The 288,358-nt window shown below is 44.2% G+C and overlaps 2 protein-coding genes and 1 pseudogene across 9 annotated transcripts; all 3 read right to left on the bottom strand.

Moving 5' to 3' along the window:
* Nucleotides 1-95,201: 95,201 nt before the first annotated feature.
* Nucleotides 95,202-108,530, bottom strand: TEX29 (testis expressed 29). The gene is made up of 5 exons (XM_059681088.1): nt 108,361-108,530; nt 105,607-105,717; nt 99,262-99,331; nt 98,307-98,473; nt 95,202-95,242 (listed from the first exon to the last, which is right to left on the bottom strand). The coding sequence occupies exons 1-5, from the start codon at nt 108,416-108,418 to the stop codon at nt 95,202-95,204; spliced, it is 447 nt and encodes a 148-aa protein (XP_059537071.1). The 5' UTR covers nt 108,419-108,530.
* LOC132228548 (small kinetochore-associated protein-like) lies at nt 102,737-104,135 on the bottom strand (annotated as a pseudogene).
* Nucleotides 108,531-112,111: 3,581 nt separating the features above from the next.
* Nucleotides 112,112-241,143, bottom strand: ARHGEF7 (Rho guanine nucleotide exchange factor 7). Of its 8 annotated transcripts, XM_059685113.1 has the most exons (22): nt 240,593-241,139; nt 210,753-210,839; nt 187,223-187,307; nt 184,090-184,220; nt 173,168-173,369; nt 166,683-166,771; nt 158,664-158,758; nt 158,332-158,427; nt 152,213-152,335; nt 145,176-145,314; nt 144,337-144,396; nt 143,471-143,617; nt 141,378-141,464; nt 138,272-138,350; nt 137,935-138,074; nt 134,653-134,877; nt 131,487-131,580; nt 129,162-129,251; nt 125,912-126,088; nt 117,576-117,675; nt 116,529-116,583; nt 112,112-114,680 (listed from the first exon to the last, which is right to left on the bottom strand). In XM_059685113.1, exons 1-22 carry the CDS (start codon nt 240,755-240,757, stop codon nt 114,558-114,560), a joined length of 2,589 nt encoding a protein of 862 aa, XP_059541096.1. In that variant the 5' UTR covers nt 240,758-241,139; the 3' UTR covers nt 112,112-114,557. The 8 variants fall into 8 exon arrangements, with proteins under 8 accessions (XP_059541096.1, XP_059541097.1, XP_059541099.1 ...); XM_059685114.1 differs by lacking the exon at nt 125,912-126,088 and having other exon boundaries at nt 240,593-241,135; XM_059685116.1 differs by lacking the exons at nt 210,753-210,839; nt 240,593-241,139 and adding an exon at nt 189,317-189,336.
* Between the last annotated feature and the right edge of the window lie 47,215 nt (nt 241,144-288,358).

The raw sequence follows: 288,358 nt of genomic DNA, 5'->3' as shown, positions 1-288,358 counted from the left end.
TTAGAAGTCAGGAGTCACTACATACAAACAATACATCAGTTGGATCGATTCCATCATTAACAACTGCCGACCTTGGAAGACTTCACTGCCTGGGGCTTTCAAAGGTTCCCAGAGCCATATTCCTGCGCTCACTCGGCTTCCTCGGCTCCTCTTCCAGCCAAGGAGGCCTCCCGACTACTCCGCAGCGGCCAGTGTTCCCGGGCCGATGTGAAGACGCAAATACGTAATTTCCACCGACCAGTCACTTCTCGGTCAGACTCTTTCATGAGATGACCAGGCCCCAGTAACCGGTGTAACACTACACTCACCAATAAAAATCTTCCTTAATAAATTAAGGCTAGTTTTGAGGTCGACAAAAGAATAAAAGGTGGGATTTTCAGTCCAAAGTGAAAGGTTCACATTTCAATGGACAACTGCAGCGAGAGGAACAGCATGCAGTATGGCCACACAGCTATTCACACGGACATTCACAGTTAGACTCAGACTCTCAGAGGAAATGCACCAGGTGTTACCGGTCACGTTTGGCATCTGTCATCACAGGTAGTCGTGCTTATCTTGCTACATCCGTATCTTTCCCCAAATGGTCTGCTACGGTGACATGTAATTTATAGCAGACCAGAACCTGTCTGGATAACAGGTTCAGACAGGTTCCTATGTTGCAGGGACAGCCCGCACTGGCCTCCCTCCTGCAACCAGTGTCCCCTTCCTCTTACAACAAGCAAAGTGAAATACACGTTTTATCACATCCCTTCCCGGCCTGAGTACAGCAGGTTCAACACCGAGAACTTTTCTTTGGTTTCCCAAACTTACAAAGTTCCCTGAAAGTCTTTGGGGCCACTGACCCCGCCTACACCCAGCCACGCCCATCCCCTCGGCTCCGCCCCAGGACCTCCTCCAGTCCCGCAGACCAGGGCACCCCCCAGGCTGGCTGGCAGTTCTGTGTCTGCTTCTGTCCACTACAGTGACTGCCATCAGGGCCTCATTCCCTCAGAGAAGCCAGCTCCCTCCTCCCCAAAGTCATGGCACCAGAGTGTACTGTATTAGTGTGTGTGTGTGTGTGTGTGTGTGTGTGTGTGTGTGTGTGTGTGTGTTTTGTGTTATTTTTTAATGTCTTTTTCTTGATTTCAGACAGGAAGGGAGAGAGACAGAGAAATATCAATGATGAGGGTGAATCATCAATCAGCTGCCTCCTGCAGGCTCCCTACTGGGGATGTGCCCTGATCTGACTGTGAATCGAACCATGACCTCTTGGTTGATAAGTTGACACTCAACCACTGAGCAACACCAGCTGGGCTGTGCTGGTGTTTTTTAATGTATGAATAGAGGGACAAACAGCACACTAGGCTCCAGACCGTCCATGGGCATTTGAGGGTTTAGATGTGTGAAAGGTGCTTCCAGGACAGCTTGGCCCTTGGCACGGGCCCACCCCCACTGCTGGTCCCCCACCTGCCACCACCCTTCCTGTTCACAATGCCTTCGCTCCTCCCGGACCTTGGATCTGTCCTCACACTGGTCCCAGCCAGCCAAGTGTCCTTGCCTCCACCAGACCCCAGACCCCATGCCTCACTTTGGGCCATCCCCCATCCCCCACTGTCCCCACCAGAAGGCCCTGGGCCCACTTTTCAGGTTCTCTCTCTCTCTCTCTCTCTCTCTCTCTCTCTCTCTCTCTCTCTCTCTCTCTCCAGTGAAGTTCCCTATAAACAAGGGACTCCTGGTGATCCTCAGACCAGCAGCCTGCATTTCAAGTCCACTGGGACCACATGCACTTAACAGTAGGAATCCACACACCAACCGCCCGATGAATGACCCCTTCCATTTCCGACAGGAAGTGGGGTACAGGCAGATGGAAAAATAATCACTTGCCCAAACTCTGCAAAGTATAGCAGGTAGGACAAATATCACAGCCACGTCTTGGAGGTGTGAGGAAATGTACTGATTCTATTTCTCCACGACTGAAAAAATAACATAGCAGACTGATCCGAATTTGCTCTTATAGCAGAAAACTTTATTTTGCCAATTAAAGACCATGTGGTCCTCCCCAGACCTCAGTGGTCACCACAGCTTCCCTCCCAGCTGCCACTCCCTGCTTCCAACCCAAACAAAGTCTCTCCAAGGCCTGTGCAACTATCATCCCTACATAACAGAGAGAGAGGGAGAGAGAGAGAGGGAGAGGGAGAGGGAGAGGGAGGGAGGGAGGGAGGGAGAGAGAGAGAGAGAGAGAGAGAGAGAGAGAGAGAGAGAGAGACGGAGACGGAGAGAGAGAGAGAGACTGAGGCTCGGCGAGGCTAAGTGACCCCCTGAAAGTGTCAAAACTGGGGTGAGGACCAGGTGTAAGTCAGGAGTCAGGACAGGCCTAGAAGGAAGCGCCCAGGATCCCAGGCCCTTCAAGAAGTGAGAGTCGAAAACCTAGTTTCACCTCTGATGAGCTGTGTGATTCTGGGCAAGTTGCTTTACCTCTCTGAGCTTGCTCTCTCATCTATAAATAGCAGCATTGGACCAGGTGATGTCAAGGTTCTTTACAGACCGAAACTGCGATTCTGTCCTGTGCCCCTACCTCTAAAGAAACTATAAAACATTCCATATTTCTTCAGACTATAAAGTAGGAGGGGTCCCACCAGCAGAAAGTGGAAAGGGTGGGATTTGAACCTGGGCAGTCTGGCTGGGGGTTCCTCACAGAAGATGGGGTTTCTAACAACATGCTGTCAACTTAAGAAGCTGGAAGCCCCAGGTTTAACCTACTGCCAAGTCTATTTCAGCTGGTATTCCCACCTTCTCACCACCACCACGTGAACGGCAGGCTTGCTGCCTTTTTCCCAGGGTCTCAGAGAGGCGGAAGACGGTGAATAATGGGCTAAATTATTGGGGGAGAATTGAGGCCTTCACCTCTCTCCTCTCCTCCTTAGAAGCTCATCCCAAGAGATGTGCTCTGCGATAGCACCCAACTGCACTGTTTCATTTCCAGAGGAGGGAAAAACCTAAAGCCTCTCTAAATGCAAAATACAGAGACATACATACACATGGGACAATGGAAGGCACTCGAGCGAGCCCATTAGGGAGCATTAATGCGTTTCTGGGATGATTGAGGTTGCTCAGCCTTTAGCCTCGCACCTCGCAGCCTGCACAGGGCAGCATATTGTTTAATTAAATGATTAAGCGTTTTACACATGAATACATCTGTCAGGGATACCACCATCTTCCGGCACTGAGAGCACATTAAGTGGGAGAAGATAAAGGACCCAGGCAGCGTAATTGAGGACAATTGGGTTTATCTGAAATGGAACTTCCATACAAAAGTTCGTTCACAGCAGCAAGACCGGAAAACGATGTAGCATGGTCATAGGCTGGGACTCACCTCCCAGAACCTGGGCCCAGCCTGGTGGTGTGGGTCCTGGGAACCAGCCTCGCCTGAGTCTGGGCACACCCTGCCCATAGGTGGCACCAGAGGCTGCTCTCGCAGCCCAGGACCAGCCTCTCTGCCACGGACCAGCTGTGGTGGGAAAGACCAGAGGGCGCAGAACCTGAGCTTTCCTTCCCACTCTCCCCACTGTGCCTCCCTCAGGTCAGGGACAGCACCCCTGAGTGTCACAGAGCCCAGCACACATCACCCACATTCACCACCATTCTCACTCACCTTCCTCCAACCCAGCCAGCCAGACTCGTCTCCATTCCTCATCTCTGCATGCAAGTGTGTGTGTGTGTGTGTGTGTGTGTGTGTGTGTACAGATACCCATCTGTACACAGGTATGCACACACATGTACAAACCATATACGGGCACATATGTAACACACATACATCACACATGCATGTACATTATATATATACATATGTGTGTATAACATATACATACACCACAACTGCACACTTGTGCACACACACACACCATGCATAGGAACACACAAATATACCACATACACATGCACAAACATACCCCCTACATATGAAATATATATCACACATACGCGCCCACACACACACAGAGAATGCAAGCCCATGCCCCCAGCTCCCTCCTGTCTCCCCCGGGCTTCCAGTGCGTCCCTGTTCCTCCTCTGTGCCTCACTCCTAGCCTTGCTCACCTGGCTCTCCTCACTCATGCCCTGGGTCGCTAAGGTCCTGAGCTGAAGCCAAAGGCCCCTCCTTCTCATCTTGGCTCCCAGGAGGTCCCGCTCAGCCTGCTCACTGACCATGCCTGCTGCTCCTCGGCGTCCACCAGACCCCTCCTCCCCTCCCAGTTTCTCTCCAGCTGAAGCCCCTTTCCGCCCATGGCTGCACATGCCTGGATGCCGTGACTCCCCAGGGGCCATCTCCAGAGCAGGTGCCTGTCCCCAACTCAGGACTCTTATCTGATCACTGCTGACATGACTGCACCCCAGCAGCGCAGCCCCCGCAGGCCCACTGCTGGACCACCCTCTCCCCAGGCCGCTCCTTCTCCGACGGCCCCCGTTCTGGGCCTGTGCCACCCAGGGCACTGAGTGCCCAGTGCTAGAGCAGTCACCCTGGACTCCCTCCCGGTCACCTTGGCTCCCAGCATCTCGCCTGCTTTGCCTCATTCCAGCCCGTCCAGATGGCTAATCCCAGCTGCCACTCAGGACCTCTTGAGGGGTTTCCCACATTTACCTAGTCCCCTCTAGGGCCTACCAGCCAGCCATCACCCACACTGTGGTCAAAGCCATGCTCAGCCTAGAAACTAAGTCACACATCACACACACACTCACATGTACACACACACATGCTCATGCCACACACACACCACATTCACATACATGTGCAGGCATAAACAAACCACACACTCACACACATACACACACTCACATGTACACACACACACATGCTCATGCCACACACACCACATTCACATACATGTGCAGGCATATACAAACCACACACTCACACACACACACACACACACTCACATGCTATACCCGCTCACACACATGTACATCACATTCACACACCACACACATATACCACACACCATTCACACACTTTTGCACACACCACACACTTGTACATACCACATGGGCAGCTAAATATCATATGTACACCACAAACACATCACACACTCTCACACTCATACATAGTCACACACACCCACACACAACACAAAATCACACTTGCCACACTTGCACACACACCCACACACCACACATCACATCTACCTACATACAGTCACACCCTACTCATTAGTTGCTCCTAGTATCAAATCCAGACCCCGTACATGGTCCATCTGCCATGGGTCTTGGTGTCATTCCAGCTTCCCACCATGCCTGTCCCCCACCCTTTCACTACAGCCATCCTAGGGTTCCTCCGTGACATATCTGTCCTGCCCCAAAGCCATTGCATGTGCTGTAGTCTTTGCTTCGAACAGTCACCTTATGCTCACACCCAGCCTGACCTCACCCCTTCCCCTAACATACTCCTGAGCATCCTGCAGGCCTCTGCTGGACTCTCACGACCCTCAGATGCTGTTCTCTCCCTCTGCAGGCTGGGCTCTCATATATTGGCTGCTCAGCCTCCACAGCATAAATCCTTGTTGGGACATCTCATGAGTTTCCCGCTGAGAGCTGTCTCCTCCCCAGAGGCGCTGTGTACTACCTGCCCTCAGAGCCGTGCCTGCCTGGCAGGAGGTATGGCACAAATGAGCGTTCAGTGCATGTTTATCAAACTGAAGAAGGATCAGAGGCAGATAGACCCTTTTCCAGCACAAAAAGGGTGATAATGTTGATCTTGGTCATATTTGGGTCAGTCTGAGCTAGATATAGTCTCCACTATGATTCTAATTGTGGGGAAAAGAAAGGCATGCACATGTTTGTGGGGGGGGGGGATATCACTGTCTATATCCTGAATAGACCAATAACAATTGATGAAACTGAAGCAGTAACAAAAAAAATCCAGCAAACAATAGCCCTGGTCTGACAGCTTCACAGGGGAATTTTACCAAACATTCAAAGAAGAACTAATACCTATCCTCCTCAAACTATTTTAAAAAACCCAAGAGGAATGAACACTTCCAAGCTCTTTCTATGAGGGCAGTATTATCCTAATTCCAAAACCAGATAAAGACTACAAAGAAAAAGAATTACAGGCCAATATCTCTGATGAACATAGATGTTGAAATCCTCAGTAAAATATTAACACATCGGATCCAGCAATATATTAAAAAGTTCATACACCATGACCAATGACCAAGTGGGATTTATTCCAGGGATACAAGGCTGTTATAATATTCATAAATCAATAAATGTGATACATCACATAAACAAATTGAAAGACAAAAATTAATGATCATATCAATAGATGCAGAAAAGCATTTGACAAAATCCAACACCCAGTTTTTATTAAAAACCCTCAGCAAAGTGAGAATAGAGGGATAATACTTCAACATAATAAAGGCCATATATGACAAACCTACAGCCAACATAATAAAGTGCAAAAACTAAAACCATTTCCCCCTAATAACAGGAACAAGACAGGAATGTCCTCTTTCACCACTCTTAGTCAACATAGTACTGGAAGTCCTAGTCACAATGATCAGTCAAGAAGAAAACATAAAAGGCATCCAAACTGGAAAGGAGGAAGTAAAACTGTCATTATCAGCAGATGACATGATATTGTACATAAAAAACCCTAAAGACTCTACACAAAAAAACCTACTAGATTTACTAAATGAATTCGGCAATGTAGCAGATACAAAATTAACACCCAGAAATCGGTGACATGTTTATACACCAATAATGAACTCTCAGAAAGAGAAACCTAAAAAAAAAAATCCCATTTACTATTGCAACCAAAAAAATTAAGGTACTTAGGAATAAACTTAACCAAGGAGGTAAAAGATCTGTACTTAGAAAACTACAGGATGTGAAAAAAGAGATAAAGGAAGATATAAACACGTGAAAGAATATACTGTGTTCATGGATTGGTAGAATTACCATCATTAAAATGTCCATACTACCCAAAACACAACCTATATATTCAATGCAGTCCCTATTAAAATACCAATGGCATATTTCACAGATCTAGAACAAATACTCCAAAAATTTATATGGAATCAAAAAAAGACCCCAAATAGCCTCAGCAATCTTGAGAAAGAATAAAGTTGGAGGGATCACAATACCAGATATCAGCTTATGCTACAAAACCACTGTAATTCAAAAATAATTTTTTAAAAAGCCTTGTATTGGCACAAAAACCAGCATATAGACCAAAGGAACAGAACAGAGAACACAGAAACCAACCCAAGCCATTATGCTCCATTAATATTTGACAAAGGAGATAAGAATATACAATGGAGGAAGAGACTTCAATAAATGGTGCTGGGAAAATTGGACAGGTACATGCAAAAAAAATGAAACTAGATCACCAGCTTACACCATATACAAGAATAAATTCAAAAGTTGTGAAACCATAAAAATTCTATATAAGAAACCATAGGCAGCAAAATCTCAGACATCTCTCGTAACAATATGTTTGACAAAACATCTCTTAGGACAAGGGAAACAAAGGAGAAAATAAACAAATGGGACTGCATCAAAATAAAAAGCTTCTGCACAGCAAAAGAAACCAGCAACAAAATGAAAAGGAATCCCACTGTATGGGAGAACATATTTGCCAATGATATATCTGATAAGGGGTTAATTTCCAAAATATATAAAGCTCTCATACAATTCAACCAAAGGAGGCAAACAATCCAATTTAAAAATGGACAGAGAACCTAAAAAGACACTTCTCCAAAGAGGACATACAAATGGCCAAGAGACATATAAAAAAAATGCTCAACATCACTGATCATCAGAGAGATGCAAATGACAATGAGGTACCACCTCACACCTGCTATACCATCAACAAATCATCAAACAACAAGTGCAGGCAAGGATGTGGAACCCTAATACACTGCTGGTGGGAATGCAAACTGGTGCAGCCACTATGGTAAACAGTGTGGAGTTTCCTCAAAAAATTAAATATGCAACTGCCATCTGATCCAGTGATTCCACTTCTAGAACTATAGCATAAGAATCGCAAAACACCAATCAGAAAGACTGTTTGCACCCCTATGTTCATAGCAGTGCTATTTACAATAGCTAAGATCTGGAAACAGGCCAACTGCCCATCAGCAGATGAGTTGATGAAAAAGTTGTGGTACATTTATGCAGTGGAATATTATGTAGCTGTAAAAAAGAAGGATCTCTTACCCTTTGAGACATCATGGAGGGACCTGGAGAGTATTATGCTAAGTGAAATAAGCCAGTCAGAGAAAGACAAGTATCACATGATCTCACTCATATGTGGAATCTAATGAACAAAATAAATTGATGAACAAAATAGATCCAGAGACATAGAAGCATGGAACAGAATGGCAAATCTCAGACAAAGGAGGCAAGAATATACAATGGAAGAAAGACAGTCTCTTCAGTAGATGGTGTTGGGAAAATTGGACAGAGATGGGGGGAGGGAGAAATTAACCAAAGAACTTATATGCATATATGAATATCCCATGAACATAGACAATAGTGTGGTGAAGGCCTGGGCCTAGTGGGGAGCGGAGCGCCATGGGTATATTTGGGGGTGGGGGAACATCTGTAATACTTTCAACAATAAAGATAAATTTTTTAAAAAAGAAAAGAACACTACAAAAAAATTAAAATATGGTGTTAAACAAAAGAAACTAGATAAAAATTCTCTCATTTAAGCCTATATATTTGTTATAAGGCCTATCTATATACAGACAGTCCTCGGTTACGTCAGACTCCATGTACATCATTTCGTAGTTACATCACCATCTCCATTTATAAAAAAAAAAGTTCCGTCATTTCGACGTATGTACATATGTGCTTTTTATGTTTTTATTATTTATTTACCACAAGTAGAGGTCAGGAATTGTTATCTTTCTTTAAAATTTTTTACTGTTGCGCTTCATTACTGCTGTGTGTATGCTCCATGTGAGTGACGTAGGTGCTGTGTAGGTGGGTTCCTACGGCGAAAATCACATTACGTCGCGCCATAGGACTGGATCTCCGACATAACCCGAGGACCTACCATCTAATCTAATAATAGACAAACATAATAATAGACAAACATGGTAATTGACCATACCTTCGCTACGCCTCCCATTGGCTAATCAGCAAGATATGCAAATTAACCACTGACAAAGATGGCGGCTAATTTGCATACTGCAGGCAGATCCTGCTGGGCCACCTCGCCTGGGGCTGGCAGCAGCACAATCCCCAGCCGCTGGCCGCCCCAGCGCGAGATCCTGGCCTGCCGTGTGCTGGGTGGGCAGGGCAGATGGGGAGAGCAGCAGTGTGATCCTGAGCCGCCACCTGCCCCAGCGTGGGATCCGGGCCTGTCGTGGGCGGGGCGGGCGGCAGCACAATCCTCAGCTGCCAACCGCCCCACGACAGGGAGAGGCTGAGAGCCCCCCTCCCCCACGGGGGTAGGAGCCCTGGGCGCAGGCAGCTCCTCAGAAGTGACACCGGAGCTGCGAGCCCAGGTGCACAGCCAGGAGACCCGAACCTGCCTACTTGAGCATCGGCTTATGCTTATTGGAACTAGGCACCAATACATTAGAGAAGTTATTTTAAAACAAACGACAAAGAAAATAGGTTCAACTCCAGAACTGTGTCCCCACAGGGAGTGGGTGACGGTGAAGAGGAGCGCAGGGCTGACACGCTGCGGGCGGCGAGGACAAACACGGAGCTGAGGGAAGCAGCCGGTGCAAAGGCCCAGGCTGTCTGACTCCGTTTACCTGCAATGCAGGAGCAGGAAGCACACGGGCACAGGAAGCGACCAGTGCTTTCCAGGGGGGCGTTGAGGGGCTGGGGCCTAAGGGAGAAATGATTTTAGAGGAAGCGCAGCAGCTTGCGGGTGTAGGAGGCCTGGCTCCCAGGTCCAAAATCAGAAAAACAGCTCAGAAAAGAAACCTGAAGAAAGCCCCGGAAGTACCCAAAGGAAAGAAAGGTCCGGGCGGGCGTCTCCAGGGAAGAGCGAAAGGGCGTGGGACACAGCAAGACTGGCGGCGCTGGAAGCGAAAAGGGCGTCAGGAAAGCGGCGAGCACAGGGGAGGGCGGGAGACTGCTGTGAGGCGGCCCGGTGGGCGGGGGGGGGGTGGGGGGGGGGGGGGTGGGGGGGGGGCGGTCTGAGGAGGTGGAGGCCCAGGGCCAGGACCAGGGCAGCTCCTCAGGAAGAAACACGCCCCCCCCCCCCACAGCAGCCAGAGGCGGACAGAGACCAGGAGTGACCGGCAAGTCTGGGACGAAAAGAGAAGGACAGCGGGGCACCTGGCAGCAGCTGTGCGTGCGGTTTGCGGGAAGGAGACAGAGCCGCGCCGGGGTCCCGTCTCCCGGGGGCGCTCCGACGCCGCGAGCTTAGACTCAGACAACACAAGCAAGCACCCCAGGCTTTAAGGCCTCACTGGGTGCTTGAGCTATTCTTTTAAAAAAATATTTTTAACACATTTCAATTTCAAGAAGTAAAAACAAAACCAAGAAAGAAAAACTATGCTTTCAGAGCCTGAACATCCACAGGGACCTCAGCGCGATCCCAAGCCGCCGCCCGCCCCAGCGAGGGATCCAGGCCTGCCGTGTGCGACCGGGGGAGACAGGGCAGACACCGCGGGATCTGGGCCTGCCATCTGCCACCAGGGGAGCAGGCCTAAGCCAGCAGGTGGTTATCTCCCGAGGGGTCCCAGACTGTGAGAGGGCACAGGTTGGGCTGAGGGACCACCACCCTCCTGCCAGTGCACAAATTTTTGTGCACGGGGCTTCTAGTCTACACTAATAAAAGAGAAAAATGGTAATTGGCGTACGACGATACCCTTTTCATTGGCTAATCAGGGCTATATGCAAATTAACTGCCAACTATGATTGGCAGTTAACTGCCAACAAGATGGCGGTTAATTTGCATATGTAGGCACAATGCAGGGAGGCGAAAGGGAAAGCAGGAAGAAGCCCCCTGCCACTGACAGTGATCGGAAACCCAGGGGGGAGCTAAGAGCTGGGGGGCAGGGCAAAGGTGGCCCTGGGGCCGCCTTTGCCCTGCCCCCGAGCCATGATCGGAGAATCAGGCGCCTTTGCCGCCCTGGCCAGTGATAGCAGGAAGTAGGGGTGGAGCCAGCGATGGGAGCTGGGCACGGTCGAAGTTGGCAGTCCCAGGAGCTAGGGGTCCCTTGCCTGGGCCTAAAGCGGAGCCCACGATCGCGGGGCTGCTGCAGCTGCGGGTCCCCGCTGCCCGAGCCGGACACCTCAGCCAGAGGCGTTAGGCCTGAGCAGGGGCGGAGCCTGCAACTGCGGGGAGCTGGGGGTCCCCTGCCCAGGCCTGACACCTCTGCCGGAGGCCTCAGGCCTGGTCAAGGGGCCGATCCGGTGATTGGTGATTGGAGGGTGATGAGGGTCAACTCCTCTGGCCGAGGCATCAGGCCTGGGTGGGGGGCGGAGCCGGGGATTGGGGGGATATGATGGTCCCCTTGCCCAGGCCTGAAGCCTGGGTCAGAGGCATCAGGCTTGGGCGGGGGGTGGAGCAAGCGATCAGAGGGAGATGGGGGTCCCCTGCCCAGGCATGATTCCTGGGCCAGAGGCCTCAGGCCTGGGCAGGGGCCAGAGCCAGTGATCGGGGGGAGATGGGGGTCCCCTGTCCAAGCCTGATACCTCTGGCGGAGGCGTCAGGCCTGGGCAAGGGGCCAATCAGGTGATCAGAGGGTGATGGGGGTCTACGCCTCTGGCTGAGGCATCAGGCCTGGGCAAGGGGCAGAGCCAACAATCGGAGGGGTCTGAGGGTCCCCTGCCCAGGCCTGATGCCTGGGCCAGAGGCCTCAGGCCTGGGCTGGGGGCAGAACCAGTGATGGGGGGAAATGAGGGTCCCCTGCCCAGGCCTGACACCTCTGTCAGAGGCGTCAGGCCTGGGCAAGGGGCTGATCCTGCGATTGGAGGGTGATGGGGGTCAACACCTGAGGGCTCCCAGTATGTGAGAGTGGGCAGGCTGGGCTGAGGGACACTCCCCCCCCACACACACACACACACACCCGGTGCACGAATTTCGTGCACCGGGCCCCTAGTATATATATAAAAGCCTAAGCAACCGAACAACTGAACACCAAACGACTGGTCACTATGACGTGCACTGACCCCTGGTGGTCAGCGCACTCCCACAACAGGAGTGCTGCTCAGCTGACAGACCCATCCCAGCAGCCCACCGGCCCAGCAGCAGCCACTCACTCCCTCAGTAGTCCTGCAGGTCCAATCTCCAGAGAATGGGCCAGGCACCGATGGACCAGCCCTGCTGGCATGATCCCGACAGTCACTCTTGGGCATGGAGCGCTGGGGCCACTTCCCCTCCCTAGATGTTCCACAAGGAAAAACAATATAAAAGCAGCCACCAGGTGGCTCCCGACAACTTGAACGTCAGTGGGACGGATCCGGATCTGGCTCCAGCAAGGGCATCCCACTGCCCACCTATCCAGAGGGCCGAAAACATCCAGGCCCCCCTCCTCCCCGCTCCCCTTTGGGACGGGCACCAGATGCAGGGCTCATGGCTGGCGAGGACTGTGGCAGCGCGAGCCTCTCCCGATCAGGACTGACTGGGCGTGAGCCCGGGGCAGGTGCAGCAGGGCCGGGATGAGCAGGAGCAGCAGGCAGGAGCGGCAGTCCAACGTAGCCTGCCAGTTTCGGCCTACTCCCCGCAGGCCACACTGAGGGACCCCCACCCATGCACGAATTCATGCACCAGGCCTCTAGTGTAATCATACACACTCACATACATAGATCATTACTGGGTCTTACCTAATAGAAAAGGGCTGGAGGTACAGAGATAATGTAACCAAACATAATTGAAATCACCCTTTTTCCAAGTCAAGGGTAGTCATTCACAGTTGCCTACACACACCAGCTCAATTCTCCCACTGCACCAGCCACTCAGAGACACAGCAGCATTCCAGACAACCAGAACTCTGGGAGAATTATTTTATTTAAAACTTAATCTTCCACAATGCTTTCACTGGTAAAATTTCTACAAAGTTTAAGTTGTAATGAGCTAAAAACTGAAAATAGGCGGGGTGGGGGAGGATAAGGACACATATGCAGTACCTTAATCAATAAAGAAAATTTAAAAAAAACTGTGAAAATAAAAAATAGTAATTATAACTCCTGAAATGCCCGTGACTGTGATTTCAAATCTGATACAAGCAAGACAATTTTATTAAACTCAACAGCTGAGCATGGACTATTTGTAGGAGCTGCCCCCACCTTTGTACCTAGAGAGAATTCATGCGTCTCAGGCTGGAGGAATGACTACTTAATCCTCAAACACACCAGCGGTCAGTCCCGGGCCCACCTGTGCCCTTGAACATGGGCAGTTTGAAATGGAGAACCTGATCAGCCTTGCTCTGTCCATAGAAACGCTTGTAAGATATTGTATAAACTTAAATAAGTGTAGTTGTGAGGTTATAAATAAATGCATGTATCATTATAAGTAATTCAAAGTAGAATACTTTAAGTTAGGAAATGAATAAGGAAATGTTTGTGGGGTGAGTCTGGACACAGAATAGAAATATAGGAAGAAATTCAAAGATAGGCAGATGGAAATAAAACTCCAGGAGGGAATATTCCAGAAGTCTTGAGGGCTACAAGGCAGAGAGACCTCTGCATTATGACACCCAGAGGGATGGTGACGTGCAGGAGAGAATAAATAGCAGGCTACAAAGGAGAGCCTCTTTGCTAAAACTTCCACACAGCCTAGAGCAGTGGTCGGCAAACTCATTAGTCAACAGAGCCAAATATCAACAGTACAAAGACTGAAATTTCTTTTGAGAGCCAAATTTTTTAAACTTAAACTATATAGGTAGGTAAATTGTTATTAACTTAATTAGGATACTCCTAAGGCTTAGGAAGAGCCACACTCAAGGGGCCAAAGAGCCGCATGTGGCTCGCGAGCTGCAGTTTGCCGACCATCGGCCTAGAGGGATGTGTGCTAAATGCAGCCAGTATGGAAGAACATATATAGTTTTGTCGACATCCCTAATATCCATCCATGTCTAAGAGTTAGCCCCACTGACTTTAAACATATATCAGCTGCAATTTAGTTTTGCTGAACAAAAGACAGGAAGCCTCAGATGTCAGGGTACCTATCCACTGATACCCCAGGAAACAGTGAAAACGGAAAAGAGATCTGTGCTCTATGAAGGCTAGCTTAGTTTGCACAGCCTGAAAGCTGAAGACAAATGCTAAACTGTATTCATTTTCTTCTACATCCTTCAGCATTACAGTGAGTAAGCGGACTGCCCCTGAGTCAGGACCATGTGGCTTGGGTGGCCTTTGCTCTCCCATCTGCAAAGGACTGTGGGGAGCTGGCCCACACACAGCTGCCAAAAGTATTAACTGGCAGGGTACAGCCCCCAGGGACCACCTGCCACTGGTGAAGGATGCATCACGATGCTCTGGGCAAAACCATTTATTCAAATTATTGCTTAGTTTTCCCAGGATTGAGGCTTTTTCTTGAAGTTTCATTGACATCCCCTTTATCTGGAGTTTGATGCACACATAAGCTCAGCTGGAATTTTTTTTTTTTTTTTATTGCTTAAAGTATTACAAAGGGTATTACATATGTATCCATTTTATCCCCCCGCCCTAGACAGTCCCCTAGCCTCCCCTATCACCCAGTGTCTTATGTCCATTGGTTATGCTTATATGCATGCATACAAGTCCTTTAGTTGATCTCTTACCCCACTACCTCCTGCCCCCCAACCCTCCCCGGCCTTCCCGCTGCAGTTTGACAATCTGTTTGAGGCAGCTCTGCCTCTGTATCTATTATTGTTCAAAAGTTTATAATGGTCTCTATTGTCCATGAATGAGTGAGATCATGTGGTATTTTTCCTTTATTGACTGGCTTATTTCACTTAGCATAATGCTCTCCAGTTCCATCCATGACGTTGCAAATGGTAAGAGTTCCTTCCTTTTTACAGCAGCATAGTATTCCATCGTGTAGATGTACCACAGTTTTCTAATCCATTCATCTACTGATGGGCACTTAGGCTGTTTCCAGATCTTAGCTATGGTGAATTGTGCTGCTATGAACATAGGGGTGCATATATCCTTTCTGATTGGTGTTTCTGGTTTCTTGGGATATATTCCTAGAAGTGGGATCACAGGGTCAAATGGGAGTTCCATTTTCAGTTTTTTAAGGAAACTCCATACTGTCTTCCATAGTGGCTGCACCAGTCTGCATTCCCACCAGCAGTCAGCTGGAATTTTTAAAATCAGATTTTTCTAAACTCCAAAGGGATGCCATATTACATTCAACTGATATCCCTAACAGAGAAGACAATCGTACTAAAAGTTAAAACAAGCCCCAGCGTATACATACTTCCTCAGAAAGCAGAGTCGGAAACGGTCCATAGCCACGAAGTTACTCACCTGACATCTGTATACTGCTGCAAACAGAGAGCGCTTTCACATTATTATTCCATCCACACAACTAGCTTTGTGGTACACAGGGAAGAGACTTTTATACCCATTTTGTAGATGAGAAAACTGAGACCAGATGTATGAACTCCAATAGGTATCAGGGGCAGTGTCATTGTCTAAAGCAAGTAGGTTTCCAGATTCCAATGTGAGCTTCTCTTTTAACAGTAATTGAAATAATAATAAAATTTTCTAAGTAGCCAGGCCCAGTGGCCATTTCTAAGCATACAGTGCAATAGTGTTAACTATTCACATTGTTGTCCAAGAGATCCCTAGACCTATTCCATGTTGCAAAACTGAAATTCTATACCCAACTAAACAGCAAGTGCCTGTTTCCCTCTCCCCCAGCTCCTGGCACCCACCATTCTACTTTCTTGTCTCTATGAATCTGACTACCCAAAGGGTCTCATATAAGTAGAATCAAACAGCATTTGTATTTTTGTGAGCAGCTTACTTCACTCAGCATAATGTCCACAGGTTCAGCCATGTCGTAGCATGCCAGAATTTTCTTCCTTTTTAAAGCATTGCACGTATGTACCACATTTCATTTGTCCATTCATCCAGCAACGGGCATTGGGTGGTTTCCAGTGTCTTGGCTATTGTGAATAATGCTGCCGTGAACATAAGGGTGCAGGCATCTCCTCGAGGCCCTGATTTCAATGCTTTTGGACATACATCTAGCAGTGGGAGCCTGGATCATCTGCTAATTCTATTTTTAATTATTTGAGGAAACATCACATTGTTTTTCCATAGCAGCTTCATTTTACCTTCCCACCAGCAGTGCACAGGGGTTCCAATTCCTTCACATTATTGCCAATGCCTGTTATTCTCTGGGTTTTTTACAGCAGCCATCCTAATGAGTGTGAGGTGGGAGCTCTTGGGCAGATATACATGGAGATATAAAACTAGTCTCAGTTGAAGGTATTGAAACCTGCAACCCATGTTTTTTAGATGATATGAGGAAATTATTATTCGTTTTCTTAAGTGTGATCATGTAGGTGTGGTATGTGCAGAATGACCTCATTAGGCGACGCATGCTAAAGCACTCTGCATGACGGGTCGGAGTATCTGCATATCACTATCAAATGGTTCAGAGTCTAGGTAGGTAGGTAGCTAGGTAGATAGTTATAGACATATCAATAGACAGGTAGCTAGATAGACAGAGAGATATCACTAGATAGGAAGATAGATAGATGATAGATAAGATAAGATATGATAAGATAAGGAGATAGGTAAGATAGGGAGACAAAAAGATAAATGCATAGAAGTGAACAGAGAGAAAACAAGTGTGGCAAAGGCTATTGCCGAATGTAGGTGATGGCCATTTGGGTGTTCACTGTTTTATGTTCCAAACAACAGCCTAGGAGAGAAAACCCAGCGCAGCATGCACACCATGCACACACGGTCCCGTCCACCCCACCGACCGATGCTCGGCCTGACCAGCTGGTGCAGAAGCTGTGGCTGCTCTCCGCCCTCCTCTGCCCCTGTGGTCTCCCTTGCTGGCTGGCCTCTGCTGGGCCCAGACAGGTGGCAGGGGCAAGAGGGAACCTGGACCCAGTGGCCTGTGCCACCTGCTGCCCGCGGATCTGGGTCCTGACTCACTGCACTCCAGGATCTCCCTGGAGGTGAGTGTGGGCACCTCTGCCCTGTGGTTCCCAGCGGAAGCTTCATGGGGTTTTCTTTTGGCTACATTCCCTGACTTTCTTCCTCCTGACGCCCTAAATCCTCTAATGAAGATGGGAACTGCGCCTGCGTCTCCTCCTCCCCTCCTCTGTGCCATCAGGACCTGAGCCCAGGTGTTGCCCGCCTCTCCGGGTGTCTGTGGCATTTTTTACAGTGACTCTGATAATCACATGTCCCTTAATCTTCAGAGGTAGTCTCAACCTAGTCTTTCTTGTGTTCAAAGATACTTGCAGAGTCCTCTCTAAAAAGGCAAAAAGAAAATATCTTTAGAGGTTCTTTTTTTAAAAAATATATTTTATTGATTTTTTACAGAGAGGAAGGGAGAGGGATAGAGAGTCAGAAACATCGATGAGAAAGAAACATCGATCAGCTGCCTCCTGCACACCTCCTACTGGGGATGTGCCCACAACCCAGGTACATGCCCTTGACCGGAATCGAACCTGGGACCCTTCAGTCCCCAGGCCGATGCTCTATCCACTGAGCCAAACCGGTCAGGGCTAGAGGCCCTTTTGTACCTCAGAAATACATCTTCTTAACTGGGTGACAATGAAGTATCCCAACTCTCTTCATGTCCTCTGAGAGGCAAAAGTCTGAGAATGAAGAAAAAAACACCGCATCTTTCCGCACCAGGCTCGGCGATGCCTTCCAGCATCTCACCACTAGGTGGCAGTGACCCTCACAGATTCCTAATCAATGAAGCACCATCCAAACTGGCCTTCCGTTCTTCCCAGCAGTTTTCCTTACAAAAATAAACAACCCCTACCGGTTCATTTTGTCTTGGCTGCTTAGAGTCTCTCAAGCAACCGCATTCCCGAAGACACTGAGTCTAAGACCCTGAATTCCGACCAGGACACGCAGAGAACTGGATGCCCTAGTCTTCCTCTGCACCCTGGGAGAGATCGCCACCTGTCTGCCTAACAAAAGAAATCTACCGTTCCAAGCCATTGTCCACTAAACACCATAAAGAAAGCCAACCTACCACCGCAGAAGCCCCGCCCTCCCTCCCACCAGCCTCACTTCCAGAGGTACTAAGGCCTGGGAGCCACGAAGATCCCAGGCTAATTTTGCAATAGGTGTGGCCAGTGTGGCAGACAACTGCTACTCACCTGTAATACGGAACTTAATTTCTTAAGTTAACCCACCCTCAGTCATTAGCATTCTCTTTCTCTTTCTCTCTCTCTCTCTCTCTCTCTCTCTCTCTCTCTCTCTCTCTCTCTCTCTTTCTCACACACACACACACACACACACACACACACACCACCACCACCACCACCACCACCACCACCAGCTCCTCCTTTCCCTCTAAAGCAGCGGTTCTCAACCTGTGGGTAGCGACCCCTTTGAGGGTCGAACGACCCTTTCACAGGGGTCGCCTAAGACCATCAGAAAACACATATATAATTACTCTAGAGGCACAGTGCACAAAATTTGTGCACTGGGGGGGGGGGTGTCCCTCAGCCCAGCCTGCACCCTGTCACAGTCCGGGAGCCCTTGGGGGATGTCTGACTGGCGTCTTAGGCCCGCTCCCCACTAAGCTGCAGTCAGACATCCTTAGAGCTGCTGCAGAGGCACAGCTTCTGGCTGAGCAGCAGAGGTTCCACCTGTGGAAGCGCACTGACCATCAGGGGGCAGCTCCTGTGTTGAGGGTCTGCCCCCTTGTGGTCAGTGTGTGTCATAGCAACCGGATGTTCTGCCATTCAGTTGATTTGCATATTAGCCTTTTATTATATAGGATATTGTTTTTGTGATTAATTACTATGCTTTAATTATGTTCAATTTATAACAATGAAAATACATCCTGCATATCAGATATTTACATTACGATTCATAACAGTAGCAAAATTACAGTTATGAAGTAGCAACGAAAATAATTTTATGGTTGGGGGTCACCACAACATGAGGAACTGTATTAAAGGGTCACGGCATTAGGAAGGTTGAGGACCACTGCTCTAAAGCATTCATGAGTTATTTCACAAGGAGAGCAAGGAGAAAACAGAAAAATAGGATTTTTTTTCTTTTTATTGTTTCCTATAACTTTTTGTCAATTGCCCGTTATATGAACTTAAGCTTTTTCTTTATTCGGTAGAATTCACAAAATCTGAAAACCTTAGTTGTTCGTGCCATGTCTGTGGACAAGATGAGTAAATGTGGATGTAAAATGTAAACAATTTTTATAGCTGGTAAATTAGAATATTCTATAAATAATATTAATCCTAGAAAATAATCCGTATGTCACCTCTTTTAAAATCTTCAATGAGTCAGCCGTGTCTGGGCTGTCGGCAATATGGGGTGGCTTTGCAGAAGTGAGCGTGGTCAGCATGTCCTCTTTGTTCATGAGCTCCCTTTCCCGCTCCAGATCCTCATGCAATCCACTAACTGTTCAGGTCTTTACTGGGGAGACTCAGAAAGGGTCTGTTCACTCCTGCGTTATTCACTAAGACAAACTGCTAGCCAGCCAACCGAGTGAACTGACGGGTGCTGATAGATGTCTGACCCTCCCCCAAGAGGTTCCATGTAGACCTTCCTTCATGCATCCCCCAGAGCCCACACACTGAGGGTCAGGATCTTAGGCCCTGCAGTCCACACACCAGGAGGCAGACAAAGAGCCTTCCTTGATCCTGCCTTGCTCTTTGCAGCTGGGACCTTCCCAGGTAAAACTGCTCCAGGGAGCCCACCAGCCCGACGCTGGGACCCGGGAGCAGCTCTGCCAGTGCTGTATCCGTGGTGACCCAGAACTAGGTGGAGGGGGGCTAAGGACACCTTGTTGCACCCCGAACTCTGAGATTCTGGGATCGCACAGATACTCAATTTCAAAAGTGTCAAGGAGACAAGTGCCTGTTTGCCAAAAAAGACCTCATGCTTAAAAGCCACATAAGATTGCTGGGTCCCAGGTAGGTGCCAGAGTCAAATACAAGAACCAGAATATCCCCAAGAGCTGTGGTTCATACAAATACCCAGCCCTCCACTGAACTGGAATGCTCAAATGGCACAAAGCCGGGATTCGAGTAGGCAGCACTTAGCAAAATGAAGGTTTGAACCAAAGTGAGACTCAATTTGTACCAAAGTAGTTACATATTTTTAAACCTGCTCTTTTAGTTTTCCAAAAATACACTTCTAAAAATCACTCAGGTGTTCCCATTAGTGATCACTTACACATCTAAACCGATTATTTCAATAGAATACCTGAGTGGATGGGAACTCTCTTTAGGGTCTCTCTCAATACGATTGGAGCTTCTCAGCTGCTTACCTGCACCTGAATCACTGAAGATGTGCCAATTACCGAATCAAGTGCTAAAGACGGGGCCTGGAGTTCTGCACGCTAACATGTTCCCTAAGTGACTCTTCTGCCTGGTCTAGATCATATACTCCCAGCCAACCACCCCTGGAGAATGCTTACCCAGCTGCTTTCTGACACATACCCAAGGGAAACCCACAGTCCAGTAGGTGCCAGCCAGCTGAGACCTACCCAAGAGGACATAGCTGCTCCCTGGCCCCTGCCCAACATCACCCCCTCAGAGAGGGCCCGCCTCTGCATGGGTCCTCCTTCCCCTGCTGTGCATCTGCATTTCTCAGAGCAGGCTTCAACCTTTCGTCTTTGAGTTTCTGGCAGAACACTGTGTACAGTCGGAACCCATAAATGCTTTAGATGGGAGAAAGACAAGGATGGAGCCCCTTCCACCATTTGCGGTGTGAAGGCCGACTCTAAAAGGATAGCAAAACGCCACACCTACATGTGTTAAAGACACAGGGACAGGTGGTCAGCCCTGCACACACAGTATTCTAAGTGGACTCAAGTGCTGCGCATATGCAGTTAGGGAAACATGCTGCACAGTGGAAAGGAAGAGCATAGGACTGTACCCTTCGATTGATCTCCACTCACTCACCAGCAGTAAGGCCTTGGTTGTATGGCCTAATGTCGCTGGAAGTTCCTACACTGACAAAATATCTGCCTGGCAAGGTGAATGTGAGGAGTAAGAGGGTGGAGTATGGGCTTCAGCTATAGCCCTGGTTCCCAAAGTAACAGTGATGGGAGTGAAGCAGCAGCCAGACTTAAAAGAGTACAGACTCCTCGCAGGCGCGTTCAGGGCCGCCGGGAAGGCAGAGACAAAGAACAGAGTCATAGACTGAGATTACCCCCCTGTTGGAGTTCCCACACAAATAATTTCACCTTGAAAAGCCTGAGAACATTTCAAAAAGACAGGATTTTAATACTTCCCTATGTGCCTATCTGATAACTGTGCTTTGTTACGAGTCATGTGGGAGCATTTGAAAGTTTTCGTATGACATGAGCTTTACAGATCAAAATGTTAGCGTGTTTCTACAGATATCTGTCCTCCCACAGTTTACACAGGAGAAACCTCGAGCAGATCATGTAGCTAGGTGGATGGTACGCTGAACTGCTATGATGGGGTAGGGAAGGAAAGTGAACGGAAACTCACATTTGTTACTTGCACGTTATGTCAGACACTGTGCTGGATGCATGAAATGCATAGCCATACTTAGGCTCTGCCTAAATGCATTTCTCTATATATAGCCTTTTGTTCCATTTTGTTTTGGAGCGGATAATATGTTTTTTACTGAGGTGTAATTGATATACAATGAACTGCACATATTTAAATTGAGAATTTGATGAGTTTTGAGGTATAAATGTACACCCATGAAGCCATCACCACAATCAAAATAGTGAACATACACATCACCCCCCAAATTTCCCCCTGCTTCTTTATCATCCCTCTCTCCCACCCTTTCACCGCCTACCCTGGCCCAAGCCAACCACAGTTCTACCTCTGTCACTGTAGATTAGCTAACATTTTCCAGAATTGTATATACATGCAATCACAAATGATGCACTCTTTCACCTGGCTTTTGTCAGCATTATTATTTCGTGGTTCATCCGGTTTGTTAGGTAGAGCGACAGTTTCTTCCTGTTCGTTGCTGAGTAGTATTTCATTGTGTGAATAACACATCTGTTCAGCCGGTCACCTGTGGAGAAACATTTGTGTCGTTTCCTCTTTTTGTTATTACAAATGCTATGAACAATCATAGCCAAGTCTCTGGGTATGTGATTTTTTTCCCCTTTGGAGTAAACAGCTAAAAGTAGATTGACTGGATATCTTCAACCTTTTAAGATGCTTCCAGTTTGCCCTCTGCGTATCTTCTTTGAGTTCTTTTTGTAATCTGGATACAAGTTCTTTATCAGATGTGTGTCTTTCTCCCAGGCTGTGGCTTGACTTTTCATTCTCTAAAAGGCATCTTTTGAAAAAAGAATTTCTTAATTTTGATGAAGCCCACTTTATCAATTCTTTCCTTTATTATTGTGCTTTTGATGATATGTCTAGGAAATCTTTGCATAATCCAAGATCATGAATATTTTACCTTATTTTTTTTTCATGAAGTTTTATAATTTTAGGTTTTACATTTAGATATACAATCTATTTTTAGTTCATTTCTATGGGGTGAGGTATAAATTGATGGGCCCTTTTTGCTGGTAGCTGTCTAATTTTTGTGGCACCATACTTTTAAAAACAATCCTTTCTCTACTGAACTGCTTTTGCATCTTTGTTGAAAATCAATTAATATATGTGGGCGCCTATTTCTGCACTCTCTATTCTGTTCAATTGATTTATTTATCTACCTAGATACCAACACCACACTGTTTTGATCACTGTGGCTTTAGAATTAGTCTTGAAGTTGGGTAGTGTCAGTCCTCCAACTTTGTTGCTCTGTCTCAAAGCTGTGTTGGCTATTCTAGGTCTTATGCACTTTCATGACTGTGAATTTTCAGAATCATCTTGTCAATGCCTTTTTTAAAAGCCTGCTCAAATTTTTGGTAAGCTTGTATCTTAGGTAAGTTGGTATCTTACTGAATCTTCAGATCAACTTGGGGAGACTTGACATCTTAAGAATATTAAATCTTCTGACTCATGAACATGGCATATTTTTCATATTATTTAGGTCTTCTTTAACTTCTCTCAGCATTATTTTATAGTTTTCAATGAACAAGTCTTTTACATCTTTTGTCAGATTTACCCCTAAATATTTCATATTATTTGGTGCTATTGTAAATAGTGTTTTTTGTTTCAATTTATGTGTGTTACTAATACATAGAAATTCAAAATATTTTTGCATATTGATCTTATCTCCTATAATCTTGCTAAATTCACTGATTAATTCTAATAGATGTTTTTATAGATTCCATTAATTAGAATCTAATTGAAAGAAATCAAACTAAAAGCAGTATTACTCCATTTACACAAGACCCTAGAAAATATAAACTAATCTAAAGTGACAGAGCATTAGCCAGGGAAGGGAAGTGGGGAAAGAAGTTATAAAAGGAGACTTTTAGGGGCACTGGATACATTAATTCTTTTCATTGTGCTGATGATTTCCTATTTACATGCAAATGTCAAAACCTTATCACATGATACACTTTAAATATGTATAGGCTATTATGTATCAATTAAGCCTCGAAAATTTGTTTAAAAATTTTTTAATTAGTTGGAACTAAATTTCCCACTGATCCAAATACATGTAGTTACAGGGCGAAAAAGGGATAATACCCAAGGATGATCATCCAAAATTAAGATGGAATTCATTAGGAATAAACATAAAATACTGATGTTATGTTTAAAAATCTACTCATAAGGTCAGCATGGTTGACATCTTATTTGACAGTAGTTCTTGTTAAAGACCTAGTAGGGTTAGCTGACCAAAGCCCAAACATAAGTAAAGAACGTGGAACATAAATGATGTTGTGGGTCAGAGTAATAGAAGCACAGACTCTAAACCATGGTGACAAGCCCTCTCTCCTTGACCACGTCTGGAATAGTACGTCCAGCCATGCCCATGTTTTAGGAGTAAAGAGAAGAAGAGGGAGCATCTGAAAGTGGGCTACTGTTGCAATGATGTCAATGAGTTATAGGCACAAGAATGGAAGGGGCTCCACATGGTTACCGGGGAAAAAGAGGGCTCAGGACATCTGGTGGTGGCCGCAGATATGTGTTCATAACTTGAGAGCAGACTGGGTCTGTGACCATCAGAGCCAACAGAAAAGCCAGCAGGTGAGAGGCAGAGAAGAAACCCTCTAGAAACACACTGGCAGCCTCACAGGACAGTGCGTGCCTCACCGCTGGCAGCATGCCAGGGCTTCCCTGGTGGGTATTAGGGGAGGACTGCCTCACTGGATGAGAAGCAATCCCCAACTCTGCGAGCCCATGACATGAGCTCAGCAGGTAAAGAAAATGCGGTCATCTGGCTTTTCTGATATTACTGGTCTCAAAGGACTTATATCAGAGTCCACAGTCATGGTTTCCATTGTATTATAAACCTCATACTCTCTGTTCCACAAACAACTGGGCCTAATCTATGAGCTTTCCCACGGCACCAGATGTGAACCGCCAAAAGGATAAACAGAGTGTTATTCTGGGGTTTTCTTTTAAATCTAAAGTGAAGGAAATTGTTTTCCTCATTGAAAGGCTTCTGAAGGGATAGGAGGCTGAGAGTCGATGCAGGAAGAATGAGGTCTCAGGGGACCAAGAATGGGGCGGGACCTATATACACTGAGTGCCAATCATATGGGCAGGGAGGGGGTGTCAGCTTCACCCCCATCTGCCTCCTGAGCAAACAGCTGTCCATCATGCAGACCACAAGGACTCACACAGCTGCTGGGCAGCAGTGCCCAGATTCAAATCCACACCTTGAGACCATCGCCGGGGCTTTGACCCTGTACCTATTTGCCCTGGGCATAAAGGAAGCCTTTGATAAGGTTTTATAAGAGGCCAGCATGGCACGCTGGGAAAAGGAAGGCCAGCTTGGATATGTGGTCCCACGGGTAGAAATGTTCCGGCTCAGCTATAGATTCCCAGGGCCCCCTACAGGGTGTGGTACAAATAGTTCCCCAGCAATCATTTGTTAGTCATGTGTGCAAGAGGTGTTTGTTCAGCTCACTGTTAAATACTAATATTACCCAACGCACTATGGGGAATGCAAGATAAGACAAGAACCTTTTCCTCTTGGAATTTACAATTAGGAGGGAAATCAGAGCGAACAGAAAGGCCTCTGTGACAATAGAAGGATAGATAGAGGGCTTCATAAGAAATCTCTGAAATAGTTTTTGTGACTCATTATAGCAATACTGCTGTACTGAGCATCGCTATGGTCTGAGCACAAAGCATTCTACCTTCGTTGCTGTACTTCTCTCTCCTGACTTGGACTTGATAAAATAACCACACAGTGTCAGTGTTAGACCTAGAAGCCAGCTTGTCCAACCTCCCATCAAAGGAAGGCCGGCCTCTTTATAAAACACCTGGCAGCCAGTTGTCCAGCCTCTGCTAAACACCTCCCCAGGACGCAACCATGGGCCAGTGGTAGATATCTGAGCGCGTCTTGATGCCGAGAAAGGGGCTACGGTCTCCTGCAAAAGCCTGCTTAGACCATGGGGCCAAGAGAGGTGCCCGAAATAAGAGGGGAAGAGAGCACAGCTGTGAGTCTGACACACGTGCTTTAGCCACAGGCCTCACTCACTGTGTTCTCCTGCAGGCTCTTTGTTCAAATCCGCGCCAGGCCTAGCTGAAACCCAGGCAGCGCCGTCTGCGGAAGGGCCCACGGCTGAAGACCAGACATTGCTTTTTTCAAATTCTGTCCCGGAACATTTCCCTGGGAAAATCCAGTCCCAAGTCCTCAAGGTCAGAATCCTACAGTTCTCGGCTACTGCACGAGGCAACTGATGTCAGGATCGGCTTTTGGAGAAACTACTGCACATTTCAAAGATCAAAGAGGGAGTAACGGATTGGCAAAATGGCTCCTCGGCTATTGGAGGCACAACGATTGCTGAGCATGAAACACTCTGGAACCGAAGGCCAGAGAGAACAAAGCCCGAGGGTGCGATGCTGGTTTTTATGCCAGAAAATACAGGCTCCACGCCACTTCTGGATCTACTGCGGGGTGTCTGCTGGCAGCAATCTTTGTTGTTTCTGGTACAACAATAGGAAGAGTCCTTTCTGTTTGCACACGGCTGAGTTCGTGTCTGGGATGGAGGCAGAATGCACAAAAGAAGTCTTTTATCATTTCTAGACAAATGAGTCAGATATTACCCGGGCCTGTATAGTAGACACACAGAGAAATCAAATTAGTTCTGCTGGGCCATAGAGAGCCATCCAACTCTTTCAGATCCAACTCCCAGATTAACACAGAATAAAAGGGCTGAGCAGAAATCTGTGAATAGACTCACACCTTCGCTAGCACAGAGGCTCCTGCTCAAAACTGTTCAGGGTGCCAGCACCTGGGTCCACCTCCCGCCAACTCTGTGCAATTGGAGAAAAGGAAGTTACTTGAGGAATAAAGACATCCGATGCCCTAGCCAGTGTGGGTCAGTGGGTAGAGCGTTGGCCTGCAGACCGAAGGGCCCCGGGTTTGGTTTCGGTCAAGGGCACATACCTGGATTGCAGGCTCCTCCCTGGCCTGGACCCTGGTCAGGGCACACTCAGAAGACAACCAATCGATGTGTGTCTCTCACATCAATGTTTCTCTCTGCCTTTCCCTCTCTCTTCCACTCTCTCTAAAAATCAATGGAAAAATATCCTTGGGTGAGGATTTTTAAAAAATAAAATAAAGCATCTAAGAAGGAGCTATCTTGTACAGGAAGTGAAGGTTTGAAACACAAAGCCAGCCAAATTTTCCATGTGGGCAACTTTGAGCTCAGATGCTCTACCTGGTTGAGTCCATTTGCTAATTACATCTCTCCCTCGATCTCTCTCACTCTGAAAGTAACATCATTTCCCCGTTAACATATGATATAACAGGTACATGTCTACAAAACAGGGTCCAGAATAATGCAAATACTCCATAAGTATCCAGGCTTTGCCAGGCCAGGATCCCCCAAGTATTCCCAAATATTTTCTTAGCTGTCCAAAAACACCCCCTATCTTAAAAAGCCAGACACCAAATGCATGTCTCGAACGAAGCCTGAGAGCAAGAACGCCTTCCTGTGTCATTTGTGTGTGACAAGCTCAGGATTTACAGTAGCCACAGCCCATCTGGAGTCCTGAGAAGCCTTTTCTACTCTCAAAAAAGTCCACCACACCCAAAGCGTCCCAGAACATCTGCTGTGTGCGGGAGCATGTAGAGGTGAAACCAGTAAGGCATGAGCTCATGGAATTAGTTGGGAGAAGAAAAACATGATCATTTCAAGAGATAAATATAATGCATCATGTGACTGCACATGTTTGTTGGTAAGGGAGTAAGACAGTTCAAAGTTGCCATAGAAGATGGGGTTAGGGAGAGTCAAGCACATGTGGGGTTCAGATCAGGAGACCAGGAGCCCTGGCCAGAGAGGAAGAGGAGGTCAGGGTGAGGAGACCGATGCCCACACACGGACACAGAGAGCCTGCTGTGGGCACAGGGTCACAGGTCACACACAGTTCAGCCCTGCAACCATGGAAGAGTAACTCCCTGGGGCAGACCCACAAGACATCTAGGCCCTTCCACCCACGGGCCCAGGGATCACAGTCCCTCAAATTGTCTTAGGTGTTGATTAAACTCAAAGTACCATATCAAGTGTTAAAGGGCTACCAAAGAATGTGTAAAGGACACCCCCAAATCCCCAAAGAATTTATCATTCAATCTGGGGAGAACATAAGCAAGCACTTTGTGCACCAAGTCTGGTAGCAATTCTCCCACAGTTTGGAATTTCTCAGGAGTCGATACGAGCTTTGGTTTCTGAGATAGAAACGGGAATTCAGTTAGTCATAAAACTCATCAAATGGCTCTTCCGTCAAGCCCAGCAGCTAGAGGCCGGTGAGATGGAAGGATTGGCATGCCTACCGATGGCCTCCTCCCTGCACCTGGCCTGGAAGTCCAAGTTCTGCCTATGGCCTCTGGCCTGGCTGTGGCAAGACCCACTTGGAGAGGCTGCTATGTGAACTGGCCATGTGGCCCTAAACATCTCACATCATTTCACTGGGCCTGTTTCCCCATCAGCCCAATGGGATTGTCATTCCTGTTCTGAGACCTTGCCAGATGCCCAGTTTTGAGCCTCTATCCTCCAGACTTCCAGTACCTTATCCCCCTCCCTCCCTAAAAGTCATCCTGCCCACATCCAGCAAAACCCTAAATGGACAGGAATGAAGGCTCGTCCCAGGATGCTAGAGCAGAATCTGTCATCTCTCACTTTAATTTCCACAGAAAACTACCTGAGCAATCAGGGTACCTACCCACACCCCACGTGAACGGCACTCTGCGACATCCTGACGTCACTTCTCCAGAAGCTGTCCCACCTGCCCTTGTCCCCGTACGGCTCAGTCTCCCCGCGGTGTGTCCCCATGAATGCCTTGCTCTGCTCTATCACAACACACAATGCAGGAGTGATTCCTTGTACAATTATCTGTCTTCTCTACTTGGACCCCACACTCTGTGAAGGTAAGGGCCACATTCCCCCTGATCATTGCTGCACTCCCATATGGAGCACAGAGGTGGTCAGTGAAAACTTCTCGCACATACCATTTTTTAAACTAGAGACTGACAGCTTTGTGCAGAGGCAGTACTGTAGCCAATAAGATTTATCTGAGACATGATTATTGCTCAGTATAGACTAGAGATTGAATGAGATTTCTGGAATTCAGGATTGCTATATAATCACAGAACTGCTCCGTGTAGGCAGGTTTTGGGGAAGGGACATGCAAGAGCTACCCTGGGGAAACATTCTTCTGCAGGTTTCCAATCTCAGGCCTACCTGGCAGAATTTGGACTTGCCAGCACCCATAATCATGAGCCAGTTCTTGAAAATAAACCTCTCTTCTCTCTCGTCTTCTTTTCTCCCCTCTCCTTGCCTCTGAGGAAGTTGCTCTGCCTGAGAGACCTCCAGAGAGATCTGGGACCCAGAAACACCAGATTTGGAAAGAACATGGGGGAGATGAGGGACCGGATGTGCAATGGATTAACAGAGAATTTGTGAAAGACCTGGCCACACACAGACCTCCTGACTCTACCTGGAGCGCACGCCACTGTCAGGCGTGTGCCGCTAGGCTTTCCTTTAAGAAACGTGAACTGAGGTAGAGACAAGGGCAGCGAATATGGACCACAGAGTGAACATTTCCACATCCTGCCTCTTAGCGGTTCTCCAGCTTCATAATGTCTCCTGGCTTCCACACCATTAGCGAGTCCAGCAGCGGGAAAACCCAACCATCTGCTCAGAACTCCCATGGAACACTGCATGTTTCATTCTTTTTTTTTTTTTTTTTTTAATAAAGAGGATCAGAGAATGAGGCAATTACAGGAGGGAGCAAAGAGGGTAATCTGTGAGTTTTTTTAAATATTTTTTTACTGATTTTTAAAGAAAGAGGAAGGGAGAGTGAGAGAGAGAAACATGCCCCCTATCAAGGATCGAGTCTGCAACCAGGGTATTGAGTCCGCTCTGACTGGGAATCAAACCCGCAACCTGTTGGTGCACGGGATGACCTTTTGGGCACAGAATGACACCCAAGCAACTGAGCCACACTGGCCAGGGCTTATGTATTATTCTTAACATATATGGACACCCACAGATATTTGAGGAAATCCAGCCAAATAAAAGATAAAGTAGTAGACAAACATGAATGAAAACAAGATATTAGAAGATACAGGTTATTCAAGAAAGATAATAGAACTTAAAATTTTTTTCTATTTTCATAGATATTCAATGGAACACTGCACCAATGACCAAAAGAATTACACATTATGAAGAAAGTACTAGGAAAGAGCACTGAGAAGTAAAAACAAATAGTTGGCAAATTTTTTAAAATATAAAAAGGAGATATAGTTTTGCAATTCTTCTAGATAATAGAATGGGATACAAAGAAAATAACAATGAGTGGAAAGCTATGAAAAAAAAATGAGAATTAACCCACATTAAACAAACATAAAGAAAAACTAGAGAAAATAATCCAAGAAATAATACAAGATAATTTCTTATAAACAAAGAATATTCCTCGCCAGAAGAACGAGAGAGAAATTTTAGAATATCAAAGAAAAAGACAAGATCCTAAAAACTTAAAGGGAAAAAGACCCTCAAAGATATCCGACTGTGTCTTTCTGGTGCCAGTCTTCTTATCACTGTCGCAAGATACTGGAAGGCAAAGGAGCCAAGTCTTCAACCATAGAATGTGGTTGGGTTTTTTTTGTTTGTTTGTTTTTGTTTTTTTTTGTTTTAAATATATTTTATTGATTTTTTACAGAGAGGAAGGGGGAGAGAGATAGAGAGCTAGAAACATCGATGAGAGAGAAACATCGATCAGCTGCCTCCTGCACATCTCCTACTGGGGATGTGCCCGCAACCCTGGTACATGCCCTTGACCGGAATCGAACCTGGGACCTTTCAGTCCGCAGGCCGTCGCTCTATCCACTGAGCCAAACCGGTTTCGGCTGGTTGGGTTTTTTTTAAACTAAATTTGTACATCTAGCTAAACTATAATCAAATGTGAAGACTTAAAGATACATTTTCAAACATGCAAGCACAAAAAAACTTAACCTCGGGTGTACATGTTTTAAAAAGCAAATAAACTAGGAATAGATTCCAAAAAACCAAAGGAGTAAAACAAAAAGTAAGTGCTGGTTATGCTAATTAACTTTTATTTTCCTCCTTCTCCCTCCCAAGAATGTTCTTCCATTGTTAGGCTGGTTTTGTTTTCTTCTGTTGTTTTTTTCTTTCTTTCTTTTTTCTTTTTTTTTTTTTTTGTTTTTTGGATGGGCAGTATTTGTAACACCAAATCAAGAGGAGAAATAGAAAGACAAAAGATGTGAAGATTAGGAATAGAAAATTAGATTTTTAAAGAATTTAAAATAATTTTCTGAGACACTGATGGAAAGAAGAAAGCAGATGGGAGAGTAAACGAGAATTTTTAAGAAGAATTATTGTTGCCTATATACACCAACATGGTGTTTGAGAAGTCAAGTGTAAGTAGAAATTTGGGTTATTTTTAAATACACTTTTCACTAGCCAGAGGTCTTCCTTTTACCTCAAAGCTTCTATGAGGCTGAACCACTTGAGTCATGTCTTTATAGGGTTATCAATTGACAATAATAATCTCAGTCTCAAACCACTGATTATATAATCAAAGGAAATATGATGAGATAAGTCAGGGAAGAGAGGCACCTGATTTTAGGTGGAATCAAGATATAACACTTATTCTTTGATCAAGAAAAACTGAAAGGTAAAATTAACTTCAATATATACATGCTAAATAAAAGCAGAAGACAAAATAAAAGAATTTTTTAAAAACAGTAGTAAGAAAGCACAAAAGGAAAGAGCTTGTACAACAAAACAGGACTCAGAAAGCTTTCCATCTTGTTCTATGCTCTGCAACAGTTGACAGAGCATCACAACTGAATGTTCCTTAAAATAGGACATCTCCTCAGCAAACTCCCAGCTGATTCCTGCCCTGGAAATCCACTCTTCTATCCAATGCAATGATACTTGAAATAGAAATAAGAATTACCCATATTAAAAAGTGAAAATTATATTATGATTTTCAGATATTAATAATAATAAAGCATAATATGCAAATTGACCGAACGGCCGAACAGCGGAACGACCATCCGGACATCCTTCCAGATGACCTTCTGGACAACCTTCCAGATGAAGCCAAAGCTGCAAGGGCTGAGGCAGCTGGGGCTGCGAAGGCCTCCTCTTGCACAAATTTTGTGCACAGGGTCTCTAGTATAATTGTATGCTTAAAAAACTCAAGAAAATCAACACTAACAGCAACCACCACAACAAAGCCACCTGAACTAATGAAGAATTAATAAAGTACCCAGACTCAAAATAAACCTACCAAAACTATAATCATCCTAAGGCCACTTTGCCTCATATTTTTAATTGTTCAATGCGCCTGTGTTCTCTTGTTACCTCTTCTGAATTTTCTAATCAGCTGTATGGTATAATGATTCTGATAAGGAGCAATGATATCTATCATTTATCAAGTGCTTACTATGTTCTGTACATGACTTATTCATCATCTATAACATTAGTAACTTCCAATAAGGCATTATCTTCAATTTGTAGATTAGAATACTAATGTTGAGCAAGGCTAGTTCCCACACAGTGGCACTTATAGTGGATGGAAAACCTGGGTGTTCAGCCCACATTTCTCTGGATACAAAGGCTGTTCCCCTTACTACATATACCTCTCCTAGGGATGTATACATGCATACATCAGCATTGATGATGAGCTTGGGCCTCTGCCCAACCTTCTCACCTTCTATCAGTAATTTTTAGCAGAAGGTATGTTTATGGGAAGGGCACCTTTCAAAAAGAATGCCACCTACACAAAAGATTCAACACTGGGAATCTAGGGCCACAGACGCATGACATTTGGCAGCAAGTGGTGATGATGTCTCCCTCTCCCAGAGGAAAGCTCTCCCGCACCTGTTCGCTACTGTCAGAGATGAAAATGCACGCTGCTGCTCCAGTGCTCTCATTCAGCGTCTTGCTGACGAGGAGAATATTTTCTCTAGGCCTTTTATTTTCGTCCTCACCCAGCTGACATTCTATTTTTCACTCATTTTATTTAGCTTCTTTCACATTTTGTATTGTTCTTCTTTGAGTTCTTATTTTTATTCTAATTTTTTCACTCATTTTGGCAGGGTAGAGATGTTCTGCCCTTTGCTCCTCCTAGACTCAGCCCCCTGTCCTCATGGGGTTTGGTTTAAGATTATGTTCCATATCTACCATCACTACTGACTGTGGGAATGTCAGCAGAGGGCTGTCACTTTCCAGGCCTGAGTCCCTCATGGGTTCAAGGCATAAGCTCACATAGACGGCAGAGCTCACAGGCACAGGAGAAGATATGGGGTGGGAAGTCCAGTAAGCAGTGCTTGGGGACCAGGGTCTTCATTTTCTCTATATTTAAAAAAAGAGAGAGAGAATAGATAACTAGGGGGGAAGTTGAAGAAAAACATCTCTAAGTTTCCTCTAGCAAGTCACCTACATAAACAGTTGCACATTTTCATAGTTACTTTTAAAATAGTGATGTGTATACCTAGAAAGTTCCATATACCCCCATTCGCCTAAAAGGTAAATTTATATTCTTCAAAAAGGGGGTGTGCACATAAAAAGATCTCAATCTCACTAATCATTAGGGAAATGCAAATTAAAGCTATATTCACACTCATTAGGGTGGCCATATAAAAAAAAAATCCACAGGAAATGACAAGTGTTGGTGATGATGTGAAGAAACATGAACACACATTGCAGGTGCAGCCATTGTGAAAAACAGGATGGTGGTTCCTCAAAAACGTAAACACAGACTTCCCACAGGATCCAGAAATCCCAATTCTGAGTATATATACAAAAGACAATGTCCACTGACAAATGAATGTATAAACAACATGTGGCACAGTCATACAACTGGATGTTATCCAGCCCTAAAAAGGAAAAACAATCTGACACACGCTACAATATGAATGACCCTTAGGACATGGTGCTAAGTGAAATAAGCCAGTCACAAAAGGAATAGTAACATTTAGCAATATGGTTCAACTCATAGGAGGTCCCTAGAATAGTCAAATTCATAGAGACAAATAGTAGAATTGTGGGTGCCAGGGGTTGGGGAAAGGGGACTGGGGACAGAGTTTTGGTCTGGGAAGATAAAAAATGTTCTGGTGATGGTTGGTGGTGATGGCTGCACAATGTGAATGTGCTTAATGTGCCTGACCTGTACACTTAACAATGGTTAAGATGGCAAATTTTATATGTTCATTTTGCTACCATTAAAATTAAAATTTAAAGGTGTTGTCAACTTATTCTGGTGGCCTCCACACACAAATTCAATGCAGACGGAGTTACTAGGGTTCAGAGGGGTGGGAAGCAAGTCAAGAGACTGGCAAAGGGAGATTTAAACTGAATAGGGGCTAGCGAGGTCAGCCACGGTGAGAAAGCAAGGGGGATGAGGAGAAAAGGCACCAAAGGCAAAAGGCACAAAGATAGATACGCAAAACAATGAATGAGAAGCAAACCACCGAGTGTCCCAGTCCTTTCCCCTCCCCCCTCCTCCCCACACCATTAATCTCTTGGACTTTGTGTAACTATCATAATTCAGTTGGAAGGGAAAGACAAGCATACATGCATGTACACATTTATACACATACACACACAAACTCATGCACACACGCTTATGCACACACATGCACAGCCTAATATATCTATGTGGCCAGCAACATCCTCATTAATGCCGTTCACTTCCCTCCCACCCACTCAAGAGAGCCACAGGCACCTCTCAGAGGGATCCCACCAGCCTCAACTGTGTGTTACTTACTGCCTGCTGTGGGGTTCTGAAGGAAGAGAGGGGGGAGGAAACAGCCAACCATCCCCTCTGACTCCTCCCCAACAAAAGGTGCTTGTCTGTGCCTTGGGGGTCTGTGCACCTGACTGGCCCCTCCTACAGAAGCGGGAGAGAAAGTAGAAGCCAGGAGGTTGCCCAGTAGATTGACTGTGTTCCTACGTACTCTCTCCCAACACGCTCACTCTACTGGGCTCATAAGCCAAGTGAGAATGCAGCCAGGCCTCTCACACCCAGGGCAGAGGGTAGGAGAGGCAAAGTGCCTCAGAAAACTCACTCCTCACACAAATCCAGCACCACACACAGTGGGCCCCAGAAAATGCTTTGTTCATAACGTGAGTCTGAGCTAAGTCATGCATCTCTCCCAGCGACCTCTCGGGAAATGCCAAGTCTTCAGAAACACAGACTTGCATAATCTCTAAGCACAGGGAAAAGATTCAGAATCCAGCAAAGCGCCCCGCAAGGTTGGAAGTAAATTGACTATCGAAAGAAAGAGAAAAACAGAATGTCTGTTTCAAGAGAACATTCTTCCTGAGAACAACCTGTCATGGACAGGGAAAGTGCAATTTAGAGAAATATGAACAAATGGAGAGTTTGTTTATAATTGGCAATTAATATAGGCTCATTATGCTAATACATGTGAGGAGAAGGCCAGGATTGCCTTTAATGACTTTTAATTGGGTTAATTTGAGACTGCTGGCTCATTTCCCACCGAGCGGGACTGCAGTTGGGGGCTTACAGGGCACAAATCCCTTTGGGGTGGGGAGGCCTCCATCTTAAGGACCGAGGGTGGAGGAGGAGGACGGGAAAGCACTGTCCCTGTGACTTCAGCCAATACCCCAGGCCTCCAAAGTCCATGCTCAGCCCAGGGCAGAGGCGTCCAGGACTCTGCTTATGGCAACGGCCCCTCTGACCCCAAAATGGGGGCAGGGAATCGAGGCATCGGTACAAACAAGACCCAGCCCATGCCGGGTCATTAAGCAAAAGGCACTTGCATCTGCATGTGAACGTTGTCATTCTCTGGAAACTGCCTCTTTCAGGTTTATTAAAATCATTGGTTCAATTAACTAAAACTTGCATGCCTCGCAAACATGCCATTTTATCAGTACCTACACAGGCCCAACTACACGGAATATCAACAACATGGAGCTTTGCTGAGGGCAGACTCTGGGCCAACGGCTCTGCCACCACCTTACAAGCCCATTTTCCCTTCCCTACAACAGCCATACGCCGATTACCATTTGAAAGATGAGAAATCTGAGGTCCAGCCAGAGTCTCAGAGCTGGTCAGTGCCTGAGCCAGAATGGCCTGCCCCCTTGGCCACGAAGCCTCCCCGGCCTAGAGAGTGGCCACCTTACTCCTGAGCCCGCAGAGGCCAGGTGTTCCTGCCACCTTGTCTTCTGACCTGTTGGCCGGGACACTTCCTGCCTGGCCCCGATCTGCCCCCTAAATCAGGGAACTGGGGGCATGGGGTGAGGCTCCGGCTGTGCCCGAGTCATCCTGTTCCCAGAGACAGGAAGGCTGCAGCAATGATAACAGGTTTCCTTTCGTGGGAAACAGGAGTGCCAGGGCTTAACAGCTGGAGATACTGGGAGGAGAAGGAAGGCTGAGTGGGATTGGTGTATCCCAGCACCTTCTATTCACGCTCTGAGAACAGCTTGGGAGGAACTGGGGCATCAAAGAAATGAAGGCCAGTTTAGACATGCTTAATGGACTGCCCAAATTTCAGAACATTCAGCTGAGTACATCCAGTGGACAGTAGAAACAGAGCTGAAGCTTAGAGAAGAGGTGAGTCCAGCACTAAAGATCCCGGGTGCACTTAGGTGCAAATTGCAGTTGAAGGCATGGGAAGGTAAAGCATGGACTAAAGAAGGGCAAGGATGGAGCCTGCGGAAGGAGACATTCAAATGTTTGCCAAAAACCAGCCTTGGAAGCCAACTAGTCCCCTTGGCCTCTGCTCTTCATTACTAACATAGATCCTTACATTTGCAGTAATACGTAAGTGATCTTTTTCCTACTCAAATCCCAGATTTTGAAAAGAATATTCACAGGAGCAAGGACAATTGTCATCTTTAAAATGAGAACTTTCAAAATCTGGGATTGCCTTAGTAAAAAGACAATGGTATGTAATGATTATACTAACCCCTCTCAAATCCTTAGAAAAGATAAAATAAATACTTTCAGGCAAACAGAGAGAAGGCACAAAAGGCCACCACCACTGTCAACCTCCCCCTGGAGCAGAATTGACATCGGCCCCCAAGCTGTCTCCACATGGTAATCAGTGGTTAGCGTGTGCTGGGAGCTAGGGAAACAGTCTGAGTTTGAAAAATGAAAGAACCAAACAAAAAAAAAACAAAAACAAAGGAAGAGCTCTAGCCTGTTAACTCCCATGCCGCACACATCAGACATTTCATAAAGTCATGGCTAGGTCACCACTAGTCCCTTCGCTTCTACATCCAGTCCCTTCTGCTCTCTGGATGTTCCTCCTTCACAACTTTGGTCGGTTTCTTCCTTCCACCCACTGCCTTCATGTCGGCATCCTTCGTGTGGGTGTCCTCTGCCCCAGGTCTGCTTTGGTTTTCACACTTCACTCTCTCCCTGACTGAGGAAGTCACTCTTGATTCTCCCTCAATCACTCAATCTTTCCTTATAGTCAATCAACCACCAAGTCTTGTCAATTACAGTTCCTAAACATTCCTCAAATCTGATCACTTCTCGCCATCACAGCTGTTGTCCTACAACAGATCACCAACATATCTATTTCTGGGACAGTCTTCCCATTCATCATTGTCTCCACCTGGCAGCTCCATTTCACAGCTTTCTTTCCATCCATTCATCTATACATCTATGCATCTAACCATCCATCCATCTACTATCATCCATCCATCTAGCCTTCCAGCAATTCACCCACTCACCCACCCATCCACCCACATTCACCAATTCCTTCATCTACTCTTCTGTTTATTCACCCATCCATCATACATACATACACTTACCCATCTATGCATCCATACACACACCCATCCATCTGCCCATCTATCCATCCATCCATCCACTCACTCACCACCTATCTACCCACCCAATCATCCATCCATTCACTTACACACACCCACCCACTGACCCACCCATTCACCAATTCATTCATCCATACATCCATTCCCTCATCTATTCACTCATCCATTATCCATCTATGCATACATTTACCCACCTATCCATCCACCCACACACCCATCCATCCACACACCCACCATTCATCCACTCATCGATTATCCACCCACCCATCCATCCGGTGGTCATGTGATAGTCACCTTTTCCTACAATGGCTCTTCACTACACTTAGATAGAATATAAATTCTCAAAGTGATAGACAATATTCTTTAGGGTTCATCCCTGGTTACTGTCCTGACCTCATCTCTTGCAATCCTTCCATTCTTGCTTTCCAAGCTCCGCACAAGGAGTTCATCTCATTCCCAAGCAGGTTACCCTCTGAGCCTCTCACATCCATCCAGTTCTCAGCACAACCTGTTATAAGGTACGATCTTGACCACCCCCATGCCCTTATATGTAGCCATAAGAAGTGCAGAGGGGTTGGGGGAAGAAAAAGAAAATCTTAAGGTCAGATTAAGCATGCCCTTGAATTTTTAAACTAAGAAAGTTGGCCCCTTTTAAATGAACTACCAAAACCTTATGTATGGAATTTCATACATCTAAACTCTTCTCTAATAATAAGCGTGTTAGCGTAAATGTTATACGAAAACCTTCCACAGTGCAGTTTTGGTGTTAAAACGTATGGTGGTGGAGCGATTCCACACATGCAATGAGGAAGGTTAGTAAGTTTTCCACTAGTCTTTTGTCTCTCCTTGGAAGCTTCCCTGATCAGGATGCACCTGTGGAGAGGAGAGAGCGAAAAATAAAGACTTTTTTCAACATTTCCAAAGCCACTGGACCGGCATTCACTGCAGTCATCCTTTCTGGCCCAGGTCCTATTGGTTGCTAAATATTTAGACTATCACCATAGCACGTAGGGTGCCAATTGTGCACCCAAGGAAAAAAAAACAAAGTAATTCCTTTCCATACAGAAAAGTCCAAATCCTTAAGCACAGGCTTAGTGAATGGCAAGTCCACAAGGCAGAGTGAGTCTGTGGCCCCCAGTGGAGTCAGACAGCTCACGGGATCGGAACGCAGTGACGTTTGTCAAAGTCCTCTGCAGTTGTCTTGGTCGTTCCTTAAAAGGGACAGGAAGGGATAAACCTGTCATTAACGCCTCCGCATTCATGTATCTTTAGGTGGGAGCACAGACCAGACTGCTGTAGTAATTACTGGAGAAAGAAAGGGAATTCGACTGCCTAAAAGATTCCATTTCTTCAATAACTCCTTGAACGCCCCCATGCAGAACATTGCAGAGGCGCTCACCAAACACAAAGCATTTCTATAGCCATTTAATAAAGCCCTGCACCTCACAATAGCTGCCCTTCCTGTGGTACCTGCGGCCGCAGGCAGGCAGAGCAGCTCGGAGGAGCTCCGTCTCCATAATGAGAGGCCACTTTGTGCCTTGAGAGCCCGGTAGTTTTAAAACAGTTGGAGTGGACACTTGGCGTCTAAATTCTTAGTCTAGAGTGGATTTACCCTCCCCCCTAAATAATTATGTAGCACCATTAATTACCCACCCTGTTATTTTACTGGCAATAAATGAGCGGAGAAATCCTGCTATTTTTATATGAACAAACTACCTGGTCCCCAATCCCTGTGGTGGGGTAAATTCCACCACTTTCTCTCTGCTACTGATATTACAGAGGCCCTGAGTCGGCTGAGATGCTTTTTTATTAAACAGTAGCTTGTTAGAAATTCGATGTTAACCTCGGATGGAATTAAAGGCTGTTGGAGAGAGCCCACGGCTGCAAGACTGGGCCCAAATATTCAAATGATGATCTTGTAGGGTCACCTAACTTCCCCAGAGACCCGTGTGAGGCTTCCAAACAGCTTAGTGTGGTTGGCCTTCTCCATCCTGGGCAACTCTGCCCTTCAACAACTTAAAGACATCGTTCAACATGCTATTTAAGCCTCACTTTTTAGAGCCACCACAGGTGACATACCACAGGGTGGGTGTTTCCCGCACCTACACTTTTCTTCAATTTGCTAGATAGAAAATGGAAGAGAAAAAGTGAGTTTGAAAAACTTTTTCCCCCCAAATGCCCCTTTCTTATAATGGTGGGGGTGGGGGGTGGGATGCAAGTTTTAGAAAAGTGTGCTTTTTAGCACATCCAAGGGAGCCATGGGCTGGGACACACCACGGTCACACTGATTTGAAACCTCTGTGGAACCGACCCTAAAACCTGGGGTAATTCCTGATTCCAGCACTTACTGACGGTGGGACCCAGGCAAGCTCGGGATCGATCATGGTTAATCATTACACAGAAAATCTAGAACTCTTCTCAATGGCTGGATTGTATATTCTCTTGCTAACAGGAACAAAAGGTATACATTACAGACTGAAAGGGTATAGGAACACTCTTGAAAATTTTGACTACACAGAGCCTTTGATAGATAACCTTCTCCTCAAAATTCTAGTCGCTCACCACTAGTATGAATTTACTGTTTCTAAAACCAGCACCCAGTTATGGCTACAGTACATTTCTCTTCATTCACCTCATCTATTTGAAATCGTTAGTCTTATGTGTTCTGGTTGTTTACCTTTTGTCCTTGAAAAGCAATAAGCACGAATGCAAACTAATAAATATTGATCAAACACCTACTGTGAGTTAGGGCACTGTGTTGAACACAGCGGCAGATTTCAATCTATTCCAAATGCCTGGCATTTGTCTAAGTGCTAATTTTGGCATTTGAAGGGGATTTCCAAACATTAGCTCAAGCCTGGCATTCACTGTGGCATTTTCAGAACATGTTACCCATGATGTCTCTGATGATTTTGTTCAACAAAAGCCATTGCTGCAAACTGGCTCACTTAGAAAGCTCTGTGAGATGAGTGGTTTGGACTTAGAGGATCCATCAGTGCTACCATTCTGTAGATGTGTCACTCTGGGTGAGTCAGTGAGCCCCTTCCAGCCTCTGTTTCTTTGAATAATGAGGAAATCAGGCATTCGGGAAGGCATTCCTTAAATAACCCATCTATGACAGAGGCACCACACTGCTCCCTGAGGCAGGCGGAGCCCGCCTGCTGAATGGAAGCCCTTTGGGTCTGCAGAGCATTGGAGGGGTGTCTGCTGACTTGAAATTGGGCCCAGGAGGGAGCTAATGAGAGGAGCTTTGGAGGTGGACGTGCAGCAAGGAGGACAACACAGAGGCTGAGCAAGGGAGACTCTGACCATGCGCTGGCTGACAGCCTGGGAGGGGACATGGCACAGGGGCTGGAGGTCCTGGCCCTGACCTGGGTGTCCAGGTGTTTGTACTGTGCAGCATGAAGCCCTCACTCTCGTCAAACCTTCAGCACAGTGTCCACTGCCTGAGTGCATTGTGGGCACTTCGTTTCACAGCCTTGAGGGAAGTGAGCTGGTTCTCCAGCTGGGCCCGTGAGCACTGGATCTGGGACAATGCAGGAGAGGCCCTGAGAGTCCTAGGCAGACCTCTGTAGGGCCCGGAACCCAAGGTGGACACTGGAAGCGGTGTGGGCTAACCTTGCAGATCTGAAGGGGCCGAGGCCATGCTGACCGCTGAGTGCCACTGGAATGTGCTCAGCCGAGTTCCTAGAGCAAATTAAGTAGACAACCTGTTTTATTTGGATTGACTGGAGCAGAGCAAGTCAGATCATAGGAGATCCTCACTGCCTTCAGCTACACATATGCCACCACAATCTGGGCTCCGTGCTGATCCCCATCCAACTAGTTCCCTCACCAAGTAGTTTAGACCCCATCTCCATCCTACGCCCCCAGTCCTATTCAGGCTGTGGATAAATGAAATACGGGGAGAGCACCTTTACCAAAAGGATATGTGGTTTAATAGGTTCTAAAAAAGGGCCTTTGACACATGGACCCAACAGTGAGGAGTCACACATCTCCCCCAGAGGCAGCGCTGTCTCGGGCAGTCCAGAACTGCTCCCCTCCACAGCTGGGTTTTCCCCCTTCACCTGGGTACCCAGCACCTCAGCATGCCCAGCCTCCTGAACTTCCAGGCACTCCATCCCGGCCAGCATCCTAGAATGCTGCCAGTGGGCCCCAGCTCTGCCCAGTCTCCTTCCTGCCCGATCAGCCACGCCTGGCACAAGGACCACAGTGCCCCTTTCCCTGGCAACGTTCCTCTTGTCCTTGTTCATTGCCCTCAGTTTTCTTTCCCCAGCACCGTCCCTCCCCCTCCCCCGTAATCCATCCCTGCATCTAAGGCCCAGTTCAGAGTCCCAGAGTGAAAGGAAGAACGGCCAGACCTTCCAAAGCTTTAGAGCCCCACCCTTCTGGCTGCCGCTGCCAACCCTGGCCCCAGGCCTCACCCTCAGCCCGGATTTCTCCCGGTACGCCTAGGTCACATGAGAAAGAGGTAGGAATTCTTTATCCCACTAGCCATTGCAGAGTTCCCACTATGACAGTTGAGTCATAAATACAAAGTGTGCATTGCATGCTCCTTAAGTGAATTTCATGGTGAGCCTTTGCCAAGTGAAGCTCATGGAGGTATTGGGGCCAGAGCTGGTGGTAACCGCGGTGTCCTGATCCCTTCCACGTACAGGGCACAAAAGGAGAGTGACCACACTCATCCAGGGTCTGGCCATCCCCTGCCACCACTCAGATGCAGGGACACAGAACCCCAGGGATGGAGTCTCCATCCCTCCTTCCCAGTAACACTTCAATTTTTTGTGTATCAAGGGCAGCCACAAAACGAGATCTTCACGTCCACCTACCAGAATCTTACAAGTTGATAGAGAGACCTTAACTGGGTTCGGTCATGGTTCTGTCCCGGATGGTCTTAGCAACACATTACTCTCTCAAGGCTGAATCCTTGAAACAGCTCCCCCTGCAGGCGTGGTGGGCGGAATGACATTCCCGGGACGGAAGCGAGTGAGGAGACTCCCATTGCCCAGGTCCAGCTCGCGGCATGGTGGCGCCCGCTCAATGACTCCCAGAAGTCAGCTGCAACACTGACTTCACTCTCCCCTATGCAAAAGCAGCTCTCCCTGCAAAGGTATGGCACACTCATCCCACAACGTACAAGCGACTGGGAAGGCTGATGCCAAGTGGCAGTGTGTGCCAAAGCAGGAAGTCTCTAAGTGTGGGATTTCAGTTCTCACCAAGAGGTGAGAGGGCGGCTTTCCTTCTGGCTGCGTGAGGAGGGCTCTCCCCTTCTTAAACCTGGCCACGCAGGGGAGCAAGATCTGACTCAGCAGGACACGTGAGGGACAGTCAGCAGGCACAGGACAGCTCTTTGTACTCACAGCAGCAGCTCAAAAAATCCTGGCCAAAGGTGATCCAGGATCTGCTTACTGATATTCTGATGAATTTCAGGATTTTTCCTGTTCTTCTCAGGTGAAAGCAAAAAAATTTCAAGTCAAAATTTTATTCTAGAGATGATAGACTATATACAGAAAGAAAAAGACTAGAAGAATCACACCGGAGATTAAGAACAGTTGCCTTCGGGCAATTTTTATTATTTTTTATTTTTCTATAATGAGCTTATATTACTTTTAAAAAGAAAAATAGACTTTTGAAATTTAATGATTACAGGGTGGATTTTATATGGGCAACAAAAAAATTGTAATGACAATTTCAAAGCATATAGAAAGCATTGACTATTAAAAAAAATAGACAATGAAAGTGCACTGATTTTATTTTTGTCACTGGGGTTCCAACCTACATTGTTTCTTGTGCCATACTGCTAATCCTATTTGAATAAGTTTGACCAAATAAACAAATGCCCTATGCTGTAGGAATAAATTATTTATGTATTTGAGAAGATCTGACAGGGACTTTTCGAAATGCCATCAGCTGCAGGTGACGGACTATTCTACCTTTGATCTTGGATAGAGTCACCAGGATTTGGGGGGCGGAGTCTCAGAACCTTCCCGACACCCCCCCCCCCCCACATTTCTCCTCCATCTTCTCCCGGTAACCCCAGAGTGCCTGGAGGTGCAGAGAGAGAATCAAGGGTCTGGCCCTTTCTCTGCTTCCTAGGCTGGCATCAGACATGGTTTATAAAGCCCTGAACTTACTCTATTTGAATTCATTTCATTTCATCAATTTTTAACTCTCTGTTTTGAAAGGGTTTGTTTGCTGTTTAATGAATCCCGTGCTGGGTATTTTCCGCCTGTCCCTCCCTCTGCACTCTGTCCCCTCCTTTCTGTCTGGGCCTAGGAAGCCATCACCCAGTTCTTTTGCTTCTGAATGATTCTTGCCAGTGGGAGACATCTGTATAAAATGAGAGTATTCCAGAAAAGAGAGTCTGTGCTGTATTTGTCCAGCCAGGCTGCGGCTTAGCAGTGGCCACCCTCCTCCATCTAAAATCACAGTTTCAGGCCCTGACCAGTTTGGCTCAGTGGATAGAGCGTCAGCCTGCGGACTGAAAGGTCCCGGGTTCGATTCCGGTCAAGGGCATATACCTTGGTTGCGGGCACAACCCCAGTGGTGGGTGTGCAGGAGGCAGCTGATCGATGTTTCTCTCTCATCGATGTTTCTGGCTCTCTATCTCTCTCCCTTCCTCTCTGTAAGAAAATCAATAAAATATATTTAAAAAAAAAAAATAAAATAAAATAAAATCACAGTTTCAGGCATACAGCTGGCGGGTCGGGGCGGGGGGTGGGGGGGGGCGGGGTACAGAGAGGTGGGACTTCCCCATGTTCCCTGGCCCCTCATCTCTCCAACTTCTTCACAGAGAATTATTTTTCTACTCTCTCTTTTGAAGGTGCAACATATCTCCTGCCGGCCGCTGTCCTGTAAATGTGCATCATCTGTTAGAACAGCAGCACCGAAGCCATTCATAAGAATAAGTAGACATATATTGGGAAAGCATGAAAACCCTTTTGCATGCAGAGAACACAGCTCACGGTCCCCCTTCTCAGTCAGTATTCATGTCAGCGCCCCTCTAAGGGTTCCTTTCCTATCCAGGTGGCCACGAGCGTTTCTAAATACCTACAGGTTGAGAGTTTAGGAAGGGGCGCAGATGGAGAACCTGGCGCACAGCAGAGGGCTGGGGCTCTGGCTTCCCCGTGCTCTCCAGGTGACCCTGCCCACATCTGGGAGACCCGGGTCTCTTCAACTTCCACCCTTCACGTGCAGTACGACCCTACTGAGGATAGACCCGGCAGTCTGCCCAGCATCGCAGGCCATGCACAGAGTCTTGCTCAACATTAATAAGGCAGCTCCATTCTCTCTTCTCAGATACTGGTCACAGAGCACCTGTTTCTCATGTTCGGCAGAAAGCATTTTGTTGGAGCCTCTTCAGTAACAGACCTGGCTGTTTGCAGAGGCAGAACCGGGTTCTCTGATGGTGCCAGGGCAGCGGGAGCAGGAACCAGACAAGCTTTGTCAAGTGTGAACGGAGGGGAACAGCACACAGGGCCTGAGGGGCTGCTTTGAAGGAGTTTAGCACTGGGTGATGTCAGTAACACTCCAGAGCACTGGGCCCTAAAATAATAGGAGGTGGGCCTGAGTGAGGTCTGGCTTGGGCTGTCTGTAGGTTTGGAAGTGAGTTAGGACACAGGCCCTTTACAAAACAGATGGGAAAGATGATGGTGCAGAAGGAACTCTTGCTTTGTATGTAATGCTACATCCTGGAAATTGTTGATCTCCAAGGGAAGGTGAAAGATTTCAAGCCAATTACCTTCCGTTTATAAAGTCTGTTTGTGCCCAGGATAAGAGACAAAATGTTTTGTCCCTCTCAAAATAGAGTAAATTGTGTCTTCTTGGACATGAAATGTTCTGGCTGTGACTGTACCATTTATTGCCTCAAGATGCTGTTTGTTCTCATCTCAGTTTTAATGATTTGACCGTAGTAAAGCTGAACATTCGCTCCATGAATTCTCTTTACCTGAGCATTACAGGGAAATGGATTTTGGAAGGCAGATTTTCAACAATAATCAATTCAGATATCTTTCCTTCTCAGAAACCCAACAAGTTCTCAGATTCAGGAATGCATTCATTGTTGAAGAGCCCATCAGATTGACTACCATATTTCAGCAAATCCAAGCTATTACAATAGAGACATCCTGATTTTTTAAAAAATATTTAAATATTGAAAAGTTCATGTGAGACTGGATGAGATACTGCAGTAACAATAGCCAACATTTATTGAGAGTTTATCGTGCACTAACTGTAATTCTAAGAACTTTAGCTAATTCTAAGTATTAGCCCATGAATAGATCTTATTACCTTCCCAATTTCATAGATGTGTAAAACCAGGCTCAGGGAGGGAAGGTGGCAGAGCCAGATGTACCCAGATAGTTGGGCTCCAGGGCCTCGAGCCCATCGTTCCCCTGTCAGCTATTCCTGGTACCAACCCAAGGGATGTCCACTCTCTATGGGCAGTGTTATGCTTAACTTCCAGCATCTAGTTAAGGTCAACAAAGTCCAATTGCTTGCCAAGTGAAACAAATACTATTTTAAAGATGAATAGCCTTTAATGAGAGCAGTACTTACCAAGAGTTGCGTACATAACCATAATATTAAGACTCCAAAGACCAAGAGAGACGCAGTCCACAGTTCTGTAATCCGACCTATTTTTTACATAATTGTACAGCCACTGACTACTCTATCCTTAGACCAAGAACAGAAAGCAGTTCCTACTCTAGCCATCCCCCAGTCAACCCCACCCCCACTGAACAGTCAGCGAGCACAGGAACATACTCACACAGAGTGGAACCTCACACACTTAGGGCTGCCAGGACCTCAGAATTCCCTGTGCAAATTCCCTAGGACCATTTTCTCAATTCATCTTCCCAATGGGGGATTAAGACAGAGCTGTTTGTGGGGTACAGACGTGGCTAAGATCTGCAGGGTAGGAATGGGGCGGTTGGCTATGGCTCTGCAGCCAACTTGGCCGAACCTACTAGCTTTCCGTGCCAAGTCCACGAAGGTGTGAATTCCACCTTCAAACCAGGCCTTCGGGTTATCATGAAGGCTCTTTTGTCAAGGTAGGAGGCAGAACCTACATTAGTTAGCTTCGTTTGTAACTGAAATATCAAGGCATGTAATGTGTGGGCCTCCTTTTGTACTCGGGCTCTGGGCCCACACATATTAGGGCTGAGAACGCAACTCTGCACACTTTGAAGGGTGGCTGCTTGAGTGCAGAATGTGTGTTCCTGGAAAACATGAATTGTGAGAACATCAGCAACCCAGGGACCAGTGCAAGTAACTCCTTTATCTTTAGCTAAAGGACTTAAGGCCAGAAAAGTGGCAAAGGTCAGGAACCAAAAAGATGGGTGGTTTCAAATAATAAACAACTCTTTTTAAAGAATTAAAATGACCCAGGCTGAAGGGACGTTCATACTGCCAGACTGCATACTTAATGCTTAGTGTTGTTCATTGAGGGCACTGTTAGGTTTTCCTTAATTAATTATTTTTCCTTTAAATTTATGTTTTCAATCTTTACTTAATATCTAGATTAACAGTAAAAATGTTTTCTAGCAGCACTCAGCTATAATTATTTAAATAAAACCAATAATAAATCCAATTGTATAGATGATGCATGTTATAAAGTGTATTCTTATACACAGCTTTAAAATTAAAGATCCCTGGGAGATAATTCTGAGAAAAGAATAATAATTAACTCTAATAATAATAGCAAACATTGTCTCCAGAAATAAGCATCCTTGTACATTCTTTTTTTTTTTAATATATTTTATTGATTTTTTACAGAGAGGAAGGGAGAGGGACAGAGAGTTAGAAACATCGATGAGAGAGAAACACAGATCAGCTGCCTTCTGCACACTCCCTACTGGGGATGTGCCCGCAACCAAGGTACATGCCCTTGACCAGAATCGAACCTGGGACCCTTGAGTCCACAGGCCGACACTCTATCCACTGAGCCAAACCGGTTAGGGCCCTTGTACATTCTTAAACATCAATTGTAAAGGACACCAAAACCATGATGTAGGAAATAAATATTCTCCCTGTTGCAAATACACACTAGATATTTCAAGAATGATTTTTTTAGTGGCTCAGTGGTTGAGCATCAACTCATGAACCAGGAGGTCACAGTTCAATTCCTGGTCAGATTGTGGACTCGATCCCCAGTAGGGGGAGTGCAGGAGGCAGCTGATAGCTGATTCTCTCTCATCATTGATGTTTCTATTTCTCTCTCCCTCTCCCTTCCTCTCTCTGAAATCAATAAAAAAACATTTTTTAATCCTCTAACTAAATGCTTCATACCCAGTGCCAAAAACTTTGATATAACAATTATATCCTAAGACATTATTTTGCCTTTTCAAAAAGAAAGGAAATAATATTTGGAGAATTTATCCAATACCTACCAAAGAATGTTAGTCTCTTTCTTTTTTTTTTTTTTTACTTTTGATATAAAACATCCCAGATATCTGATGGATGCTATTCTTAGTATTGTACACTGAAGCAAAACTAAATCTGGGGTAAAATAGACGATTGCATCTTTTCAGATTTGGTTTTCAGTAACCTGCAATTTTTCAGAAATAGCTGGAGGAAGATTCAGCTATTATGTTTATGAAATGTGTGCCTGGGGTGAGAACATAACCTAAAGTGAGATTTGTATATCTGATGTGTTGGCAGTGTACAAGAAGCAATCATCTGTAAGTAAGCTCTTAATTTTCAATAGCACAAGGAAATCTTCCAAGTCATGACAGGCTTTGTAGCAGGTCTTTGACCTTTGGAGATGCGATTTGCATAGAACAGTAGAAAAGCATTAACCTAAGCCCCTAAAGTTTCAGAGAGAAGAAGGTCGAGTAGTGGAGATGAAAACGTAAAAAAATAGAAACACAGTAATGCAGTTTTTTACAGATAATTATCTGCATAATGTCCTTTGAAATTGTTGACATTGGCTGTCAGCATTTAAAAAACGGCCTATTTTGTACCCAATTTTTGTAACTAACCTTTTTCTAATGATCAAAAGTCATCATTAATTTTAATCTACATTTGATTCCTTAAAAATAAAAATATGCATTCAAACATCCCTATTACATTCTCAATACACTTCCTTGAATTATAGAAAAGCTAGTCTAGCCAAATATCAGTGATAATCAAGGATTAAAAGGTTTAAATGATGTTCATGGGAGAATAGAGGTCCATAAAAATAAATAATGAAATGCCTTTAGACTTCATTGACACTCATCTTATTTCAAATTCACATTATTTGCCTTCACATATAGGGGATCAATCCACCTTGTGTTAGGCAACATTACTGAGTTGAGACAAGTCACAGTGGAACATTTCAATGTTTTCCTCTGTGGATTTTTACCCCTTTTTCTTTATTCTTCCCTCCTCCACTTTAATAATCAATTCTACATTTAAAATAAAGATCATTAGAGAAAACTAAGTCAGTCGATCTCATATCTTTCAGAAACTGCCATGATCTGATCTACCAAGCATGGTTTCACATGCCAGGAACAGCACTTACTGCAAGCTCTGATTGCTGATCTAGGTCACCTGTGCAGTGTGACTGCCTGTGTTCCATGGAGTAAGCTCACCATAGTGGGGGGTCACTCTTCATAGAAACCAAAGAAGCTGCTGCCACCCATATTGGTCTTGACTGCACCCCAGAGCAAGAGACAGGAGCCTTGAGATGGTGGTAGAAACTCAGCCCTGATGGGCCTCCAGGTTGGAGACCAAAGACTTGGTGTCACCAGACAAGGCAAGAGGAACATACAGGCAAGGCGTCACCATACAAGCTGTGATGCATGAGCTGGGGTGATCCTAGAGGAGTTGGCAGAATCTAAAGCAGGGACCCCCATCCAGCAGTTGGAGGGTTTATCATGACAGGTTTCTGTGTCTCACCTAAGAAAGCTCTAGATTACAACCCTACCTTATTGGTGTGTCTGCCTTCTAAGTCCTTGAATCACTCATTTCCTTCACCCCATCTGCGCTGGGGGACCCAAATCTCAGGTGGGGGGGAAAGAATACCTCCTCTTCCAACAGAGATGGACACTCATCTCTTGGGTATGAGACTGCCATGGGGGCCAAGATAGGGAAGACAAGAGGTCCCTAATCACCAGACCGAGGCTGAAACCAGAGCAAGGATAGGAGTGTGGGTGCAGCATGCAGCTGGGGCATGAAAGAGAACTGACCTCAGTGGTCGGCAGAGAGGGGTTGAGAACACCCTTACATTCTGACCTCTGCTGTTACAGATTTCATGCACACTACCCATCCAACTCATCTGGTAGAAGACTCACCCTTCATGGCGACACCCAGTCTTCAATTCCAGGCTGGAGGCTGCTTGGGTGGAATGGCCACCATGATCCTCAGTGCAGCCTGTCTCATATGCCTGGGGCAGATGTAAGGGGCTGTGTTGGGACCAGGAGTGCATGTGGACACCGTTGCCTGTAACCGCTTATGTCATGACATCATTCACTACCGAGAGTGGAATGCAGGAAAAATGCACTTGGCCATCCAAAGTAGGGACAATAAGTAGAACCCGCTTTTCTCAATAACTGGAGAGAAAAATCAGGCAGAAGACTAGAATCCCAAACACCAAGTTTTCCTTTCCAAGCACCTGCCACCGACCAGGCTGCCCTCCTGGGATTGTTGAATCCCCATAACCACCCAACAAAAACCCTTTACCCTCCCTCTGTCTTCACCACACATGTGAGAAAAAGCAAAGCCCCCGCACGGAATTAATTGTTAAAAGGAGAACTTTCCATCAAGACCACCAAATAGTTAAAATGAAGAAAATTATAATTTTCCTGTTGAAAATGGGCTGTGATGCTTGATCAATCGTTTCCATAATGAATAAACTCTATTTCTTTCTCGTTCCTTTCACAGTAAAAATTATCCGTGAACTTTTCTTTGTCGTTCCCTTTACATGAAGTTGAAAGCTAATTCTTTGACAATTAGCAATCTTTTCTTTCACATCAATTCAACTTTAGCATAAGGATAAAGCCACCATGCAATGCGACTCTGTCAGTGGGAGAAAGTAAGAAGGAACTTGTCAGGGGGTTTTCTGACAAAGTATATAATGAAAGCTAAAAGAATCCTGGCTTTTTTTCCCCCCAATAAAATGAATGAGAAATAAATTTAAAAATCAAAATTTATTAAGGTGTTCAAGATATTGAAAAGCACAGAAGACTAACTGCAGCTGCGTATAATATACACAATTAGAATCCTCATTTTGAAAGGCTTCAACGAACGTCATATTTGTTAGAGTTGAAAACACCCTGAGGTATGTTAAGGAAAGCATGAAAACAAACTCGTGTAAACTAATTGGATAATGGCATATATTGCCACAACTGTCAGCTTCCACTGTGCCTTTAAAAGTTCCTTTTGTTAAGCACACAATTTCATTGTTAAAATACCAAAACAACACCAAAAATACCTGTTCGGCAGCATTAAACCTAACACACATCCCTAGCACATCTGAGTGCAAATAAACACTCTGCTATTCCCTCGTTTTCTGATCGTTTCCTTGGGGCAGGCTCGCTGTTTATTGATTCACCCTCTCTGAAATTGTCAAAGTTTAGTAGTTTAAAACTGCGCACTCTGGTATTCATTTCAGTTTCTCGGTTCCTCAGCTCCAAACCAAGAATGGAGTTTGCAGAACCCTGAGGCTAAGCCAAAAAAAATACCCATTGTTTCTTAGGACCCTCAAAAAAAAAAAAAAAAAAGATAACCCAGAGTGAAACTATATCCGTGAACATAAAAGGACCAGTATCCGCCAAACAATCAAAATGCAGCAAGAACAGCATTGTTCAGACCAGTGTCAACCTGCCCACGCCAACCAGTATAATTCTCAGCATTCAAAAGGTCTTTTCCTCTCTTTCCTTTTCTATTAGTTCATTGAACTATTTTCAGATCCAAGAAATTAGAACTTAAAAGGCAACCAAAAATGAATCCCCAAGGAACCGCTAAAGCAGTCTGTCAGAAGGAACCTCAGTGGTCGAGTTAAGGCTTCATTCTTCTTATAGCTCTGAATTACATGGTAACAGACATGACCTCCGAGAAACATCCCCTTTATCTGACCGGCCCAGTCCCCTAGATCGGGGTCCAGGAACACTACCTCTGTTTTCATAATCCAACATAAAGATGGCACTATCCCCAGCACCTAACTTTTCACCAACTTGTGAGAGAGAACAAAAGTAGCTGCTGCCCAAGCAGCAACAGTCAGCAGTGAACCCATACGTGGCGATGCCAGCCTCACCTAAAGCCCAACAGCATGATCCTCCTGCCCAGGGGCTTCTAAGCTGAGATCAGCAAGCACAGCCCTCACCAGAAGAAACAGCCCCTCTGCCCCCGGGTCACACAGTGCCCTGCGCCCAGGCTCCCCAGGTCCTCGCGGGCTCCCAGCACAGCCCCAGGGGCCAGCAGACATGCCCAGGCTCCCTCCAAAGGTCCCGCACCATCTCAGCAGCAGAGCCACCCTGGCTCCACCTGTGACCCCATTGGAAGCCACCACCGTTCAACCGGACACTCTCCCTCCACACCTCCCAACACTCAGGGAATACCCACAGCAAACTGTCCCCCAACATTCACCCCTCTTCCCAGGAAACCCAAGGATGCCCTCCTCCTCCAGCAGCCTACCTCCCGTGCTCCCGTCCGGATGCCTGTCTGGTCCAGGGCTCTGGGACTCCAGTCCTTCTGGTGCTGAGAGCCAGCTCCTGCGAATTGCGAACGTCCTGTGGCAGCAGGCTGGGTCTCCAGCAGCCGAGGCAGCCGTGGCCGAGATGAGCACAGCTGGAGACCAATTAACCAAACGTTATATAGCAGCAACAAATCAACAAGGAAAACCTGTGCACAAATCAAGCCAAGTGCTATTTCAGAGGGATGCTGAAAGCTGAAGCCACCCAACGCTACATTTCTTCTTCAAGATCATTCCAGCCAGCTCCTTCTGCTATTTTTACTGTACCATAATGCACTAGGTCTGGCTTTTACCCTATTGAAAGAACATGAATATATTATTATCCACACAAAAGAGCAGGTTATTGTTTATGAATTACCAGCCTTCCCAGCAACAAAGGCTATTTTCATAAGAAAACTCAATTTCATTTTAGCTCCAATTTGATTACCAGCTGAAGAAAAGAAGCTCTGCTCCCAACCCTCAAAGGATTTTTATTCATACCATTGAATGGGCTTTATTGCTTCCTTTTCAAAACTGACGTAGAAAGCTTTTAGAGTAAAACATTGACAAAAAATTATTGCGCTGCTATTTTGTGCAATAACAGAGCTGAAGAGGGCAATGATTTCTCAGCCATCCTTCACTGTACTTCAGAATAGCAAAGGCTAGAATTAATGACAGACCAGAGAGAGGAGGCGAGCTCAGGTCTCACAATGCACGTCAAATCTAAATGATCACTGTACACTGAAAAGCCCCCCAAAAAGCCCACAGCTGATTGATTCGTGGCTTTCACAAGAAAGACAGGCTTGAAGAGTTTATTGCACCACAATTTACTCGGAATTATCATAAAAATAAATGTAGAGGCTGAATGTCACCCTGGCACACTCCAAAAACACACACCCAGGGACAAAGTTCACGCAGGCATTATCGCATGCACACTCTCACAGCCGGAGCTGAGCCTGTCAGGGTGTCATTGATGGCGGCTTAACTCCCTGTTGACATGTTGGGCCAGGCTTGACTTGGGCTCCGTGGAGAATATCCCCTCCTCCACCACTACCTCCCCGCCCCTCCCCACACACACACTGGAATATGTTTCCATCTTCACCATTTAAAAGGGAAAAATCTGCAGCTGCAAATAAATAACCTCGTGTCCCAGAGGCCAGACCTGCTTGCTTCACACCTGGACTGTGCTTGGGCTGCCCTGGAGGGTGTGTGTCTGTCGGCTTGTCTGTTTTCATTCCCCAAGGAAGTTGTAAGTTTGCAAGGACTCAATTGCCCACAAGAACAGTTTGGGGTAAATATTTAAATGATATAGGTAGTTGTCGCTAAAATGGCTTTCTCCACGGGCACAGCACTTCTCTTTTCATTAAACTTTAAACAATGATGGCTAAGCTAGTGGGGTTGCCAAAGAAGCCTGCACTTGATATTATGCAAATAGAGCCTACAGCCTAACAACTAGGTGTTCCAGGTGACCCAGCCAATGGCTTGATCCCATAGATGCCTCAGGGAAGATTGAACCAACCAAAACTGAAAGGATGTTCTTAAAACCTATTAGCCAAGAAGTTAATTCCTCTACTTGCTTATATATATGGCATAGTTGGGATTTATAAGTGAAGTATGTGCAATCCGATGTTGTATTGGCAAAGCAACATTTATATTTAAAAACAAACAAACTCAGTGGTTAGAGCATAGGCCAGCACACCGAAGGGTCACAGGTTTGATCCCAGGTTAAGGGCATGTACCTAAGTTGTGGGTTCGCTATAGGCGTCTACAGGAGGCAACCAGTAGATGTGTCTCTCTCATATATAGTCAGTCTCTCTCTCTCTCTCTCTCTCTCTCTCTCTCTCTCTCTCTCTCTCTCTCCCTCCCTCTGAAAGCAATGGAAAAAATATCCTCAGGTGAGAATTAACAAAACAAAACAAAAAAAATGAAAGGCAACCTATCCCAGTTGGCCGTCACATTTTTTTAAAGGTATTTAATTCAAAAGTGAAATGCTGGTGTTTTGCGCTTCTTTGAGCCTCACTGTTTAGTAGGAAACCCGAAGATTTCCAGTTGTTATGTCATTTTCAATGACTCCCTCCACCCCACCCCCTTCATTGCTCCAGAATGGCCACTACGTTGTAACTACTAGTATTGTATGTCGACAATGTCAAAGCTGATATTTAAAAAGCCAAACTTCCATCGAGCATTCATATGCTTACAGATAGTTAAATGCTCAGCATTGGTACAACAACAAAAAGCCAAATAACTAATGTTCGCATCTTTCTTTTGGTTTCTTGGCATTCTGCACACACAGCCTATCCAATTAATAATGTACAATTGATTCTACAGTCGAATATTCACGGTAGCTATGTTCTGAAAGGCTACTGTGATCACTGAATTCCCAAATATTGACCACGGCCCCTGGGGAAATAGAGGGTTAGGTTCCTGTGAGCCTCTGATCCCAACATGTTCATCAACCAATCACTTCATAGCCTTGTTTTACATGTTTCTGTGTACAGACACGTTAATATACAGTGTGGATTCAGTAACATTGAACTCACAGCCAATAGCAATAGAACTGAGGCCTGAAGGGAGCTCATCTAACACACATTTTCTCCATGAGACACATCACAGCTTCTTGCCCGAGGAACACCGGACAGCACTTAAGCACAGAAATTTGAACAATGTGGCGCTAAGACTGTGAAAAGGACATGTGTTTATAGTACTGGAAGTGAAACAAGAAGGGAGGGTACCGTCTCGCTCCACCTCAGCCAGGAACTTTCAAGATGGTCGACTCAAGTGTTTCACCGCACACTCCGCACACTCGGCACACGTCCACGACTGACCGCGAGAGCTCTGCAACTATTGACGTGGGGTTGCAAATAAGCTTTAGCCAGTAGCTGAATTTGCAGATACAGAACCCATGAATAATGAGGATCAACTTTATTCTTTTTTTTACTTGAGGCCATTTGCTGTTGTGTCCAGACAGCTGCTGTAGACTGAACTGTTAAAGCCCTAACCCCCAATGTGACTGCACTGGAAGGTGGGTCCTTTAGGAGTTATTTAAGGTTAAATGAGGTCATAAGGATAGGGCTCTGATTGGATACAGCTGATGGTTCTATAAGACGAGGAAGAGAAAGAGAAAGCTCTGGTTCTCTGTCTGAGTGTACTGGGAAAAAGCCGTGTGTGGACACAGCAAGAAGACAGCATCTCCAAGCAAGCAGAGAGCCCTCACTAGACACCAACTCTACCAGCACCTTGATCTTGGATGTCTAGCCTCCAGAATTATGAGAAATAAATATCTGTTGTTTAAGCCTCCCAGGCTACAGTATTTTATGGCAGCCCTAGCTGACTAGGACAAAAGCAAAAACTGGAACCGAGATGTACTTTAATAGAAGGGGATGTCCATACCTGTTCCCAAGTACTGACTGTATCAATCAACCAATCAATCAACCAATAATCATTAGTTGAACTACTGTTTATTGTCCACAATGAGCAGGACAGAAGCTGGCTGCTGGAACGTTACAGAGAGATGTAGAGCGGACCGTAGGGAACACCAGGCATGAGTGGAGGAAAGGAGGTCCTTGAGGCTGGTGTGAAGGAGCAATTGCTCTGAGAAAAGAAAGAGCAGCATTCCCCAGGTTGGGGAGGAGGTAGGTCTGCCTAGAGCAGGGAGCCAGGAAACAAGGATGCAGATAAGGAGTCACTGGTAGCCAGCCAGTGGAGCCTGGGTAGCTACCCAACGGAGGGGCAATTTCTCCAAATATGGGCCTTGGACTACTGACGTCACAATCACCTGAAAGTTTAAGAGAAAGAGAAGTTTTGGGGTCTCCCTTGTCATAGGGTCCTGGAAGTCTCTTCTAACTCACCATCCAGGTGACCCCCTGCTCCTCCTTAAGTTAGAAAAATGCTACTACCAGTTGAGCAGATAAGAAAGTCAAATTGATCTTTGAGAGGTTCAGAATGTCCTGCTACTCTCTAGTCTAACGTTTCATCCCATCAGGCAAAGTTGACTCCCCTGAGAAGCCAATCTCTGCAACAGATTATACATAAGGAATCTAAGGAAATGGAGTAACCATATTATCACAAGCAATAAAGTCCCATGACCTCATGCCCTGAGTGGCTCCATTCATCCTAGCTGACAGTGACATGCATTAATGCCATTATAGCAACATAACATAACAAATCTCACTGTTTCCTCCAAGTCTCCAAGCTTCCTTGGGAAGATATTTTCTTAGTCTGATGACATCCTAGGAGACATTCAATAGTCACTAGACATTTAAGAAGCAGGCGAAGCTATTGTAAAACTTGTTACTCAAAATCACTTTCAATACTTTCACTGCTTGTCCAGCTTTTATCTTATTTTACACGTTATGTGCCCAAATTATGATCTAGATGTTTAGGTCTGTGATTTGATTGTGTACTTACCCCTCTCTATTCTCTTTTTCTCCCTCCTCCAATTATCAAAAGATAGGGAATCTGGCCTCATGTAGTTGGCTCACAAACTCTTACAATAAATGCATGTCCTCAAATTAGAATCCAGATGGGTATAAGCCACTTCAGCCTCTATTTACATATACAGAACAGTAAGAAAATGAGCCAGACTCAACCCAGAGTATAAATTTAGAAATTTTCAATTTAAAATCCTTCTGAATTTTGACAAGAATCTTTTGAACTTGGTTCAGTGTTGTTGCTCCATTGATGGGCTAAGTAATAGGCTCCAGGTCTCCTCAGTCAGTACTTGGGAATATGTATGGCCATCCTCTTCCATTAAAGTACATACGCCAGTTGCACATACCTGCAACCTGAAGTGAGAACCATGCCCAGAATGTGCACTGGATCTGTCCTCATTCTCCCTTTCCCCCAGAAAATGCATCCAAACAACAGAGAGAATGACCAGTAAAGTCTCAGGAAGGAAATTTGTGCCCCGTCACCCACTTCCACACAGCCCCTCAAGGCCTTGCTGCTGAGTTAAAGCCTAGCTTGGCCTACTGATGGGTTTCAGGGTGACACTATTTTAATATGAGGAGCACATATGACTTTGGGACTGACAATGCACAGCATTAACCAGCCATGGAGCAGTCCTATTTTTACCCAGTATGTTCTAATGGCAATTCTCTAATACAAACGGGGTGGCTTATAATTCAAGCCAATTCTGACACTAACTACCCAAAGTTAGCTTACACCCCAAAGGTTAAGGGCTCAGTCCCACAAGACTCCCCCCACTTCAGATGCCAGTTCCACGTTCCTGGTCTCCAGACCACCAGTTACAAAATTAGGAGTTCCTTCAAGTTCAAAAAATCCATTAGGACACTCCTATAACTCAGGAAAACACTATATTTAGGATTATTGGTGTTTTTTAAATAAAGGATATAAATCAATAGCTAGATGAACAGATACCTATGGTGGCAAGTTCTGAGGGAGAGGATGGGCACAGAGCTTCCATGCCCTCTTCAGGCGCACAGCCCTCCCAACCCGTCAATGTACTTACCCACCAGGAAGCTCTCAGAACCTCATGAGGGCAAGGTTTTTACATGGACTTTTATTACACAGGTATGATTGACTGAATGCTATCTCCAGTTCCTCTCCCCTCTCAGAAGTTCAGGGAGTAGGGCTGAAAGTCCTAACCCTTTTATTGTTTCATCTATGGTTGGTTCCTGGTGGAGGGATACATAGGGGCTCATTGTGAATAAAAAAAGATACTCCTACCACACAGGAAATTCCTAGGATTGTAGGAGCTCTGTGCCAAAAACTGGAGCAGAGATCAAATGCACTTTATATTATACCACGCCTATCTCATATCCTTGGAATATCTCCCAAGCACACAGTAGGTTTGTGGTCCCCTCTGAGCATTCCAACAAGGTTGGCCTAACTTGAGATTTCAGTAACATGAGGTTGAGGCCATGAAGAACAGAAGTATCTCAAGTGGGTAAGTAGGGTCGGAGACACTTTGATTTGAGGTGTGGGGTCCTTCTCATTGTCGTCCCTTCCTGAGTAACATGCTCTGTCCTATCAGCACCTCCAGACCCAGTATGGCTAGCCCAGTACTCGTTACCTGTATCCCATGTCATGTTCCTCTCACTTCCAATCAAGGGCATGAGGATGATGACTGGCCTCTGTGATAGGGTCCTGAGATCTAGAATCCCCTCCAGATGCAAATATACACTCACACATCCTCATCTTGTTGATCATTTGTCATGTATGGGTCAGAATGGAGTGGAGCTATGTGGACATCACAGGAGAGCTGGAGTTAAGGCCAAGCATTCACAAAATAGTAAACTTCACCAATATCATAGGGTGAGTCCTGTAGTGTATTAGTCAAGCTTCTTCAGAACCAATGGGATCTAGATCACACAGAGATTTATTATAAGTTTCAGCTCACACAATTATGGAGACTGAGAAGTCCCACCATCTGCAAGCTGGAGACCCAGGAAGGCCAGTGATATTACAAAGGCCTCAAAGTTGGACAGCCGATGGTATAGATTCCAGTCTGGGTCTGAAGGCCTGAGACCGGGAGTGCTGGGGCAGGAGAAGATAATGTCCCTGCTCAACAGTCAGGCAGAGAGAGAATTCAACCTTCCTCTCCCTTTTGCTCTTCAGGCCCTCTGCAGATTGGAGGAGGCCTGCTCACACTGGGAGGGCAATCCGCTTCACTCAGTCTACGGATTCAAATGCTAGTCTCATCTAGAAACACCCCTCACAGACAGACCCAGAATATTGTCTAACTGGACATCTGGTCACCCCTTGGCGCAGTCAGACTGACATGTAAAATTAATGCCCAATGCGTTGGGCTATGCTGTGCTGCAAGTGCTTTTCCATGCCTTAACTCCTCACACACCCTGTGGATCAGGTGCTACTATTGCCCTGTTCTACAGAAGAGAGTCTGGGTGCAAAGGGGAGTTGTGCAGCTGAGCACTGGCTGCTATAGGATTCCCAAGAGAGCCACCCAACACCTGCTCTAGTTTAGACTCCAGCTTGGAAATTCCTCTAGTGCAGCGGTTCTCAACCTTCCTAATGCCGCGACCCTTTAATACAGTTCCTCATGTTGTGGTGAACCCCAATTTCATTGTTACAAATTGAACATAATTAAAGCATAGTGATTAATCACAAAAACAATATGCAATTATATATGTGTTTTCCGATGGTCTTAGGTGACCCCTGTGAAAGGGTCATTCGACCCCCAAAGGGGTCACGACCCACAGGTTGAGAACCGCTGCTCTAGTGTGTCAGTGCTCCCCCCCTCCACCAGGCCCCACGGCCCGATTTAACTTCAGGTATCACTTCATTCTTCTCCCTTCTCCTCAGGGCCTTCCACTTCCTCTGTGTTTGCTGGGAACTACTGACCAAGGTGGCTCCTCACACTACAGAGGCTTCTTGCAGCAGCAGTGCTCAGCAGCCTCCAGACCAGAGGGAGGCGGGTCCCCAGGTCTGGGTTGCACATCTGTGTGTTCTTAAACAGCAAGCACAGAGCCCCACTGCCTGGCCTGGAAGCTCAGTGAAGGCCCGGCTGCCCATCCCTCAGCGATGCAGGGTCTTTGCGTGCACTCTCACGCCACATCGACAAGACAGTAGTTGAGTTCAGTCTCATGGAGGCCTCTGTCTGGTAAGTGTGGGACTCAGAACCACAGACATAATATTCACTGAGTCACACCAGAACCCATGCTTCCTCTGGACCCGGTGCTACCTAAGTTGCCTTTATAAGTTTACACTTTTTGAACTATCGTATCGAAATGATACTCCCTATTATCATGAACTGAAGGGCACTGCGAGATGAGGTCCTGTGAGCACAAATACCTTTTTACCATCTTCCCCAATGCGTGCCCCAGGGAGTCTTACTGGAGTTAGGACCCTGCACAGTCTGTGCCTGTGACCTGCCCTGGGCCTGGTGAGGCACACAGGGTGGTGTTCTTGAGAGTTCATGGGAGAGAGCTGCACAAGGTGCAGAAAAATCTAAGAAAAATCCTATATAATAAAGAGCTAATATGCTAATTAGACTGAACAGCAGAATGACTGTTCAGACATCCTTCCAGATGACCATCTGGACAACCTTCTGGATAAAGCCGGGGCTGCGAGGGCTGAGCCCCTTGCACAAATTTCGTGCATCGGACCTCTAGTAGATAAAAAAAGATAGAAAAAGGCTAGAGAAGGTCTAAAAACCAGGGAAACAAGAATAAGAGTTTGGAAATAAGAGACAAAGGGTCAGATTTAAGAAAACATCAGTGTGGGACAAGAGCACAGGGAAATATGTGAGGGGTGAAGGACCAGAGAAAGACTAGGGAGCTCATGAAGACTGAGGGCCAAGGAGAGGGGTCAGACAGAAGAGAACGCAGTATGGCGATCCCTTAATGGACATAGTGTGCTTGTATGTATATCCCATTAAGCATAGGAGAAGGCAGCACTCCAAAATAAGGACATCTTTGCTCTTCGAGAAATCAAAATATTACTGTGGAAGTCAAAATCACCCTTGCAAGCCAGGCTTACAATAAGGAAAACTATGACTTAGTGGTTCAAGAGTATAGAAATAACTGAACAATGTATTGATGCCAAATGCATTTCTTTCTCTCTCTCTCTCTCTCTCTCTCTCTCTCTCTCTCTCTCTCACACACACACACACACACACACACACACACACACGGCTTAGAAAGAATGTACTGGAATTGCTCCTGTGTATCTGAATCAACGAAAGGAAATAAATATTGCTGAAGGTTTTTAAATGGGGAAGGCAAAGCTGTTAGTGAGAATTAAATGGCAGAAGCACAAAGCCTCTTCACAATGTAGAAAAAGAGTAGCTGTCAATGGGAGGAATATTCTAGAGGAAAAAGGGGGAGGGAGGTGAAGGGAAGGTTGGTTCAAAAGAGGGCTATGGTAAGTGATGGCCTGAAACAGATATGCATTGTGGAAAGTGTCTTCAAGAATAACAGAAAAGATCTGGCTTCTACAAAGGCCTGAACGCAGAGTTAGAGAGATGCATAGCTGAGCCCTGCTGCAGGGCTCTTCCGAAATAGTTTGGGCAAAACTGGTGTTGTAGTGACGGGGAAGCCAGTGAAAGCTGGATGAAGAACAATCAAGCAACTTAAACAAATTTCACCTGTTAACTCATCACCAAATGAGCCAGCCGCCTTGCCTCATTGCCTACCCATCGACTGGACATTAAAGCTGACCCCAGGTTCAAGGTCAGGCTCCCCTCTGTACCATTTGTTCAGTCAGCAGCAATAGAGTAGCTATTATGTGAGACCAGTGCCCAATCTACAAGGCACTGAAGCATCATCCCCAATTTATAGGTGAAGAATCCAAGGGCTCCTACCACAATCCAACAGTATGATTCCACCTGGATCTCCAAACTCCAGGCCCTACACAAGAGCCCTCCCAAAGGAGCTCTGCCTCCACCCTCTTCTGGCCTCACTGGATTTAAGGGGCTTTCTCTAGAGCTATGGGGACTGTGTCCTTTGTCTCCCAAGTGGGACACTTTAGAGAAGATGGGGGGATACTAATGATCACACCAGGCGGTAGGCTAGAGCCGGGACGGGACTGGGTGACAGGAGGTGTGATGACCCTACCCACAGCCCAGCTGCCTCAGCCCAAACAGAAATAGGCATTTTCCTCACTGGCCTCTGCAAGTTTCCAGCACATGTTCCATTTTTCTTGTGGGTCAGAGTGACCTGAGAAAAGGAAGAGATGGAGGCTTGGGAGAGAGCAGAGCTGAGGGCCGGCCCAAGCAAGGACACAGCCAGCCGCCATGCAGATGCCATCCCAGCCCAATAGTTGCTAATGGCAGGGGTGACAACCAAAATACTTAACAACCATTGGTATGGAGACTGACCAATCAAATAAAGGAGACATTGTACAAAGACAGGGGCCTGAGAGCCCTGATTTGCTAATTATCACTTTTCCAGCTGCCAGGTGATGTGGTGGCAAGGAATGGGGTGGGGGGAGGACTCAGGAGGCCTGAGGGAGTTACCACCATTGCAGGAGTGTTTCAAATTCTAACAACCAGTACAGCTGAACCTCAGTCATCGAACTGAGATAAACCAGGAAAACATAGAGGGCAACATATAACAGTCAGTTTTTGCTGCATAAGAAACCACCCCAAACTTAGTGGCTCACACAACAGCTATTGATTTAAATTCGATTATGGTTCAAGGAATCAGCAATCTGGGCAAGGCTCAGCTGGGTGGCACACCTTGTCCATCTGGGCTCTGTCACACATCTGTGGTCAGTGGTCATCAGCGAGTACTTCTTCTGTGGGCCAGCCCAGGGCTGGGTAGGAGGTGGCTGAGGCTGGGGATGTTCACAGGGTGGCAGCTAACTTCCAGGAGGGGGAGGAAGACGAAAGATGCTGGAGGAGTGGGCTCAGGACAGGGACAAGAACAATCCTACCACGTTCTGTTACCCACAGTAAACCACAGGGTCAGCCCAGATGCACGGGATGAAGAAACAGACCCAGCTCTCGTGGGAGGAGCACTGAGAGGGAGGACAGGCGCCGTCCTTTCAATCTACCACAAGGTTCTAGAAACAAATGATGTCCCTAGACTTATGGGGCCACAGAGAGGGTGGCAGGCAGGGTCTGACCTGGAGAGCTATTCAATGTTCAATCTCAAACACTAGAAGGAGCAGGGAAGAGGCGGTTCTGGATATTTTTGCCTGCAGACTAAGAATAAAACCTTAGACCAGTGAAGTCAATTTTTGTTTAATGCATTTAAATTATTTTTTTCTTTTACTTATTTATGAAATCAACTGAGTCTAGGAATAATTTTCCTCTGTGTTTTCAAATAAGGCTTTAAAAGATTGTACCCTGAGCTTTGCATTTCCTTGGCAGAGCAGCTGAACACAGCTTTGTAGACAATTGAGGGAGGATGTATTTATATTTAATGCAGTCACATTGGATGGGTATTTGGGTGAGGGTTTTTTAAGTAGAAAAAAAAAAGACTGGGTGTACAAAAGATCAGAAAGGACGTGCACAGCAAAGGCAGAGCGAGGCACAAAGGGGCCTGGGAATCCATGCTTGCTCTTCAAGTGCATTAATCCCGTTATGCCAAAAGTGAGCTTTATTGCTCTCTGTCCAACCTAATAAAACCAGAAACTCTCAACTGTGGAAAAAGCTATATTTTTCTCAGATAAAACAAAATTCTCTTATTGACTTATTTTGCATTTAATCTGAATAAATCAGAATTTTTAAAATGCACGTAGTATGACGAAAGATTCACCATTTCATGTAGAAAACAGTTGCAAGCAGGTTGGATCCAGTTGGCTTACCAGGGGAGCAGTTTTTTATTAGGGTTTTAATGACACCCCCCAGTTAAAAACCATGGCACCTCCAGATTGCAGAGCAAAATGCCAAAGATGGATTTGTCCCTCCAGAGCTGTCACCAAGTCCCATCCAACGCAACTGCTAGAGTTGGGTACGGGCATGACGTGTGTGGTGTGTGTGTGCTGTCCTTCCCATCACTGCTCTTCCCTAGCATGGCCTCAGGCTTAGGATCCCTGACCAGCCCAAGCCTTTGCTGGAGGTGCTGACAACCCCACAACCCCTATTGCCAAAGCCAGGAGGGGCTGCCTTGCCCTCCCCAATATGCCTGATGTTCATTTTAGCCTTGTCCCACCCTCGCAGCGTAAAAAAGAAAAAGGAGAAAAGGGAGGGGAGGGGAGAGGAGGCGGGAGGAAGAGACAGTATTTCCTGGAGACTGAAGAGGGCGGAATACAACTGCCCCCATACCCTCCCTCCTCGGGCCTGGTTGTCCAGGACCACCCACCCTGACAGACAGCCCTGACTTCCACCTTAGCCTTGGTACCTTAAGATTTAACCAATTTGTCTGAACCCACAGCATGGCCCGGAAGGGTGGCTGATCCCAGAGTTTTGGGAGACTTCTAAGGCTAGCCCCTGTCCCTCTGCCCTCCGCCCCCCTCCCCCCCGCCCCCACCGCTGCCCTATCCCTCAGCTGGCAGCTTAATGAGGACCCAGCCTCTCTGCCCAGCCTCCCTGGTGGGCTCTGCTCTGACCTTCTCTGGGTTTCTCAAACACACCTTCCCCAGTAGACACTGAGTCCAGTTCCCCTCAGATGAGCCACAGCACCCAGAACCCCCGCTGGGGTGAGAGCCTGGACCCTCCGCTTGCCTGCACACCTAGAGGCGCCTTTCTGATTAGTCGGATTCAGAAGTGCCATGATCTCGTCATTGCATTCTTCAGGACGCATCCCACCCTATTCAGTTTCTGCTGCACCCAAGGGACTGTGGTTGACAGATTCAGTCCACCCAGACTCTGGATGCCCCATTTCCAATTTCGATTCTGCCATAGGGATGAGCAGAATTCATCCTCACTTCTTTATGTCCCAGAGTTTCCATCTGTGAAAGAAACGCCATTCCTGCCAAATACCTGTCCGCCCAGAGATGGGGCCAGAATGAAGCGTGCCTGCTCAACAGCTTGACATTTGAGAACGAAAGGAGCCACAGTAGCAGGGAGCATTGTTTGCATGTGCGATGGGTTTGGGCTTTTTGTTTGTAACAGGATGGATGTACCGTGCAGAGACAATGAGAATGGCAGTCTTTTCACTTCCGTCTCATCCCTGGGGAGAGCCCTGGTCCAATCCTAGCCTCTCTCCTCAGGAACCCTCCGTGACTTAGGCTGAGGGGGCCTCTGTCCCACAGCCTGGACGCTGGTCCCAGACCCCGGCCAGCTACTCTCATTCGACCTGGCCATGAGACGATACGGGTGATGTTGAGAATGTGGTCGGAAGTGCCTGTCCTACTCTCCACTATCCTTGGTGTCACCTTCACAGGTGCTCCTACAGGATGGCGACATTTCAAGGCCTTACATCGAGACATCTCACACAGCCTGGGTTTCGCCTATACATTCTGAAATTAAAAAACCACTCATCTTTTCTGTTACAAATTCAGTGCTAAGCATATTGCATATTTCTCTTCCCGGGGTAGAAAAATTCAGGGTGAATAACCTTGGGTTCTCTAGAGATGAAACCTGATCTCACAAGCCCTGGATTACATTCTCTAGAGTTTAAAATTTACTGCCAATCTCTCATCTGATTGCCCTGAGGTCAATGAAGAAGCACTCAAAACCTGCCTGCTTTTATTGGGCAGGTGTGACTCAGTGGTTGAGCGTCAACCTATGAACCAAGAGGTCAAGGTTCAATTCCTGGTCAGGGCACAGGCCCAGGTTGTGGCCTCAGTCCCCAGTAGGAGGTTTGCAGGAAGCAGCCAGTCAGTGATTCTCTCTTATCATTGATGTTTCTATCTCTCTCTCCTTCTCCCTTCCTCTCTGAAATCAATAAAAGTATATATAAAATCAAATTAAAATAAAACAAATATCTACTTTTTTCTAAGTTGACCAAACTGACTAACTGTTGCCCTGACCTCTCCCCTGAAGCCCTCTCACATACCCACGCCTTCTCTTGTTACTTCCACACTGTAATCTAATCAAAAGAAACAGGGCCCCAAAGGCTTCCTTTTTCAAAGACATGTTTAATGCCTGGAGGAACAGATCCAGTCCACGTACACAACGCCAACTTCTGTTGAGGGAAGCAGTGCTCAGTATTCGGGGCCTCTGTGAGGCTCACTGCAGTGCCACTGAGTCCATGATGGTTGTCAGCCAGGAGTTCATGCAACACAGTGAAAAGCAGAGCCTGCTACCTTCACTCAGTGGGTGTCTGGGCTACGTGCACTTCTGTTGCTAAGAGGTGGGGCTCTGCTGACTTCAGGAGCAGAGTGAGCAGGAGGTTGTGGCTGCCGATTGTTCTAGAATCACTTAAAAAGGAGATGAAGCAGCACATATGGCAGGAGCAGAAGGGTTCGCTCCAGCCACACCATTCACACTGAGCAGGCATCTTTGAGGTACGCCCTCCAGGGTTTCCCTGGAATTTACACAACCAGTGAGTGCCCACTGGTGACCATACACCTGGACTTCACGGACGAGAGAAGATAGATCGATGAAATGATGAACAAAGGCGGGGAAAGGAAAGGAGAAATCAAGTGGTTAAAGAGTTGGAAATGGAAGGAATGAGACATGTACACTCCTTTTGCTTTAGCCTATAAAATTCATGCCTTCTAAGAGCTTAAATCTGGGGCTCATGGTGAAATTTCAGAAGGGCCACTGGCTCTATGCTAGCAGCAGACAGCAGCTCTCCCAGAAGCAGCTGAGGTTCCTCCCCCAGGACTTCCGTGCTTACCTTTCTAGTTCCCTGTCACCCCTTATTATTTACGCCTCTTAGTCACAGAAGCAGGCAGTTGGTTGATGGTGGGAATTAAATCTATTAGTGGATTAAGGATTGAGAGTGTATGTTGTTCCAACCCTCTAAAAATCAGAACAGAAAATACAGCAATATTTATTAATGTAATTCATGGTGTATTAAGAGCAGCCTATTTTCTTTTTCCTTTTTTTGAGCTCAGAAGTCCTGTGTTTTACATGACCTCAGCTGGGTTCTTTTATCTGAAAATTAGAGATTTATTTATTTATTACTTTTACTTAACAGCATTCCCCACTGTGCTAGGAGCTGGGGTGGGGACAGGGGAGATGGAGTGGGGGTGGGGAGAGAACAAACCACAGATCCCAATCACAGCCAGCTTGGAGATTAGACATTTGGAAACTTATGTCCAGGGCATACTTTTCACACAAGATATTGCCCATGGATAGAGATAAATAAGCAGCACATGGGAGTGGGGCTGCTCTGCTGAAGCAGGGGGTCCCTAGACCTCCGACTCAGGCAGGGGGTTCCTCATCTCTCCCTCTCGGGGACCTAAGGACCCTTAGGGTTCCTAGGAGCAAACCGCCAGTCAGCTCACAACAGTGCTTCCTCAGGAATCTCAGCCCTGCCCTCACCAGGCATATGCCATTGGCAATATTTTTTGTCCTCACTGCCCTCGTGTGTAGAATATCAATGGATTAAGCAAGCTCCAAAATCCTACATCTTTCACTTGCAAGTGACTAAAACTCCTCAAATATTTCCAAGCAAAATAAAACAAACAAACAAATAAAAAGAAAGTAAGGGAGAGTTACTGATTCATGTACCTAAAAAAGACAATTAACAAACACATTATGACTTTGTTAAATTAATATTTGTTTGTATATCTACATGTTTGTATATGTGTACATGTATATACATATTCTTAAATAACATGTAGCTAATAGTGTTAACTATTAATTCTGTTAATCCTGAATTTGAAAATTTTCCAACAGAACAACCCTGCACCATAAACTCCCAGAGCGACAGCAGTTTTTTCTGACTTTGCACAGGAGGCACTGTATAGATAGAATATTCCAGAAGAGAAGCCTCCCATGTAAAGTGTCTCCTCCTTGACTCGTCTCAGAATGCTCTAGAAAGCTTGTCTTACCAAACAGGAATTACAACTGTAGAGGCTCCCTGACCACCAGAGGCCCCTGAAGCCCCACACGTACACCGAGAGCCCCTCACTCGCCACCTTGGGTCTCAGCTTCTCTTGGCCCCAGTCTGCACATTAGCCTCCAGGGCAGGGGCCCAGAGGCCATCTGGGGTGAGCATAGTCGTGTCCAGGCACTCAGCACAGGAGTTCTTACATAGACAACTCAAGTGCCAGGCAGTACCGGACCGAAGGAAATGCCTCACTCTGGCCGCCCACTGCCTGGCCATGGTCCCCTGCCCATGAGGTCGGACCCTACTCCAGCATCTGGGACACAGGGAAAGGGAGGTCAGTTAGACCTGAGCAGCAAAACCACCCTCCTGCCAACGTGACATCTCCTCGGGAATTCAAACCTTTGCAAACGTGAGTCATGACGTCTTCCTTAGACGGTTGTGCTGAGGATGCAAGTGTGTGTAGTGTGTTGGACACATCACACTCGATACTTGACGGTACATGGGCTAGTGGAGCCTTTCCTCCCACTTCCAAGAAAAATCAGGTGTTCCAAAACCTACCTCTATGGTGGATCTCAGCCAGCCCAAACTATTCCCCTAATCCAGAGGGCTCCGGGACCAGCAGCAGCAGGACCCCCGGGGATCCTGTTAGACATGCAGAATGTGGGCACCCTCCCCAGGTCTGCTGAGTGGGGGGGGGGCAGCCAACAGGTTTTAACAAGGTCAAGGCTATCTCAAGTTTGAGAACCTCTTCCCTAACCCAAGCACCCCCTTATAATTCTTACACATTTTAGAATCCGGAGAATGTCTTTCCATGGACGCCTGCTCTGCTTGTCTTTGGACCTGTCATTTCTTTCTCCATCTTCCTGCAGAAACCACAGGAGGCAGCTGTTGTCACCAGGCCCCCAAAGCCAGGATTCTTTGCATGGACCACCCTGGGCAGGGCCTTGTATCCAAGGAAAGTGGAAGCTGCTCATTTACATTTATAAAGCATTCATCTCCATAGCACCAGGCTTTGCAACAGCAACACGATCATACTTGAATGAAACCCTATCTGTCAATTTTTAAGCTTCCCTGGAAGCTGGGTCGGCATTATTTTATAAATACAAGATGAAAATGCGTTCAAGAAACCCTCCCAAGGCTAGGCACAGAGCTGAGATGGGCATACCTTGGTTTCTGGATGCACAGCGGCAGCCCTGGCTGGTGGTGCCCCAGCGGACAGCATGGGGCCAGAAGTTTGCTGGGAACCTCATCCTTCCATCAGCTTGTGCAATGATGCTGTCTACCAGCAAGGAACCAGTCAACTGCATTCCTGTAGGGGATATTAAACTGCATCCCTGGTTTTACCTTTTCCACAGACACCCTCATCGTGAACATAATAATATGACAAGGGAGGGAGCAGACTGGGGAAGGCTTCTCCCTGTACCTGAGGCCAGAGGTTCTTGAACTGGGGGCTGACCTGTTCCCACCTCACTGCAAAGCAGCCACCCTGACCCCAGGAAGCTACCTGGGCCCAACACCACCACTGAGCACCTCTGCCTGGCAGTCACTATCCCTCAAGGTGCGGGGCCCCGTCTGCTCTGTGAGGCCCCAGTCTGACCCCATGTTGTGGGGGAGCACACTGCCGGGGGGCATGATAACTGTTTCCGTAGCTATCCCCCCTGCTCATCGCCATGAGTCTAGAGTGCCACCCCTTTCTCTACTAGAATTGGGCCCTTAGCAGGTGGTGGCCATTGAGCAGCAGCCCCAGGTCGCATCCTCTTCCTCATCATCTCTGAGAAGTTGAAGGTCCTGGAGCACCTCCCAGAATTCTGAAGTGGCCACCCATCCTTTACCCAGGTGCTGAGACCCCATCATGCCTAGAACTACTCCAACAGAGCACACACTGGGCCCCGAGGCCCAGCCACACCGGCTCCCATGACAGCCAGTCAGTCTCAGCCCACAAGCCCACACACCTCAGCTCTTCAAGGAACATGTGCAGAAGATACCTTTGCTCCCTTCCAGGCACCTACCCCCTAACCGGCCAGGACGAAGGCAGAAGCGGGAGACCAGTGCCAAGTGGGTTCTGGTGGCCACAGTGTGCTGCACGGCTATGAAAATGCTGCATAAGTGGCACCTTGAACACTGGGTCTCCTGTTTTTTCTCTCATCACTCTCCCCACGCCGCCTTTGGAAATGAGGACTAAGCACCATCTTCACCACAGTCACTTCCTCTGTTCTCCTCCTGGTTCCGAATCTGGTGGTCCAGTGAGGCTTCCCGGGGCCTGGGACCAGGCTCAGCCACCCCAGCAGCAGCAGACAGCAGGCCTGGTCCAGCTTGCTATGCTTTCTGGACGTAAGTCCAGTTCTTTCACCAGGAAAAGCTTTGTTTGGAAACAGAATAGCTCCTCTCCGCACGCAGGGACGGAATTCAGTGAACCGCCCAGGGTCACGAGGTCATCCAGCTAACAGCAGGCCTCCCAACCACGCTCCCCACTTCTGCTCACCCTCCCTCCTGACCCCCTGCTCAGCACCAAGTGCCATCAATTTCCTTCTGCATGGCCCGGAATGTCCCTGCATCCTGCATCCTGGCGCTCCCATGGGGGCCAGGCCTGTCCCTGACTGTTGGTTATTCCTTCATACATGCACGCTCTGCTCCCCCACAGATACACACACACACACACACACACACACACACACACATGCATATTCATACATGTATACACACATACATTCACACATCCACTTTCTCACATGCATCTAAGAGTAAAAATGGAAGGATTACCTCATAAAGTAGAGAACAGATATGACATCCGTCTGCAGCAGGACAGTAGATAGAGGGGAATGGGGAAGGAGACAGTCCCTCCTGGCCATGTTTGTTTAAACAGAGGGGAAAAAATTGAGGTGGGGACCCCCTCAAGCTCCTGAGGGAGAGGCATTCAGGCTGAAAGAGAAGTGAGCAGCAGCATTTCAGATTCCTGGGTCCATTCCATTCACATGTAAATGAAAGCTACTGTGTGTGGCCAAGCCCTGGGCTAGACATGGGGATGGAATGGAGAACTAACAGAGGGACAGCTATGATCTAGGGGGGATGAGTAGTGATATGTACCCCCAGCCCTTGATCCAAGGAAAACTAAAGGCAGTGACAAGTGTCAAACATGGAACCCGGCCCAAGCTCTGGGTCAGAACTTGCTGGTCCCTAAGCAAACAAGCTGATCCTTGTCCTAAGATCAGTGGAACAATATGAAGGTTGGCGCCCAAGAGGGTCTAATCAGCTTTGCACTCGGAAGGGTTACGTCCAGCTACCGGGTGGGGGGTGAAGAGAGGCAGCAGAAGAAATGGAGACTCAGTCAGGAAGCTGTTTCGACATGCCATTGAGTGATGGAGGTTGGCTGGGCTAGGAGCTGGGAGTGCAACGGGGAGAAGCAGGGAGACCCCAGCGCCACTGGGGGAACCTCTCCCTCCTTTCTTCACTGCAAATCCAGACAGAGGAGTCAAATTCACATTGTCTCCTAATAAAACTGAGGGGAAATACGCAGGTGTTTCCAACTGTCCTACAATTGGCCTGTAGAATCATAATGTTTTAGACATGAAACACCATCAAGCAGTGGTTTTCCACCCAATTGACCAAATGCCTCTTTCTTTCATGACAATATTTGGTAACAGCCCCTTTACTGTCTTGAAATGAAAGTTAAAAATATAGTTATCTTCCTATAGCTGAGTGGCCAGATTATTATGACCAGCCAGATTATTATGACCACCCCATCAGTACTTCATTGACACTTCCAAAAATACTGAATATTGAAAACTTCCTAAGGAAATACTCCCAAGGTTTTATTATTATTTGCATAATTAATTCACTTCATTGTACTGATGGGGTGGTCATAATAATCTGGCCACTCAGTGTATATACTAATGTAATTGTAATATAAATAATAAAGTAATGATACTGTTGCAATTAACCTAGTTATTAATAACAGGAAAGGAACAAAAGGAAGATAGTTGTATGCTCAGTAAAGTTGGAGGAACTAGCAAAGGTGGTTGCTGTCAGTCATACCTAAAAACAGGTCATTGGCCAGAATGGGTGTGGCCACGGCAAGGCTGCAAACTTTGGGATATAATCCCCTGAACAAAGAAGTTGGCTCTCTTGGCTCTCTTGGGGCTCTTGTTGCTTGGGGTGTGCTCTCTTGGCTCCCCTGCATTTACCCATATGGCCCATGCCATGTGGACCCACACACAATGGACTAGCCTGATGCTAAACTGGACTCGGCTCAACATGGAAAGGAAACTCTGGACACTGGCTTTGCTTCTAACTCTACTGAATCCCCAGCTACATTTCTATGACTGGACAAAGGGAAATGGGGCTTTGTAAACGCAAAGATGTAATGCCATGCAAATAGAATTTACTCATTCTCCCATGCGAGTCTCAGAAAGTGCTTTTTCCCCCAGCACCCAGTGGGAAAGAGGACACCCCAATTTCTATGATAACAGTAATTCACAGCGAGATAACATGTGCACCCAGACCCAGGTGTGCCACAGACATAAAGAAGTGGCTGCAGGGAGCCTGTGTGTGGAATCACTGCACATGCACTAACATGTGTAGAGGAGGCTCAATCCTAAACCAAGTATATCTCCATTTTACTGTAGATTCATTCTTAGAAAAAAAAATAGTATATGTTAAAAGTGTGCAAAAACGCCTTGTGTGTGTGTAGGTAAGATGTAGTTAAGTTGTAAGTTCAGCCAACGACCAACTGTTTCTCACCTACATGAATGTCGGGGAACATAGTCAAAAGTCGTGTGGGACGCAGAACAAATCTGTTTTTTGACACGTCTTCATGAGTTATCTGAGGTCTGGCACCACTGCACTCCACCCACTATGCCATGTCAGCTCCCCCCACATCATTAGGGCCCCAAAAGTGCCCCCTCCGGAAAGAACTACTGGTGTAGCGCAAACCTGTTGTTGATGTGAGGACATGAATGCCCAGAAAGTGAGAGATTTGTCCAGGGACAGGCAGCTGCTCAGCGGCAGTGCTGGGCCTGGAACACAGATCTGCCTTCCCTCCCAGCACCGCATGAGCCTTTTGCTTCCTCCTGCCGACACCTGACGACGGGAAGAGGAGGGGCTTCCTGATGGGGAACAGGAAAATGCCAAGCGCTCCAATGGATCACTGTTGAACATGGTCCTAGAAATACCAACAGTCAAGTGGATTTTACACAGTAGACTCGGGACTCAAGATTTTTCAAAATATGTGTCATGTCGTATTATTTCTCATCGCAAAATAAAATGTGTTCATTGCAAAAACAATTAGAAAATGCAAGTGTACAGGGAAAAATCAGAGAGGTAAGCAGTGTGATGTAGTTTCATATGAATATTGTTGTGATGGTTAACTTACTAGTGTGTGTCAATTCAGCTAGGCCATGTTGCCCAGGTGTTAAGTCAAAAGTCAGTCAGGCCCTAGCTCGTTTAGCTCAGTGGATAGAGCAATGGCCTGTGGACGGAAGGGTCCCCGGTTCGATTCCAGCCAAGGGCACATGCCTGGGTTGTGGGCTCGATCCCCAGTAGGGGACGTGCAGGAAGCAGCCCATCAATGATTCTCTCTCATCATTGATGTTTCTATCTCTCTCTCCCTCTCCCTTCCTCTCCGAAATCAATAAAGAAATATATATATATATTTTAAAAAGTCAGTCAGTCTGGACATCTCTAAGGTATTTTTTTTAAGATGTGATTAAGATTTAAATCAGTAGACTTTGGGCAAAGCAGGTCACCCTCCATAATGTCAATGGCCCTCATCCAATCAGCTGAAGGTCTTCAGAGAAAAAGACTGAGGTTTGCAAGGAGAAGGGAATTCTGCCTCCAGTCGGCCAGCCCACAGTGCAGATTTTGAACTTGCCAGCCCTACAACCATGTGAACCAATTCCTTAAAATCTTAGTCTCTCTCTCATATATAATATATATTATGCATAATATTTATTTGTCTATTGAACTGTAAATACACACATGTATTCTATTGGTTATGTTTCTCCAAAACCTAGAGAAATTAGTCTCCTAACAAATACATACATATATACACACATACACATTTTTAATAAAAATAGTCTTATTGTTCCTATTGAGGTAAAACTTGCTTTTTTCATTTGAGAATAATGTCAATATATTTTTTCGTCATGAAAGGTTCTCTCCACCTCACTCATTTCCAAGAGTTGCATAGAATTCAATTGCATGCATATGCCAGAGTATTTAACCAAGGGTTTACTGATTCTGCAGATGACTCTGCCTTCTTCCTATTTTATCCAGTGTTTCTTACACTCTCTCCCTTTCAGTGGTGGCAAAGGGAAAGCCATCCCGGCCCAATGAAAATCAGTCTCCAGCAAGGCTCTTCCTTGCCGAATGTGGAGGGGTCTCAGAATTTGTGGCTTTCTGGCCCTTCGTGGGCTTTGGGGGTACAGGACAGGGAGGGGCCTGAGGAGACCAGTCCCTTCCACTGGGACCCGAGCTCCCCTGCATGAAGCACCGTGGACCTGCTGCTTGACGGATCTTCCCAGGTAAGTGGTGTGCACCGATGACAGGCTACACCTAGGCTGCAGCCTCATTGATAATGTAATTATCAGGAGAGTCATATTGCTGCGCGCACAGCGTTTTCAACCATTTATCACAATGTTGATCTTTACTTTAAATATAAATCAGGCAATCATTTATGTCTTTTATGTTCTTTGTATTTATTCAAGAATATTTAACTGTAGACAAAAGGTGACTTATTCATTATTCATCCTGAACAAGGCAAGTATGGCAATTTGAAAAGGCTGACATTTGAGCTTTTTGCCAACACTAGCAAAATTATATCCTTCCCATTGTAAATCAATGAAGTAGAATCATTGTGCACAAAGGAATTAAATTGCCTTGTCACTTTAATAAGGCCACCTTATATACAACCTTCAACCAATGCCATTGTGCAGAGAAAGGGTGCATCCTCGTCCTCAGCTGCCTCAGATCTCAGCTGGCTTTCCAATTACACGGGCATCCTCTAAGTCCTTCCCTTTCCTAGGAGACCATGTCAGAATGTCACCGGCACAACTTGCTATCAGTGACATGCATGCTTCGGCGCAAATTAGCATCCCAGCCACAGCCTTGCTGGCATTTTGTAAACTTGTTCACTAGGTCTTCCTGACTTAGACCCCACTTCTATCATTCTGTCTCCCACTCCTTCCACCCATGAGCACCCCCCTCTTCTCTCTCTCACTCTCTTTCACACACACACACACACACACACACACCACACACACACACACACACACACACACACACACACACACCTTGAAAAATAATTCTATTACCTCACTTTTGCTTTCATTGAGAAAGATCCAAATTTTATAGGCAGGAAGCGTTTTGATAACAACAAATGATGACCTCCCAAATTTAAACAGCCCTGAAAAATACATCTTCACAAATTCATGCCCAAGGTTATTCGCGGCATTATTTGTCATTGCAATATGTAACAACCTGGCCAATTTATAGGCAATCAGTTACATAAACTACAGTACAGCTACATAATGTATTATGCAGCTCTAAACTGTAAAATATTATAACTAATACAGAGTGATTTCCAGGATATATTTTAAGTTTAAGGTATTTTTTAAAGCAAAATACAAAATAGTATATATAGTATGCTACCTTTTGCATATAAAAGGTTAAATAAGAAATACATATATATAATACATGTATATATACACACAGAGAGATATTTACACAGAAGGATTAACCAAAAACTAATAAAAACCATCACCCTAGAGGCTGGTGGATAGGAACTAAATGAAAGGGATGTGAGCTGGAATTAGAATTCTCTGACTACACCTTTTCATATCGTTTTTTGAGCATGTAAAGCTTGACATGTTCAAAAAGTACATCAAATATGACGATAAATGGCGTACTCTAAAATGTTAAGCCCACAGAAACAAACGAACCTAATGGCATATGGAATTGATAACACAGCCACACTGAAATAAGAATTAATGCAAGTAAATTTTTAATTCAATTCTATATTCATACTTTATGTTATATATTCTAAGGACAAACATTATTACAAAGAAATCTTGAATTCTTCTGTATAAGTTTGTTGTTACTATAGTGTTAGTGTAGTAATTCTGAAATGAGTTTGTGCATGCTAGAGCAATAGGTGAAATATATGAAGCTTTCGGAAACCCAGAGTCTTAAAAGAAGGAAAATAACAAATATGAAACAAGAAACAACCTGTGGTACTGGACTTGAATTGGAGTATCGGTGTGGAAATATAACTTACAGCTCTGTCCACCTAAAGGGCCAGAAGCAATGACATTCCAGTTGCAGATCTTTATTATTATTTTTTTAATATTTATATTGATTTCAGAGAAGAAGAGAGAGGGCGATAGAAACATCAGTGATGAGAGAGAATCATTGATCAGCTGCCTCCTGCATGACCCCTACTGAGGATCAAGCCCACAACCCAGGCATGTGCCCTGACCAGGAATGGAACTGTGACCTCCTGGTTCATAGGTTGAAGTTCAACCACTGAGCCACACCAGCTGGACCCAAGTCTTTATTTGTAAAACCACTCCCCACACAAAATAACCAAGGGTCCTTAGAAAATTAGCTCATTCCAGGTCTTATGCAGAGAAAGAGCAAAGTGGGTGTGAACCATCTTTTATGTCAGAAAGCAAAGAAGCATTTAAAGATGAATGAGGCATGTCAAAAAGATACAAGGACCTGATTGAAGAGGCTCCTACTGGCCAAACTTGGCACAATTTGATAAAAAAGAATAATGACTATAATAGATTATAATACACTGAATTAAAAAAAAAGAATAATTGAGTCTATAGCAAATTATTTTTTTAAAAGACTAAAGAGATAAAGTTATTCTTTACAGAAGAAAGCCAGTTAATAAATGTGGGAGGTATGATAGAATTAGAATATCACCATTCTGCAACCAGAATTGATATTAGCAAAAAAAAAAAAAAAATTATTGAGTAAAAGGTTACTAGGGAACAGAATATTCATTCAGCTTCAATTTATCATCCCACAGATTACTTACCAATTACAAAACGAAAATGATTTTTACACTAGAGCAATCTGGTAGTCATCTTAAACCAGTGGTTGGCAAACTCATTAGTCAACAGAGCCAAATATCAACAGTACAAGGATTGAAATTTCTTTTGAGAGCCAAATTTTTTAAACTTAAACTATATAGGTAGGTAGATTGTTATTAACTTAATTAGGGTACTCCTAAGGCTTAGGAAGAGCCACACTCAAGGGGCCAAAGAGCCGCATGTGGCTCGCGAGCCGCTGTTTGCCGACCACAGTCTTAAGCAAATGATTAAATGCAACAAAGTCTTCTACACTCCTAATGCAGTGAAACAGGAAGTCCTCAGTACCACCTATGTAGCAGTCTTGCCACAATATTTGACTTGAATCAAATTATGAGGGCACAACCAAATAATCCATACTGTGGACATTAATCAAAGCAACTCACCTGGACTCCATGGCCTTGATGGCTTGAAGGGGAGGGAAAGGGGGCATGGGTACTAGTCTAGATTAAAGGAAATTATAGAGACATTCATTTTAAACAACTGTTATTTGTGACCTTTAATTGTACTCAGATTGACAAAATATGTAAAAGACATTTTGGGGCCAAGTGGGTAAATTGGAATATGAACTGACTGATTTGTTGAGGATGAGAATAGCACTATCAGTTGGAAAATACCATTGGTCCTAGGACACACATGTCGAAGTACTTTCAAATGATTTAAGAATTGTGTGTACCCCCGTGCACAAGTGTGAGAGACAGAGATAGACAGAGACAGATAGCGAGAGAGTGCATGGAAATGCACCAGTTGGTGTTCTAGAAAGGGAAACTGGAGTGAGGGAAAGTATGAGAATGGAAGATATGAGAGTAATCTTACCCTCCTATGATCATAAGTCAACACATGATACACAACACTGACACATCAAAAACACTGGGGGCAGAATGTCAGGGTTCAAATCCCCATTTTCACTTCTTGCTGTGTGTTTGGGCCACCTGCTGAACCTCTCTGTGCCTCAGTTTTCTCATGAGGCCAATGATAGTACCTACCTAATGGGGTTGTTGAGGAAATTAATAGTTAGAACTTGTAAAGCACTTCGGAGAATGCCTGGTACAAGGTAAGCACTGGTGAAACAGCTACTAAAGTAGATCTACGTAGTTATTCAAGGAGATGGTTTAAAAATATGGGGACAAATAATGGAGACATTAATGAAGCACTGAGCAATGGCTGCCTCAGGAGAGCAGGACCGGGGTGGGAAGGAAAGAGGCAGGGGTCTGCCTTCCCTCACTGTGAACTACAAAGGACTCTGCCTGTGGATAAATCTGGTGGAGGGTAATCCCTAAGAAAGAAGCAGCATAGAGTAGAGGTGCAGCTTCAACAGCATCTGGATGGAAATCAGGCCTGGGACTGAGGCACCTCTGCTTCCATTTTCTCCCCTGGAAAATAAAAGGATGAAAGATCTGAGCACCCGGAACACGGCCGAAATGGTTTTCATTCTGAGAAATAAACCCCCACAGCCAATGGAATGCTCTATAAAATCTTGAGGTTAAATGGAAAACAACAAAAAAAATATATTCTATTATCTGCCCTGCTGCGGGCTCTATTTAACGCCCAACGTTAGCTGGTGGGCCCAGCCTCGCCTACGGGTGCAGCTCTGTGGAAGCCGGTGCCTCTGCCCGCAGGGCCATCTCTCCCAGTAACTGGCTCCAGGCGCCCTCCAGGTCTGACAAGGGTGGGGAGCCTCTCTCACTCTCAACCCACACTGGGATCAAGGAGACTGCAAATGTCATTACCGAGAGCCAATACAGCCTCCCCATCACCACAAGAGCCAAAGGAAGTATAGTCTTTCAAAGACAGAAGCACATACACGCATGTTGGAGCCTTACAGCTCTTTCTACTCTCAATATTTAGTCCTGTTTTGAGAGTTTCCTGAAATTACATGACTCAAAACATAGACCCACAGAAGAACAGTGTGTGGTGACAATGTTCTTAACACTCCTTACACGGCCGGTTTCAGTTGGAAAATGTTAATACCGAATGACCTTTTTCTGAAGGGTATTTTTAAGGAGACAAAGCAATTTTTCGTAATATGGTTGCTATAGTGATTGGCCCTTTAAAAAGGCTGGGAGAGAAATGACGTACATCTGTAATCAACAGCTGTTGAAATAACAAATGGTTTGATAAAGCAGCATTTGGGGATTAATTTGAAGCCGAATAAATAAGCGGGTTTTTAAAAAGTCAACCAAAAAAACCCCCCAGAAAACCAAAAGGCCTCTCGTGCTGCACAAGCTGGGCTTTGGGAACTGGCAGGGACCTCCGCTCAGGAAGAAAGGGCCGGAAAGGGGCCTACCTGTCTCTGTCTACCCAGGCCCTACCTCCCTGGCCCAAGCAGGCAGCTGCTGGGAACACTTGTAAGTCACATTCTGACCTCATCCGTCTAACAAGCTCCCAGACAAGCTGATGCAGCTGGGCCCCGTAGCACCCGTGGTACCCAGGGTCCCAGGTGGAAACTTTCTAGTGGCCCCTCTCTCCTCCAAACCCCAGCACCACTGTCTTGTTTCCTATTGTTGCCATAACCGATTACTAAAGATTCCGTGGAACAACACAACGCAAATGTGTCATCTGGCAGTTCTGCAGGTCAGGTGTCCAACGCAGTCTCGCTGCAGGAGCCCAAGGCAAGGTGTCGGCGTGGCTGTGCTCCTTCCAGAGAGGCCGGGGAGCATGTTTCTTGCCTTTCTCCTCCTTCCAGAGGTGCCTGCAGTCCTTGGCTCCTGGCTCTTCCTCCCTCGTCAAAGCTTGCAAAGCCGCATCCCTCTGCCTTCCTTCCACGGTCACTTCGCCCTCAGATCCCACCAGGAGAGCCCTCCACTTTGCAGGACACTTGTCATTAGTTGGGTTCTACCCCCATGATCCCCGATCATCTCCCCACCTCAAGGTCCCTAACCAGCGTCATATCTGTGAAGTCGCTCACATATTCACCAGGTCCAGAGATTAGGAAGCAGAAATGGGGCGGGGGACGGGGGGGGGGGGGGGGGAGGCAGATATTCTGCATCTTTCCTGTCCTCTCTCCCAGCTGAGGACAGAGCTTTATCCTCAGGATGTTTCACTCTTACACCTACATACCTGGGCATGCCCTGTGTTTCCCACGGATCTCACTGAGAATCTGGCTCGTGCTGACACGTCATCGAAGCTGGTTCCTTCATTCATTCGAAAGGGTTGATTGCCTGCAGTTCTCAGTCAGGATGAAACCTTCTAGTACAGCGGTTCTCAACCTGTGGGTCGCGACCCCTTTAGTGGTCAAACGACCCTTTCACAGGGGTCGCCTAAGAGCATCCTGCATATCAGATATTTACTTTACGATTAATAACAATAGCAACATTACAGTTATGAAGTAGCAACGAAAATAATTTTATGGTTGGGTCACAACATGAGGAACTGTATTTAAAAGGCCAGAAGGTTGAGAACCACTGCTCTAGTATCGGTGGCAACTGGGCCAGAGAAAAGGCTCCACTCCACCTCACCCCACACTCCCACGGCCTTGTTCACTCCCTCCTACAATGCCACAAACAACGTCCCAGACCAGGAGGTTCTGCACTGAGCATCCCCACGGCCCACCCTCGTCCCAGGCCTCGACCATTTGCTTGGGTCTCTGTTTCTATTTAAAGATGTATCCACAGACATGAAGATACAAAATGTTCTCATTCCACGTTCCAGGCCCTCTCCCGAAAGAAAAAAGCCTCTGGCGGAGGAAGGACAAACCCTTCGCAGCAGAGGGATTCCTGGTGACCTTTATTCTAAGCACCTACATTTAATTTAGAAACTCTCTCTATGAAGGCAAGAGATTGAGATTCATATGTTTCTATCTATTTGCTTGCATGATAAACTCAAGCAAAAAGAAAGACTCTGGCCCTCGCTGGTTTGGCTCAGTGGACAGACACAGTGATGGCGAACCTTTTGAGCTCGGCGTGTCAGCATTTTGAAAAACCCTAACTTAACTCTGGTGCCGTGTCACATATAGAAATTTTTTGATATTTGAAACCATAGTAAAACAAAGATTTATATTTTTGATATTTATTTTATATATTTAAATGCCATTTAACAAAGAAAAATCAACCAAAAAAATGAGTTCGAGTGTCAGAGGTTCGCCATCACTGGGATAGAACATCGGCCTTCAGACTGAAGGGCCCCAGTTGATTTTGGTCAAGGGCACATGCCCAGGTTGTGGGCTCGATCCCCAGTATGGGGCATGCAGGAGGCAACCAATCAATGATTCTCTCTCTCCCTCTCCATTCCTCTCTGAAATCAATAAAAATATATTTAAAAAATAAAATAAAATAAAGAAAGACTCTAGAAATCATCATGGGAGGGGAGGGGAGGTTTGGAGCAAAAGAAAATGCTCTGACTTTATTTTTCTTCTTTGTGAAGAATCAATAGCAGCCTCTGTGTGGATTAGACCCGGAAAGTTCCATGTCCCCATGGGGTGACATGTCCATACACATGTACACAGAGAGAAGGGGGAACTTGCTGAACTGCCTCAGGCAGTTAAAGGCACTGGGTCCAAATTAAGACTTACCAGCAAGATCATTATCTAAAAATAAATCAGCTTTTCTTTGCTTCATCAAAAGATCAGATTATAGAGTATGCAGCCTCACTTTCAGAATAAAATGTTTTTTATTCTGAGACAAGTTAGGACAATGAAAATTATTACATAATCTGTCAGGTACTGTATAGGCCAATTGTGAAAGGGTATTGTTCCTTTGAGATGAGGGTTATCTGGTGGTTTCTCCCATTGTACAAGTACAACAGACTTCAACAGTGAAGAACAAAAATAATTCCACAATTCAGCATGTAAAACAGAAACCTCCCATCGCAAGCATTCCAGATGGGATGCTTTCGGCCAGGATTCCGGTTTCCTTCAGGCCCAGGCGGCCCTGGCACCAAGGTCAGACTTGGGTCTCTCCCACAGTCTGCATGATCTTGGCTCACTCTTCTTTTCTGTGTACATTTACAAACCTGAGATGACTACGCAGGCCTGTCCCTTTACAGTGTGAGGTGAGTAAGGAAGGAGATGGGTCTATTGTCCCCTACACTGAGCACCAGAGCCGATCCTTGCATAAGTGTATAAGTCTACCTCTCACCCCAGCCAGTGGGTGGGGCCAGGCAGTAAAATTGCTGCAGTGACAGGGGGCACAAGGGACTTTGGCCAAACTGCACAATCTGAGGGACCAATTTCCACAAGACTGCTCTCACTTCAGGTGCCAGTCAAAAAGTCAGGGGCAGTGGTTCTCAATCTTCCTAATGCCACCACCCTTTAATACAGTTCCTCATGTTGTGGTGACCCCCAATTTCATTGTTACAAATTGAACATAATTAAAGCATAGTGATTAATCACAAAAACAATATGAAATTATATATGTGTTTTCCGATGGTCTTAGGCAACGACCCCTGTGAAAGGGTCGTTCGACCCCCCAAGGGGTCGCGACCCACAGGTTGAGAACCGCTGGTCAGGGGGTCCCCAGACCGTCCACACACTTCAGACCAGCTGATTGCACATTCGGGGTCTTCACCATCACACTCTTGTTCCATAATTTGCTAGAACAACTCACAGAAGTCAGGGAAGTACTATAAAAATTATTATTTCAGTTTTATCATAACAAAAGAATGCAAATCGGAACCAGCAAAAGGAAGGGTGAGGTGGGAGGGTCCCACAGGTAAGGCTTCCATGTTCAGGACACATCTCCTGGCACAGCGATGTAGGTCAACAACCGGGGATGCTCAGCCCAGCCTCGGTGTCCAGAGTGGTTATTGGGGCTTCATTCTAGAGACATGATTGAGTGAATTGATGACCATATGGTTGAATTCAATCATCAGGCCTCTTCCCTCCCAGAGATGGGGCTGATATTACCTGGTTGGTCTTTCTGGTTGACCCATCCCCATTGTGACTCCTCTCATTAGCATAAACTATTTAGGGGCTCCTTATGTGGGAAACCCCAAGGGCTCAGAGGTTACCTCCCAGAATGGGGATAAGGGCCAAACCTTTCTTTGGGCTGAGACCAACTTCTTTATTACACAGTGGGTGTATTGGTCAGGGTTCTCCAAATAAAGAGAACCAACAGGAGACTTATTTATTTACTTACTGATCCTATAGAATAAAAGCCTAGGTGGCATCACATGCAACATCATCACAAGATGGCTGCTACAAGATGGTCGACAGAGGAGGGCAGTTGTGGGTGATTGGGCCTGCTGGAGAGGGCAGTTAGGGGTGACCAGGCCTGCAGAGGAGGTCAGTTGGGGGTGATCAGGCCAGCAGGGGAGCAGTTAGGTGTCAATCAGGCTGGATGGGGAGCAGTTAGGGGCAATCAGGCAGGGGAGCAGTTAGAAGCCAGCAGTCCCAGATTGTGAGAGGGATGTCTGACTGCCTAAATTAGAGGCCTGGTGCACGAAATTCATGCACGGGGGTGGGGGGGTGTCCCTCAGCCCAGCCTGCACCCTCTCCAATCCAGGACTCCTCGGGGGATGTCCAACTGCCGGTTTAGGCCTGATCCCAGGGATTGGGCCTAAACCAGCAGTCAGCTATCCCTCTCACAATCCAGGACTGCTGGCTCCCAACTGCTCACCTGCCTGCCTGATTGCCCCTAACCACTCCCATGCCAGCCTGATTGATGCCTAACTGCTCCCCTGCTGGCTTGATGGCCCCCAACTTCCCTCCCCTGGACGCCTGGTCCCTGCCAACTGCCCTCCCTCCCCTGCAGGTCTGGTTGCCCCCAACTGCCCTCCCCTGCCAGCCATCTTGTGGCCACATGGGGGTGGCCATCTTATGTGAGGGTGTGGCAGTCAATTTGCATATTACCTCTTTATTATATAGGATTGGCTCACACAATTATTGAGGCTGCCACTTCTCAAGGTCTGTAGTCAGCAACTGGAGACCTAAGTAGCTGATGGTATAAAGTTCCAATCTATAGGTTGGCAGGTGCAAGACCCCAAAAAGCCCATGTTTCAGTTCAAATCCAAGTGCAAAAAAAAAAAAAAAAAAGCTGCTGTCTCAGTTCAAAGGTCATCAGCAGGAGAAGTGCCCTCTTATTTGTAAGAGAGTCAGCTTTTTTGTTCTATTCAGGCCATCAGCTGATTAGCTGAAGCTCACGTACATTGAATAGGGCAATCTGCTTTACTCAGTCTAACAATTTGAACAGTAAGCTCAACCCAAAATGTCTTCCCAGAAATACCCAGAATTATGTTCAACTAGGTATCTGGGCACCCCCTGGACCAGTCAAGTTGACAAGTAAAACCAACCATCACAGGGGACAAAGACAAAGGTTTATTTATTGTCCCAGAGGACAAGATGGACTCAAAATACTGTGCAGTTAGAGAAATAATGAGAAAGAAATACCTAAAATCAAATATTAACTATGGTAATTTGGGGTCATGGAAAAAATTTATTTTTATCTTCTTTTCTGAATTTTTCATATTCCTTTTTTTCTTCTTGAGAGCATTATGCTAAGTGCTATAAGTCAGAAAAAGATAAATATCTCTGATCTCACTTATATGTGGAATCTAAAACCAAAGAAAGAGATCATGAATATGGAGAACAGATTGGTGGTTGCCTGAGGCACAAGGTGGGAGTGGACAAATGGGTGGAGGAGGTCAAAAGGTACAAATTTCCAGTTTCAAAATGAATTCTTTTGTCCTCATCCCTAGGATATAAGTTCAAAAAGGGCAAGACATTTGTTTTAATTTTACCCTGTCCATTATGGAATTTTCCATTTTTCATCTCACCTCCTACTGCCAATTTGAATATAAACTTATTCAAATTTATAAAATCTTACTAATAGTTTCAACTTAAACAATAAATGTGACTTTCAACTTATGGAAAATATTCCAAATAAAAGGCATTGCTTTCTTTCTATATCAGAAACATCTTTCCTACTGAGCACATCCTGGCCACACAATATTTTGTAATCATTCTTTTCCGCTTGTGTTTTATGAGAGATTGCTCTGGTGCAATTGAGGTTTTTAAGGCCAGCAATGTAATCCAATCTTGACCCCTCTCAGATCTCTGGTGCTCATGTTATGGAAAATGTAAATTAAGTTCCTGGAGGTGGCCTATGAGAGCTCACATCACATTCTAGAATTAAATTGACCTTGTTTCCAACCCTTTCATGAGAGGAAGACAGGAGGGCTAGGCTACTGTTTTCCAAAAGACTCACCCTCTTCAACAAGCCACTCGATTCTTCGTGTAGCTGACATCTCTGTCAAGTTTATTTGATTGTCTCCAAGCAAAGCAATCTGGGAATAAAACACTGCAAGATATTCCCACCTTTGAGAGAAATCACTGAGATTTCTAAACCTAGAGGAGATCTGAAACAACCGTTGGGGCTCGTGCCGATGTTCAATGCTCCAGAATCAAGTGTGATCAGGGCCCCAGTCAATCTGGAGACCTATGAAGTCAGCTTCATAGCCATGTCGCTGTCAAGAAAACATCCAGCCAACTTCCCTCTTCTGCTCTAAATATTTGCAAAAATCTCAAAAAGTCTCACTCCCAAACACCCAGAAACTCTGTCATGCACAGTTTCTCTGTGGTAGACTCCTCTTATCATTAGATATTTCTTAAGCATGATGAAGTTCCAACTATTTGTGATGCCCTGGGAAGTGTCTTCCACTGTCTCAGGTTTTTGGGGTAATAAGTGTGCCAGCTGTTCATGTTTCCTTGTTAATAGTTTTTTTTACCCTTATTGCATAAGATTCCACATTGCCAGCTTCTATGTCAGTGTATCCACCTAATCAAATGTCATTGCAAAATTTATGGCCTCCATATTTATCAATATTTTCTTCCTATATGATGACACTTTGCAGACTACTTTTTTGGATAAGCGAATAGGTTTTGCCATTACTTAGCTTACAGAGTTAAAATATCTAAAGCAATTTCTTCACAAAGGATTTACCATAAAAGTCTATTTATTTATTTATTTATTCTGAAGTATTTGAGAATTATTTTGGAAACTGGGAAATATAAACCACCTGCATTGTGGTTAGAGTGAACATGACTCTAGATGTATTGAAGAGGGAGGATCAAATCCATAGAGTGACTCATTATGAGCTCACAGTTCACAGTCTAAGAAAGAAATAAGCAATGTTCAACACACCAGGCCAAGTTTCATATTTTAAACAGAAATTGAGCAAAAACAAAAAACAAAAAACAGAGTCAAGGTAAGGACACAGAGGTACATTAATAGAGAGTATTAGAGAGGTGACAGAGAAGGAAATAAAGACAATTATGGGGAAAGGGAGGAGAGGATAGACAATTTTTCTGTCCTTAAGAGAAAATGACATGTACAGTCTTGGTTGATGGGCACATAGAAAAGAAAAACCCTTGGACAAAAGAATTTATATACAGAAGGTCTGAAATCTTTTATAAACTAATCTTTTAAATTTTTCTCTTTTTAATCAACCTTTTCAATATGAAAAGATACTCAAGTATAATTAGTATAACAGTCTAAATGTGGAAATACTTCTACTATTTTTTCTTCTTTTTTGCAAAATTACATCATACTGAAAAGAAACATAGAAGGAGAGATGCAGGGTAATTAAGGAACTGTGAACTCTTGCAGGGAACTCAGTGCCTTGTTAAAGATTCATTGTTGACTTTAAAAAAAATAAAGGATTGCCCTGGCCAGGTAGCTAAGTTAGTGAGTGCATCATCCCAATACACCAAGGTTGTGGCACATACAAGAAACAACCAATGAATGCATAAATAAGTGGAACAACAAATCAATGTTTCTCTCTCACACACACTCAAATTAATAAATACATAAAAATTTTAAATAATAAAATTAATCTTTAAAATAAATAAATGACTGTGTGAGTAGGTAGAAATCAGAACTCTGTTCCAGGGAACATGAAAGACATATGCTAACTCTGATATGTTTCTGTAACTTATTGGAATGATAGGGAAGGCTTGTATTTTATCATACTAGTTTAATTCTCCTCTGATTTGCATCTCTCAAACTACACAGTAATTAGAACTTTCCTTTTGCTAATAAGATGAGCATAACAACTATGCTTGCAATCTCTACAGACTAGGTTCATGCTGGTTTGCTGAGAACCAAGATCAACAGTAATTAATATAAATGCAAGAAGTCCGGTCAGAAGGCTGAATTGGGCTCTTTGATATTCACGGGGTGAATATTTGCATTTTATTACCTACTGCAGACTCAATGGCCTAAAGCAAACTCCCCCAACCTGATAATCTTACTGTTTACTAAACCATCATCTTTGATATGTCTGTTTGCATTCCTAAAAGGCAATTGTGTATTCTAGTAAATAAAAGCAGATGGGAACAGAGATTCAGTGGAACTTGGCTACTACAGCTAAGCTTTCCCTGGCTTCCCCCATAATTTCCAAATTTATATTTCTTGTGTATTAATTTGTGCACCAGCCCTTTCTCCAAGCCTTTGAACCCGAAAGCCATGCTGGCCGTGGCTTTTCACACTGGTTGACTTTTTAGAGCATCAAGACCATTTCTGTGGCCTTTTTTTCTGTCAGAAAGACTTCTTTTAACATTGTTTAACTTTTTATTTTGAAATAATCATTGTTCACAGGAAGTTTCATAAGTAGTACAGAAGAGTTCTGTGTATGCTTCACTCAGATTCTCCCAATGCTTACATCTTACATGACTGTGGTACAAAATCAAAATCAGGAACATACTCTGGTCCTGTGTGTGTATAGAGCACTATGCCATGTTATCACATGTGTAGATTCGTGGGACCTCCACGGAAATCAAGACACACGCTGTGCCAGCACACTCCTTCATGCAGCCCCTTTACAGCACACCCACGCCTTTCCACCAACACGTCACAACATTCCTAACCATGGCAACCATCTCTACAATTTTGTCATTTCAACAATGAAGTCATAAAGTGTGTGACTTTTTGAGATTGGTTTCTCAACATAATACCTTTGAAATCCATCCAAATTATTGCATATATCATTAATTTTTCCTTTTTATCACCTGCAGAGAATTCCCTGGTGTGGATATACCACAATTTTTTTAACCATTCATTTATTGTAGAGCTATGTTTCTAATTTGGGGCTATTACAAATAAAGTTGTCATAAACATTTATGTATAGATTTTTATATAAATATTATGTTAAGTCTTTATTTCTCTGCAATAAATACCTGGGAACACACTTGCTAATTGTATGGTACATGTATGTTTCAATTTTTAAGAAACTGCCCAACTATTATCAGAGCAGTTATACCAGTTTGAGTGAGGAATAGAAACTGTGCTTTCCTTTTTGTCCCTTTACCCTCACACATTTATAATATGCTGGTCTTAGATTACATACATCGAAAACCACATTATAACAGTTATAATTTTTACTTCAACTATCTAATCTAATAAAAGACAAACATGGTAATTACCGTACCTCTGACACGCTTCCCATTGGCTAATCAGGGCGATATGCAAATCAACTGCCAACCAAGATGGCGGCTGGCAGCCAGGCAGCTGAAGGGAACATGAGGCTTGGTTGCCCCGGCGATGGAGAAAGCCAAGATTCCGCGCCTGCCTCACCAGGCTCTGAGCTGCACTCTAAGCAACTATGTTGCAATTATAGAAGCTAAACAAACCCCAGATACCTGCTTTCAGCCAGCCGGGCCTCAGAGCTGGAGCTGCAACCGTGTTTCAATTATAGAAGCCAAACAAACCCCAGATACCTGCTTTCAGCCAGCCACGGTCTCAGAGCTAGAGCCGGCTCTCAGCTCCAGTGACAGCTATAGAAAGTAAATAAATCCCAGAATAAAAGAAAAAAAAAAAGGCTGGGAGCTTCAGTCACAGGCCAGCCTGAAAACGGCCCTCAGCCCCTCACCCAGACTGGCCAGGCACCCCAGTGGGGACCCCCAGCCTGAAGGGGGTGTGACCAGTTGCAAACAGCCATTAGCCCCTCATCCAGGCTGGCCAGGCACCCCAGTGGGAACCCCCACCCTGAAGGGGGTGTGACCAGCTGCAAACAGCCATCAGCCCATCATCCAGGCTTGCCAGGCACCCAAGCGGGACCCCCACCCTCATCTGGGACACCCTTCAGGGCAAACCAGCCAGCACCCACCCATGCACCAGGCCTCTATCCTATATAGTAAAAGGGTAATATGCAAACTGACCCTAACAGCAGAAAGACTAGGAATGACTGATCACTATGACACACACTGACCACCAGGGGGCAGACGCTCAATGCAGGAGCTGCCCTCTGGTGGTCAGGGCACTCTCACAGGGGGAGCTCTGCTCAGCCCCAAGCCAAGCTGATGGCTGCCAGTATAGCGGTGGTGGTGGGAGCCTCTCATGCCTCCTCAGCAGCGCTAAGGATGTCCGACTGAAGTTTAGGCCTGCTTCCCACTGGCAAGTGGACATCCCCCAAGGGCTGCCGGGCTGCCAGAAGGATGTCTGATTGCCATCTTAGGCCCAATCCCCCAGGGAGCAGGCCTAAGCCAGCAAGTGGTCATCCCCTGAGGGGTCCCAGACTGCAAGAGGGAACAAGCCGGGCTGAGGGACCTCCCCCCGCAAGTGCACAAATTTTTTTGCACCAGGCCTCTAGTCAAATATAATTAAGAAAACTCAAGAGGAGAAGAAAAATCTATCACATTTCCCACTTTTTTATATTATTCTTCCTTTCTCTCTGATGTTCCAAGATTCCTTCCTTTACAACTTCCTATTTCCAGAACTTCCTGTATCCATCCTTTTAGGGTAGGTCTGCTACAGACAAATTCTTTTCGTTATTCTTCCTCTGAGAATGTCTTGATTACCTTTCCATTCCTGAAGGATATTCTCACTGGATATGGAACTTGGACTGACGGTTCCTTTTCTTTAAGCACTCGGGAAATGGTGTGTCCCTTCCTATGACCTCCATGGCTTCTGATGAGCAGTCTGCTGTCATTAGAATCCTCTTTCCTCCACGGGTAAAGTTGCATTTCTCTCTCACTGCTTTCAAGATGTGTGTGTTTTTATCTTTAGTTTTCATAAATTTGGGGTTCATTCAATTTTTTAAATCTCTAGGTTTATATCTTGTGCTAAACTTGGGAGGTGTTAAGGCATTACTTCTTCAAATACTTTTTCAGTCTCACTCTCTTTCTCTTCTCCTTCTAGGACATTAATGACATGGATGTTAGATGTTTTGTTATATTTTAAAGATTGCTGAGATTCTTTTTTTATTTTAATTCTATTTTTTTTACTCCTGTTCATATTGGACCATTTCTATCCTCAAGTTCACAGATTCTTTTCTCTGTCCCTTCCATTCAGATGTTAAGCCCATCCATTGAATTTTTTATTTGGGTTATTATATTTTTCAGTTCTAAAATCTCCACCAGATTCTTCTTTATATCTTCTATTTCTTTGCAGAGATTTTCTATTTTTCATGTAATGCATTCATAATTCCTCATTAAAGGATTTTGCATGATGGGTGCTTTTAATCCTTTACAGATAATCCCAGCATCTGTGTCATGTTTGGTGCCCATCAATTGTCCTTTGCCACTCAAGGGGAGATTTTCCTGGTTCTTGGCACAATGAGTGACTTTCACTCGAATCTTGGGTGACTTGGCTATTACGTCATTAGACTCTTGACTTATTTAAGTCTTGTGTTTTAGTGCCTTCCTCTGACTCTGTGGGAGTTGGGGGGCATCACCTTGTCATTGCCAGATGGGGTTAGAAATCCAGCTTCCTTTCTCAACTTCCATGACACCGTGAAATGGGAGATCTTGGGGCTTGTTATCGCTGGCCCAGAGGAGAAATCCAGCTTCCCCTCTTCATCCCCGTTGATACCACCCCGGCTGGGAGGGACAGGGATGCCTTGTCACTGCTCCTCTTGTGGCCTCTACTGACTGTGTGTGTGTGTGTATGTATGTATGTATGTATGTGTGCATGCGTGTGTGTGTGTGTGTGTGTGTGTGTGTGTGTGCTGGGGAGCACTGGGTAGTAGTGAAATTCCAGCCAATAGGGTAGAAATTGGGCCCTCCATGTGGTCTCCACTGATACCACAGGGGTAGGAGAGGGACTCATGACCTCCCAAGGGTGTGAAAGTCCTGATACCTCACTTGGCCTTCTCTAACCTCCCACTCACGTGCTCAGACCGCACCACCCACCCCACCCCCTGCCGGGAGCCGGTCCATCCTTGCTGTTTCAAGGGACCTGGCATATATGGCATACGGTTCTTAATATGTTTGCTCACCTTCTTGGCGCTGTGTTTTAACCAAGGTCACCTCTCCGAGAAAGGTTGAATCCCCAGGTAGGGATTTTCCCCTGAAGTTAGGGAGGGAATAAAACCCCTCAACTAAGTGCCAGGCGGGTAATTAATCACTTTAACTACAAACAATCATGCTTAAACTACATAATCTTTTCTCCCTAGAATGGAGATAAGAAACGCCCTAACCTTTGTAATAGAAATTGACAGGATTAGAATCAACTGGTATAAATACAGATGCAACAAGACAAAAACAGACAGAATTCAGAAGACAGAACCTACACGGAGCCTGGAGACAGAAGAACTTCGCTGCAGAGAACATGGCAATAGATCCTGGACTGAACCTGACTATAGAACATGGCAAGAGAACCTGACTAGAACCTGGTGACTGAACCTGGCTGGAGATCTGAAGCAGAACCTCTCTGGAGATCCAGACCAGAACTTGGCTGGAGATCCTGGCTAGAGATCCTGGCTAGGCTGCTGATCAACTGAACGCTGTCTCCATGTCATTCCTTCTTCGCCGACTCCGTCTACGCCTTTGGGGACCCCTGGACCTGCTGGGGTTGGACCCCGGCAACCCCTGGCTGTAGGGGCACCTTGTTACAGCCTGGTGGTATGGAAGTCAGCTTTGTTCATCATTATTGCTAATGCTGAAATATTGGATAGAAGAGTAGTTGAAATAAAAGGCTAAAATGCTTTGGGGAAATCTCTGAGAGTATTAATTATATACACTAATGGTTTTCAGAAGGAGTGAGAGTTGGGAAGTGATTTGGTATATACCCAGTGGGGAATTTGGTATATTCCCCAACTATCATAGAAATACAGACAAAAGCTATAGCCAGCCTACATTACCATGGCAAAATAATTATATGTAGTATTAATTAGCTTTTGGTACTTAAGAGGATTTTTTGAGCCTGTATGGTAAAAATAATAATATTTAAAGTACTACTTATGGATTCTGATAATTTTCCCTCAAAAATCTCAAATCATTCTCTAAGCATTATCACTGCTATTCAGCTCAGGATAACATGAAATGTGATGTAAGGGTCAAATATTTGGTTGAAAATAGGAAACATAAGTGAAGAAAGTAAAAGACTCAGACAATACAGCAGTGAGTTGTCCTGAGCCAAGCCAAGCTGTGTGGCTGGGAACTGGAAATGTCAACATTCTCTTTTTCTTTTTCCCTGATGATCAAACAACCAGGCTCCCGACTAACCATCCTCCGAGACGAGTCCCAGCCCAGGAATCCACTCCACTCCTCTCCAGTGAAAACTGAGCTCACTCAGCGCATTTTGTGTACAATTCCTCTGCTGAAGAGGAGTGCTGGCACCACAGGCCTGACCGAAATGGTGTTAGAAATGATGCTCGAGCTCACCAGTCACCCGACGCATATGCAACCCTAAGTCCTACTCCTAAGTGGGCAGTCCAGAATCTTCTTTTCTTTTTCTTTTTTTCCACCTCTTCTCTCTGTACTAGTGGCCTGGTGCATGAAATTTGTGCACATTAAAAGGGAATTAATTAGAGGAAATATTTTAATATTGCTACTTGCCTTTTCTCTATAATAGAAGTGTCAGAGATGAAAGAAAATTAGTAAAATGTATATGAAAATCTTCCTCCTGTCAGAGTCTGGGGCATGCATGCCATGGGACCTAGGGTCAAGGCCCTGCCCATTCACACGCACCTTGAAATTGCAGGAAATTGCCGGCCCCACCCCCATTGGGCAAGATCCAGGCCTGGCTGGCCCCACCCCCATCAAGCCCCATCAGGCAGGGGGTGCAGCCTCAAGTCCCCCATCAAGCCCTGCCAGGTGGGGGGGTCCAGCCTCAGGTCCCTCATCAAGCCCCACCAGGCGGGGGGCGCACCCTCAGGTCCCCTGGCCCAGCCCCAGAGCAGGGGGAGCGGCCTGAGGTCCCCCTGCCCAGTGCCAAGGTGGGGGCGCGCCTTGAGGTCCGCCGTCAAGTCCCACTGGGCAGAGGGCGGGGCCTGAGGTCCCCTGGCCCAGCACCAGGGCAAGGGGTGCAACCTGAGGTTCCCCCAGCCCGGGTGGGGGGGCGCATCTTGAGGTCCACTGTCAAGCCCCACTGGGCAGAGGGGCACGGCCTGAGGTCTACTGGCCCAGGCCCGGGCAGGGGGCATGCCTTGAGGTCCCCCGTCAAGCCCCGCTGGGTGTGGGGTACGGCTTCAGGTCCCCCATCAAGCCCCGCCGGACAGGGGGCTTAGCCTCAGGTCTCCCGCCCCAGTGCCACGCGGCCTCAGGTCCCTGCTGATCACTCATTATGGCTCGTTGCAGGAACCCCACCTCCACTATGGGCGCAGCCATCTTGTGATGGCGTGATGGCATGAGGACCACCTAGGCTTTTATTAGTAAGATGTATCCCAGGTCAGTCCTGCCTAGAAATTATAACTGATTCAAATATTAAATGATGTGTTTACATAATTTGACATTTCTAAAGTATAACTACTCCTTACAAAATTATTGCTTTTGTTCCCTGAACACTGTCAGACCACTATACAGTGCTACATCAGCTGGGTGATTCTCTGCCGTGGGCTGTCCTGTGCACTACAGGGTGTTTGCCACCTACTAGATGCCAGCAGTGCCTCCCCCCGTTCTGACGATCCAAAATGTCTCCCAACGTTGCCAAATGTTCGTTGGGGCTGAGAACCACTGGTGTAGAGGATGCTGCTGAGGATGCTGATGGATCTTTTATAAGCCCCCCATTCAACCATACCTCTGCAAGAGAGACAACGGCACACCCCATTCACGTAGGCATGAAAAATGCATCCTTGAAAAGCTCTCTGCGGGCTGCCCTGTGCAGGACGTAGGTGAATTAATAACTTCTGGGAATGGGATCCCAGCATGGGAACTCCAGGTCCTGGCTGTTTACAGAGTAGGTGGGTACAATCATAATAAGCTATAAGAACAAATTGACCATCAGAGGCTTTTGACCTACAGAGATCACAGAAATGACTAGTTGTGAAATTTCTAAAAAAAGGTGGGCAAAAAAATAGGGGTTGACAAAGCACAGCTTGTAGGGCAAGTTCAGCCATCACCTGATTTTATATAAAGTTTTATTGAAACCTAGCCACATCCATGCATTTGCATTGTCTGTGGCCACCTTAACGCTACACGAGCAGAGTTGAAGAGCGTCAGAACTTCTGACCCACAGAGCCTAAAATAGTTGTTGCCTGGTCCTTTACAAAAGGTGTGCTGACATCTGATCTAAACCAACATAAGGGCCAATGACTAAGGATGTGTGTGAGAAGGAAAGGGCCAGCCCTCTCTCATCCTCCATTCTCCAAGAAGCCTGGGCAGTAAGATCTTGTAGGACCTTGACCAAACCTGCATTGCCCACATGCACAGAATTTACCAGCTGAAAAATAAATGAGGGTGTCTAGGGACTCCTACATACATATACATATATATATACATATACATATACATATACATATACACATACACATACACATATACATATACATATACGTGTGTGATTATATATATATATACACACACACTAGAGGCCCAGTGCACAGATTCATGCACTGGTGGGGTCCCTCAGCCTGGCCTGCAGGGATTGGGCCAAAACCAGCAGTCCGACATTCCCTGAGGGATCCCAGATTGTGAGATGGTGCAGGCCAGGCCGAGGGACCCTAGTATGCATATAAGATCTTTGGTTAATCTCTTCCCACCCTGCCCCCCTCCCCCCTTTCCTCTGAGATTCATCAGTCTGTTCTATGTTCCCATGCCTGTGCATTGAGCATCTGCCCCCTGGTGGTCAGTGCACATTATAGCTACTGGTCGAACAGTCACTTCGGCTTTTATACATATAGGTATTCAAGTTTCCAAAGTAAAAACCAGACTGGCTTGCATCACCCACAGTCAGCACTGTCAGGCACTCTGAGACATACACGCATCCTTACCTGGACGAGAGACTGAGGAAGCTGCACCAGATGGTTCTGGGCCTCACAGACCATGATGCTGCTCCTCTCGTTAGCACAGCTTTCTTCGGAAAAGGGGGCCTTGGTGACAATGCTATGAGCTGCCTTGATTTGGGCATCACTAGGAAACAGTGTCATTAAAAAAAATCAAACCCTGCCCAGTCAGCATGGCTCAGTAGTTGAGCGTCAACCTATGAACCAGGAAGTCGGGATTTGATTCCCAGTCAGGGCACATGCCTGGGTTGTGGGCTCAATCCCCAGTAGGGGGCATGCAGGAAGCAGCCAATCAATGATTCTCTCTCATCATTGATGTTTCTATCTCTCTCCCTCTCCCTTCCTCTCTGAAATCAAATATATATATACACACACACATACATATTCAAAGCTCCTGGTAATGTTCTCATCCTCCAATGGCTTTCTTCTGAGACAAAAATACAGCATTGACTAAGACACCTTAGAACCAAAGCATTTAAAATACCTTTATTGTTTTCCTAATTGGGTAGTCATTCCATGCCATGTTTAAGAGTGGTTCACAATAGTACTGTTTCATTTGGATATTTCTGCCAATCTTCACGTTTTCTTCATCATGCATTTCAATCCTTAGTTTCTTCAGTATTCATTACTGTCACTGTTGCTGAATTTAAAACAACAATAAGTGTTTGTGTTTTTTAAGAATGATATTTTTTTAATTGATTTGAGAGAGAGAGAGAGAGAGAGAGAGAGAGAGAGAAAAACATTGATCAACTACCTCCTGCATGCCCCCCTACTGGGGATTGAGGCAGCAACCTGGGCATGTGCCCTGCCTGGGGATGGAACCTGCAACCTCTTGGTGCATGGGACTATGCTCAACCCACTGCGCAACACTGGCCAAGGCTAAGTGGTGTGTTTTGAATAGAAGAGTCAGCAATGCCAGGGAAATGTTGTCAAGGTCTGTGAACGCATCCATATGGCATACAATGGGCCATGATTTACTCAATTGTGTTTGGTAGGTGGGTTTGTGCTGCCCTGTCTCCACTCACTCCTGGGAGAGAAAGAGCTTCCTGCGGGAGAACGGTCTCCACCGTTCATGGCCTCCCTCTGCAGAAACCACCCTGAGGAGGGGACATCGCGCTCTGTGCACAGACACAGCCTCGGTTAGGAGCGAGCATCGAGATCCTCGGAGACATTTGGGTAGGCTGCTCCTCCCAGCCTCTCCCTTTTCCCATTTGTCCCAGTAAAACCAAGTCTTTGTGACTCTTCCTATACACTGAGTGGCCACATTATTATGACCACCTGACATTTGTAGGCAAATTAGCTATAATTTCACGCTGAAGTTGCTAGAGAGCCAGACCATTGTAAATAGGGGAGCAGGTTGTTTACTAGACAGAAGTGATTTTTTTCTGAAGATATGGGTAAACAACGCAATTTAACAGCCTTTGAACGTGGGATGATTGCTGGCGCTCAGAGCCATGGAGCGAGTATCAGCAAAAGAGCCGAAGGCCTGTTTGAACACCTTTGCTGTCTGCAGTTACCAAGATAAAACGTCTCCAATTCGCACAGGAACACAAGGATTGGACAGTCGAGCATTGGAAAAAAGGCATGTGGTCCGATGAATCACGTTTCCAGTTGCAGCAAGCAGATGGCAGAGTGAGAATTTGGCAGAAACAGCATGAAAGCATGCACCCCACATGCATGAGTACAACCCTTCAAACTGGTGGGGGCAGTGTTATGGATTGGGGCGTTTTCCGGCATGATTTGGCCCTTTAATTCGTGTGGAACAACGTCTGAATACAGCGGTTCTCAACCTGTGGGTCGCGACCCCTTTAGGGGTCGAACGACTCTTTCACAGGGGTCGCCTAAGACCATCGGAAAACACATATATAATTACATATTGTTTTTGTGATTAATCACTATGCTTTAATTATGTTCAATTTGTAACAATGAAATTGGGGGTCACCACAACATGAGGAACTGTATTAAAGGGTCATGGCATTCGGAAGGTTGAGAACCACTGGAATAGCACAACATACCTAAGCATTGTTGCTGATCAAGTTCATCCTATCATGTTGATGGCATATCCCAATGGAGATGGCTTCTTCCAACAAGACAATGCACCATGCCACGGTGCTCGTATTGTGCAGAAGTGGTTTCAAGAACATGAGGGAGATGTTTCCTTGCTTAGGTGGCCCCCACAATCACCAGATCTCAATCCAATTGGGCATTTGTGGGACGAAGTTAAAAGAGCCATCAGGCAGCTGGTTCCACAACCATCAAATCTCACAGAACTGGACAGTGCTATTCATCAGGCATGGTGTCAGATTCCTCGCATACCTTTCAACATCTCATGGAGTCAATACCAAGAAGAATCGCCGCAGTATTGAAGGCAAAAGGTGGCCCAGCGAAGTACTGATGGGGTGGTCATAAGAATCTGGCCACTCAGTGCATAATAAGAGCCTAATGTGCTAAGTGTCCAGTCATCCATTCATCTGTTCAAACAATCAAAGCTAAGGCTGCTCAACCACTCACTATGACATGCACTGACCACCAGGGGACAGACAGTCAACCAGTCGACTAGTCGCCATGTCATGCACTGACCAGCAGGGGGCAGATGCTCTGACTGGTAGGTTAGCTTGCTGCTGGGGTCCAGCTGATCGGGACTGAGAGAGACAGACCCGACACACCCTGGAGCCCTCCTGCGGTTCCTCCCCAGCGGGTCAACGTCTCACATCCCTCCCTGGCCCCAACCATGCACTGGTGGGGTCCCTCAACCTGGCCTGCACCCTCTCATAATCTGGGACCCGTAGGGGGATGTCAGAGAGCCGGTTTTGGCCCGATCCCACTCAGCACAGGAGCTGCCCCCCTTGGTGGTCAGTGCACTCCCACAGGGGGAGCACTGTTCAGGCAGAAGCCAGGCTCACAGCTGGCAAGAGCAGCGCCAGTGACAGAAGCCTCTCCTGCCTCCGCGGCAACACTAAGGCCCATGGGGAGTGGGCCTAAGCCATCAGTCAGACATTCCCCAAGGCCTCCCGGACTGTGAATGGACACAGGCTAAGCTGAGGGACCTCCCCACACCGCCCCCCCCCCCCAGTGCACAAATTTCGTGCACCAGGTCTTTAGTGAATAATAAGAGACCTAGACCATGTTCCCAAACAATATCACCTAAGATTGAGCTGACCATTGGGGATGTTTCTTTCTCTACCTAGCAAGTTGCCGACTGTGAAAAGTATCAAGCAACTGCCAAGTCCTCCTAAGAGTTAATCACATACATGCGGCTTTGCTTCCTGAAAGTCAGAGGTGTTGGAAGACTTAGCTATTGTGTTTACATCTCTTCAACCAGGGCCACCGAGCTGTCAGGGGGCCACAACAGGAATGGTGTTGTCAGGCACCTGCCAGGAAGCCACTGGATGCAGATACACCCCAACATCACCACCGCCCCTTACCCACTGCCCACCACGCAGCTGGACTGGCTAGAGAGGGTGGAATGACAGAGAGGCAAAGAGAGGAGAAAGTAAAGCTAGAAGACAATAGTTATGGAGGGAAATGTGCCTTTAGAGCAGGAAACCCATGCTAGACCCTTCTAATTGGAAAAAATAAATTTAGTCCAAACAGAAAAAGAAAAAAGTGCAACTTCTGCTAAAAGGCTAATGTAGCTGCTGACTGGGTATCTTTCACAGGTAAGATGTGCCCTGAGCCCTAGGATGGGCAATCCCGACTCTTACTCTTATCAGTGTTCCTGGCACATCCGGCACACGGCAGTGCTCTGGCAGTCCGAGCCTTCAACACTGCCAGCTTACGGGCAGCAGCGGCTGCCGCGACTTCACCTCCAGACTTGAATGACAAAGGCAATTCCATAGTGGCTTCCTTTTCTTTCCTTTCGTGGACAACTCTGAAGGGAAGAGAGTTTGTATCAGAATCAGAGAAATTAAAGATGGAAAATTATGGGCCGCCAGGGCACCGCCCTAAAAGTCTAGGGTTCATGATCATGCATGTAGAACATCTGTCAGGGTAAATGCTTTGCCTTGGGACTTCCCATTTTAGTTCCTTCTACCTGCCCTGAACAGACGCCTGCATGCGGCAGCCAGACTCCCCGGGACAACAGCAGGAGTGGGGAAGGTGGGCACTGCGTGCAGGTGACAGCCAGGTCGCTCACTCAAGACGCCACCCAGCACCACTCAGAGAGGAAGATTGTTTTCCTTGTTGCTGGACAAAGTGCCTCAACTAATCTCAGGGGCTGGTGCAAGGCCCCCCAAGGGGGAAAGCTGAATTCCAGTCCAGCCAGGGGGCAGCAAGCAGCCTAGGTAGCCTTGCTGGGTGTGCATGCCGTCACCATGGAAACTAGAGGGGGAGATTGTGTCTGAGAGCATGGATCCAACAGGTCTTTAGCACAGGGGCGTGGTCGGCCTGGAGCCAGGGCTCTGCAGACAGGGCCCCCCATCTCCACCCCCCGCCCCGCTCCTCGTAGGAGGGCTGTGGAGTGAAATGATAGGTGCTTATGAAAGGCTGGCTGGTATTATTATCAAGATCTGGGGGAAAAGGAGGTCTCTCAGGCCTCACAGGCAGTCCGTGTAGCCCCAATAGCACTGAGCCGAGGAGGGGAGTTCCCCGCCGCCCCCCATGCCTGCTCCTCTCCCACCAAAGTTCTACGTGTGAGTTTGAAAGAACAGAATGGCTGACCTGTAAATCATGGTGATAATAAAGGCCGCAGCAATGATCAGGATCAAGGCACAAAACACGTGCACATAAACTGAAAAACAATTTCCATTTACCATGATTTGGGTTCATTACAACAGGGCAGTCCTCTTCCCTGAGGTGGGCCTGGGCCCTCCACCCTGCAGCCCTTCTCCGCCCAGCTCCCCCCTGAGCACTGGCCGCTCCACTAACACTGCCACTCCCCTCCCGAAACACCGCCCTGTGACCAAGGTCACCCCCACACAGATGAGGGCTCCACATGAAAGGGACTCAGGGTGGTGGCCTGGCTCCCCGATGACAGAGGACTGCCCCCTGAGGGGAGCCTGCAGAGGTGGTCCCTTGTCTGTCCCCAAGGAAATAGCGACATGGGGCCTCCTGCCATCTGGCACCTCATCCTGACCCCAACTCCCTGAAAGTGATTCCAAAGATGCTTTTTGGATGTTAAATTCCGTTGGTCTGATTTCAAGTTATATTGACGGAGTTTTTCTGTACTAACAAGGGTTTTCACTGTCCTCAATTGCTTCCATCTTCTCAAAACGGAAGAACAGGGCCTTCAAAGTGACTCGTAGGGGGTGGCCTCTATTCCGTGTTCCCCTGCATAGGAGCATTAGTTGGTTTAAATTCTCTGCCCCTCTCCACTCCCACCGCGCTTTCTCCTAGGGGTGTAGCAAAAGGCACAGAGAAGGTTCACTTTCAATGATGTTGAATGAAGCGAATTGAAATGAACAAATCAAGTTCATTGTATTTGAAAGCGTGAAATGAGAAGTTTTTAAGGGACAAGAAGGTAAACCTCAAAGTTTTGAATTCCAGGGAATGTGTATCCCTTAGTGGGATCTTGTGTCTTGGTTCAGGAAATAAATTCAGAATTAATGGTAGTGAAGTCCGGTTAGAGAGAGACACATATGTAGACAATGTTTCAGGATTCGATCATCAGCGCATCTTCTGTATCTTTATACGTGCAGGTATTTTTGGTCCTTGAGGTCAAGCTCCTGGAGGCAGAGGCTGAGCCTCTGTGCAGTGTCTGGCCAGCACACTACTTGTTATAAACAATATGTGTGGTTTTTAATAAACCATACATGAGGATCCTTCAGAAATAGCAGCAACTGAAAGACAGCATTATTTTCTTTAAGAAGTATCTGGAGAAATTCTCCTCCAAATATAACTAAACAGAAGTTTTGCAATCAGCTCGGCATGTCTCCTGGAGAAACGGAAGTCATACACTCGGGAGACGTGACATGTTACATAATGTGCCTAAGTCAAGGCTGAAGGGTGAAGGCAAGTCACTCTCTCTGAGTCCCTGATTGTTTCTCAAAGATCTAATGCTAATTCCCCAAGTTCACATTCTTAATCATACAGATTATGCCGTAACACAATGAGCACTTCAAACCAGCCAATTTAAGAAGTTGGTGAAAGGTTTTCATAACATGGAATTATGCGCACAAAGAGCTCATAATACCCTGTCACCGAATACTACAACTTACACAGCACAAAGGTTCCGTCGCCGTCTTCAGTGAGTAAGATGTCAAAGAAATGAGAAGTAATTTGAGGGCTCAGTGAGAACCCAATGCAGGGCTCACTGCCCAGACCCTTCCCACAGATGGCCCACCCTCGCCACCGTGAAAGAAGTCAGAGGCGAGAAAGAGCCCAGCCCACACGACTCACTTGTGGAAACGGAAAGAATGAAAAGAGGATTAGCGCTCGCCTCCACGCAACAATGACACATCCACTTGCAGAGCAGTGGGCTCTCTTCAAGGAGAAAACATTCCTGAGAGCTCATGGGGGTTGGGGGGAGAGTAGTCCGTAAAGACACCAATAATGAAGGTGCTGTTAGGTGTTATTCATTTTTCAAATGAATAACAGGCATAAATAAGGTGATTACACTAATTTAAACAATGTTTGTGATACATGCTAACATTTACAAAATGGCCAACTTCCACGGAAAATCCTGATGAGAAGATGCTCGGGGAGGGACCGGTGGGGAAAGCAGCAGCAGCTTGGATTGTGCTCCCTTGCTGGCTGCAGTCTCCCCTGGATGCTCTGTTTCACCACTTCCTGCTGTTGTCTCTGTTTCTCTGGGAGACGAGAAAATTGGCAATGTTAATGGCCGAAGACGGTGTCCAGTTCTGTGACTTGACCTGGGAATTGAATGTCTTCTACATCTTTACATGTAGAAGATTGAAAGAACAAACCCAAATGCCCTTTGGATGTGAATGTTTCCTGCTTTTAGGACCCCCAAAAGGTAAAAGTCCCAGAAAAACTAAGTTGCATAAATGCCTAGGATACTGGAGTCCTCTAAGAAGGGAAACCCTGTGATGGAAACGAAGTGAGCTGAATGTAATCATCTGCTGCTCTCCAAATAGGTGTGTGTGTGTGTGAGTGAGTGTACCCACCAATACACAAAACAGAAATAGAAAGATGCCCAAAGCAGCAAATTATGGCCAAATCACCAGCCAGTGCCATGAACTCAGCTCAGGAGTACCTGTCACATACTCCAGGGAGTGAGCTGTTGGAATATAATATAATAGGCCATTCAACATTGGAAGACCAAGGACTCAAAAAGATTTCTCAAATAAGACTCTGGCTAAGGCTGTGGGTTTTAGGATGAGGTAGGTGGAAGATAATGAACTCCTTTAAGGAAAAGCACTATGTCTTGTTCAAATTCACTGCCTGATTATGTACAACTAGAGATTCACTGCAGCTCAGAAGTAACTTTCAGGGTGACATCAGCATAAACGCCTTACAAGAAATATAAAAGGGAGTCCTTCGGGATAAAAGGGAAAGATACTGGACAATAACAAGTCCACATGGGTAATAATTTGATAAAATCCAATATTCTTTGATAAAAAAAACACTTAAGAAACTAGGAACAGAAAGGAACTTCCTCAACTCATAGCTGCCATCACACTTAAAGGTGAAACACTGGAAATTTGCCCCTAAAATCAGAAATAAGATGAAGATGTCCATTCTCACTGCCTCTATTCACCATTGTACTGGAGGTTCTAGCCAGGGCAACTAGACAAGAAAATTAAATAAAACCATCTATATTAGAAAGAAAGAAGTAAAACTATCTCATAGGCAGATGGTATGATTTTACATGTAGAAAATCCTAAGCAAGCCATTAATAAATGAGTTGAGGAAGATTACAGGATACAAGACAAATACACAAAATTGTAGTTCTATATACTAGCAACCTTTCAGTTCTCTTGGGTACATATCGAGGATTCTATGTACAATTTGAAAGTAGAATTAAGAAGACAATTCCATTTACAATAACATTAGGGATGCTGGAATCTCCCGAAGGTAGAGGGCGGGATTAATAAGGAGATGTGTTCCCAAGTTATCTAATTCAAGATCTAAAGAAAAATTGTCGTCAGAAAACCCTCCCAGCTGTAAATGGCATTCATTGTGACCTCTCATCTGCCACTTTTTTTTTTTCAATCTGAAGTTACAGAAATATTTATTTTAAAATTAGCACTTTATATATATACATATAGAAAACACAGAAGTGATTTAGATTAAAAGCTCCAAAGTGTATTGTTTCAGTTGGTGTTATTGCTATCTATACCTTCACCCCATTTATTAAGCCATTTCCAGCGACTTTAAGTTCCCATGTGTCCAAATTAGAGGGCCTGCATGCTCCTCAGTGGCGTTTCCTGTGGAGACCTGTGCCCCATGGTACGATTCATGGTTTCTCCTGCACATCTGAATGTGACCTTTTGGATCCTCTGGCTGTGGCTGGTTTGGTCTCCTGTTTCTAACAGTGGGTCGCTTTGCTGCCCAGGAGTTGATCCAAGCGTCCAGATTCCCTTCTTGTAGACCTCAATCATGTACATGTGAAGTTCAGAGAGCTGGCCAATCTGACGAGTGAGAACACTTTCTTAAAGGAAGAACTGCCATTCCAGCATTAACTATCCTTAATCCTACTGCACAAACTGGTTTCATTCTTGGAATGGTGAAGATCACGGCCAAGAAGCAGTTGTCCTTAGTGGCTTCCTCCAAGAGTTAATCCCCAAGAGAGAGCCATCTGGCCACTTGCTTTTTATCACATTTCTAATAGCTGCTCCATTTCCTCAAGGGCTGCTGTGAAGTCATTTACTTGGCTGTTACAATAGGGTCTGCTGCTCAAGGAACCGGGCCCTCTCTTCTTTCATCTTCAACTTTACTTTTAAGGCCTGTAACTCCTCCATCTGCTTTTTTGCTGTTTCGTTAAAAAGCTTCAATTCATCTTGCAAAGTTTCTAACAGCAACATCGAGTCCACATGATCCGGGTTGGATTCTTGCTGTGATTCCAGGGTTTTACTGTCTGGGTTGAGGCCCTTGCTCTCCCAAATCGCCAAACTGTTGTCCTGAAACTTCTGCAGCAGCTCCACCTTTTCAGTCAGGTCCTTCAGTTTTCCCTGAGTTTCAGTCAACTTCTGGTGTAACTGCTTGTTGACGGCCTCTAAGATCTGGTTCTTATCCTTGAGCTCTTCCTCTGACTTCTGCTTACTCAGTGGCCTGTAGCCCTTTTTGATGTTCCTCTTGATGGCAGTCTCTGCAGCTTTCCCCTGCCCGTTCCCTCATCTCGGTTTGATGCCTTTCATTACCTCATTTTCTGAAACTCCTGGATGAAGAGATCTGGAAGCATCGGCTTCTTTAGACTGCACAGGTAATAAGCTCTTAGAAGTGGCTCGAGTTTGTATGTCGGCGAGCGGGCCGCCACTCAGCACGGAGGGGGGCTGCAGGGTGTGCACTGTCTTAGCCACGTTGGTCATGGTCGTGGGGTGCAAGGCTTGGCCCCAGGTGCCTGCTGCTCCCGCCCGCAGTCCTCGTTGCTCCGACTCAAAAGGTCCTCCATGGAAACTGCCACGCTGCCCGCCGGGTCTGCCACCAGGGTTTCAAAATTATCTGCCACTTTTTGAGAAGCCAAATGTTCCTTTCTTTTGCCCTAAGTGCCAAATCTTTACCATTTAGAGAGATGCTCCCCCTTTGGGTGAGCCAAGATCCTGCCAATACATTAGCTTCTTGAGTCATTTTATCCAGAATATCACTTACTTCTTAAAAGAGCGGGCTTAGAGTTGTGGGTCATGGGACCAGGCAGCCCTGTGGGCCAAGAGTTGGTAACACTCATGGGTCACCAGTGTTTCTGACTTCCTAAGTCTGACTTTGTCCTGGGATGAGAAGGCAGACACGTTGTCTTGCCTCTGAGGGGCTCAGTTGAACTGGACTCAGAGGAGAAAGAAGAGAAAAGAAGAGATCCTCCCAAGCCACAGCACAAGGGCACCTGTGTCCACTTCGGGGGGTGAGGACAGGAGAGCAGCCTAGGACAGGGAGGGGCATCAGAGCTGTTGAGTGTCCCCGCCAGCGGCCAGCTTTTCATATCTGTGGCACTTTCCTCCTCTGTGGTGAGGGCTTATGTAGGCTGCCCTGGCCCACCGACTTGTTTAATCTCCTTCCAAACAGTCCTGGAGCCCATTCTCCCTCATTTCTGAAAGGGCCACAAGGGCAAGAAAACCCATCAACCATCAAGAGGCACAAAGACCTCTGGAATTTCTCTAAAGTGTGAGAAAATATACAGAAAGGATATTTAAAGCAGCTTCCCTTCTGGGCCAGGCATCTAGTTTATATCCTCCTCTGTGCCCCCCCCCCACTTCCCCACCCCCGCAACCCCCGCAACCCCCCCCCCCCACACCCCGCCCTCTGAGCACGGGCTCACCCAGAGCCTCCCCTGGCGGGCTGGCAGGAAGCAGCCCTGTTCTGAGGATGGCGCTCTCCTCAGATCCCACAGCCCCCACCCTGGGAGTCCCTGCGGGCCCTACCTCCCCAGGCACAGCCCAGACTGCAATGGCCCGGGAGCAGATCTTAGCGCCAGGGCTGTGGTTTTATTCTGATTAGGATGAAACAGAAGAGACCTCCCCCAGCCCCTCCCACTCTCCCCAGCATAGGGGTCCTCAGTCATCCTCAGGGTCCCAGCTACAATCTACAGCTCCCGCCTGGTCAGGTCTTGCCTTTCGCATGGTCAGCAGCCAGCCCCGCCCCCAACCAGGTGCTTTTGTAGTACTGAGTCCCCACCTCCAGCAGTTACACCCCCCAGAATGACCCAGGTCTCCCAGGAAGGAGGCTCTCGGTCAGTCTTCTTCCACAGCAAGTCTACCCATCTGGGAGGGGACTTTCCCGGGTGGCCTCAGTCCCAGTCCCAGACCCTCACAGCCCTCTGCTCCCACTACTGCAGAGATGTGACCAGGACGATGCGAGAGGCCTGTCCAGGGACAGAGACCCGGGAGGGAAGGCAGGCCTGCCCTGGGACTCCATGGCTTTGTCCACCTGGGTGGGCCCGGCCCGGATACTTACTGGAAACTGACTTTTCATTGCAGACACCTCTGTGAAAGCAGCGCCCGAGTCCCTTGCGCTGATCTCTGCTGATGTCATGGCTGCATATGTGGTCCAGAGGGATGTCGCACACTGCAGAGCAGACACAGACCCGCTATCGCCCCGGACACAGCCACCCCCGTCATTCTCAGCACCACCGGGCTTGGCGGGGAAGCTCGGGGGTGCATGTGGTGGGTTTTTAATTATGCATCATAGAAATCTCACTTTGAAACTAAGATCTGGAATATATGGGGAGCTGAACAAAATAATGCCAAGTTAATGACACAGAATAATGCAGGGGCCTCTAATGATGAAGGAGATAATACATCTCCGAGGAGCGGAGCGCTCGCCTCGCCAGGCTCGGCGCTCTAGCTCTACAAAGAAAGCAGGGAACAAAGACCTCACACAATGGATATTCCAGAATTCAGGTTATAATGTGTAATTAATTCACTTGTAAGCAGACCGTGAATTAAAATGATCACTATGGGCTGAGCATTAGTTCAGAATTTAAAAGTTGAATCAAAAGGACAAAGTTTAATGCCAGTTCTGACCAAAAAGAGAAAAAAAGATAATGTATGTGCCATACACCGCAGGGGATAAGTGGCCGCTTCAGCAGCGCTCAGCGGCCCAACCGACGCACCTTCAGCTTTGAGGGCCTGTGGTTCCCTAACTGGCAGCAGCAGCGTCTGCCTGATGGGGGTGGGGGGGGGGCAGGGGGAGGTATCTGTCACTAGGTGGGGGGAGGCGGGGAGCCCGCCCACCTCCTGACTCTCCAAAAAATTTTCCTAGGGTTCATTTAGACCAGTGGTCGGCAAACTGTGGCTCGCGAGCCACATGCGGCTCTTTGGCCCCTGAGTGTGGCCACAAAGTTTCAATCGCGCTGTACATGCGCGCCCACACGTGGTATTTTGTGGAAGAGCCACACTCAAGGGGCCGCAGTTTGCCGACCGCTAATTTAGACTTTCAGACTAAAGGGTTCCAGAGAAACCGCTGTCTCTCATGCTTTTCCCTCTCCTTCCCTAGACACCCCCGACTCCGGGTGTGACAAATTCTGTCGCCATGGCTGCCCCGCCCGCCAGGGATGTAATGGAACAGTGATGGCCTCTGAATGCCACTGCAGCCCTCGGAGCCCACAGATGGACTCCGGCAGAGTTGGAGGATGTGAGACATCCCGGCTCTCTCCTAAAGCTGGGTCCTGGTCGCCAGTGACCGGGAGGGGCAGAGGGGCCTGTCCTTGGCACAGCTGGACTAGAGGGGCTCCCAGGCTGGTCCAGGAGGCCGTGGCATGCTGGCTCCCCAGGGGCCCTGTGGTCACTGAGTCTCAGTCACTCTGCAGAGAGGCTGTCAGGTTAGTGGACGGGGAGCTGTGCTGGGCTTTGCTCCCAGTGTGGTCTGGGCTGCAGGGAGCCCATCGAAGGCCCTCAGGGCGGTCATGATGGTCTCAGGGACACAGCGAGGGGAGCGCCACCATGCCATGCCAGCCTGTGGCCCCCACAGAGGTCAGACGGCCGGCCGGCTGCTGCTGCCAGTCCTCAACCTCATCCAGAAAGATCCCGAGACTCAAGGCCACACAGCTGGTGGGCAGAGCTGGGACGATCTCCATCACGCCTCTGTCCCCACCTCACGCCTCCAACCCCACCTCACGCCTCTATTCCCACCTCCCCCCATGGCCAAGGGTTCCCGGACCTGCTCCAGGTGACAGTGGGTGTTGACTGCAGCAGACACATGGGCGAGAAAATATTCATTGTCCCCTCGGCCTGGGATGTTGCTCAGCCGACTGAGCCTCAGCCACCAGGGCTGACTGTCCTCGTTAATATCACCACACAGGTGAGACAGTCTTGGCACCGGTTTCCCATTTGGCTGCCTTGATGGACTGTTTTCGAACAGCCGCTGGTCCCCCACCCCCAGCTTCGTGGCAGCTGTCTCCCCATCGCATCTGGGACCCCCGTGGGTCTCCCTGCCCCTCCCACACCCTCCCCAGCACTGTTTCGCTTGCTGGGACCTCCCGGGATGTCTCAGTGTATTTCTTCACAGTCCCCGCATAGCAGGGTCTCATGTCTCCAGCCCTGGCCACCCCGGGAACCTCCCTGGTCCGTCCCTTTGCCAAGCCAACAAACAAAAACTAAAGAGGGAAACCAAATTGCCTTTCCTTCTGCTTTTCTTTTTGTTCATTACTATAGTCGTGCATGAAGAAAAACTTAGGTGACACGTCCCTCTTCTCCCTCAAGCTCCAGTGGTCTCACTTCTAGAAATTTCCTCCATGTGGTTTTAAGCGACTGCAACCACACTATATATACACGCTAACCACGTGCCCTGGAGAAAGCCACATTTACACAGTTTCCTTCAACACCCGGGCACCAGTGTCCAACTTTGCACCCTGGGCACGCAGGATGGGCACGGGGAAAGGTGAACTTAACTGTTAAGAAATATTTTTTCTTTTAAAAAAAAATCACTCTTGCCATAAAAGTTATGAAGTAGCTGAAGTATGTGTTTGGCATGTCATATGAAAACATCTTTAATCCTCTAACCCCTTGTGAAATAGTTAAAAGTGTTTCTTATGCTGAAAACCTCAGGTTTGGGGTTTTTTGCAATGAAATTTTTAAAAAATGAAGACTTCACAGTATTTTCCTACATTATTTTAAAAAAACAAGTTTCTCTGCCTTCCCTTCTCAGCCTGGTGCTAGTCGTCTACACCTTGGGTTGAAATAGGCTCCTTGAAGGTTCCCATCTCCTTACCTGCAAAACTCCTCGGGAAATGCGGGTGGGACTTTTTGAGTTCTGGCATATATCTCATTGTGGCAGTTGAAGGACGGGTGAGGGCTCAAGGGAACCTGGGAGAGAGAGAGATTAGCACAGGCCAGACCTTGAGGCAGCCAGGCTGCGTGAGTCTGGGCTCACCTGTCCGTCATGTCCCCAGCTGAGCCCCCAGCCGCAGGCCTCCCTGTTACGCTCCAAGCAGACTTCAGAATCCAACAGGAAGCTGACCACCTCCTCCCTCCTGCTGCCACCGATGAGCAGAGTGTGGAGTGAGTGGCTGGGCCACCCCACCTGCTGTGATGTCACAGAGCCCCATGACACCACACAGATGGCAGGACTGTGACGCTGGCCACATAGGGCAGGCAGGATGCTTATAGGGCCGAGGAGGGTGGGAGAGCCTTAAGGGGGGCAGGCATGGCATCAAAAACCCTGCCTTCAGTCCAGCCGATGTGGCTCAGTGGTTGAATGTCAACCTATGAACCAGGAGGTCAGTTTGATTCCCGGTCAGGGCACCTGCCTGGGTTGTGGGTTTGATCCCCAGTTGGGGGGAGGGGGGGAGTGCAGGATACAGCTGATCAATCAGTGATTCCCTCTCATCAGTGATGCTTCTATCTCTCTCACCCTCTCCCTTCCCCTCTGAAATCAATGAAAATATATTAAAAATAAACAACAACAAAAATAAACACCTGGCCCTCCTCCAGACCCTAGTCAGCTTGTCCCTATGGGACACCCACCGCTATTCCTATGGGAAACCAGGCCCCGCTTCGGAACCAGTGTTTGAGTCCTGCCACTCCCGTCCTCACTCCATGGTCGCCTTCTTAGAGAGCCCACTTCTGCTGGCACTGCTGGGACGCAACCATGAGCGAAACAGACAAAAGTGCCCACCCTCAGGGAGTGAATTCCATGGAGGGAGACAGCACAGACATGCAGGTCAGACACGCGCTGTGAGAACAGGAAAGCAGAGCACACCAACGAGGCCATGTCATGGTGAGCAGGCGGCCTCTGAATTAGACGGCATCTGAGCAGGTTTAGAAGGAAGGGGAAGCACTATGTGGGCATCCAGGAAGCTCATGCAAGGCTGAAAGGAGCAGGTGCAAAGGCCCTGGGGTGAGGCAGGCCTCGTGAAGCTGAGAACCCGGGAGCCAGGGCGGTTTGATTGAAGACAGAGACGGCACTGAGACTGAATCACAAGCAAGGGTGTAGGTTACTATTCGAGCTTCAGCCTTCACTAAGGGAAACAGGGCGCTAGGACTGGATTCTGGGCAGGTGGGAAACTGGGTTACATCTCTCAGGCTGTGCTGAAAATAGTAAGGAGGCAAGAGTAAACATGGGGAACGATGTAATAATCTGGGAGAAAAATAAGGGTGGGACCGGGAGTCACTGGTTGAATGTTTTTTTGTGTCATTTTAGAGTCCATGAGATGGGCTGACAGATCTGTGAGCGGGAACAGGTCTGTGATGAGCCCACGGATTCTGCCTGGGAGGCTGGAAGGTGGCCGCCACATGGAAGATGGGCATGAGAGGCCAGGTGGAGCGGCCAAGCAGAGGCTGCGTCTGTGTGTCCAGCTGGGGCTGCGGTCCTGGGGGGGTTCGGGGGGGGGGGGCATGCGCAGTGGGCAGCTGAATCCAGTGCCATCAGCATGTGGGGAGCACCCAGGGGAGCCTGCGCTGGAGGGGCACCTGGGTTGGCGGGGACAGAGCCTGCAAATTGGAAGACGCAGCTGGGAGTCCAGGTGGTGGGAGGCACAGGTGGCGTGGTGTTGAGACGGGAGAAAAAAGCGTTCACCTTCGGGAAGAACACATGGTCCTGCACCAAGGGCGGTGAGACAGCGCGGCAGGGAGTGTGGTCAGGAGTGGCAGCCCCCGGGGAGCAGGCCTGGCTGCTGGCTGGCTGTCGCATTGGCCAGGCCGCTGGGGCGAGGAGACGTGAGGACAGGAGAGGAAGGACTCGTGGGAGCGGCTGCAGAGGGAGGAGGGGAAATTACCCAGCCTCTCTTACTGTCCAACCATCCCAGTGGCTGCACCCTCTCAGGTTCCCAAACGGAGGCAGTGGGGCTCCCCTCCTGGGAATTTGAACCTCCAGCCAACACAAACCCCGGCTCATGTTCAGGTTCATGTCTCAGCAAACTTCGGGAGTTCATGGAGACAGTGAGTCAAGTGTGGTCATTTAAGGCTGGGCTTCGCACGGGAGCCGAGAAAGCCCTTGTGGGAGGCTGATGCTCAGAACAGGCTTCCAGAAAGAGGCAAGAGCGACCCTGAGTTGCCAAAGGGTTTATTCAAGTGAAGACAGACATGGCAGCTAGGGGGCTTGCCCGGGCACGAGGGCAGGCAGCCTGGGGCGGGGGGGGGGGGGGGGGAGGTCGCTGCAGGGGCCTGAGAGAAAAGGAAAGGGTGCCTCCCCCTCCACCAGCAGGACCCACGGGGGCCACAGGACAAGGAGATGCCACTTCATACCCCCACCTGGGGGCCAAGACCTGCAGAGCGCCACTGTTTGGGGAGACACCCCGCCCCAGGCCTGGCAGGGTGACGGCCAGTACTGCCTGAAGCCGCTGTCCACTCTGACCAGCGGCCAGGCCCCTGAGGACGGGCTTACAGCCCACAGGAGGGAGAGCCAGTGTGGCGGGGCCTCGTCTCTCCCTGTATTAGCCTGAGTCCTATTCCCATGATAACCAGCGACTGCATTTACCCACCTCATTTCAGCTAGAAGCAGAACATTTGCTGTTGTGGGCTGTGCCGTCCTCCCATGGAAAAAGGTAGGCGTTGCTGTGGGTTTTCTGAAATAGAAGTGCCCTTGGGGTCCCTTACAACCTTTATTCGTTACACCATAATGGGGTTTAAATGACCACCTGTAGCAACCGTCGGCCTCAGGCTCACTTGAGAGTTGAGTCCACTTTCCCTACTGTTACAAGCTGAATCGTGTGTGTCCCCCACAAAAAAAGATCTGTTGAAGTCCTGATCCCCAGGACCTGTGCTCATGACCTTATGTGGAAATAGGGTCTTTGCAGACACAATCAAGTCAGGATGAGGTCACACTCAGGGTGGGAGAGAACTTCCTACACTCCCAGCTTGCCAGTGCTGTTTTCTTCCCTGTTTCCCAGCCCTCTTAGCTGGCCAGGGAGGCCCTGCGTGGAGAGTGTGGGGAAAGGGCAAGGCTTGTAACGGACAAGTAACTTTCTGCTGTCAGGCCCTTCCTGCAAGGGCCTCACAGAAATCTTGAAAAATTATGTCACTTGTTCAACCCCCCAACATGGTTTAGAGCAGTGGTTCTCAACCTTGGCTGCACATTAGAATCACCTGGGAATCTTATTTTTAAAAGCCTGATTTCTGGACCTCCTCCTCCGGAAATTCTGTTTCTTTGTTACTAATGTTGCGGCCCCACCCCATAACAAAGAAACAGAATTTCCAGAGGATGAGGTCCAGAAATCAGGCTTTTAAAAATAAGATTCCCAGGTGATTCTAATGTGCAGCCAAGGTTGAGAACCACTGGTTTAGAGCATCTCCCAGGATGAGTCATTATTCTTGGCAGACCAAGTGGAGGCCGTACCTAACAGTGTCAGTTCCATTGCCTAATCTTGTATCTTCAAATACTCCCAAACCCTAGATTTTAAAGGCAAACTGATATTTTCCAGTGTCCAAAACTCACCCCAGAATTAAAAAATATAAAAGTCAAAATAAAGTGTAAATGTAACTTTACACACACACAAACACATCCTCGAAAATAAAGTGACATATTTGTAACATAAGAAAAAATAATCAGTTTAATAATTACAACAACATAGTATGAGTAGTCAGCGCCAGACAGTCAGTGGCATTTGCGCGGTGTCCCCAGGGCTGTAAACGCGGCCTCTGTGTCCTGGAGAAAGAAGTGGAGGGCAGCAGGAGTCCGCCAGAGCCGGAGGTCTCCGGGGCCCGGACCCTGGCGCACGTGGACAGGCACACTCTGCAGAGCACAGTGGGCAGAGCTTCTGATGCCACACGTCAGTGTCGTGTGGAAATAAAAGTGCTTCACATCTCAGGATAGGAATGGCTTGTCTCCTCATCCAAGAAAGGTGAGAGCAGAGAAGTAACCCTTAGAGTCAACAGCGCGCCTTTCTACCATCATCATCACTCCCAACCTCTCAGGAGTCACCCGGAGAGACGCGTGCAGTCTGTTTATAAGAGGGCAGGTCTGTAGAATTGCTATGATGCATTTTCTCTGCTCCCTAAAATGTTTAGTAAAATATTGGATCCTGGGGAAGAAAGGTAATGCATTACACGGGCACCTCAACCATCACCCCGCCGGGGCAAGGGGAGGGACAGGAAAACACAAGTTCTCACTTGTCGCTTTAGCAACAGTTAAGGCAGGTGCTGTAAGAGACCCGTCTGGGATGCTGGCTGCAACATCGCTCATCACTAAGTGGTGGAGGGATCAGGTGCTGAATGTTGTTCCTGAGTTAAAATTTGCTTAAGACAGCAAACTTCAGTACACTCAAATGTAATTGTTTTTCACCGCAATGTCTTATGCATCACCAAAAAAATAGTACTGTAAAAAAAAATGACACTATTTTCTAGTCCTAGCACACATGAATGCTAAGTAGAGAAAGTTGGCAATTCTAGTTGAAAGGTCAAGTGTGGGCAGGTCAATGCTGGGCCCCACACACCTGCTGAGCTTGCAGCGGGAGGGCCGGCTCCAGGACCACCCCCCAGGGAGATGGGCGGGCACAGGGACTAATTAGCAAGGGCATGGAAACAGAACCATGGACAACCAGAAAACCAACTAGTTCCAAAGATGCCCAGTCCATAGGCATCAAAGATTAAAGGGTCACTTGACCAATAAATAGGTTGCAAATCAAAGGTCACATCTGAGGCCAAAAAGGTATTTCTGAGCGGTCTCTAATGCACAGTGCTGCAATTCTGCTTCTTAACAATGTAACGCTTGTTCTATGAAGAAGTCATCTCACTAAAACAACCTCTTAGAAGAGGGAAACGGAAAGCACAGACCCTGTGATATCGCCGATCCTATCTCCACGGCAGGACAAGCTAGGCTCCAGGCTGTTCCTGCCGGCTGCGAGGCTTCTAGAGCCCTGGCCCGGGGGCTGCAGAGCCAGGTTGGGGCCCACTTCCTCCTTTGTCTGCTCTGCAGTTTGGATACAGGGAGGGAATGGACCCACATTTAAACTTTCATTATTTAGGTGGGATTTAAGGTGGATATTGCTTATTCTTCTTTCCCAGTGAGCTCTGCAGTAATGCTTGCTGCCCTGACGGTAAAGCAGAGCTCAGGGTTGACGCTGGCTGACACAGGAATCCTACCCATAGCACCACCTCGCTTCGTCTTCCCGGCCACAGTGATGTGTAATAACACATTCTATTTACAGATTCTAGTGAAGCACTCTCTTTTGAGGACAAAGCAGTGCACTTGGTCACATTATTAAACTAGCCTACATATACAAGTCTGTATGGCCTCTCCAAGTGCAGTGGATACTCTGGTGACCACAGATCCACTCAAAGCAGACGAGAGGGTGCACCTGCAGCTGGACGCGGTGGCCTGAGTGGGACTTCCTGGGATTCATGGCTGAGGCCCAGACCCTCACTCAGCCAGAGCACGCACTCAGAGACACCCACGTCGGTGACTGCAACACTGCTTTAACAGAAGACTTTCAAATGGTATTCAAGTTGTCTCTGCAGCTATAAATAAGGTTAAATTAGGTAGGCAACCAACATGGGAAGTATTTTCAGAGCACTATAGAAACCACAGCGGTGGAGAAGTCAGGCATCTACCACAGCCACGCGTCTCTGCTTTCCATGCATGTGTGTGTGAACACAACTTCTAGGTCATGGGACCAGAAAGGTTAGTGGGAAGGAAGTTCTAGCAGGGGTAACAGATATAACAATCAGGGATATGCATTCAAAACAGGATTATTTACACGAAACATGTATATATAATATTTATATAGATTCAATAAAAGCCTGAAAGACCAGGGTTTGTAGTCAGTCACTGCACTTATTGCAAAATGAGGTAATTGAGATGTCAGCAGAGTAAGATTAATGCAGTTGCCCTCAGTGTCGATACCTCATGGCTGGACTCTTCAGGAACAATGTGTTTCTCTTCGCCTGGACTCCAGCTTTTGTATGCACAGCCCTGCCCCAGGGTCCCAGCAGTCTCCTAACTGGTCTTCAGGGAAGAGCCATGGCCGTTCCTTAGAGGTTGGTCTCGTCCCAGGAAGGGTCGTTCATGTTCTTTAAAACTTTCCTCACCAGCTTCTCCAAGTCTTTGCGGGCTCGCTGTTCTTCCTCCAGAGATTTCTTCATCTTCTTGTTATCCTGTCAACAAAGCAGACAGGACATTCAGTGTGTTGGGCCCTGGAGAGGACTTCCTTCCCCCAGGAGGGCTGGGGTCTTGCCAATTGAAACTCTGTGCTGCAATGTGCCCTGTGCTGTGGGCATGGGTGTATTCGACAAGACTGCCCACATGCCTCGACAGACACTCGCGGCTCCTTATCGCACAGGTGCTCCTGGGACCAAGACCAATCACAGATGGAGAAACAGTTCTAATGTCACTGACAATTTAAGTTCCGATTACTGAAGGGGAGAATCGCTGTACGACATACCTTAAGAACATGGCTGGAAATAGCAAAAGGAACAACTTGCACACTCCCCACCCCCCCGCTCCTTTCACACCTGTAAAGATCTTAGTTATGTCGGGATGGAAGTAACAGCAGCTGAATGAATACAGAGTGAGTGACTAAGCACCTACTCCCGTACAGTTTGCACCTAATCATTCCTCCGCATGGAGAAGGTGCACACACAAAGATGCATCCCTTGCCAAGGGGACAGCACAAACCCGGAAGCCCCTCAGAGGAAGACAAGTATTTGGAAGCTGCAGGGAAGGCTGAGAGGCAGCTCAGAGCAGTGTCCCGTCCCACCCAGACCATGCTGAGCTCCGCTTCTCCCGAGCTCCGGCCTGTGAAGCAACACTTACCGCTCCCTCCTGAGACCAAAGCCGTTTGTACAAATAATACATAGGGTGACCCAAAACATGTATACACACTTTGAATGATTACAAAGTCAGTGTTTAAGAGATCATTTTCAATATTTTAAAAAAGCTACAGAAATGAATAACTTTTTTTTTTTTTGTCAATGCCGTTCTGGTGCAGGCACTGCTGATAAGGTGAAGCAATAGAATCGCAAACATCAAGAATCATTTCGTTCCGTATTTGTGCAGCCGCAATCCGCTAACTGTTGCTGGGTTTGTACTGTAAACTTTATTTTTTATGTATCCCTGTAAAAAGTCTACTGGATAAATTTTCTTTTGTTCAAAGCTTAGTCTGGCTTACAGTGGTTCTCAACCTTCCTAATGCCGTGACCCTTCAATACAGTTCATCATGTTGTGATGACCCCCAACCATACAATTATTTTGGTTGCTACTTCGTAACTGTAATTTTGCTACTGTTATGAATCGTAATGTAAATATCTGATATGCAGGATGTATTTTCATTGTTACAAATTGAACATAATTAAAGCATAGTGATTAATCACAAAAACAGTATGTAATTATATATGTGTTTTCCGATGGTCTTAGGCGACCCTTGTGAAAGGGTCGTTCAACCCCCAAAGGGGTCGCGACCCATAGGTTGAGAACCGCTGACCTAGTATTTCAAATTAGTTAAATTTGAAAAGGAGTGAAAATTGAGTTATCAGCTATTAAAGTTTGTATACATTTTTGGGAATACCCTATGTCCCCCCAAAACCATATACATACTTATATACTTTGTCTAACTGACTTGTTGTTTTGGTTTCCTTGGAACAAAGACCATGTGTTACACTACAAAGTGGCAGAGAATAGTCACAGTAGGTAGTTAATAAAACTTTTAACTAGATGGAGTTTTAGATATTTTAAATGATGAGGACATGCTTACAGAGAGGAATGGAGAGAGATAGACATTGACATGAGAGAGAAACATTGATCGGTTTGCCTCCTGAATGTACCCCGACTGGGGATCAAACCCACAACCTTTTGGTGTATGGGACACTCAACCAACTGAGCCACTCCAGAGGGCTTCTTTTTGTATTATTTTGCTTAAGGACATCGACTTCATTTTCAATATAGTGTTTTCCTCTTCGCCCCCCCCCATTAAAAAAAAAAAAGATTAAAAACTGATTAGGACTCACCTGTCTTAATTCTTGGACTTCATCCTTCAATGCATAGACGGTATCAACAAGACTCCTAGAATAGAAAACAGAATGAACACCTGAACAAGGACAAGGGATGAAGAGGACAGAGAGAAGCAGTTCATAACATGCCAGACGAAATAAACAGGGCTGCTCTACCCTCCTCTCTAAACACCTAAATTCATACACTTCAGAACAATCAGCCTCTTTCTATGGGCAGGTAGAGCCTAGTCAATGTAAACTCCCACCTACCAGGACACAAAGTAGTAGTTTCTGAAGCCACACCCCAACCCTCCTGGAATTTTTCTGACTCCAATGCTCCACTCCTCCCTCCCCCTCATCCTCCACACACACACCTTCTCATGCCCCCAGCCCTCCACACACATACCCTCCCATGCCCCTACCCCTCCACACACACACCCTCTCATTCCCCCAGCCCTCCACACACACACACACACCCATGCCCCCACCCCTACACACACACAACCTCTCATGCCCCCACCTCTCCACACACACACACACCCTCTCATGCCCCCAGCCCTCCACACACACACACACACCCATGCCCCCACCCCTACACACACACAACCTCTCATGCCCCCACCCCTACACACACACACTCATGCCCCCACCCTTATACACACACACCCTCATGCCCCCACCTCTCCACACACACACACACCCATGCCCCCACCCCTACACACACACAACCTCTCATGCCCCCACCCCTACACACACACACTCATGCCCCCACCCTTATACACACACACCCTCATGCCCCCACCTCTCCACACACACACACACAACCTCTCATGCCCCCACCCTTATACACACACACCCTCATGCCCCCACCTCTCCACACACACACACACCCTCTCATGCCCCCAGCCCTCCACACACACACACACACACCCATGCCCCCACCCCTACACACACACACACACACACACACACACACACACACACACACACACCCATGCCCTCCACAAACCACCCCCTTCCACACACACCCACATGCCTGCATTTTAATACTGGAATACATCTTACTTTTCTTCTATCACTGTCTGACCATTGCTTTTTGTTTCTTCAACTATAATTTTTTCTTCTTCTGGAAGCAAAACTTGTGGAGCAGATTCTTTACGTGAACCTATCATCATTAAAAAAAAAAAAAAAATACCCAAGGTGAATACCACAGCAAAGCTAAGAACAATTTCACTATATTAACATTATCTAAATATTAACATTAAATTCTAGGGACTGTGCATCACATGAATTACTTTCTAGATAAAATAGGGAAGGGCAACTTTTACCAATTTTCTCCATCTCTGTCTACTGAACCCAGTTTTTTTCATGCCTAAAGCATTACAGAAAAAAGGAAACAGCCTTTTTCTAACTTATTAAGCTTCTGTTTCTAAATCTGGATTACGGATCTCTTAAATCCAGAATTTTCCCGCAGGTAGTACGTTAAAGAGTCTGCCCACAGTACTCTGGGTATTTTGGAATAAATATCCAAATCCACGAAACCTTAAGCTGTATTACTCCAGGAATCTTAAAAAGATATGTCAGACTATATAGTACATATACCCTGTTTGTAAATTTAAAAAACTGGCAATTAAAACATTTAACTCTACAGTGACAGTTAAAAATATAGCTATTATGGCATATGGCTTAGAAGTGGAATTTATTACTTGTTTCTTTTATGAAAACTACTCTTCATTCCCTAGAAGTAAACCGTTCACCACGTCAGAGACAAGTTTATGGCACTTAACGAGCTCCCCACACAACCGCTTGCTCATGACAGTGTGTCTCCATACATGTTTGCCACAAAACAGGTACTTTAGAAATTAACTGAGAAACTCAAATATTTACTTTAAAATGTGAGAAAAAAGAGAATCAAATCTTATTTAAGGATACAGGAAGAAAATCTTAAAATAGTATCAAAGGCTGTATAACACTATAACATATATCATTTGTATTTTTGAAAAATATAAAATGCAAATTGCGGAAGGATGTGGTCTACAGAGAAACAAACACCTGCAAATGGTAATGTGACACACATTTCTCCATTAAAAAATACCTTTGATGTTGACATACGCTAATTACACAGCGTAACTTGCTTGATCTTATTTTTCTTGGTTTATCTTTGACTTGCCTTCCTAAAAGTTCATTGAATTATAAGAGGGCACTTATTGTACATATTTGTATCATGGGAATGTTCAGCATACCACCAATGTTTTCAGTTTCATTTTGAAGAACAGTTTCCACCAGTATGTAAGCTTTTACTGCTATGAATGGCACAAGATTAACAGTTACTGTCGAAGCTCCATAGGAGGGCGCATAAAACATGACTGATGTCCGGAGAGTACCTCTGCCATCCCCACGGCAGCACGCCGCAGGGAAGGGGACTCGGGCCGTGGCCAAGCCTCCCGGCTGCAGCTGGACATCTGTAAAGCCTTCCTGCCCAGCCTCACAGCCGAGGAAAGGTACCAAATACAAGCCGCTGGGAAACCGTAACATCCAGAACAGGACAAAACTGAGGTGCTGACAGCCTTCTTTGTTACCTCAGGGGTAAGAAAATCACGCTCTATCTTATGTTACACAGCACAAGCTTCTATACGTATCTTTTTTTTACACCAATTAAGGGAAGGGCCTTTATGTTCGCTGAGAATAACTTCAATGTTATAATCAAATGCAGTACTTAGAATGTTGTCACAAGCCTTACTTAATACACTGGTATATAGAAGTATGTTTGTACATAGGTTTATCAAATACCACTTCAAAGAGGACCCGCTGCTAGCGTTTTCGTGTTCCCACCATGCTGCAAATCCAGCAGACCTGGTCACTGTCAGGCAGAGGGAGGCGTGGCTTCACTCATACCCTGCTTTAGGGCCACAGACTCCCTTTTACACAGTGAGCTGCACAGCTGGAGAATTACTTGCCATGGCGAGTGGCGTGTCTTCTAGGCCTTTCTGGGTTAGTAGGGAAGGCTGTTTGGAAACCTGGGCTACTTGGGGAAATGCTGCTTAAGAAGGAAACTGGTATGTGAAACAAAGTACTGAGAAAGTACAGGGATACAAGCCAGCTCAAAAATTCTTAAGGCTGAGGAAAATCCGGTGCTTCTGATACAAATGTAAACGTTACCCATGTTTTTATAAGGAAGTTAATTCATGTGCTATTTTCCTAGAAAAAGAGAAAAAGATTCAGAAAGATTCAGATATGTAGAAAACAAATTTAATTTGCACTGTGAAGAGAAGCAAACTGATGACATAGGACAATTTAGAAGACTCATAAATTTTCCAACGGGTATCTGCTTTGAGTCCAAACAGTTCTTGACTGTGTTAGTCAAATCAAAAAAGTTATCAGTTGTTTACCTGTCACATTCAGTTTTGTAATACAACAGTCCTTCAAATGGATTAATGAAACAAGAGGTTAAAAATGTTTTTATACAATAGCACTTGAGGGAATATTAAATTCTACACATAATTATTTTTACATCTTCTAGCTTCCTAGGCAAACTATTTACACTCTTTCCAGCATTAAAACGTTCAAATAACATAAGACAGAATCACAAGGGATATCCACTTTGTAAAGGGGCCAGACAGCAGTCGCTGTCCTGCAGAGGGGCTGGGACCATCTGCGCTTGCACTCACACCCGTCGGTGGTAGTCCTCAATAAACTCAGGCTGCTCACTTAACCACTGAACCACATTCCATTACTGGTAAAATAGAAGAACAAAATTGACCACTGCTGCAGAGTTGTCCTGAGGATTAACTTAAAAATTACATTTTATAAATCTCTCTTACCAGATGAAATCATAAAGATAAAAACTTTAAATTCCATCACGTAGCATAACTAAATCAGAGAAACTAAAATCTGTACAACGGTTGTACATGCATGACATGGTTCTGATTTTTAAATACACTTAAAACACACAAGAAGAATGCAACTATATATTATAAAAATGTTAAGTTTGAACCCTGATCAGTGTGGTTCAATTGGTTGGGTGTCCTCCTGTGCATCAAAAGGTTGCCAGTTCAATCCCCAGTCAGGGTACATGCCCAGTTTGTGGGCTTAATTCCTGGTTGGGAGTATGCAGGAAGCAGCCAATCTATGTTTACTCTCACATTGATGTTTCTCTCCCCCCACCCCCACTTCCTCCCTCTAAAAATAAATAAAAATATCTAAGACAGAAAAAAATGTTAAGTTTGCTATAGTCAGATGTACTAAGCTGCTATATTCCTGAAACATGCCAATGTAAAAAAAAAAAAATGTCATTTATAGGTCTGATGATGAGCCAGGAGGTTTGTTAATGAAGATTACTTGTTTCCTGAACAGAAATCCATGGGAGGCTAATATTTTGCCTAGTTTCAATATAACATATTTTGCTAAAATAACTGAAAAAATGTTAGTATTTCAACAAAACAATAAAGGGATATTCTCCAGCCAGGTTTATAAGTAAGTTGACTATTTCTTTAAGAACAAAGTTTTAGAAAGTAAACAGATTTAACAAGTTACCTCCAAGATTACTGAAATATTTTCAGAGGTACTGCAGCATGTTTTGCCTGAACTACTTAGTTTGGAAAAACGATTTAACAGCAGAACCACCAAAAATGTTCTATTGCTTTATTTAAAATTCTCGAAAAGGTCTGAGACACAGATGAGCAGGTTCATGATGTTTCCAGCATACTCAAACCTGTGTTTCCCAAAATCTGTATTTTACAGGTGATAATAGGGGTTTCCACAGCACATCATCTTGGAAAATGTTGAATGCTACAGCCACTTCTTAGAGATTCACAAGGTACATGTAGCATTTTTAAGGTTTTCAGAAGGTTTGCAGTAAAAATGCCTGTTGAAGTTTAATTCAGCATTTCCTAAATTCGTCTGCGTGCTAAACATTTTTTCTTCAGCATCAATCTTTCCGGGTAACAATCTGAAGAGTGCTCGACTAGCCTAAAATCCTATCTATAGATACATACACACAAATGCTGGTTGGTCTTGTGTTGTTCAATAGGGGGTGAAGATAAGGAAACAATAATGTATACTTAGCACCAACAGCATTTACCAAACCTGAGGACTCCAAAGAGATCTGCACATGCTTGGGATCCAGCCGCCAATGGCTGCAAACAGGCAGTGACAGGTCCACACGGCCACCAGCAGGGGTCACTCTGCACCACACAGCTGGAGAGACAGTAGGCACTGGGGCCCCTGGAGGCAACTCAGAGGTGTAATCCAGAAGCTGAAGACACACTTAGAACACTGCTTCCTAAAACATTCAGAGAACCCCAAATGGGCCTTCATTTGAGAAACACCGATTGATCGGACACTTCCATTTTATAAACAGATGATTGGCCCAGGCAGCAGGAGTAAGTGGGACTCAAGCCCCAGCGCACAATCATCTCAGTTGTTAGACCACTACCTTGGTGCCTGATCTGACAACACAAATCCAGGGCATGAGCATGATGTGTGTGTGTGTGTGTGTACACATGAGTGAGTCAGCCTCCACCAAAAGCCAAGAAACAGTTTATATAAAAAAATAAATAACAAACATATCTGCCTAGCTAGCCAGCAGTCTAGTATGTTTGTAGCAAAACTCACTTCTTAAATTCATATTTCTAATATCTTCATCTACTTATACACAACCAAAAGTGAAATAACTTCCAGAATGAAGTAAAATATTACACGTTAGCCTGGGCGGTATGGTCAGTGGTTGAGCATCAATCAGCCTACGAACCAGGTCATGTTTGATTCCAGGTCAGGGCACATGCCCGGGCTGTGAGCTCAATCCCCAGTAGGGGGCGTGCAGGAGGCAGCCAATCAATGATTCTCATCATTGATGTTTCTACCTCTCACCCTTCCTCTCTGAAATCAATAAAAAAAATATTTTAAAAAATTATTATACTTTTAAAAATCTACTTCACAAAATTTCTCCAAAATGCCACTTTGTTATTTATGGCTATAAGACTCTATTTTTCTTAGGAAAAGAAATGTGAGGATTCTCTTTAGAGAATGATTTGCATTTGTTCACTGTCTGCACCTTGGCCTAGCCCCACAATGGCACGGGGACTTCTTTTCCTTTCATTTTGCTTTTCCTACTAAACTGGGCATGCACTTTAAAAAAACAAAAATAAAAACTGACCTTAGTATAAAAAAGCATTAAAGTTGCGTTTTTTTTGTATTTATGCACACACACACACACACACACACACACACACAAAACACACAAAAATGAGATGCTCCATTCTTAAGACAAACTTCCCAGTGATTGAAAAATTAAAGAAAAATAGATGAAATAAAAATGTACAATGAGGGGCCCTGTATTGTTTAGAACATATGTAACCTAAGAAAGTGAGAGCTTCTCCATTAAGGCAGATAGAAAGTGTTCTATTGCCTGGCCTTTCTTTGGAAGACAACGTTCATGAGAACAGCCAAATCATATTAAACTGCAAACTATGCTACTCCCCCCACCCCCATGTAACAAATATTAAAAGCCACAGGCTAGCAAATGCAAAATTTATTTCAACTGTACATAACAGACGTCTTTTTTTTTTTTTATAAAACAAACACTTCATTGCCATATGCAACCACAAACAATAACATGATACTGTACAATACAATGCAACATTCAGGTATACATCCAACTGAGTCTTCAAAGGGCAGTCACCCACTAAAAATGGCTTTCCCGTTCACAGATAAAAAGCACAATATATAAATTTCTCCCAGGTCTTATACCACTATATATACATTACTGTGTTTGGCAATTTTATGCAAAACACAATTAATATAAGTTTATGTATTTGTGGCAAGTGTTAATTCAATGGGAACACCATTTAGGCCATTTGCAACAAGGCCTGGTAATGGCTTAACCCTACTTTCTAGTCCAGATTCTTCATCCTTTCATTATAATACTAGCTGTACACATAGATATTACAGAACTGTATAAGCATATAATACTATTTCAGCATGACTAAAGTTCCACAGAAGTAGAAACATGGCCCTTTGGACGCCTTATCACCACTGCCACACAAGAACTGTTTTCAGGCCTGTGGCACTATTACTTCCAACCAGGTCACAAGAACTAATGGTGCCAGACATTCAAAACAAATCCAAACAAACAAAAAACCAGGTTGTTATTGTGCAGTGATCTTAGCATCAACAAAGAATCATCGTCAAATGGCTTTAACTGGTACAAACAGGAATAATGGGAACATGTCAAAACTTTGGTGTAAAGAAAATGAAACTCATTTAGACAACCCAAATGATACTAGTGTTACAGAAAAATCTAAGTGCAGCAACTGTACTTCAATTGTGGTATATAGCAAATGACCCAGGCAACCCAAGTTTACTAAGGCATGGCAAAGGCATCGAGGCCAATGCACCAATTATAGTCTCAAAGCAAACAAAAAGATGTTCTATTCATATCAGAAAAGGTGAGTTCTCTACGTAATATAAAACAAAATTGCTTCTAAATTCCTTGCATGATATTGAGTAAGCATATGAACTGTGTAGTTATAGCTTTCCAAAAATTCCATTTGCTATTTGGCTGAACATATATTAAACTCCATCTCTACCATGGGTTAATACTGAGCTCTAATTTTAAACGATTGCTCCTCAACTTTTTTATACTAATTGATATAAAAATATGAAATCTCCAGATGTCATAAGCTTGAAAACAGATACTTAGAATTATCGGTTTTCCCAATGACCCCATTGCATGCGGTGCTGAAGCTGTCTGATTTTCTAAGCAATATGCTACTGCCGGGAGTTCACTAGCACCTCTGGGCTTGTGAGCAACAGGACCCAGCTCCCAGGAAACAATGACATAGTGTATCAGAGTTGTCTCTGTGCAACGAGATCAGAACACTGAATACATGGGTTTGGTGAAGGAGGTATGGTGAGGGAAGAGAGAATTCACAGCCACCTGGAATTACAGCCACCCTGAAGAAAGGAAAAAATGTTATTCCCAGTTTATTATGGCATCTTGTTTTCTGAAGCTGGTTTCAATGGATACTTAAAACACAACCTTAAGGTTCCATTTTAACACCAGATATAGCATGCATGGGAGAGAACACACTTCCTCCCCTCTAGCAATGACTGGATGTGGATTTGGATGCTACAACTGAATGCAACATGTCACATTCAGTTCTTTTTGAAGCAGAAATTAGTCTTGAGTGATGCCAGTGAAATCTCCTTACAACAAATCCCAGGAAAATGGGGGACTGCACCCCAATCTGAGCTTTCCTAATAAGTGAGTTACATGGCAACTCAGTAAGTCTTCAATAGACTCAGATACCCCATTACAATCAAGAATGAGGGTTACATAGGCTAGGGTTGCTGTAAATGGAGATTCACTGCAGCTAGTTGCTGAAAACAAACAATGTGTCCATCACAGGCAGTATAAGTATGAATGTCAGGGTGAAAGCCAGGCTGTGACTGAAGCCAAAGCACTCGCCTTTTTAAGCACACCAAAATGCCTCTCTCTGAAAGCACTCTAATCTACACTTTCAGAGGCTCAATGCTTCAGAGTTTGGACTTTAAACCTTCGGTAGAGTGGCACAGGCTTCCTAAGTGCCATTTAAGAGAAATTACTCCAATTAAGGAAAGTTTGGTGTAATGACCGTGTCTGAACTCTGACAATAATTTGGACTTTGCAGAGGAAAACTTACACCCCACGGGCAAATGGGGGCACAGGGAAGAGCACATGTGGCACACTGACAAGCACAGAGCTGTAGGGTGCAGACAAGCTTTCCAGTGCTGCCACGGCCCAAAGCCCACACCAACACATGGTTCTTCATGGTCGCCAAGTGCCCCCAGGAGTCCTCAGAACACGCTGTCTGAACGACTCTCAGTACTTTTGTGCATGCTTTTTCCTTCTTCTCTCTCCACAACTACTTGATCAGGGTGTCCATTATACATAAAAAATTTAGAATCCTATATATAAGGCCAGAGTCTCCTCCGTGTTACTGGCACTTAGATCACAAACCTGTATGGTTTCAGTATAAAATATAAAAGTGTTCATATAGCTGTATCCAAAAAGAAATGAGACAGTTGCTATAGTGAGAATTAAAAAAACCAAACCATTTTGGGCTATAAAACCACCACTATCCAGAGAAAAGAACCCATAGATATAGGCTGTGTGAATTCACCATCTCCTTCAACAGTTAGTAAGTAACTTCAAATGGATACTTGAATTGGCAATTATGCCTCCACAAAATACAATGGGAATATCAGAAACGCTCTCAAAAGTTGTTAAAATATCACATAAAAGAGACAAGGAACAGCAAGAAAACATCTAAGAAAAGCAGGCTGCGATACAACAAGCATTTGTTAAGAAAGCTCAGAAGTGCATTAGTTCTGGTGAGAGATATATGAGCAACAGCTCTTACGAGATGTAGAACCCATTCTGTAACTATGGGCTGTCCATATACTGTCATAGTCAGAGTCTTCCGAGAGGTCTGAAGGCTCCAAACGAGAAAGGCTACTGCGACGACCCAAGGAGTCTAGACTTGATTGGTCATCATCAGCCAAGACGTGATTATGCATCAGGTCAGTGCCTTGCCATGCTAAGACGGGAGTGGGATGGAGTGACAGGTGTGACAGGCAAAGGTGAGATGAAAAGGAGGACGGACAGGAAGAGCCACAACCAAAAACATGAAAATAAAAGCAAAAGGTGATGGGAAAAGAAGGAAAAGAGAAAATACTGTTAAAAAATGGCAACAATGTTCACTTCTCCTTATTTATGGCTGGGTTTTAATAACAAAGTTAGCACAACCCTTAGAATAAAACCAGAACAATTATTATTTAAATAAACCTAAAGCACAATATTATTTCCAAATTGTTCCTTTCTAAAAACATTGCTATTAAGTCCTCAGTTAAATCTTTTCAAATTAAGCCCAGGTCTACTAGTACAAATGAATCCATAGACATTTAACAAGTAACCAATTCTATTCCACATTCTATTGACAAATAACCTCATTTAGGACATTATTTGTAAAAGGAACCATTTGTGTGGTTAATTAAAAATTGTTTCCTATCCATTAAGTGGATATTGAATGCAAAATAGTTTCAAAGGACTTTTGACTTACTTCTTCAGCTACCTCTTTGTCAGACTATAAGTCACCAGGAGTCATCTTAATGATGGGGGTCTAAAACTTACCTTATGAACTATAACCACTGTAAAAATTTCAGAATGGAGAAAGGAATTAAATAGGGTCCGCTTCCCACTCATTGCCCCTTTCCCATCACCCCGCATGTCCACTCCTTAGAGCGCTCAGCCAGTGGATATGGATAAAGTGGGAAGCCATGTCAGTTCAGGTATTATCCACCCTGATGCAGACCCTTTTACTGGCAGGAAGAGCGATGTGAACTGGTAGTGCCACTATGTTAAAAGAAGGACAACAGGGGGAAGTGGGAGCAAAATGGGAGAACAGAAATAAGCCCATGAGTGGTTGGCATCTGTGAGCAATGACTGGGCAGGCAACTGTGCATGGGACATGCAGGCTGGAATGGACCAGGGACAAAGGTTCTGGAACGAAACACTCAGTGGGAACCAGGGTGCCCCTCTGTGTTGGGGAATGGCACAGACAGCAACCACTGGTCCCATCCTGTTCCTGCTTCTGACCAAAGTAATTCCATTCCAAATCCGTAACAACAAGCAATAGTCTAGTTTGGATTTCTTCAACTAAATACCTATAGTCTGTGAAGGTCATTATCTCTTTGAGATAGAAGTTAATACCCAAGATGTTTAGTTTGTAAATGGCATCTAAATGTATACGGAACTGAGCTAAATTTTAGATGACATCCTGTCTTCACTAAAAATTTAATATGAAAAGAGCTGCTTTCACTCTGATCCCATTTCCAAATGTGTCAAGGAAATCACCTTTCAAGCGCAAAGGGTCAATTTCCTATCCGACCTGTTCTTAAGAATGTTTGGGTTAAGGCCATATATGATTGTATATACGAGTTGGCTCATAATAGCCGTTAAATATAAAAATCAATGTAGTGTCCAATGCTTTTCTTGCACAGGAGAAATGGAAACACATAATAAAAGCAATGTGATAAGGAAAGATCTGCACAAACGATGAGCCATTCCTTTGAGGCAGCCAGAAGCAGCAAGGCCACAGGCACATCACAGGGCACTCACTGTCTCTTGGATGAAGAAATGCAGCGCCCACAGAAAACATACATAAAGCTCATATTGCCTAGTCTAGTCACCTGAGACTATCAGGTTGAAATTGTATTTCAAATAACTGAAGTTGAGATGAATAATTCTTTAACATCTCAAATTCAAAACCAAAAACATTTTGACATTTTACAGCCTATTACTTATAACACAATCTCATCAAATATATGAACCTGTATGTAATATCTTAAATGACAATAATCTGGACTTACAAATGATTGCCTGATTTTATGCATATGCACTCCACATTCAGACCTTTCCATTTCTATTCCTTCTCTGCTGGCTAGTCACTACGAAAGACATTTTCACCAGTGAGAATATGGAGGGGAAAGTCTTAATGTCACAGGTGGGATATGTAATGTACTGGCCACAGTAAGTTTCTAGATGATCTGTAAATGCCACTTGGGGTTTAACCCTATTAGTCCTATCTTCATCTTTAACAAAAGCTAAAGCAGTTGAAATTCCCTTTCCCACTTTTCCCCCCATCTTCAGTTTAAAAACAGGACAGGACAGGACACTGATTCTAATCATCATACTACAGGTAATGAAAATGAAGGAGAGATAAGTGATTTGTCAAATGTCAGGGTGGAAAGGGTACCAAACATAGAAAATTGAATAAAAACTAGTTTTTATGCTAGAAGTAATATATAAACCATCCAGTTCTTAAAAAATAAAAGCCCTAAGAAACAACAGTACAGAAGGATATGTGATGCTTGTGGCCCCAGCACCAGCAGAGGGTAAACTTGTCCCCTTTTCTACTGAACAAACTACCTACTTTACTCCATCTGCCCCACCCCCCACTGTACTGCACTCCACCCTCAAATGCTGGGGAAGTTAAAAAAAAAAAAAGAAAGGCCCACTTGTTATTGTTCTCACAATAGATTAAGGTTTTAAGACATTATGCATAAAATGCAGGCAAATTCAGTGGCACTGAAATCTAATAAATTGTGTCTACTTTCAAAAATTTTTAAATGCAATCATTTAAAAAAAGGGAGTGGACTAAAAGAAACCTTGTTCTAGATTTATATTTTTAACAAAAATTGTAAAAAGCTAATAATTAAATAAATAAAATCCCAATACCACACCAATAGTTTAAGTAGCTTAAATAACTGAACTGAATGAATCTTCCGCTGATATCTAAACACATCTTCTCTAAGCTTCATAAACTCTGGCAGCACCTTATACTTAAAGGCTTCCCAGTGGAACCCCTCTAGAAATCAGTTATTTTACTGACAGCTCAGACCCTTTCAATGATTTAGGGATGCGAGGCTCCAGCTATCCTATACCTGCCTAGACCACAGAAGCATCACTCACTAAGGACCCTTCAGGCAGCACACAGAGGGCCGAGCACAGGACCCCACAGCCCAGTTTCCTTCCCACTGTGATTTACAAAACCAACAAACAAACAAAAAACCACACACACCAAAACAACGAACCACTACTATAAAACTTACTTGAGTTAAGTGTTTGCCGTGTTTTGGCGCTTGTGCAATAAGCTTCGATGACTTTCAGAATCTGTGCGTCTTCTTCCAAAGCAGCTGTGCCTGTCAAGACAGACACAACATGTCACAATCGAACTAAAAATGACAAGTACAACAGGTCACAATCTAAAAATAACTACTCTAATTAAGTAGAGGAATATGAAGTCATCCACTCAACCAAAATGATGACAATCAAGATAACCCCTCCTTTTATTTTCTTGTCAGATAACTGTTTTCCAGTATTTACAAAATTACAGAATTTTTAATTTAAAAGTATTTCTTATCTGCAGCATATTGACAAAAGGTTAATATATCCTAAGTACATGTTATCTTACTAATCCAGAAGAAAAATAATATTCCATATCCTGAAATTGAAAAAAAGGCAAGAACTAGAAACAAGCATTTCACACAGAAAGAATACGGTAACAAAAAATAGTCAATCCCACTAAGAAGTGAGAACTAAAACAAAGCATCAGGTTTTCACATACCAAACTGATAACAAGTGAAAAAGCTGACAATTCTCAATGTTGATATGGATAGTGGAGAGAAAGTCTTCCCTTCATCCACAGCTGGTAGGAATGAAGACAGGCGATATGACCACATTTATCAGAGGCTTTACAAAGAACATGTCCTACGATCCACAAATTCCTACTAGAGATTTCATCTAAGAAATTTATAAGGCACAATCTAAAGCTTGAAGGTATCATTCTAGGGCTCTTCCTTAAGCTATGGATTATTCCAGACACTGACTTCACTCTCAGAGATCACAGGTACAGAGAACAGAATCTTCCAGACTAACAGCATCTAATGGTATTAGTACCAAGCTCAGAGCCTCACACTTCATAGGAACCTAGGGTTAAATTGTTTCTCTAGTTTGTTTCCCTAGATTTTCTATATTTTCTAACATAATATTTGGATATTTTTAAAAATATATTTTTATTGATTTCAGAAAGGAAGGGACAGGGAGAGAGAGACAGAAACATCAATGATGAGAGAGAAACATTGACTAGCTGCCTCCTGCATGCCCCACATTGGGGAGCAAGCCTGCAACCTGGGTATATGCCCTGACTGCAACTGAACTGTGACCTTCTGGTCTATAGGTTGACGCTCAACCATTGAGCCAGGCCGGCCAGGCTGGATATATTTTTTAAAAAGCTCACCTACTGTAACAAAAATGTAAGAAGAATGGAAGGCTGAAATATTTATAAGTTGCGCACTAAACCCTCTGTTATTTTATGATATTAAGACAGTTATATACAAAGCAAGCTGAATAGTCCCTACTGAAAAATAAACTCCAGTATGAAGAGTTTAAGAGCAACTGAGAAGCTGACTTAAATTTTACGAATTGGGACCAATCAATTAACAGGTTTCTCATTATAAGCTCCATAACAAGCTCCTCTCTCAGGAGTAAGAAAGGTAACATTTAACTAGTTTAATTTCAGGAGGTGTTGCAAGGTAACTTCTAGAACAGGCCATTCCCTCTGTGCAGCTGATGTAACTGGATTATTTTCAGACGTGGGCAAGTACAGTGGTTTCCTCCTCAGTGCCACAAAAGCATCATGAAACCAGAAAGGGACTGGCTTCCCTGAGAAGGTTGAAGAAGGTAAATTAATGAGAGGACAGCGAACATTTTCTATGTGGCACAGAGGAGGAAACCACTGGTTCTAATAACCAGAAAAACTTCTCTGATTCTGAATGTAATAAAGGTTAAAGTAACTTACAGAATTATGATGTGACTTTAAAGGAGTCAGGTTTACTTAGTACTTGCTGTGCACAGGCACTAGTTACACAGTGGTCCACACAGTTAAAGTTTCTCCTTTAGCCCATACAAAAACCCTTGGTTTTCTTATTACCTCCTGGTCCTTCTTCTGCTAGCTCCTTCCCCCCCTCATCATCTAAGACTCAACCCTTTCTCCTCTTCTTTGTCTGTTGAATCTCACAGCTTGAGAAACCACCTAAGCACAGAGAACAACTCTGAAATTCTCACCACTGGCCCAGACCTTCCCCTGGCCTCAGAGTCCTGTCCCATCACAGTCCCTACAAGCTGAAAGCCTCACTCCCACAAACCCCGCGTCCAATCCAACAGCACATCACTACATCACTAGTGTTTCTTTCCTGCTCGAGTGTCTACACCGCAGTACTTTGTCGCTCTTGCTGCTCCAACAATTTCCTTTGGAAGTGCCACGGAGGCTCCGACCTGACTTGTGTCTGAAGTCTTTGAGAAGCCACCTCCCTATCCCAGGCACACTGTGCTGTGGGGTGTGAGGCAGACCCGGGCCTCTGGGCCCACAGACTCACTTTTCCTCAGCGCAAACTCTTCATCCGAAGGCTTCCGCTCTGGTTTACGCTTAGGTAGCAACTTTTTCATGGTCTTGGGACTCTTACTAAGATCCTAAGGGAAAAAAAGAGAAAAAATGCTGACAATTCCCAAGGCAGTAATTTTTACTGACAGATCAGTAAGTGTCACTGTAAAGATGCAAAATATTAAATCACCACAGCCCTTCACTGTTAAAAGTTTCCTATGTTTCTCATATTTTGATTTTTTGCCAGCAGCGGAGCATTAATTTAAAATCAATACTAGGACAGTAACTGGTAAGAACCCTCATGTTACTTAGGTCCGTCAGCATTGTCACACACACAGCAGAGGGGAGGCAGGCAGCCTCTGGAGAGGAAAGGACAGCTGGCTGGCGTGCGCACAGAGCCATGCATGCTACTAATTCTGGCACAGACCCATCTGCTGCCGCTAACTAGAAAGAGATGAGAAAACTCAGGCTATTTTTACAATTTTTTTATTTGAGAGAGGGAGAAACATCAACTTGCTGTTCCACCTATACATACATTCACTGGCTGAATCTCGTATATGCCCTGACAGGAGATAGAACCCACTTACCTTGGCGTATTGGGAAAACACTCTCATCAACCGAGTCACCTGGCCAAGCCCAGGGCTATTTTTAAAGGAGAGGTAAGTAAAAAATGAGTCCTTTAGGAAAATATTTGAAGCCTTGGTGAGAAGAAAATGGAGTAAGATAGTTCATCCTATCGGCCTTGAGCACAGATACAGAGAGAAGATGAGACACTGGCTCTCTAGAGCATGTTCACACTAGTTCAGAGCTAAATTCATAATGTAATGGTCTACCTCTTACCTCTACAACACAACTTCACAAACTGCAGAAGATGAAGGCGAAAAACTGAGAGTAGGAAGAAGTCCAATGGAGTGGGTAAAGTTTCAATTGTCAAGCATGCATTAAATTATCAGTATCAAAAAGGGTTCTGCCTTAAACGGTTTGGCTCAGTGGATAGAGCGTCGGCCTGCAGACTGAAAGGTCCCAGGTTTGATTCCAGTCAAGGGCATGTACCTTGGTTGCGGGCATATCCCCAGTAGGAGGTGTGCAGGAGGCAGCTGATCGATGTTTCTCTCTCATGGATGTTTCTAACTCTCTATCCCTCTCCCTTCCTCTCTGTAAAAAATCAATAAAATATATATTTTTAAAAAGGGTTCATTTCCCCATCATTTAAATTACATAAGCCATTTGTGAATCTTACAATGAGAAACCAAGACTCAGACGTGCTATGGGATGAGTCAGACTGAAAGCACAGAGGGAACAAAACTTTATGTTTAAAGGTATCTCTTCAAAATATTTTCCATAAAAATAAGTATTTAAAAACTCTTTAAAATGCAGCAGAAATCAGCTCACAGAGAAATAAACACGGCATGTGTTTGGTGGTTTCCATAACTCAAAGCAAAGACATGAGACTCCTGGCGGCGCACCAGACAAGGCACCCACCACACGTGCAGAGGGCACAAATCCACACACATTGCACACCCGACTCCTCGACGCAGACAAGGCTGGCTGCTCCGTTTTTTGCCATACTCAGTAAGACTTCTTTTCACTAAGTGCTTAGAGGTGCTCAGTAATACTGTACAATACTTAAGAGTGTGAAACCTTTTCTACAGCATGGGGTCCAGCAAAGCAACTGTAGCCAGACTTACCCAAACCAGATGCTCACATTCACTGCCACACCTCTTCCCCTGCCTTTCTGTTCCTTTGCTTAATTAACACTTTTATCCCAATTTTCCTTCTCAATAATGAAATCTCCACCAGTGCTTGCCTGTGCTACCTGTAAACACTAAACTAGGTAATAAAGAACATCAACATTCTTTAAGGAACTGCCCATGATAAAGACATTTCTGACTTGGGCATATAACCACCATCAGTGAGACATATCAAAAAATTCAAAATTCATTAAGAACAAAAAACGTAAATAATTTATGTAGCACTGTTCTAGGTGTCTTAAAATTTTTAGAACTGCTAGCAAGGATTAAGGGAGGGTCTGCTCCAGATTCTTAGGCAAATTCGGTCTCTGATTGGACGTGGAGACTCCTATCAGGCAATAGTTTTTCACCATGCTCACACTCACACACACACTTATGATAATCACAACAGTGATAACCACACTCACTCAGAATAACCATGGTCACATGCTCATATGATAACAATATGCATTCTCACACTCTACCCATACTCATACTCAGGCTAATAGAATAACCACACTCACACCTCTACTCACCATCCTCACCCACACTCACGCTCATTGCAACCACACTGATACTCATAATCACCATACTTGCCCTCACAATAACGACACTCACACTCACAGTAACCATATCCACATTCACGATGACCATACTGCCAACTCATACTCAAGTTCATACGCATGATAACCATACTCATTCATGCCGCTCACACTCGTGATAACCAACTCTCATCATTTCAATTATCAAGCTTCCTCGAGTGCTAACACTTCTCAGAATGCAATTCTCATGGCACTTCCTTTCCTCATCAAAGCAGATTTATTGTATAAAACCTAGCATGAAAGTGCAGGAAACTGTTAATACTTATTTATGGCTGGGAATCATATTTTAACTACACAAAATCCTGGATTAGAAAGGAAAAGAGCAAGGTGCATAATGACCTCTTAAACAAAGAGAAAAGCCGTCTTAACTTTCATTTTTTATGTGTAAATGTAGGGTTCCCGGGCAAGATCTCAAACTTGGAAAAGGATCATAAGGAAGGCACAGCAGAATAGCATGCAGAAATAGTGAGACCCATCATGACTGGAAGCTGAAAATCATTTCAGACTCAGCTAGAGGCCCAGAGGAAGCCCATGGGAAGCTTCTGAGTCCTCAAGGTAGGACCATGGTGAGCACAGAAAAGGCCATGTGGGGCCCAGAGAGGGTCCGATGTTGCACTAACCCGCCCACCCTAGAGGGTCTCCACAGCCTCCCAGGCCCCTAAACAGAAGGAAATGACAATAAAGAAAGGCAGACCCTTCACAGTTCAAAGAAGCTGAGCTCCACTTTTATGTCACAAGTAGAAATTCATGATTTCCCATTATTTCTGAATTTACTGGGATGAAGCACAGCTCAACCAACCTGACACGCTCCCTTTCGCTCAGACCTCACCTCCTTGTAGCAGAGAGCGGCTGAGGGCCGGAGGGGAGGTGCGGGTCGCAGACAGCTCAGACTCCACGGCTTCGGGGTCTTCGGAGGCTCCAGGGGCCCCCAGTTGATGGTCGTGTGTGGGGTGCCGTGGTGGGAGGGATGGGGCAGTGTGTGGTAGACAGGCGTCAGTGGCACCGACTTGCTGTCTGCATGCTTGCTGGATGGGGTGATCGAATGGGTGGGGAGCTAACCAAGGAAAAGAACAAGAAAAAGCAAAAAAGAGAACATTCACCATCCAAGAAACCTCAATCAAATACACTTAGTTCCACTAATTTTAAAAAATGCACCCAACGAAATAACCCCCCGATTATCATTTCTCCAAGCAGTTTGACTCTGCGATACCCCAAAGATTCTGCTTCAGGCTGCGGCCTAGCCTGGGTTAGGAGGCAGCAGGATGCTGGGGAACTAAAACCCGGACAACACTCCACCACCACCTTTATTTGCCATGGATTAACATTTGCAAAAAGGTATTTCATTTAATATATACTATATCAGAATTTTACTAGGAGCAAGACTATGGGGGAGGGTAATCCTCCCCAGTCAGCTGTTAGGCAGTGCCTGTAATTTAGGAGTGGGCAAAGCTTGGACCTGACCCCAGGTTTTGTTTAACTAAGGAGTGGCACAGCCAGGCCCACCTCTGCTGATAGCTGCTTGTGTGTTACAGAGACCATATTGCCTATAATGCTGAAAATATTTACTACCTGGTTTTTTTATAGGAAAAAATTGCCACTCTCTGGAATAAAACAAATTATTTTATTAACTTTAATCAAAACAAAGTTATAGAGATCTAACTTCTCAGAAGGCTTGATCACTGGGGTTTATATTACTGGAAAACCCATCACAGTGACAATTAAATAAGAAAATGTTAAATAAATTAATTCAAAATTAGCCAATGACCCAAAGCAATAAGGCATGCTTAACAGGAGCAAGAGCTGAGTGATTCTGTGATCTGTAAACCTGAGTGAAGCCATTATTAGAAAGTTGAACAACCCAGCCTGTGTGGGTCAGTGATTGAGCATCGACCCAGGAACCAAGCAAGAGGTCACAGTTGGATTCCAGATCAGGGCACATGCCCCGGTTACAGTCTTGATCCCCAATAGGAGGCGTTCAGGAGGCAGCCAATCAATGATGCTCTCTCATCACTGATGTTTCTCTCCACCCCGCCCCCCCACTCCCTTCCTCTCTGAAATCAGTAAAACTATATTTTTTAGTCCTAGCTGGTTTGGCTCAGTGAATAGAACGTTGGCCCGCGGACTGAAGGGTCCCAGGTTCGATTCTGGCCAAGGGCACATGCCCGTGTTGCGGGCTCGATCTCCAGTGGGGGCGTACAGGACGCAGTTGATCAATGATTCTCTCTCATCATTGATGCTTCTATCTCTCTCTCCCTCTCCCTTCCTCTCCGAAATCAATAAAAACTATTTTAAAAAAATTCTTAAAAAAAAGGGAAAGAAAGCTGAACAATATTTGAAACACATGTTTAAAATAAGAAAACCCTGGCTCTAGCTGATGCCACCATATTTAACAACAAACTTTCTGCAGAAACCACGGGCCTGTCCTGGTGTGTGTGTCAGTGCTTGTCATTTGCTACACAACTACTATAAAATTTTTTTCAAAAAAATAATTCACAAAAGAATAAAATTATGCAAAACATCCCTTCTAGCAATAATGTAGTAGTAAGTAATACTTGGTGGTGTTTCTCCTTGCTCAAATAAGTCAAAAGAGGTATGCTTTGTGCTAAAATTAGAACATTATTCAAGCTAGATATGGACAGAACACAGGGAGAACACTCAATTCCCCAAAAAGAAGTTCCCTAAGAAGGCAAATTTCAAAAGCCTGTATGTGAGGAACAGCACCATCCACAGAGTGGGGACTTAAAATCCCTGCTGATGGGGCACCTCCTTTGCCACTGGGTGACATGAAAAGGATTATGAGAGGCCAGGGTCCAAATAGAAAAAGCTTTTACCTGAAATGAAATTTTATAAAGCTTAGTTTCAGACTGTTACTAACAATTTGAATGAAAAGGCACTTTCATTTTTCTTTATAAACACACACATACATACATGCCTTTGAAGTAAGTTTATTACCATGAAAGCTAAGCATCTTTAATATATATTTTTTATATATTTTATTGATTTTTTACAGAGAGGATGGAAGAAGGATAGAGAGTTAAAAACATTGATCAGCTGCCTCCTGCACACTTCCTACTGGGTATGTGCCCGAAACCAAGGTACATGCCCTTGACCGGAATCGAACCTGGGACCCTTGAGTCCGCAAGCCGACGCTCTATCCACTGAGCCAAACCGGTTAGGGCATCTTTAATATTTTTTAAAGTATGGAGTTATAAATGGCAGAGTCATTCAAAATGACATATCAGCTAAAGGAAATGAACAGTTTTAGCCTCCATACTGTTGAGAGATTTCGAGTAAGATGATACCATGACCAGAATGCTATGCTACAGCCACCCTTCCTGAGCTAAAACTTTAATGCCAAGGATAACGAATGCAGAAGCGAATTACATGGTAGGAAACGTCCTGACAAAGATCATAACAATTTAAGGATGTGAGAGAAACCTACCAACTAGAAATGCTATGTAATCGTAAGTCATTTGTAAAAAGGTGTGCCTGGTTCTTCAATATTGTTTGGTAAAGATGACAAATGATGCAATATCTTAAGCAAAAAAACACCAATAAAGAGAAGTTTTAAAAAATGACACTTTGGTACTGATCTATTTTGAAAGGTTTATGTATCTAAAAAAAACCAATGAGTTGAGCTGTTGAGCTTTTCTAAGTAGAAGTGGTTTTCTTAAAATCAAAATAATGAGTCAAAAATTACACTTTAATGCCTTCAACATGAATCTGGTCCTTTTCATCATCATAAATACTTATTTTTTGATGAAACAACAGAAATACTTAAACTTCTCAGAAAAAGCACACTCTTCAAGTTTCAGTTGAAAACCCCAGTACCTTACTCTCTGAGGCCCACCTGAGCACGGCAGCAGGCTCCTGCCCGAGTGCCACTGACTGTATGTGATGAAGCACAACCTAGGGCTGTTTCACAAGTGTGACCACTGTGAAGCTATTCATTACTCAATGGAAATAAGCAAATATTTGCAGAGAAGTACCAGGCAAGTATTGTGCATTCTTGATCCAGATATTGATAATGCTTTAAATTACTTGACCACTTGCTGACAACTCAACCAAAAGCTGACCCTGGAGTTTGGAGGCAGAAGTATGGGGTCCTTACGGTATGAGACGGCACAGAATGAGGCTTAATGGGGGGATTGCTGACAGATGTGACTTTCGTTTGCTTCTGTAGATGGTCCACCCATTCATGGAGATCCTGCTGGTTGTTGCATGATACTAATATCCGCTCGATCATGCTCCCTAGAAGAGATGAGAAAAACGGGCTGAAAATGGAAAATTGGTAGAAAGCACACACATGCACATACATACACCCAGAGTATACTTCGACAAAGTTAAACATCAGCCCTCTGAAATAGTCAAGCAAGAATCTGCACACAGATGGTAAGCTGCCTCTCATCACCATGACAGATAGCATCCGCAAGGTTTTTGCCTATCACCTGATATTTCAAATGCATTTCTATGATTTTCACTGTCCTCAAGCTTTGTGATTGTCATTCCTGTCGTTGGTAGCTTTCCCTAAAAAAGAGCCCCCCCACAAAAAAAAAACACAATTAGTGCTTTTCTAGTAAAGAAGGTACCGTTACTAAAGTAAATACTAATAATTCTAGAAATGGCAGAGGAACTGCATTTGTAAACCACAAAAGCTATCTTGTTTGTACCAGATACATGTATAACACAAAAAGCCTCTATCTCAAATAAGTAATCATAATACTATAATCAACAAACTGAGCCTCAGCAAAAAGGTACAGAGCAGCAAACTAGAACACAAATAAATTCCAACTGGTGAGTTACTCTAAACATAAATGTGAGGACACAGAAACATTACATATTATGATTAAAAAAAACAACACTAGCATCTATGGTAGCTATTTTAAATGACATGTTTATGAAAAGGAAGCACAGATTTGCCTCATAAAGAAATGCAGAGAAAGTTCCATGTTTGAAGGCAAAATAGGGGGAAACTGGGGCAAGAGGAATTGTACAAGTTATACTTGATTGTCCACCAGACAGGAAGTCAGCAGCTGTGCTGAGCGCTGCACAAAATGCAGAAAACAGCAGCCAACCTGTCCATTCTGAAAATGGAGGACTTGGGAACTGAAATAGGAAATGCTACCGGAGAGACACCAGAAAAGGACTGCAAATAGCCAGGCAAGACACTGGTCCTGTCCAAAACGTCACTGAGACATCTGGTTCACACCAAAAGGTGCTTGAAACTTGGTCCTGACAAAAAAACCATCCACCCTTAAGAAGACATCCCTGGTTTCAAACAGCACACACCACTTGTTTTCACTTTTGGTTTACTGGATTAATACGCAAGAAGTTACCATGTCTTCTTGATCCAAGGATTGTGCTGTGGCTGTATGGTCAATGACCACCTTTCTTGCCTCGGTAGCCTAGCCTGTCATAGCACATGGAGTTAGGTATATGGGCTAGTGTAGACCAAACATCTTCACGGATATACTAATGTACCTGGTGATCAACCAAGTCTTTAGGAAAAGTCTAACGGCGTTCGGGCCAAGCCACCTGTGGAGGACTCTCTCAGCACCTCCGAAAGTAGTAGTTCTCAGCAAGGTACAGGGGAAGGAAGGGCTGCCCTGTGGAGAACACCGGCAAAGTCACAGAGATGTGGGTGCTCCCGATACATAGAGGGAAGCAGGCCAGAAGTGCTGCTGAACATCCTCCTACAGCTCATGGAACTAGAACGATCCAGTCCACCGAGAAAGCCTGTCCTGGCATTTGGTGGTGAAACATTAGCCAGTACTTGATCCTTCTAGGGTCGGATGAACCTGAAAAATGCTGTATACTGTGCACTCCTTTCCAAGATTCATGAGGCACACAAGTGTATTAGTGGCTTTGAGCAGTCCTACCGAAATAAAGCTGTGTGACTGCTTTTAACCTAGTAAATCAACACCAAGGGATAGAATGTTCCGGTTACTGCTAGATTTAATGCTTTTTAATGTCAGTCAAAGCCAGATATAAATATTCACAATACATAGGTCACAGCACTCAGAGAGCAACACCTCACAGGAAACTGCAGAGTGGGAAAACAGGTCATACACGTGGTCTGACCTCCCGTGGCACATCAATGCCAACATCCAGAGCAAACTCGCCAGCCTGGTCATCCATAGGGGCCTGGCCTGACCCAAAGGGCAACCTCTGCTTCCTCCGGTCAGAGGAGGGCCCCGTCTCAGTCTCTTAAGATATGAAACATGAAGCCAGCGAGTGCTGACAATAAAGGACTCTGCTTTATGTTTATTAGGGTCATTTAACAAAGCAGGAGCTGCCAGTTTGAGGGAACACAAGTAGCCGCTATATCTAAACATCTGCTCAGAAACAGACTTACAAATCAAGAGGTATTATTTTTCTGGGTTTGTCCATATATATTTGCTTTATCAACTTTAAAGTGCTCCTTTTGGAATAACTGTGTGATGACAACTCTCTGGATGGCAGATAAAGCTTTCTGGATACAAACAAGCTGTAGACACTTTTGACTGAGGATTCACCAGTGTTCTTGTTGCGGACAATATGAAACAACCCAATATTCTGAAGAAATGCAACTCAGAGGAAACAAAGTGGTGATTCTGCTGAAGCAGTATCTGGTGACTGGCCAGGCCTTTACATACTGATGGGAAAGGCATTAGTTTCTCCAACTACACAGAAAGAAGGTAATACAACCTTTCCAGAAGCACCTATTAGACATACAGGGAAAATAGAATCTGCTCAATACCAGCACTGTAAATTACAGGACCTCCCTGTCCATCGGGTTTACATCCACAGATTCAATCAACTGCAGATCAAAAACAGTATTTTCTATCCATGACTAGGAACCTGAGGATGGGGAGGGCTGACTGTAAGCACTGCTCCGTGCCATTTTATATGAGATTTGAGCATCCATGGATTTTAGTATCTGAGAGGGAGTCCTGGAACCAGTCCCTTGCAGAAACCAAGGGATGACTGTGTAAAAAAAAAACCACCAAAAAAACAAAAAACCAGTAAAGATCTACCCTGTGTTTTCATTTAAATCAGCTCTTATATCTTCTCAAAGAAAATCAGTGAAATTATAGAACACTAGAATAAAGAGGATAAGTGATCATTTACTACTACTTATAACACCTGACATCTGCCAATGCCTCTTACAGTGCTACACTGCTTATGAAGCGTCTCAGTCTGAAGCCCAGCCCAACCCACAGTGGCACCTACGATGGCACAACAACCAGGAAAGAAGTGGCAACTGCAAATATGACTTCAGGGGGTGGCACAGCTTACCCTGCACCTCAGGATCTGTGCCCTTAGGAGATAGTTCTGTAAGTTTCATTTGTTCCCTTCTTTTTTCGCTTAGGATTAATACCAGGATGTTTGTACAGTGACATCAAAATACACAGACAGGAGATGTATGTACATATTTGAATGTATAACACTATACACATAACACTACACACAACGCATAAATAGTGATAGCTACTATTTAATGAAAATATTCAAAATATGCCTGGAAATGATTCTCAGACACACAATAAAAAATAAATTTAAAATGTGTTTTACCTGATAGATAAAACCACTCATCCTGGGACTGGCAGACAACATTAGCAAAATATTTGGGAAGAGTAGAAGATATCTTTCATTCTTTTCCTAAAGTAAAAGATCAAATAAATCCAAAAACATGTATTTACAGATGTGAAAACAAATATTTAAACTAAATCTTCTGAAACATTGCATTAGATTTTCCATTTAGGTATTTCTACCAAATTACATTAGCTGTATTAAATGGAAACAAAATTAGAATGAATTATTAGACTTACAAATAGCCCATGTAACATCTTCTTTAAAAATTTGGTTAAGGGATCTAGCGCTGCCATTAACTCTTTTTATAATTAATCTAAAATTTTATTTTTGTGATCGAGGAAAAAACAACAAAAGAACTTGTAAAATTTTAGTGGGAGGAGGGGAAATAGGTGGACCTTTCATGCTAAAAAGTGGGTAAAATAAAACATTAAAATCAATTTTGGTCTATTAATAATTCCTGGCACTTCCCTATAACTCCTGATATATCAATTTAATGTTGTTCGCATCCATCCCGTAAACTTAATCTAGTGTACATGAAAGGCTTAAAAGCATTATGTGTTAGAAATCATTCACTTCCATAAGGTAAGTAAAGCCCCAGAGACCACAACTAAAGGACAAAAATTCCCAGAACCTAAAAGGAGACACAGAAGGAATATGCAGATAGCCTTTGTCACAAGTTGCCATTTAACCACTGCCCACAAAAGCAAATGATACTAGGAAGCCATGTCTCCAAGTAGACTTCAGAACACCAGCCACATGCAAAGTGCCTTGAAAAAGACATTCTATACTCTAAAGAAGTTGTTGAAAAGTACTTATTATATTCCCCTCCTTTTTCTATTTCCTTTTTTTGTTAATCCTCACGGGAGGATGTTTTTTCCATTGATTTTTACAGAAAGTGGAAGGGTGGGAGGGATCTTTTCAGTCATCATTATAACTTTAAATCTTTTTTTTAAGTGAATGTTTTCTAGATCTAATATTATAAAGAAAACACTGAGAAATGTTTCTATAGATTTTTTAAATAAAATTTACAAGTGCATAACTTAAAAAAAGAATTAAGATTTGGGTTGTTTTCTTTAATCATTGTAGTCTATTAGAAAGTCATGATTTCTTATGATACCCAAATTAACAACTAGTGGGCTGATATCCTTTTTTAATTTCATAGGCAGGGAGGAATTTGCATTGTGAGTACAAGTTTCATTTTTCTTACTGCCCTAAAAATGTCATGTTTGAAATGGGTAGTGAGCATATTTTGATCATGCTGATAATTTTTTATAAAGGTAAAATAGAATTCATAAAGAGGTACTAGCTTAGTGACCCAATGAAGATGTAACTTGTGAATACTGAAACACAAACTGCTCAAATTTCACTGTGTGGGGATAGCACAAGGATCTGGTTTCATCTCTCACTTAAACCAAACCTGTAAGATAACTGTGATTCCCATAAGCAAATGTCAATTAGTATTAGATAATAGAACAGTATAATGATCTAACCATGGAAAACGGTAGATTTCCTGGAATGGCAGTGTTGGTAAGAAGCCCGTGGCCAGAAGCCCATACTTCTCTGTGGCACACATTTGCCAAACTGGACTACTAACGAGGGATCTAAAATCCTCTCCTGACACCATCTCTTAGTTGACACTGATATAGACTTTGATCATAACTGCTCTTGGCTGCATCTTAACTGGTCAAGTGGTCCACAGCCAGCTAAGCCTTGCTAACATACCGGAAACCACTTTTATATTTGGCAAGGACAAAAAGTAGACAAATTATAAGCTAGGAGTCCTATTAAAATGTTGTCATCATTTGGTAGTCCTTTAAAATCTTGTATTACACAATCATCAAAACATATCTTGACTGTCACTAAGAAAACTTTAAAAGCATTTATAAAACATTTAATGCAAATTATGTTCAGCTCTTAATTTTTATCCGAGACTTTTTAATGGTTTCAGGGAAAACAACCAAGAAACTAGAATAAGAACAAAGACCAACAGCACATGGCTGGTGTCCCTTCCATGGCATGTGTTTCTTCCACTGCTGTTCCCATCCACTCTCTGCACACTTGCATGACAGTACCTCACTTCCGGCACACTGAATCATGACCTGGGACATGTAAATGACGTTGCCCAGGGTCTTAATGTCATCTCCTTCCCAGCTCCGGATGGCTTCCGTCAGGATCTGCAACTCCAGCTCTTTCCTTTTCCGTACATCTTGACACTGGGCCTGGAAAACATAGTAAAACACTATTAAAAGAGACAAACTTCCAGAATTGTAAGTTTTGGCCATATTGCTTTTTATCTTAATTCTTCTTAAGACACGTAATGTGTTTAATTCACAAGCATGGAATCAAGTCCAGAGAGGCAAACCTTTGAAATAAGAAACACTGTTTTAGAAAAATATAGCATATTTTGCCACTTATGGAAGAAAAAATGCAGACTGGACAAGAAAAATATTTTCTGATTTTATTAATATCTGCCAATATAGAAGACTAAGAGGGGGAAAAAAGATAAGTAGCATTTATGCTATAAGGTGTGTATCTCAGAAACACAGTCAATAAGACAGCAGACAAAAAATAAAATGGAACCACCAGTATTCCATTTCATACTCTATCACTAAAGACACTGACTGGATGAAGGCTAAAACATGTGTAAGTCATTTTCAGGTAGCTAATGCATCAAATATGTGGAGCCTTTAAAAAATTTAAACAATTATCATTTCATTGTTCTAGTCTCCAAAGTCTAGTAAAGCATGAGAACTTACCAGTCATGGAATAACTACTATGTATGCTCATTTTTATTTCACCAGAGTAAACCTTAATTATACTTCACAGGTAATTTTTTTTTTTATCATCTAACTTTTTCAGCTGATAAACAGTTTTTCTACATTCATTTGCCATAATACTATGTAAGAAAAAACACTCCATAATATGCTTAATCACTTACTGAAAGGTTTTTGAAGGCGGTCATGGATTTTTGAATATCTTGTCTATCCGGATGATAATCCTTGAGTAAAAGAACACACGATTAGCTTTTATAATGAAAAGCTTTTTCTTAAAAAGACATTCTCTATAGACTCTACTGAATCTTCCAATACTTTTCAACCTGTAATATGTCCCATACGTCCTATCCTATTTTTCCCAGCATTAAACTGCCGCCTCTTATTCTTTAAGGGAATCATGGAGCCAGTGGCCTTAGGGGAAACAATCATTCGAAGAGAGAAGCCAAGCGCTGGAGCTGGAGTCAGGAGAGCAACATCTGCTGTAGTGAATGCAGACAGCACACACCACACCCACTCCTAACACTCGGCTCTGCTGCCTTGGCAGCAGGCGAGCAGTTGTGGAGAAGACCAACAGCCTGCCCTTGACAGGAAAAGCTCAGCAAACCCTAGCCAACAGTTCACCAAACCCAAACTTCTGCAAGGCTCACAGCCTGTTTTTCAGAAATAAGATAAATACCTATCTTTAATTAAATGATGCTTTTACATTATATTACTCCACAACTTATGCACTTAATAATTGTAGCTAAATGTTCCTGCTAGGACTCTTCAATGCTATGAGCATTTTCTACGTTTCGAAACTTTTTCTATCAGCAGCAGTGGGTGAAAAAGGAGATAAAGGAGCTGGGATAAGGAGAAAAAAAATAATACTTAAAAAAATCATTTGGAAAATCCACTGAATTAAAAAACCTTGGTAAACTCTTTTTGTTGATTCCAAAGTGAATCATTAATAATTTCTCTTACAGTGGCTAATGGACTCCAGGGACAGACATGTGATAAGCAGTACCTCCATGTGTCTCTCGAGCTCCTTGAGCAGAGTGGGGTACTTATTCAGGCGCATGAATGGTTTGCTGAGGCCAGTGGTCAACACGAGAATCCCCGGACTGTTGGCACCTTTCATCTCCATGAACTCTCCCAACTCCTCACTAAGCAACAAGCCACCGGCAATGAAAGAGTAAGACACTGCTGTTAAGAGTTCACCATAGTGACGTTCCCTTATCCCCACTAGCAAAAATATAACAGCATACCATTTATGTTGTCAAAACTATAGCTTTTCTAACCAAACATGTGCTGGTTATTTCAAAACACCAAAGGAAACCCCAGAAGGTTCATGTTACGTCTCTCATTATGAGTAAAAAGAATTGTGCATAATATAGAATACATGTAGTCACCTATACAATTCTACTCAAGAAGCCAATTTCATACAGAAGGGTCAAATGTAAGTGTGTAGTCTTAGAGCTCAAATAGATTCCAATTATATGGGAACTTCAAAATGGTAAAAAATGTAAGAGGAGAAAAATGCTTTAAAACTCTAATAACCTGAATCAGAGCATTAACACTCCAGACGTTTATCAGTCCACCCAACATCCCCTGAACATCGACTGCAACCTAAAGCACTTGTGAGAGCAACAGTGTTTCCTTTAGAGTGCACAATGTGGCACAATAAAATACTTAATGTTTATTTAAGTTTTAAAATTTCAAAAGTATTTCCACATCAATATTTCATCAAATCCGTACATTATCAAATAAACTTGTCCCCATTTAGTGTTGAGAAAACTGACTATATATATTCAGAAATCTAAAAAGCTTAAAAAGAAGTTTGTAATATTTTACTACTTTTTCCACCCTCAACTTCACTATTATTCGTGTACCTTTAACAACAACAATGCCCTCCTGAGCCCTGTAGTATCATGCATACACTGTTTGCCTTGAATATCCAATTCAGCAGCCCTAGGTTTAGAATGACCCAGGATGGCCAGGAGTGCAATGGGAGTCAACCTCTGTCATTGACACATTTATGACTTGTATCAGTGGCTGAAACTCTGCATTTCTGTCTCTCCACTGCAGGACAAATGATGTTTAGGATCCATGTGAGGACCTGGATCTGTGTTCCTCACTGTTGCTGCACATTTCATTCCAGACATGGGAAAATGAGGGACAGACAGGCTGAGAGAAAAGAAGCACCAGGTCAGGTCACCCACTGGGAAGAGAAGAGAGTGAACTCTGAGGCTCCATGTCACCTATCAGGAAGAGCATTATAAATGAAGCCATAAAATAAGATGCTAAAGAATAACTGAACACATTCGCCCTCCATGTAGGTTACCTGAATCTGAACACAGGGACCCAGCTGCTGCCTCACTTCCTCCATCCCTCCATCCACCCAGGTCTAACTGGCCCCCTGCCCAAACTTCTTAGGACCAGCAGCCACTCCAAGGGCTCCTTACAAAATTTAAGATAAACCATTTGAAAATGTCAGCTCAAAAGTGGTGAATATAACACTTTCATATGGTTCAACCTAAAAGGATTTCATTGGGAGAAGGTGTGAGAGCAAAAATTGGTGTTGGTACTCCCCACCTCTTATCCCATCCTCAACTGACCACAGTGATGCATCTAAAGGAGAAATCATCTTACTTAACTAAACCAACTTAGAAATATAATGTTTCAAATATCAGCTTGAAAACAAATTAATTAATCCCTAGGAAATTAGCCTTACTTTGCTTAAGCATGTAAGACCTCTTTAGAAGACTACTGCTATCTAAATTCAAGTTTGTGACAACTCAGGGGACCTGGTTAAGTAAGCAAGGTACATTGCATTTAAAATCAGAGTGCAGCCCAGTCGGTGCGGCTCAGTGGTTGAACGTCGACCTATGAACCAGGAGGTCACGGTTCCATTCCCCATCAGGGCACATGCCAGGGTTGCAGGCTCGATCCCCAGTGTGGGGTGTGCAGGAGGCAGCCAATCAATGATTCTCTTTCATCATTGATGTTTCCACTTCCCTCTCTCTCTCCTTTCCTCTCTGAAATCAATAAAAATATCTTTAATAAATAAATATATAAAATCTGAGTGTATTCCTGGACTGCATAAAAAATACAGTAATAATGTCTCTCATAGCCAGTTAGCCTGGAGGTCAAATCACCCCCACTATTGCCGACAACAATCAAGGCTTAACTACAACAAGACTGCACACAAAGACCACTAGGGGGTGCACCAAGAAAGCATAAAAAATGCGGAGACAAAGAAACAGGACAAAACTGTCAATGGAGGATATTGAGTTCAGAACCACACTTTCAAGGTCTCTTAAGAACTGTCTAGAAGCCGCCGATAAATGTAGTGAGATCCTCAAGAAATCTAATGAGACCCTCGATGTTATGATAAAGAACCAACTAGAAATTAAGCATACACGGACTGAAATAACGAATATTATACAGACTCCCAACAGCAGACCAGAGGAGCACAAGAATCAAGTCAATGATTTGAAATGCGAGGAAGCAAAAAACACCCAATGGGAAAAGCAAAATGAAAAAAGAATCCAAAAATGCGAGGATAGTGTAAGGAGCCTCTGGGACAGCTTCAAGCGTACCAACATCAGAATTATAGGGGTGCCAGAAGATGAGAGAGAGCAAGATATTGAAAACCTATTTGAAGAAATAATGACAGAAAACTTCCCCCACCTGGTGAAAGAAATGGACTTACAGGTCCAAGAAGCGCGGAGAACCCCAAACAAAAGGAATCCAAAGAGGACCACACCAAGACACATCATAATTAAAATGCCAAGAGCAAAAGACAAAGAGAGAATCTTAAAAGCAGCAAGAGAAAGAAACCCAGTTACCTACAAGGGAATACCCATACGACTGTCAGCTGATTTCTCAACAGAAACTGTGCAGGCCATAAGGGAATGGCAAGAAATATTCAAAGTGATGAATACCAAGAACCTACAACCAAGATTACTTTATCCAGCAAAGCTATCTTTCAGAATTGAAGGTCAGATAAAGAGCTTCACAGATAAGGAAAAGCTAAAGGAGTTCATCACCACCAAACCAGGATTATATGAAATGCTGAAAGGTATCCTTTAAGAAGAGGAAGAAGAAGAAAAAGGTAAAGATACAAATTATGAACAACAAACATGCATCTATCAACAAGTGAATCTAAGAATCAAGTGAATAAATAATCTGGTGATCATAATAGAATCAGGGACATATAATAATAATGTTAATAGTGCCAGCTATCTATCTACTGATTTATCTACACATACATGTTTTTAATATCAATTTTTTAAATAAACAAACACATATACCACTTAGGAGATATTATAAAAATCAAAGCAAACTACAAAAAAGTGAAAATATAATCCTAGCTATAAAAACACATAAAATAAACATTTTCTCATTTCTGTAAGAAATAAGGCTTCATGATGATGTCCTTCCAGTTAAGACAGCCATCATGGTGATGCAATTTAAAATGTTACCATAGAAGCTGTCAAACTCCTTCTAGGGCTGTGTGTGTGCGCCTGCTTTCATAACCAACACACAATTCCGTATCTCTGTGTATATAACATTGTGCTTTCTAAGAATGGTTTTCTCAGGAAAAACACAGGGCTGGGATTACTGAAACCAGGAATAGTGATATTTCAGAACCTTGTTGTGATTAGTCTAGTGTTCATCCCAGAGGTCATGGTGATTTAAAAGCTATGAGCAATATCCTGGAGTACTTGTTTGCATAGTTTTATCATTTTGCCTTTTCCCACAAGAGATAGGCAGGTAAGTGAAGAGTGCCCCAAGACTGACTTCAACCTGCTGCCTTCCTCCCACCTCCCCCAACCCTCTGCTGAGCTCAGGCAGAAGTGAGAGCTGCAGAAAGAACAGTCAGGAAAAAGGACGGAGAGAAGGGCGTGACACTATGGGACCAGCACTCTGTGCTGGGCATCAGAGCAAATGCTTCTGTACATGATTCCCATAAGCACCACTCTGGGCCTGTGCCACAAGGATTATTATGCATGTTTACAGATGAGGACTCCCAGCAAGACCGCAACTGCCTCTGTTCTCACTGCTAGCAGGACAGCTGAACCCAAGAGGTTCATACTGTGTCTGGTCTGGCCCCTCTAACCATACCATACTGCTTTGTCTTTCACACTCACGTGCCCTGCCCCGCGCCCCCCCACCACCAGCCCCCCCCACACACTCCTCATAAATCCTTACTCAGAAATGCTCCTCTTCAAATTACTCACTCTGTCAACCCCTAAAGCAGAGATGGCGAACCTATGATACGCGTGTCAGAGGTGACACGCGAACTCATTTTTTTGGTTGATTTTTCTTTGTTAAATGGCATTTAAATATATAAAATAAATATCAAAAATATAAGTCTTTGTTTTACTATGGTTGCAAATATCAAAAATTTCTATATGTGACACGGCACCAGAGTTAAGTTAGGGTTTTTCAAAATGCTGACACGCCGAGCTCAAAAGGTTCGCCATCACTGGCCTAAAGCATGAGTAAAATGATGGATTTAAGAAGGAGCAATTTATATTTTATATCCATTTCTCTAAGAATTGAACAACTAATCAAGCATAAAACTAAAACTTTATGATACTAGAAGTATATTTCCCCTCCTTTAAATACAATCCATGCAGGGCCTTTCTACTACAGGAAAATGACAGAAAAGTCTATTTATGTCACTTTTGATATTTAAGGATTATATTTTATAACTATAGTTATAGCAGAGAAATATGAATAAAACTAAGCAAGTTATCCTTATCACCCCTCACCCCTGTAAAAAAAACCCCTACAACTTAAAATGTAAGTAACTGTTGCAAGCAAAAGTAACATCTTTTAATATACATATGACATTTTTATAATGTCAGAACATATGCAGTTAAGAAAAGAAACAGAACTTTATAAATCAATGGTTCATTTTTTAATTTAGTACAATAAAATAAAACAGTTGGTTAAAGCTATTTTGACAAAACAATGGCTCTTTCTACTGATGTGAGCAATCCTTATACAGTGGATCTCCTCTGTATTTACTGAAATGACACTGTGGGCTGCAAGAAGGCAACAAAAGGAACACAAATAAGGAGAACTATATTGTAGCCAAGCAAAAAGTAACAATTAAAGTGCTGGGGGAAAACAAAACTCATTTTACAGACTAAATTATGAAACCTATAATTCATTCAAAATAGGCAACCATGAATATATGATAATGCAAAAGGTACATATCAGCTATAATTCTAGAATTGGTGGTTGTGTGAATGTATTCACAAATTCACACTCAGAATTTAAATTAACCCAATAAGACTGAAAATAAGATTTGAAAATTTCAAAATACTACACTTAATCCTTAAAAAACATATTCAGGCATAAACATAGGAAAGAGGTTACAAGTTAAGATTCAGAATGAAAAGTGGTGAACCCTGACAGAAGCTACTAGCCAACTGCGATCCTCATCTCCATTCATGGACTTACGCTTCAGAAGTGGGGTCTGACCTGTGAACAGAGTGGGGACTCTGGCTGCTCAGGGACCTCAGGAGGGCACACAGGCAGTGCATCCTGCCGCGTCCTCTCCGAGGCTCACACGGCCAGAGCATGACTTCTCCACCCACCTCCCAACTCTGGGACAAGCCACACGGAGGAGGCACAGTTTCCCCACTCAGAAACTTATCTATTCTTTCCTTGTTATTTTGGGGAAATGCTACACTTACATTTCAGCTATGACACAGTCATTAAAGTAACAGTACAGAAGAGAGGATAAACAGCACATACTCGCAAGCATTTCCTTGGAAGTGTGATTTTAGGAAACTTTAACAGTCTGAATTTGCTTTAAATGTCATCCTCAGGGCAGATCCTCACTTTAATGAGAAAAATATTTAGTGAGAATCTTTCCTTAAAATTATTCACTCCCATCAAACTTCCAACCCAATTTTAGAGCATTCCCCCCCAAAAAGAGGGATGGAGAGCAAAGATAAAAAAGATCATAATTTTGCCCTAGCATTCTATTTGCTTTCTATTTATCTCCCCTATGACTGCATCAATAATTCCTTTTAAACTTTTCAGAAACACAATGTAATGCTTGCATTTCAAGTCTGTAGAAATTTCATTTAATTTTTAATTCCCAGGAGTAGACAGCAAGAGCATAACTGAATGCATGTTTCGTGGTTTCAGAAAGGTGTGTGCTAACATAGCCCACCCTCCTGGAAAGGTGAGGGAGGGCGAAGTATTGGGTAGGGGTTGGAGGTCCTTTGGGTTTTTTGTTTCTGTTGGACACTATGTATCCTAATCTCCCTTCTGTTCATCAACATGTCAAAGACTGCTGCTTCATTTCAGGGCACTTATCATGTTCACTCACTCCACATCAGTTTATACATGTTTTTTGCTTAATGCTTACAATAGCCCTATGAAATAGGCATTTTTACAGATGTGAGGTGACCTGGGCCCACGAGCTTAAAAGGGTTCAAAAAAGAAACCATAAACATTTTTTAAAACACTTATTAATAAAAATCTGTGCCTCTTGTGATAACATCTGCTAACGACTGCAACATTCCTCAGTCTTCTTACAATTCTCAGGAAACAGACCAGCCTTGTCTTAACAACCTAGCAGAAAATCTGTACATTCTGTTTCATGTGTTTAATTTTGTTTCAGGTTGCTGATTGTCTCCAATTTAATGTTAAATATACCTATAAAACCCAGCCCTCATTTTAAATGAGATATTATCTTTTACAGAAAATCTGTCTCATGCACTTCCAGTTTTATGACCTAAAAGAAAACTGATTTGGTACCCTGATCTAGCTTGTAGCTACATTCCAGAATACTTACCAGCAGCTTCAAGTCATTTTCCAAAGAGCTCTAGTCTAGACTTAAGGGGAGACATTTAAAAATAACCTTTCCAGTATACAAATTCTAATATGCATTTCAAAGACGTCTTACCAGCACTTTTCAGGCACTAATTTCAAGGGGTAATTAACATTTTCATTGTTGAATAATCAAGTGAATATTAGTATTTTGGAGGGTACCCCAAGAAGTCCTTTGCTTTCAGGTCTAAGTGAACGCACCTGTGCTCTGTGAGAACATTCACGGCAGATGGGTGATTGGCACAATATGAAAGGTACAAGGTTTTCATTTGTGGCATCAGATTTAAAAAGCAGCCTCCAACTCTCTGCTGAGCTTCAGGCAACCTGGAGACATGCAACACAAAGGAAATAATCCTAAATTTTATAGACAGAAGGAAAATTGCTAAGTAATAAACAGATTATTTTGAGCAAGAAAGACCTCCTTGTGTACCACCTCTATGAAAACAAAATATCCAAATCCAAGAATATTTCTGTTCAAAGCAGGCATATAGCAGGGAGAAGTACTTACCTTGAAAGCTGCTCTGCTACGAAACAGTGAATTAACTCCCAACCTTTCCTCCATCCAGATGCCAGGACTTATGCATAGCAGAGCTACAAACCCCCAAGTCCAGGCTTCTTTGGGTCGTGAGGAAAATACTAGTAGATGTCATGAAGCCTCACATTTTGCATGAAACAAGGAGAATTATAAAATGTGGCTATTTGGTTAGTACGGTTTTCTACCAAAGTAACATCAAGATATGCACACACATAAAAAATACAAAAGCCACCTTTTCCTTCAGGTGAAGACTGGACATTGAGCACATCTATCAACCGCTCTCCTTCCCAAATCCACACTACATGACAGTTGATGTTAGAAGGCATCAACTCACAAGAACAAAAAGAACTGAAACTTTGGAAGAACCAACTTTGGAAGCTGAAAAGCATATGATGAGCAGTCATAACTGGGCAGGAAAATCCAACGCCAAGATCACACCGGGACCCCCTGCAATGGGGCTGCCCTTCAGCAGTGGGGCCACAAACAGCTGGGTAAAGGTCTGTGAGGCCCTAACTGGTTTGGCTCAGTGGATAGAGCGTCAGCCTGTGGACTCAAGGGTCCCAGGTTCGATTCCGGTCAAGAGCATGTACCTTGGTTGCGGGCACATCCCCAGTGGGGAGTGTGCAGGAGGCAGCTGATTGATGTTTCTCTCTCATCGATGTTTCTAACTCTCTATCCCTCTCCCTTCCTCTCTGTAAAAAAAATCAATAAAATATATATTTTAAAGGTCTGTGAGGCAGCAGGACACTTATCTTTGTGGACCAGAAGTTGAGCATACCAGCAGGAATCCTTAGAAAAAAGGGACCATGAAAGGACACTGACCAGCCATCCTCACCCCAGTCTCCTTTGTCACCAGAACCCCAAAGCATAGACAGAAAGGATTGCAACCTTCAAAGCAGGAAACCAAAAAAGCCTTCTCTTCTCCTGAGGGAATCAGACCCAGAGAAAAATCGAGCATAAAATAGTAACAGCAGGGGTTCTCCAACAAAACAGTCAACAAGTTATAACCCATGGTCAGCACTTCCACTCAAAAGTTTAGGGCACCAATCTTAATTATAAGAAGACACAGAAATATGACCAAATACTTTTGGGAAAAAAATCTAACGAGAACAACAAAGGACAAAAGGTGGGAATCTATGAAAGGGGGGGGGGGGGACATTATAGTTACTCTGCAGGGAGCAGAAAAATATTCAAAAGAATTGTAATTAATCCTGAAAGAAATAACACAAGATCTATAAAAAAAAAGGAAAAGCATGCTTTTGTGGATGAGAGAAAAAAAAGGGGGGGGAGGGGGTTTCCTATGGAAAGTAACCTCACAGGGTGATTTGATTATAAATTCCTAACTGGGCAGGTCATGGTGGGCAGTCATGCCCCAAGCCTATATCTTTTTAGTAATGTTTCATCTTTTCTTCTTTAAAATATGTTTTTATTGATTTCTGAAGAGAGAGAGAGGAAGGGAGAGGGATAGAGAGAAACATCGATGAGAGAAACATCTTCGATCAGCTGCCTCCTGCACGCCCAATACTGGGGATCAAGCCCACAACCCGGGCATGTGCTCCGACCGGGAATTGCACTGGTAATCTCTTGGTTCATGAGTCAACGCTCAACCACTGAACCACACAGGCCGGGCTCATCTTTTCTTAACTATCCTGTAATCTAATCCCCACCTTGCTTTCTCCCATCTCCATGTAATCTTCCTTAGCTCCTCCTTAATTTCAAATGCACAAAAAGAAACTGCAAATTGTTATCTCAGTCTGTTGACAGGTGTGTCCTCAGTGTGGCTCAAATAAATTTTTATAAAAATCCTCTACAGGTTTGGACGTTCTTACACTGATACCTTGAAAATAAGAACATTCAGGACAAAAGCAAAGGAGCATTTGAAAATTAAAATGGAAGAGCAATTGAGAAAGACAAAAGAAATCTGGAAAATGAAGCTCTGAAATCTCCCAGATTAATTGGAAAGAGAAGATTAAAAGACCAGGACAAGCAGTTCCACGTTAGGATAAAAATTCCAGATACAGAAAAACAAAATAAACAGAAGTAAATCAAAGAAATTATCATAAAATTCGGCAGACTAAAAGACATGAATCTCCAGTTGGAAAGAACCCAAAGTGCCAGCAGGAGGGATGCAAAATAACACAAATCCAATATATGCATCAGCATCCAAGTTCAGGATTCTAGAAACAAAGACACTAAAGGCTTTGAGGGGAAAACACAAGTTTCAAACCAAAGAATCAGGAATTAGAATGGCCAGGGACTTCTCAACAACACTGAACCTTAAACAGTGGATGGAAACAATTTCCAACAATTCTACCTCCATGCATCATATTTAATATGAACATGAACTAACTGTCTCTATGCACTCTTTCCTCAGGACAGTCCTAGCAAATGAGAGACTGCAGCAACAAGACAGGAAGACACCAGTGTCCAACACAGAGGAGGTGAAAGGCAGCAGGATGATAATCAAGGGAGACTCTGAGACCAGGCAGCATGGCTAGAGGTGAAAGCCAGAAGGCTCCAGGGTGACTTCTACAATATAACATAATAAGTACCTAGTGTACATATGAATATATTGAAAGAAATGAACTTAAGCCATGAATAAATTAGTGGCAGATACAGAAAAAAGCAAGCAGACAAAAAATGAAGGCAATTATCACCATTACTATTATGCGAAAAAGGCACAGTAATTCCATCAACAGCATTTACGTAAGGAAATAACCAGGCTTATTGAGGTTTTATTGTTTAGTTCATTTATCCTTATCTGAAGTCAATGTAAACTAGCATCTGAACGGCTAGCAGACTCTTTTCCAAGTGTGAACTCCTAAGTGGGGGTTTTAATAGCCTTCAGGAATTAGCCACAGCTCTATCTGTAATATAAATAATCACTTACCTAACAAACAAACTTCGACTATTTATTCAGACACTGGTAACAGATTAAAAAGGTAAGAAATCTTCTCTACCTTAAAAGTGACTGCAATCTTTTTGGGTAAAATGAAACACATACAAAAATTAAAGAAATATAAGACAGCCGATGATGCCTCAATTTTATGACACAAACTGCTGCCAGCCCACAGAGGAGGAAAGCACACACCCTCCAGGAGAAGGCACAAAGGCCAGTCAGCATCCTTTCCAAATCACCCAAAGACCAGTCATCACACACAGCAAGGATGCTGCACCAGAAGATACATCGGACCACCTGCTTTCTACCAGGATCCAGACACCTGAGACACACCTATTTTCAAACTACTACATACTGGCATTTGAGCAGGTGATGTTCATACTCAGGAGCAAAGTGAAATAGATCCTGGCTTCTAGAATGGAAGGGGGGTTGAAGGTAACTGCAATGATAGGATGACAAAGTTTTATGAACAAGAGAAGAACATTGTTAGAGATGTGCACATGAAAATGATTAAACTATTAAGACTTCATTGCTCAGTGCTGTGCCATATACTGTTATGATTTCACTTCCAACCTGATCCAACACCACAGCCGTTGATACATTCAAAGGAGAACATACCTATAATCTAAGCCAATGGATTTCATTTCTTATATTTCATCAATTAAAATTAAGTTAATATGGTTTACATATGAACAATTACTTCATTGTACAAGGTTTTCTTTCTTTGGCCCCCACTGAGCCTGGCCCTAGAGTTTTATTACCTCACTCAACCTAATTTTGCCAGAATTCACTATACTCACCACCACCTTTTCTTCCCTGGCATGCTGCTAATAATGTGGTAGACCCCCTTGGGGGAGGAACAAGAGGGCCAGAGAATAGCCTCATTCAACTCCTATAAAAGACCTTGCATGACCACTCCCTTAAGCATTAAGCCCCAAGAATAATGAGGTTCTGACTGCATCAAATAATCTTAGGAACAAAGTCTGAGGTCTGTAGACCGTAGAGACAGTTTTCAGCTTCAGGCCCAGGAAAGCAGCAAAATCAGAGTAAGCAACACCATGGCTGACATCAGGACCAGCTGCAAGAACTAATGATCCCTAGGTCCAACCAATCAGTAGAGATCATGACACTGAAAGAACATACCTGGAAAGCTGATGAATATTCTACTGAGATCCTCTCAAGACCTCCCCTAAAATCCCTGTCTTTGGAAAACAGCTAAAACCCCTTAAGACGAAGGACCCAGTGCAAGCTCTCCCTCTCTCTTGAGCAGGCCCATACCTTCCCCACTCCCCTTTGTTCCCTCAAAGCACATACCTTTTCTTTCTTTCCCCTAAGCTCCGTTCTTTTGCCTCTGTAACCTGTTTCCTGAGTCCATGCAGCCCAGCGGCTCACTTCTTCCTCCTCTGCGACTTTCTATATAACCCGTTTGAGTTCTTGGCTCTGAATTCTTTCTTAGTCAAACTCAAGGACCAAGGCCTAACATCTGGTGCTATTCACCATTAACCCTCCTCTGCCACCTGAACTTCCGTTTTTAAATCTATGCTGTGAGGATAGTAATGTTTGCCCTATTTCACAAGGCTTACATGAGGCTCCCAAAGAGGTACTGCCAAATGTACTGCATAAATATTAATTTATTTAGTCTACATTACCTATGCCAGTGGGAAGGAGAAGCAAACATTTACTTCCATTTTGTACTCAACAGGACTGGCCTCTTGCAAAAAACCCACACTGCTGCCAAATAACCTTCATTTACCAAAGGGAACACTACCGTAGTTATGATCATGCAAGTAATGTAATTTTATGTAAACCAAAAATGCTGCAAACAATTACAACAAAAAATGCCAATTTCTGTTTGAGAGCCAGGATTTGGTTACACTGACATTCAGTTTTCCTTGCCACACCTTCCAATATGACGTTCCTCTATGAAACCTTGAAGCCAAAGTTGAGAGAGCAAACCTACTCTCAGCATGGCAAACTGTTATCAATTTAAAGAGCTCCTGGCACCGAGGGAAGACCTCTTCCAAGAATGAGAAAGGCACATACAAAAAGCTGGAAGGAAAACCAGAGACCAACCAAGAGAAAAAGTTTTCTGGTCCTTCCGGTGGCTACAAAAATAAAGATAATGCAAAAATAAAATGTGTTAGCTTTCTTTATCAGCCCACAAACAAATAAGCATAAATATCCTCTGGTGGATTAAAATCTCAAAACTTTTCATGTGCATTATGACTTTAAGTCATCCAACACCCAGCAGGCATTAATAAACATCCTTTAATGCCTCATGTTAACAAAGAACATAAAATAGTCACACAGAAAAAAATCTCATGTCTGACATCCAGAACACACCTGTCCCCTACCCCTGAAAAACTAGTATCTTAGAAAAGTGACAACACCAAGCCTTTAATACCTCCAAACATCACATTATGCATGTAGTGCTTTACAATTTCTCAGCTTCCTGATGGCCAGGAACAACACATGCTGGAAGAAGACACTCAGAAGACTTGGCCTTCAAGGCTGTGTGCACACACGCCTCCCCATGCAGCACATGCGGCACATAAGGAACTAAAGTCATTGGTGCCTCTACACTCTTTCCTCGCTTCAAGGGTTATTCATCCCCTACTTTTTTCCCTAACACCTTAAAAATCATCACTCACATGAAATCCTTCTCCTTTCTCTGACTAGTCAGCATATCCTTCCTTCAGAGATCACTACTGTAAAATTTAGATAACCTAAAATGCAGCTTTTACTATAAAAGGTAATATACCTAAAAAATTCCAAATAATCTAGCTTCCACCTTTGAAAATGCAAATTCTCAACTTATGGTAAACTTGATCCTTTAAATACCATTTATACCAATCTGAATTTTGTAAATTTTAGCAGCTTACTTACTTGGTGCATTCTTCTAAAGACTGTACAAGCATTTGCTGGAAAGAACATATTTCTTCTAGATTTCCCATTAAATATGAAGTGTTTGCTGAACTTAACCTAGAGCCAAGAAAAATAACAGTAAAAATATGTAAACAGTTTTACTTATATTCCTCTCCTCTCCCATCCTGATGCCCTATTGAAGTCTTAACCTAATAAACAAATTGCCTATGTCTAAGGCAAACTGGTACACTAAATTCTGTGCCAGTACTTCACCCTCTATTTTCTGAAAATACAAGGAAACAGCCTTAGGTGACGACTATTCTACAATTAACACAATTTATCATCTAACTTACTTCTCACTGGTCTGCAATGGCCGTAGATAGGTTGAAAGCACAGTCTGAAGTTCTTTAGAGTATTCATTTTCTGTTTCCAAAATATTCTGTAGCACCTAAAATAAATGATGAATAAATATTACTTGACATTAAGATTTTGAAGTTTCTGAAAGTTCATCACCATTGTTCAATTCACATTGTTGCTTCTATATAATACTAATGTGTTTAATATCATAGATCCCTATGATTAACAACTAAATCCACGTAATTACTATTACCATGGCTATACCACTGACTACCTTACTGCCAGGCACACATGACACAGGTATACCTAGAATGAGGCTAGAATGAATTCCTTCATCAGTAAGTAATGCCAAGTCTATAGATAAAAAGGAGAAACAACTGATAATCACAAAAGCACAGATGCATGAATGAATCTCTAAGCACTGTTGCGCGAAAGAAGCCATTCACAGAAAGCACATCCTGCCTATTCCATTTATAGTAAATCAAAGAACAGGCAAAACTCATCTACACTGGCAGAAATCAAAAGGGGGGAGGGCAGTGTAACAAGGGGGAAAGGGACATGACATAAATTACTGGGGTAATGGACCTGTGCTACATTGTGATTTGGGTAGTTGTTACATAGGCATATACACTTGTCAAAGCTCACTGAACTGTACCCTTAAAATCTATGCATTTTGACATATAAGGTATATTCTAACTAAAAAATATATAAAGTTTATTCTTTAGATTGCGTCTAGGAAATCTAAATTAATTTGTGGGAACTAAAGACCTTCACTAGAGAAGATGATAGACTCAGATTATCCTACATATATTTATTAAAAATTAAAGACCTACAGTATAAAACCACCTTTAAATAGCCAGTACAGGCATACTTTGTTTTTTTTTGTTTTTGTTTTTGTTTTTAAATATATTTTATTGATTTTTTACAGAGAAGAAGGGAGAGAGATAGAGAGTTAGAAACATCAATGAGAGAGAAACATTGATCAGCTGCCTCCCACACATCTCCTGCTGGGGATGTGCCCGCAACCCAGGTACATGCCCTTGACCGGAATCGAACCTGGGACCCTTCAGTCTGCAGGCCGACGCTCTATCCACTGAGCCAAACCGGTTTCGGCCATACTTTGTTTTATTGCACTTCTCTTTATTGCAAGTCACAGGTGTGTTTATTTAACAAACTGAAGGCAAGACCCTCCTCCACCAGTAAAAACATTAGGACTTACTATTGTAATACTTGCTTTATTATGATGGTCTGGAACTGAACCCACAATAATCTCTGAGGTATGCCTGTACTCTAAAGATAGCAGATTAATTATAAATCAACTTTTAAAGTAAAAGGTTTCCTGATACCCTATATTAGTGTAGCAAATTTAGCCAAAAATCACTCAACTCCTAAAAACTGAAATATAAAGTGTGAAACAGCTGAACTAAAGCATGAGGCTCTCTCCACGAGTAATCACCAAAAGCAAAGGCTCCTCACTGGACAAGGGGAGAAGACGCCGAGGCCTGCAAGTGGAGCCAGGATGTGCAGGCAGGCCTGACACTAATTACCAATGCTTACTCTCTATTCTCGGCACTAAGCAGGGTGCTCTACAGTCTGAAGTTCTTTAGAATATCACAAAACCTTTTCCTTTTACAGAGGAAAAGACAGAAGTGTAGAGAGAAGTGTAGAGAGATAACGTAACTTATCCAAAATCAAACAGCTAGTGAAGAACAGAGCCAGAATGTGAGCCTAGATCTCTCTGACACGACACTGCCCACCACTGCCTTCCCCAGCTATCAGACTAGGGGCAGGAGTCAGGGCTCCTCTGGGCCCTGACATGAATAAAGAAAGTGAAATCCCTTCAACTATCTTTTCATCCCCAGCATCTTCTTTAATCAGGAAATCATATTACATGTATTTTCTGAGGATCTATTATTACATGCACTAACATGTGTTATGTCTTCTAAAACTAACAAATGATCCTAAATGATACAAAAAAATGTACAGAATATGAAGCTTTGAAACACACTTAGTTTTCTCCCCCTGGTTTTTTATAATAAAAATATATGTCTAAACATTTAAGAAAAAAGTAATGTTTATGCTTACAGCATTAATTCTGTTCACTACTGTTTTCTGTGTACTCTGAGGAGAGACTACAGTCACTCATGAGTAAATGCAAATCTGATTAAATAACTTACTTACTATACTATTTAATTTGAAGAGAATCAGAGGTTCTTTCACTGTGATACTGAACACGGGTTTTGCCCCTGAATGGGTCTATTCATGGAAGACTGGTGGAGTGAGCCAGAGGGAGGAGGGGCCACTCCAGAGTTCATTCCTTTGTGGGGGAATCTGGGTGCTGATCCTATGATTATAATGTCTTTCTTCGAAGAAATACTCTTTAGACACAAATGTCAAAGCACTAGTGGACTGAGAACACAGTGTGACATCAGCCACTGCATCATCAGAGAATTATACTTAAACCTGATCTTATCCTTCAAAAATAATGTGAAGTAATAAGCCAAGTATAATGGGTCACTGAACTAAAAATAAAAATGTCACAGATATGTCCAACGAAAAGTCCTTTTTCAATGTTAAAACAAAGGTTAAGTACAAATATCAGGAATTATTAGCAACACTGGGTAGAATACTGAAAACTTAAAATTCTATTTTATAAAACATAGAGCAGTTCCTAGGTGACATACAAGGAAAACTGGGAGAAAACAAGAGTGGAAGAATAAGTGGCCTTTCCTAGTATTAAGCACAGTAGGCAGCTGTAAAAGCTTCCGAAAGCATGTAGCACCAAAAACAATCCTCTGCCAAAAAGCTACACCTATTACGACAGTTCAGTTGGCTCATTTCTGTTATTGTCATAAACATTCTCTTCAAATAAGTGCTAGAGACAAGTTCTATAATACAGTCATCCAAACATTCCAAGTTACACTTAGCTTTTCCACCAACGCAGGACCAAGACTTGGCTGACTGCGTCATGCTGACGCTGACTGTCCACTCTGCCAGGAAGCCACGCGTCCCTCCTCCCTAAGCTCATCAGCACATCTGTGTACTCCAGTCATCACCTTTCTTCCCTTTCTTGACTTCTGCACACTCTGGCTGCTGCAGGACCCCATGAGACCTAGCAGACAGGTTGCCAAAGCGCCACCACACGAAGGCAGGATACCAGCGAATGCGTGCAGTTCTCACAGAAAGAGCAGTCTTTACTCCACAGCCGTGAGGAACGACCCAGCCTGAGCTCAGCCAGCATGAGCTCTCCCTGAGGCATAAGGCGTGGAGAACCAAGTCCAGTCAAACAATGGTGCCACACAGAAGGAGGACATCAGGCACGCCACACAGACAATCCCTGAACTATCAGCCATTACAGCAAAGCAAAACAAAGGACGCCTGATTTCAGTAACTTGCAGACGCACAGAAACTCATTATTACCACCATTAATGGAGCACTTAGTATCACTAATTGATTTTACAAACGAGTTACAACTTCCATTGCAAATCTTGATAGATATCAGATGCTTTATTTTATATGACATTGATAGTCCTTTAAAAATGAATAAATGATCTACATATAAGAAAAAATAAATAACATTAGGTAATTTTCTAAGATGTGATCCTGATAAAAAATTATCATCATAAACTAAAGCCAAATTTCAAAAACATAAACCTGTTTCATACGCACAATGGGAAGAACTAAAGAATGGCACAACTTGCCCTAACCGGTTTGGCTCAGTGGATAGAGCGTCGGCCTGCGGACTGAAAGGTCCCAGGTTCGATTCCGGTCAAGGGCATGTACCTAGGTTGCGTGCACATCCCCAGTGGTAGGTGTGCAGGAGGCAGCTGATCGATGTTTCTCTCTCATCGATGTTTCTAACTCTCTATCCCTCTCCCTTCCTCTCTGTAAAAAATCAATAAGATATATTAAAAAAAGAAAAAAGAATGGCATAACTGTTCTAAACCCTCTCCCACCCACCTAGTCACTCCCTCCCCACACAGGGAAAAATAATCACTGCATGTTCTCTTTCAACCTAGTCTATTTAAACTGTATTTAGTACTTAAGTATTCAAACAGCATGAGCAGTGGGTGGGGGGGCGATCTGGGGCCAGGCCGGCTGGGGGAGGGGCTGTGGGATGTTGAGGCACAGCAGGTCGCACCCTGTCCAGCCTCTGTGGAGGTGTGGCACCGGGACCGGCTCACGCTGCTGCCTCTGCGACTGTCTCTGCAGAAGGGGCAGCACTGAGACCGGACCGCACAGCCCCCTCTGCCGCTGCCTCTGTGGAAGGGACGTTGGCACTGGACCGGCCCACACCGGGGCCTCTCCCGTGTTGCCTCTGCAAAAGGGGCCGTGGTGCTGCCTTCTCCCACGGCTGCCTCCAGAGTCTTCTCCTCCCACACTGCCGCCTCTCCTGCACCACTGGCCCTCGGCCCTTGCAGCCGCTGTGGCTTTGTCTGGAAGGACGTCCGGAAGACATCCAGTCTAATTAGTATATTACCCTTTTATTAATATAGATTCAAACATTATTTGCAACAGTTATAACAACGTAAGAATACTAGAATACTAGAAAAGCCAAGCTTAAAATGTAAAAAGTAAAGGTTACTTGCACACAAGCACTTTGATATCGCAACAGTCAATCTGAAAATTGAAATGACCTCTAAGTGGGTAACGGGTAGCATATACAGCTTGTATACTCTGGACAAAGGGACAATTCCTGGCCAGAGCAGGAGAGTGCGGGAGAGGAGGAGATTTCATCAAGATACTCAGAAGAGTGCACCATTTAAAACTTATAAATGGTTTATTTCTGAAACTTTTCTTGTAGTATTTTCAGACCAAAGTTGACCATGGTTAACGGAAACTGGAAAGTGAAACCACTGAAAAGAAGAGGCTACTTTAGACTCTTAATAGAAAATAAGTAGCTCCCTCTTTAGAACATCACTGTGGATTATGATTGCATTATTCCCTACATGAAGCCCTTCGCAGAACAGAAACCAAAGTATCATTTAAGAATACAAGAGGAAAAGGAAGCTACTATAGTTAAAAGTTAAGTATTCCTACTAAGAAACTGAGAAAAACCATAAAAAGACTTAGTCTTTTTTTTTTTTTTGGGGGGGGGGGGAGGGGGGCGGCTATGGGCCCAAAACCACATATATAACACATCATATACTAAAATACAAAGAAGATAGTGGAATCACATCCCAGGAACAAACATCCAACAGGAACAGGTGTGAAGAGGATGTGGAGAGCTAAGCATAACCAAGAAAGGAAGGTGGCCCTCACAGTCAGGCGGAATACAGGATGTGCTGAGGAGTCCAATGTTCTGAAAGTTGACAGAGTTGAGATGGAAGTCAGAGTCCAGGTGAAACAGATGATTGGTGAAAAGAAACCAGAGAAGTACAAGGTGAGGCTCAAATGCAGGATTTCTCAGGAAAAGAAAATCTGGAGTTGACCAATACAAGGAAAATAAGTCAAAGATTGCTGATGGCAGGCGTTTAGGGGCATCGTGCGCAGAACACAGTGAATGAGAAATGTTAAAGTGAACTGATGAAAAGAGGAGGCAATGAAATGGACATAGGGGGTGAGAAAAACAATTGACTGTATCCATGCATCAGAACATATGCTAACAAGGGAGAAATTTCTGCTATTTCTATTCACTGCTATATGCCCAATGCCTTTAACAGGGCCTGACAAAGAGTGGGCTCCTAATAATAATTTGTTAAGTGAATGAATTTTCTCTGAGGCCAACTTGCTCGTAAGATTTGGGGCAAATGAAAGGTAAATGCTTAGAAAGCTAAATATGCACACACAGAAGAGACTGTGGCAATAGGTCAGTGTAGAAGAACTGACCCATATTCAAATCTGTCGTAATTGCCCTGGCCAGTGTGGCTCAGCTGGTTGGAGCATCCATCGTCCAGTACACTGAAAGGTCTCAGGTTCGATTCTCCATCAGGGCACATACCTAGGTTTCGGGTTCCAGTCCCAGTTGGGGCATGTAAAAGAGGCAACAGATCAATATTTCTCTTTCTCTCTCTCTCCCTTCCTCTCTCTCTCAAATCAATAAAAACATATCCTCAGGTGAAGATTTAAAAAAGTCACAAGTTTTCATCATTTCTTTTTTTTTTAATGGTTGTCTTTTTTTCTAAATATATTTTTTTTATTGATTTAAAAGAGGAAGGGGTAGGGGGAGAGAGAATCAATGATCGGCTGCTTCCTACATGCTCCACACTGGGGAATGAGCCCACAACCATGTGCCCTGACCAGGAATCGAACCGCAATCTCCCAGCTCATAGATCAACACTCACCCCACTGAGCCATGCCAGCCAGGCTCCTCATCTATATCCTATATAATAAAAAGGTAATATGCAAATTGACCCTAACAGCAGAATGACTGGGAATGATTGGTCATTAGGACACACAATGACCACCAGGGGCAGATGCTGAATGCAGGAGCTGCCCCCTGGTGGTCAGTGCGCTCCCACAGGGAGAGCTCTGCTCAGCCACAAGCCAGGCTGACGGCTGCCAGCACAGCGGTGGTGGCGGGAGCTTCTCCCGCCTCCTCAGCAATGCTAAGGATGTCCGACTGCAGCTTAGGCTTGCTCCTCACTGGCAAGTGGACATCCGAGGGCTCCCGGGCTGCCAGAGGGATGTCTGACTGCCAGCTTAGGCCCAATACCCCCAGGAGCGGGCCTAAGCCAGCAGGTGGACATCCCCCAAGGGGTCCCAGATGGCAAGAGGGCACATGCTGGGCTGAGGACACCCCCTGCATGCACAAATTTTTGTGCACTGGGCCCCTAGTAATATAATAAAAGCCTAATATGCAAATTGACCAAACTGTGGAACAACCAGTTGGCAGGGGGCAGGGCTGGCGCCAGGCCAGCCAAGGCGGGTGCCAGCGGGCAGAGGGAGGGGACGGCAATCGTGGGGCAGCGGCAACCAGCAGCGGGGCAATGGGGGGCAGAGCCGGCCAGCGCCATCCCCCAATCGACCCACCAGTCACCTCCTGCAGAGGGAGGCCAGACTGCGGACTAAGCCATCAGTCAGATATCCCCTGAGGGCTCCCAAACTGCGAGAGGGCATAGGTGGGGAGGGCTGAGGGACCCCAAAAGTGCACGAATTTTTGTGCACGGGGCCTCTAGTCTATATAATAAAAGTCTAAGCAACCATTACAGCAGAACAACCAGCGCTAGGATAAGCACTGACCACCAAGAGACAGATACTCAACACAGAAGCTGCCCCCTGGTGGTCAGTGCATTCCCACAGGGGCAACGCAGCTCAGCCAGAAGCCAGGCTCACGTGGCAACGCTAAGGAGCAGTGAGCTGAGCGGTAAGGAGCAGCGAGCAGGCAGGCGGTAAGGAGCGAGGGGTCCCGGACTATAAGAGGGATATCTGCCAAGGGGTCCCAAACTGTGAGAGGACTCAGGCCGAGCTGAGGGTCACCCTCCCTGCTCCTGCACCGGACCTCTGGTTTCTTAATAAAAGTACAGAAAATGATACACTCATGGTAAAAGGGTTGCTGCAAAGAAAAACTAATCAGTTGTTTATTTCACTTCAAAAATTCAAAGTTCACATGGTCTCAGATTTATGTATTTGAGAAAAATAAAAGATTGGAAGTAGGGGGGGGGAATAACTAAATTAGTGCATACTTTCCACAGAATTCAAAACATAACCACATTTTAAAAGTTTACTTTACTGATTTATCATACCTAGTTATATAATAGCAATGTAAAATTTTATCCAAATAAAGATTATCATTTCCTATTTTCTGTACCATATGCAATTGTGTAGGGACAAAGAAGGTTTAGATTAGATTTTTAGATTTAATACCATAGATATCTTTAAGCTTACAAAGTGCTCATGTTAAGTTTCAAAATGCAATACCAAAACATTAATGGTAGTTACGTGTGTGGGACACATAATGATTTTTATTTTTATGTCCTTATCATACTCTCAGTTTACCTATATAATATATTACTGAGTTTTAGAGACATTCAAAAAACAAAGTATTATTAATAACTGTTTTTGCAATTACTCACCACATTATAATAGCTTTTGTTAATGGCAGTTGTATCAAATCCTTTGGGAGGGCTCTTCAATGTTCCAGATTTGGGAGACACAGGCTTTTCTGAAATAAAAATGTAATGTAGTTTTACTGATCAAAACTAGAGACAACCAAATGCACCAGCCCCCACATAGCCAAACATGAATGGTACAGCAACCTCAATTGAAATAAACCAAAAAGAACCTAACGGGTTTGGCTCAGTGGATAGAGCGTCGGCCTGTGGACTCAAGGGTCCCAGGTTCAATTCGGTCAAGGGCATGTACCTTGGTTGTGGGCACATCCCCAGTAGGAGATGTGCAGGAGGCAGCTGATCGATGTTTCTCTCATTGATATTTCTGACTCTCTATCCCTCTCCCTTCCTCTCTGTAAAAAAATCAGTAATATATATATATTTTTTTAAAAAGAAACCAAAAAGGGGAAGCTGAACAGAAGGCCTGCGCACGTCCAGGGGGCACACAGTGCCTGCGTCTCTTCATGCTCAACAACCTGACGTCAGAGAGCTGAGTAAAGGTAAACTATTACCCATGCAGAATTAGAGAAAATGGTGGCAAATATTTCACAAAATTAAAGCATCAAGACCCACAATCTAGACCAGTGGTTCTCAACCTGTGGGTTGCGACCCCTCTGGCGGTCGAACGACCCTTTCACAGGGGTCGCCTAAGACCATCCTGCATATCAGATATTTACATTACAATTCATAACAGTAGCAACATTACAGTTATGATGTAGCAATGAAAATAATTTTATGGTTGGGTCACAACATGAGGAACTATATTTAAAGGGCCAGAAGGTTGAGAACCACTGGTCTAGACTATATTTCAGGGATTCTGATCACTCAGAACACAAAAGTCTCTCTTAACAATATGGTCTGGCTCAAGGTGATAGACAAAAGAGAAGGAAGGCCACCCAAGTGGGGGGAAAAACAACAGAAAAAACCACACTGCCTTAAGAACTTCCACACAAGTGACAACAATGAAAGGCGTCATGAATGCTGCAAGGATTCAATATTTTTAAACTGCATGGCTTTTATTCAACATCCATTCAAGAGAAATTAAGCAAAATTGGTACTGAAGAAGTGCTTTCAGATAACATGGCTCTCAGAATGTGTGTGTGTGTACAGTGTGTGTGTGTGTGTGTGTGTGTGTGTGTGTGTGTGTGTGTGTCTGTCACTGGTTCTACGAGGAGAGGTGTGTCATATCTAACATTAGTTTTATGTGTGGGTTTGTCTATCACTGGTTCTATGGGGTGGGTGTGTCTGATAGGTAAAACGTGATAAATCCACTATTTTACTGAGGGCTGGGGAAATGGTGCTACCTTTCCAGTGGCCAACTAAAGAAACGAGTTTTCCCTTTCTTACAATAAACTATAAGAACACTGAAAACAACAGAATTTAAACACAGATGTGCTAAAAGAAAATGAGAGTAGGGACTCCCTAGGAGATGAAAAGCAGCAATGACAGGAAGGGGTCTGTGTGGGGGTGAGGAAGGGTGGCTCCAGGGGCTGAGGTGCAACCAATGCAGGAATAAGACAGCCCCGGTGCAACCTGAGCAGAGTAAAATGGGGTGGGTCTCTTGGTGACCTGCATGACTGATGAAAAGAAGCCTAGAAGCTTCTAATCAAGCCTCTTCTCTGCTGGTGCAGAAGAACAGCAAGGAAGAGTGCTGGCTATTCAGGGCTCAAAACCCAGAGCCTGACCCTGCCGAAGTGTATCGCAAATCTACACAAAGCTCCCGCAGGACCACCAGGATTTGCCTGGTGCGAGAAAACCTCTGGGAGCCCCTGAGGAAGCAAATGTTACTCCTCTCTGCAGGAATACTTCTGCAACCCAGAGTATAAAGATATCCCACCCAACCACCACCCATTCCACACCAAAGAAGGGTGAGGGCTAGAGAAAACACTTATTCCAGCAATGCAAAAACAAAACAAACAAAAAAAACACACACAAGTTCCGTGTTACCTTTGTTTCTTTCCCTGCACAGAAAATATGTCAAACACTTTTTTCATAGTTAAATAACTATGTCCAACAGCTTGCACTTTATGTCACTTTTTGATGTCAAAAATAAACAGAAAATATTAAGAATGACAAACTTAGGAAGTGGTAGTGTGACTGCTTATTAAAGATCTGTAGATCAGCAAATGACAGTCACACATTTAATTAAGTTCTCACATCACTGCCAAACATAGGTTATTACTCATCATCTCAAGCTAACCAGCACCTAAGGTAAGTTGGTGTGTGTTTTTTTAAAGAGAGCCTTTACTGTACAGATAATGAGCTATCTAGAAATGGAAGAAATTAATGTATTGGAAAAAAAGCTGCTGAATGTTTATGCACACATGAAACTGTACTTGTGAGGATAGAGAATATGATTTGTTCACCCCACCATCTTAGCCCTCAATGGGATTCTTTTTCCAACTGCACGCACCTCATCACACTGCCCACTAATGACTGAGAGCCTCCATGTTTACTTAATAACAGCAGCAACTAATGTCACTCATGCCCAGAACCAGCCCTGTTGCTTCTCTTTCCCTCCATCTCCTTTGAATTTAAAAATTCTCTACTGTTTGTGTGTACAAAATGCAGTAGATATCCATGTGTTTTATATATTTTAAAAAAAAATGTGTAAAGAAAATAAACGCTAAGTACACATTCAGGAAGAATACACAGTGCATTTGCAGCAAGCATTAGAAACATCTTTATGCAGACTCTTTGAGATATTTGTCTTTAAAGAGGAACAATTTCAAAAAGAAACCGCAAATAGGTCAAAGGTACAAATACATGAAACTTGACCAGAACACTGCCATCTCTCACCACCAGAGGGCAAACAATCACGGCTCCTTATACTTCCCCAAGAGGTGCAAGAGAGAAACTGGACATGCTTCAGAACTTACCTGGACATACATAGCCCAAAAGGTATCACTCACTTAAAGGTAAACCTCAGTTTTGTTTATTCAATAAAATATTTTTAAATCAAATCAAAAGAAAAATTCACAACTTAAAGCAAGTCAGTGTTTTTGTTTCATAAGAAAATGATCCTAACAAGATCTCCAGTTAGGGGAATCTGTATATTTAAGACCTGGCACACTTTGCTTACAGAAAATGAAGCATTAAATACACTGTAAGTTACAATGCTTACATTATACACACTTAAAATAATTCCATTCCAAAAATCAAAAAGACACATAAATTACTGAAAAGATGCAATACTGAAATGTTAAGTGATCCTAGCACTTTATTCTTAACGGTTATAAAGTGGTATGGTAAAATATTTGCTTTGCTTATTTCTCTCTCAGATGCCAACATTTAAAATCAGATGGGGGTAACTTTATTTTTAATATACTCACGTAATTTTAAAACACTAGGGATGAGAAGTTATTCCCAAAAGAAATTATCCCTTTGGTTCAACTGTCACATAACAGAGCGGTCGCCAACCTTTCAGACCTCACAGACCACCAGTTGGCAACCGCTGACATAAAGAATAATTAGCATAACAGATTGCCAATATGAACCATATTACTTTTTATACCTTAAAAAATAAACAGTACAGAAATATTTCCCAAGTTACTTGCATATGCAAACTAGGGAGTCCAGGTGACAGCCACCAAGAGCTCTTGAACCACAAATGCAGTTACATACACCTGTTTGAGGGTCTCTCTCTCTCTCTCTCTCTCTCTCTCTCTCTCTCTCTCTCTCTCTCTCTCCCCCCCCCCCCCCCGGCCCCCACCTCTCCCCTCCTTCCCCCCACCACACACACAGAAACCCAGGGTTAAGATAAGATGAGAATTTCAGGCAGAACAAAGTGCTGCAGTCACTCCTGCCATAAATAAACACTTAAAAATATGTAATGGCTGGTTCCTCTTAGGGCTGCATCTGTGAAACCAACTAGCTAACCCTTAAATAACAGGAGTTTGAACTGCATGGATCCACTTTCTTGTGGATTTTTTTTCAATAAATACTGTAAATATGTATTTACTTAATAACATTTTTCCTTTACCTTACTTTATACATATAATATCTGTGCTAATCGGCTGCTTAGGTTATCAGTAAGGCTTCCTTACTTGGATTTTCAGCTAAGCAGAAGTTGGCACCCCTAACCCCCATGTTGTTCAAGGGTGAATTGTATTACCAAGAGATGATATTAATGACATTCAAATAAATTTGAAAACAACTCCCAGAAGTCACCTGAAGAGAACTTTGAGACTCACTCAAACTCTATCTTTCCTAATTTGCAAAGATTAACTTTGGAAACTCCATGAAGAGAAATACTTGAAAAGTACAAATTCATTCATTTGTATTTTTACTATCATACCAGAATTCCCATTGAAATGAGTCATTCACAGCAGAATTCAAGAAAGCCCAGATTCAGCAGACATCTACCCAATCAGTGGGCTCCACTCCTGATGATGTACTCATTACCAGCTCTGTGACCTCCTAATAGAATGCCCTACCAGCTCTGTGACCTCCTGGGTGTGCCCTTACCAGCTCTGTGACTTCCTGTGTGCCCATTACCAGCTCTGTGCCTCCTGATGCAGTCCCCATTACCAACTCTGTGCGTCCTGATGGTGTACCCATTACCAGCATTGTGCCCTCCTGATGGTGCCCATTACCAGCTCTGTGATGCCTAAATGCTATGCCCATTACCAACTCTAACTTCCTGCTGGTGTGCCCATTACCAACTCTGTGACCAACCTCATCCTCACTGTAAAGGGAAAGCCCATCATCCCTCTCCCTCCTTGACTCCGGCATCCTCCTGGAAAAGGCCCAAGTGCTGTTCTCTCATCCCCAGGAGAAAAATGAATCACGGGAATGTGAGACTAGCGAAGGAGCTGCTCTCAGATCCAGGGCTCAGCCTGCCCCAGCTCTCAAGCTCAAGGGCCAGAGCTACGGGTGTCCAGCTGTCCCATGGACTGACCAGGTCCAAACAAGTTACAGACTAAGTCACATTTCCCAACAGCTGCGTCTATTAGGTCAAAATGACATTTCATCCTGATCAACCTGATACCATTACTGCACTCTCAGCTGGATCTACACTTGAATAGATTAAAAGAATATTATTTATTTGTGCCATATGCCCTGAATATCCCAGCAACACTTGCCTTCTGAGGTTGTGGTGAAGACTGAATGAGGTCACAAATAAAAAGCACTTTATACAATAACCAGAACATAATAAGCAACCACAAAATCCTGACTATTGTTAATTTTATTATAATAATGATGAAAAATACTGCTTATTATCAACAAGCACAGAAAAATAGCAGCAATGAGATACTACTTCACACCCATTAGGATGGCTATTATAAAAAAAAAGTGGTAGCAAGAATGTGGAGAAATTAGAACCCTTTTGTATTGCTGATGGGACTGTAAAATGATACAGCTGCTGTGGAAATAGCATGGTTGCTCCTCAAAATTTAACACAGAATTACCGTATGAGCCACAATTCCACCCCTAGGTAGATACCCAAGAGAACTGAAAGCAAGGACTTACACAGATACCTGTGTTCATAGCAATATTATTCATAATTAGCCAATAGGATGGGCCCCGGACGCGTGGCTCAGGGGTTGAGCATAATAGCCAATAGGTGAAAACCCAAATGTCCAGCAACAGATGAAAGGATAAACAAAATGTGGTTGTGAAACAGAAAATATATATATTTGTCTCTGCCTCCAGTTTGTGGCACAAAGCTAAAACCCATGCAATTTCCTTAAGTGATAAGAGCTCTAGGAGCATCTGTTGTTCTACTGAGATGACTCTCTGGGTCAGCTCCCAGATGGGGCCTGGTCACCAAAAAGACCCAGCCATGATTAGAAACCAGCTTGGAATTTTTAGCCCTACCCCTATCTCAAGGAAGGGGAGAGGGGCTGGAGATTTGAGCTAATGATCAATGATGCCTATCTGATGAAGCCTCCATAGAAACCCCAATAGTATGAGGTTCAGAAAGCTTGCAGGTTAGTGGACACATCTACATTCTGGAAGGGTAGCACCCCCTAACTCCACAAGGACAGAAGGTTCTGTGTGCAGGAACCTTCAGGACCTCATCCTATGTGACTCTTCATCTGGCTGTTCATCTGTATCCATTATTATATAACACATCAGGAAATGTAACTAGTTAGCATTTCCCTGAGTTCTGTAAGTCATTCTAGCAAAATATCAAACCCAAGGAGGGGGTCATGGGAACCTTGATTTATTGTCTGTTGGTCAGAAGTCATTATAACCCCAACGTGGGGGTACAGTAAAAAATTACTTCCCATAAAACAAAAAATAGGGAAGAATTTCAATACTCGGCCCAAGGTCATTTACACAAGTCCAACTAAATAAAAGCACATAATATATAGAGATATAGAATAGATATGGATATGGATATGGATATGGATATGGATATAGATACTGAGCACATTCATTTCTTTCTGTTCCTTCTCACCTGAAGGAAAAGCATCAGTCCATTCTGCCAACACTCCACTTACCACTGGGCTTGATCTCTCGGACGTAGTTGCTGGGGAACCAGCCAGTCCTGCCGTTGTGTGTGCCCTCCCACCAGCCTCCTTCCTCCACTCGAGTGACATGGATGACATCTCCTTTCGTAAAGGAAAGCTCATCTTCATTTGTCTGTTGGAAGTTAAACTTTGCTCTTACTACCAGTTGATTGTTGCTATTATCGGTCATGTCCTAAAAAAGAGAAGGGAAGAAAAATTTCATGAAGTATAGTCTAAGTCAGTGATGGCGAACCTATGACACGCGTGTCAGAGGTGACACGCGAACTCATTTTTTTGGTTGATTTTTCTTTGTTAAATGGCATTTAAATATATAAAATAAATATCAAAAATATAAGTCTTCGTCTTACTATGGTTGCAAATATCAAAAATTTCTATATGTGACACGGCACCAGAGTTAAGTTAGGGTTTTTCAAAACGCTGACACGCCGAGCTCAGAGGGCTCGCCATCCCTGGTGTAAGTCATTATGGAATAACCATACATCTTACTGTCATAAGTGTAGCATGAGTGCCCTGAACAGCAGAGGGAGGCTTAGCTTTGAGAAGTTTAAGTCTCCTGTCTCCTAGTGCATCCTGACCGCCTTCCCACCCCACTGCCAGTCCAGGAGGAAATTCTCTTAATGGCCTGAAAGGTCTTATTCCTGTCACTGTTATGTCTACATATACACGTCTTACTAGGAGCCCAGTGCGCGATTCAAAATCGCACGGCGCCGCCCACTCCCTCTCCGGCCCTTGAAGCAGCCACAGCCGCTGCTAATCAAGCCTTCCCCCCGCGCAGGCACTCGGAGGCCCCTGCCAGCCTGCCCCCAATGCTGCAAGCACAACCTCCTCCTATCTGGTCGACCCATTATGGCGTCTCGGTTAATTAGCCTATTTCTCTATTATATGGATAGATAGATAGATAGATAGATATTATACATACTTCTCTACAATTTATAAAAAGTTAATACACTGTAGTCATTTTTTCAGGAGTACTTATAGTTACTTTAATCTTAACTAGCTTTATGACTATGCTATTAATTACTTAATCAATTCTCTATTACTGGATTTAAGGCTATTTCTAGTATTTTTCTATTGCAAAACAAGGCTGCATTAAAATTATATTCACTTCTATCTTTGAACATCTGTAAATAAATCTATTATGTTAAACTCAGGTCACAGAACATGTATGACATTTCCAATTTTAGTACCTATTTATAAATCACCATCCAAAAACATTTTACAAACTTACACCAAGCTACATTCCAACCAACAGTATCTAACCAATACTGAATACTGTCAAGTATTTTTATTCTTTTTATCTCCATCTATATCCTAGAGTGGGTGTCAGAGGAGCTTGCAACCCAGACATACCATAAGAGCAAATAAGAACAAATAAAATCGTGCCCTCCTGGCCCAAGGAGCAGCAAAGGAGCAACAGGCAGGCACTGAGAGTGGGTACAGGCACTTAGCCTGCACCTGGGTGTCCACGGAGACTGAGTAGGACATCCCACACCCCACAGAGAGCATCAGTACTCCACCTTCGTAGGTGATATTAGCAAAAATCAGATAGGGGTTCCCAGTCTCCACCCAAACCAGGTGGTAGCAGGCTACCACATCATTAAATATCCTAAAATATTTAATTCTTATTTATCTATTTAGCTATTATATACTATAAATATAATATTATAAATATTTATATATTATATTACATATTAACTATTATGCATTATAAATATCTAACAAGGCATCCTCCCCTGCTTCCCTGCACTCCACCTAGCCCCAGGGGACCACCCAGACCTAGAATCTCCTCACATTCCATCCAGCCTCAGAAGAGGACTAAGGCAAACTAAGCTGTCACTGGAACCTATAGCCTACCAACCTAGGCCAGGACCACTCACTAAACCCAATCAGGGCCGAAGGCTGCTAAGATACAAGATTTAAGTAGGATCCAACATCTCCTACCTAATACACTCTCCAAAGTCTCCAGGATACAATAAAAAACAACTCATTCCAAGAACGTGGAAAATCACAGCTTAAATGAGAAAAGACATTGATAGCAACAACAAGATGAAGCAGATGCTGGGATCATCAGAAAAAGGTTTCATCATCAAAAGTCCTCAAAAAGCAATTACAAATTCTCTCAATCCAATATAACAAAAGCCTAGGTGGTATCATGGTCAGCAGGGGAGGGCAGTTATGGGCAATCAGGCCAGCAGGGGAGGGCAGTTGTGGAAATCAGGCCAGCAAGGGAGGGCAGTTGGGGGCTATCAGGCCGGCAGGGGAGGGCAGTTGGGGGCAATCAGGCCGGCAGGGGAGGGCAGTTGGGGGCAATCAGGCCGGCAGGGGAGCAGTTAGGTGTCAATCAGGCCAGCAGGGGAGCAGTTAGGCGTCAATCAGGCCAGCAGGGGAGCAGTTAGGCGTCAATCAGGCCAGCAGGGGAGCTGTTAGGGGCAATCAGGCTGGCAGGCGAGCAGTTAGGAGCCAGCAGTCCTGGATTGTGAGCTGGATGTCCAATTGCTGGCAGTCGAACATCCCCCAAGGGGTCCTAGATTGGAGGGGGTGCAGGCCGGGCTGAGGGACATCCACCCCCATGCACAAATTTTGTGTACCGGGCCTCTAGTACAGAATAAAATAAAAAAGCTCAGAAAAGAAACAGAACTTATAAAATTTACTCAAACTGACAGTGAAAAAAGAAAAAAGAGGAGAGCTCCAGGAACTTGTGGGAAATAACAAAGATCTGAGACTGGTACCATCAGAGTCTTAGAGGAAAAAGAGAACAGCGCTGAAAAGTGGTGCAAGAAGTATGGTTGAAAGTGTCCCAAATTTGGTAGAAGAATCACATATATAGATTCAAGAAGCTGAGTGAACCAACACAACAGGATCAGCCTAAAGAAATCCAAACCAAGTCACATCATAATTAAACTTTTAGAAAACTAAAGACAGAAAAAAAATCTTAGTACAGGATAAAAAAGACATCTGTGGATATTCAAGATCTCAAAAACTTTACTTCTCATACACCCTTTCTCAAGAAGGTAGTGAAAAATGTGCTCCTTCAAAACAGGGGAATTATCCAAGAAAAAATGAGGGTGGGGAGAAAGTGGTAAAGATGACTCAGGTCACAAGGAGTCTGCAGAACGATGATGTAAAAAACCTCAGACAGGGCAGCTGGCAACAGCCTGCCTGATAACCAAGAAACTTGGTGGGCCAGAAGATTTCAAGTTCCTTAGGAAGAGGAAAGTGAAAAATCCTAACGTCTTAATGTACAAAAGAGTTTATTAGAAAAAGGCAAAAGACTAGGATTGCAACCTGCAAAAGGTACTCAAGAGAACTAAATAAATAGGCAACAATTATTCAGTCCAGAAAACAAAGTGTTGTCATGCAAGGAAGAACAGTCACAGCACAGATCATGGCTCCATTATGAGCCTGAGTCTCATAATGTTATATTAAACCCTAACCCAACAGAAGCCGACTCATGAGGAAGAAGAGCTGGCAACCATTGCTGCAGGTAAGGAGCTCAGAGGCAGTGGAAGAGCCCTAATCCCCTCTTACACTGTGGGAAATCCACATTGAAAACTCTTCCAATTAAAAAAAACAATCAAGCTTATGTAGATATTTCATTTAAAGACACACAGGCAAATACATAAAGAATCAAAGGGAAAAATGGAAAGTTGTTGTCTCTACTGATTTTTTTCCTAATACCAAATCTTGGAGAATTGCCTGCCTCTTTAAATGAGGTATATGTATCACTAAACAAAAAGATACAAAAGATAAAGCACAAACACAGTGTTAAGGCAAATCTTCAAGAGGAGCTGAAAGAATTCCTAAAATATTTAATTCTTATTTATCTATATAAATTTTAACTATTATCCTATATAATAAAAAGGCTAATATGCAAATTGTCCCCTCGACCAGAAGTTCCACTGGGAATTTGACCAGGGGGTTGGGGCAGGGCCGGCCAGGCAACCGCCTGCGGCCCCTCCCCGCAGCCAGCCCTGCCCCTGATCAGCCCTGGGTGGGCCAGCCCGATCCCACCCATGCACAAATTTGTGCACCAGGCCTCTAGTATATTATAAATACTGTATTATAAATACGTATATGTTATATTACATATTAACTATTACACATTATAAATATATAACAGTAATTATTGTATTTTATATTTAATAATTCAAATAATACATTAAATATTTCTCTAATAAATTAAACACTTAATGCATACTTAATATTTAATACTTAGAATCCTATATAATAAAGAGCTAATATGCAAATGGTCACCCCACCCTCACACCGTCACACCATAACAACTCACTCAACACTGGGGAGAGAGGAATGGGGACCAGCCAGGCACAAATGAGTTCACGAGAGAGAATTGGGTACCAGCCAGGCTGTGGCCCGGGAGAGGGACAAGCCGCACGCTCTGCAGTTCCAGGTGCCAGCGGCTGCACCTGCAAACCGGGAGAGGGACAAGCCGCACGCCCCATGGTGCCGGGCACCAGTGGCTGCGCCTGTGCCTGCACCTGCAGCCCAGGAGAGGAACAAGCCGCACACCCCATGGTCCTGGTTGCCAGCAGCTAGGGCTGTGGCCCGGGAGAGGGACAAGCCGCATACCCTGCTGCCCCGGGCACCAGTGGCTGTGGCCTGGGCGAAGCCCTCCACCCATGGTCCACTGCGGCTGCAGCCGGCCTGGGCAAAGCCAGCCTGGGTCCTGGGTGCCTGAGGCCAGCAGGAGGAGGGAATCCTGTGTTCTGGGTGCAGGGTGAGGCAGAGGTGGTTAGGGGAGATCAGGCAGGCAAAGGTGGTTAGGGAAGATCAGGCAGGCAGGGAGAGGGGTTAGGGGCAATCATGCAGACAGGCAGGCGAGCGGTTAGGAGCCAACAGTCCCGGATTGCAAGAGGCAGTCGGACATCCCCCAAGGGGGTCCCAGACTGTAGAGGGTGCAGGCTGGGCTGAAGCACATCCCCCCCCCCCCCGCCCTGCACGAATTTCGTGCACCAGGCCTCTAGTATTTAATAAAGAAATATGCCTTTGACATTTGGCAATGAAAGCTCTGGCCAACACGGTCACCTCAAGCATAATGCTTGCCGGCACACTTGAATTCGCTTGTCCATGTGAAGCGCACGTTCGGAAAAATGGCACATTTTTCTGGTTCAATTTTCCTTGTTCTGGTTCAGTGAAACATCATCTGGCTTATTGTGCTATATCAGATTCTCTCTTTCTTCAAACCATTGTCCTTACTCATCAGTTGTCTACTATGATCTTCATTATTCTCCTACTTGTGGCTTATCCTGGCTTTCTGTAAAAGCACACCAGCCGATCCAGGTGATAAAGTCCTACAAAAGAATACTACAAAACAAACAAACCTGCAGAGCAGGCCCCGAAGGAGGTCAAACTGCCCCTGGGTGACCCTACTGCCCAGCTCATCCACCTCAGCTCAGCAACCAGCACTGAGGCCCCCTCCGCACACAAGTTTGGCCTGACCTAAGTTGAGAAATGGCGATATCTTGTCAGGACCTTATAAATGAGGTAAATTACATTCTCACAACACTTATGAATTCTCTACACTCAAGGCACAAGTTAGGCAAACACCACTGATACCTTCTCTGCTTCAGAAACACACTCCACTAAAGAAAAAACAGAGAGATGTCTGAGAGATGAGATAAAAAAAAAAAAAAAAAAAGCACAGAATACAAGCAGCCAGGCTGGATCCATTTAAAATTTCAGATTCTATAAATCCGTTCAGCACTTAACTACAGTGAAGTATATACAGATTTTTACAATGTTACTCTAAAGAGTGATGATTAGAGGGGAAGATGCCAAAGACAGGCTGAAAGGAGGGTACACTACAAAGAGCTGTACTCCAGGGACTCTCTACACACCAATTTCAGCCCAACATCACAACGGCTGAGTCAAGAGTGCTCCAGTCACTGTCACTAGTGTCACAGGAATCTGGAAAGGATGTATTTAATCACTATCTATTACTTTAGAATTTTTCCCTCCCCTTTTTTAAAAAGTTCTTCTGAAACTATACCTCATCATCTATCTGGGCTCAACATGACACTCCACAACAGTCTAAAACATAAAGAGCTGAGCAGAAGAGGCCAGTTATAAAATAAGTATATGCTGTGGAATTCCACTTATGTAAAACACAAAACAGGTAAAACTCATCTTTACTATTAGAAATCAGAAAAAAAAGTCACCACCAAAAAAAATCTCAACTCCCTTTCTCCCTAGTGCAAAGAGGCGGCTTAAATATATATTAAAATTCACTAGGCGTTATTTACCTTGTGTTATTAAAATATTACTAAATGTTAAAAAAAAAAAAAAAAGAAAGAAATCAGAACAGCAGGTGCCCTTGGGAAAAGCAGACACAACAAAGGCAGGTCAAATTCTGTCTCTAGATCTGGGTGCTTACACACTGGAAATGTTCAACTTGTGCAAATTCATCAAGCAGTTTGTTTAGGATACACACACTTTTCTTATTTTTTTTGGCACACACTTTTCTATATGTATGTTACATATCAATATAAGTTAATGATGGAAGGAAAATGAAAAGGGAAAAGGTGACCCCCTCAACCAGGTAGGGCACACACAGGGTACCTCCTCTGGAAACAGTAATCTATACCCACCACATTCATTCTTAAAGGCCTATTTCTGATTCCTATAGACAAAGCACCACCATCAGTATCTCACCTCTGTAACTTAAGTTCTTTGTTTTATCCAATGTTCTGTAATTATCCTAATAATCCAGAACCAGGACATCCTGGTGTGCTGTCTTCACATAAACTCCACCCTCTCCTCCACTCCCTAAAAGTACCTATAATTTTATTTATAGAATAAAAGATTGTTGAGGAGTGAAAGACCCAATTTCTACTACAATGGTTAACTATCTCCCAGGCCTGTGATCTTGGTAAATACATATCTTAATTTCTCTAAGCTTCAGTTTTCTCATAAAGTATTTCATCCTATATAATAAAAGGCTAATATGCAAATAGACTGAACAGCAGAACAACCAGAACAACCAAACAACCGGTCGCTATGACGTGCGCTGACCAACAGGGGGTGTGTGCAGAACATAGCGGGCATTGGCCGCGGCGGGATGGTGGAGCAGGTGAGTGAGGGCACCAGACTAAGGTAGAGCACCAGTCGTTGTCATCAGGGCAAGCCTCCGGTGATTACTGAAAATTCTTTGCTCCCGCGCACCACAGTCCCGCCCGGCACTCGCACTCACTGCCGGCGCTGGTCCCCATCACTCCCCGCCATCAGTGGGTGTGAGCAGTGACTGCTGGCCCTGACTGCCCCCAAAGGCTTCTCCACCTCCTCCTGCTCCTGAGGGGCAATCGGAGCAGCAGATGCCACTCAGACCCGCTGACGGCGCCGGCCCCGCTCGCACCCACTGCTGGCATGGGCCCCAATCACTCTATGCCGTCAGCGGGTCCAAGCGGGACTGGCAGGTTGGGGGCTACCGGCAGACAGGGGACCGGGGGACGCGGCAGGAAGGGCCAGGTGGGGGCACGGAGGATGGGCCAAGACCCGCCCCTGTGCCTACTGCAGCCTCGCAGCCCACAGTTCCTTTCAAGGTGCACGAATTCGTGCACTGGGATCCTAGTCAAATATAAGATGCCAGAAATTAGACAATATATTGTGGTTTTTATATTCCACCAAATACTATCAATTATAATATCAACTATAAAGCACATGCTACTTTCAGACATATAAAAATTTTTTTAATAAAAAGGTCATAGAATTGATTAAATATGGCACATTAGAGAAGCATAATTATTTTCTATGTTTATGGTAGAGAGGAACTAAAAATATTTTTTTAAGTACATGTGTAATACATTTTACTGTCTTGCATGCCTTGGAAAAACATTTTGTGAACTCAACAACAAAACACTACAATTTTTCAAATCTGCCTTCATCACAAGGCAGGAAATCTGTCCTAGAACAGACAGATGATAAGTTCACAGACACTGAAGCAACATTATAAAGACAACCAGCACCAAGGTGGTAATTAGGCGAGACATTCTTAAATAGAGATGTAAGCAATTACATCTTGAAAATACTAATCCTTGCTTTGGGGATGGTAGTGCCTTACAAAATCTCAAAGCTCAGCTTTATTTTAATGAGGTCACATAATGTTCAAGAAACTACAAGTTGCTTTTCTGTTTTTTATTTTTTTTAATATTTTTTTTATTGATTTTTTACAGAGAGGAAGGGAGAGGGATAGAGAGTTAGAAACATCAATGAAAGAGAAACATCAATCAGCTGCCTCCTGCACACCTCCTACTGGGGATGTGCCTGCAACGAAGGTACATGTCCTTGACTGGAATTGAATCTGGGACTTTTCAGTCTGCGGGCCGACGCTCTATCCACTGAACCAAACCAGTTAGGGCACAAGTTGCTTTTTTAGCTTAACATTTTTATTATGGAAAATTTCTAAGACAAACTTAGAGAATGATAGATACACTTCCATGTTACCATCACCCAGCTTTAATTAAAAATTTTACCAATCTTGCCGAAACCGGTTTGGCTCAGTGGATAGAGCGTCGGCCTGCGGACTGAAAGGTCCCAGGTTCGATTCCGGTCAAGGGCATGTACCTGGGTTGCGGGCACATCCCCAGTAGGAGATGTGCAGGAGGCAGCTGATCGATGTTTCTCTCTCATCGATGTTTCTAGCTCTCTATCTCTCTCCCTTCCTCTCTGTAAAAAAATCAATAAAATTTAAAAAAAAATGTACCAATCTTGTTTCATTAGAAATTATTTTTAATGTAAGAAAATTACTATTAATAACACATAAAAAAATCTTAGGCAAATAATTACTCTTACCTGGCATGGTAAGAAAAATCTTGCCATGTTCATTTCACTAGCAGATAACTGTCTACCAATCATAGACACAAAAGCAGGTGAGATGACTGAGGTCTTTTTAATTTTGGAGTAACTTAAAAAATTTCTTTAGCTAATGAAAAATTAATCCTATACTTACTGTGATCTCAGTAACATTCACTACCAACACTACATTTAACTATATTTTACTTCAAATTATACATTTGCAATCCAGTTTTTATTTACTCAAAAACAAAAAATATGAAAACTGCCAAGGGTAAATAAAGCTAATTTAAAATATTTTTCAAAATATGTGCTGAACCGAAGCAAGTGCTACAGCTATCTATTATTACTAAGAAATAGCTCATTGTAAAGGTCGGTGAAGTGCCAGTTATTTAGTATGTGCTGAATAAAAAATAATTTTAGTGGAGTTGAAATGTGAAAAAAATATAAAGATGTATTTTTAATCCTCTCATAAAAAAATATTTTTCAAGTAGTTTGTGTATTTTTTTTCTTAATTTGGCATTATAATGCTTCCAACACTCTGCAAAATTTCTCTACCATTAAACTCTTAACTTCAGGGGATCACTGTAAGGGTTATTTGAGTCCAAGTAAAGGACCTAGAACAATGTCTGGCACAGTAAAACAACTCAAAGCATGCTGTATTGAACACAAAATCAGAAACAGGATAATAGGACTTCTCTAAGAAAAAAAAAAACAGTCAAAGATAAATAGCAATCAGTGTTAGCTTGAGTTCAAAACTGCAGGAACATGTAAAAACTATGTTCCTTCTTTAGCTTTCAGTTTCTAACATGGCTTCATGAACTAAACTTAAATTTCTTTCCCTCTATAAAATAAAACTCTAACTAAATTATTATTTTTTTTTTTTTTAGATTCACCATTAGTTTAACAATATTACTTTCTATGTTGAAGTAGATAGAAAGATCTGGTCCCTAAAAACTCTACAAGAATCAGCCTCTCTTCAGACTCCGGTTACAAGATCATTTATGTTTCTAACAGAAAATAATTTACTAAAATGTTGCATGAAAGCAAAGTCACATCACTCGTTAATCAAAGTAAATGCCAATCATCCACTAGCTCAAAAGAGGGCTCAGAGTTTTTTCACAATGACACCAGGGAGCAGCCTCATTCTGGTCAGCTGATGTGATGGCCTCTTTATACATTTTCTCTGTTCAGTATTATATTTAATTTTTCCCCAGTTTCTCAGTAACAATTTCACTGTTAATCCTGTGTTCTTTGTTAATAGCCTCTACCCTGATGATTTATAAATGGATTTTTCTTTACTTTCCAAGATGACTGTTAGTCTAAGTTTCCCCCCCACCTCATTACCGCTCATAACCAATGAGTCCCTCCATCTACCCAGCATGGCTCAGTGGTTGAGCATCGACTTATGAACCAGGGGGTCAGGGTTTGATTCCCGATCAGGGCACATGCCCAGGTTGTAGGCTCGATCCCTAGTGGGGGGCTTGCAGGAGGCAGCCTATCAATGATGCTCTTTCATCATGGATGTTCTATCTCTCTCTCCCTCCCCCTTCTTCTCTGAAATCAATAAAAATATATATTTAGAAAACAAAGGAGTTCCTCCTTCAAATACTGCATCCTGACTCAGAAAAGCACCCTAAGGCATGCCTTTATTAAGAGAAAAACCACGCTTAGGTTTTTTTAGCTTGCAGCCATTGGTTCTTTATGCAACCAAGTATTTTACAAATATATATTTCTTATTCCTACAGTTCCGTATATTTGTGCATAGCAGAGAGAAAATACTATGCAAGTGACCAGAGAAATATTTTAAAGCACACATGTCTCTAGATAAACTGATTATGCATCTTAAGATATAACACCGAAAATAACAAAAGTTTCTCAAAAGCAGTCATTAAGCATTACATCTGGATAATTTGGTGATGAGCAAATGCCAAACCCAAGTAAAGGAACAATGGGGAAAAAAATCAAACCACCCCTCACTCTGCAACTCTTATTAATGGAGGCATGTGCATTGCTCCAGATACACCTACAGACACAATCACTTCCCCACATATTCCAATTTCAATAACTATCTCTCTCAAACTTACCAAACTTCGATACTGGCCCTGGAATAATTTTGAAGTCCGACTGTGGGAAGGCTGGGATCCCAGGGAGTCAAAAGACTTTATCCGATGAGATGAGGGCCGGGCACACACAGAGTCACTTCCCAGTCCAATGTCTGAAAAGGTCGTGAACAGAGAAAAGAGTGAGCTGAGACGCCTGACACCATGCACCCTCAGTGCACACCAGACTCTAAACTGGGGCAGCCCCCAAGGGACGCACCGCAGACCACAACAAAGCAGGCCATTTATGCAACACACAAAGCGCAGATTCTGTCTACCACAGACTTGCCCTCATTCTCCAATCACCTTTCCAGAAATTAATTGGAGATAACTATTTATTAGTTCTTCTCTAGCATAATTTTCAAACTTATGAAATGTTCTGTAACCTATTTTTAATACTTTCACTTCACCGGGGGGGGGGGGGGGGGGGGGGCGGGGGTGAACACCCTTACTAATTCAATTATTTTGCAGAGCACCACCCCATACTCATTCCCAATACATCACCACCACATGCCCACTTCTCCAGGATCACCGTTCACATAAGCAGCAAGAATTATTTAACAAAAGGAAACGACTTACTGAAAACCAACAGAAAATCCCCTTGTATTTTGCAGCTAGAGACACTTCTGAGGATTATTTCCTCAAAATGAAGGCAGCCCAAGCTTTATTCACCTCACCAAGCTGGTGAAAAGATCAAAGTAAATAGCTATTGCCCTAGCCAGTTTGGCTCAGTAGACATAGCTTCGGCCTGTGGACCGAAGTGTCCCAGATTCGATTCTGGTCAAGGGCACCTACCTGGGTTGCAGGCTCCTCCCCGGCCCGAGCCCTGACTGCTCAGGGCTCGTGCAGGAGGCAACCAATTAATGTGTTTCTCTGTCTTTCCCTCTCTCTTCTACTCTCCCTAAAAATCAATGGAAAAATATCCTCAGGCAGGGATTAACAACAACAACAAAAGTAAACAGCTATTAAAGGGCTTAGTTCTCTCTCTCTTCATGATTACACACTCCACACAAGCCAACCAGTAAGTAAATGTTAGCAGCCCACTTCTTTGAAGTAATTTTATTTTTTTAAAAAGGAGGCCATGAATAGTTTTCTAAGAAATCACTGTTCTGAGATACATAGAAAACTGCCTAGCAATTTCCTAAAGATACATGGGAGCCTTCTGCAAAAATGTTCTTAAACTGATGATCTCCAGGTCTATTTTCTTGGCAGATATTTGGATTGGCTTACATATCAAACTCATCGCCCATGGGCTGCATACAGCTCACAATGAATATTTTTGCAGCCCAGCCAACATACAGTATGTAAGAAACATTTTTTAAAAATTTCTTAACTTAATTTTTACAATATCCTGTTATACACAGTTATTAATAACGAACTACAACATTCACTAATGAGTGATTACTGTAATCGTGTTTCATTCATTTCCCTTACATGCCTTACGCACAGGCGCGCCATTTCTCTCCACTAATACCAGCAGCAAATATTTTAGCAGGCGATTGCCACGTCATTATTCTTGGACTGACTTGTTTGGTGTGCGTAACAGGAAATATTTCGCTTTCGGAGAACAAGAAAAATATGTTTATTTGCGTTATGCTTATTAATTTGTGCAGTTATTCAGTGTCTGGTAAGTTAATGCTCATTTTCATAAAAATTAATATTTTGTCTTGTTCTTTTATTTTATGTTAACGATTACTCATTTATTTCAGCCCTTTATATTCAGCATGTCTCTATTGAAATAAACCTACATTCCTATGAAAATTGCAGCTTTTGTTTTTTTGCGGCCCACATAAACTTAAACCTTGTTTATCTGGCCTGTGTTAGCCTTTAAGTTTGGCATGCCTGGCTTACATAGTGTCTTATAAAATTTGAGTTAGTTGTCATCAACTAAACGCCTGAATATGTCACAGAAAAACCCAAATTTCCAGTTGCTCTTGCAGCACAGGCAGCCCCTAGATCAGGGGTGGGCAAACTTTTTGACTCGAGGGCCACAAAGGGTTCTTAAACTGGATCGGAGGGCTGGAACAAAAGCATGGATGGAGTGTTTGTGTGAACTAATATAAATTCAAAGTACACATTATTACATAAAAGGGTACGGTCTTTTTTTTTTTTTTTTTTTTAGTTTTATTCATTTCAAGTGGGCCGGATTCGGCCCGCGGGCCGTAGTTTGCCCACAGCTGCCCTAGATAGGCATCCCAGCAAACAAGTGCTGTGAGGAGCACCAGGGATAGTTCCTGAGTGCAGAGGACCTCCCAGTCAAGATTGTAGCCCAAAGTGTTCTGACTCAGTTCCTCCTGGACACAATGAAGTGAGTACACTCCATCTGAAGGGCCAGGACACAAATGGGAAGAAACCATGACAAAATAAACTTAAGAGGTCTCTGATCAAAAGAGACATATCAAAGTCTAACTTTCCCCCAGAAATCTAAAACTAAAATCTGTAAGAAAAATAAAAATGACCTTAAAACAAAAGAGCCACTAAGTCCTTCTTTTAGATCCACAAGATAGAACTTCTCGGAGCTCATGGGACAGTTATAGACCATGAGGAATTTGCACAGAATCTCTCTTGCCCTCACTTTGGTCTGGGAGCCAGAGGAGTATACTGTGTACACCCCACCTCCACTCACCCTCTCCATGAGATATGACTGGAGTTCAGGACACTGTGAACCGGGTACCCTGAGTACGTACTTTCATAGCCCTTTGGAAACTTTGCCCAGGTAGGTATTTACTTTAGAGGCCAATTCACTGGCTACTCCACTGTCATGATCACACCTCAAAAATAGTCATTAGATCTGCTAATAAATATGAGTTTTAATCAGCCTAATAAAAATCCAGAGGAAGTGTAGCCACATGAATGAGACATTTCTCCTTTGCTCTGTTTTCAGGTAGTAACTACTCTGCCCACAGAAAGGAAAACACCTGATATCTATCTGAGGACCTAAAATGGAAGATTCTGTTCTAATAAGAAAAAAAATCCCAGCAAAAGTGACAACCAAAAATGTAATGCAATAGAAGCTTATTTCTTTGAATTTTATTAGTGCTCATTTGTCTTGCTAAAAGAAAAGGTTTTGCCCTTTTGTCTTCACACCCCGTCAAGTTCAATTAAAAAAAGATCTTACCTGCTGTTACTTTATTTAAAGTCACTAAGGAACTGAGGACCTTGTTAAAATTCTGCCCCTGGTACAAATCATTTGCATCAAACGTCTGAAAGGAAAAATTAAACAAAATTAATAGAGTCTTGTGTTGGGTGCAGGATAAACCAAGTTTTTGCAAAATGAGAGAACCACGTGTAGGATTTCCAGGTAAAATCATAAAAATGCAGCACAACTTGAAAAATCAGGACCGGTGAGCTCAGCTTCCAGTCTGGGGGTGGGAGGTCCAACGGAATTCCCTTACATATACCTTAAACCTGGGCCAGAGACCAACTCCCCCAACTCCTTCATAACCTGGAGTGGAAGCCCTTCCCAGGTTAGGGAGCCAATTATGCCAGCACTCAATGAATCTGGGGTGTTTTCCCAATCCTTCTCTTTTTAGATTAAGGCAGAGGCCACATGGCAGGCACACTACCAATTTCCTCTCCTAGTCCCAGTCAATTCCAAAGCTAACAGCAGCAAAAGAGAAACACAGGCATCAGAATGGAGGAGAGTAAAAGGGAGGGAAGATAAAAAGATGCAGATTCCAGAATGAGAACAGGTATGGGGACAAGGGAGTACTTGACCCTCAGACCAGAACTATCTAATCTGAAATTCCTTCAATCTGAGTGGTCTAGAGACAAGGGGAAAATGAGTCAGCCCGAATGCACACACACATTAAAATAAACAAGAGCTCATACCCATACACTATCTGAAAATTACATATAGCTTTTCATCACCAAATAAACTCCACACAAAAAATTTTTTTCAATAATCAAATAACCCACAACTCTGCCAGAAAAAAATTACGAAAATATTTCAAAGATGCAAATAACAAAAAGATATGGTATTTAGATCCACCAAAATGTAAATTGTGTTAACATATTTCCAAAAGTTTCTCTCAGTGGGACAAAAACAAACCAACATGACTAGATATCCAAGAATGAATATCAGCACTGGAAGGCCCAGACATTCTCTCCCGCTGACTGCCACCTCTCTCCTCATTTGCTCAGTTCCTCTACCTCATGGGTCCTGGCAGGACCACCCCCTTTCCTGCCTCCCAGCCCCCACCTCTTTCCTGGCTAACTCTTACTCATCGGACTTCCCCCAGCCTCACTTCCTTCCCCAAACTCAGTTAGGTCCCCTACCCAGGGCCTGCCAGCACATTCATCACAAAGACAACATTACATTTAATGTGTATATGCCCCTCTATACTGTCAAGTCTACAAAGCCAGATTTACAACACCCAACATCTAGCAAAATGACCAGTACACAGTAAAAATTCAAGTTATTTGCTGAATGAATAAATGCACCAATCCATCCACCCATCCACCATTTAGCTGCACTAAATGTCACCGTGAGTGCCATTCACATAAAGAACAGCTAAGAAGAGCCATTCCAAATCTGAGTAATTATTGCTTTCTCAAAAATCATCTTCAGTAATGATCTTCTGCCTGTAATTTCTGAAACAGGAGGTTTGTTTTGAACATGAACAAACAACAAAATAAGAAAATTCAGAAGTTGAAAAACTTTAAGAAAGGAAGGCATCAAATCACTGAGTCAAGAGAAGCTGAAAACGCAGCTTTTTGTAAAAGCTGAAAGCGGAAACTAAATGGAACCACAAGACTTAAAAGATATGAATACATCTAAGCATTCTGTATACAATGACTGATGCCCTATCTCACATAGTTGAAATACAAAATAAAGCTAATTTCATGATACCAGATCCTTCCTATAAAAAGAGATAGCCCTTAGAACAGTCTTAAGAACTATCTTATAATATACAACTTAATTCATTTATTCTGATACTTATTTTTAAAGGAATTCCAAGTAAAATCAGAGCATTATCTAGGCTGACATATCCACCTACATTTTTTTAAATGGGCTATTTATTTTTTTAAAGAATTAAAAGTATTAACCTCAGTAGACCTCAGTTTCCTTACATGTAGAACATGTTACTTGTAAAATGCTGGAGTAGGTGATCTGCAGCAGTCTTTCAGCTCTAAAATTATAATTCTAGAGCCTGGAAAATTAAAACTGTGGTATTCTACAAAAAGAAATCTACATAAATTGTCTACTAACCTTCATTGTGGAGAAGCAGCAAGTCATAAAACCCAGAAAAACAGGATGTTGAATACTGAAGTTTCCTGTTATTCCAGAACTATATATCTTTCTTACTTGGATACCAGGAAGCGTCTGGTTGGCTAAAACTGCCCACCAATGGGGTTCAATGTGACGTCAGAAATTAAGTGAATTCACATATATCCTACATTTCTTAACAGGAAACTACACAATGAAATGAGACAAATGCTTGCCACTAAGAGGAAAATAATGCATATTCTGAGTCAATAAAATGTTTTGACTAAAAAGTGCTTCTCCAGAGAAAGATAACAGACTATTTCCTGAAATATGAATCTACTGAACAAAAAGCAAAACCAGAAAAATCTTAGGGCCCTGAGAAAGTGTACTATGAGAACAAGAGAAAGTCTCATTAGAACTTTTATAGAAATATCTCTGCAAAAATAAGTCAGCCTATATCTGAGAAGGACCAGGACACTTAGCACACTAAATTACCTCCTGGGTCACTCGGTCGTTAAGGAGATAAAAGCCCTGGGAGGCTGGCCCACCTCATGGCCTAACCACTGATGCTCTCAGAGCAGCACACTCTCACCTCTGGCTGGAATATGGAGCAAGCAAGCCGGAAGGAAGGAAACAAACACAGAGGGTCCTTTTCTTCAGGTGGTATTGGGAGAGTGATTATCAGGATTTCCTGGAACTTTTCTAAACCAAGACGACTTTACAAAATCCAGCCCATCTCAGACCAATTTAATTAGAGTCTCCAGGGAAGAGACCCATGTTAATGCTCTCCAGGTGATTTTGAGCACCCAAGGGTGAGAACCACCTCCCTGAAGAGATGAGGAAAGTGTCCTGAATCCTCTCCCTAGGCAGGCCCACCCTTTACGCATGTCCCTTATAAGCAGAATAAGGAGGGAACACACAAATACCCCATAGATCTTAGAATCTACCCAGTTGGAAAAGTATATTAACCAAAAACTCACCCTCACTTTTACATTTAAGTGAATTACGTGTGCAGTAGAATGATCCAATATTCTCAACAACAACAAAAATCCGATCAATATTCCAACCAAAAAAACTCATAATACTAAAAACATTAGAGTTTATTTTTAATATTTTACTTTTAATAGATGCAGATTCCAGAATGAGAACAGGTATGGGGGCAAGGGAGTCCTTCACCCTCCTGGAAGAGGGCTGAGACCCGACCAGAGCTGTCTAATCTGAAATTCCTTCAATCTGAGTGGTCTAGAGACAATACTACATAATGAAATACAATACAAACCATATAGAAATCAGGATAGAAGAGGCCCAGAATATTAAAATACTTTTAAAAATAAAAATAAAAATTTAAGAAATCTCTCTAGTCTCTCATGGAGAAAGAGAGACAGGGCTGAACTAATATGACAAGGCATGTAAGTGAGAAGGAGGCAATACTGTTCTGTGAGGGCAGATAACCTTTCTGAACTTGAAGGCTGCCCCCTGCTGGTTATTGCCTTACACAACTTACTGAAGCACTCTGGGCCTCAGGTTGCTCATCCTTAAAATGGGAAGGAGGAACAGAGAGGATACTGAGATTACAATAATAATGATAGGTAGCAGCAATGTGCAAACGCTTCAATGTTCAAAAAGGATCATGATTAAAAAAATAGTGTGAATCTTGCACACCAAGCCTTAAGGTCTCTTGTAAAAAATGACCCATCAAAAATTACGTCCTACCAAGGAAAACTCTTATTTTCTAAAATATAAACAACTACCAAGAAAAAAAAGAAAGCTTCCTCAATTGCTGTAAGTGCTCAAGAACATCTTAAAGACCATCCAGAGAAAGGACCACAAGTCTCCACACCACATGCTGCACACGCCACACAGACTGCAGCATACAAACCACACACTGCACACTGCACACACCAAACATGAACGCTTTTGTAGCACAAACACACCACAGAAAGTACACACTGCAAATGCACACTGCTTCTGTAGCACATGCACACTGCTTCTGCAGCACACACCAAAGCATGTGCTGCACACTATACACATGCACACATTGCTTCTGCAGCACACCCTACACAATGCACAGCCAACACATGCACACTGCTTTTGCAACACACCAAACACTGCACACACTGCTTCTACAGCACATATACTACACCATATAGCACAGCACACACACTCACTGGTGCCAACCTCCACTAATGTACATCAGTATCAGCAAGAGTCCAGCTCATACTCCAACAGGAGATTGTCTTACTCCATATCAACATTCCCATCCAGAATTCCTACCCAAGCTGCTGCTTCTGACACATACCCCCAGCCCCACACTCACCTTTAAGCCTCAACAATGTTGGACTCTTTCTCTGCCCCAAGGCTCATGAGGGGAAATACAAACACCACCATGAAAGAGGAAGGACACCCCTACCAGCATGTACCCCAGGTCTGCTCAACACTGGATGTGATGGCTGCTGCCCATCACCGAAGCAGCTGCCCCCATTTGAGAACGCTTCTGTAGAGCTCTCACTCCCCTCACTATCTGCTGGACACTGACTATCCAATGCCTTCTCCCACTATTAACTCTCAGAGTGGGAATCATGGCCGACCTCACCTGAGCCCATTTTAAAATGCAATGTGAACAATGCACAATCACAAAATCCAAGCAGCACTATCAGTGGGGGTTTCAGGAGAAGGTTGTACCTTTTTCTACCTACAAAAACAAAGCAGAAAATGCACTATTTTACAGGGAAAAGTCCTAAAATCCAGGTTGATGAAAGTGTAATCTACAAGAACAATTACAGGCAGATATTTTAAAAGAAACATGCAAGTATAGACATGGCAGAATCACCCCAAAATTAACAACTTCCTTTATCAGGGAAAAGTACCAAATACCAAAAACATTCTAGCCAAGAACTTATTCTCCTTGTATCAATCAAAGCAGGGCATTGCTATACTCTTCCTTAAAGTATCAGCATAAATACTTTATTTTCCTTCAGAGACTTGTCTCACTTCCCCATTCAGACAGTGAGTCATTAACAAAACTCACTTCGTGGCCAAAAAATGTCTTCAGGGCAGGAAAACACAAAAAACTCTTTTCATCCAGTTCCTCTCACAAGCACATACATCCTATTCCTCTACTGGAGGAGAACTCAGAACCATATAACCCAGATAGAGGGTTACAATTATCTACATAAATTTAAAAAGCACACAACTAACCCTGACACCACGCCCAATAACGAAAACTCCAGGCTGGTTTTTCCAACACAGGCTACTCCTGGCTATCGTCTTGTACAAGGTACAACTGAAGACAAACTTGTAAGAAAATTAAAAGGACCAACTGATGCAAGAGGGCTCTGAACAAGGAGCAGTACAGAGAAGACAAGTTGAGACTAGAAGGAAAATGAGCCAACTGGACATGGTAGTCGCTGCAGGGCACACTGGACTCACCAGCCACAGTGCGTCACTTTGAGAGAATGAGAACTCTATCAGAAAATAGTCCAAGATAACAAGCATAAACCAGGGCCATCGCAGACAAACCAGACCCTATGGCCTCCAGAAGCCCATGATTACCCAATCCAAACCCAGAAGGGCAAGAGGGATGTCAAGTAAGAACAGGCCTTCCAAAGGCCAACCCCACCTCTGAGCACTGGCCCCTGTGGACTTCCTAGGCATCATTTTCCTTACCTGGAAAGGGAGACACTCAACTGGCTGACCTTTCTAAGACACCTCTGACACAGTGTCCTTTTTAAAGAATAATCACCAGCTTCGAGCAAGGGAGAAAGAACCAGGCTCAGGAAACCTGGCAGAAGGGAAAATGTAAGGGTGGGAAATTCAGGAGCTGGCCTTTCCTGGCCTGCCTTTGTAAAGGCTGAAGCAGGGAAAAAAATAAAAATAAAAAAAACCACGGGGAAAATGAGTCACAACTCCGCAACAGGTAAGGCATTCCTCTGTCCTGGAGGTGCATCCCCTATGACTAGGTTCCAGACAAGAGGGAGGCTCCAGGTGACTGGTAGGCCTGGCTAGACGATGAAGCCACCAGGCACATGTTAGTCAGCACTCTCCCAAACAGGACACTTCTGAAGGCCTGAAAGGACCCCCTTCCCACCTAGCAGGCAGGACACATGCTCACCCAAGCTGATACCTGCCTCAGCAGAGACTGGGGGATGCTGAGAAGCCCAGTTCACTGCACTATGCTGGATGTTACAACTACAGGAAGGTTCAGCCCTGGTCTCGAGGAGGAAAGAAAGCACCTGCCATCAAACTTCAGAAAGGGCTTCCAAAAGAAGCTGACAACTGTGTGTGGTCTTAGCAGATGTGCAGACACTCAGACACAGACAAGAGGCAGGGAGAGAAGTTATACCATCTGCATTAGAAGGACACCATCTGGCCTGAGAGGCTCTCAAGCCTGCCTAGGGCTCCTCCCCAATCTGTCCAGCAGAGGCCCCGAGCAACCAGCTCCTGAGAGCACCCACCACTCTGACCACTCATCACCCATAAAACACTGTCAATGACACACCACTGAAAGAACTAAAACTGACCATCAAAGACTTAGCAATCTGGTCCAGCCTTAACTTTTGCTAGTCCTCTAAAAATATTTTGGCATATTCCTTATTTATATAGTCACAATTAATACTGTTTGGTTCCTAAAGTAACACCTGAAATAAGGAGAGCTCACCTGTACATAAGATGAGGCTGTGTTACACACATCAACCAACTGGCAGGGTGACCTCCTATGTGCACTTGTGAGAACTCCCACATGCATAAACTCTAGTTAGGTAGAAGATTTAGCAGAAAGAGATACCATGTAACCAACAGAATATTGTGGGAAAATTGAGGTTTCAAAGGCACATGAAGAGCTGATGCTGATCCCATCTAGAATTTTTATATTCATCACACTATTTTCAGCTTCCTTTGTCTCTAATCAAGGAACTGCAGCTCACTGTGCCACTGCTTTCTTCCATTCACACCCCTCCCTGGAAGAGAGTTGTGCATCCCCACCAATTGCCATGCCTTCCCATGACATGACATGCACCAGCTCTGAGCAGGATGATGCATGTAACCCCATGCAAAAGTTTTAGGAGCTTTTAAGTGTTTCTGCCAACCTCTCTGTTCTTTTCCTTTAAATGACCAGCACTCCATATTGTTTGTAAAAAAGGAATCATCCATGCAGTCCAGGGAAGGGGGCCATAGTCCTGCCTTTAGGAGGGGGAAGATTCACAAAATGTGAGGACAAGTGCTTGAAAATCACCAGCGTGTCCACCACTGTGGAAGAACTACCTTCATGTGCCATGCTTTCCTCTTTGAATTGAGTTACCACGCCTTCTAATTGGATAAATCAGATATCAAATTCATTCTGCAGAGTGCTGACACACCCAACAAAGAAATGGAACAGGGTTTTCCAAGATAACCAGAAGATGCCTGAATCTAAATAAGACCTGAAAGATTGGTTCCTCATTATCATTGCGTTTACCTCACCTTGGCTTCCAAATTCACCGAGGGTATTAGATCTCAGGAGTATCTTCCACATAATAAAATAGAAAAGCAAACTTGACATCAGTAAATAGATTGTGTTATGCACCATATAATGCAGACATTGTTAGCCAGGAATCTTTCAACTGCAAGCAAGTGAAACCAACTCAAATAGCTTAAACAAACAAACCAAATATTATCAGTTCACATAACTAACAAGAATGGCAAGAGTGGCAGCATAGACATAGAAAGCTTAAGACCATCTCTTTCCTCTGCTTCCTGTGTGGGCTGCAGCTTTAGGAATGTTCTTCCTTGTAAGGTACCACCACTGCCAGCAGCCCCAGACAGCCAACAAGTCCACCACCTCAGCAGCACCTGGCTGTACCTGCCCACTCCAACTGCACAGCCACTGTGGCAGAGCATCAAGGAGACTGTAGAAGTCAATAATGGGTACAGCCTTCCTGCAAATCTGCACACGTGTGACTTAGTGCAGTTTCTGATCACAGAAACACAGACATCACCAACCAAAACAGACTCTGACCCACCTAGCCCACCTAGCCATACGGACATCAAAGCAAAAATAGATGACTCCCACCTAAATGATGTCACTGGCTGATAACACCCATAGTTATACCCCAAAAGAAAATACCAAGGAATGTGGAGAGAAAATGTCTTCTTTCCAACAGCTCTGTACTAATGGAAAGACCCCTACAACGAAAGGCTAAGTCAGCATTTCTCAATCATGCAGCTTGCATGTCCCAAATGCAACAAGTCAGGTCAGCTCTTCCAATGAGTTTATGAGGAAGCTATTTTTGACATAAGAAATTGCTACTTTTGGCACAGTTCTAGAGTGTGATTCCTGAAGTATAAAAATATAATTTTGTCCTATCACATTGTCAAATGGAATTTGTGAATTTAGAACATGATGAGTAAAAACGAATCTTAAATAAGTTGTGCTATTTAAGTTTAATGCAAATGGTCCCTACTGTTGGGATATATGAAAAACAGAGCCAGGGTGAATTTTCGCCTTCGTGGCTTCTGTAGATTTTGTGCTTAGTTCCGCCTACTCCCACACCCAGGGATAAAATTAAAGTTTGATGATGAATTCTACTTGTACCCAACATATCCCCAAACAATTTTTCAGTTTAAAATGAGAACAAAATCATATTGTTTTGTGGATTCTACTGTATCAATACCCAAGCCAGGAGGACAGGGACAGAAACACCAACCAAGTATTGTAGGTACATTGGTCAAGAAGGGCTGGGGAAGGGGAAGGACAAAGTCCTAAGAAGAGAGGCAAGACAGCTGAGCAATAAAAGCGTTGAAAAGTCTTAGTCACAAACAGAAATCACCATGGAGCGGAAGCACAGGCAGCAGCAAAGAGGATGGATGCAGCAGCCTCGGAGACCAAGGCCCCTGGGCGCTGTGCTGGAGACTTCATGTCAATCTCATTTTACAAACAGATGTGGAGAGGAGAGGCAGACTGGCTAAGGGTTTGGGGTCCTGAGAAACAACATGGCAGGGGTTCTTGGGATTTTCTTTGTACTTCAAATGCCCCAGACTAAGAGCTAGAGAAAACTGTAGCCAAGACACAAGAGTGCAGACAAAAACAGCCCGGAGAAAAGCCTGGCCTCTCAGGCCAGAGCATCAGGAAAAAGACAGCCCAACAGACAAGAAACCGCTAGACAGTAACACCAGGGGAATCAGGCCCCTCCCTCCATGCTGCCCACCATGCCCTCGGGAGTTCCTCATCTTTCATTAAGGAGTAAAGTTGAAGGTGATAAATTAAGAAAGACAGGTCTCTGGTATAGTTTTTAAATTTATCAAAGCAATTACTGAAAAATTAAGAATCACCAAACAGTGCAATTACAAAATTGGGATATAGAGGGGTTTGTGAGGAAGGTGGGAGGCAGGGCAGGTATACTAAATCCTCCCTTTCATGGGGATCTAAATGAAGGAAGTCACAGTGGCACACAGAGGAAGTGGATTAGAATGGGATTTTACAAGTAAAAATCTAAAGGGCTTTGTAATGATTAGCTATTACAATGGTAACATGAGAAAGTACAAGTACTTTACAAACTATTCAACGCTATGCAAATATAACTTTCACCATTCGACATGTAAAGTTCAAAGGAAATTTGGGTGATCAGAAAAGACAGAACAGTAAGTAGATGGAGCTTGACATTAAGACTTGAGTATAGATGCCGTCAAAACTTCCAGATGCTCACTTTCAGAGACAAAGAAAAACATAAGCTTAAGACCAAATATATTCATTCATTCATTCAGAACATTTTTGTTTTTTTAAAAATTAGGGCCCATAAAATACCATATGGTATCTAAATACCATAAAATGCTATCTCTTTACCTGCAGGTCTCTATGTAATTTTCATATATATATATATATATATATATATATATATATATATATATATATATATATATATATTTACACACACACACACACATTGTGTACTTATTTCAAAATAAATACCACTTAATAAAGCTTCCTAGCATGAGCACAATGACACAATGAGACTGCTGGCATTCCCAGACCTCTTTACCATTTGTTGGTCTTAGTTCTACTTTGAAGGGCTAAAATTAAGTCCTTAGTGCTGGGCCCAATCTTTAACTTAAAAAAAAATAAAATGCTTTCTAAAATGTCGGACACCTGTCTAGGCTGAGCATTCCCCTTTCATGCCTATTATAATCTCCACGGACACTAAGATTTCCTCTCAAAGTATGAAGCTATCACAAACCCCAAGCAGTTAGGTCCCAGAATGCCACAATTCAGATTTCCCTTTAATTCCAATTTAGGGCAGTTCATCAAATTCAGGACGTTTTGTTGGTTTAACTCAACAAATCAATTTGAGAAGTCTGAAGGCCAACCAGAAAGCAGTGGCAGGCTTTGTCCCCCACCCAAATATTTTGTCTACCCATTATTGCAGGCTGGCCATCTGAAATGGTCTTTCTTTCTAAATCCCAACCCCGTGTCACTCACTGTCGCTCTTACAGGCCTTACAGGAGCTGCCTGTTTCCCAGTTACGTGTATTCATTGTATTTGCTACAATGCTCACCGATGCTTCCAGCAGAGACATGTGTGTTCCCTTAAACAGTGGTTCTCAACCTTCCTAATGCCACGACCCTTTAATACAGTTCCTCATGTTGTGGTGACCCCCAACCATAAAATCATTTTCACTGCTACTTCATAACTATAATTTTGCTACTGTTATGAATCGTAATGTAAATATCTGATATGTAGGATGTATTTTCATTGTTCGCGACCCACAGGTTGAGAACCACTGCAGGCAAGGCACAGCCGCAAGGACTGGCCTCATAAATTGCATGCAGACTGACTACCACCACCAGAAGAAACACTTCCCTGCTCTCCACTAGCAATGAAATACAAGCTTGATCTTCATTATCACATTTTCAAAACACATTCTACCCAATAAATGCTCTGGTAAAAGAAAATCTCATGTTCTCAACCTATGTGAACAATGTAGCAATCTTCCTAAGAACACTCCCAATATGAAATCACCTTCTCCTCTTCTATGGGCCAGTTCTAAACCAAGATTCCAACAAGTTGCTGAAAACCAGGTTTTTGTCTTGGCAAAGAGATCTCAAAATTGAAGTTGGGACATGAAAGTTACTATACAAACTTCCAAGTCCCTAAACTGCCTTGTCTTGATTCTTCAAGCATCTCCATTTGATTGATGTTCTTCAAACTCCTGGCCATGATCCAAATAAAAAATGCCTTTTACATTATAATCAGTACACGCACACAAAATCCAAAGTTGTTGTGCAATCTGAATTTTTAATAAAGTCACCACTAAGAGATAAACAATTAGCAAATGCAACAAGAGTAGAATTTATTCAAGCTTTTAATACAGTTGCTAATGATCCATTATCTCTGATTTCTTTATTCTCCAGGTTACTATACTGAATGGCTTTAACTAGTTAGCCATCACACCCAAAATGATGGAAAATATGTAGAAAACTAACAGTTTACAATTAGTCATCCTAAATCTTAAGTAAAGACCATCTCAGTTGCATGGTGCAGATTAATTAACACATTAAGAATTCAAAACCATGAACTTATGGACACTATACTTGCCTAGTTTTCTGAAAAGATCAAATGTCTAAGGGCCCATAATCTTCCCTCAGTCCTCTTCCCTTTTACAAGAGCTTCCACCAACTGAACTACCACCATCTCCTTGTTTCAGCTGATCTTCAATTCTAAATTTAGAAGTTCTGAAATCTCCATAAACCTGATCCAAATACCAACTCTGCCACTTAGTAAATGTCATATATCAGGCATATTTTTTACCTCTCTAGATCTCAGTTTCTCCTCAGTGTACCAAGGCTAACTGAATCTACTTTACAGCCTTGCCCTGTGGCTGCTCTAGTACTTAGGAGCCACTCAGCAAGCAGTCGCTATTACTATCCAGCTGCTGGTATAAAGTTTTTAAAGTGATTGCATTTTCTCAGTTCTTCTTAGCGCAATGGAAATGTTCTGTTGGTTCCTTCCTCTTCAATTAATTTTTTTAGTATTCACACCTGAAGTCCACCTGGATAAAACTGAGCTCATGCCTGATCGTGCACAGGTGGGGTCTCTTGGCCTGGTCTGCACCCTGTCGCAATCCAGGACCCCTCGGGGGATGTTGGAGAGTTGGTTTTGGCCCAATCCCGCAGGCCAGGCCTGCCAGGGTCCAGCCTCAGCAGTCCAGGGGTTCCCTAAGGTGAGGACGGCGTCAGCCAAGAATGAAGGACACGGAGACAGCGTTCAGATGATCAGCATAGCCAGATTCTCTGTTTATTCTCCTGTTACATCTGTATTTATACCATTTGATCCTATAAGCATGCCTCTATAGTTACATCATCATATGTTTTGGATCCTACTTTGACCTTCTACAGTTCCTTGTTTTATGTTTATAGTTTCTTATCTGACCTTTGATAAAAATCTTATCTCTATCTAGCTCTGTTGATTTTAATCTTGTCTTGGTTAGTCTCTGTGTTCCATTGTAAGGGCTATTGTGGATTCTAAACATGAGTAACTAAATTCAAGAAGGATGATCAAGGAATGCTAGGAGCATCAGGTGAAAAGACTTTTGGGGGGACCAACCACAGATTACATACTAAGTACAAGGGGAAAAGAGCATCTTTACAACTGAGAGATCTGGTGAATGTCACCTTAGATAAGTGATAGAACTTAGCATTGGCAGTATGGAATGCATTGACAGTAAGTTCATTCTGATATGATCATGGAAATACAGAGCATCACTTGTGTAGAATTCTTGCCTAAAATGTTTAACCCAGCCCAGCAGTATGGCTCAGTTGGTTGAGCATCGCCCCATGCACCAGAAGGTCACCAGTTCAATTCCTGGTCAGGGCACATGCCTAGGTTGCAGGCTCAATTAGTAGTAGGGTGTGTGCAGGAGTCAGTCAATCAATGTTTCTCTCTCATCGATGTTTCTCTCTCTCCCTTCCTCTCTCTCTAAAATCAATAAAAACATATACATACATACATACATACATGTGTAAATAAAAAAATAAAATGTTTAACCTAAATCAGATCCTGAACAGACTGTGGGACACACTACATAACAACTCTGTATTCTACAAACCCATCAGTCATAAATAATAAAGGTGGAGGAACTTTTCTAGAACTGAAAGAGACTTACAAGACATGACAAACCAAACGCAATGCATGACCCCTTGCTTGGAGCCTACATTTAAATAAAAACTACAACACAGTCACTTGGAGACCACTGGGCAAGTGTGAATATGGACTATATCTGACATAGTATTACTAAAACAATGGACAAGGTCTTGGATGTATCAACAGTACCTTGGTTATGGAGGAGAATGCTCTCATTTTAAAAACATACATGCTGAGTATTCAAAGGCAAGCATCAGGTCTACCACGTGGTTTAAATGATTAACAAAATACAAATATGTCAGAGAACAAAAGGGCAAAGGTGTCTATAACGGCAATCTAAGTGAAGGCACAGGGTGTTTACATTAGTCTTCCAACCTTTCGGTTAATTATAAATTTTTCAAAATAAGAAAAGGGAGCATATTATGAGGTTCTCTCTAGCAGCCCCTCTTTTAAGTAGAAAATAAAAGCATTTCACTCATCATCCATAGGCCTTTCTTGAAACGAAGATTTAAATGAACAATTCTGATAGGCCCAACATCACTTCAAGATCTCAATTGCTGCCACCCAGATTTCCCTGAAATTCCCACCACAGATGGCTGGCCTAGTTTTGCAATGAGAAGGCTGGAGAAAAGTATACTTGCTGAGCTGGGTTCTTGGCTCTTCAAACATGGGAAAATCATGAGGTTCCCTCTCCCAGCCAGATCTCTCCTTACCTCACCACACCCTAATTTTAAAGACCCAGCTGGATCAGCTTAAACACCAAAATTATTAAATCAGAAACTCTCCAAAGGGCCCCTGGAATCAGTATATTACAAGCTCCACACTGCTACCCAAGATGATGCAGTTTTATTCTTTAAGATATTCTAAACGCAGACCTCACATCTAAATATGATCTGAAAGGCCTTGTATTTTGTTTTGTAGTTATTCACGGGAACCTGTCCTTACTGGTTCCTAGGACTTAAAGGAATTCTTCAGGGATACAAACTGCTTCAGGACAAATACCTGTCAGGAAAAAGAGGGGTGAGAATTCCTCCTTCCTACAAGACCAATAGGGATTTTCTTGATTTTTTTTTAAGTGAAAATTAAAAAGTGATGACTAAAGATATTCAGAGAAGCCTGTTTTTTGTGTGTTTTATTTTAGGTGATAAATAGGAAGTAAGAGGGGAATGAGGCAAAAGGCAAAACAACAAGTAACTAGAATTTTCTATGGACAGAGAAATAGGCAGTCATGACCACACAGGTGTATGAGTTCCAAATTCATACTGTCTCACTCATCAGTCATGACTGACATTATATCATTTTTCACAAGGCCTTCCTGGAAAATAAGAGCATGGACCCTTGATAAAGTATTTTCCCCACCAACTGACAACACTGGACATCCTTGTCCAATTGCAAAATGAAAAATGCACGTGTGATCTAGTAATATTCAAAATAATGCGGGTGTTTGTCAAACACACAATTCTTTCCCCCATTCTAAGACGAGTGAGAGACTTTGCCAACAACACCCAGACTCCCCTGCATGGTCAGCTGAGCCAGCCCAGACAAGCCAGCACAGGGCAGCAGCAGGTCCAAAGTGGCAGCTGAAAGCACAGCACTAGCTGTCGTCTAGCACAGGGCAGGCCCTCCCACTTCCTCAGTGAGCATGGCCCTCCTAACTCCACACATATGCAGAATGCATCATATCCAACACCTGACATATTTCACCTAGATCAGATGCCTCTACCTAAGCTATGACCAGTTTCTAACAAAGATTCTGGGCCCTTTCCAGTGTAGAGACAAAAGGTTGATAATAGAGTCACGCATGGATTTCTTCAATACACACATGCTGCCCCTCCCCCAGATTCTCCTGTCTCCCACAGTGGGGACTACAGAAATTTCCTGTCCCTGTATAAGGAGTCTGAGGAAGCTCTGGACATTTTGTGGCACATCACCCCCGAGGGAAAGAGGCTGCACAGAGAGCTTCTATTCTGCTGTGCTCTCTATGGGAAATCCTCAGTTTCTCTTGTACCAGTTTTCTAACCAGGCTCAAGGTCTTTCCTGATTCTAAAACTCTAGGATGCTAAGACTGGAACGACCAGGCCCCCACGCTGCCTCCCGCTGTGCTCTGCCAAAGGTAAGCCATCGCCAAGAAGGACCAGGGCCCGTGTAACAACTCCTCAGCTAGTCAGGCTACCAGCACGACTAGCCGCCCTTTGTTTATTAGATCTTCATAAAATGAGAAAAAAGGGTGACTTTTTCAGTTATATTTTAGTTAGATGTAGTTCATAAAGTAAGGCTGTGAAAGAATAAAACAAAAATTTGAGAGATAAGAAAGAAGAGTAAAAAATGTGAACGGGGGTGGGAGAAAAGGCTAAATTGTGAGAGAACAAATGGGACTCTACAGACATGCTGAGCCCCTTTACCAATGGTCTAGATGGGGCACCCCATAGGGTTTTTACCAATTCAACAAAAATCTATCTAGTGCCTGTTAATTGAGAGACACTAAAACTCAAATATTAAACAAAGACACACAATCTGCCCTCAAGGAGCAACCCAAGGAGACAAACGTACAAGTAATGGCGCTGTGGTGAAGGTGCCACAGGCAGAGGCAAATAGCAAAAATAGTCTGAAAGACCTTGGCGGTGACGGCAGAGTTGAGGTTGGCCAGCTTCAAAGCAGGAAACCATGCAGATGGCCACCTCAAGGGGCTCCTGGCACAGAGACAGAATGGGCATCAGAAACAGCCTCCGCGGGAGATGCAGGCACAGCCTGACTCCCTGTTTGAATCTGGCCCCACCACTCAGTAGCTGAGTAACCATGGCTCTGTTCCTAAACATCTCTAGCTCAGTTTCTTTCCTAAAGTGAAAGTCATTACAAGGTTTAAACAAGATAATACAGGTGAAGCCACCAGAACAGCACCCGGCACAGAGCCCATGCCATTATTTGTAAAATGAAACAACAAATACCATTTGGTCATCTCAAATAGTCTGACATGCCTGGAATGGAAAGTCCAAGAGCATTTGGGAGGGCCAGAAGAAGTGGAAAGGGTTCAAGTCACAAGAAGTTCCACCCACTATGGCCAGGCTCCTGGGCCCGACCCTCTGAATGCTGGGGATCAGGGACAGACAGGACACTGGGCTGGAGGCCACATGGGCTATCCCACATGGGCTATCCCACAGGTGGCAACACTACATGAGATGACACACAGCAGGTGGAATAAATACCAAAAGACCAAGAGAAAGAGCCATGTGTTAAAAGTTTGCTTCTGGGGTAGAAGAGAGGTAGGAACTGTTGGCTTCTAAGGCTTGGAATATGCTATGTACACCTCTTACTTGAATAAAAGGAAGTTTTCAAATGCAACCTGATGACATGCCCTTGGTGTCCTCTAAATCCTATGCTTCTGGCCCAGAGGTCGTATTCTCATGGTGGCAAAACAGCCTATTTTATTGCATGTGTTAAATAACACCAGTACTTGCTGAATAACTAGTTGAGATTCGAGTTATACAACTCTTACTAGTAAGTGAGCCTAACCAGCTGCATTGAAAAGGCTTGCATAGAGGCGGCCCAGTGGGCAGCCCTGAAGTATCCGAGTCCCACATCAAGGGCTTTTTACAGGAAAATTAGAATCATGGGTGAGGCCCTGTTATTAAACCGGTAGCTAGTGAAGGAGGTAGTAGTTTCACTGAATACTACAATCCTGGCTTTGCAGAAATGTTAGCTATCTGGCCCGATGCTCAGCTCTAGCTAAGTCCCCTTCCCTTTCACCCTGAGGTTCTCCCACTGGGAAATGCACACTGGCCCCACTTCCCACCTGCTTTTCATCCCAACACCAGAGGATGGCTTTCTCAAAAGGATCCTTTTCACACGGGTGGGGAACCTTTTTTCTGCCAAGGCCCATTTGGATATTTATAATATCATTCACGAGACATACAAAATTGTCAATTTAAAAATTATGTTGCTATGAAAAAAGCTCCTAGATTTATTGAATTTCAAGTCCCACCTGCAGTTGCCTCAGCAGGGCCAGACGTTCCTCACCCCTACTTTAAAAAAACAAAACTCTTGAGTCTATATTACCTCCTGTCATTATTACTGACAGGCAGGTGGGATGGTGGCTGCCTGGGAAGCTGCACAAAAGGTATTATCTTGACTTCTTAGCAGAGGAAGCACTCTCACAGCAAGCATGGATGTGACCTGAGATAATAATTTACCAGGTCTTATTCTTGCTCCTCCACCTCCTCTTGCTTGGGATCAGGAACACAATTTATTAGGCTTACTCAGCCTGCCTGGACTTTAGCCTTATTAATACAACAGATAATAGGAACTTAAAATATGTGAGCTGCCTTCACTTTTCCCTTTTTACACCTATTTCCCACTTACTCTAATTCCTGTGTCACTGCAGGAAGTTTCTCAGGGTCTTCACTGTTCAGGAGTGGAGACTGTGGGATATTCTGGACCTTGGGCAGATGCCCTACTTCCCAACGCCTTAGTTTTCTAGTCATAATTTGGGGATAATAATGACACAACCTCATAGAGATGCTTAAAAATTGAGTTTAATACACATTTAGAACAGGGTCCAGGACATAAGCACTCAGAAAATGCTATTTATTCTTGTTATCTATTATACACCTCTAAGAATAATGCCACTAGGCTGAACCAACTACACAATTTGCATGGCCCAGCACAAACAGAAAATGCAGAGTTCCTATTGAATAAGTCTTAAGAATTGCAGATAGGGATAGCAGAGCATTAAACCAAGTGCAGTGCCCTGTGTGATTGACTACAAAGATCACACATCCACAAGGCCAGCCCTGCCATCAGCTGAATTCTCCTGACAACTTGCCTAGGGTCCTTGCTAGGAGTCAGGCTAACAGTACTCCCTTATAATCATTAAACAGTTCAACTACCTCCAGTCCAGGTGTCAGCATACTTGGAAGAGCCACTGGATCCAAGTTCAAATCCTGACACACTCACATGCTGGCTGATGATGTGGGACCTCTTAACCAACTAATATATTGATCTCAACTGCAAAATGGGGAAAGCAACATCTTCTTTGCAGGGTATTCGGGGGGGTTAAATAAAATAGTATATATGAAATGTCTAGCCCATAATTTGTACTCAGCAAATGTTACTCCCATTTAATTTTGAAGATGACTATTTCTCCAGCCTCTTCAATGATCTAGACTTGCACTTGCACTGTCCAATGTGAGGCCACTTGCCACGTGAGCTGTTGAGCACTTGAAATGTTGCTAATCCATAGTTGAGGTATGCTGTGAGTGTGACAAATACACACAAGGTTTTAAAGATTTAACAAGCTCGTTACTATTTTTATATTAACTACACGTTGAAAGAACATCATTATGAATACAGTGGATTAATAAGAATGCATTATTAAAATTAACTTCATATTTCTTTTTACTTTTTAAATGTGTTCATGGAAATTTTTTAATTACAAATGTAGTTTGCACTATATTTCTATTGGGTAGTGATGATCTAGACGAGGCACCCAAATATCTGAAATAGAGAGAAACGTCTAATTATCCACACTGGGAAAGCAGCCTAGACAAAGAGGTAACCAAATGCTCACCCCACAAGACAGTTTGATAAGAACTAAATAAAATATAAGACAGAGTCAACTTTGACACTTTTTGCCAGGAAAAATGAAAATAGAATTATAGTACCTGAGTAGAATTTGGCTTTGCTTTTAAGTACCTACAAAATGTTCAGATAATACCCTTTTCACCTCTCAAGTGACCTTTTAATTACAAAACATTTCAATTTTTTTGAAAGGCAATTTCTGGTAAAGGCATAAATAAACTGACTTCAAAGTTTATTCAATAAGTCCACCAATAAATACTATGTCATTACCTACCATTTCCAGCTTACCACTGAGTCAGTGATACAGAAGATGACTAGCTAAGAAGACTGCTGTGTGGCCCAAAACACCTTCAATGCAAAGCTACAGTACACAGTTTAACTATCTGTCTAAATCTAAAACGAAGGTAACACTTGGGTGGGGCATCCCATCCCTAGGGAAAAGACTATAGATATACTTTTGTCTTTATTCAAATTCTTTGCCCTGGCCAGTGTGGCTCAGTTGATTGAGTGTCTTCCCATGCACTGAGAGGTCGAGGGTTCAATTCCAGATCAAAGCACATGCCCAGGTTGCAGGCTCCATGCCCAGTGGGTTTCTTAATCCTCACCCAAGGATATTTTTTCCATTGATTTTTTAGAAAGAGTGGAAGGGACAGAGGGAGGGGGAGAGACAGAGGGAATGGAGAGGAGTTTTTTGTTTTTTTGTTTTTTTGGGGGGGGGGGGGGGATGAGGGAGAGAAACATCGATGTGAAAGAGACACATCATTCCTCCCACACGTACCCCAACCAGTAGGGGATGTGCATGAGGCAGCCAAAAGGTTTCTCTCTCATTGATGTTTCTCTCTCTCCCCCTTCCTTCCTCTCTCTAAAATCAATAAAAACATTTTTTAATTAATTCTTAAGCCTGCATCAACAAGTTTTAATTTTCCATATAAGCATGTGTTAATTATTTCCTTTATTTTTTCTTAATCCTCACCCAAGGATATTTTTTCCATTGATTTTTAGAAAGAGTGGAAGGGACAGAGGGAGGGGGAGAGACAGAGGGAATGGAGAGGAGTTGGGAGGGCGGGGGGGAGAGGGAGAGATACACTGATGTGAAAGAGACACATCATACCTCCCACATGTACCCCAATCAGGACTGGGGATCGAACCTGTAATCCAGGTACATGCCCTTGACTGGGAATCGAAGCTGGGACCCTTTGGTGTGTGGGCTGACTCTCTAACCACTGATCCACACTGGCCAGGACTATGTTATTTTAATAGTATTTTAAAATATTCTCTTGGATGAAATCTCAATCATAACCTTGGCTAAAAATCTGGAAAAGAAGTGAGCATTAGGGCAAAGAAGTATCATAAATAAAAGAGTTTGTCCTTCAGAAGTACACAGGGAAGGTAAGTGTTTAGGAATGTGTAAGGCAATTCCTTTCCCAAAACCTCACCCTAACTCACTGAATCAGCCCAGCTGATTACAATACTGCAGAGCCCACCCGAACATCTTTTCATGCCCCCTCAACTTAAAGAGAGAAAGTGAAAAGGACATCACGCACACACAGAGGGAAACCAGCCCCTTTGCAGTCTCCAGGGGCGCTTCCAGCCAGAGTTCCCACTTACACAGACCAGCCTCAGAACGCCTCTGGCCAGCACAAAGCGAGAGGCTACTCGCGAGGAAGCTGGAAGGTAACTGCCAACGTCTGAGGTTTTCAACTTTTATTTTCTATTCTAGCAGCTTTTCTCTCACATCCTCTTTCAAACATCCAATGCAAGAAATTATGAGTGCCTCACATTTGCCTTAGTTTACCATGAACCTAGGTATACAGGCACGGTCAACAATACAAGGAAGAAAAGCCAAAATGTTTTCCATCTTCCTGGGTGAAAGAGAAAACACAACAGGGACAGGCCGTCACAGGACTGGAAAGGAGTGCTCTCATAGCCTGCTAACTGGGCAAAGGCAAAGTAATAAAAATGTCTGGAGACATTTGGCAGTGTAGTGTTCAAAAACCTTTTAAAAGCCCCTACCTTTGGCCTAGCAGTGCCCTATCAGGAAATGTCTCCTTAAAAGATAATGATAAAGGATTTTGTACAGAAATGTCCACTGCCCGGTCCAATGTTTACAGTAATGAAAACTCAGAAATAACCTCTACATCCAAAAATGAGAATTTCCACTAGGAACTATGAAGCATCCTTTTAAAAGTAAGCAGACAAATATTTAACATGAGAAAACAGTCACACTATGTTAAATTAAAGCACATTGCAAAACATTATGTATATATACAATGATGTCATGGATATTTTTTAAGTCTTTTTACATTTGTGTAAAGGGGGGGGAAAGACTGAAAATATATACAGTAATTTTAACACTGGTTATCTTTAGATGTGGCAGTACACAATTTTTTTTCTTACATTTCTCTACTTTCTGCTCTATTCTAACAACAAACGCAAACTGTACAATATTCCTTTAAAATTAAAACTCCTTTGATAATAAGAACAACTTGTTGGGGAATTTTCTACAGCTAATTACGATGTTTATTCAACTGAAATAACTGATAAAGTAACCATGATATTCAGTTCCTCTTTTCCTTTAAAATTCTTGGGATAGTTTACAATGGTGGCAAACAAGCAAATACATCTACCAACTACAGACAGTCTGCTACAAGTAAGTCCAAACAAACCCCTGGAACAAAGCGCCTTGACATCTGTAACTATACAAAAACTAATCTGCAATTCAAGCGATCAGGTGTTGAGGGAGGGTGGCGGCAGAAGAGTTTATGGGGGTATAGATGGTCATGGGGAGGGGGAATAAATAAATAAGATGTGAAGGAAAATAAAATAGTCACTGGGAAACTGCTGCACTGTGGTCTCAGTGCAAGGCCATCTTCTAGGGAACAGGCCCGCTCCTTCACACCACAGATGAGAACAAGCCTGGAAGCCCAAGTTGGGTCCCTACAAACTCCTTTTTCAGGGTAACTTCATAAAAATCAGAGTGACAAACCATTTAGGAGGTTTTTGATGTGCTGTTTTATTTTTATTATCTGTAATGTAATTAGGAATTTTAAGTGTGGCTTGCAACTGACCCTTGGTAGAATGCTAATAAATTTGCCTATATTTTAAGTTTAATGAAAGAGATATTTACTCTTTAAAAAACAGCACAAAGTAAGTCATAATTTCCCTTTACCTTAAAAAAAATTGCTATCAACTGAACTTCAAGCTCATCAATCAATTACAAATATTTACTGAAGGTCTACTATGTGCCAGGCACTGTTCTAGATGCTTGGGATAAGTTAGTGAACAGACTTTTCTAATACATCTTTAAATAAACTCTCAATTATACATTTTTAAAAAATCGTTACATGACATTTCAACAGCAACCTTTGGAAAACTAAGGATGAGGGTTTTTTTAACACGTTAACTTTTCTTAAAACAATGCTTTAAAAGTCTTACACTGAAGTTGTCCGATTATAATCTTCATGTGCAAACTGGGTTTCAAATGTACTATAAACAAAACGCGTTAGTTTGAAGAGGATAACACAGTTCCACAACAGAGGTTACGAAAAAGCAAAAACTGCTACAAGCAAAGCTTATTATCACAGCCCACTAGGATAAAATGTGATAAAATGCCAAAGCCCATCCAGCAGAGGAAACGGCCCTTTGGGAATCTCCACTGAGCCTTCTCCCTTGTCGGTACAAGGTTTCCTCGCAGACATCAAATACTCCCAACAACAAAGCATCTCGGCTTACAATCATTCATAAAAACAGTATTCCCATCTCTATGAATGCCTACGCATCGAATTTCAAATGACAGATAAGCTCTCCTTATAACCTCCCCTCACAGAGTGAATGACTTCTAGCTTTCCCCCCAAGAAACCTACAATGAGAGGCTGGACAGAAACCCTCTGTGGATCCACCTTACATAACAGGTTCTGTGAGACGCTTCCGTGCACCGTTAGCCGGGAGCTCAGGATCCCACTCCCTCCTCCCTCCGATAAGGGACCAGGGGCCGCGAGCGCGGCGACGAAGGGAAGCCAGAGAGCACAGGAGCTCAGCACACATCTAACTGCGGCCGCGTCGGTCTGTAATTCTGAAGTAAATGCCCAGCTGGGTTTCTGGGTCTAAAGCACTGTCCCAAGATGAAGACGAATCGCATGTTAAAATAAGGTGAGAGAGAGAGAGAGAGAGAGAGAGAGAGAGAGAGAGAGAGAGAGAGAGAGAGAGAGAGAGAATCTCCAGGGAGCATCCCTGAAAGGCTGCATGTAGCGTAGGGACAAAACCTGAGGCCACTCGGCGGAGACACACCGCCCAGCGTCCTCCCCAAGACATGGGTCAGCCGGCGTGTCTCTGATCGAAACATCGGCTGTTGGAGTGAAGCCCGCCTAATTCCTGGGAGAAAAGGAACGCCTTGAGGAGTGAGGCTGGACGAGGACTAGGACCCATTTTACTAGCGCCCGGCTTTGCCTCATCCCCTCCCGGGGACTCGGACGCGCGGACCCAGGCCTGGCGGCGGGTCGCCCTCGGAGCCCTAACAGCAGGTCCAGGGGAGGCAAGCGCCAAGCAACCAGGTCGCCCCGTGACAGGCAGCTGTCGAAAATGTGTCGCCTGCACCCCAAGCTGCTGGAACCATTTTCTCTCACTGTACAGAGGGCCAACTTCGGAGCTCGGTACGGCGGCTCCTCCCCGCCCTGGGGCTGCGTTCACGCCCTGGCGCGCCCCTCGCCGGCCCCCGGGGTCCCCGCGCCCCGACGACGCCCGCGCCCCACCGCTCACCTCCAGGCGCAGGGAGGCCCCGCAGCCTCGCAGAAACTCGCGGATGTTGCTCAGACACTCGCTCTCGCTGCGCGGCTCCGGGTAGACCTGCAACACAGAGCACAGCCGCTCAGCACAGACGCGCAGCTCCGCGGGGGGCCGCGCCCGCGCCCCCGGGCCAACCCGCTCCGGCCCCGGCGGGCGGATCCGGGCGGGAGAACCCCGCGGCCCAGAGCGCCCCCGGCCGCCCCCGCCGCTCGCCCGGCCAGGCGCTGCCTCTCCTCACCCTCTTTCCTTCCTCCGGGCTGCACCAATCTCAGGCCCCTTCCCTCACCAGGAACTGGACCCGGCGCCGGAAGTGACGTGCTCAGACCGCGCCCCGGGCGGCCCCCCGCGCGCCCTCTTCCGGTCCTCACTTCGGCCGCCCACCTGGCCCCACGCGAGGCCTCCTCTTCTCGCTATCTGGTCCTCATCCTCTGACTGGGCCCACCTGGCCCGGCCCACCGCGCCCTCCTCCCCGCACCTGGTCCTCATCCTCCGACTCGGCCCACCTGGCCCGGCCCACCGCGCCCTCCTCCCCGCACCTGGTCCTCATCCTCTGACTCGGCCCACCTGGCCCGGCCCACCGCGCCCTCCTCCCCGCACCTGGTCCTCATCCTCCGACTCGGCCCACCTGGCCCGGCCCACCGCGCCCTCCTCCCCGCACCTGGTCCTCATCCTCTGACTCGGCCCACCTGGCCCGGCCCACCGCGCCCTCCTCCCCGCACCTGGTCCTCATCCTCCGACTCGGCCCACCTGGCCCGGCCCACCGCGCCCTCCTCCCCGCACCTGGTCCTCATCCTCCGACTCGGCCCACCTGGCCCGGCCCACCGCGCCCCCCTCCTCCCGGCACCTGGTCCTCATCCTCCGACTCGGCCCACCTGGCCCGGCCCACCGCGCCCTCCTCCTCCTCCCCGCACCTGGTGCGCCACTTCAGACGCGGCCCCCTTGGACAGGCTGCCCCGTCCAGAGGAACCCGGGTGAGCTCGGCCTCGGTGGCTTGAGCAACCCCAAAGGGGCTGTAAAGAGCCCAGTGTTTCTTCAGTTCTTCCCCACCTTGGGCTCGGGGGAGGGTGGAGTTAGATTTTAATACGATGGTTTAAAGTAATTAGCAACATAAATTATGCATGTTGGAATTACAGTGCAACGTTTCCCCAAATACAGACCATGTGCTTCATGAATGATTAACGAAAATGCCGATTACAAGCCAGCGAGTAAGTCAGCTGGGGAGAAACTGTGGCCAGTGCAGCCTCCACCACAGGTGAGGCAGAGGAGGGCTCCACAGACTGCCTGGTGCTCGGTCCCAGGTAGAACTGTGAGGGCCACGGCTCACACACGTAAATAATCATGGACAGCCTCCCAGGGCCAGAGACAGGAGGGAAACCAGGAACAGTACCAGTTACACAGAAAATCGAGGGAAAAGCCGGAGACATCAGAAGCGCTTTTTGTTGTGTTGTTCTGAACTGTATATGAGGACTTTAAGTTTTGGCAGTTACACCAAGTCATCATCCAGATTTCTAGCATTTTTGAGGACATTCAAGGCCTTTTTGTACTGTCCTCTAGGGGGAAATTAGGACATCAGGTCTCTAAGGAATACTGTGGTTTCATTTGAAAGTGCTCAGGTCTTTTACAATTAGAAATCAAAACATAATCAGCATGTTGAGAGGTGTAAAGAGGGAGGAAATGTGACTTTTCTGCTCCTATAACTTAAAAATTCTTCAAAGAAAGTGCCAACGCATTTCCCTCCCAATTTGAACAGATTTGTTTTGTTTTTGTAGACAGCAGACAAGAACATCAAAACCAAAGTTCCCTCCTAGTTCTTTTTGCTCCTTCCTAAAAAAGTTTTGAAAATCTATGTTCCAAATGTGTAGTTAACATCTAAAATCTTCATAATGTTAAATAGTTGCAAAGTATTAACTTCTGACATCCTGATAACATTTTAAAACTAAACTGTTAGGCATTCTTTATATACATACTAGAGGTCTGGTGCACGAGATTCCATGCACTGGAGGGAGGGAGGGGAGGTCCCTCAGCCGGGCCTGCGCCCTCTCACAGTCTGGGACCCCTCGGGGATGTCAGACATCCCTCTCGCAGTTCAGGACCCCTGGCTCCTTACCACCTGCCTGCAGCGCAAGCAGGAGAAGCTCCCGCCACTACCACTGCGCTCACCAGCCATGAGCTGGCTTCTGGCTGAGCGGCACTCCCCCTGTAGGAGTGCACTGACCACCAAGGGGGCAGCTCCTGCGTTGAGCGTCTGCCCCCTGGTGGTCAGTGAGTGTCATAGCAATCATTTGTTCTGCTGTTTGGTCAATTTGCATATTAGGCTTTTATTATATAGGACTAGAGGCCCAGTGCACAAAAATTTGTGCACTCGGCGGGGAGGGGGTCCCTCAGCCTGGCCTGTGCCCTCTCACAGTTTGGGATTCCTCAGGGGATGACCACCTGCTGGCTTAGGCCCGCTCCCCAGGGGATTGGGCCTAAGATGGCAATCAGACATCCCTCTGGCAGCTGGGCAGCCCTCGGGGGATGTCCACTTGCCAGCAGGGAGCAGGCCTAAACTGCAGTCGGACATCCTTAGCGCTGCTGAGGAGGCAGGAGAGGCTCCCACCGCCACTGCTGTACTGGCAGCCATCAGCCTGGCTTGTGGCTGAGCAGAGCTCCTCCCATGTGAGAGTGCCCTGACCACCAGAGGGCAGCTCCTGCATTGAGCGTCTGCCCCCTGGTGGTCAGTGTGTGTCATAGTGACCAGTCATTCCCAGTCCTTCTGCTGTTAGGGTCAGTTTGCATATTACCCTTTTACTATATAGGATAGAGGCCTGGTGCACGAGTAGGGGCCGGCTGGTTTGCCCTGAAGGGTGTCCCGGATCAGGGTGGGGGTCCCGCTTGGGTTCCTGGCCAGCCTGGATGAGGGGATGATGGCTGTTTGCAGCTGGTCACACCCCCTTCAGGGTGGAGGGTCCCCACTGGGGTGCCTGGACAGTCTGGGTGAGGGGCTGAGGGCCGTTTTCAGGCTGGCAGGTGACTGAAGCTCCCAACCTGTCCTTTTTTTCTTTTTTATTCTGAGATTTATTTACCTTCTATGGCTGTCACTGGAACTGAGAGCCGGCTTTAGCTCTGAGGCTTGGCTCCAGCTCTGAGACCTCGGCTGCTGAAAGCAGGTATCTGGGTTTGTTTGGCTTCTATAATTGAAACACTGTTGCAGCTCCAGCTCTGAGGCCCAGCTGGCTGAAAGCAGGTATCTGGGGTTTGTTTAGCTTCTATAATTGCAACATTGTTTCTTAGAGTGCAGCTCAGAGGCCGGCAGTGGCAGGCGGGGAACCTTGGCTTCCTCCATCACTGGAGCAAGCAAGCCTCCTGTTTGCTTCAGCTGCTTGGCTGCTGGCCGCCATCTTGGTTGGCAGTTAATTTGCATATCTCGCTGATTAGCCAATGGGAAGGGTAGCGAAGTTATGGTTAACTACCATGTTTGTCTATTATTAGATAGGATGACTCTACATACAAGATATAATACCCATCCTCCATCTAGAAAAAATTTATGAACATGCTCTTTAAAAGTCAGAAATTTCACATTAATTTCTTTCTCCTTTAATTCATTTCCTTCCCACTTTATCCACAAAATTGTATTCTAAAATTATATTTGTGTTTGAAAATGTTATTGATCACACAGTTTTTGCAAGAGACCCATACAAATACAGTTGGTCCTCATTCACTGATTCTATTTGCAAATTTGCCTACTAGATAAAATGTATGTGTAACCCCAAAATCAGTACTTGCCACACTTTCTCAGACATTATGGACATGTACATAGAAGTGAAAAATTTGAATTGCCTTATGCACACATCTCCAGCTAAGCCTGAACCAAGGCCATGCTTTGCACCATCTTGTTTTAGCTCATAATATATGCAAATGTCCTTTCACAATCTACTAGTGTCACATTTTTGCTGATTTCACTGTTTTAAATGGCCCCCAAGAATAGTTGTATTAAAGCACTGCCGAGGGTTCCTAAGCACAAGAAGTCTGTAATGTGTCTTACAGAGAAAATATGTGTTAGATAAGCTTCATTCAGGCCTGAGTTATAGTACTATTGGCCATGAATTCAATGTTAATGAATCAACAAAACAATATATCCATAAAAAGAGGAGATTTGCAGATCTGTACATGAGGCTGTTCCAGAAAGTGCTAAAAACAAGTGTGTGATGCAGCGATGGAAAAGCAGCTAAATTTGTGGATTCGTGAGATGACAGCTAATAAAAAGAGTGTAGTGGACAGCTTTGTTATGAGGCTAAAGGCCAAAGAAATTTACAGTCATGTTACCCAGAGTGAAGAAAATGTCAAACCTTTCTCAGCTAGTGCAAGCTGGCTTGCAGGTTGCAAAAGGTGATAGACACCACATGAAAAAATGTTAAATTTGCAGGCAAAGCAGGTCCTACAGATCAGGAGGCTGCAGAAGAATTTTTTAAAATATCTGTTAAGCATTATACATGAAAAGGGTTATATGGAAGAGCAGGTTTCAATGCTGATGGGACAGGCTTGTTCTACAAGAATGTTGGCAAATGAACCTATGCAATACAAATGGCTTCCAAACCCCCTGGCTTTAAATCATGCAAAGACCGGGCAACCTTGCTATTGCGTGCCAATGTCAAGAGTGACCTTAAGTGCAAACCAATAATGGTACACAGAGCACAAAACCCAATAGCACTTAGAGGAGAAAATGCCAGTCCATTGGAAGTAGAACAAAAAAGCATGGATGGAGTCCGAAATATTCTGGGATTGGTTCCACAACTGCTTCATCCCAGAAGCCGAATGCTAGCTCCATGGCAAAAACCTTGCCTTCAGGGTTTTGTTAATTTTGGATAATGTTCCAGTCCATTGTCACTGAAAAACTCAAAAATGCCCACCCTGACACAGAAGTTCTCTTCATGTCCCCCAAATACTGCATCTCTCATCCAACCTCTCACTCAGCACAAAAATAGCGTTTAGCATTTGTTTTATAGCAAGGAATTATAGATGCAGTTCACACCCAGAGAAGAGTGGAAACACCAAGCTCCTTCCCTGGAAACTACTCAATATCTCAGCATCATGCCGCCATAGCTGTGAACTGTGTGAGCGTTTGTGCTTTATTCTGATTTATTTTATGCATCCATTAGCAAGATGTGTGCTAAGGTAATGGCTTCTTCACTTGATGCACTACAGCTGACGAAAGTTTTCACAGGCATGCTCTACTTTCCCATAGCAGAGGAAACCTGTATGTTGAAATGAAAGGAGTTTTATGATGTAACTTGATTATTTGAGGCCTTCTGAGTTACACAGCCAAAGTCCAGATATAATCTATCATAAATAAATTTTAAAATCATCAGTTAACAGTTTGATGAGAGTCCCCTGCAATTCTGTGCAAGCTAAGAAGTAGAAATCCCTGAGCTGCAATTCCAAGCATTAGTTATTCACTTTTAATAAACTCTAGGCTTTTCCATCAAGAACTCTAATCAGGCAGAGGCAGTCCCAAAATTACTGTAATTTTCCTTTCAAATATGGCTTTTGTACTTAATATTTTATAAAGGGTATGTCCGATGTGAAGAATTTGCTACAAAACTGAATTCTGAAGCTATATTAAGGTCAGACTTCAGCAACCTCCACAGCTGTCCAGTTTCCTCTACTCTTCTCTGCTACCCACACCACGCCAAGAACAACCAGCTCCACCCTCAGTCCACACCAAGCGCCATCTAAGGCAGCTGCCTTCCCTCTGACTCTGAAAGTGTTTAGAAAGTCTTAAGTGTAGAGAGAGAAAGTGCACGAGAAAAGAAAATAGGCAGTTCTCCGTGGTAACAAGTTCAGTGTTACCACAACTCAGATCAAGAGTATAGAAAACTTAGACAGCTTATACTATCTGGGAAACACTTAACTCCCCAAGACCCTAGTTCTCACAGATTCTGATTGCGTAGGTCTGAAATACAGCCCAGAAGTCGTGTGTGTGTGTGTGTGTGTGTGTGTGTGTGTGTGTGTGTGTCGGTGTGTGTTTGAAATTCCCCATCTGGCTGATTTGCAGCTGATTTGGAACCACTGATACAGTATAACAATATTTCTCAAATGGACACATGCATCAATATCACCTGGACTAACAAGTTATTAGGACCTGCCACAGAGTTTAAACTCTAAGTTTGGGGTGAAACCTAAGAATTTGGATTTCTGACAAGGTCCCAAAGATGCTGATGGTACCAGGACCATATTTAGGGAACTAGTAGTATAAGTAGGCAGCTATTCAAGAAATGTTCTGTTTTTTCCCCATTGGTAAAACAAGTTCCCAACTACAAAACAAAGGTCTCCCCAGGTCTCTGCCACCAACAACAGCCTCATCACTCCAACTACAAAGAATTGCCTCCTCTGAATACCTGTGGTTCTGTCTGCAGCCCCCACCATGTAGCTGGACCTACTGGTGAATGTCTTACCTTACCCTGTTAGACATAAACTCCCAGAGTGCAGGGGCCCACAGCATCTCCTGTTAAATAGTCAGCAAATATGACTAAACTAGAGGTCCAATACACGATATTCATGCAAGAGTGGGCCTTCCTTCCCCCGGCTGCCGGCACCAGCTTCCCTCTGGCACCGGGACCCCGGCTTCCCTCGCAGCCCCAGCTTCGTCCCGAAGGATGTCCGGTCTAATTAGCATATTATGCTTTTATTATTATAGATGACCTACCCACTTAGGCCACTGAATTCACTAATCACAGAGAAGTGAGAGAACCTCAGTGTAAAAAGGTTCTACATTCAAGGCAGATTTGTTTTTTTACAGATGACCTGCCCAAAATTATGCCGCTTGATCCATCACCAACCTGCTCTGTGCTCCAGAATGCTGACCTGTGAGGACTTCAGCATCAGAATCCCTCCCCAGGGCGTTGGTTTCTGGTGGAATTCAGCCAATCGATGGCCCTAGCAGGAACCAGGCCGGCAGCCACCCTGCTGAGCTGCAGTGATGTACTGGAGCTTCTCACAAGCGCTTCCCACCCCAACTCTGCGTTCAGTAACAGCACCTTGGGGACTTGGAATCAGGCATGGTGGAGGTGTTCACACCACAGGAATCAGCAAACACTACAAATCAGGGACCCTCACCACAGAGCCCATTGTTCAGCCTTTACCAACACACCACTGGCTGTATTCCTTGACTGAAGACCCCAGCTCCTGTCAGGAGCCTTCTGTGGCTAAAGCTCTCACTGGCTCCAGGAACCTGCTTCCCCCACTTTTCCCTTCAGGCCTAGGGGAAGCAGTGGCTTCCCAGGATACTTTCACATCATTGCAGGTTGTCCTTATCCCTGCCCACACTTCGTAAATAGCCTCTTCATTAAACTCTCCCAACCACCTCTGTTTAGCATGCTGTTTTCTGCTGGGACCCAAACCTAGTTAGTTTTCTGGTGGTACAGTTAAAAATAGAACCCAGTGTCCCAGGAGAAGATGGCATATAATTTAGGAAAAGGATTAAATCAATTATAGTATCTCCACAAAACAGACCACCACCCACCACACAGTCTTTTAAGAAGAGGCAGTTTTATATATTGACTAGAGGCCTAGTGCACAAATTCGTGCATGGGTGGGGTGCGGCTGACCTGCCCCAATGGGGGCCCATTGGGCCAGGCTGGCCAGGGGAAGGGGCTGCGGGTGGTTGGCCAGCCAGCCCCGCCCCTGACTGGGTGAGGTGGGGGGCCAATCAGGGCCCGGATCAGGCTGGTTGGCTGTCCCAGTGCACATCATAGCTACCAGTCGTTCTGGTCATTCTGCCCTTCCAGTCACTGGGCTTTTATAAATATAGATATGTTACAGTAAGTAGGGGAAAGGAACATAGGGAACAATACATATAACATGCTACCTTTTGTGTAAAAAAAGAGAAGAGAAAAGGCAAGAAGAAAATGGATGTGGGTGTTCATAAATGCATGGAATATCTCTGGAAGCACATGTCAGATACTTTTAACATGGGTTGCTTGCCTCCAGGGAAAGGAAATGGGGCTGAGAGTACAGGGGAAGAAGGAAATTTGCTCTTTAATTTTTTGTACTCCTTCAATTTTGTACCACGTGCAAGTATGATTAATACATTTTTTTTTAAAGCAGCAGCATCCCTCGCTAGTCTTGCTCACTGGCTAGAGCATCGGCCTTAGCACTGAAGGTTCTTGGGTTCAACTCCCAGGCAAGGGGCACAAACCTGGGTTGCGGATTCGATTCTGGCCCCAGGGAGTGCGGGAGACAACCAATTGATGTGTCTCTCTCACATCAGTGTTTCTCTCTCTCTCTCTCTCTCTCTCTCTCTCTCTCTCTTCCTCTTTCCCTTTCACTCACTCCCTTCCCCTCTCTAAGAATCAATGGAAAAGATATCCTTGGGTGAGGATTAACACAAAAAAGAACTCCAATCAAATGTTCTCCTCAGCCCAAGGTGCCTTCCCAGTCCTTAGCAAGTGGGCCATCAGTGTACTGGAGTCTTGGTAGGGCCAGTCTCCAACACTCCAGGCCAAGATGCAATGCTCTGTTTAAAACCCTGAGCTCATCTTCTAAAAGTCTAATTAGCACTTATTGATTCATCTAATTTTTAATTACCTGGCAGCCACTGCTTTATTTTAATTAGACTGCAGCTCTCTGCGGGTCAGGGATTGAGCGCTTCCATAGTACTCTGTGCTCACTCACAGTTAGTAATGTTCAGTGGAGTAAAAATGGAGGTCGATAGTGCTCCCTTGGCAGTCTACTGTGCAGCCCTTCCTCTAAATCTAAGGGGAAACAAATTAAGCACCCAGCAGAAATTTCAAGGATTTGGCTGCTAAGTATCTCCCCAAAATGCATAGCCTAGGATTAAAAGTAGTTTACTGAAAGAAACTTAAGCCCTTAATAGAATATGTTTTTCTTTTGCTTTCTTTCTTCAACTTATCCCAAAGCCCAAATCTTGCATGGATACTGCAATCATCTGGGGAAAAATAAAATGTCAGTATGGAACTAGCCAAATTATAAAGGGCAATAAGAAATACGAATGTACAAAATCTCCAGTTCCCAAACTAAATTCAGATATCCAAGACATGTGAAATGTCAAGGAGAGGCCCAGCTTAAATTAACTCATGTGTCCCCTGAGGTTTGGTTCCCACATTTTAAGTCCTTCAGAAATGGTCGCAACCATCCAAATTCATACCATCACCAAAAATGGATTTTTTCTTTAAATGTAAGCATAAAACATGCATCAGACTACCTAGAATAAACTTCTCCACTGAGGTTACATTTTGTTCCCCCAATAATGTTAGGTCAAAACAGGCGGGTGTGTATTAATCAAGTGAGAGGTCTCTGCTAAACTTTGCCCTGTCTGGCTGTGCTCAGTACACCAGAGGAGCAGAAGTTCAGGGGATGGGCCGCTGTCAGTGTCTCAGAACATTCCTTAAGCAGAGCCATGTCTTATGCTTTGAAGGATCTTGACACAAGAAAACAGAAGAGTACAAATTCATAGGGCAATTCAAATTGGGCCTTGTGGTCAGAGATTTTTCTTACCTGAAGTTGTCACCTGTTCAGAAGGAATAATCACCTTTTTTTCTCTCTCATTCTCATGCTTGTGACCTACTGAAAATAGCCCATATATTATGGCACAGCATTTTGTAACTCTGAGCCACTGTTTACTTTCTCCTTAAGCTCAATGTCGATGTTGTTTCTGATCCTTTGACCTACATTTCCTCTCCTGCTGAACACATGTCAGAATGGTTGGTGGTATCTTCCTGTTGTCCATCAGTGGGAAAGCCTATGGAGAAGGCTTGTGGTCTAGTGGGAAGGTGCTAAAAAATATCTAAAGCAGGAATTGCTGTGTATTCTTTTTTAAAAAGAATGTATTTTATTGATTTTTTTTACAGAGAGGAAGGGAGAGGGATAGAGAGTTAGAAACATCACTGAGAGAGAACCATCGATCAGCTGCCTCCTGCACACCCCCTATTGGAGATGTGTCCACAACCAAGGTACATGCCCTTGACCGGAATCAAACCTGGGACCCTTCAGTCCATAGGCCAATGCTCTATCCACTGAGACAACCCGGCTAGGGCTGCTGTGTATTCTTATAGTATCAGTGTGGCAATAGGGCCGAGAACCTTCTAGGAGGGGAGGAACACCTACAGTCAGCTCTCTGAATAGGACGCTGGTAATGGATGGGTCTCACAACCTAAGGGGCCTACCTATGACCAAGACACCTCAGGTGAAAATGTCAACTCCTGTCCTACAGCCATTGAGGGTATTCCACTGTCTAAATCTATGTTCTCCAGTGTCTCAGAGGGTTTTGTGCCTGCCCTGCCAGTCCCCATTTGTTTCACCCTAGCTCTTCATGCTTGCTTCTGAACCCCCCTCCTCACGCCCTCCACACACACACAACGAAACTGCAGGGCCAAAGTGGGAGCTATAGAACAGCGCACTGCCTTGTGTATGACCCTCCTGCCTAAAGGATCTTTTGTTTTTAAACTGCCTGAGAAGCTGCATTTAAAGCAAGTTAAAGCCTCAGAGCCAGAAGATTGAACATTGACCACCTAGGAAAAAATTCTATTTTAATCCATATGGTAGCCTGTGAAAGAAGGCTCGCTGACTTTGGAGAGAGACTGGGAAGTAAAGGGGAGCCTACATTTGAGGAAGAAACCTGAATAAGGGGGTAGAAAACAGCTGAGGGCATTTGTTGGCAAGCATGCCTCTATAAATAGCAGCTGAGACCCTCCCCAGAGGGAAAGGCAAGGGGAAGGAGGCCACCACAGCTTGGAATACTCACTCTGTAAAAGCCACTTGCATGAACTCAGCAGCCAGTTGAGACTTTCATTATAACCCTGAGTAATAAAAAGGCTATACAAAGGCTATACAAAGATCATTCTCTCAACACTCTTCAACATCAGCAGAGTGTGGGCTGAAATAAATAGGGCTGTAGCTGTGAAGAAAAGAAAATGTGTCTCTGTCCATATTTGGGAAATATGTTTTCAAAAATCACTTAGAAAAACTGACATTCATCAGTTAAAATAAGGCTGCCAATGTATACTCAGGAATTACATTTCTTCCATATTACTGTAACTGGAATATCTCACTTCATATTTATAATTTACCTATCACATCACTCCTGAGCTCAAAATCCTCAAAAGCGCCTCATTTCACTCATCAAAAGCCAAAGTCCGTTAAGAGAATGAAAAGACAAGCCATAGACTGGGAGAAGGTATCTACAAAACACATATCCAATCAAGGACTTGTACTCAAACTATACAAAGAACTCCTAAAAGTCAACAATTAAAAAAAAATAACAAAACAAAACAAAAAACCAGACAACTCAACTCAAATATGGGCAAAAGACCTGAACAAACACCTCACCAAAGAGCCCTGGCTGGTTTGGCTCAGTGGATAGAGGGTCAGCCTGCGGACTGAAGGGTCCCAGGTTCGGTTCCAGTCAAGGGCATGTACCTTGGTTGCGGGCACATCCCCAGTGGGAGGTGTGCAGGAGCCGCTGATCGATGTTTCTCTCTCATCGATGTTTCTGACTCTCTATCCCTCTCCCTTCCTCTCTCTAAAAAATCAATAAAATATATATTTAAAAAAAAACACCTCACCAAAGAAAATATACAGATGAGAACTAAGCATATGAAAAGGTGCTCCACATTATATGTTACTAGAGGCCCGATGCATGAAATTCATACAAGAGTGGGCCTTCCTCCCCCCCCCCCCCCACCCTGCTGCCAGAACCATCTTCCCTCTGGCACCCAGGACCCAGGCTTCCCCTGCAGCCCCGGCTTCGTCCGGAAGGTCGTCTGGAAGGACGTCCAGTCTAATTAGTATATTACGCTTTTATAATTATAGATAAGGGAAATGCAATTAAAATAAGGGGTTACCCTACGCACCATTAGACACCAGTCCAACACTGACAATACCAAATACTGGTGAGGATGTGGACCAATAGCAACTCTCTCATTCATTGTTGATGGGAATGCAAAATGGTACAGCCACTCTGGAAGACAGTTTAGCTGTTTCTCACAAAATTAAACATCCTCTCACCATATGATCCAGCAATCACATTCCTTGAATAAATTTGCTTTACCCAAATGAGTTGAAAACTTATGTCCATGCAAAAGCCTGCACACAAATGTTTATAGCAGCTTTATTCATAACTGCCAAAACCTGGAAGTAATCAAGCTGTCCTCTGTAGGTCAATGGATAAACAAACTGTGGTACATCCAGACAACAGAAGACCATTCCGCGCTAAAAAGAAATGAGCGATTAAGCCACAAAAAGACAAGGAGGCACCTTAAATGCATATTACTAAATGAAAAAGCCAACCTGAAAATGCTACATGCTACATGATTCCAATTAAATGACATTCTGGAAAGATAAAACTACGGAGACAGTAAAAAAGATCAGTGGCTTCCAGGAACTTGGGGGGAGTGTGGAATGAACAGGCAGAGCACGGAGGATTTGGGGGACAGTGAACCTATCCTGTATGATACTGTATGGTTAATCCATGTCAGTATGCATTTGTCCAAACGCTCAGAATGTACAACGCAATGTACACTATGGACTTTAGTGAGTAATATGTCAATATTGGCTCATCAGTTATAACAAGTGTACCACACTTGCATGATATTGATAATAGGGTAAAGTTGGGAGATGGGAGAAGGGAAATATGGGAATTCTCTGTATGTTCTGCTCAATTTTTCTGAAAACCTAAAACTGCTCTGAACAATAAAAGTCTATTTTTTTAAGTCAAAGTCCTTATGATGGCTGAGCAGTTCCTGCACAAGCTGCTCCCTTGTTCCCTCTATGACCTCATTGCTCAACTACTATCTATCGCCCAACTCGCACTGGCCTCTGCTGTCCCAGACTTGCCAGGCTAGCTCCTACCTCAGGACCTTTGCACAGGCACTTCCTCTGCCTGAAATCCTCCTCTCCCAGTCACCTTCCCTCATATTCAGCAAGTCTTTGTTCAAATGTCACTTCTGTTGTAAAACTGCATCGTTGCCCTAATTACTGGCCGTCCCCTTCCTCCTCACTCTCCGTTTCTCTCTATAACACCTAACACTCATACTATGTAATCTACTTTTGTACTGTGTATGTTTACAGAGCATCTCCCTGAGCTATGGAATATATGCTCCATATGCATAGTATTTGGCCTACTGGATGAGTGCTATATCTCACACCTGGCATAAACTAGCACTTATTATTTGTTCAGCGAATTAGTTAATTAAGGACCTATACCTACGACACTAATTAATAACCATAAATTACTTGATCATAGTTAGTGAAAGTGAGGTTGATTGATACTGACATAGCACCTAGAACCAAAAGGTATATAACTGGTTTAATATGAGAATTGAATATTTGAGACAGGGACTATAATCCGCAAAAAAACTTGGAAATGTAATCACCCCAGGCAAAATGATACAGAGAAAAGTTGCTCTTGGGTTTTACCGTAAACCCTCAATCCCTTTCTGTCGTGACTGACAGATGCATCTTGTTACCGCAGGCTCTGCCCGAGGTCGGCCGCCCAGCTGCTGTCCAGCTCTCCCCAGGACTGCCCACGTTCAGTGTCCAGGGCTCCGTTTTCTCCGTGTGTCTATCAGGGCATCGGTTAGCCGGTGCTGTCGAGAGCCAGCACTCTGGTTTCAGCTCTCATCTCTCTATCGCTCAGGAAAATCGCTGGCTCCAAGCTGGGTTCCCCCTAACCAGCTGCTCTGCTCCCTCAGGCCTCCTCAGGCTCCTGTCGGCCGGGCGACTTTATGCAGCCGTCCACAGGCCTGCATGTTTAATAAGGTTTCCTTATATTAGTTTCCTAAGTTTCACAAAGGGGCTGAAACAAGCTGACGAAGAGCTCATGTGATGCTGACCTTTCAGAGATGAGAGCCAGGCAGAGACATAGAACAAGGAGGAGAAAGCAGGAACAACAACAAAAAAGAAGAAGAAATATAAAAAATAAAAATAAAAAAACAAGGAGGAGAGGGAAGGGAATGAATACGGGCAACTGCCAAGACTGCAGTTACATTATTGTCTTTGTTATTGCACATTGTCATCTATTTCGTCTCATGATAGACTCAGGGAGAGTATACAGCCCTTAGCAACTTCCTTACTTTCCTCCAGGCTGTTTTTTCTCTGTTCAGACTGAGCAAATTCCAGCGATGGGTCCTCAAGTTCACCAGTTCTATCTTTTGTCATCTCCACTCTACTTTTGAGCCCATCCACTGAGTTTTTTTATTTTTTGTTTTTTATCCTTACCCGAGGATATGTTTTTATTGATTTTAGAGAGAGAAGAAGGGAAAGACAGAAACATCAATGCGAGAGACAAACATCTATCAGTTGCCTCCCGTACGTGCCTGGCCCAGGATCAAAATTGCAACCTTTTGGTGTCTGGGATGATGCTCCAACCTACTGAGCCACCCGGCCAGGGCTCATACACTGAGTTTCATTTCAGTTACCCTATTTTTCAGTGCTATCATTTCTATTTGTTTCTTTTGTATAAGTCCTATATCTTTGCTGAGATGTCCTGCTTTTTTCATTTGTTTTGAGAGGATTTGTAATTGCTTTTTGAAGCTTCCTTAAAAACTCTTGTCAGGTCATTCCAATCATTCATTGGAAGGAGAAATGGTCACTACAGATCACCTCAGCAATGACATCTAGAAAAGCAATCATCTAGAAGAGGAGCTTCCTGTGACCCGGCTTGGGGTGGGGGAGGTTGTCAAACACTGTCACTGTTTCCTCCATATTCAGTAACAAAATGAATTCTTCGTTGGTTACTGGATCCAAAAGCATAAATTGGAATGAAGTCAAGGCGCTTATCCTCGGTGTTGGTGGAAGGCTGGTGTGAGCCACACAGACTCCTCCAGACTTTCAGAGAACACGGAGTCCCCAGCTTAAGGGCCACAGACCCACCACCCCTTAGAAGCAGTATTGGAATGTATCCTACAGCTCAGCTAAACTCCATCTTTAAAGAGCAGCAGCTGCCTGGTTATGTTTTGATACGGCATTCCAGACTCTTCCCAGAGGCAACTCCCTGGCCCCACAACCCAACACGTGTGATTTGCTTTTCCCTTAAGAGCACTCTTGTTAAAAGAACCCTTACCTAGAAGTTTCTCCATATCTCTGGGTAGCTTTTAGTGACTTGCTGACTTACTTAGCCACAGTTCTCCCAACCCTAATTTCAATATTTCAAAGATCTGCCCTTAAGTGCCTTACTTAAGTAACCCATCCATCAAATCTCATACAAGCTCCTGAATTGATATCTTAATGGAGATTGTGTTTCTCCTCTGTTTTGTATAAGAATTTTCTAGATGCACAGAAACAGGTGAGGAATCCCATTTTTTTCAGGCATAACTGAGTGCCCCTTCCAACCAAGGCAGGATTTCGTGCCAAACTCGCTACCTCCACGTGTAATGTTCCAAAAGTCCACAGGGCGGCAGCATGGGGTCGGCTCTGCCTTAAACTAAAAGGCACTAGTTAGGAAACTTCTCAAGCATGAAGGGGTAACCTAGGTAGGCAAGCTGCCAGGGCTCACCTGTGGGAAAGCCCCCAGCTGATCACACCTCAGGCTCCTGGCTTCTTAAAGGGCCATGCATGCAATCTGGCTGGTGCAGGTTATGGTACTGCTGGGCTGATGAGTTCAGTGGGTTATCCATGGTTCTCAGACGTGGTCCCCTGAGCCAGCAGCATCAGCATAACCCGAGACTTGTTAGAAATGCAAATTCTCAACCCCTACCCAGAACTACTGAATCGGGAACTCGGGGGTGTGGCCCAGCAGTTCGGCTTTTTCACCAGCCACCAGATGACTCTGGCACACACATAAATGTAAGATCCACACAATCACCTAAAACCAAAGGTATAAAATGAAGGAAAGCCCGCCATTGCTTGAAAACAATTTGAAAGGCATATACTACTAATTCTGATGTCAGTAAAAGGACTAACATTTTTATATATCACGGACAAAAATTAATGTTGGCAGCTATGCCACATCCAGCTATAAGAGAAGGAAAACCAAACCAACCTAGAAACTTTCAGTCTCAATGAGTGTGTCTCAGGCTTCCTTCCCTCAACCACCCTACCCCTGCTCCCAATAACACCACCTCCGCTCTCCTCTCAAAGAAAAAGCATTTTAAGGAGGAAAAAAAAAAAACAGCCAATGGGCTTACTTCTCCAACACATGGAGATAGACCTGAATAGTGCATTTTTATTGCTTTGCGTTGGAAAAATAATACCCAAAGCTAAACACTGCTTACATTTGTTGTGGTTATTTAGGAACAATATTTCTAATAAACACCACTTGATTTGTTTTTACTTCCCTTAATTTATTATGACATGTAACAAATCGTTAGCATTTTCTAAATGAGAAAGAAAGCAAATCCCAGAAGAGGCACATGTATATTCATAAAATTATGATACAAACAGTCCTTGATGTGAACATGAACTTTCTGAAAAATATACACTTATATCCTGATAATGCCTTTCCCTACATCAGAAGTAGACTTTCAAATGTCAAGTGCAAAATACAGATACAGCAAAGAGCAGTAAGTTTTCAGCAGTCTCACCAACTTTACCTCAAAAGCTGTTTATTGTAAAATAAATAAAAGAAGAAAGATTAAACACCTGACGTTAATACATTGAAGACAAGATGGGAATCTCAGAAATGCTCAGAGTGACAACTGTTTAGCCTCCACACAGCACTCATTGAATTTAGATGAACATGTTAAAACATATAGGAAATGAAAGAAAAAATACCATAGATGTATTTCCCCTGATGCTATTAAAGGAATATAGTTGAGTTCTAGAGTCTCCCTTATCCAAGGAAAAAACAGCTAAAGATCAACTTCCTCTTAACAACATTTTCAAGAGTTGATAAGCATCATATATCCTGCTCAGTCCTCTGCAAAATCACTATAAATTCATACCCTCACATCCAATGGGCTCTCAATGGGCTCCCAGCCATCCAACCATTCTCATTAAATCAACCCACTCACACCCCATACTCTATTTCCAACATTTTCTGCTCCCCTAGTTTTAACAAACCTCCCTCCCCAACTCCTCTCTCCATCCCGAACCTACATTCACCCTAACTGGGTGCTCACCCCATTACTACACACAGGCACCCTTGCTAAGGTCACCAGTGACTGGAGGGACCAATCAGCCAGGCTTTCCCAGGACAGTCCAGTGCATTCCTGTTGTCCCAGAACAATTAATAATAGTGGCCTTTTACCCTCCAAGCACAGTGCCAAAGCTATTTTTAGTTTTTTGAAGCATACTGTCTTGGCCATCCTCTTCCACTGGTCACCATCCTCTCTTCTGACTTAACCACCCTTCAACCACCATCCTTAGCCTCTTCAGGTTCATCAGCACTTGTTTGGCCATCAAGTTCCAAGTTCCTTGAGGCCTTATGTTCTCACTCCATAATTTCCCCGTAAGAAATCTCACCACTCCTACACTTCAGTTCACATCTCTGTAGCGTGACTCCCAAATTCATATTCCAGGTAGGTGTCCTCTCTGAGCGCCAATCCAACATACTCTGCACTAAATCCATTCATGGTCTTCTTGTACCAAACCTAGGCCCCACCCTGCCTGGCCCATATCTGTCTCTACAGGAGCCCTTGCAGCTTAATTACAGCCTACTCACATCAGAGCTCGGCTCACGTACCACTTCCAGAGGAGAGCCTTCCCTAAAGCATCCCCCGTCCCCATGTGCCAAGTGTAAGCCAGGTTCCTCTGCTACACACTTTTAGAAATCTGTTCCTTGCCTTCAGAGCACATTTCTCAATTTGTAAAACAATAAGTTCATATAATTATTTTAATGCTATTCCCCGCCCCCCACCTAAGAGAGTATTCGAGTTTATTTTTGGTCATCATTACACCTCCAGTGTCTAGCACAATTTTTAAAACATAGTAGATACCCAATAAAAATGTGATGAGAAAATAAATAAGTGAGCTCTCTGGCAATAAATCTAAGTACAGGCAGTCCTTGGGTTATTGCTGAGTAGTACTCCATGGATATATCATACTTTCTTTATCCTTTTTCCAGTTGAAAAACATCTGGGCTGTGTCCAGTTTGTAACTCTTAAGACAGAGCTGCTATGAACATTTGTGTACAAGACTTGGTATGGGCATGTCATTTCCATTTTCTTGGGTAAATACATAGAAATAGGATGGCTAAATCACTTAGCAAATGCATGTTTAATATTTAAGAAACTGAAAAACTGGTTTCTAAAGCAGTTGTATGATGTTACATTCCCACGAGCAGTTCCTTCACATCCTCACCAACACGTGGTATAATCAGTCTTCTACGTTTAGCCATTCTAATGGGTGTAGACTGGTAGCTCACTGTGGTTTCATTTATTTTTTAATCTTTATTGTTGAAAGTATTATAGGTGTCCCATTCCCTCTCCCCATTGATCCCCACATATTTCCCTATCCCTTCATGTGAGTGTATAACTTCTTTGGTGAAGTGTCTACTCAGACTATTCGTCCATTTTTTAAATTGGGTTGTCTGTTTCCTTACTACTGACTCTTAAGAGTTCCTTATATATTCCTTAATTGTTTGATAGAAATCACCAGTGAAGCCATTGACCTGGAATTTTCTTTATGAGAAGCTTTTTAACTACAAGTTTAAACTCTGTAATAAATATAGAGCTAATAAGGTTATCCAATGAGCTTTGATATTCTGTGTCTTCCATGGAAATAATACATTTAGTCTAAATTGTAGAATTTATTGGCATAAAAATATTCATAATCTCCAATTATTATCCTTTTAATACGTGTATTGTGTCTTCTTTCCTTTTTTCCCTGATCAGTCTAAGAGATTTGTCAATTTTATTGATTTTTCTCAAAGAACCAGCTTTGTTGATTTTCTCTAGTAATTTTCTGTCTATTTCACTGATTCCTATTCTGCTATTTATTATTCTCTTTTCTCTATTATTTACTTTGGGTTTAACTTGCCTTTATTTTTCTAGCTTCTTAAGTTGGGAGCTCCGTTACAGACAACAAAAGACTTGATTATGTGCAGGGTCAGTACTCTCTCCCTCCCAGAATATTGTTTTAACAACTCATAAACAATTCATATGCTTAAGACTCACACCAAAAGAAAACATGATTACTGTTATTTATTTGAAGAGCCAGCCTTGGATTGCTGACATGGCAGTTCCTCGAATTCAATCTAAGTAAATGTGCTTTGTTGGGGAGACAATAAAGGAACTCTTATTCTTCTCCACTTGTCATTAGTTGATTAAGTCTGCAAGATACTCAATTCCAGTCTCTTGTCACTTAAGTATGGCTTCTGTGGTACTTTCTAGAAGTTTAACCTTTGCCACAAGTCTGTCAAGAATTTGACCACATTCTATTTATAGAGTTTGTTTTCAAAAGAAACAAAAATGCACTAACAAACAGAAGAACTATGACCAGAAAATGTCATGTTTCCGTGAGAAAAGATCTGTTACCAGCAGCAATGTCTTATGAGAATCATTGTGCAAACGCAGGTCTTGAACATGGCAATTTCTTCAGCACCATAGAAAGATCACAGTGATCTTACTCAAGAATAGGGACCTAGAATAACATTCCCAGATGTTCTGATGGTCTCTTCCGCCTCCTGAGAGCCAACCACAGAGGTGAACAGCAGCAAGATGATTCCACTGAAACTCCTAGTTTCCCATCAACAGCACGATAACATTCTTCCTTAAAGTGAATGACAAAGTCATAATCTTTTGACATGTGTTCAGAAAGCAACGGGTTTTTTCAGAAAATCTGACAAAAGACTTCCGAGTAAATTTGCTAACTGCATTTGGATACTTACAAGTCTCTTATGAACTTGAGCTATTTTAAGGACAGGAAATAGGTGGGAAAGCGTCTTCTTGGCATAGGATCTTAGCAGCGAGGCACTCAGAATTGAGGAAGAAAGGCCATCCTGGGTCAGGGTATTTATAGATAATCCCAAACTTGACCATTTTCAAGAAGGCGTTACTAACAAACATCATACTTCCAGAACACGGTGCCACTGCAAAAAACTGTACATTCAAAGCAAACCTGAAACTGGATTCCCGTTCTAGACTAAAGCAATTTATATAAATAGGAAGAGGCTTAAATTACTTTCATATACCCTTTTTGGGGTTCTAAATTACAGCTTCTTTGGAGAAACAATAAGACTGTTATGAGCCCCTTTTTAAAAAGCTGTCCCAAGTGTAATAAGAACAAAGTTATGCACAAAATTCCACTTCCACTCTCCATGTTTGTACCAATTATCTATTGCTACAGTAAGGCTGAGGGGCAAACAGCCACAAAATCTCAGTGGCAGGCTGAAATAAGCGTCTGTTTTTGTCTGTGAGGCCCTGGGTCACCTGGGCAGTCCTGGCCTCCATGGGCTCGCTCATGCAGCATTCGTCAACTCTGGTTCAGGTGGCAGCTTGCTGCTCTCGGCTGGGCTCTCTCCAGTGTTTAGGGTTGGTGGGCTATGGGAGGGTACAAGAGGCCTCAGCAGGGACAACTGAGCTCTCTGCCACGTGGCCTCAAACCCTTCCATATCTGGGCCCTGGGCTTGTCCTTGGGGTGGAGGCAGAGTCTGAGAGGGTTGGAAAAGATGCAAGACCTCTTGAGTTCTGGGCTAGGAATGAGCACCCGTCACTTCTGCCACGTTTCACCAGCCAACTCAGATTCAAGAAGTGAGAAAACAGGTCCACCTCTGCATGAGAGGAGCTGCAGTGTCACTCTACAAGGGGCATGGCTGCAGGGAGGGGTGGTCAATTCAGCCACTTCTGTAATCATTTGCTTGTGCCTAGGAGGCTGACCTCTATGGAGGCTGACCTCTCTGCATCACTGCCCCAGAGCCCACGCCCAGCACAATCCTGGAAACACCATTCGTTTAGACTGCAGTGTGAATGACTCTCCATAGACTGTGCACAACTTACACAGTCATTTGCAACTGCCCTCAGTTAACCCACCTGCAAGATTACAAGTTTGGGCTAGATGACCTCTTGAGAGTTCCTTCACACAGAATTCACAAATGTTTTGCACTTAAGGCCTTATGGTTTCCCTTATGACCTGCCTGAGAAGGTGGTACAGAAAACATGCATGTGTGTGCATGTGCTTCTGTGTATATAACACACTAGCAGCATGCACATAATAAGAACCCAATAAATACATGTGTGTTTCTGTGCTTATGATGTGTACACTAGCATGCACAGAGTAGGAATCCAATGAATACATTAATTAAATTTAAGTAATTTAAACAAATGTGTTGGAAATATATCTTCACTCATCCCATGTAAACATCCTTAGCCTTTCTTCCTGGCCTTTAGACTATAGTAGACACAGCAGAACTAGCCTACAAAAACAGGGCTGAGAACTACCAATGTGGTTCATAAAACTAAAAATTCAGAGCTAAAGTTAGAAATACAAAAACACCAGGAAATAACTTTTCCCAACCTAACTTGGTAGAACTGATGGAGGGAAAAGTCAGAAGTTGTACACGGGGCCCAGGGACAGCCCCAACACCCTATCCTCCCTCTGCAGACACAGGACGGGCTATCCAGGCCCTCACTGCCCATCTGTGATTCCTGGCCCTTCTCAAGCATGAAACTCTATATACGTGAAACCTGAGCCCCCCAGCCTGGCGCTCTGGCCCCTCGGAGCCAGCAGCTGTGTACACCCAGCAGCTGCACAGGGGCCTGGTGCTAACCAGAGGGCCCTGGAAACCAAATTCAGTGGTTTCCAACCCAGACAATGGTGGTCTATCAGAGTGGGAAGGGAGGGTCACCAGCCCCCTAAAGTTGCAAGAATCGGCCCTGCTATTAGAATGAAGATGTATTCTTGGGCTTTGGTGGCCTTGAGGTTCAAATCCAGAGTTTTCCTGGACATGGCAGGAAAAGTTTTCAGTATAAAATAATAACTATCATGTACTGAGGCCCTCCTGCACCCAGCACTGCACAAAACCCCTCACATCTGTCTACTCATTTACCATTCCTCCTGGCATATATCATGAATCTCATTTTTAGGAGGAAGAAATCATTACTCAGAGAAGTTAGGCAGGTTGCCCAAGGTCACACAGCAAATGGATGACTCCAGAGCACACATTGGGACCACCCCATCTTACAGTCGTTCCAAGAGGGACCAGTAAGTCTTGGGGACCACTGAACCTCCCAGCCCCTGACGTTGCCCATGGCAGAGTTGAGTCCCAGAGGGATGGTGTGCCTTTGCTGCCTTTTGCTGACAGTGAGAGGCAAGGGCAACTCCAGCTCCCACATGACTCCAATCCAAAAAGTTAGAGACAACCCCACCAAACAAGAACTAATAGCTCTTCCCACCACCACTCCTGTGCCCCCCACCATGGCCCCTCCAATTATTATTTTTTACAGTGAGCAGTTTCCTCTGAAGGGAGAAGAAATCCATTAAATATACACATATACAGTACCTTCATTTTAAAGGTTTATTATATACATATACATGTGTGTATGTGTGTGAATTTATATTACACTGGAAGCCCAGTGCATGAAATTCGTGCATGGGGGGGGGGGTCCCCCAGCCTGGCCTGTGCCCTCTCACAGTGCGGGAGCCCCACAATCGATCACCCCAAAGAGGTAGGTCCTGCCCACCCATCCAGAGCTCCTCGATGGATTGCCCCAAAGAGGTAGGCTGGAGCCGGGGGTCTTGCCTCCATGGCGGGCGCAGGGCCACGGGAACCCCGGGAAAAGCTGCGTGGACCTGCCCCAGCGGCAATCGCAGTCATCTTATAACAGCATGAGGGCATCACAGTGTGATGCATGAGGACTACCTAGGCTTTTATTAGTAAGACTAGAGGCCCGGTGCACAAAAATTTGTGCACTCGGGGGGCAAAGGGGGGTCCCTCAGCCTGGCCTGTGCCCTCTCGCAGTCTGGGACCCCTCGGGAGATAACGCCCTGCTGGCTTAGGCCTGCTCCCGGGTGGCAGAGGGCAGGCCCAATCCCTAGGTGCAGCCCCTGGTCGGGCTCAGAGCAGGGCTGATTGGGGAGTTGGGGCGCCACCCCCTGTCATGCACAGAGCAGGGCGGATTGGGAGGTTGCGATGCCACCCTCAGTCACGCTCAGGGTAGGGCCGATTGGGGGGTTGGGGCACCGCCCCGTCACACTCAAGGCAGGGTCGATAGGGAGGTTGCGGCGCCACCCCCTGTCATGCACAGAGCAGGGCCAATCAGGGGGTTGAGGAGCTCCCCCCTGTCACTCACAGAGTAGGGCCGATAGGGGAGTTGAGGCACTGCCCCCTGTCACACACAGAGCAGGGCAGATCAGGGGGTTGGGGTGCCGCCCTCTATCACCCACAGAGCAGGGCCGATCAGGGGGTTTGGGCACCGCCACTGTAACACTCAGGGCAGGGCCGATGGGGAGGTTATGGCTCTACCCTGTCACACACAGAGCAGGGCCCGGGGAGGGGGGGCAGGGGGGGGTTGGGGCGCCGCACCCTGTCACACACAGAGCCGCAGGGCGATCAGGGGGTTGGGGAGCTCCCCCCTATCAGGCACAGAGCAGGGCTGATCAGGGGGTTGGGGCGCCTTCCCCAGTCACAAACAGAGCAGGGCAGATAGGGAGGTTGTGGCCCCGCCCCCTGTCACACACAGAGCCGCAGGGCCATCGGGGGGTTTGGGCGCTGCCCCCTGTCACGCTGATCCCAGTGCTGGGAGGCCTCGCGGCTCCGCTGATCCCGGTGCTGGGAGGCATATTACCCTTTTACTATATAGGATAGAGGCCTGGTGCATGGGTGGGGCTGGCTGGTTTGCCCTGAAGGGTGTACTGGATCAGGGTGGGGGTCCCCACTGGGGTGCCTGGCCAGCCTGGGTGAGGGGATGATGGCTGTTTTTACGCTGGCGGGTGACTGAAGCTCCCAACTGCTCCTTTTTTTCTTTTTTCTTTTTTTTTATTCTGGGCCAGTGTTAGCTCTGGCTCCAGCTCCGAGGCCTCCGCTGCTGAAAGCAGGTATCTGGTTTGTTTGGGTTCTATAATCGAAACAATGTATAACTCCAGCTCTGAGATCCTGGCTCACTGAAAGCAGGTTTCTGGGGTTTTGTTTAGCTTCTATATTTGTTAAAATGTTTCAAACTGCAGGCTCAGAGGCCGGCAAGGCAGGCGGGGAACGTTGGTTTTCTCCATCACTGAAGCAAGCAAGCCTCATGTTAGTTTCAAGCTGCCTGGCTGCCGGCCGCCATCTTGGCTGGCAGTTAATTTGCATATCGCCCTGATTAGCCAATGGGAAGGGTAGCGGTCGTACGCCAATTACCATGTTTCTCTTTTATTAGATAGGATTATACTGTTTTAAATCTTGGTGTAGATGGACACCCGATACACTCAGAGTCAGATGGCCCAGGGGTTATCAGGTACCAGAGTTACAGCTTAACTGAAGTCCTGGGATGTCCTCGGATAGAATGAATGAGAAGGCTCAAAGTGAGCTTTCCTAAGGCCATACCCCAAGGGCAGTGCTCCCTAGAGCTGTGTGTCCTCTTTCCAGTTGTCTCTGAATTCCTGTCCAGCCAGGGAGGAGCACTGCTCTTACTGCTGGCTGCCTACCCGAACCTCCTGAGAGTCCCCACTGTGCCCCTTCCCCCTTGGGAGCCCTGTTGACTGGCAGTCTATGCCACACGATCCAGCCCTGGACTCTGTTCTATCCACTGTGGTCCCTCACACTGTCTGTCTCTCTTTCTGACATGCCTTGTAATTCCTGAAGGCATGACTACCTATCTTACCGATTTAGCACAAGTTAGGCAGCCAGCAAGTGCTCAGCTAGCGGCAGTACTGTCATCGCTATGGGGCTCTGGCAGCAGGCTGACCTGGGTTGCAATATTCTGCATCCATGTGTCAGCTGGGTGGCCTGGGCACAGCAAACTGCTGGGCCTCAGTGTTCTCATCTGTGACATGGATGTGACATGAGATGACAATGGATCATCAGTTTAGCACAGTGCCTGCAACTCAGGGCGCACTTTTTTTATTTAAAAAAAAACAAAAAACTACATAACGACGAGGCAGGCAGTGCTTACAGAAATGAAAAGACAAGGCTGTTACAGGTGTTATTTCTATTCATAGAACGAGGCCATGGGATAGCACAAAAGCTGAATTCCTCCAGAGTTCATGGAGGCAGCTGCACCTGATGAAGGCCATCTGGTGATCCTTTCCCTGGGGGTCCTCCAAACCCAGTCAGATGTGCATGCACGTGTGAGTGTGCAAACATTTGTGCAAGTGTGTGCACATGTATGATGCCAACAGAAACACTACAGCATGTGTAGGGTGGCTCTCAGGAAATCACTTTAGGCGTTCCCAATTCAACTGAATTCAGGTTTGTTTGCTTTATGTTGAATGAGCCAGCAAATGCAGTTACCCTGTTCTCTGGGCCTAAAACCCAAAACCAGAATCACCCTGGTGCAGGGCCGAGATACTACTGTAAAGTCACATGCTTCAAATGCAGATGTTTATTACTGCAAAGTGAACTATTCTGAAACCTTAGGTAGTCTCCTTAGAAGCAACTTGCTATAACCAATAATTCAGTTTGCAGAGAAGTCTCTATACAGATGCAGTAGGAGATAGCATGTTTTATAACTGGAACCTTCTGAGTGCTTTACCGGCCAATCAGGAAGTATTTATGAACAGCTCAGGCGCAGGCCTTCTAAAGCAGAGCAGGACTCTCACCACCACCCCACACTGCCATCACGGACCACGTTCTTAGGCCAAGGACCTAGGGAAAGGTAAATTTCTCACAGTGGGCACGGAGAACTGCTGTCCAGCACCTACTGAGTCTTCATTTCTCTTCCCACCCCCATCCCCAACCAACCCCAGAATCCTAGGACTGACCAGAAAGCGAGTCACGGATCAATTAGGAAACAGCAGTGTCTTTTTCCTATGCTGTATCAGAATTCACTGATTTTCTTTGCTGTGGAAGACCCCTAGGACTTCCAGATCACAGTTTAGGAAAATATGAACAATATTCTAATCCAGCAATCGCCAACCTTCCGGACCTCACGGACCATCAGTGGTCCACCGACCACCGGTTGGCGACCGCTGTCTAACCCATGTGTCAAAAAATCATCGGAGGCTGGACAGCTCAAATGCAGTCTCCTTGGATTTCTTGATTCTTCTGTTGTTTTCATCTACATATGACTTTATGACTTTTGATTTCCTTCTGTCTCATATGGTTCATATTCTTATATTTGTATTTTCTCCTTCAACAAAACCCCCAAGAACTTGTTGTTTGGTCTTTTAGCTCCCATAGCACCTGGCACTTGCAGGTAGACAAGTACTTAATGAATGGACTTGGTTCAAATGTATTATGCAACCTGTTATAGGATGAATTGTGTCCCCCATTAGGATTGGAGTCCTAACCACCCAGTACTTCAGAATGTGATCTTACTTGGAAACAAGGTCGTTGCAGATGAGGTCATGCTGGGGTAGGGTGGTCCTATTCCAATGACTGGTGTCCTTATGAAAAGGCGAAGTGTGAGTGCAGAGAAGCGACCACAGGGGGACACCGTGGGAAGACTGGGGTGCTGCCACAAGCCAAGGAACCACCAGAAGCCTGGGCGAGGCCTGGGCAGATCCTCCCCTCGCACCTGCAGCGGGAGCCGGCCCTGCCCACACCTTGATCTGGGGCAACTGCCTCCAGGGCCGTGAGAGAGTAAGTTCTGTTGTCTAAGCTGCCTGGTCTGTGGTACTCTGTCCCAGCAGCTCAGGACACTAATACTCAGCCCAACAGTTTAAAACAGTTTAAATGCATACATGCTTGCACACCCAAGACACCCAGCAAGACCAGAAGGGTAGCATCTGGCTTTCAAGTATACTCTACAAATATTAGGTTGATGGAGTGTCTCCTGTGCCACACTTTACGGATTACTATGTGCTCTGAGCGTGGAGAGAAAGAACCAGGTTCCTGGAGTTTTTCATGGTGAATCGAGCAACTTCATCTAAAGGTAAAATTAAAGCAGCATTTCATGGTGTTCACTATTTCCATGTGTTTTATTGATCTTACATTCATGTTCCATCTTCTAAAACTTCTGTATCTTGATTTCATACCCTGTGACTTAATAGTCTAGGGATGTTTAAAGTGTTAACTCATGAGCCCAATGCTGCTAGGGCTCACTGCGTCCTGTGGCCTTTGTGTATTTCTCATCACAGGAGGAATGAGGGAAGCAAACAGTGCGAGTAGGACAGCAAAGCATCCTGGCCATTACTGAGAAAATCTGAGTGTCATATCCTCATACACGAAGATTTGGGACTATAATTCCCACTTTCCACCCCCCTACAGCAGAGAACCTATCCTCCGCCATCATGAAATGTATCTCTTTTCTGAACTCCTCTCCAGGCGTTTATAATCCCCTCTTTTCCTATCCAATCTTTCACCTTAAATAAAAGAACTGCATGAAGGAGAACCTGAACAAAAAAACTTTTTAAAAGTGAGCAGAACAATCTGAACCAAATGAATGTACTCTCGGTTCTCCACCCTTTTACTGGCTCTGAAATAGAACAAATCAGCTTAATGTAAGAAACACATTAGGGCGTGTTTCTTAATAAAAGGCACATGGGAAATCTGAGCCATCACAAAACTTATTTTTAAATTTTTTTCCACAAAACTTTTAATTATTCACTATCTCCACTCTCATGGTTCAAAGTTTTAAATGATGAATTTGCAAATGTTAAGTTGCAGGCTGCTTACACCCCATTGACCAGTTGTCAGTGTGTTCATGTGGCCAACAGGAGTAAAGTTAAGATACTTTCAATTTCATGTGAATATTCAGTTGTTTCCAAATGTTTCTTTTTAAGGAGGGGAAAAAAAAGCCCTAACATTCCCACATTCAGGGAAAGCTGTTCAGCATGTGTGCTCTGTGGCCTATATTATTTGGTGTGCACGCAAACATCCCAAAGCTCAAATAAATAACTCTGCTCAGAAAGTGGAAAAGGTTCATGGAACTTCCGAACCACAAGGTTTTCGGAGGCAGAGAATAGCTAATATTTTACTCCAAAAACCTACCTTTGAACCACAGAAAAGCAGAAGCTCTGTCTATAATTGGCTTACTTTCATGTTAAACTTTCACTGATAGTCAGTCTAAAACAAATCAATTGGGGCCTAGGGGAATAAAGGGATAGCTTCAATATAAGAAATTTCCAAATGACCATAGTTTGAGAATATGTTAGATTGTTCCAATTTGGCTTTGGCAAGCTAAGCATTTTATTCATTCCTGTCTTTGTTGTGTTAGAGATGAAAGGCACACTATAGTGTTCTAAGGAAACCTTTCTAGAATTTAAAAGAAAATTATTGAAGTCGATCAATATGAATTTAGTTAATATGCCAAATAACATACATTTACAGTGATATGTTTTTTCTAGACAGCACATGAAGTTGCTTAAAGCTTCACTCTTAGAAATGAACAGTATTTCATATAAGCCTATTTTGGTAAACTTAGCATGCATGCATTTTCCATTCTTTTCAACATCTGTCTTTTATTACCAGAGATTCTGATATCCAGATGAGTGCCTTGAAAGTTAAATCCTGCTCCTTATTCCTGTCTTAAATCATAATTTTATTGTGACATCAGGTTCATGTTCAAACATTTTTCTTCCCAGGACAGGCTGGCAGGTATTCATTCTAAAATGCAGATTCTGTTTTCATAAATACATTCCAAGTAAGAAAAAAAAATACCTAAAACTAGTATGCACCCAAAATTCAAATTAAATCTTTTCTGACCTCTAAAATGTAGCACCAGGACATGCACAAGCTTATAAGATTAAACATTTTACTTTATAAAGTCACCTAATATTTTTATTAGCAAATTATTATTGTGCATTTGGGGCCAATAAACCCATTTCTAAAATTAAATAGTTTTTCCTAGTCATGGTGTACTTCAATTTTTACATTTTAACACCTTTTAAGTAATTGTGGATCTTAAGATTATGTATTGGCCAAAAAAAAAAAAAAAAACTGGAGTAAGAGTGTAGTGTTTTCGAAATACAGGGAACACATTGGTTTTAAACGCGCTTCTCTCCCCTCATCCCTGCTTTGTCAGCTGTGGGAGAGGAAAGCAAACTTTAATCACTCGCAGAGATGCGGGTCAAGGTTCACACTCCAGCCCAGGGGAAAGGAGCCACCAGTCACGAAGAAGAGAAGCAGGGTCTGTAGGGCTGGGGATTCTGTCCCAAATCAGGTAGGAACCTGGAAATGAAACCTCGAGTGTTAAGCCAGCCTTGAAGAATGCCAAGGCGCTCCCAGCCCCGTGTCTGCCATCCTCTGGGCTTGGAGACAGACAGGAGGCATTCTTTCGTGGGGAGGGCAATAAATCATTTCACAACCCAGCCCTCGGCTATTGATGAATGCATCTTTTAAAAAATGCAGAGCAACTGGTCAATCGAATGGGGGACGCAACTCTCATACAATACCCCCACCCAAAGCTGTTCAAACAAAGCCTCTGAGGCAGCGGTGCGCGTCGCCAGAGCGCGGTTTTCGGGTCGGGTCACGGCGAGGGGCGGCTCGACCTCAGGGCGGTGCACAGCGCTCCCCTTTCCTTCCGGCCTCCCCGGGGTCGTTCCCCTAGTCCGCGGCCCGGACCCCCTTCCCGGCCCACAGCGCACACAATGGCGCCCCGAACTCCCGCCACTGGGTCCTCGCGCCGCCAGCGCGCCCCCCGCGCGGGCCGCGTGCCCGGGTCCGCGCACAAAGGAGACGCGTGGGCTCCGCCGCGCCCCGCGCTCTCCCAGCCTCGCGCGGCCACCAGGTGCCTACGCGGGCGACCCGGCCCCCGCGCGTCGCTGCGCATCCCGGGCGAGGCGGGGCGCGGGGCCTCCCACCGCCTCGGGCTCCCACCGCCGGGGCCTGTCCGCCGTGGGGGCGCGGGCCCGGGGACACTCACTTTCTCGATGGTCCCGGGCAGCAGGCGCTCCAGCAGCCGGCAGAGGACCACTCCATCCTTCAGGGACGCCTGCAGGAAGCCCTCCGGGTCCGAGATGGTCTTCTTGGGCGACTCGAGCACCCCCAAGGTAATGAGCCACGTAACGGTCTGCTCGGCGGAATTCATAGCGGCGGCGCGCCCGGCCTCCCCGCGCCGCGAGCCGCTCTCGGCGCCGTTCACCTCGGAGCGGCCGCGGCCCGGCGGGTAGCGCTCAGCGCCCCCTCCTCCTGCTCGCCCATGGAGAGGCCGACGACGGCGATTGGCCCGGGCGGCGCCGCGGTCCGGCCGGCTCGCGCTCCCTCGCGTGCGTCCTGGCCGACTGTCAAGTGCCTTTTCATTACCAGCACATGAACCTGCGGCGGCCGCCCGGCGCCGCCCCCGCCGCCGCCGCCTCCCGGCTCCCAGCCGCTGCTGTCGATGACATCACTGCGAGGAGAAGAAAAGACGCCGCGCCGGAGCGGCCCCGTGCCCGGCCCCCCGGCCGCACACGCACTCCGCGCTCGGGCCCCGCCGCCGCGCTCCCTCCACCCGCGGGCCGGGCCGTGCGCGCGCGCCCGCACCTGCGTGCCGGGCGGCGGGCCCCCGCCCCAAGGGCCCGGTGACCTCCAGGCGGCCACAGCCGGCCGCCAGCCAGGGCTCGCCGGGACTCCCGATCCGCGGGCGGCGCGCGCCTTTAACCGTTTGCGCCCCGCCGGGTCCGTGCGCAGCCCCCTCCGGAGTCCGGAGTCCGCTCACTACCGTCTCTTCCGCCGCCCTCTCCCCTTCTTGAAGGACTGGGAACCCTTTTTTAATTTATGAATGTTTAAATTATTAAATGCCTCCCGGAATGCTCTTTTTATTTTTGCCAGTTTTATTTCAAGAGGTTGGGGGCGTTTGCTTCTCCCCGCTCCCTTGCAAGCCAATAATTCCCAAACACAAGTGATAATTGAATCTTAACCAGATGGGTCTGATTTGAAGAGGAATTGATTTTGAGGACGCTGCTGTGATCCTTGGGGGAGGAGGGGTGTGGACACCCCCACCTCCTCCACCCCACCCCCACCCCTCCCCCTTTCCGGCCCCCACACACAGCTGCGGAGCGGGTGTCACGTATGCCCCCTGCTGGGAGGCCCCACTTCTGCTCTCTTATGACCTCACTCTCCAGGACCAGAAAGAAACCTTGGGGCTATTCCACTTTAAATTGGTGGCAACGTTTCAAACGCTGTGGGAGGAAGGTCAGGAAAACAGCAGAGCCTAAACTGTCTGTGCAGATAATCTGGAAGGAAGAGCTGTGAAACAGCTCAGTCCAAGCAGGCCACTTGGCCACGCTCTTGGACGAGATGCTGTGAACCTGCGCGGGCTAGACCTAGAGAACTCAAAGGACGCGCCATGGACAAGCTTCTTCAAACCACCAAGGACACTGCCATGTGCATATGCTAACCAAGGACGCGAGCCACTTCCTAAAAGAAGCTGAGTGTGAAGGTGTTCATGTGTGTCCATTTCCTCCAGCCAGTTCCTGAGAGCTGAGGAGTACGGGGAGTCCAACCAATGGAGACAGGTCTGGGTCATGTGTGTCAGTAGCTTACTGCGCCCTCAGGACATGCCCGTGCCCAGTTCCAACTGTGCACGGTCCCCGACAGAATGGGTGACTGCTGTGCCCGTTGTGCTAGCTGCACCTCGTCCCCTGTGCTCCTCCCTGGCTGCTGACTCTCAACTTTTCTTCACCACTTCCTCGTTAGATGTGTAAAGAGCATGAGCTGTGGTTTATTTTTATGCCTATTTGACTGTCTGTTTTTAAAATAAAAGCCCATTCAGATTTAGTGTATTACCTGACACACTTAATTTTTTCCAATTCTTTCAATAATTATTTATTTTACATTGTTGTAAATCTATTTTTTTTAAAAAGCAACGGGCATTTGAAGATTAAACTATTCCAATAATTTTGGGGGTGCATAAATCCTAATAATGCTATAACAGACAAGGCTTGTTGGGAAACAAATGTCTTATAAGTCTGTTTTCTCCACCATGTGAATTTACCTCGGGGGTAACAGTGAGTGTTGTTCTCAGTGCCCTTGACTGGATACTATCCTATATAACAAAGAGCTAATATGCTAATTAGACCAGACGGCAGAACGACCAGCGGGCAAGAGGGCTCTGTCAATCTCTTGTAAAGTCTGAAATAAACATTGGCCTTAAAAGTGAATGTTGCTTTGATTTTTCTTTTAAAATAACCATTGAGCCCTGCTGGCATGACTCAGTGGTTGAGCCTCGACCTATAAACCAGGAGTTCACAGTTCGATTCCCAGTCAGGGCACATGCCTGGGTTGTGGGCTCAATCCCCAGTAGGGGGCGTGCAGGAGGCAGCCAATCGATTAATGTTTCTCATCATTAATGTTTCTATCTTTCCTCCCTTCCTCTCTGAAATAAACATATAAAAAAATAAAATGCCCATTGATATTTTTATCTATATTCCATGCAAAACTTTTTTTTTTAATTCTGTTGGAGAAATACTTTTTTAAAGGAAAGAAGCAGATACCACACATAAATATCCAGTGATAGATTTTGTACTGGGGCAGCAAAATCAATCTTACATGAAATTTGTTTTGCTTTATAAATGGCTTCATCCATTTGAATGTAATGTTGCTTTCCAAAGGGAAACATTTTTAATTGCCCCATTTTCTGTTCTTTTGACTTATTCCAGAAAAGCCACATCCAAGGAATTATGGCTTCAATTAATTGAAACTCAATTTTTAGAAGCCACTGATTATTGAAAGGAGAGATGTCCCATAGGGAACAGGGCCTTATGTGCTTGTCCAGGTACCACATTTCATCAAGATTCAGCTGGACAGTGAGCAATTTTGCCTGGGGTGAAGAAGCTTCACTCGCCGCAGAACAATTTCTGATGTTGTCCTCTTAGCTGAGTAGAGGTGAAGGTAACCCCGGGAAATAGGATTTTGTTAAAGTTAAGAAAATAAGGGCTGTAATGACAAATCCAGTAGAAAAGTAATTAAGGGATTAGAAAAGAAGGTGGAAGGATGGAGACCTTAGGCTGAGCAGAGATGGATCTAATGAGGTGTGGATGTGGGATACCAAGTAATTTCCACATAAGGTAAAATAACACAGAAGGAAAGTGTGAGGACACAGAAATACGTCCAGTGAAGAAGAAATAATATGCACACATGGTTTCATAGCACCATTATCTATTAATGTGGAAAACTGAAAAATATTCGTATCATTGGGAAAGAGCTTGGTAAATTAGAGTTGTAACTTTATTGCTCATCTTGAAATCAGTGAGATGGTAAATATGATGTGTGGAATAACTATATATAAAATATAGCGAGAATTATTTATGTGATGACGATCACTGAACACCAGCAAAAGGGCAGAGGGGACCATGCCTGAGGTGCTGAGAATAGTGAGGAATTTTGATTCTGAACACTGCAGGTCCATCTTAATTATTTCCAAGGTTGGAAGATGACACAGTGTTTCCTGCAGTGTGGTGGTAACTGTCTAGAACAGCGGTCGCCAACCTTTTGGACCTCACGGACCACCAGTGGTCCATGGACCACCGGTTGGCAACCGCTGGTCTAGAACTTGGGAAGACAGAGCTGGATTGCATCATTCCCTAAAAAGAAATCCTACCTGTCATGGTGCCAGTACCCATCCTCTACACCCCACTCTGTCTCGCTGGGACTGGGTCCCTGGGTATCTCTGGTCTCCCTCATCAGCTGGTCTCCCAGAGGAGGCCACCCACAGAGGGCCTGGAAGGCGGCAGGCAGGAAGGTGAGATGCCTTCCTGTTTGCTTGTTGTTCTGCCACCCCTCCACCGGGCACAGGCTGCTTGTGGTGGTCTCCAGTCTATCCCCACCCTTCTAGAAGCAAGTTCCCTGCCGCCATCTGGGGGCTCCAGCGCCAGGGGACAGACCCCTCTCCAGAGGGCTGGGCCCCAGCCTCTTGTCAGCGTCCTCTGAGCCACTGAGCGGCCAGCAGCCTGGTGTTCCCTCCCTGCAGAGGTCTGCCGGTTCTGCCGGTTCTGCCAGGCTTGTCCTCAGCTTCCAATCCTGGTGGCCCAACCTCCCCCCTTGTTTCACCCAGCCCTGGTTGGTAGTTGCCTCCAGCTTGATCACCCTGTGCAGCCTCAGTGCCCCTTTCCCTTGGCCGTCCTCTGATACCCCATAGTCAACAACAGTTCCTCAGCTTAAATTCTATCCATTCAAATGACCAGTGTGGCTTCTGTTCTCCTGGTGGGACCCTTGCTGACATAAGGAACCTGAAGAGTGGGACATGCAGTCAGAGTCAGGGGAAAGATGGTTGAGAGGCAGAGAGCTCAGGAAATTTTTAAGTAACATTAAGAGTGGAGAATATGCGGGATGGGACAATCAGCCCACTAGAAAAATCATTAAGCAAAAGGAGAAACACAAGAGAGCAGCTGTATTGATAAATGCTTGGGGACCCCACATTCTAGAATAAGGTTCTAGGGCAGTGATGGCAAACCTATGACACGCATGTCAGAGGTGACACGTGAACTCATTTTTTTGGTTGGTTTTTCTTTGTGAAATGGCATTTAAATATATAAAATAAATATCAAAAATAGAAGTCTTTGTTTTACTATGGTTGCAAAGATCAAAAAATTTCTATATGTGACACGGCACCAGAGTTAAGTTAGGGTTTTTCAAACTGCTGACACGCCGAGCTCAAAAGGTTCGCCATCACTGTTCTAGGGGCACACTGAAGTGAGGGTTCTGCCAGTGCCCCTCATCACTCATCCAGGCTAAACAAGAGAAGGCTGAGAATTTAAGGGCTGGAGAGTAGAGCGGCGCTTCATTTGGAAGGGGTGCTGAGGCTTTCTCCTCCCACCCTAGAGAAGAGAAAGTGTGTGCTCAAGAGAGGAGAGCTGGGGCTCCACTCAGAGCGTCACTCGCTCCCCGGGTTGGTGGGGTGTCATGACAGGTTCCCAAGCAGCGTGGCTGCCTTGGGAACAGCTGGTGCCGAGTGTGGTGGGTCAGAGAGTGTTTGTGTTTCCCTGGAGCTGGGGAGGACATTGCGTCCAGATGTGGGTACCCCTGAAGGGTCACCTCTGTAGCAGGCCTCTGGAAAGAAGAGGCGACACCAAAAGCAGGATCTGTGTGTTGGGGAAGGATCCCCTGGTGCTCAGAGTCCAGTTGCTGGAGGCACCCTGAACACCAGGGAACTGGAGATCGGGGCGGGGGGAGGGGGGGTCCCTTGCAGGGCCGTCGCGTCTTGTAAGGACCCACACAGGCACGTTCACATGTCAGAAGACACCAATTCTATCTACAAATAGGAACCTTCCTGTCTTCAAGCTCTCCCGTCCGCTCCCTTACCATCCAGAAAAGCGAGGGGTAGTGTGGTGCTTGGGGCAAGGAGAAGAGCCAGGTGGGAAATAGCAAGAAGCCAAAGAGCCCCACTTCCCCACTCCTGGGTCAAGGTTGGGACTGGGCTGGGGTAGGAGAGGTTAAAATTAAATGAGAAACGGAAGGCTTAGTATTAGAATAGACTGCATTTATTTATACTGAAGAGATGGGATTCTTTGTTAATGACTGTCAGCCCCAGAAAAACTGTCCTGCAAAGTGTGGGTTCAAACTTCAGATCTCCTCCCATGTGTATCTGGGATGCCCACAAAGGAAGGGGGTACAGAGCTGTTGGAAGGGGTGGTGTAGAAAAGGAATAAAGGCCATTTATGTTTTCATCCTATTGAGTCCAGCCTATGAATAAACTAGAGGCAGTTTACTATAAAAGAGCATTTTGACAACACAGGGAAGTCAGCATGACGCCGCCAGTCCTTGCAGCCCAAGGAGCAAGAAGCTGTCCTGAGCTCCGGGACTGATAGGGGAGAACGTGGCCAGGCAAACAGGCCTCAGCCTTCTCGGCAGCACATGGGACAGCCATGGACGCTGGGCTGGGGAGCTTGCGGGCACTGGCCGTGAGGGTTTATCCACTAAACCAGTGGTTCTCAACCTTCCTAATGCCGCGACCCTTTATTACAGTTCCTCATGTTGTGGTGACCCCCAACCATAAAATTATTTTCGTTGCTACTTCATAACTGTAATTCTGCTACTGTTATGAATCATAATGTAAATATCTGATATGCAGGATGTATTTTCAGGGGTCGCTAAACGCTGCCTGCGAGGCAACGCTGTCTGGCTTCCTTCGAAGCCATCCCAGGAGGGGGCCACTTGAGCGGGGAAGAAGACTCGAATGGCTGGTCCCCATGACTGTCATATTTTTCTAAGTTAATAAATTGGCATTCTGACCTATCTCAGGCTTGGTTCAATGGAACCCACCCAATCCTACACATGGCCAAATTCTAGTTTCCTGTCCTGCAAAGTTTGGGGTAAGACTTCAAACAATGTTTCTACAGATAAGTTACCACCTTCTGGCAAGACTCTGCCGGACCTTGGTCTGAGAATGTCCCACTTCTCTGTTATTCCTCACCCAAGGATATTTTTTTTTCTATTGATTTTTAGAGAGAATGGAAGGGAGGGGGAGAGAAAGAGAGAAGCATCAATTGAGAGAGACACATCGGTTGGTTGCCTCCCGCACACACCCAACCAGGGCAGGGGATTGAGCCTGCAACCAAGATATATGCCCTTGACCGGAATTGAACCTGGGGGTCTTCAATCCACAGGGCGACACTCTATCCATTGAGCCAAACTGGCTGGGGCTGTCCCATCTTCTCTGTTTTCCCTCCAAACCAGTTCAACATTGATATGTGGGTCGACCATAAGGCAAATTGATGCTCATGGCTGGGATAGTGGTAAGGAGCCCCAGCTCTTTCCTGTCTGTGCTGGCCTCTTGCAGCTGTTTGCCAGCTAACCTGAGGCTGTACCACAGAATCTGTCGCCATCAACTCTGAAGGGCAACCTCTCTCCATGTTCCACCTCTAGGTAGGCAGGGTGGCTAGTGGCACCAGGGCCTCAGGGAAAGAGGGAGGGGACACAGGTTTCAACACAGGCCCAGGATCAAGAGAACCTATTTTCAGTCATATCTATTCTATATGTCACAGTCACCACAGCTTCTGAATAAGCTAATAGGATGGATAAAAGTATTGGATTGACCTACTTGTCAGCTCAATGATCTTTCTTTTATGTACAAAAAAACTCAAGCTATATGGACAATTTCCATAACAAGCAGATACCAAAGTTAAGATGTATAGACCCATTTTTAAATAAGGAATTTATTAGCAACCCAGCTGTCCAAAACCCAGACTTACAGAGTATGACTTTTCATTTTCATTGGTACATTAACATTATTCTCCATGTGCCTGAATACCTTATATCTGAATAATTTCTAATGGTCTCTCCTCCAGTTTACATTTATTATTAGAAAACAACAGAAGCCCTCAATGCAGGTGCATTTACAGCCCTCCTGAGGCTGAACCACCCAGGCAGCTATTGGAGAATGGAACACTTATATCCCAGACAATGGGCCATGTGACTAAAGTATTTGATACCTGCCCTGCTGCACCCCAAAAGTACAACCACCAAGCCAATTAATTACATGCCTGGGTTTAGAGCAGTGGTTTTCATATGTTTTTACTCATGAAAAACTATTGTAGCCTTGCATATTTTTAATTTGACATCCAAAAGGTTTTACTAGTATTACAAGTTAAATTAATTGCAAAGGATGTAACTTTCAGTGTATTATAAACAACTAGGGGCCCGGTGCACGAAATTCATGCACTGGGTGTGTGTGTGGGGGGGGGGAGTGTCCCTCAGCCCAGCCTGCCCCCTCTCACATACTGGGAGCCCTCAAGCGTTGACCCCCATCACCCTCCAATCGCAGGATCGGCCCCTTGCCCAGGCCTGACGCCTCCACCAGAGGTGTCAGGCTTGGACAGGGGACCCCCATCTCCCCCTGATCACTGGCTCTGGCCCCCGCCCAGGCCTGAGGCCTCTGGCCCAGGAATCATGCCTGGGCAGGGGACTCCCATCTCCCTCTGATCGCTTGCTCCACCCCCCGCCCAAGCCTGACGCCTCTGACCCAGGCTTCAGGCCTGGGCAAGGGGACCATCATATCCCCCCAATCCCCGGCTCCGCCTCCCACCCAGGCCTGATGCCTCGGCCAGAGGAGTTGACCCTCATCACCCTCCGATCACCAATCACCGGATCGGCCCCTTGACCAGGCCTGAAGCCTCTGGCAGAGGTGTCAGGCCTGGGCAGGGGACCCCCAGCTCCCCGCAGTTGCAGGCTCCACCTCTGCCCCTGCAGGATGCCTCTGGCTGAGGTGTCCGGCCCGGGCAGCGGGGACCCGCAGCTGCAGCGGCCCCGCGATCGTGGGCTTCGCTTTAGGCCCAGGCAAGGGACCCCTAGCTCCTGGGACTGCCAGCTTCGACCGTGCCCAGCTCCCATCGCTGGCTCCACCCCTGCTTCCTGCTATCACTGGCCAGGGCGAAAAAGGCACCTGATTCTCTGATCATGGCTGGGGGGCAGGGCAAAGGCGGCCCCAGGGCCGCCTTTGCCCTGCCCCCCAGCTCTTAGCTCCCCCCTGGGTTTCCGATCACTGTCAGTGGCAGGGGGCTTCTTCCTGCTTTCCCTTTCGCCTCCCTGCATTGTGCCTACATATGCAAATTAACCGCCATCTTGTTGGCAGTTAACTGCCAATCTTAGTTGGTAGTTAACTGCCAATCTTAGTTGGCAGTTAATTTGCATATAGCCCTGATTAGCCAATGAAAAGGGTATCATCGTACGCCAATTACCATTTTTCTCTTTTATTAGATAGGATGACTTAAAAATAAACTCACATCGTTCCTTTAACAGTATCCAATGGAACCTATATACCATAAAAATATCATGCCCACCATTCTCCACTTAAAAATGCACTGAAGCCCTAGCCAGTTTTGCCGGCTGCGAGTTTGACATGCTTGGATTAGAGCGTTGACCAGCAGACTGAAGGGCCGCAGGTTCCATTCCGGTCAAGGGCACATACCTCGGTTGCAGGCTGGATCCCCAGTCCCCAGTCGGGGCACAACCAACTGATATGTCTCTCTCACATTGATGTTTTTCCCTCTCCCTCTCTCTCTCTTCCCCTCCCCTCCATTCTCTAAAAATCAATGAAAAAAATATCCTCGGGTGAGGGTTAACAACAACGAAAGACTGAAAAGTTATTTAAAAGCCTATCATTTGACATTTTACTTTTTTCCTTAAATTTATATTTTAAATTTATACTTTCTCCATAGATTTTATCTTAATGTAATATATTTAAACTAGGGGCCCAGTTCACGAATTCGTGCACCTTGAAAGGAACTGTGGGCCATGGTGGGCACAGGGGTGAGTCTCCACCCATCCTCTGCACCCCCGCCTGGCCCCTCCCGCCATGCCCCGGTCCCCTGTCTGCCGGCAGCCCTGCTCCTGCCACCACTGCTCCCACTCACTGACAGCATTGGCCCCGCTCGCACCCGCTAATGGTGGGGCCGGTGTCAGCAGTGGGTGCGAGCGGGACCGGCGCCTTCAGTGGGTGCGAGCAGCGGCTGCTGCCCCAATCATTCCTCAGGAGCAGGGGGAGGGGGAGAAGCCCTCAGGGATGATCAGGGCCGGTGGCCACCACTCGCACTGGCTGACAGCACCGAGTGATCGGGGCCAGTGCCAGGTGCCAGCAGTGGGTGCAAGCGGCAACTCTAGCACTGGCAGCGGGTGCGAGTGGGGCCATCGCCGGCAGCAGGTGCGAGAGGCGGCTGCCAGCCCCGATCAGCCCCCAGGAGCAGGGGAAGGTGAAGAAGCCGAGGGGTGACTGGGGCCGGCACCCCCAGCAGCAGGTGCGAGTGCTGGGTGGGAACGTGGCATGCAGGAACAAAGAATTTTCAGTAACCACCAGAGGTTCGCCCCGATGACAGCGACTGGCACCCCACCTTGGTCTGGCGCCCCTGCTCACCTGCTCCACCATCCCGCCCTGGCTGACACCTGCCATGTTCCGCACTCTGCCGCCTGCTGCCAACACCCTCCATGTTCCGCACACGGCCCTGGTGGTCAGCGTATGTCATAGCGAACGGTTGTTTGGTTGTTTGTTCCACCATTTGGTCTACTTGCATATTAGGGTTTTATATAGAGAGATAACTTTTATTAATTACTCTAGCATACTTTGTACAGAAAAGTATTACATATATAAATAGTAATATATATATATATCTTTAAATTTGATCACAAAGCTCTAGGTGTCAAAAATATATATCCTAGATTGTTACCATTATAATTTTTATCAGTTCACAACTGATTAAAAATAATACAGCATATCAATTTTTATAATGGAGTATTAAATATAAAAATAATTTTGTAAATGACTATTTTAATTAGGTGGATGGGACTATTTTACTTTTAATTAGTTCACATGTCTGTGGATAAATGTTTTTTATTGCTAGCCTTAGACAACGTTTGGCATTTGTGTTAAAGATTTCTCCTTTGCTATGGAAATTTGACCTTGGGTTAAATCTGGTAATATTCTATATCTTGACGTAGGGCAGTGGTCGACAAACTCATTAGTCAACAGAACCAAATATCAACAGTACAACGATTGAAATTTCTTTTGAGAGCCAAATTTTTTAAACTTAAACTATATAGGTAGGTACATTGTTATTAACTTAATTAGGGTACTCCTAAGCTGGCCTTTGCTAAAAACGTCCTCAATCTGATTGAGGTATGTTTGCTGCGGTAGAACCCTTCCAACTCTCCCATCCACACTCGTCTTGTATACTTGTTTCGTCTATCTCCTTTTGTTCATCCTCTCTGTATGTCCAAACCATCTCGACATACCTTTCTCAATCCTTGACACCACATCTTCTTTCACTCCACAACATTCCCTAAAATTAACTTAATAAACTTTACTTAAAGTTTTAAGTCTTAGTTAAACTATAGGTACGTTGAATAAAACTTGATATACTTAATAACGATATTATTTATTGATAAAATTAAATTCCTTACAATTTACCTTTCAATATCCATAAAATTAAATCATGACAATGACTGACAAACACTAATGTGAACAATGGCCTTGCATCTCCTTGTTAAGTTTGGGTAAGTCAGGTTTGTATGTTGTTGTTTTTAATTTTAGGCACGATTCCAGGTTCTCATCAATAAGACGACTTCTCAATTTACTCTTGATAAAGTTCATGCTTGAAAATGATTGTTCGCATAAATATGTAGACCTGAATAAGGAAAGAACAGCAAACGCTAGTTTCTTCAGTCGATTATATGAGTCAGGAATACTATTCCAGGTGTTAAAAATCAACATATCTTCCTTCTCCAGGTCTTTCAAAGCAGACCACTTGTGCTGTGAACTAAGTTCACATTTGTTTTACTCCAATATTTCTATATCAGCACAAAGACGTTCAAATTTCGAGCTCCACAGTTCTTTGTTTTTTAAATCCAGCAATTGCATTTCAAAGTTGACAATGTCAATATTAAAGGGAGAAAAATTTAATTCTGTTACAGTAGCATTGAGAAGTTTTTTTAATAAAGGCTAGCGTCGCTGTTTCTGAATTCCTGAAACCTGTTGAGTAAAGCTTCCCTCATATTTGAAAGTGTTGTTTTGAAATAGCAAATATCAATATCAGAATTATTTTCTTGGCGATGTTTCAACAGGCTTGGAAAGTGAATCAAAGTTTCTCTTTCAAAATCTTGAGCAAAAAGAGATAATTTGTTTTCGAATGAAATAACTTCTTCTAACATCGAAAAACTGCGTTTCCTTTCCCCTGTAGTTTACGATTAAACTGATTTAGATGAGACGTAACGTCTACCATGAAATAAAATTTTTGGATTCACTGATCGTTCGTTAGTTCTGGATAGTGAACACCCTTCTCAAGGAGAAATGCTTTAATTTCTGTTAATAAGGAAGCGAAACGTTTCAAAACGTTTCCTCTTGATAACCAACGTACCTTGTTATGCAGCAGAAGATCTGCGTACTCACTCTCCATTTCAACTAAAAAAATTTTCAATTGGCGATGATTAAGAGCTTTAGCTATAATGGAGTTGATAATCTTAATCACCAATTCCATAACTTTGCAAATTTCTTCTGGAAATGTCTGCGCACAAAGCGCTTCTTGATGAATGATGCAATGGTAACTAAGTATCTCGTAATTAATTTTTCCTTTCAAAATAGCAACAAACCCGTTTCTTACGCCAGGCATACTTTTCGACCCGTCTGTTGAAATTGAGACAATTTTACCGAGTGGAATATGATGTTTTTCAATGCACTCAGTTACAGCATTTGCCATATCCTCTCCACGTGTTTGACCTCTGAGTGGCAATAATCCTGAAAGTTCTTCTTTAGGACCTGCAGATGACATAAATCGCACAAACAGTGAAACTGGCGCTGTGTCATTTATGTCACAAGACTCGTCAACTGCTATTGATAAAGCTGAAACCGATTTAAGATCTTTGACTTGCTGGTTGGTTATATTTGAAGACATTTTGACTGTTCTATCTTTCACTGTTTTAGCAGACAATGGTAACTCTTTAAATTTTTTTAGAATATCTGCTTTGTTCTTAAAATCCAAAAATAGCTCTTCGGATGCATTTATAAAACAACTTTTTATGTACTCGCCGTCTGTATATGGTTTTCCTCTCTTAGCAATCTCTTGACTAACCACAAAACTTGCAATGTTAACATTGTTGGAAGATTGCATCCAGTAGTTAAATACAGAACTTGATTTTTCTTGACTCTTCTGAAGTTCCTCAACTGCTTTCCTCCTTGCATCACCGACAGGATATTTAGTACTAAATGACACGTGTTTAGTTGTAAAGTGTCTCTCCAAATTTGATTTCTTGTTATGCGCCAATTTTTCCTGACAAATAAGACAGGTCGGAAGGCCATTTAAGTTTTGAATAAACATGAAAGTCTGGGTCCATTCAACTTTAAATTCACGGTTTTCGTCTTCCATTTTTCTTTGCTTCTTCTTTGTAGCCATGTCAAAGAGGGCACCTAAAAAAATGTTTCATTTTATAATAATAAAGCCACCAACACAAAAGAATTACAATTCTTAAGTTGATGACAAAAATACCTGTAGGATTTGCAGCTGGTTGGAAAAATACAGGTAACTTTAGGCTTCGAGTAGGTACTTTTGTCACCCGCGTGCAATTTGCGGACACGACTAGCACTAACCACTGCACATGAGACTGCTGACTGACTGGCTCACTCAACTTGTGCATGAATCACGCGCGCCTCCCCCACGCTGGTATCCCAGGGCCCCGCGTCTCCCGTCGCCCGACGGTCGGACACCCCCCACTTCTTCTAACGCCACTTCTTCAAAATAGACTCGCCCAGGCCGAAAACCGACTTCTGCGCATGGGCCACGAAGTTTCAGTCGCACTGTACATGCCCGCACGTGGTATTTTGTGGAAGAGCCACACTCAAGGGGCCAAAGAGCCGCATGCGGCTCGCGAGCTGCGGTTTGCCGACCACTGACCTAGGGGCTTGGTCCCACGGGTGTGCTATCTTTGTAAAAAACAATTTCCAGCTGCACATTTATGATTTGTAACCTTTCCCGAGCTATTTTTCAATTTAAATATAAATTTTAAAATATATCTATAGCATTTAAAGTTTATTTGTAGACATTTGGGAACATTCGTTGTGAGACTAAAGAATACATAAGTAAAATTAGTGAGTGGTAAAAATCCTGTAAGATTCAAGGAGTTAAATAAATATTTATTTTTACTAAATGAGTCAAAATTTGCTGTCTTTAACAACTTAAGATATGAGAATAGTAATAAAACTGTTGATCAATGCCCCCTATTGGCCATCACAGTCAGTGCAAGGTAGGATCGGTAAACGAAATTAGGTCAATGCTTGCTAGCTCTAACACCCACCTTTGCTCAGAGGAGTTACAAACCGGCATTAAAGTTTAGTAGAAAAAGTAAGAAAGAAGTTGGGCTTATAATTATTATATCTGGTAATTGGACAGAGCTGTAACCACTGCAGCTTTATTTCAGAAAACCTGTGTACTTCATTAGTCATCTCACCATCCGGGTGCTCACAGGACCAGACCCCTCTGTCCCCCGTACTGGACACAATGCAGAGTCATCTGAGAGGGAAGCAGTGTGAACAAGAGCCCTCCACTTATTCTGCAATCTGCTTCCGCACTAGTGCTCAGTGCAATGCAACGTTCAATGCAAAACAGATGCTCCCAGGCAAGTGCAGCCATCTGACTGCAACAAGTTGTCCGAGGGAATTAAGGACATCTCTAGAATAAATATGGGTTCTTCCGCATCACAACTATTTTTTATTGATTTTTTTTTTTTTTTTTTTAGAGAGAGAGAGAGAGAGAGAGAAACATTGAGCCCACAACCCAGGCATGTGCCCTGATCTGGAATCCAACTGGCAACACATCACATCTTGTTAAAAGGCCCAGATTCAGGCTTGACGTTGTTTTTCCAACATCTGGATTCTTTCACTGGTAAACATCCGGTAGCTCTGGGGCTTGCTAATTACCTCCAACACCTCCGAACCATGGGGACAGTGTATAGATCTTTAACTCACAGTTCCACATAAGGGCTTGATGATAGTGACAGCTTTCACTGGATGAAATGAATGACCGATTCCTTCATCTCATCGAGTTGGCACTCTGGCTGAATGTGGCTCTTTGCTTTTTTTCTCTGTGGCACTCATCGCCTGATGCCCCTGAAGGAGTGTGAAGGCGCCGTCCCCCGGGCCTTTCCTGGAGGTCTAGAGGAGCCTGCCTGTCGCCGTGTGCACTCTGAACCTACCCTGGTCCCTGCCTCCCTAGTTGGCTGCCAAATGCTCTCTGTCAAGACTGGCCTTTGGATTCCCTCCACATTGGTCCCCAGCACTTTTGAAATCTCCTGTTGATGTGGAAAGAAGATTGGAGCTGCCATTCCCCTCTCGCCCCCTAGGATGATTTCTAACACGCAGCACAGAAAATAAAACATTGAATAAGAATGAATATTAGAGCCCAGCATCGACCTATGAACCAGGAGATCACGGTTCAATTCCCCATCAGGGCACATGCTGGATTGCGGTCTCGACCCCCAGGGGGGTGTATGCAGGAAGCAGCCAATCAATGATTCTCTCTCATCATTGATGTTTCTATCTCTCTCTCCTTCTCCCTTCATCTCTGAAATCAATAAAAAAGATTTTTTTTAAAGAATTCATACTAGAAAGATAAACAAAGAGATGAAAGGCAAATGTTAAGCCAAAGACCGTGATATACATTAATTTTTTAATTTGTAAAATTATCATAAAATATACATATTATATTGACTACCTTAACCATTTTAAATATACAGTTTTATAGTGTTAAATGTAGTCACATTGTCGCGCAACCAACAGAACGTTTTCATCTTGCAAAACTGAAACTCTGTTCCATTAAACAACTCTTCACTCCCCTCCCCCTGCCCCCCTCACCGCTGCACCCACATTTGAGAGGAGATCATTGTGCTTACTTTCTGTCTCTAAATATGACCATTCTAAGACCTCCTATAAGTGGAGTCATACAGGTTTGTCTTTTTTGACTGGCTTATTATTATTATACACTTATTTTAAATAAAGACTTGGTAGAATTTTTAATGAACTCTAGCTATTTCTCTATGGCTTGTTTTATACATTTCTCTTATTCTCTCTCTCTGTGATATGTTTTCTCTTCCTCTCTGTTTAATTCCTTTATTCTACTATTTCTTCCTACCTCTTGCTTTCGGTGCATTTGACTAGTATTCTCCTTTTCCCGTTGGTCCCTTTTTCTTCCCCTGTTTTCCATAACGCAGCTGGAAGGAAACTAAAGAATGAATATTTAGCAGAGTGATTTGTGGAGGATTGGCGAGGTAGGGTGTCCTGGAGAGAAGTATCCGTGCTTTCACTCAGCCACTCGCCTGAAATCACTCAGGACGCTTCTCTTACCCCAAGGGGGCAGTCATCTCTCATATTTCGACAGAAGAGGGATGCAAGTTGAGCTGCCTGGAAGATAATGAAAAAGGCTCACCAAGGCCACTACATATTTTATTCTCAGAGAAGGCGAGGCAAATATGACTAGGTTTCAGGGGCCCTCTGGGGACTGAAAAGGAGGAAAGGATCCTAGGTCAACACTTGGCCAAGTGAGAAAGAGAAAGCTCCCAGAGGGTGGGTGGATGGCAACCAGGCACTGAACGGGGCCAGAGACCCACTTGGTCCTGAGGGGAGGTGGGCGCTGCGCTGAGAGGAGGCCTCTGCTGGTGAGGTCAGCACCCATGGGCACAGGGGGCTATGCCAGGTGACAGGGCAGAGAGCCAGGGGCTGGTGGAGCCTGGGGTCTCGACATACTATGAACCTCCAGGGTCGATATCCAAGGGAGGGGTATCCCTTGATATATGTTATGGGCTTTATTGTGTCCCTCAAAAGGATAGTTCACATTCTAACCCCCAATACCTGTGAATGTGACCTTATTTGATGAGAGGGTCTTTGCAGATGAAATTAGGTAAGATGAGGTCACGTCGGAGTAAAGTGAGCCTTTAATCCATTTGACTGGTATAGAAAGAGAGTTGTTTCCCCTATCTTGTGTGTATTTTAAGGTTTAAATTCTATTCCCAACAAACAGATAAAGCTAACTGCTTTTTAGAAACATATTTTAAATAGCAAAGTAGAGAAGAATATATACAAAGAGTTTCAGGTTTGTCTTGCCATACTTTGCATTTTCTCACCTCACAATTCAATTTCATATAACCAAGTTATAACAATGAACTGGCATTTTCTTATGGATGACAGACACAGTTTTCTGTCTTATAGAGTCAACTCTTACATGAGCAAAAGCAGCTGAAGTGGTGACTGCACTGTTTCTCTTGTCTATTATTAGCAGTTAAACAAATCTTTCTTGAGCACCTACTATTTGTCAGGCACTGTGCCCAGAGCTGGGAACAGAATGATCAATGAGACAGATGTGATCTGTGCCCTCGCATAGCTCACATTTTACTCACAATCGTATTTCATGCTTCCCCTTTTCAGGGCTCATTTGTCTTTTGTTATTCTCTATGTAAACTGAGTGCTTTAGGATTAATGATATTATGTCATATTCTAGGTAATCATGGACAAATGACTACTTCTCTGATTTTCAATTTATCATAATGAAAAAGTTGGCCACATGCTTTCTGATTTTGACTGCAGGGTTGAGAGCATCTTGGAGATATTTCCCCCCTAAGCCTTATTTATTTATTTATTTATTTATTTATTTATTTATTTATTTATTTATTTATGATTGGAAAAGTATGTCTATCCCAGTGATAGCGAACCTTTTGAGCTCGGCGTGTCAGCATTTTGAAAAACCCTAACTTAACTCTGGTGCCGTGTAATATATAGAAATGTTTTGATATTTGCAACCATAGTAAAACAAGTAAGACTTCTATTTTTGATATTTATTTTATATATTTAAATGCCATTTAACAAAGAAAAATCAACCAAAAAAATGAGTTCGCGTGTCACCTTTGACACGCATGTCATAGGTTCACCATCACTGGTCTATAGTATGTAGAGAGATTGAATGTGATCGTTTCCATTTTACGGAACAAAAAATATTAAATAAACTGTTAAACTTGCCATCTTTCAGTTTAAATTTTCTATTTACTCTTTGTAAGGCAATAGGATGGAACGAGATAACATGAACTCCATCTAGCCCTGCATCGAAAGATGAGGTCAACCATGGGATGAGTCACTGTCATGCAGACTACGTCCTAAAAATATAGAGTGACATCCTCACATCAAGACAGAGGGAGGCAGGAAGTAGGGAAATGCAATCCCAAGTGAAGTCATATCCTCGGAATCTTTTCTCAACAAATAGTTGGGAAAGAGCACTAACTGTTCTAGGATGACCTCATCTAGCCAGGGGTGGTTTGGGGACTTGGTGAAGAATCCTACATCATGAATGAGAGCGTAGTGAGCCAAAGGCGTGGGCATAAGGACAGCAGCTGTGACAACTGCAGCTTATGAAAAGAAAGTCTGCCTCACCAGGGACCTGGGTCACAAGACCCTGGTGGCTGCTTCCATTGCATGTGGCCTCATTGAGCCATGACCCCATGATCTGACAAGATGAGGCAGAACCAAAACCAGGACAAATGCTCAGAACCAAACTACCGGCCACACATAAAACAGCCACAGCAGATCCCTGTGCTCTTGACGTTTTCAGAAGTATCATAGCTCTTTAGATTATCTACTATTTACAGTATGTGGGTGGCATTATGCTGGGGACACCAGCATGTGTGTTTATTGCTGAGTGTTTATTGCCAATGATGTACCCCAGAACTATGGAGATAACTAGGATGGATCTGGGAGCCCATCCTAATGAATCCTCCCTAAAAATCTCTAAAGATCTCTTCAGTACAGGATTCAGAGAGTTTCCAGGTGAAAGTGCTAGGAGGGTGTGATCGCAGAGAGGGCATGGAAGCTCTGTGCCCGTTCCTTCATAACTATACAGCTCTAACTTTCAGCCTCCAAAAGCGGGAGGCAATGGATTTTTGTTGTTTTAAGCCACCCAGTGTGTGGGACTTCTCTAGTGCACCTCAGAAAACTAATACCCAATTTATTATGGCCACTGTTTATTGAGCACTTCTTTCCGTACTTTAATCCTCCTAAAACCAATTTGTGGACAAGGGTAAGATGCACAAAACTGAATAGAATTGATTCGGGCTACCAATTTCAGCATAAAGAATGAAGCAGATTTTTGCCAGAAGTTGGAGGCACTTCAACCAGCGTGATCTAAACATGCATAGATTCCAGCCAAGGTCAGGCATCTAAACTGCCAATTGCTTTATGTACTCATTTTCTTCTCTCAAGATCTCAAGGCTTTAAAACAATAAAAAGAAAAAAAGAAAGAAAGATCTCAAGGTTCGAATTTGGATGTCAATACTAGCTAGTAAGTTGTAGTTTCCCTTGCAATGTGTCTCCAGGGAATTCTGGAAGCAAATAGGTATGAAAGGGAGTCAGGCTTGTGGAAATTTCACTCAGGCAGCAGCCTTTCTTGAGCCTCATGCCTATTATCAGGGCTGCCCTCAATTTCTTCTTCCACTTCCTATCACACCAAGATAAAGAAATACTAGTATGTGCTGGCAGAAAATTCGCCCTGTCTTCCTCTGGTGAGAGAGAGCCTGGAAATTCAATAGGCAGTGGAGCCTGGAGGCCTGTGTCAAACTGAAATTAAGCGCAAGTTTCCCTGCCTTCTTGTGAGTGCTGCCCAGGCGCTGGGCTGCTGCCTTGTTAGGCAGGTCAGGGACGAGTCAGGCAGACTACCCTGTGCTACCCAGGGGATTGGCATTACTGTTTCAGTCTGTTGTTTGTTTTTGAATATAATTTATGCAATAAGCTATTTCTTAAATCTAGACTCCATATGGAGTCCACTTTTGCATGTATGTGAAGAACAACTTAGTTTCTTTAATAATTTTTGTCATAACCCTTTCATGTTCCTCAATCACATTCCTCAATCATATTGCTCAGTATTTGACTATATAGTGTTTTGTTTTTTTTAAATCATGAGTTACTTTTGGATTTTTTATGCTTATTCAGTTCAACTTAACAGATATTTTCTGTACTCATTCTACTCTGAGTCTAGCACTGTGCCAAGAGCTGGAGGTAAAGAGAGAAATAATCCAGGAGAAAGGATAAGCCAGGAAAAAGGATAACACTGAAGAGAGAATAATACGAGAGAGAGAGGAATATTCAGGAAAGAGAGTAATTAAGGAGAGAGGGTAACACAGCAGAGAGGATACTCCAGGAGAGAGTTCAATCCAAGACCGAGAGTAATCCAGCAGAGAGGGTAAAGCAGGAGAGAAAGTAATCAGGAGAGAGGATAATCCAGAGAGATGCTAAACCAGGAGAGAGGGTAATCCTGGAGAGAGAATAATCCTGCAGAGAGTGTAATCCAGGAGAGTAATCCAGCAGAAAGGCTAATCTAGGAGAGAGGATAATTCAGAGGAGAGTGTAATCCAGGAAGAGGGGAATCGATGAGAGGGGTATTCTTGAGAGAGGGTAATGAAAAGAAAGGGTAATCCAGGGGGAGAGGATAATCCAGTGAAGAATGTAATCCAGAGGAGAGGCTAATCCAAAAAAAGAGGATAATCCAGCAGAGAAGATAATCCAGGAGAGAGTGTAATCCAGCACATAGAATTATTCAAGAGGGAGGTTGATTCAAGAGAGACGGTAATCCAGAAGAAAGGGTAACACAGGAGAGTGTATTTTCCACGTGAAAGATATTACCATCTCTCCTGAATTACCGTTCCTACTGGATTAACCTCTGTTATGGATATAACCTCTCTCCTGGATTATCTTCTCTGCTGGATTACCCTCTCTTTCAGATTACTCTTTGCTGGATGACCATCTCTCCTGTATTACAAGCTTTTGTGAATTACACTCTTCTGGATTACACTCTCTCCTGGATTGTTTTCTCTCTTGAATTACAACATCTCCAGATAATCCAGGAGAGTGTATATCCATAACAGAGGGTAATCCATCAGAAGTTGTAATCCATGAAAGAATGTAACACAGGGGAGAGTACAATTCAGAAGAGAATGTAATCCAGCAGAGTGTAATCCAGGAGAGAAAGAAATCCAGGAGAGACGATAATCTATCAGAGAGGTAAATTCAGCTTCGAGTATCATCCAGGAGCGTGAATAATCCAGGTTAAAGGATAAACCAGGAGTGTGTGTAAACCAGGACAGAGTGTAACCCAGCAGAGAAGCTAATTGAGGAGCATCTGTATTCAGGAGAAACTGTAATCCAGGAGAGAGAATAATCCAGGAGAGAGTGTAATAGAGGAGAGGGTAATCCAGGCTGAATAATATTCCAGGAGACAGGATAATCCAAGGGAGAGTGTAATATATGAGAGAGGGTATCCAGGAGAGAAAACAATCCAGCAGAGTGTGTTATCCAGGAGAGACTGTAGTCTTAGAGAGAATAGATCCAAAAGAGAGGGAAAACATGCTGAAACCAGTTTGGCTCAGTGGATAGAGCGTCAGCCTGCGGACTGAGAGGTCCCAGGTTTGATTCCGGCCAAGGGCATGTACCTGGGTTGCGGTCACATCCCCAGTGGGAGATGTACAGGAGGCAGCTGATCGACGTTTCTAACTCTATCTCTCTCCCTTCCTCTCTGTAAAAAATCAATAAAATATATTTTTTAAAAAAAAGAGAGAGAGGGGGAAAACAGGGGAAAGGGCTAATCAAGCAGAGAAGCTAATTCAGCAGAGATGATAATCCAGGAGGGAGGATAATCCAGAAGAGAAGATAATCAGGAGAGAGGGTAAACCAGGAGAGAAAACAATTCAGGAGAGAAGATAAGCCAGGATAAAAGGTAACCCAAAAGAAAGGGTAATCCAGCAGAGAGGATAAAGCAAGAGTTTATAATCCAGGAGAGAAGGTATTCCAGGAAAGAAGGTAATCCACCTGAGAGGATAATCCAGGAAAGAGTGTAATAGAAAAGAGAGTAATCCTGGCTAGGCAATGATCCTGAAGACCAAATAATCCAGGAGGGAGAATAATCCACAAGAGAAGGTATTCAGAAGATAAAACAATCCAGAAGAGAGTGCAATGCAGAAGGGTGGGAAATCCAAAAGAGATGGTAATCCAGGTAAGGCTAATGTGAAAATAGTGTAATCTAGGAGTGAGTATAATCCAGGAGAGAGAGAGAAATCCAGGTTAAAGAATAATCCAGGTGCGAGTGTAAACTAGGACAGGGTGTAATTCAACAGAGATGGTAATCCAGCAGAATATAATCCAGCAGAGAAGATAATCCAGAAAATTGTGTCATGCAGGAAATTTATAATTCAGAAGAAAGTGTAATACATGAAAGAGTGTAATTCAGAAGAGTGTGAAATCTAGGAGAGTGGATAATCCAAGAGAGAGGTTAATCCAGTATGCAGGTAATCAAACAGAGGACATAACCCAGAAGAGCATGTAACCTTCAAGAGTGGGTAATCCAAGAGAGATGATAATCCTGAACAGAGGCTAATCTAGGAGAGCAAGTAATACAGGAGAGAGGATAATCAGACAGGGTAATCCAGCACAGAAAATAATCCAGGAGAGTGTCTATCTAGAAGATAGGGTAATGCAGCAGAGAAAATAATTCAGAAGGGATGGTAATCTAGCCTTTAGAATAATCCAGGAGAGGGTGTAATCCAGGTAGGAATGTAATCTAGGAAAGAGGGTAGTTGGGAGAGAGTATACCCAGGAGAGAGGATAACCCAAAAGAGAGGGTAATCTAGGAGAGATGATAATACAGGAGAGATGGTAATTCCAAAGAGATACTAATGCAACAGAGAAGATAATCCAGAAGAGCATATAGTTCAGGAAAGGTGGTAATCTAAGAGAGAGTAAAATCCAGGAAAGGGTGTAATCCACAACAACATGTAATCCAGGAGAGTGACTAATCCAGGAGAAAGGGTAATCCAGGAAAGCGTGTACCCACAAGAGAACATAACCAAGGAGAGAGGGTAAAAAAGGAGAGAGAGTAATCCAGCAGAGACAATAATCCAGGAGACTGTGCATCCAGAAGAGAAGGTAACTCAGGAGAGAAAACAATTCAGGAGAGAAGATAAAACAGGAGAAAAGCTAATCCAAAAAAAAATAAAAAAATAAAAAAGGTAATCCAACAGAGTGGATAATCCAAGAGAGTTTATAATCCAGTAGAGAAGGTATTCCAGGAAAGAAAGTAATCCATTGGAGAGACTAATCCAGGAAAGAGTGTAATCTGAAAGAGGTAATTCAGACTGGAGAATAATCATGAAGAAAGGATAATCCCGGAGAGAATATAATCGACAAGAGAGGGTATCCATAAGAGAAAACAACCCAGGAGAGATGGTAATCCAGTTGAAGGATAATTTGGGAGAGAGTGTAATAAAGGAGTGAGTATAACCCAGGAGAGAGTAATCCAGGAAAGAGTGTAATTCACAAGAGTATATAATACAGGAGAGGTAGTAATCCAACAGAGGGTAATCCAGGAGAGAGGGTAATCCAAAAGAGAAGATAATCCAGGAGAATGTGTATCCACAACAGAGGGTAATCCAGCCGAAAGGCTAATTCAGGAGAGATGATAATTCTAAAGAGATGGTTATTCAGAGGAGAAGATAATGCAAAAGAGTGTGTAATTAATTAGAATGGGACATCAGGAGAGAGTGTAGTTAAGGAAAGACTGTAATCCAGAAGAGAGGGTAATCAAGGAGAGTGAATCACCCAGGAGAGGGGCTAATCCAGAAGAACAGGTAAATAGAAGATAATATAGTAGAGTGTGTAGTGCAGGAGAATGGTATTCCAGGAGAGAATGTGATCCAGAAGAGAGGGCAGTCCATTCTAGAGGGTAATCCAGTAGAGAGTATATCCAGAAGAGACTGTAAACCAAGAGAGAGAATAATCTGGGAGAGAAGCTAATCCAAAAGAGAAGTAATCCAGCAGAGAAGATAATTCAGCACATCAAGTAATCCAGGAGAGGGAGGAATTCCAAGAAAGAAGGTAATCTGCCTGAGAGGCTCATCCAGGAGAGAATGTAATCCAGGAAAGAGTAATCCACAAGATCATGTAATACAGGAGCGGTGGTAATCCAGCAGAGTATAATCCAAGAGAGAGGGTAATGCAAAAGAGAAGAAAATCCAGGACAGTATGTATCCAGAAGACAGGGTAATTTTGCCGAGATATGGTAATCCATCAGATAAAATAATGCAGAAGAGTGCATAATCCAGCAGAATGGGAAACCCAGGAGCAAGTGTAATCAAGGAAAGGATGTCATCCAGAAGAGAGGATAATCAAGAAGAGTAGGTAATCCAGGAAAGAGGCTAATCCAGAAGAGAGGGTAAATAGAAGATAATACAGTAGAGTGTGAAATGCAGGAGAGAGGGTTTTTCAGGAGTAAGTGTGATCCAGAAGAGAGGGCAATCCAGTGAGAGACCAATCTTGGATTGGAGGTCAATCCAAGAAAGAGGGTAATCCATCAGAGATGATAATCCAGGAGAGAGTATTCCAGGAGAGGGTATTATAGAAGAGGGAATAATCCAGGAGAGAAGTTCATCCAAAAGAAAGGGTAATCCATCAGAGAAGTTAATTGAGGACAGTATGTAATCTAAGAGAGGGGGGATTCCAGGAAAGAAGTTGGTCCCTGAGAGGATAGTCCAGGAAAGAGTGTAATATGGGAGGGTAATCCAGGCAAGGGAATAATCCAGGAGTAGGATAATCCAGGAGAGAGTGTAATCCAAGAGAAAGGGTATCCAGGAGAGAAAATAATGCAAAAAACTCTAATCCAGGAGAGAGTGTTGTCCAGGAGAGTGGATTATCCAGCAGAAAGGAAAAACTTGGAAAGAGGCTAATCCAGCAAAGAAGCTAATTCAGCAGAGACAAGAATCCAGGAGGGAAAATAATCCATGAGAGAGAGTAATCCACTACAGTGGTAATCCAGAAAAGAGGGTAATCTTTTAGAGAGGAAAATCTGGGGAAGGAATAATCCAGAAGAGAGGGTAATTCGAGAGAGAGGATAGTCCATCAGAGATAATAATCCAGGAGATTGTGCATCCAGAAGAGACGATAATCCAGGAGAGAAAACAATTTAGTAGAGAGGGTAAACCAGGAGAAAAGCTAATGCAAAAAAAGAAAAGGTAATCCAACAGAGTGATTAATCCAGGAGAGGAGTATTTTAGGAAAGAAGATAATCCACCTGAGAAGATGATCCAGGGAAGAGTGTGATCCAAAAGAGGTAATCCAGGCTGGAGAATAACCATGAAGACAGGGTAATCCAGGAGAGAGTATAATCCATGAAAGAGGGCATCCATGAGAGAAAACAATCTAGGGGAGAGCATAATGCAGAAGAGTAAGAAAGCCAGGAGAGATGGTAATGCAGTTGAAGGATAATTTGAGAGAAAATGTGATCCAAGAGTGAGTGTAATCCAGGAGAGAGAGTAATACAGGTTAAAGAATAATCCAGGAGCAAGTATAAACCAGGACAGAGTGTAATGCAAGGAAGATTGTAATCCATAGGAGTGTAATCCAGGAGTGTGTGTAATCCAGAAAGAGTGTAATTCACAAGTGTGTGTAATATAGGAGAGGTGGTAATCCAGCAGAGTATAATCCAGGAGAGAGGGTAATCCAAAAGAGAAGATAACGCAGGAGCATGTGTATCCACAATAGAGTGTAATCCAGCAGGAATGGTAATGTAGACCAGATCATAATCCTAAAGCATTATCCAGGAAAGAAGATAATGCAGAAGAGTGCATTATCCTGGAGAATGGGAAATACAGGAGAGAGTGTAATCGAGGAAAGAACTGCAATCCAGAAGAGAGGGTAATCAAGGAGGGTGGATAATCCAGGAAAGAAACTAATCCATAAAGAGAGAAAATAGAAGACAATACAATAGAGTGGGTAATGCAGGAGAGTGGTATTCCAAGAGAGTGTGTGATCCAGAAGAGAGGGCAATCCATGTGAGAGGAAGATCCAGGAGGAGGGTAATCCAGAAGACAGGACAATCCAGGAGAGACTATAATACAGGATAGAAAACAATCCAGGAGATAAACTAATCCAAAAGAAATTGTAATCCAGCAGAGAAGATTATCTAGGAGAGCATGTAATCCAAGAGAGGGGTGATTCCAGGAAAGAAGGTAATCCACCTGAGAGGATAATCCATGAAAGTGTGTAATTGAGGAAAGAGGGTAATTCAGGCTAGAGAATAATCCAGACGACAGAATAATCCAGGAGACTGTGTAATCCATGAAAGAGGTAATACATGACAGAAGAAAAATGAGGAGAGAGTGTATCCAGAAGAGTGAAATCCAGAAGAGAGGGCAATCTGGGATATTCGACATAGAGCACAGAGGCTAATCCAGGAGAGCTGATAATCCAGGAAAGAGTGTAATCCAGAGTATGTAATATAGAAGAGATGGTAATTCAGCAGAGTGTAATTCAGGAGTGTGTGTGTGATCCAGTAGAGAGAGTAATCTAGAAGAGATGATAATCCAGGAGACTTTCCAAAAGAGAGGGTAATCCAGGAGAGAGAATAACCCAGGTTAAAGTATAATACAGGAGCATGTGTAAACCATCATAGAGTATAATCCAGGAGAGGTGGAAATCCATCAAATTGTAATCCAGTAGAGGGAATAATTCAGCAAATACAATAATCCAGGAGATTGTGTACCTAGAAGAGAGGGTAATCTAGGAGAGAAAGCAATTCAGGAAATAGTTACCCAGGATATTCCAGCAGAGAGGATTATCCAGGAGAGAGTATATCCAGAAAAGAGGGTAATCCAGGAGAAAGAATAAACTGGGAGAAAGAATAATCCAGGACAGAAGCCAATTAAAAAAATGGTAATCCAGCACAGAAGAAAATTCAGGAGAGTTTATAATCAAGGAGAGTGGGTATTCCAAGAAAAAAGCTAATACAGAAAAGAGTGTAATCCAAAACATGGTAATCTAGGCTGGAGAATAATCCTATAAATAAAATAATCCAGGAGAGTATATAATCCATGGGAGAGGTTTTCCAAGAGAGAACACTTTCCAGGAGAGAGTGTAATCAAGGAACAAGTGTAATGCAGAAGGGTGTGAATCCAGGAGAGATGGTTATCCAATTGAAGGATAATCTAGGAGAGAGGGTAATCCAGGAGAGAAATGAAGAATAAAGGAGTCATTGTTAGTGAGGGTAGAGTATAATCCATGAGAAATGGTAATCCAACAGAGTGTAATCCTGAAGAGAGGGTAATCCTGAAGAGAGGGTAATCCAGGAGTAAGGGTAATCCAGCAGAGAAGATAATCCAGGAGACTGTGTATTCATATTAGAAGTTAATCTATGAGAGGAAGCAATTGAGGAGAGAGGGTAATCCAGCAGATAAGATAAACAAAGAGAGAGTGTAAACCAGAATGGAGAATGATCCATGTGAGATGATAATCCTGGAGAGAAGCTAATCCACAAGAAAGATTAATCCTGCAGAGAAGTTAATTCAGGAAAGAGGGTATTCTAGGAAAAAAGGTAATCCACCTGAGAGGATAATCCAGGAGGAGGTTATCCAGGCTGGAAAATAATCCTGAAGATAGGGTAATCCCAGAGAGAGTATAACCCATAAGAAAGTGTAATTCAGTAGAGTGGGTAATCCAGGAAAAATGGTAATCCGGTTGAAGGATAATTCAAGAGAGAGGGTAATCCAGGAGTGAGTCTAATCTAGGAGAGAGAATAACCCATATTAAAGGATAATACAGGAGTGTGTGTAAACCGTGAGAGTGGATAATCCAGCAAAAAGTGGATAATCCCACCTCCAGGAGACTGTGTATCCAGAGAGAAGGCAATCTAGGAGAGAAAATAATTCCTGAGAAAGGGTAAACCAGGAGACAGGATATTCCAGAAGAGAGGATTATCCAGAAGATATTGTATCCAGAAGAGAGGGTAATCAAGGACAGTGAATAAACCAGGGGAAATAATAATCCAGGAGAGAAGGCAATCCAAACAAAAGGGTACTCCTACAGAGAAGATAATCCAGGGGAGTTTATAATCCAGAAGAGAGGATATTCTGAGGAAAAAGATAATTCACTTGAGAGGATAATCCAGGAAAGAGTGTAATCCAAATGAGGGTAATCCAGGCTGGAGAATAATCCTGAAGACAAGGTAATCCAGGAGAGAATATAATCCACAAGAGAGAAAACAATCCAGGAGAGAGCGTAATGCAAAAGGGTGAGAAATCCAGGAGACATGGTAATCCAGTTGAAGGATAATCCAGGAGAGAGGGTAATTCAGCAGAGATGACAATCCAACAGAGAGGCTAATCCAGGAAAGAGGATAATCCTGGAGACTGTGTAATGCAGGTGAGGTGGTAATCCTGGAAGAAGGTAATCCAGGACAGAGGGCAATCCAGTGGACAGGGTAACCCAAGAGAGTGTATTAACCAGGAGAGGATAATCTTGGTGAGTGAATAATCGAGATTTTGTCCTTGAGATAAAATGGGAGAGAGAGAAAAATACAAGTTTATAAATGAGAAGAATTAAGATATGAAACATATACCTTCTCAGGTGATTTTGTGATCAAATGTAAACATTTATGGAATATTTCAAATATTTCAAATGTCCCTTGATATTAACAAAGCTCCCAGTTTTAAATTACTTTAAAATTTCATGACATCCATATCTGGATGCTGGACTACTCCTTTATCAATTGGGTCCTCTCTTGTCCCTGGGCACCTCTCTTACACACCATGTCCATAGTGCTTCCTGCACTAGCACTTCAGCTGGTGTCTTGCTTCCTACCTTCTCAGGGTCTGGGAAAGATCTGATAGAAACCAGGAAATGCTTTCCAAAAAACGTGGTTTTGCCCGAGTTTTCACTTTTTCCTTTCCTTATCAAAATAAATTACCTTCAGGATGCCAACAACAGTATTGGAGCTAGATACTTACAGTGGGCAAACCCCTAAATCAACTCTAAGAATGGATTTATAAACAAAATAAATATTTTGGAATCAGATATTATAGCTCTAATAAAAATTGTGAGTCAGTATAATGATTCGCTATTCCCAGGGAAACAGTTTCATGGAACAGACCATCCTTCCTTTCCTTCCTCCTCATATCTCCTTACTAGTATAGCTGCCTTAGCTTGTATATTAGTTTCCCAAGGTTGCCATAAGGACATACCAAACTGGGTGGCTTAAATCAGCAGAAATTCATTCTCTCACAGTTGGGAGGTCAGAAGGCTAAAATCGAGGTGTCAGCAGGGCTACAGCTCCCTACAGAGGCTCCAGGGGATCCTTCCTGGCTGCTCGCAGTTCCCAATGGCCCCTGGCATTCCTGGATTTGTGGCAGCATCCTCCAGTCTCTGCCTTCACATTCATGTGGTTGTCTTCTGCCTCTGTATCCTCTCCTCCTCCTCTTCTTTTTTTTTTTTTTTAACTAGTATTTCTTTTTTTAAAAAAAATATTTTTTTATTGAGTTTTTACAGAGAGGAAAGGAGAGGGATAGAGAGTTAGAAACATCGATGAGAGAGAAACATCGATCAGCTGCCTCCTGCACCACCACCACCCCCATACACACACACTGGGGATGTGCCCGCAACCAAGGTACATGCCCTTGACCGGAATCGAACCAGGGACCCTTCAGTCTGCAGGCTGACACTCTATCCACTGAGCCAAACCAGTTAGGGCTCCTCTCCTCTTCTTGTAAGGATACCAATCATTGGATTTTGAGCCCACTTAATTTCCAAATAAGGGTACATTCTGAGGCTCTGAGTGGATGTGAATTAGGGAGGCACTATTCAACCTGCCATAGCTTATAAACTAGAAACTATTACCTTCAAGATGTTAGAAGGAGAACTTCTTCTGCTTTCTCTCCCCTTTTCATCATTCTTTTCTGTAAGAGGGGGAGTAAGACTGAAAAATTCCCAGATCATGGATGTTCTAGATTCTCTTGGTCTGAGAAATCTGCCTTTCTTCAGACACATGCACTCATATCTCCCTCATCAGGAAACCTATCAGGCTGACTGTGGTTGTCCAGCCTGTGACTCAATGGGCAATTTCAATTGCAGGCAGGGGGATGCTGTAGAAAGCCTAGAATGGAATTCAGGTCCAAGCCCTGTTCTCAAGTCCAGTTTGACCAGAAATACAATTCTCATCTGTCATACTTCTGAGCACACTCCTCAAGTAGTTGAAACCCGGAGAGGGAAGAGTGTGACTGAGAAGCATAGGGGTCCCTGTCAGCAGCCCGTCAGCTATTCACAACTGCCCCAGCAGACAGAAGGCTGTGCACCAGAGAGAGAATTCCTGAAGCCCAGTAGGCCTGCACTTGCCTTTTAGATGATTTGCCCTGGGAGCAAGGCCCTAAGGATCGGACTAGGCTCCAGATTAAAATGTCAGTGCTCAGGTCTGGGGACCACCCTCTTTTATTTTATTTATTAATTATATTTTTTTAATCCTCACCCGAGAATAATTTTTCCATTGATTATTTTAGAGTGAGTGAAGGGGAGAGAGGAGTGGGGGAGAGAGAAACATCAATCTGAGACAGACACATCGGTTGGTCGCCTCCTGTTCATACCTCGAATAGGGCCAGGGATCCCTTTTCTCTCCGAGGTTTGCAGCGGTTGCTGGGACTCTGAGAGGCAGAGCCTCTGGGGACGGGACTGAGAGCAGCCATAACTGCTCCCTCTGCCCGCCCGCCCTGTTCGATCCCGTGCGACCCGCCCCGCCCAAGCCCTGCACAGAGCCATTTGCCAGATAGCCTCAGGCAAAGGCTAGATTAGCACCTCCCCAGAGGACAGAAGTGTTCCCACTGCAGACACAGTTGACTCTCACAGCCAGTTGGCCTGGAGGTCAAATCCCCCCAGTATTAACTACAACAATCAAGGCTTAACTACAACAAGACTGCGCACAAAGACCACTAGGGGGTGCACCAAAAAAGCATAAAAAAAAATGCAGAGACAAAGAAACAGGACAAAATTGTCAATGGAAGATATAGAGTTCAGAACCACACTTTTAAGGTCTCTCAAGAACTGTCTAGAAGCCGCCGATAAACTTAATGAGATCTACAAGAAATCTAATGAGACCCTCAATGTTATGATAAAGAACCAACTAGAAATTAAGCATACACTGACTGAAATAAAGAATACTATACAGACTCCCAACAGCAGACCAGAGGAGCGCAAGAATCAAGGCAAAGATTTGAAATGCGAAGAAGCAAAAAACACCCAACCGGAAAAGCAAAATGAAAAAAGAATCTGAAAATACGAAGATAGTGTAAGGAGCCTCTGGGACAGCTTCAAGCATACCAACATCAGAATTATAGGGATGCCAGAAGATGAGAGAGACCAACATATTGAAAACCTATTTGAAGAAATAATGACAGAAAACTTCCCCTACCTGGTGAAAGAAATAGACTTACAAGTCCAGGAAGTGCAGAGAAACCCAAACAAAAGGAATCCAAAGAGGACCACACCAAGACACATCATAATTAAAATGCCAAGAGCAAAAGACAAAGAGAGAATCTTAAAAGCAGCAAGAAAAAGAAACTCAGTTACCTACAAGGGAATACCCATACAACTGTCAGCGGATTTCTCAACAGAAACTTTGCAGGCCAGAAGGGAGTGGCAAGAAATATTCAAAGTGATGAATACCAAGAACCTACAACCAAGATTACTTTATCCAGCAAAGCTATCATTCAGAATTGAAGGTCAGATAAAGAGTTTCACAGATAAGGAAAAGCTAAAGGAGTTCATCACCACCAAACCAGGATTATATGAAATGCTGAAAGGTATCCTTTAAGAAGAGGAAGAAGAAGAAAAAGGTAAAGATACAAATATGAACAACAAATATGCATCTATCAACAAGTGAATCTAAGAATCAAGTGAATGAATAATCTGATGAACAGAATGAACTGTTGATTATAATAGAATCAGGGACATAGAAAAGGAATGGACTGACTATTCTTGGGGGGGAAAGGGGTGTGGGAGATGCGGGAAGAGACTGGACAAAAATCGTGCACCTACGGATGAGGACAGTGGATGGGGAGTGAGGGCGGAGGGTGGGGTGGGAACTGGAAGGAGGGGAGCTATGGGGGGAAAAAAAGAGGAACAAATGTAATAATCTGAACAATAAAGATTTAAAAAAAAAAATAGGGCCAGGGATCCAGCCTGCAACGAGGTATGTGCCCTTGACTGGGAATTGAGCCCTCAACCCTTTGGTCTGTGGGCCCATGCTCTAACCACTGAGCACCTGGCCAGGGCAGGACCACCCTCTTTATAGGAGGACTGGAGGGTGAGGAGCAACCAGATGATGGAAAGGAGCGTTTGGGAAGGGAACCAAGGCAGAAGCCCACTCCTATCACCGTTTCCCTGATGGTTCCCAGGGTGTTCTCTCCCAAGTCCCATTGAGGAGGTGGAGGTGGGGCAAGGTTGCGTGGGGAGCAGTTAGGCCCAGCTGGGGAACAGCTTGGGGGTGGAGGTGGGGGCAAAGGGCAGCTACCAGTTGTCCCTTTACACTGTCTAGCCCTGCCCTCCTCTGCCCCTCAGGCTGAGGCTTGTGATGTGGAACCAGTCCCTAGTCAGACCTCTGGGGGCTAATCCTCCTGAGTGAAGCATGTAACCATCTATTCTCCCCCGCGCCCCCCCCCCCCCCGCACCCATTGGTTTTGATAAAAGTTGCAGGAAAATCTAGGTCCTTAGGCAATCAGGTGCTCTTACGCCCACCTGACCATGGCATTGGTGCCAAGAGCACAGGACTCTGCAAGCTAAGCCAGAGATTTAATATAAAAATAACACATGGCAGGACATTTCAGCTGGTTGGGAAGAAAACTCTGGTTTTGAGGTCACTGTTTCAGATCAGGACTGGGGACAGCTGGGTCTGCGATGCACAGCCATCTGAGACCTGAGTTCACACTTCATTGAGCTGGAATTTCTGTCTGCTTCCTGTTGGCAGGTGCCTCCATCACAACTCACTGGTCACAACAGAAAGGCCAAAACCGGAGTGAGCCTCGGCAAAGAGCCATCTCGCCCTTTCAAACAGGGGCAGCGCCTGGCATTATCCAGCATGAAGTGGCATTACTGGGATTTGTCATTCAGCAAACAGACTCTCATCAGAGAAACAACTGCTAATGCTGAACAAATCTATTTTAAGAGTGCAAGAATGAATGGGGGTGGCAAAGCACTTATAGTAAAAGGAGCTACCTAAACCATCATTCTCTTAATATAGCCAATATTTGAGAAACATGACTTCATTGCAAGACAATTAAGACCTGGCCACACCCTGGTTGGGTAGCTCAGTTGGTTGGAGCATCCTCCTGATACACCAAGGTTATGGTTTCGATCCTTGATCAGGGCACATACAAGTATCAACCAAGGAGCCCAGCCAGCATGGCTCAATGGTTGAGTGTCGACCTATGAACCAGGAGGTCACGGTTCGATTTCTGGTCAGGGTAAATGCCTGCAGACTCGGTCCTCAGAGTGGGGCATGCAGGAAGCAGTCAATCAATGATTCTTTCTCATCATTGATGTTTCTATCTCTCCCTCTCCCTTCGTCTCTGAAATCAATAAAAAATATATTTTTTTAAAAGAATCAACCAATGAATGCATAAATAAGTGGAACAACAAATCTTTGTTTCCTCTCTCCCCCTTCCTTTCTCTCTAAAATCAATTCAAAAATAAAAAAGATTCACGATAGCCCTAACTGGTTTGGCTCAGTGGATAGAGCGTCAACCTGCGGACTCAAGGGTCCCAGGTTCGATTCCAGTCAAGGGCATGTACCTTGGTTGTGGGCACATCCCCAGTAGGGGGTGTGCAGGAAGCAGCTATCAATGTTTCTCTCTCATCGATGTTTCTAACTATCCCTCTCCCTTCCTCTCTGTAAAAAATCAATAAAATATATTTTAAAAAAAAAAAGAGTCACGATACAGCCAGTTCTGAGAAAGACATGCACAGTGTAGAGATCTGGTGAGGACACATATGTGTTTGATAAATGTTAGCCGTGACATTGGTGAAGGGTGAGCACTGGCCCAGGAAGCATAGCAGCAGCTGGGGTGGTGATTCCGGCGAGTCTTCATAGCAGGTTTCGGCACACATTCAGCCTGCATTCCCGAAGCACACATTGATCGGCTAGGCAAGGTGGCCTGGAGCATTCTGTGTTCAGTCTGGATGAAAACTCTGATGCACTGAATTTAAAGACGGAGCAATCAAAAGAGGATTTGAGGTATAAAATTCAACCCTCTTTAAAAATTAAGAAAGGTGATTGATTTAAACTCATTTGGTCTATTCAATGACTCATTCTACAGTTCTAATTTCTGTGAGTTTTCAGATGCTTTACTAATGAGCAGGGCTTTTGGTTTCACCATCACAGTTGCCATCTGGGAACAGGGAAGGAGTGGCAAAACGCAAAGGATTTGGGAGCAGCATCTGCAAAAAGGTCTCCATTTTACAGCAGCACCATTGGATAGAGGTCACTTTAGAAATCCTTGTGAGACGAGGGCTGAGATCTAATAGTAGTCCAGATGGGTGTTGGGTCAGTTCATTGTTTTCTACGCTGTGACAAACAGGGGCAAGTCCATGCCTAGCAATACTGTCTGACCCAAATGCCACTGGCCTTAAATGTCCTTCCAGCTGCTTGGGCTCCCAGGCCTGTGTCAAGCGGGCACAGTGCCCACAGGAATCTTGACCAACCCTGTGATCTGAGAGCCAGGCAAGAAGACAACCTCCACAGGCAACTGAGAACACTCCCAGTCTGTCCTCCTGGATATGGCTTCTCTGCACACTGGGCCAGTGGGCCGCCATTCATTCCCAATCACAGCTGCTGCAGTTTGATTTCACAAAGTAGATGTGTCCATAGAGACCTTGGCCAAGAACACATGGAGGTTTCTCCTGGAAAAGGTAGTGGGAGATGTGGAGGCAGCTTGGATGACTGTCTCAGTAGCTGAACGCAGCTGACCCTCCGGCAGCAGCTGCACTGGACTTACACACCCAGGGGACAGCGCTGAGTCGCCGGCAGCAGGATTCAACAGTTTCCATCATGGAAATATGGCCAAAGGCACAGAGACGGAATATAGGTGTGTAGCCTCTGAGCCTCAGAGCACAGGAGGACTCGGAAACTCACTGGGGCTCAGCCAGAATCTCACGTAGAAGATACATGCTAAGTTAGCATAATGGGCAAAGAATGGAAAGCAATTGTTTTCTAGGCCAGTGTAGGGTAGGAACCAGGTTGAAAGCATTTTGTCAAAGAAAATGAAGAGCCATGATGAGAAGGAGTAGGACAAACAGAGGCATGAGAGGAAGGGAGAAGGTACTAGTATACCGAACCAATGAAAAGAGGGAAATAGCAGGAATCAGTGGGTGTTACAATATAAATCTGAAAGATATGCCTGCCACCTGAGTCTGTCCCACCCAGAGGCCTCTGTATTCACAGGACAAATTTCTTCCCTCCTTCCTTCCTTCCTTCCTTCTTTCTTTTTCTTAAGGAGTGAGGATACTTTTTTCCATTTATTTTTTGCAGAAAGTGGAAGGGAAGAGAGAAAGAAACATCGATATGAAAGACACACATTGATGAGTTGCCTCCAACATGTACCCTGACCAGGGACAGGGATTGAACCTGCAACCCAGGTATCTGCTCTTGACTGGGAATTGAATCCAAGACCCTCCAGTGGGCAGGCTGACACTAACTGCTGAGCAACATCAGCCAGGCAGAACATATTTCTTTTGCACATCATTACATACTGTATAATTTATCAATAAACCACTAAATCTCGAAAAAAAATATGGGACAGTCTATTGAAATGTCCACTGTTTATTAAATTCATTTCAGAGGATAATGTAGGGCTTCCCTTTCCCTGTGAAACACAGATGTCTGGAATTTTTTTCAAATGCTGATTTGCATATGGTTCAGTTGCAGGTTGTAATTTCCAAAAACGACCCCAACAATATCTCCCATGTCACAGGCCTTTTTTTTTCTTTAGAGAATTTTTATACGAGTTTATTTGAGCCAAACTGACAACATGCTGAGAAGCAAGATCTCAAATGCTCTGGAAAATGACAGTTTTACAGGGGTTTTATACATTGGGAATTAAGGAGGCATGTAAGGTAGATTAGATCAGTGGTTCTCAACCTGTGGGTCGCAACCACTTTGGGGGTCGAATGACCCTTTCACATGGTCGCCTAAGACCATCCTGCATACCAGATATTTACATTATGTTCATAACAGTAGCAACATTACAGTTATGAAGTAGCAACGAAAATAATTTTATGGTGGGTCACAACATGAAGAACTGTATTTAAAGGGCCAGAAGGTTGAGAACCACTGAAATAGATGAAGGTGCAGGGTAGTTAAGGAGATTTTGTGCTCCCTTGGGGGTGGCTACACCTCCCTCTGAAAAAGAGGATTGCTCTGGCGTTTCAAAGCTGTATTAACCTACGTACACAAGAACAATGGACAGGACTTGCTTAAGACAAAGATAAACCTTTTGATAGGCCTGAGGGTGACTGCCCGCCATGACCTGCTCAGTTAGGTGTTTATGATTCATTACAACACCCCTCTTCTTCCACAGTCTTCCCTTTTGGTCATAAATCAATCTGAAGAATGCACTGATGACTAACCCTTCAGTCAGGTAAGGAGGTTTCACAGCCTAGGAATGCTCATCCCTAGGACTTCTCAACGTTATCTTGTTGAAAAAGTGGGTCACTGGGGATGGGGCAATACGGGAACTATGGTATGTGAGTTGAGGTCCAATTTTCCCAAGAGGGTAGGACAAGTAAATGCTAGGTAGTTGGGGCTTATGGTCTTTGTTTTGAATAAACACTCTGGATCATTTCTATCCTATGAACTATTATCATGTTCTAAGTTTTCCCATTAGTCTCATTTTTCTGTATTTTGCTTCTAGTATAACATTTATATAAGCCATAAAAAGAGTATCAAAGGTATCTAATTCATGTTCAGTAATCACAAGCAGTTGGACTATATAGAAAAACCCAAAGAACAAGTATAGCTACTATTATGATTAATATCATTAGCGGACAAGTAAAGAAAACCAAACAAATGATTTCTGAGTTCAATAGCAATCCATAGGTATACAGGCTGTCAATGTCTTGGGGTAGCTGTCTACCTCTGGTGCCAGTGACTTCTCATCCCTGAGGAGTCTTTGGTGTCTGTTGTAGGTGGAAGTGAGTGTCAGAGACAGGAGTAGATGTCCATTCGTGGTTTGGTGCCTGATAAGGTCCCTTTCAATGAGGGTGGAAGTGTCTTTTATTTGATGTCTTTTCCAATAAACAAAATATGTTGGTGGCAGTTAATGACCTTCAAAGTCTTTGTCTCCTGGAAGCTCACCAAGTTCACCCAATGTGAAGCTGGGAGCCGGTGGGGCTCAATGAGCCCATGCTGGTACCAGGCATGGGGTTGAACCTGCATGGTGGTCCCTAGATAGACTCCCTTGGAATCCTGCTGGCTATCCCATATAATAAAAGCCTGATATGCAAATTGTCCGAATGGCAGAAAAACCGGTGTAACAACCAGTCACTATGATGTGCACTGACCACGAGGGGGCAGATGCTCAATGCAGAAGCTTCCCCTAGAGCCTGAAGGCCCCAGGCCAGCCAAGGTGGGTGCCAGTGGGCCCCCCCACTCCCCGATCACCCTGCCAGTCTCCCCGCAGAGGGAGGCAACCAGTGGCAGCAAGGGGAGGGGGGGGGTAGGGGCAGCAAGCAGGTGGTGCCAGGCCAGCCAAGGCAGGGCCCCCAATTTCTCCATCAGCCGCCCCACAGATCATCCCTGATGTCGGCCAGGCCCAAGGATCCTACCCGTGCACAAATTTCGTGCACCAGGCCTCTAGTACCAAATAAAAGTTGACATCCATACATGTGGAAAATTTTTTTTTTTCCTTTTTTTTTTTTTTTTTTTATTGCTTAAAGTATTACAAAGGGTATTACATATGTATCCATTTTATCCCCCCGCCCTAGACAGTCCCCTAGCCTCCCCTATCACCCAGTGTCTTATGTCCATTGGTTATGCTTATATGCATGCATACAAGTCCTTTAGTTGATCTCTTACCCCCCTACCTCCTGCCCCCCAACCCTCCCCGGCCTTCCCGCTGCAGCTCGACAATCTGTTTGAGGCAGCTCTGCCTCTGTATCTATTATTGTTCAAAAGTTTATAATGGTCTCTATTGTCCACGAATGAGTGAGATCATGTGGTATTTTTCCTTTATTGACTGGCTTATTTCACTTAGCATAATGCTCTCCAGTTCCATCCATGACGTTGCAAATGGTAAGAGTTCCTTCCTTTTTACAGCAGCATAGTATTCCATCGTGTAGATGTACCACAGTTTTCTAATCCATTCATCTACTGATGGGCACTTAGGCTGTTTCCAGATCTTAGCTATGGTGAATTGTGCTGCTATGAACATAGGGGTGCATATATCCTTTCTGATTGGTGTTTCTGGTTTCTTGGGATATCTTTCAGGCAAATGGAAAGGAAAAGAAAGCTGGGGTAGCAATACTTATATCGGACAAAATAGACCTCAAAGTGAAGGCCTTAACAAGAGATAAGGAAGGCCACTTCATAATACTAAAGGGATCAATACAACAAGAAGATATAACCCTGGTAAACATATATGCACCCAATGTAGGAGCACCCAAATTCATAAAAAAACTCCTGGAAAATATCAAAGGAGAGATCGACAACAATACAATCATAGTAGGGGACTTTAATACACCATTGACAGCACTGGATAAGTCCTATAGACAAACAATCAGCAAAGATACAGCAATCCTAAATGACTCACTAGATCAGATGGACTTAATAGACATCTTCAGAACACTTCACCCCAAAGCCAGAGAATATACGTTCTTCTCAGGTGCTCATGGGACATATTCAAAAATAGACCACATATTGGGTCACAAGCAAAGTATCCCCAAATTCAAGAAGATTGAAATCATAAAAAGCGTCTTCGCAGACCACGATGGCATAATATTAGAAATAAACTACAATAAAAACAACCCAAAATACTCAAACACCTGGAAGCTGAATAGCATGCTATTAAATATTGATTGGGTTACCAATGAGATCAAAGAAGAAATTAAAAACATCCTGGAAACTAATGACAATGAAAACACAACAATCCAAAACCTATGGGACACATTGAAAGCAGTCCTGAGAGGGAAGTTTATAGCTCTACAGGCCTATCTCAAAAAACAAGAAAAAATGGTAGTAAATCATCTAACTCTACAACTCAAAGAATTAGAAAGAGAGCAACAAGAAAACCCCAGAGTGAGCAGAAGGAAGGAGATAATAAAGATTAGAGCAGAAATAAATGACATAGAGACCAAAAAAACAATACAGAAAATCAATGAAACCAAGAGCTGGTTCTTTGAAAGGATAAACAAGATTGATAAACCTCTAGCCAGACTCACCAAGAAGCAGAGAGAGAGGACCCAAATAAATAAAATCAGAAACGATAGAGGCGAAATAACAACAGACCCCACAGAAATACAAATGATTGTTAAAAAATACTATGGACAGCTTTACTCCAACAAACTAGACAACCTGGAGGAAATGGACAAATTCCTAGAAAAATACAGCATTCCAAAACTCAATCAGGAAGAATCTAAAAATCTCAACAGGCCAATAACTATGGAAGAAATTGAAGCAGTCATCAAAAAGCTTCCAGCAAACAAAAGCCCAGGACCAGACGGCTTCACAGGGGAGTTTTACCAAACATTCAAGGAAGAACTAAAACCTATCCTCCTCAGACTACTACAAAAAATTCAAGAGGAAGGAACACTTCCAAGCTCATTCTATGAAGCCAGCATGTGGAAAATTTTTATAAGAATTTATTTGAACCAAATTGACAACATGCTGGGGAGCAAGATCACAAATGCTCCCCCTGCACCTTTATTTTTAACAATGTGATCTTGATGCTGCTTTTAACAAACCAGCAGTTTCCTCCACTTGAATCCAGGTAGACTTTGTCACAGTCTTGACCAACAGAGTGTGGCTGAATTGATGCTTTGGGACCCCCAGAGGCTAGGTGATACCATAAAAATGTCATGCATTTTGACCTGGCTCTTTTGGGACACTTTCTCTAGGAAAACCCAGCAGCCACGGTGTGAGGAAGCCCAAACTAGCCCACACTATGCATTAAACTTTTAGCTAAGTTCCTTTGCATCCAGCCTGCGTCTCACCTTTAACTTGAGGCATGACTTCTTTGTAGTGATGTAGGTGTAGTAACTATTTCCCCAATTATGTTTTATTTCTCCCAGAGTCATTTAATACTTTCAGACCATCTTCAGCTACATTTCTGCAAGTTGAAGGCAGTTGGAGACAGATGAAAGGAAAAGAATTTGGCCTGATCTGATTGCTATTGCTTGACAACAGGAGAAAGAAATAGTAACTTTAAAAGTTAGCTTTTAAAACAAATTTTAATTATATAAGCAATACAAGAGAATTTTAAAGCAATTCCAAAAAAAAACTTAAGCCCAATAGATCAAGCTAATGTTCCCCTTGCACATGTGTATCTCACCTGTCCCTGCCTATGCTTCTCCATTGGTAACTCATCAATTTGATATGATCTTTTCAGATATTTTATGCATTAAATATATATGTTCTCATAGAAAATACATAGCGTGGTTAAATTATGTAGTGTCATTTTATGTGGGTTTTTTTTAAAAAAAAACACACCCACATAACCTTAATGGTATTATAGAAATGTTCTGCAATGTTTCTTATCAATTTTTAACTGCACACTCTAACTCCCTACCCTCTCTGGGACTGTTATTGCTTTCAGAGCAGTTCCTCCTATTTAGAGAGTTAGGGTTTTAAATGTCTTCATATTTTATGTGATGGAGTTTGCATTCCTGTTTCTTGTTCTTTTAGCTTCAGAGTCATTTCTGGGTGGTTATGAGGAAATACTATGACATTTCTACTAAACAGAACACCCTTTATATATTTTCTGTTGGGTGTGTTAGGGTTATATCCCCCATATAACATAGTTTCTGCTATAACATGAAGAATATTTTTATCACAACTTATAGCTGGTCATTACTAAAATAGTAAAGCTATTTACTTGATTCCATTCCATTATATCCATCATCTTGCTAAATTTGGGATTAAGGATTAACACTAAAAGGGGTCCAAGGATTAGATAGTGGAATGTATTATTACATAGCGTGTAATGCATCAATGTTATTTTCCTGATTTTGAAAGACATTTTATAGTTGTGCAGGAGAAAGCTATTGTTTGTAAAAAAAATAAAAAAAAATAAATACATACTGAAGTATTTGGGGGTGGTGGAGTATCATGATCTCCATTTATTCTCAAATGGTTCAGGGAAAAAAAGTGTTCCATTGTACTGTTACTTGCAATTTTTAGGTAGGTTTGAGATTTTGCTTTTTTTAAGTTTGTTGAAAAAATACTTGGAGATTCCTGCTGCTAAGGAAGTGAAAACTTAAACAGAAGGAATGAAAGTGTTTAGCCAAGAGGTTTTTTAATACATGTAGCGTGACGTTGTCCAATTCAGAAAAGTGGAAACATCTGGTGAGGAGGCCATTAGCTAATTCACCTCAGTCTGTACAATGCCTGTGTGTGTGTGTTTTAAATCTTTATTGTTGAAAGTATTACATATGTCTCCCTTTTCCCCACATTGACCTCTTCTAGCCCACCCCTGCCCCCCATCCAGGCCTTCCCTCTAAGGTTTGACAGCCTGTTCCATGGACTTATTTTGTTCATCATTAGATTCCACTGTGGATGAAAAGGGAGTATGTGTCTATCATTTTATTTTTTATCCAATCCCAGATGTTTCCCCACTTTACTTTCTCCCACCTCCCTAATCTATCACCAATGGATTTCATGTAACCCACATATGCCTCCTCTTTTGATTGTAATGTATAAAACAAGGTAAAAAAAAACAAACAAAAAAATAAAACACACCATTCTCCAGAGCATTATCCCCATACGTTAAGATTCTGCTTCCTGGCAATTGTCAACAGTTTGACTCAAATAAGCTCACAAAAATTCTTTACAGGTTTGAATGTTCTTTTATGTTTACACCACATATGAGTGAGATCATGTGATACTTATCTTTCTCTGACTGGCTTATTTCGCTTAGCATAATACTACTTTTCTGTTGAAGTCCGCTAGCAATGGTACGGGAATAGCCGAGTAACAGATGTGTGCTCATCCCCCATAAATGCCTCAGATGAAGCTGTCAGCCCCAACAGGCATGGCTTCTTATCTTTCTTTCATAGCTGCCTTTTCCATTTGGCTTTTCTGGAAGTTTTAATCCCATAATCAGCTGCCAGTTATGATTATTGTGTCTTGGTCTCAATTGAACTTTAAAAATATATATTTACAAATGCTTTTCCAGGGCAAGAGCTGGCCAAGTCACATTTTAACCCCTTCCAATCCTGTGATTCTGGATATAGAAATTAGGTAATGAGCAGCGAGTATGGGGATACTAATTCTGTTCAGCTGCTTCCCCTCCCCCCTCCACCTGGTCTGAGCCAGGATCTGCGGAGAGAACTTCACACTTCAACCGACTCAGCTTTCCGGGCAGTAGATTTAAAGGAAATCTTTAAATAGTAGCAGCTGTTGCTTTCTCAAGGAAGTTTCTGGGAATATGTTTACTTAGTTCAAGTAATATGTTGGGACTTTCTTTAAGAATACTCTATTGCCGAAACCGGTTTGGCTCAGTGGATAGAGCGTCGGCCTGCGGACTGAAGGGTCCCAGGTTCGATTCCGGTCAAGGGCATGTACCTGGGTTGCGGGCGCATCCCCAGTGGGAGATGTGCAGGAGGCAGCTGATCAATGTTTCTCCCTCATCGATGTTTCTAACTCTCTATCTCTCTCCATTCCTCTCTGTAAAAAATCAATAAAATATATTTAAAAAAAAAAAAAGAATACTCTATTAAGAAATATGGAATATTCGTTTCAAAAACCAGTTTAGGCACTGATTCAGAATTTTATGTTATACACATTGAGAAACTGAATACATCAATGGACAATAGCCAGAACATATATGTTGTGTGTTTCCTTCCCACGTCCCGCGTGGATCAGGGTTCAGGAACTGGAAGCAGAGCCACACACAAATGAAAATGAAAAGACAAGAGATAATTGGAAATATTGGGGGACCAGGCGGGCAAGTCCAACTCAAGGGGAAGGACTTCCACGTGCTCAGGCCTCACCAAGCTTTTATTGTTCTGGGATGCACCCATAGCATAGCCCTTAGGCAGGTGACCCCCTGCAACAGGCAGACTAGCCCATCAGCAAGGATTTACATAATAATAAATGGGGGAGTAGTTTCAGCTACCACTGTCTGGACAAACAGAGGTGGCGCCTAGTTCCAACCTTTGCTAGGGCTTCAAAGGCACCCAGCCTTGGGGGGTATTCTGTCTACGCTTATCAGATAGTGAAGACAATAAACTGTTTCCCACACATATAAAAAATAAAACTTTGACCTACAACCTGCCTCAACCTGCCCAGAAAAAAACAATCCCTAATCTACAATAAACATCCCAGAAGCAGCCTGTTGTAGGTCAGACTCGAAGGAGCCAAGTGGCTATCTCTAGTGGCGATCCAGGAAGCTAAAGCATAACTTCTGGAACAATCAGCCCCAAATGGCCAGGACTTGATCAACAGCTGACAGCTACCCTAACTTGCTTACAATTTAGGACCAGCCAGAGAAAGCCAAATGTGCTCCCCTGACCAGACACATGGGAGGTCTGCTTCTGGTTAGTGTCTCCAGCTTCCCCTGCCCAGAAGTGACCATCAGGGCACACCTGGGAATCACTCTTGTCCATTATAAGCTTTTTCCTCCTCTGCCTGCTTTGAGTGTCTGCCAAACTCCAATTGTTGTGACTCCCTACTCTAGTGACTTCTGATTAAACAGCCTTTGCTTTTCTAATTTGGGTAGTGTTCATTCATTTCCCAATATTTTAAAATATTTTAATGCCTATTATCCCACTGGACCCTCACACAACCCTGCAAGAAGGGTAGAGCAGGCATTCCACTATGACATTAAAGGCACAAAACTTCAAAGGACCCACCTAAAGTTGCTCAAGGGCAGGGTCAACGCCAGAATTAGGTCACCTGGTTTTTCATCCTGGGTTCTTTCCAAGGCACTCCTTGAAGAATATTAATACTTACCATTACACCCTTGCTTCTTAGGCTACACTGAAAGTCAAGATTCTTAAAGATAATTTAATAGGGTGGTTTATTGGAAATTTTTATTTTTTACAGGGTCTCCAACTCCAAAATTCCTTCCAACCAAAGATTTGGTTTGGTCTCCAACCAAAAATTCCACCCAGACACTGTGGCAGTAGAATGACCCAGTTTCCTCCATCTGTCTGAGTAAATGGAAACATGAGTCAAGACTACCCAGAAATGCAGAGAAGGACGTTCCTAATAAAACTCCCTTTAGAGAGTCTTGCTCCGCTGTATTCCCACCATTTACTGAGCTCTGAGGCTCACCAGGACACTTTTACAGCTCAGCCTGCTCTGGTCGCCAACCTAGGAACTGATTTCTATCATTCAACCATGAGCTGAAGGTCTTCCTCTCTCCAAAGAAAGCCCATCTACACTAATAAAAGAGAAACATGCAAATTGGTCATTACTATGCTACACCCACCAGCTAATCAGAGCAACTATGCAAATTAACCCAACAAAGATGACAGTTAATTTGCATACGCAGGCGCAGAGCGAAGACTGAAGACAGCGTAGAAGGAAGCCAAGCACTGCAGAAGGGAGCGAAGCTTCGGAGAAGCCAGCGGGGCAGCAGAGATGGGAGGGAAGCCAGCGGGCCGGCAGAGACGGGAGCGAAGTCGGCCTCGGTGGGCTTCGCTCCCTTCTCTGCTTCGCTCCGGCCACAGGAAGCCCTATTCTTGCAGGAATCTTCCTGCAACAGGCCTCTAGTTTTTTATAAAAGCAAAATCATGACTCTTATATAAAATGTAAAACGAACACATGTCAAAGATTCTAACCAACAGAATGTTGAAGATGAAAAATAATTCAAAGAAAAATTCAAAATACCACACATTTATAATAATAAAGGGATACTGAAAAGCATTTACAAATAGATGCAAAACCAGCAAAATTCGCCAATATCTACAGAGCAATAATCAATTGCATCCCACCTAACAGAATTTGCATTTCTGTGGATAGGAATTACCTACTATCAGTTTTTTTATGTTATCAGTTTTCTACAAATTTCAGAGTTGTAAAATAGCTCAAAGCCAGTAAAAGGTGGAGATAACCTGGATGGGTAAGCTAGATAGAACACCCACAAGTCCTGTTTTAATGTTTTCCCCATTTTGAAGTTTTCCAAAATATTTTCCTAGAATCTCCCTTGTTACCATAATAATCTCAAAGATTATTTCTAATCATAGTATAAGGCTGGTCTCTTGTTTGGCTTGATTATTTATGTAGGTGGAGAAAGAGTGTTACTTTGCCTTGTCAATAGGTTTGGTAAGATTGAATCAGAAATTAATAAGTTTCCACAAAAAAAAGCACCAGACCCAAATGGTTTCACTAGTGAATTGTATCAAACTCTTAAGGAGGAAATTATGCCATTTCTGCACAATGTCTTCCAGAAAATACAAGCAGAGGGAATACTCCTAACCTATTCTGTGAAGCCAGCATCACCCTAATACCAAAACAAGGTAAAGACATTACACAAAATGAAAACGATTAGTCCAGTGTGTTTCATGAACATAGATGCAAAAATTCCCAACAAAATACTGGCAAATCAAATCCAACAATATATACAAAGAATTATATATCCATGGGCAAGTAGGATTTACTCTAGGTATACAAGGCTATATCAACATTAAAAACTTAATTAATATAATGTTACATCAACAGGCTAAAGAAGAAGAATTAAATAATCAGTTCTACTAACACAGCAAAAACTCTATTGGTAAGTCTGATGTACATCCTCTATTGAAAGTTACTGGCTTAGCAGATGCTAGATACAAATTAAAGACTGTGGCCAATCAACATTTTAAATAATGACTGAAATGTGATTGATAAAAGTAGACTGCTGTTGCCTGATATCCCAGAACTCTAACAAAGGTGGGCAGCACTGTTTCAAAGATATTTTCATCGGTGTCCTTGAGGTTAAATACACCACGGATAGCAAGGGCATTGACAAATCTTCAGGGACTTCCCAGGAAGCCTGCAATTTCTGAACACCTCTTCAGATTTGACAGTTTTTCCCATGCAACTTTACAATGCAACATGTCAAACCGAATTACTACTTTGAGCCCTTCTCTGAACAATCAGAGAATTGTTTTTCCACTTATCATTCCCTGTGATGTTTTAGGGGTAAAAGGTATCCTAAAAGTCTTATCTTACTTGTTCCACATTTATGATGTGATTTGGGGAAGGCAGATGTCAAAGTTGTCAGACTTGCACACTTGGTTAAGATAGGACCGTGGGTGCCTGAGGTAACTTAGTTTCCTATTTAATCAAAATGACAATAAAACATTTAAAATAAACATAGACTATAATATTACTGTTTTTAAAGCTTCAGTTTGTTCATAAGTAAGGAAACCCTTTTATTTCCCGTTAAATAGTTAAGAACATGAAGTCAATACATAGTATTGAAAATGATTTCAATACGACACAGAAACTCTGCTATCAAGGGATATTACACAGAAAGTGAAGAATGGCCTGTTGTATTGTAGGCAAAGTCATTAAACAGTAAACCACGGAGGCAAGCCCAACGAATTTGTGAACCCTGCCAAGATTTTACTCAGTACATAGTTTTCTGTTTTTATGTGTGTGTTTTCAGATTCAGGTATTTCAAACCCAGGCAAAGACAGTTTGCTTTCCAGTGTTTTGTTTTTTCCTCCATTATACTCCTAATATTCTGAAACAGATGTCAGGGGTCCAGGAGGTCAAAGATGATTTTATAATAATCCTAAGATTTTATTTATGTTCTGAGGAGGAAAATAAAACTCTCCTCTCCCCATTTTCGGTTCTCCAGCTGGAGCCCTGTAAATTAGACGGACAAAATGCAGATTCCCAAAAGAAAAACAAACAGAAGTTTGTTAACATATGCATCCTGCATACACGTAGGAGTGTAGCACAAAGGGGTGGTTAGAAAGGAGCTTACATAACATCTTAATTAAAGAACAACACATTTTTAGAGAAGTGACAAGACATAGGAAAAGGACTTTGAGCTTCTAGGGATGACAAATTGTGGTGAGGCAAATATATGAGGAAACTGATGGTAGACGATAGCTAGTTTTAGCAAGATTTGTTATGAAGCTTGCTCTGATGCCATCTCTGGGTTGATAAGGATCAAGAGTTGTCTCTGTATTTCCTAGTAGAGAGAGGAGAGGGGACACCTTAACAAATTTAAGGCTGTTTTTAGGCAAAGGGGGGAGGGCAGAGCTTTTCTTGTAACTGCTTCTCAAGTGCTTTCAGCTCAAAATCATCCTTATGCCAAAGTGGCATCTTTGGAGATGGCATGTTCTGCCACCCTTCAACCGACAATGTGTTTATCATTGACATCTTCAAATGAAACAACAAATGTGTATTTTTAAAATTCCCTCATTTCCATTTTCAACGTAGTCAATGTGGATATTTATAACATGCATAAACAGAAGCTGAGGTCCTCATGAAGTCCCAAGAGTATTAAAGAGTCCAGTGACCAAAACAAGTTTGAAATCACTGCTTGAGGGCAAAACTACCTTTTTCCTTGCAAAAAATCAAAGGAACACACAGACTCACTTTTCCGTCACTGTTGCTGCTAGTGTGGCTTAGTCACTAATATTTAATAAAGAAAACTAAGGGGTTAGATTGATTAAAAACTATCTGTCATACATGAGCACTTTAGCAGACTAGCAAAGCTTATCATATGACTTCCTATAAGCCACACACCTCCCTTTGTTGTTTGTTTGTTTTCTTTTAATATATTTTTTATTGATTTCAGAGAGGAAGAGAGAAGTAGAGAGAGATAGAAACATCAATGATGAGAGAGAATCATTGATCGGCTGCCTCCCACACGCCCCCTACTGGAGATCAAGCCCACAACCCAGGCATGTGCCCTTGACCAGAATTGAACCCAGGACCTTTCAGTCCACAGGCTGACGCTCTATATACTGAGACAAACTAGGTAGGGCCACACACATCCCTTTGTAATGTAGCAAAATAGAACACATTTGTTAACCTGAACCAAAGATGTAGCCTTTCTAGCACATAAAAATAAACCAAATTATGTAAAATTATGCTTACTGGTTGAGGAATAGAGTGAAGAAATAAAATGGTGTATAGTCAAGCTGCTAAATTACTAAAATCAAGTAGGTTGAGGCATGAGGAAATGATTCTATTTTTGTTTTAACTAGCATGGGAACTTAAATTTTTAAACTTCTCAATCCTGTGTC

Source organism: Myotis daubentonii, chromosome 2 (genome assembly GCF_963259705.1).
Source record: "Myotis daubentonii chromosome 2, mMyoDau2.1, whole genome shotgun sequence".
NCBI classification, from domain to species: Eukaryota; Metazoa; Chordata; class Mammalia; order Chiroptera; family Vespertilionidae; genus Myotis; species Myotis daubentonii.
This window is presented reverse-complemented; position numbering and strand designations above follow the sequence as displayed.

What these genes read in the sequence shown, in the direction of transcription:
- TEX29 (XM_059681088.1), bottom strand. Translation starts at nt 108,418, where the DNA reads ATGAGATATATGCCAGAACTCAAAAAGTCCCACCCGCATTTCCCGAGG. An exon ending in TTTCCCGAGGAGTTTTGCAG is followed by an intron (nt 105,718 to 108,360) that starts GTAAGGAGATGG and finishes TCTGCTCTGCAG; the next exon opens with TGTGCGACATCCCTCTGGAC. An exon ending in ATTATCACCATGATTTACAG is followed by an intron (nt 98,474 to 99,261) that starts GTCAGCCATTCT and finishes TCTTCCCTTCAG; the next exon opens with AGTTGTCCACGAAAGGAAAG.
- ARHGEF7 (XM_059685113.1), bottom strand. Translation starts at nt 240,757, where the DNA reads ATGAATTCCGCCGAGCAGACCGTTACGTGGCTCATTACCTTGGGGGTG. An exon ending in TGAGTGGTTTTATCTATCAG is followed by an intron (nt 138,351 to 141,377) that starts GTAAAACACATT and finishes GCTCTTTTTTAG; the next exon opens with GGAAAGCTACCAACGACAGG. An exon ending in CAGAATGGGTTCTACATCTC is followed by an intron (nt 117,676 to 125,911) that starts GTAAGAGCTGTT and finishes TAATGATGATAG; the next exon opens with GTTCACGTAAAGAATCTGCT.